At 39.9% G+C, this 288,358-nt stretch overlaps 1 long non-coding RNA gene across 2 annotated transcripts; it reads right to left on the bottom strand.

Moving 5' to 3' along the window:
* Positions 1-101,436: 101,436 nt before the first annotated feature.
* On the bottom strand, positions 101,437-252,820 carry LOC118350293 (uncharacterized). 2 transcript variants are annotated; one of them, XR_004803800.2, is made up of 3 exons: positions 252,594-252,820; positions 206,850-206,957; positions 192,648-193,775 (listed from the first exon to the last, which is right to left on the bottom strand). It is a non-coding gene; the product is annotated as an uncharacterized LOC118350293 (long non-coding RNA). The 2 variants fall into 2 exon arrangements; XR_004803801.1 differs by lacking the exons at positions 192,648-193,775; positions 206,850-206,957 and adding an exon at positions 101,437-101,783.
* Positions 252,821-288,358: the final 35,538 nt, after the last annotated feature.

Raw genomic sequence — 288,358 nt, 5'->3', positions numbered from 1 at the left:
CTCTTGAACACTAAAGCATTATTTCCAAATGACTACTAGGTAGCCCACAGACACTCTAAATACAATAGGTTGAGAACCAAATATGTATCCCTCAGCTGGAAACCATTCTTTTTCCTGTAGACTCATTCTTGTGTAACAGAATTAAATAATTAATAAAAAATTGTGAGCTTCCACCATTTTCCTGGCACCAAGCTGGGTGTTTTAAATGCATTACCTCATTTAAACTTTACGATAATTTCATAAGGTAAATTTCCCATTTTTTATAGCTGAGAAGTATGTCATTTTCTCAAGGCTACTCATCAAGTACCAGTTGTAGCCAGCCTGATTCTTTAGAGAAGATATTGAAACAATCATGTGGGCTGGAAAATCTCATCTTCTCTAGTCATCCTTCTTCCTCCCTGATAACATCCAGTTAGTCATCCAGGCCTATAATTCATAAACCAATGGTTCTCAAACCTGGCTACACATTGGAATTATCTGAGGAGCTTTACAAACTATATGCCCTGCTCCATCCCCAGAAATTCTGATTCAACTGGCTTGAGCTATAGAGTATCAATTTTAAGTAACAGAACTGCTTAAAGCTCCCCAGGTGATTTCAAGGACATCCCAGTGTGAAAAACTAACTGTAACACTCTAAGTATGTGTACCTACATCATGACCCATCATCCTCACTTCACCTGTCACCACACTGACCAATTCGTCTCTTCCTGATGTTGGAAGGTCCCCTATCTCAGCATCCTGTCTTCCTTTTTTTATCTCCTGCCATCATCATGCTCCATAATGAGAGTCAGAGTCATCTCAACAAAGCACAGATAGGACCAGGCCACTTCACAGACAAAATCTGGCCATGGCTTCCTATTGCTTTTAGGGCAAAGTCCCAGATCTACCTTTTTCCCCTCTATTAAACTCTTCTCTCTGAGTAGGTCCACATAGGCCATGCTCTATCCTTTGCTCCTGCTGCAGCCCTGGGTTGAATGCAAAGTTTTCCCCTACCTGTAGGGTCAAGTTTAGATGTCATCTCTCTGAAGCCTTCTTTGTCTGATTCCATCCTGATGAAATAAATTGCTCCTTCCTCTGTGCTCCTAAATCACAAAGCTATTAAGATACTCATAATTTCATTTTAACATCAGCTTTGCTAGATTGTGGGCTCATTGAGGGCAGGGAATGCTCCATTCATTTTTCTTCCTTGTGCATATATCCCATACTATAATAGAATTGTTATGAGAGTTAAATCATAATAGTTCCTGAAAAAAATAAACAAATGTATTAACAGTTCTTTTTTTATAAATTTATTTTTTATTGGTGTACAATTTGCCAACATATAGAATAACACCCAGTGCTCAACCCATCAAGTGCCCGCCTCAGTGCCCGTAACCCAGTCACCCCCACCCCCTGCCCACCTCCTCCTCCACCACCCCTAGCTCATCTCCCAGAGTTCTTTTTAAATGTGACTTCTTTTGATTTCTTTAATTCGCGTAGAATAGTTCCATTCTTATGAGAGATTTCTAAAACTGTATCCCATGGTTGGCAACCAGAGAGAAAGAAAGCTGGCTCATGGCTTTCTATACAAATCATTCTAGTGATCTTGAGAAGACATAAGTTAGCCTTTGACACTTCAGCTTTCTAATCTGTACAATGGAAATAACAATAATATTTACTTCAGAGGATTGACAGGAGGATTTCGCCAGATAATGGATATGTTTAACTTAGTGCCTGTCTTGCACCCAGTAAGTACTCAACAGAGTTTTTCTCTCCTCCTCCATGAAGCCTTACTTGCCTATACCAAACCTCACTGATACCTCCCTTCCCATTGTGTTTATTTACTTAACAAATATTAATTGAGATTCCAATATGTAGTATATGCTTCTCTAACATGTAGCAGTGGAAAAACCAGCACAAAGCTCCCCCCTGAAAAGCCTTACTTTCTACTGTGGGGTGGGGGGAGAGAAGAAATAAGACATACAGAATATAAGATGGTGGTAAGTGTTAAGGAGAAGAATAAAATAAGGGAGGCAGAAAGAAAATGCTTAGGTGCAATTTTAAGTACACAGCTGGATCCTGAGAAAGTAACATTCAGATGAATAGCTGAAGGAGAGGGGAATCCAGCTGTGTAGATAGCTATGGGACAGAATTCCAGGGAGAGAAAGTGGCAAAAAGGCTGGTGGGGTTGGAGCAGAGTGTGTGGGGAGTGGGTGGGACGGATAGGTGAGGGACTCAGAAAAGAAACGTGAGGCCAGATAGAGTCATACCCTGTCAATGGTTTTGAAAACTTTGGCAGAGAACTGACAGGTTTACCAGGATCACATTGGCCACCAAGTTGAGACCAGGCTTATTGGGCAAATGCGAAGGAAGGAAGATCACCAGTCATCTGAGTGCGAGAAGATGGAGGCTTATACCAGGCTAATATCTTGTGGATGGCAAACACTAGCTGGATCCAGGATGTATTAGGAAGGCAACTCAAACCATATATCTTGTCCAAGTGGGTGTGGAGAATGAGAGGAGGAGAAGGTTTTATTTGTTGCCGTTGTCTGGGAAAGATGGGGCTGCCGGGAACTGAGATTGGGGAATCCACCATAGGAGTGGGATTGATGGGAAAAGATAGATTTTGATTTTGCAAATAATAAGTTTGAGACTTCCAAAGAGAGATATCAAGTACTCTGTTGTACATACCAATCTGAAGTTCAGAGAAGGTGTTCAGGGCAAAAAGAGCTGTTAATGTGTCAATGATATCTGAAGCCATGATGAAGAATGGCATCATCCAGGGATTAAATGTAGACAGAGAAAAGGGATGGCCCAGGGACTGAGTTCTGACATAGTACACTATGAAGACATCAGGTTAATGGGCAAAACTCAGGTAAGAGACTGAGAAAGACCTGGTGGTGAGGAGCCAGCAAAACCAAGAGTGTATATGATGTCTTGGAAGCCGAGTGAAGAAAGTGTTTCTCGAGAGGTGATGAAGAAGTGAATACGTTGAATATGCTGAATGTTGACTGACTATGTTGACAGGTAAACCAAAATGCAGACTGAGAATTGACTATGGGTTTTGTCAGGTGGGTGTCAGTGATGACCTTGCTGAGAAGACTTTTTGGTGGAGAGGTGAAAGAGAAAGCTTGATTGGATGTGATGGAGGGAAAATGGATAGAGAGCCTATTCACCAGCTGTGGGGCATCATACAAGTTACAGAACCTCAAGTCCTACATCCTTCCCTCTGTTCATCTATCCCTCCTTCCTCATTTCCCTCCTTCTCTGATCTCTGAAGTGGGATAGGGATATCTATTTAATGAGGATTTTATAAAGTCATATGTGTCGAGGATGGTGATGTGTGGCATGTCCTCAATGAAATGTAGTCCCTTGGGACACCTGGGTGGCTCAGCTGTTTAGCATCTGCCTTTGGCCCAGGGCATGATCCTGGAGTCCCGGGATCGAGTCCCACATCAGCTTCCCTGTATGGAGCCTGCTTCTCTCTCTGCCTATGTCTCTGCCTCTCTTTCTGTGTCTCTCATGAATGAATGAATGAATAAATGAATGAATGAATGAATAAATAAATAAATAAATAAATAAATAAATAAATAAATAAATAAATAAAATCTTTAAAAAATGTAGTCCCTTTCTGCTCTTTCAGGATCCTATGTCTTGTGCCCTCAGTGCCTGGGTAAAGGATATGCACAAATAAGTAGCTTAAGTATCCATTGACCCCCAATTCTCCTTCTGGCCCAGGTAGAGGACTCATTATTTGTTTGGAGCAAATAGCAAAAAGCATTCTCATCTAAGGTGAGGATGGAATGTTGGAGGCCACCACCAGCTTTTCAGGAAAGAAAGCTTTTGGCCTAGAACTCCATGAAGCTCTTGATTGTAAATAAAAACTGCAATGGTTTCTGCTTGGAAGTAGGGATAGGAGGTCTGAAGATAAGTGCATTTTGTCCAGGGCAGCCTCCTACGGAAATGATTTCCGGAGCACAGCGCCAAAGTGCTTTCGTAAATGACTCTGGCTCACCCCTTTCCCTATCTCCTGCCTTGTATATGCAACATTAATAAAAATAAACATTTGCAGGAGACATTTGGGAGGAGGCCAAGGTGGAGCACCCAGCAAAGGAAACAGATACACCACAGAACTTAGAACTCCCAAGAAGAATATTCATTTTTGGTGAAGAGGACGGAATGACCAGTGGGTGTTGGGGAAGATGGTGGGAAGAGAGGAATGTGTGAGTTCTAGAACTTCAGCTCTATTTTCTGTCAGCCTCTCCCCTTGCTCACATCTTGTACCTCATCCTTTTCCCTGCTAGAATGCATGATCCTCAAGGGAAGGACCACTTTTTATTCATTTTTGGATTGGGATTATTCCTCCAGAATGACACATTTATCAAGCATCTATTAGATGCCAAAAACTCTGCTCCCCCAATCACATCTACCAGGCCTTAGATGTTTCATAATTAAATAGGTATTCTTTCATCCTTAGGAGTTAGTACTGGTTCATTCCACTCAGACTGGGAAAAATGTCACCTCCTCAGAGGAGCCATCTCTGAACTCCCATCCTGAGTGGGGCTTTTCTTCCCTTGCACTTCATACCTCCTCAGAGTCCTACTCACAGCTCTGTTAACAGGAGCTTCCTGAGGACAGTTCTTTGTTTTGCTCACCTATATGTCCCACTGCCTCGGACAGTGCCTGAAATATAGCAGGTATTCAATTAACATGAACAAATGATTAGCACCCACTTCATGGTCAGTCAATTACTTTCTGTCTATCTCCATTGCTAGACCGATTTCTCTGTTGAAAGAGACAGTGCCATATTCTTAATTCTCCATTTTCTGTCACAAAGAAAGTGCTCAGTAAATGTTAATGGGATAAACATAAAATCAAATCTCTCATTCTTTATGAGTATCTGTTATTCTCTCTTTTGTTAACTAATTAATAACTAATTTTATTAAATAAATATATATTACATAGAATATAGAATAAGGCAGAAAGCAGTTAAAAAGAGACTAGTATAGTATAAAATAAGGAAGAAACAATCATCACGGTCATCATTATCAGCAACAAATGCTTGCTGCTATCTTTGGCAACTCAAATGTATTTGTTGGGCACCTACTATGTGCTGACAACACGTGAAGCACTACAGAAAGAATGGAGATCAAGAAGTATAGTCTTTGCACTCAAAGAAGTCAAAGAGTGAGTTGGAATAAATCATGTATTCAAGTGATAGTGAAAAGTCATGCATTCAAGTAGCTTGGGATTGGGTCAGGTGTAGAGACTGAGGTAAGGAGGGGAGGGAGAAGTTTGCTCAGGCAAAGGGAACAGAATTTATCACAAGGTATAAGTAACAGAGTTAAAAGGCACTAGGGAAAATGAAATAGGTTCAAAATGGCCCCAAAACTAGATTGCAGGAGGGCAGGTACATCAGGAGTTGAGAGCACAGGGTTGAGGGAGGCATGTCAAGTAGAATCCTGTTCTTTTTTTTTTTTAAGATTTATTTATTCACAGAGAGAAAGAGAGAGAGACAGAGACAGAGACACAGGCAGAGGGAGAAGCAGGCTCCATGCAGGGAGCCCGATGTGGGACTTGATTTCAGGACTCCAGGATCACGCCTGGGCTGAAGGCAGACGCTCAACCGCTGAGCCACCCAGGCATCCCTAGAGTCCTGTTCTTTATGAGCAGTTTAGACTTTCTTGTCTCAATGCTGCTTCCTGTATTCTCTCACCTTTGATTTTCCTAGACACATAGATGCATAAATAAGTAATCCACTAGAAATACTAGTAAACTGATGTCCAGAGAACCTGCGAGAAAAACTGGACCCAAATCCCAAACCTCCACACTCTCAAATCCAAGCCACTGTACTAGGAATGGAAACCAGATACCATCTCTTGTGCCCATTATAATTAACTGGTCATGGATGTCTGCAGTCTGTGATTTTAGAAGGGTTCTGTGGCTCCATCCGCCTCTTTGGGAAAAAAGCTAGAACAAATTCCTGTTGCTTGCCTTGGGCGGGTGAGGGGAGAACACAGCCCCACCTGTCATGGAGCTGGTATTTCCTGCAACTGCATTGTGCAAGTTCTCAGTTACACCGCACAGACCTCTATTTCTTGGTAAATTCTTTGTAAGTGATTATGAGTCTTCATTTAGTCCCTTTCCTTGTTTGAGCATTTCCTCACCATGACACATACCAGATATTTTCCTAGAAATCCAAAAAACTGCTAGCACGGGCCAGTCTGACTGACGATTATGAAATTCTCCAAATTCAAAAATGGCTCATTTGAGTCAGGCAAACCAGAGGGATCTCTTACTACTCTCCCTCCCTGTCCTAGTTCGTAAACTACAGGGAATTAGCATGGTCCTATGTTGGTCACAAATATCTTTATATCAAGATGATTACCACCTCATGATGACTGTTTGTTCATTGCCATAGGAAGCATTTTAATTAATCAGAACATAAATACTGAATGAAGACTATGTGGAAGTTAAACTGTCAATCTTCCCATAGAAGGATATTGGTACTTCTGGGTGGGTACTTATCACATGTTTCCTTATTTGTCATTTTGATAGCTGATTTCATTTGAGTAGGTATTCACTAAACACTTACTGAATGGAGAGATTAATTAAATGGTGAAATAAATAGGTAAGTAAAGGCAGATATAAATGGCTTGTCCAGCTCTAATTAAGCTTTTTGAGAAGAACCATGAACTGTTCATCTCTTCGCTGTCACAGAGCCTATCATAGTATTTGACATGTAATGGTTTCTCTGTAAATGTATATAGATTAATTAAAACATTATCTCTCCCCAGTAGAGTATATGTCTCTACCACAGGATTTACACTCAGAGTAGATCAAGCAATGCATGTTTTATATCACCTATTGGATTTGATTTTCTCCATAAGTGGTTCATGGACCACTCATATTAGAGTATAAAAATTAAGTAGGAATAATTCCTAGATGCCATTCCAAGACCAATCATGGATGTTTTCATCAAGCTCCATGGGTGGTGCCCATGCATACAAGTTAGAAAACCACCTTCTAAACCCAGAGCTATTTGAGGGCAAGAACTAAATTCATGCATCTTTGTCTTTGAATGTCATGCACTAATATCCAGCACATAATTGGTCTTACTTATTGAATGGAAGAGTTTTCAGGGGTAGTTTTATGCATCTTTGGTTTGTTCAAGTAAAACGAACATAATACCCTGCACACAGTGGGCCTCACTTATTGAATGGAGGAGTTTTCAGGGGCAGTTTCTTACTGGCTGTGATGACTATTAAGTCACTCTGATATCTCAGACTAAGCTAATGGAGGAAATAGATGACCCTACGAGGGTAAAGCCGTATATCACAGTCATTTTTTCAATCTGCTTCTGGAAGTTAAGAGAGAGTGCTGCAACATTGGTGGAATTGCGGGTTCTAAAGACTCCCTTCAATGTGAGATTGGATTTTAGGAGTATGCTACTGCTGCCACTATTGCAATTCTTTAAAACTCAATGATATCACCTAATAAACTGATTCTGAGCAGGTTCCCTGGAAATCAACTCTGGGGCAGAGATTTGTGTGTCACAACTTTACTATGAGGCACTTTTGGGAGATATACCCATGGCGGAGTGTAGACACTAAGGGGCAGAAGAAGGAATTGAGTGGTGATGCAGTTACAACAGAGGCCCCAGCTGATCCCACAGGCAGCCCTGGAACTGGGTGGTCCTGCTGAGTTGTTCCAATGAGCCAAAAGGCCAGGCCTTTGAACCCCACAATGAAGAGTCATCGGATATGGCCTGACCTTGCAGTCTTGGCTGAGGAGACTCCTTTGTGGTGGAAGAAGACTGGTATCTAGAGGGCTGACATGATCAGCAGTCTTAACGTTGGGGCAGATAAGTCCTTTGGTGCTAATGGTGGTTATCTGGGTGGCATACCAGCATCTAACACACAAGACGTCTATAACTATTATCTCTACAGAATTTATAGTTTGAAGATAGTGCATGTTGTCGTTAACCATCGGTTTTGTGGTCAGGAATAACCAATTGGAATCATGCCTCTTCTTTTCACTATCTGTGTAGACTGTATAAGGCACTTAGTTTTTCTGAACCTCAGGCTGTCCTTTGTAAAATGGTTATTGACAAAGCCTGGCTCCCAGGAGATAATGTAGGCAAAACCTTTGCTTCCTCTCCCTTTCCCCTTGAAGGTCCTGTAACATCAGTTTAATACTCATTTACTTGTAAAACAGGTTTTGGTTGGTTTGACAAATAATATTATCTGTAAAACTAAAATGACTTGGGGGTGCCTGGAGGCTCAGTCAGGTGAGTGTCCAACTCTTAGTTTCAGCTCAGGTGTTGATCTTTGGGTTTGGGGATTGAGCCCCACATCGGGCTCCATGTTCAGTGTGGAGTCTGCTTGAGATTCTCTCTCAGTCTCCCTTTACCCCTGCACTTGTGCTCGCACTCACTCTCTAAATAAAATATATATAAAAAGAACTAAAATGCCTTGGACATACACCTATTTATTTATTTATTTATTTATTTATTTATTTATTATTTCACCCTTATATTTATAGCAGCATTATCTACAAGAACCAAATTATAGAAAAATCCCAAGTGTTCATCATTAAATCAATGGATAAAGATGTGATGTGTGTGTGTGTATATATATATATACACACACACATGCATACACACATACATATATACACATATGTGTGTGTATGTGTGTGTGTATATATATACATACATATAATTCAGCCATCAAAAAGGTTGAAATCTCGTCATTTGCAACAACATGGATGGAACAAGAAAGTATAATGCTGAGTGAAAATAAGTCTGAGAAAGACAAATATATGATTTCACTCATGTGGAATTTAAGAAACCAAGGACAAAGGAAAAAGAGAGAGAGACAAAGAAACCAAGAAACAGGCTCTTAACTACAGAGAACAAACTTATGGTCACCAGAGGGGAGGGTGGTGGGGGGATTGGGGAAATAGATGATGAGGATTAAGGAGGGCACTTGTGATGAGCACCGGGTGATGTATGGAAGTGTTGAATCACTGTACTATACATCTGAAACTAATATTACACTGTATGTTAGCTGGAATTTAAGTAATAATAATAATAATAAGAAAAGAAAATGAAAATGACTTGGGTCAGGTAGAGTTACATCTCCTGAGCATGTTTTCAAAATTGGTGTCTTTTAAACCAATACTATTTTAAAGCAATATATTGACAGGTTTTGCAAACAGAATGAAAAGTCATTGAAGGAGGCAATGTGAAATAAACAATTATTTCTTTAACAAATATTTGAGTTCTTATTCCCAGTGTCAAACCCGTTCTGTGCACCTCAGTTCACCATTGAACCAAGTAGATGGAGCACATGTTTCTTTCAGCACACATCTTCTAAAAGGTATTTATATATGTTTTTAAGTTGTTTCTAATTGTATTTAAATAATTTAAATAAATACACAGATGTGTTTTATTTATTTACTTAAATAATTCACATTAATAAATACTTTGGAAAGTTATAAGTGCAATGGGAGAAAACAAGGCAATTTTTGAGGAAGGATGCAAGCTGCACTTCAAAATAGGATGGTCAGAGTGAATTTCATCAAGACAATGAAAAATGACCTTTGAATGAGAGCTGAAGAAAGTGTGGGAGCCGTCTTGGAAGAACAGAATTTCAAGTGTAGGTAACAGCCAGTGCAAAGGTCCTGAGGCAGAATCATGCCTGCCATATTTGAAGAGCAGCAAGGAGTCAGGCTGTGAGACAGAGAAGGTAACCAGGGTGTGGCACCTTGACTGTCCTAGCCTCTGTACCAACCCACAATGTAGGGCCTCAGCTACCCCTTCCCTGAGCCTCTGCTTGGATGGAGTAGCCTCATGCTATTTTAAGGCCCTCTTCACTTTCCAACTCTCCACATAAAATAGCAAACTACACATACCATAGCATTTTATCCCAGCTATCCTCTTTTTTTTTTTTTTTTTTTTTTTTTTTTTTACCGAAACCACAATAGTAGATTCAGTCTGGAAAAAATCACCAGGATAGAATAAAAAACATATACGCACACAAAATCTAAGTTACAAACCAGTCTAGAACTGACATCTCAAACAAGCTTCCATGAGAAAGCCCAGGGCTCTCTGTCTTCCTCTTGTTTCAGCCTACCAATGGACATCACTAAGAAACCCATCTCTTACACTTCTACAACTTGAAAGGTTTGATCTAAAGTGAAATGTACAAAATGGGAAAAAACATAATATTATATTTAAAAATAATAATTAGTGATGTAAATAATGCTGCATCTCAGCCTTCTTCCCCCATGATCTAGATTCCATTTGGAATGAACATTTTGGTAGACATCTTCATACAGAGTAGATGCCACTACTTTGAATCCATACTTGCAATGCAGCTTCATCATCCTGACAGGATTCAGGGATAGATCTCAGAGTTTTGCAGAGAAAACTGGGCCAGGTTAAATCTTGACTTTCATATCTTCTAGGATCTCATTTCTGAGATCTTCCCGCGCAAGAACAGCGTAGAGAGTAGTGAGGAAAGAAAATTCTGGATCCTTTCCCTATGTCTAGGAGGATCCTATCAGTCCTGGAAAGCCCATTTCATCATCTGGATCTTTCCAGTTCTTGGAAGGACTTAATGGTGTTATAATATTTCTGGTCACGTACCCAAAGCACAGTTTTGCTCTCGTTTTTACTTGGTGTCTCTAGCAGTAGTGTTGACTCTGCTACCAAATGACTGATTTTGGCCAAGACACTTAAAAATCCCTCAAACTTGGGATGCCTGAGTGGCTCAGTTGGTTAAGCTTCCAACTCTTGATTTCAGCTCAGGTCATGATATCAAGGTCATGAGACTGGGAGCCCACATCGAGCTCCCAGGTCCAGGCTCTATGCTGGGTACTGAGCCTGCGTGTGATTTTCTCTCTCTTTCTGCCCCTCCCCTTCTTGCCCTCCATCTCTCTCTCTATAAATCAATCATCAATCAATCAATCAATCCTTCAAACTCTTTTCCTTATCTGAAAAAAAAAAAGAAAAAAAAAGGAGCCCTGTACCTAGAACATAAAGACAAAGATCTGGTTCTTGGCTCTTCTACTTTTAACTCTATGGCCCGAGGCAAAACATTTAATCTTCTGTGCATTCATCTGAATAAGCTACCTCACAAAACATTATGGCACCTGTGAACTTTGCAGACTAACTATGAAGTGATATTGAAGTGGAAGAGGCATTAATAACTGCTGTTGGTAGTCACTGAGGTCTGTTCTCTGCTGTAAAGCTCTTTGACATTTAGAAAAGTTCCTTAAATTCTCTTAACCATAAAAAAAAAAAATCAAAGTCACTCACATACACACTTCCCATTCAGCTAAAAGGATGGGTGTCTCCCCTTGTGGGGTAGCCCTTCTGAGGCCAATCTGTGGCTCTGGAACCAGCATCCCTTTCTTGACTAAGAGAATCAGTTTATGTTAATAATTAAAAACACAGCCTCCAGGGCCAGAAAGTTTCCAGACTCTTTCACTCACAGCTAAATGACCTTGGGCAAATTCCTTAGCTTCTCTAAACCCCAGTTCCGCAAAATAGAAGTAGTAATAGTACTTTCTTAATAAAATGTTGATTAGATTTAATGAAATAATGCATATATTTGTTTTAACATAGTATCTGGCACAGAACAGATGCCAGAAGATGATTATTGCCATTATTGTTGTTAATATTATTATATAACTATAAATATTATATAACTGTATCTTTAAAGTTTGCCTTTGAAAATCAGCCTGTCAAGGGAAATGGCTCTGTGGGCCATTAAGGTTGTAATTTCAATATGACTGTGATATATTTTGCTTGAGGGTCATTTTTAATTTTTTTTTTTAAAGAAAGCCATTTCAACATATTATTCTGATGTGTAAGTTAAAAAGAGGATGGGGGTAGAGGATGGCAGAGAAATGAACCATCAGGCTTAACTAAGCCTGTACATTGTAATTAAAGTGCTGAGCTAAGAATAGAACTGAGGTATTTGGCCTCTAATCAATATGTATTTAAAAGAGAGAGGACTTTCAAGTGGAAGCTAAATGAATTCTATGCCAGCAACAACTTTACCACCTTGCACCCCACTCCCTCCAATCTTGCTTAGCAAAACACAAGCAGAGAAGCCACCAGAACCCTCTGGATCCAGGTTGCTTTCACTTGCTACTCCCATATCGTCATGCCCTCAGTACAACCTGATGCTTTTTTCCCAAAAGGTTAAAAAGAGGAAAAAAAAAAAGCTTGACATTTGTACGGGCACGCTGTGACAATCCAGAACCTCATGCAATTTATAGTCTTGTAGGTTTCTGCTTGAATCTCAGCTCTGCCATTTACATTAGGTGTGTGACCTTGAGAAGATTCTTACCCTCTCTTAACATCTTTTCCTCCAATCGGATGTGATTAAATGAGACCAAGAATCCACTATCTCTTGGGTACCTGCCATGTACCTGGCAAGCTGAGAGATATAGAGAGATCTATCCATGGATTTGGACCTTAGGAGATCTGGAGGGCAAGATCCATCTCCAAGAGTAAACTGCAACACAAGAGATGCTAGCTTCAGAGCAGGGCAGGTAATTCAGACACGTCAGACTCTAAGTTGGTTCTCAGCCACTGAAAGTTACATGATCACTTTGCCTCCGTCTCAGTCTCCATATCAATAGAGTGGAGGAAATAAAACCTATCCACAGGGGAGTTGTGAGAAATAAATGAGATAGGTGTGTAAATCACACAGCATTATTTTGCCTGTAATGATTACTGAATAAGTGATAACTGTTTTTTTTTATTATTATTGTTGTAGTAGTAGTAATAGTATGATCATGGTTACCTGTTATTGAAGGGAATGTGTCAGGAACAGGTGCACAGGTTTTCTAGATAACGGGTGCAATCTGAGCGAACGTGTTTGGGCTGGAATCCAGAATGTAACTGGGGTTGAGGGTGGAGAACACAAAATACACATGGGACCTGAGAGCACTTTATAAATAGAAAGATCAGAACATAAATGTGGGGTCTGGAACCCACCCCCAGCCCCTACTCTCCACCCCACACTCCTACACCAGTAGGAACAAAAGTAAATATAGGAGAAGGTGCAGGTTTTGATTAAACTCAGGGCAGCCCTATGTCCTCCATCTGTGAGATAATCCTCTCTCTGGAGTAGAAGTTCTAGTAACAAGAAAAGGAAGCATCTGTGAATGCCTGGTGGAAGTTTCCACAGGTTTCTTTCTACTTTGGTGTGGGATCCATGGGATATAGGCTACAGCCTTCCGGTGCAACAACAGGGTAGAGAGTAATGGGATGCCAGGACATCCAAAAGGAGCTCAGCAGGTTTGCGTACTCCCTTCCTCATTTTACATTTGGGGAAGCCAAGGCTCAGGAGGGGGAAAGCTTGGGTAAAATCATGCAGCGAGAAGGCAGCAAAGACTACAGCAGAAGTGAACCATGGTGTTTGGCTCCAGACTGGTTTCCCCATATCACACGGCGTTCCCCTGCAAAGAGCATAATGATGGGGTATCACGGGAGGGTAGAACCAGAAGGGCTTAGAGATTCAAGGCTTCTCCGTTTATGGATGGGAATTCTGAGCCCCACACACGACTTCGCTTCCGAAGCAGTGAATGGATGGCCAAATTAGAATGAAAATTCAGGTCCCGGTACTTGACGTGCTTTCTAGTCCCGCTCCTGTACCCCTGCAGAAAGCCTGTGGGTGGGAGAGGTCTCTCCTTTTCAGGTTTTCCTGTGTGTAGACCAGGAGTCAGCCTGTAAAGACAGCTCACTGCTTGTGGTTGTCCATGCTCCACTTTGGCTCCATGGGTCTCTCAACTGGCAATTCCCATGAAGTATCTCACAAAATAACATAGTGGAAAGGAATGAGGTCTTTTATTAAATCTGTTTTGGGTGTGTTGCCTGTCTCAACATCTTCCTCAGTTCCTTGGCTCTCACACATAAGGTACAGATGCTGAGCTGCAGGATCTAAGGGCTCCAGAACACCAAGCCCAGGGCAAATAATCACCCAAAGGCTCTTTTCTTTTCTTTTCTTTTCTTTTCTTTTCTTTCTTTTCTTTTTTCTTTTCTTTTCTTTCTTTTTTTCTTTCTTTTCTTTTCTTTTTTTTCTTTTCTTTTTTCTTTTCTTTTCTTTTCTTTTCTTTTCTTTTTTTTCTTTTCTTTTCTTTTCCTTCCTTCCTTTCCTTCCTTCCTTCCTTCCTTCCTTCCTTCCTTCCTTCCTTCCTTCCTTCCTTTTCTTTTCTTTTCTTTTTTCACCACTTACAGCATATAACAGCTGAGGGTTCCTGGCCAGAGCTGCTGGGACAGACAAGCCATTCATCCCCTTGGCCAGGTAGTAGTCAAAGAACCACAACAAACAGCAGCTTCTGGAAATGTGTAATCAAAATTGGCACAATTGCAGGGGAAATGTGATGCAGTATATTAAATTATTTCTGTGACCGTGGCTCTGTCTTTGAAAGGGAAAAAAAATAATCACACACAATGTTTCATATTTCAATTTTAAATGAGAGAGGCTCTGTTTTTAACGTCAAACACATAGTTCAGAGCAAGGCACGCAGTTGGGTTTGTAATTTATTTTCATGAATTTATTTATTTATTTATGGTTAGCTGAATTCCAAAAAGAATCTGAAGCAAAGGATTTGTAACTTTTTTTCTTTTCCAAGTTTGGTCAGGCTCAACATTCTCATTAAGTGGCTTATCACTGTGCTGGAAATATGGGGGACGGGGACAGATAAAAGAAGTGTGATCCTTGGTCTTGTGTTCTCAATTGCACAGAACAAAGATGGAGGAATGATGATGATGGACGCAATGCTATGGTGTGTCAAAATGTCCCATGCTTTAACCCAATTAAATCTTTTCAGGTGACACAGTAGACACATAGAATATTCTCCAGCTTAGTCATGATTGAATTGGTACTGACAGGAAAGATGGTCCTAATCAGATTCACCTGGGTAGTAGCTCTTAGAACCAAGCCTGGAACCTCAAGATGTTTGACTCTGAAATCAAGTCCTTGACCAATCAGTGTGGGCACTAAAAAAAGAGGAGAAGAAGAAAGGCTGAGATGGTTTCAGAAGGCATTATGAATGAGCTGTTATATGGACTGGGTGTGAAACATGAATAAGGGTTTGGTTTTGGTAGAATTGAGAAAGTCACAACAGTGCAAAGGCAGACTTCCTACTCCTTCACAACCTGTACAAACCCAGTTTATACATATTCCATATCCACGTGGTGCTGAACACCACTTTCATTACTTCTTGGCTAGAAATACCCTGTTGATGGCTCAGAATAACCTTACGGTTTCAAAGCCTAGCTCTCATCTCTCCCAGGTAAGGGTCTAGCTTTGGCCATGGCCTCCATTGGGCCCACCATTGTTAGAGACACAGGAGTTTCAGGTATGGCAGGATGCATGGAGCCTTGGGCTTCCGAGATGAGCTGAGGGTTACAGCCCAGAAGTAATGCCCGGGGCGGCGGGGGGGTGGGGGGGGTGGGGACTTCTGTCGATGGAAAACAGAAGCCTGCAAGGGTGCCAGGACATAAATTCCTTTCTTCATTTTCCATCCTCCCTCTGACAGGCTATTGTGGGATGCAGTGTTTTCACGTGGCACCTCCCTAAATGACCAAGGAACCAGCTGTGTTTTTCTGGGAAGCTGTGGTCTGCGCGTTAATGCATTATCCGGTAATGACTTTCCTTTAGAATATCTGTTTCACTTGTTTCTAGGATATCCAGTCTCCTGTTCTTGCTTTCTCTGCTTGCATTTTCCCAGTGTCCTATGACAGCTTCTCCGTATCAGACTCTCAACATTGACATGTCCAGGTTTCAGTCTTTGGGCCTTTTCTCACCTAGGCTCAGTTTTGAGGGTGAGGGTCGACATTCCTATTGCTCATGAATCTCAAATGTATTTCTCCAGCCCAGACCAGTTTCCTAGACTTCAAACTTGTATGGTCAGCCAATGCCTGATCAGTGTCTGCACATGGATGTCCAATCAGCGCCTCAAACTTACCGTGGCTAAAACCGAAATATTCCTTTCTTCCCCATGTACATATCACAAATAAATCTCTCCTGCACATTACCCATATCAGGAGATGACCATCCCAAACTGCTCGTGTGGGGCTCCCTTGGACATTCCCCAACCCCACCCCCCACTACAGCCCTATTTCTAATCCATCAGCAAACAGAGAGTCAATTTCACTTCTTTCCCTTTTGCAGCTCTCACTCTGGTCCAAGATGCCATTTCCCCGTGCTGGATTGCTGTAGGAGTTTCCTAACCAGTCTCTTTGCTGCCAATCCATCCCCCTACTTTCAGCTGAGCAGACTGAACTATTCTTTTAGAACATAAATCAGATGACATCTCTCCTTAGCTTAAAAAACATCTTAAATTTTCCATCTTACGCAGAGCAGAAGCCCGTCCTCCAAATGACCTACAAAGCTCTCTTTGATCAGCGTCCCCAAGACTTCAATAATCCTTTCTTTTCTCTCTCTACAGCAGTGTTTCTGGCCTTCTTGCCTGTCCTCAAACACGCCACGCTTGCTTTCATCTCAGGGCCTTTGCACTTGCTGTTCCTCGGCCCGGAGGGAACATTCTCTAGATATATGCCTGACTCACTTCCTCACCTCCTCAGGTCTTTGCTCAAAATACATCTTCTCAACCAGGCCTGTCCTGACCATCCTATTTAACCTTACCACCAAATCCATTGCCCTGCTTTATTTTTATGTATAACACTCTTAATTCAACATGCTAGGTATTTTACTCATTTATTTAATTATCTATATCCATGTTCCAGTAGTAAGCATCATAAGACAGGGGCCCTCCCTCACTTTCATATTCCAGCCCTTGTGACAGTGTCTGGCATATATAAGGTACTCCATAGACATTTATTAAATCAATGAGTGCTCTATTGACCCTGGATGCTCTATGATTGTCTTTCCTTTGATATCAGTGTTTCCCCACTGCTGAGGTGATGAGAAAGGTACAGCAAAATGCCTTTGTGGTCATCACTTGTGGCTTAGAGCTTGAGCAGAAACTGCATCTCTCCTGTGCAGGAAACTATAGCACATGCTTTGCAACATGACCATGACTCTCACCATTACCAAGAAGGGAGCAAGTGCATTAACATAAGCACAGCTCAGACTTACAAAAGGCTCTCAGCCCGTTCCTTCAAGAATCCTGCAGACTCACAGGGTAGGTAAGACATTCCCAACTAGCTGCTATAGTGTGCTGGCTACAATTAATTATAGAGTGCCATTTGTACACACAAAGGGAAAGGGCTAATAGTTGGAAAAAGACTTTAATATTTCATTTTATCCAAGTCTTGATGTGGTATTCAATAAGCAAGATGAGATGGAAGGGTGGCATTAGAAAGAGAGTGAGAAAGAAAGCAAGCAAGCAAGAAAGAAATTAAATGGAAGGATGGATGGATGGATGGATGGATGGATGGATTTTTACCATGGAAAGATGGGACCTGGCAGGAATGGATTCTGGAAACTGTGACTGAGCACTGGGCTTTATTCAGTGTCTGAGGGGCAATGTTATAGGTGGGTCCAGGGTCAGCAGAGACCTCAGACAGCTGAGCATTGGGCAACAGGATTACAATCCAAAATTCAGCATCTATTGGCCCTGCCAGTATACCAGAAGTCTCCTTACTCTGAGCAAAAAATATAGATGTCAAAATGTGTATTTGAGGGAAGTGAACAGCTTTGTATGGCTCACATACAGGTGCCAGTTAGTGATGAAGGGAGAGAAAAAACTAATTATTATTATTATTATTATTAAAATGACAATTCATGGGTGTTTATGTTGAGCAAGGGATTCTTGTGTGATTAATAATTATCGATACACATCTGGGTATCAGATTAGTTCATAGAGAATTTCACTTATAATTTACTGATCTTGCTCCTCATTCCCTCACCCTTTAATGGTTGGGAAAGTTAATATAGTTTCAATAGGACAAGCAATTTATACTATAAAATACATTTTGTGGCCTTGTTAGTAAGTTGACGATCACTAGCAGAAGCAGTGTATACAATTCATCAAAACAGAGCCTTGACCTCAAATAGTAGATAGAAGGAGCTAGAACTAGAAGATCAGAATTTTCAATCCCAGCCCTAATTTTTAGCTATGTGAACTTGGATACCCTTCTCAAACTCAATTTCTCTTTCTGTGAAATGGAGATTGTGCTAAGATTATTACTACTAAGAGCCAAAGAGATAAGATCCAACGACGAAGAGTACTTTGCCAATTATACATTTCCTTATGCATGAGTTTTTCCCTCAGCATTCCTATAAGAGACACTGAATTTTATGTAGGCTCTGGTCTGAGCAACCTTTGTCTTCCTCCCAAGAGCTCAATGCTAGAGTGGCCACAAGCAACCTGCAGTCCCCCAAAGAAAGATGAGAGAGGTGTCTAGAACCACAAACGGGTAACTTCCTTCAGTGAAAAGATTGGGTATATGCAGGCTCATTCATTCATGGAGATTGCAAGGATATGACTCTATGCAATCAAAATGCTATTTATCATCCCTCATCATCTTCAAGGACAAAAAGTAATAACAATCTAACATGACTTTTGGAGAAAACCATATTTCCCGGGCTTGCTGCAGCTGTCTTAAAAATATTGTAAGATACTCCATAAATAAATAAAGATTTCATATCCATAATATATAAAGAATCTAAAATATCAATAAAAATAAGTCAATTAAAATGAGGAAAGGTTGTGAATAGCCAATCTCATCATTTCAGAAGAGAAAAACTTAATGCCCATAATGGCCTAAAACTTATGCAAATATGCTCCATCTCACCAGTAGTCAGGAAAAAGTTAAAAAAACAAAACAAAAAACAAAAAAAAAACCCAGAAACAAACAGCTATAATAACATCAAAGTGGGCCACTTTATATTCATCAGCTCATCAAAAATCAAAATTCTTCCATATTCCTTTGATAATTCAGTAGATTCTAATCATCCTGTATCCTGTGTATTTTAGGCACTTTAAGGAACCTCAGAATCTTTTGTGGTGAAAAGGGATCAAGGGGTCACTATGATTTTGTTTACATAAAGTTTTCCATTTGCTTGCAAAGTATTGCACATTACTTTGTAAATTATTCACTCAACAGCCAGCACGAAGCTCAAATTAAAAACTGCTATTCGCATCCTTGTTTACCAAAGGTTCTCTTTCCTCATCCTCAACCTCCTTGATCCCTCTGTATGCCAGTAGGTTGAGAAAACCAGGGTCCTCCCAGTTTCTGAGCACTCCGAGGTGCCCCTATTCTAGTCACTGAGATAAAAACCAAGCATTTCACTAATAAACAAGTGATTTTGTTCATATCACTTCAACTTTCCAGGTTCTAAGATTTTTTTTAAAGGATCATTTCCCCTGAATTCAGTGGGACATTGGGTTCAATTACTTTTTAGATTCTTCATGATTTTATGACCCTATGACTCCATAGTACTCCAAATGCTCTTTTATTTATTATTTCAAACATGATATTTCATGAAAAATCAGAGGACTGGTGGGGAGAATTGGCAGAGGGAGAAGGGCAGGGGACAAAAAGGAGGTCAAGTGGTCCCAATTGTGCGTTGGAATCCTGTAAAAGGAGCTTTGGATCCCAGATGAAACCTATAGAGAGTTTAAATAGTAGCATGTGCACAAAGTTAAAGTGGGGAAGCATGTGCTTTGCCAGAGCACACAGCTGAGTCTCCACATCAGGCCAGCAGCCCTGGGAGATGGGGTCTTGTAGCCACCCTTAGATGCACACATAGCCTTTCTTCCAGAGTCCCCTGGGAATCTGCCCCCATAGGAACATCCTGTCCCAACATGGCACATCCCCTCAATGTCCTGTCTCCCCAGTGTTAGGATGGGTACCACCTGCATATCTACGCCATGGGATCCCAGCATTCCCTCCTCTTAGAAGAGGCTGCTGGGACACACATTTGGCTCCATGCACATCTGGGGATTGTGTCAGAGCCTTGGGAAAAAAGATCAAGCTCTTTGAAAATGGGATTATATTTGTGGCTGTTTCCCCAGTTTCCCAGAAAATGGGGTGGATGAGAATGTGAATAGAGAAGACATGTCCAAAGCCAAGATCATTGGATTGGAAGTCATGAGAATTTCTTATCTTAATGGAAAAAAGAAAAGAACGAAAGGACCAATTAATAAAATGATTTATTTTACTCAAATGTTTATTGAGCTCCTTCTATACGCTAGAGACAATTCTAGGCTCTGGAAACACCTCAACAAAATAAGGTAGACAGGTTATCCACTCTTAGAGATTCAGATTCTAGAGGGAATCAGGGGATGAGAGGTATTAAGGAGATAGCTTAAATCACTCATCACCATTTCCAGTACATAGTAATAGCTCAATAAATGGTAGTTATTTAAAAATAGCTAGTGGTAAATTTGAAAAGATACATGTACCCCTATGTTTATTGCAGAATTATTTGCAATAGCCAAGATAAGGAAGCACTCCAAGTGTCCATTGATGGATAAATGGATAAAGATACTGTATATATATATACAATGGAATATTACTCAACCATAAAAAGGAATGAAATCTTTCCATTTGCAACAACATGGATGGGCCTAAAGGGTAGAATACTAAGTGAAATAAGAGTGTGAGAGAAAAACAAGTACCATGGATTTTCACTCATATGTGGAATTTAAGAAACAAAACAAAACAAAAAAAAGAGATTTAAAAAAAAAAAAAACAACACTCTTAAATACAGAGAATAAACTGGTAGTTAATTGCCAGAGAGGAGATGGGTAGGAGAATGGGTGAAACTGATTGTGGAGATGAAGAGTATACTTTTCTTGATGAGCCCTGAGAAATGTCTAGAATTATTGGATCACTATATTGTACACCTGTAACTAATGTAACATTAGATATTAATTATACTTTAATTTGAAAAAAAACCACCTAGGGATAGGTAAACCCATAAGGGTGGGGCTCTGTCTCACATTAGCCTCACAGTTATAGGTGTTTTATTACCAAATGGCTGAATGAATAAATGAAAGAATCTGAATTCTGGCCTTGGCTCTGACAATTAAGCAGATGCAGCACTTGGAGAAAGTCACTTTCTCTTTCTGGAGTCAGCTTCCTCCTCAATACAATAGAAAAAGGGGAAGTCATTGATCACATGGCTCCTAATTATAGTCTCATCACAATGCTCCAACCCCACCCAGTCCAGAGAAGTCACTGCTGTTCCTCAGCCTCCTTTAGAGGACCTTCTACAGGGAAAATACCTACTTATATTTTCAACCTTCTCTCACTAGCCGCCTACAAGACATCTATGCTTGAGATAAATCAATATAAGCACAACCCTCTAAATTTCCCATAGGTTCCTTGACCCTGGGCCTTTAGCTCACAGTACTTCCTCTAAGGGTTTTCTTCTTTCCACTTAGCTGACTTTTTCTGTTATTCAAACTTCAGAATCAATTATCATCTCCAGGGAATATTCCTTACTGTTCTCTCCACCCTATACATTCAGGCCAGGGAAGGGACCCCTCTGTTGTGCTGGCTAGACTCTCTGGGCTTGTTCCTAATTTGGCATGGGACCCAATTAATCATGATTCTCTATTTTTGTGTATTTCCTCCTTTTGAGACCAGAGACAATTTTAGTCTCCAATGTGTCTCCAAAGACTTTCTCATAATAGCTGCTCAGTAAATGTTTCTTGGACTGAACTTACATGCTGTCCTCTGTATACCACTGAGAAGAAATTGCCAACCATTATTTTATAATGGGCTCACATGAATACTCACAAGAACTTGTTATTTTTATAAAGTCTAAGTTCTCAGAAGACACTTATCTAATATACCATGCTTTATATATTATCCAGCTGAAGAAACACATAGGGGAAATTTCAAAGTCTGAATGTTAAAAATAATACATCATTCTGTGGTAAGCTGAAATAATTTTACAAAGAAAAAAATCAATGCATTACAGTGGAAAGTCAGTTATGCTCAACATAAACGGGTCTTAAACCTAAGCTCTGCCACTTAATTTAGCTCCCTGCCTTCTCTCAGAGGCAATACAAAAGAGTAGAAATAGTACTGGTTTGGGTATGACATGAATCCAGATTTAGTTGCTATCTCCATCTTTTTGTAACTCTCCGAAGAGGTAAAATTTATATTCTCTAACGCTCAGTTTGCTCATCTGTATCTTAGATTATATGTATTACAAGGGCAGGGCTGGGGGCACCTGTTTGGCTTGGTTGGTTATGTATCTACCTTTGGCTTAGTCATGATGCGGGAATCCTTGGATTGAGACCACATCAGCCTCCCTGCTCAGTGGGGAGTCTGCTTCTCTCTCTCTCTTTCTGCTCCACCCCCCAATCATGCTCTCTCTCACTCACTCTCTCAAATAATCTTTAAAAAAAAAAAGATTTAGAGGTATCACATGGGGTGTTTGTAATATTTTATGAAATCTAAGAATTTAGCATAGTATCTGTCCATTTTGAGAGGTATAAGCAATTAGTACCTCCACTCCATTTATAAAATGAGTATCTTGGGATAGAATTCATCCAAGGCCTTAGCCATGTCTATGAAAACGGCAAAACCAATTACTGGCAATAACTGACAATAAAAACATGGGTCTGTTAAAATAATGAAAAGGATGGCATCATAACTGCCCCATGGTTGACAATCAGTTCTACTTCTTGAAATGCATTTCACTCAGTTAGCACTTAAGTTTTCTGATAATGATGAAGAAAGGAGAAAAAAATTCTGTTCGTGTCTTTTGCCCATTTCATGATTGGATTGTTTGTTTCTTGGCTGTTGAGCTTATTAACTTCTTTATAGATATTGGAAACTAGCCCTTTATCTGATAGGTCATTTGCAAACATCTTCTCCCATTCTGTAGGTTGTATTTTAGTTTTGTTGACTGTTTCTTTTGCTGTGCAGCAGCTTTTTATCTTGATGAAGTCCCAGTAGTTCATTTTTTGCTTTTGTTTCCCTTGCCTTCATAGATGTATCTTGCAAGAAGTTGCTGTGGCCAAGTTCAAAAAGGGTGTTGCCTGTGTTCTCCTCTAGGATTTTGATGGATTGTTGTTTCATCTTTAGATCTTTCATCCATTTTGAGTTTATTTTTGTGTTTGGTGTAAGAGAATGGTCTAGTTTCATTCTTCTGCACGTGGCTGTCCAATTTTCCCAGCACCATTTATTGAAGAGACTGTCCTTTTTCCAGTAGATAGTTTTTCCTGCTTTGTCAAATATTAGTTGACCACAGAGTTGAGGGCCCATTTCTCAGTTCTCTATTCTGTTCCATTGATCTATGGGTCTGTTTTTGTGCCAGTACCACACTGTCTTGATAACCACAGCTTTGTAGTACAACTTGAAATCCAGCATTGTGATGCCCCCGGCTCTGGTTTTCTTTTTCAATATTCCCCTGGCTATTTAGGGTCTTTTCTGATTCCACACAAATCTTAAGATGATTTTTTCCAACTCTCTGAAGAAAGTCCATGGTATTTTGATAGGGATTGCATTGAATGTGTAAATTGCTCTGGGTAGCATAGAGATTTTCACAATATTAATTCTTCCAATTCATGACCATGGAATGTTTTTCCATCTCTTTGTGTCTTCCTCAATTTCTTTCAGAAGCATTCTGTAGTTTTTAGGGTATAGATTCTTTACCTCTTTGGTTAGGTTTATTCCTAGGTATCTTATGCTTTTCGGTGCAATTGTAAATGGGATTGACTCCTTAATTTCTCTTTTTTTCAGTCTCATTGTTAGTGTTTAGAAATGCCACTGACTTCTGGGCATTGATTTTGTATCCCGCTGCACTGCCAAATTGCTGTATGAGTTCTAGCAATCTTGGGGTGGAGTCTTTTGAGTTTTCTATGTACAGTATTATGTCATCTGCAAAGAGGGAGAGTTTGACTTCTTCGTTGCTAATATGAATGCCTTTTATTTCTTTTTGTTGTCTGATTACTGAGGCTAGGACTTCTAGTACTATGTTGAATAGAAGTGGTGAGAGTGGACATCCCTGTCAAAAAGACATGAATAGAGATTTCACCAAAGACGACATACACATGGCCAACAAGCACCTCACACCAGTGAGAATGGTTGAAAATAACAAGACAGGAAACAACAAATGTTGGAGAGGATGTGGAGAAAGGGGAACCCTCTTGAACTGTGGGTGGGAATGTGAACCGGTGCAGCCACTCTGGAAAATTGTGTGGAGGTTCCTCAAAGAGTTAAAAATAGAGCTGCCCTATGACTTAGCAATTGCACTTTTGGGGTTTTACCCCAAAGATACAGATGCAGTGAAAGACCAAGACACCTGCACCCCGATGTTTATAGCGGCAATGTCCACAATAGCCAAACTGTTGAAGGAGCCTGGGTGTCTATCAACAAATGAATGGATAAAGAAGATGTGGTCTATATATAAAGTGGAATATTAGCCATTAGAAATGACAAATGCCCACCGTTTGCTTCAACGTGGATGGAACTGGAGGGTATCATGCTGAGTGAAGTAAGTCAATCAGAGAAGGGCAAACTCATTCAGGAACTATAAAAAAATAGTGAAAGGGATTAAAGGGGAAAGGACAGAAAATGAGTGGGAAATATCAGATTGGGAGACAGAACATGAGAGACTCCTAACTCTGGGAAACGAACAAGGGGTAGTGGAAGGAGAGGTGGGCGGGGGTTTGGGGTGACTGGGTGATGGACACTGAGCGGGGCACTTGGCGGGATGAGTACTGGGCATTATACTATATGTTGGCAAATCGAACTTCAATAAAAAAAAATATACCCCCCCCAAAAAAAAAGGAGAAAAAGGAAGAAGAAGAAAGATAAAGGAGGATGAAGAAATTAAAAACAAATTAAGAAGAAAGGAGGAGGAGGAGAATTAAATTACTATAGAGGAGAAACATTTAAATTTTCTGAAAGTAACAAACTGTGATACCTCTGTTATTGAGATGAAAGAAATTCTATCACTGGGGAAGAGTTTTTAGAGGTTTCAGCCCAGAACAGTCCTTCCTAGTGGATTTTGTCTGTACCAAAGGATACCATAAGAGGAAATGGGATGAACTGCTTTCATCCTGATTTTAAGAAAGCCCACTGCCATCTCTTAGGATACAGTGCTCTAAACTTGTGAATTTCTTGGAATTCCAAGATGGCCATGGCCTATCTTTCTGTGACCTAAGGCAGCATAATTGTGAGGGTCTGAACTGGATTTCCTGATTTAGGTTCAAAAGTCTGATTTTTTTTTTAAATAGCTCATGGAAGTTAAAAATACCCAAGACTCGACTTCGGGGAATTATCCTTTAAAAAAATTATTATTTCTTTAGAAAGTGCCACATGTCTGTTTTTTTCCATCTCATCATTGGCATGACCATTTTTGCAGGCTTAGTAATGATACTCCTTTTAAACTTTAGTCTCAACGATGAGGCCCTTTTAGGAGAGAGCCAAAGCCTCCTTATTTAACTCGTCAACAAAACAGCAGAGAAAGAACTTGAGCTTCCCATATGCTCCAGGAACAGCTAAACTAGGCTTGAGATGCAGTCAGGTCTGTCTGTGCACTAGTTTTAGGATGGGGGTGAGGGGGAGGGAGGGAGCATGTCAACAATTGAGAACTTTGCTTTTCCTTCACTATTCGTTTTAATAATTTCATCAGCCATTTTCTTTGTTTGTTTGATCTTTTTTAATTCATTTTGTGTTTCTTTCATATGTTATGACATTAAAAACCAAAATGCCAGAATGGACTATAGATGCCTTAGGCACAAGTTTTTCTGTGTCATTTTTTTTCCCTTGTTCCTGATTATGAAAGGAATAGAGGCTCAATGGAGGAAATGTGAAAAATAAAGAAAATGCTAGAAACCATATAAAACATCCATATGCAACCAACTAGTAGTGTGTGTGCTGGTTGTCTACACACACACATGCACACACAACAACAACTACTACTACTATAAATATGTCGGCCTATTTCTTCCTAGCTTTTAGTCTGTGCCTCTTGCTTTTGTCTTTACATACTACTTACATAATTTTATTTTCATCTTTTTTGTTGGATTGCATCGCATTGTTTTTATTTTCAACTTCAGATGAGGCATTTAATTGAGTCAATATTACTCTTTATTTCATGGTAATTATCATTGATTCTTTCAAGGCCCCACACTTGTTTTATTTTATTTTATATTTTATGTTCCATTCACTGCCTCTCCCTTCCCTCTCTTCTCTTTCTTTCCTAAAGCATCCACCCTAATGTATTTGATGTTTCCTTAGATGTATCATCAAACTTGAAAAATATTTTATATATGTATATTTTTCAATTACATAAATAAAATTATAAGTTTCCTGTTTATTTTATTTCTTTATTGATTCAATAAATACTCTGTTTTCAATGTCTAACCTTATTTTTCAAAGTACATCTATTTCTTCTGTGACTCTACTCCATCATAAATACCCTCCCCTTTTTAATTTTCCAATATTTTGGTAGTAGGCATTTCAGTTGGCTCTATTTCCCCACTACCACATATATTTTATGAATCAGTGTGTCATGCATGTGCGTTAACTGACCTGTGTATGGCTTTTTCTGGAGTAGGTACCTAAAAGCAGCATTCCTGGGTTCCTGGACATTGACATATGCAATTTCACTTGGAACCATCAGATTTGCTTTGCAGGATGGCTGTACTCGTTCAGGCACTCACCTGCAGTACAGAAGGGTAGTTTCTCATATCACCATCCCCTTTATACGCAGTAACGTGCAATGCTTTCAGACTTTTAAAAATCTGCCAACCAGCTGGGTATAAAAGAGTCTATGTTCTCTCTGTCCGCAATATTCTTTCTCCAGACCGTCACGGACCTCAATCTCTCTCCTTCAGTCTTCATTTAAATGTGTTTTTTACTGAGGCCCTTTTAAGAATTGCACATTTTGTTCCCTCTTTATTATTCAGTATCACGTTGTGACCTCTCATGTTTAATTTTTTGAGAATGTTTCAAATGCCCTTGACAAAAATCTATATTCTCTGTTGGGTCTAGGATTATGTATCTATTATTGGTTTGTGCCTATTAATTGTATTTTTGCAGTATTTAAAATACTTTTGCTTATTTTTAGAAGTCCACTTGATTAGAAGAAAGTGTTAAAATCTTAACCTACAAAGTACTTGCACATTTATCTTTCCCTGTAGTTCTATGGATGTTGCTTTATTCATTTTGAGCTAAGTGCATGTATATTTATGAACATTGTACATTTTTTATCTATTGTCCATCCAATTATACTGTTCTTTTAGTCTTATGCTCACTTTTATCTCAAATCATACTTATGTCATGAAAATTGCTATATCAGCCTCCCATGGTAAACAGTGTCATAGGCATGTTTCTATATATTTTGTGTATATTATTTATATCCTTTTATTTTTATTTGTTTTAATAAAAGAAGACAAATTAGTAGATCTTGGCATTAAAAATACAATCTGAAAACCTCTGGCTTTTGAGCAATGAATTTAAGCCATATACACTAAATGTATCACTGTACTGGTATGACGACACTGGTTTCTACAAATTTATTTTGTACTCTTTGCCATGCTTTCTCTTTCTATTTCACCTTTTCTACCATCCACTGGGTAAATTTTATTCTGCTGTGTTGAAAGTCATATGTATTTCTTTCAAATGTTCTTGAAAATTTAGAACCAATTTATTACATTTTTGTTATTAATTTTCTCATCAATTCTTTCACTGTGTATTTTTTTTCCTCTGATTAAGACAAACGTTTGGGCCTTTTTACTTGATCTTCTCCCCTCTATTCATTCCCTCATTGTATCATATGGACTTTTAGTCTGAATTCCCATATATTTGCCTTCTCTTTCCTCTACTGTTTATGGGAGAGTTATCACTGAATGAGATAAAAACCTCTACTAACCTACTTAACTTCATTCCCTGGTTTCCTCCGGAAAAGAGATTATCTACTTGCTCTATGACTGTCTATTAAAGCATCTTCAAACACAGTATTTTTGTATTGAAACTTCAGACACTTTGTATGCCTTAGCTTATTTTACATTTGCATTGGAACTTAATATACACGTGCTTTAATAAAAAGAAAAAACACTTTGAAAGGATTTTTCCACTCACCTCTTGAATCCAGTGCTGCATACAGAATGTTGATTTTGACCTAACATCCCAGTCCTTTGTAAATCATGTGGGTTTTTTTTTTTTTTTTTTTGGTTTTTTTTTTCCCCTCCAGAATTGTATCAGGTTTTTTTCTGGCCTTTAATTTTATGCCCTATGATTGGTTGTTTATTTCTTTGTTTCTTGTTTGTTTTGATTTCTTTATCCACATTATTTAACACTTTGAGAATTTTCTACCTGAAATGCTACTTTTATTTACTTATTTTTAATTTGGGGAGATTTGCAATTGTTATTTCTTCAAATATGAGTTCCTCTCCATTGTTTTTTACTCTGTTCCAGTACGTATATTACAAGGATACTGACATTCTGCTTTTTTCCCTCCATATTTTTAATCTTTCTGACACCATCTAGGAATCTTCTTTGATCTCATTTTCTAGTCTACTACTTTACTCCTTACTGTATCCAAGCTGTCATTCACTCATGAGAACTTTATTTCAATTATCTCATTTTGTCTACTGACAACTCAATTTTTCAATTTTTTTTCTTGCTTTATATTCCTAATAGACTCTCTTAAGACTCTGGGTTTGACTTTTTATGCTTCTATCCTCCCAAGCAGATCCAAGCTTCATGGAGCCAGAAGCCCAGCCTTATTCGCCTACTTCTCCATCTTAATGCCTGATAAATATGAAGAATTTAAACAATATTTTCTAAATTGGCTGAATTACTGAATGAAAGCATAGATAAACGTATTCAGGGTGTATGTATTTTCAAATGTGTTAATGACTTCTTAGCATTTTTAAAGCACACTTTATTGATTAGAGGTGGAGGTTTGTTTTTTGTTTTTTTTTTTAAGTTTATTCTGACAGAGTTTTATGTGTTGCTGAATTGCTAGGGCCTAGAACCATGCCTCACACATAGTAGTCATGTAGCTCAAAACTACTTGCTGAGTGATACATAATGGGCAAAAGAGAACCATGTTCCTATGGTATTATAGGCTGAGTATGGGATATGCCCACCTCCTAACCCCTAGAATCTGTGAACATTACTGATATTGCAAAAGTTGTGACTAAACTAAGGATTTGGGGAGGGGGAACTTGTCCTGGATTATCTACATGGTCCCTAAATTCAGGGACAAATATCCTTCAAGAGTGAATCAGAGGAAGATTCAACATACATACATAGGAGAAGAGGCAATGTGGTCATGAGGGACCAAGTCAGAGCAACACATCCGCACATCAAGGAATGCCAGCAGCCACTAGAGGCTGGAAGAAGCAAAGAACAGGTTCTTTCCAAGATTCCATAGGAAAGGTGGCCCTGTGATAATACATTTCATTGGACTTTTACCTACCGGAATTGGAAGAGAACAATTTTCTGTGTCGTTTTAAGCCACTGAGTTTGCAGTAATTTGTTACATCAGCTACAGGACACTAAGCATGGGGAAATGCTTTGGAAGTCCTTTATACAATGATCCATCTCCCCACCATTTTGATATTTATAATACACATAAAGATATTAAAAGATCTCTAAAGTCCTGTGAACTTATTATGGTCATTGCTTCCAACACTTTTTTGAAACTGGCATTCTCCCCTTCTCTCTTTCCTTACAGCATTTACAGCCTGTGTGACTATGGTTTTACAGATTACCCTTTGAAGAATATGGAATTATATATTTTTCACCCTGAGATTAGGTGAAAAACAGTTGCAAAATCATGATATATATACATATATATATATATAAAATCATCATATATATGTATATATGACCATATATATGATTATTCTTAAAGTGATCAGTACCTTGTGATACTTTATATTATGGAATTCATGTTTCCAACAGCAAAATAGATTTTGTAAGATACCATAAATGGATTGGAACAAAATCAATGCATAATGTGAAATTTTTACATGAATGCATTATTGCTAGTTCACATTTCACTGACATTAATAACATTCTGAATAACATATAAATCAGCATATTTTTATATACTGCTCTAACAAACAAATGCTTATATTATTGTCATTTACCTAAAGACAGCAGATAATTGAGAATTGTCCTTTTAACCACACATCCATTAGAGTTCACAATGAATTAAGTAGGGGTAAGTATTTCAGTAAGAACATGGGATTCTAACCCTCTGATCTCTTGCATTTTTGCAAAGAAGACACATTGAAAGCCAGGAACATAAGGGAGGAAATGCAGCAGTGTGCTGTCCAGCATCTCTTACATCAGGACAATTGCTTATTAATTCATTTAACATGTTTTGGACAAATAACTGTTGCAATGCCCTTGTATAGAATAGGCACTGTGATAGGCACTGGTTTTATAAATAACAGTGGAAAAGAACTTAGGGAAACATTGTCTAGTTAATACTAGACATTTATGTTTGGATAAACTGAGGTCAAGAGATACAAAGAAACTTGCCAACAGTCACACAATGAGTTAATAGAATAATAGGCTTAAACTGTAATACTATTAACTGAATAAATCTATTGACGATGACTATGTAATCAGTTTATGTTAAGGATGAGAACATATCTAAAACCCTTGTTTTTCTATCCAATAATTTAAAATTTATTGATACTTTATTGTCCAGTAAATTGTTGATTTTGGTGAATGGTTTACGCACACATGAAAAGAATGTGTTTTCTGCTGTTGCTGGGTGGAGTGTTCTATAAATGCCAATTAGAATAGCTTTGTTAACAGTGCTGTTTTGGGGTCCTGCATTTGAACTCAGTTTCTGTCTACACGTTCTATCAATTACTAGCAGAGGAATGTTGAAGCCTGTAGCATGGATATGCAGGTTTCACTCTTCATTCCTATCAGGTGTTGCTCGTGCCTTTTTAACTCCACTGTTGTGTGTGTGTGCGCACATTTAGGATAGTCTTCTAGGTGAATTGACTCAACTGCTTTTATTATTACAAAATGTCCCTCTTTATTTCTAGAAATATTCATTTTTCTGATGCCTATTTGGACTGATATTAACATAGCCACCTTAGTTTCCTTACGGTTGCGGTGTCCATATTTTATCCTTTCATACCTTTTACTCTTTATATTTTTGTTTTTTGTACTCTTGTACTTTTTAGCCTGTGTTTTTAAACTTAAAGTGCGCTGCTTATAGTCAGCAACCACTTAGATCTACTTTGTTTACAGTAGGATGATTCTCTGATACTTTTTTCTAGAGTGTTTTCAACTTTCACATTCCCATTTAGTGTAACTACTGACATGGTTGCGTTTGAGTCTGCCATGTTAAAATTTGTCTAATTAGCCCTTTGTTCCTCTTCCCTCCTCTTTGCTGCCTTTCTTGGAGGAAATGACTACTTTTTTTTTTTTTAATATTACTTTTTACCTCCAGTATGGCTACATCATATCACTCTATTTTCTTTACTTCTTGTGTTTCTTTACCTTAATGGAATCTACCACCCACTACTATTCTATTCAATCACAGTCTCATATCCCTTCCCCCTTTACCTGGCTAGTCCTAGTTTTCCTTAAAAATCCAGTTCAGTAACCACTGCTTCCTGTCTCCTAGGATAATGTAGGCATTTCTCTTTGCCTGATCCCCCTAAAGCTTCTGTTGTACTCATCACCCTAGTTCCTTTACTTATTGGATATAACCTTGGGTAAATACTTAACCTCTACATTCCTGATTCCTTTCACATCTTTAAAACGAGGACATATCCACTGCTTGGGGTCATTACAGTGTTAGGTTTTCCACTCAATAGACATCAGCTATTATTATTCTTTATTATTATAACCTTTTTTGGGCATAATAAAATTGTAATAAATTGTAATTCTGTTTACTACTGCTTCCTACTTGGCCTGGATGGCAGGTCCATGACTGACCTTTATTGCATCCGTCGTGCCAGATAGCTATTGAGGATTTAGTAAATTTTCACTGAATAATGCAAGGAAAGAATCTTCCTTAGGGATCAGACCCAGCTTTGTAACTGACTTGCTGTGGGATCTTAGGCAGATCACTTCCCTTTCTAGGAACCCACTGGATGGGAAAGTGGCTAAGGCCCTTTCTAATTCTGTGTTCTTAAATCTATCGAACTCTAGGGTGCTCTTAAATCTATCCAACTATAGGGTGAAATGTGTTGGTGATTTTCATCTTTTCCTTCAAATTATTTATTCCAGCTCGGGTCTGGTGCCAACCAAGTACAGGCACTCAGAAGTTCCTTGGCAAATCCATGCATCCCAACCAGTGAGTGGAGTGAAGGTTACTTGAGCTGGGAGCTCTGACCACTCAGCAGGGCAGCAGGTGGACATACACCGTCCTGCTGTTTCACCAAGATCTGAGATGCATGTTTATGATTTGGCGTCAAACAAACAGAGAAGCTGGCATCTGTGTTTCCACATAGGAAGGTGACCCTAAATTGAGATGACAGAATGAGTAAGGCCTCCTTTCTCACCTATTTTGTGTCGCATCTCCAGCAACCTTTTTTTCTTTTTTAAAGTAAGACCTTTCTTAAACTAACGCCATTAAGACCTTCACAATAGCTGGCAGGAGTGTTTTCTAGAGGCAGAGGAGAAAAGATAGGATTGTCCCGTATGGAAAATCCCAAGAACTTGCACATGGTATTTTGCATCACTGAGCTCTAACAGTAAGCGACTGGGAAATTTATGGTCGTCTCTATGCCTCTGTTTCCACATCTGTAGGTGGAGATAATATCTATCTTGTATGATTACTGGAAGAATTAGATAGATATATACAAAAGCTCTTGGTCAATTGTAAATTTTCAATAAACATAAGTTATAGTTAACTGAGAGAGTCGAACTTTGATTTCCATAGTTAGCATCTTTACAAACCACATAATTCTAGTTTTTTACTCATGGGATATAAATTATATTAAAATTAATGAAAATTTTGTTTCAAAGTTTTAGATCTTACAGGGCTTTAGGAATATTTTTGTGAAGGGAAACTTTCACTGTCCGGGAAGAAAGAGAAGCAGAGGAAATCGGGCTTATTCTGATTTTGCTCCACCATGTTTTCTAGAACGTGAAGAGGGGAGGGGGGTATTCCGTTGATTACATACACACAGAGAGAGTCCCATCCTTCCACCTTGGTTATACAGCGGGGACACTTATACCAATCCCAGATGGTTGCTGTGAGGAGTAAATGAGCTAGGCTTGTGTGACTAGGGCTTTGCAAACAGTCCCAGGACATGTGAAGGGGTGTGTCTTGGAGGCAGCTGTGGGGCATGAAGGCTCGTCAAGGGTTCTGAGGTCAAAGGCCCTGAGTTTAAGTTCAGCTTCTGTTTCTTTGCCTTGTGTTTCCTGCACTATCTAGGACCTGGTTCTCACAATCTCACAGCCTCCATGTCCTCAGCTATAAACTGATAGCTGCACACTTGCCTCGCAGGGCTGTCAGGATGAGGAAGCGAGACCTTGACTCTGACCTGTACCTGGCAGCATGTTCTATGGATGTAAGGGAGTCCCTGGAATTTCAGAGACTACTGGAATTTCAGAAAAGCAGAGGGGCCCTTGAATTAGCTGGACAATTACTCCACCACCCTTCCCTGCTTCCATTGAAATGGTGAAGAGCCCACAGCAAGGCTCAGCCACAGGTCACAGACACAGCGCGGCCCCCACATCTCCAGAGTGCTGTTCACCTTGACCTGACCACCTCACAAGTGCAATCAGCCACGAGGAAGAAACCATCCTTTGCTGCAGGGATGAGTTCCTTTGCAAGAGGAACCCACCACCACCATCTAGTCCAGCCTGGCTTGGGCGGGAACACCATTCTCTCCATGAATCTCAGCTGTGTCAATTCACACCAAAGAAAGGGATTAATGATACAAAATGCCTGCTCTGGGTATTCAAACATCTCTGACTTAAGGGAGGCAAACAAAAGGAAGGATGTGACTAGCCTGGCCGCCGGGAAGGCATTTGCCTTTAATATTCACTTCGGTGACATTCATTGGCAATAAGTGAAGACACCCATTTTAATTAAGTATTGGGAACAGAATAAGAACATCCAGAAACTTGACAATACGAATGATGTGCTAAGAACTCTGTTATATGTGCTGTTTTCTGTTCCACCCATGGAAAACTACTTTAAACCTCTTGCCTTTTGTTTCCGTTCCCTGTGTTTACCAATACTTGATACCTTGGTTTTGATACCTTGGCTTTGCTCTTGGAAGACCCAGGCCATGTCTTCATCTCCTTATCGCCCTGCCGAGCACAGGAACGAGCATGAAGACATTGCATGAGGGAGCTTACGTGGGGGACCAGATGGTTCTGGCCACCACCCTTCTGTAAAGGACACCGGATAGTGGGGTGGAAGAAGGGTCTAGAAATGGTCCGGGAAGGAATCAGACAAAGAAAGAAGAGGGCTCTAAGCTAGCAGAATGGAAGGTGGGGTGGGGATGATGAGGCGGCTGGAGACTCAGTCAACAAAACTTCTTGTGGCTAGAGAGACCAAACCTAGAGCACAGTTTCAGGAGGGAAGGATTCTGAACCCAACCCTGGAAACGGATGGTGGAGTTTGGTACCCCTCTCCAACACTGGTGGTTTCCATACCATAGGGATTTTTACCTGCAGAGATTTGTAAATTGTGAGTCAGAGAGTCTGATCTACTCTTGATCATCACTCCAAGGAATTCAGGATCTCGAGTGAGGTCATTCAGCTTATATGAACAACAACAACAAAAAACTCCCCACAAAACAGTACTGAAACTTCATCTGGGTTGATGATTGTTTTTTTGTCATTCCTTCTGAGAATCACTGATTTTTCCTCTGATGGGAGAGAATTTTTCTAAAGCAGTGCGATGGCATCTCGTTTTCCCTCAAGTCCAACCTCAGAGCTTTCCAAAGAATACACATTCCAGACTCAGTCATCAGGGACCCCTCAGTGGACGGCCAATGTTTTGGTACAAAGGAACCCAAACAGAAGCAGTGGGGGAGAAGGTTCAGTCGCCACCAAGCTTCGGAAGAGGAGGGTGTTAGATGATCTAGAACTATAGGGTGTTCAGCTTCGAGGGAGTGAATTTTAGACACCAGCAACCAACCCAAAGCAAAGTGATTTTCCTCAGTTGACTCGGAGAGGGACCAACTGAGCAGCAAGGTGATTTCACCAGGCCCATCCACGGACTGGACTCTGCCACTGGACATCGGAGGCCATGTGGCTTCCCCAAGAGTCGGAAGCAAAGCTGGACCCTGAGTTCTGGGGAGGAGCCAAGGAGGAGGAAAAGGCTAAGGGGACAGGCATTCTGGACGTCCCTGCTCAATCTCCGTGGCCTCCTCAGGTCAAGGAGGGGGTGAGCAGTAAACCTCAGAGAGAAGGAGAGCGCCCTCAGTGACCCTCTGTCTGCCATCATCTCCACGGTACCAAACACAAGGCCAGGCTCCCAGGAGGTGCACAGCCCGGCCCCTGCACCTGGAAGGGTCTCACCTCGCACCCAATAACCATTGACCGAGTAAACATGACGTAAAGGGGGAAGGGACCTTGCCCCACGCAGTTCTAGAAATCTAGTCTGAGGTGGAACAATTCCAAAGGCACAGGGTCCTAACACGAGTTAGGAACCATAGATCAGTAACCGTCTGTAACCCAACCTTGGGATCTTCCAGGTGGCAAGCCCAGTAGGTACAACCCCTGTCCTCCGGCATTTACGTTTCTAATCTCTCCTACCCCCTGGAATAAAGGAAACTATTCTTTAAATAAACACGTTGGCAAATGTCACATTTGCCACCCCCCCCCCCAGCCCACATCCCATGATGCAGGTGCCTAACAACAGGTAATGCATTTCCCTGCCCAACCCCTGGGAATTTGTGTGCAGCCCGGGAGCTCCCGCATCAGGCTAGCCTCGTCTTTGAGCCTCGCTGTCACCAGGTGTAGAATGAGCGGCGGGGATGAGAGGCCCTGGGCGCCCAGGTAGGACTGGCCCGCCTCACCTGGGAGCGGGCAGGAGGCCTGCGGTGGTTCGCTTTAATCTGCAGCGCCACCTTGTGGCCGCGGGCGGGGAGCGCACGAGGGCCCGCGGAGGCCGAGCTGGGTCGCAGCAGCCACCAGGCCAGGGGGCCCGCGGGGGGCCGCCTCTACCCCAGGGATCCAGGAGCTCTTTCTCCACCCACTGTCCGGAGCCCCTGGAAGCCTCCTCCCGCTCAGGAATATCAGCGACCGTGGGGGCTGCCTGGAGAGGCTTGGAGAAGGTGCCCCCGGCCCCCCCTCTGTGCTCACGGGCCCCTCCCCAAGTCTGCAGGATGCCCACCCATGCATCCATGCATCGAGGCCCTGCAGCCGGGCACACTAAGCCGAACCCCCCTGGCTCGGGCTATGGGAAGACTATGTCATTGCTTCATTGCTTCCGGGGTCCGGGAGGTCTGAACATTTACAAGCTTCTGATTCTAGTTATTTCCTTTTCCTCTTAGACCATATATATATATTTTTTTTTTCCTTTTGCTCATGGATACACTGTTAACAGGAGTTGTCCTGTCCCAGAGAGGCCAGATACCAGGTCCCCGGCTGCAGGTACATACCTATCGGCCTTAAGGCTGCGCTATCCTAGTTGCCAGCACCAAGCTTGCAGCTTAGAATTCACCATATAGGGAGCCCGCCACAGAGTGACCTCAAGTGTAATTTAAGGTCTGATGCTGAAGAGAGGAGGCTTGCAGGAGGAGACAGGGCCGGTCGGAAAATACCCAGTCCGTGAAAGCATCAAGAACTCCCAACGGTCGTTACTTGGGACCGGAAGCGATGCAGCACAACAGAAGGACAACGTGACAAAGGGAGCAGCTACCACAAGCATCCCTCTGGACCAAGCAGGGAGCAACACCTTCCACATGCACTGTTGCACTTACTCCCTGTAACAACGTCACGAAGTAACTAGTTTTGTTATTCTAATTGTGATAGTAGGAAAACAACAACAGCAGCAGCAGCAACAAGCCTTAGTAAAGAGAGAGTAACTCACCCACAGTTTCCCAGCATGGAAGTGGTGTCACCAGGGTCTGAACCTGTGTGTAGCTCCAGGCCTCAAGGCAGCATCCTGAAGAGCCTGAGGCGAGGAGTCTGTGCCGACTCTCACTCAGTCACCTGGAAAGCTTGGACCAGGACTTGACATCTCCAGCTTCTGGTTCCCCCGGGTCCAGAGATGATGATCCAGCAATATAGGACTAAGAGCAGGACTCTGGCTCCAGTCGTGCTGCCAAGTTCTTCCTAAAATCTCGGAACATGTTTTCTGATACCTTGGTGGGGACTGAAGCAGAGGCCTGTAAACCAGCACCCTGTAAGGGAATTCAGGTCACCCGTTCATTCTGGTTGCTTTGAAATCTGTCAAAAATTTGAATTTAAAAGATTGACCTTGTGTTTCATCCTGGCTCCCATCTTCTCTCTGGCTCCCATCTCCTCTCTGTGCTGCCTTGTGCCTGGTCGGTTGCCTGCCTGAACTTGGTGACATGGGGTCTGGGACTCTTGGTTCAAAATAAATGCAAGCCAAATCTGACACAAATCAGAGTGCAGGCCACTGTGGAGGCCAGCCTCACTGCCAAGCTGCCTCCAGGAACATTTATTATTATTATTATTATTATTATTTATTGTTAAAACATGAGTATCTCAAACTCTGTTTTCTGCTCTGGATAGCTTATGAGACACTCAGGTTAAGGCTATAATATTGTAGAAAATATGCTGACCTGGATTTCAAAAGACCTGAATTCTGCTCTTAGTTGTGTGATTCTGGGCAAACTTAGAAATCTCCTGAGCTTCCACTTCCCCATCCGCGAGAGGTTTAGAGTAAACCCTGCCATTTTCTGGGTCCCTGAACAACTAACCCTTCCAATTGTGATTGGTTAAGCAGTTTTTGATCCTAGCTGCACATTCGAGTTGCATTTTTACATACCTAGGTTCCACCTATAGGCATTTAATGGACTTACACATCCATATTTAAAAAAAAAAAACAACAAACAAACAAACACCTCCCCAGGAAATCCTAATGTGAAGCCAAGATCGAGAATCACTGCACTACAGGGTGAGTTTTGAAACGTTACCTTTCCCATAAAGGACACAGAAAGGTTAAAAATAAAACTGCCCTTGACGGGATGAGCAAGCACTGGGTGTTAATTCTATGTTGGCAAATTGAACACCAATAAAAAATAAATTTATAAAAAAATAAAAAATAAAAACAAATAAAACTGCCCACACTTTAAACAAAATAAATAAATGATACGTTCAAAAATCAAACCTAGGATCCTCTCACTCTGATCCCAGGCTCTTTTCCCATAGTACTCACCATGGCAGGGTACTTAACCCAGTCCCTCTTTCCTTAGGATACTCAAAATGTTTTCTAAAGTGCTCAGCAAAATAAACAGTGCATGGCTTGCACAGGTAGGCATGCTTTGGCTTTTCCCGGGTTCTCCAGTTCCCAGCAGAAAGCAGAGACGATACCCACCCCGGTGAGTGTTCCTAATCCTTAGATTAGGGCTCGTGACCCTATTTCCAACGTGCTAGTCCTCAGAGTGAAGAGAGAAGCCAGAACAAGATGGGGGGAGTGAAGGAAGAGCTCCCTGAGGTCCGCCAGCTACTTGGTCCTCGGATACCAACACTGAAGTCCAAGCGGCACTTGGTAGATTTTCAGTCAGTTAAAAAGCCCAGATCAGCACCATCCGGGAAAGAGCAATGTCCGGGAAGCTTTCCCCCGCCTCGGCTCCCAGGCCATCCCAGGTCACAGCCCCCACCTGCAAGCGCACCTGGCCTGTTCACCACGGTCCTTAAGTAAGAGACAATGAGTGATCGCCCGAGACAGTATGACAGTCATTTTCACCCGGGTGTCCCCCTGAGTCTCTTCGGCTAGAACGAGAGCCAGGAAGGGGGCCGGAGCTCTCTCTGTGCCCACAGCCGCCCTGGGAGGGAGACAGCAGCGCGGGGCGGCCCCTTCTGGAAGGTGAGCGCAGCCGCTTCAGCCAACGAAGCTTCACTGCTCCAGACTGACTTGCTGGGCGTCAGCGAGGGGTCTGGCCCCGGGCTGGGATGATGGGACTTTGGATCGATCCGGTAGGGATAGTTAAAGCAATGGGTTTGGGCCTCTTTTCCCCTGACCTGTGACATGGGCAGAAGAGCGGCAGCGCCAGCATGCCCTAAGCGACATGAGAAATACTGACGTTTTGTCAAATGTAAAACAATATTATGAGGTGTCTTTTTTTTTTTTTTTTAAATTACTCATCTTCCTCCAGAACTTTATGGTGTCATCATTTTTAGGAAGTGGACGATTTCCTATCTGCTGTCATGTCAGGTTCCTAACTCACTTGCCAGGGGACCTCAGATTTCCCCCTGCCATTCTGAGTGGTGTTTTGTTCCGTGTGGCCCTGATGGAGACAATGACATGTCTGCTCCTTGACCCAGTCCCTTGGAGGCCCTGGGCCCTGCCTCCCCTCTTCGTCTCTCTACGTGAAGTCTCAATGCAGCATCAGTGAACCTTAGGGAAGTGGTTTGTGTTCCCACGGAATTACACACTTACTCCCGGGGGACCCCTTAGAGGAACCTGGACTGATAATGGCCCCCCCACTTGGGAAGGATTTTGAGTGTTTATCGGGGAAGAGGAGCTCCAGAGAGTCCATTGCAACTATCTGCACATAATTCCAACTTTGACACGGAAGAGAGATCACGTCTATTATCCGCGATGAATGGACTGAAGACCCAGCAGCAGATTGCAGTAGTGACAATTATGACGCATTGGCGGGGGCTGTCTGGGAAATCAGAGTCCTCTGCCTCTGCAAATACTCAAGTAATAACCACATTAAATAAAGTTGGGTATGGTACACGCTGGGCTGCATTGATTCGACAGCAACTCGTAGCATTCAAAATACAGGTGTGCTGGATTTCTTCCTTCCAAAATACATGGCCTATATCCTTCTCCATCCTTCTCTGTGCCCTGAGTGTCTCATCCCTCTGGGCTTGCTTGCCCTCTAGCCCAGGTTAGATTCATCCCGTGGCAAACACTTTTAAAAGTTTAAAGGGAAGAAGCAGCATGAGGTCGGGGACCTCCGTCCACTAGCTCCATGCCTACAGGTTTGTCATGAGCTGGATGCACTTGGACGATGGCCACAGGTCCTTTCTGGAAGCCTCCCCGCTGTCTGGATATGTGTGTTCCAAGGACCCCTTAAGCGTGCCTTCCTCTCTCCCCTTCAGATCCAGGTGTGATGCAGGTGCTCTGCTGCCCTTGACCTAATGGGCTGCACTAGAGCTCAGGGTTTCCCTTATACCATATCCACGTTCACCTTTGTCAGTAGTTCCTTTATCATATTTTCCCCACATTACTCATCTTTCTCTCTACTGGGACTCTGACTGATAAAGTGGGATAAAAATAAGATGTGAGAACACAGAATTCAAGACATGAGAAGACCTCACTCAGAAGGTTTCCCCCTTGTCCAAAATTTTAAACCTTGTAGATTTCAGGTGAGACCACAAGAAGTGAAATGACACAGGAAATGAGTGGCAGGCCTTGAGAATTCATAGTTCCTGACTCGAGATCAGACACTTCAAACCTCTTCCCTGTTGCCTCTCTGAATACTACAGAAGAGCTGGTTGAAATAGAATTCTTTTCTAAACAGACAAACACTACACAGGCCGGGTCATCGAAGTTAACATCCTCTGTGATCCATCACGCTGACAGCAGGTACCCTTGATGTGATGAGGTGAGAATGGCCCTTCATCTCTGAGGTCTTCCTCCCCCAAACCCCAAGCCCCAGTTTAAACCATGAGAAAAACATCATACAAACCCACACTGAGAGAATTTTATAGAACGCCTGACTTGTATTCCTCAAAACTGTCAAGGTCATCAAAAACAAGGAAAGTCTGAGAAACTGTCACAGGATGGAGTCATCTAAAGAATCTTGCCAACTAAATGTGATGTGGCATGCTGGCTGGGAATTCTGAAACAGGAAAGGATGAAATCCAAACAAAGAGTGGGATTTAATTAGTAGTAATGTACCAATCTTAATTCCTTATTTGTGACAAATATGATAATGAAAGATGTTCATAACAAGAGAAAATGGGTAAGGAATACAGAGGAGCACTCTGTACCATCTTTGAAATTCTTATGTAAATCTAAAATTATTCTAAAATAAAAACGCTTTATTAAAAAAAAAATCACTTGCCACTGTCCTCTGAAATAGGACCTAAGTGTGAGGCCCATGGATACTTCCCTTCCCTGCCCAATAGGTAAAAGACTATGCAGGGACGGGGGGGAGACGGGGGAGGCAATTTCAATGTTATAGGAAGAAAAGAAAATGCTGTAGAGCATAAATTCTGAGACAAACAAAAAAATCTGTTCCAGAAACTTTGGTGAAACACAAACTATAAAAAGACTTTCTAAAACATAGATCTTCACAAACTATGGATCTTAAAAAAATGTCACAAGTAATCAATTTCACTCTTTGGTAGTAGTTTTATCCTATTTTTTAAAATTTGAGATAAAGAGTTGGAAGGCTGGGGGGCATGGGAGAAAAATAAAATGCATTTAAATCCAGATAACAAATATGGCTGCACCTCTACTTACGAAGCCCAAATATACGTATCCATATTTAGAATTCTCAGGTTTTTGCATTTACATTTTTTTTTTGCATTTACATTTTCTTAAACCCAAATCTATCAACTCTAACCTCCTGCTGTTTGAAAGACAGCTTTTAATGTATATATTTAAAAGAAGATCTCATATATCTGATAGAAAATGACAATTTTGTGAATTCAGTGTAAGGATTAAGTATTCCTTAAACTGTACCCAGGACTTAAAAAAATAAAGGGGAAGAGAGTTTGGCCAAATGCATTTGGGATTTTGTGGAATCTGAAATGAAATAAATCCAAATTCTTCATGAGGTAGACACCGCTCTGAAACCAGTCTCATTTTTCTCCTTGCCTCTGGGCATGGGAAGGTCTGAGAAGCCCACAGTTTACCTGCTTGTCTGGGCAAGGAGGGAGGTTTCTATAAACCTGAAAGCATAGAAGAACTGGAAGAGGCAAGGGGGAAAAAATGAGGGAGGGGCGCACTAGAAAGAAGAGGAGCAGAGAGGAGATGCTTCACTGGGCAGCACATCACGCAGGTATTTTGTGAGTACCTGATTACGGTTTTGATTCTGGCTAGAGGCCCGTTAGGTAGGATGGCCACATAACCTATCACTGAAGTGAGACACTTCTGAATATGAAAGGGAGCCCAACGAACAATTACTCTTGGACCAAGATGTAAAACAAAGCAAGACCTACAGGTCCTCAAGTTATAAGAGACGACACACCAGGATCCCTCAAAACGTGAAATAAAGGAACAACATTAAGTTTAAAATCACCCTTGTGCCATGCCCATCATAGCAGTAACCTAGGGGTTTTCAGAAAATCTTTTTTGTTTTTTTTTTAATGATGAAATGCTTTTGAGAGCTCATTCGTGCTCCTAATATAAAAACTCTGATGGTTGTGCCATGATGTGTGTACCTCATCCACGGTGCCAGCATCTGCACAAGGCACTTTGCCTCAGTGGGTCTCTGTTTTCTAGTCCATAAAATGGGACTATAAATGGCTCCCTCTTCAGGTGTCTCCGAGGACTAGAAGCGTTGTTTGTAAAGCTCTCGGGAGGGCAGTAAGACACATGTAATAATTGAGAGCTCCCAAGACACATGACGTTGTCACCCAAAAGAGTCTGTCCTTTCTATCCATCCATTCAATGAGCATTTATTTAACACATGCTGTGCTTCAGGCACTGTGAAGCTGGTGACAAAAGAGTGAGTGGCACTGCCACAGTCTCCCCATTGGAACTCAGTGTGGACTTTGATAAAAGAAAAAAAATGGGTTAGTTCCTCACTTATTAGGGCTATGAAGGAAAACTTGAGCTATGAGGACTTACATCAAGGAGCCTGCCTTAGGCTTTGAGAGGCCTCGTCCAGGAGGAAGGGAAGATGAGCCAGAGATCTGAAAGGTAAGAACTTACCTAGATGAAAAGGGTGCAAAGCAAGAGGGATTTCCCTGTCTACAGAATGACCTGGATGAAGACATGGTATCCCTGTTTCCCACCTTTCAGGAGCTTGGTGTTCATCCTGTTATCTGGTCCTTTCCTTCTCTGAACCAGCTACCTGGTTATCAACCAATTTCACCTTAATGAAAAGAGGTGATTTCTGCATTCTTAGAAATTAGGAATCTTGGATTTTGGAAAGAGCATAAACTAAGTGGCCTCTAAGGTTCTGCTTAATCTTGATCGACCTAAAATGCAATAGGCAAGAAAATGCCACATGGCCATGACATTTGGGGGGATATCTGTCTAGCAGCAAAGTCTGGAATAAAGGTAAGGCAAAGACTGCAGTGGCAAGAATGGTTTGAAAGCAACTGTGAGACTGTAGGTATGAAGGGACAAAGATTTAGTTTTATGACATGGGAAAGAAGGGAACCACAATTAGAAATATCTAAGATGAAGACTCAATAAGGCTTTGGGGTTAGTTATAGAGATGAATCCAAATCTCTGGACTTGGGATCCTGAAAGTACAGTGAGGAATGATGGGGAAGAGAGTTTAAAAGAGTGGGTTTGGGGGATGCCTAGCTGGCTTAGTCAGTAGAGTATGGGACTCTTGATCTCAGGGTTGTGAGTTCAAGCCCCATATGAGGTGCAGAGAGGACGTAAAATCTTAAAAAAAAATAAAAGAGGGGGCTTGGGAAGACAAGGAGGAGCTCTAGAGGAGTGTTATGTGCTGGTGGGATAATGGTGTGTCAGTGCCCAGGTAAGTGGGCACCTGAAGCACTTCCTGCTATGGACATTTCCAACCTAAATCGGGATTTCTCAAGTGACCAATGCATTAGTTTTTAAAGATTTTATTTATTGATTTGAGAGAGACAGAGAGAGTGAGAGTATGAGCAGAGGAGAGCAGCCGAGGGAGAGGGAAAAGCAAGCTCCCCACTGAGCAGGGACCCCAATGCAGAGCTCCATCCCAGGACCCCAGGACCATGATCTGAGCTGAAGGCAGATGCTTAACCAGCTGAGCCACCCAGGGACCCCAACCAATGCATTCTTTATAAGCTTCCACATAGGAACACTTCTGTACTACTGGCAGGAGTGTAAAGTGGTGCAGCCACTGTGAAGACAGTATGGAGGGTCCTCAAAAAATTAAAAACAGAACCACTCTATGGTCCAGTAACTCCACTACTGGATATTAACCCAAATAATACAAAAACACTAATTTGAAAGGATATATGAATCTCTATGCTTATTGTAGCATTATTTTCAATAGCTCAATTGTGGAAACAGCCCAAGTATCTATTGATAGATGAATGGATAAAGAAGATGTGGTGTAGGGGCATCTGGGTGGCTCGGTTGGTTAAGTCTGTGTATGGCTCAGGTTATGATCCCGGGGTCATGGGATCAAGCCCCACATCAGGCTCCCTGCTCAGCAGAAAGTCTGTTTCTCCCTCTCCCTCTGCCTCTTCCCCTTCTCATGCTGTCTCTCTCAAATAAATAAGATTTTTTTTAAAAAGAGGATGCGGTGTATATGTGTATACATAGTGTATGTATACTCAATGGACTATTACTCAGTTGTTTTTTTTTCCTTTTTTTTAATTTATTTTTTATTGGTGTTCAATTTACTAACATACAGAATAACCCCTAGTGCCCGTCACCCATTCACTCCCACCCCCCGCCCTTCTCCCCTTCTACCACCCCTAGTTCGTTTCCCAGAGTTAGCAGTCTTTACGTTCTGTCTCCCTTTCTGATATTTCCCACACATTTCTTCTCCCTTCCCTTATATTCCCTTTCACTATTATTTATATTCCCCAAATGAATGAGAACATATAATGTTTGTCCTTCACCGACTGACTTACTTCACTCAGCATAATACCCTCCAGTTCCATCCACGTTGAAGCAAATGGTGGGTATTTGTCATTTCTAATGGCTGAGGAATATTCCATTGTATACATAAACTACAAACAGTATATTCCATTGTATACAGAAACCACATCTTCTTTATCCACTCATCTTTCGTTGGACACCGAGGCTCCTTCCACAGTTTGGCTATCGTGGCCATTGCTGCTATATACATCGGGGTGCAGGTGTCCCGGCGTTTCACTGCATCTGTATCTTTGGGGTAAATCCCCAACAGTGCAATTGCTGGGTCGTAGGGCAGGTCTATTTTTAACTCTTTGAGGAACCTCCACACAGTTTTCCAGAGTGGCTGCACCAGTTCACATTCCCACCAACAGTGTAAGAGGGTTCCCTTTTCTCCACATCCTCTCCAACATTTGTTGTTTCCTGCCTTGTTAATTTTCCCCATTCTCACTGGTGTGAGGTGGGATCTCATTGTGGTTTTGATTTGTATTTCCCTGATGGCAAGTGATGCAGAGCATTTTCTCATATGCATGTTGGCCATGTCTATGTCTTCCTCTGTGAGATTTCTGTTCATGTCTTTTGCCCATTTCATGATTGGATTGTTTGTTTCTTTGGTGTTGAGTTTAAGAAGTTCTTTATAGATCTTGGAAACTAGCCCTTTATCTGATATGTCATTTGCAAATATCTTCTCCCATCCTGTAGGTTGTCTTTGAGTTTTGTTGACTGTATCCTTTGCTGTGCAAAAGCTTCTTATCTTGTTGAAGTCCCAATAGTTCATTTTTGCTTTTGTTTCTTTTGCCTTCATGGATGTATCTTGCAAGAAGTTACTATGGCCGAGTTCAAAAAGGGTGTTGCCTGTGTTCTCCTCTAGGATTTTGATTTTGAGTAAACTCAAAATGGACGAAAGATCTAAATGTGAGACAAGATTCCATCAAAATCCTATTACTCAGTTGTAAGAGAGAATGAAACGTTGCCATTTGCAACAACACAGAGGGAGCTAGAGGGTATTATGCCAAGTGAAATAAGCCACCGGGGGGTCCTTGGGTGGCTCAGTCAATTAAGTGTCTGCCTTCAGCTCAGGTCATGATCCCAGGGTCTGGGGTGGAGCCCCCCATGTCAGGTTCTCTGCTCAGTGGGGAGTCTGCTTCTCCCTCTCCCTCGGCCTGCCACTCCCCCTGCTTGTGCAATCTCAATCTCTCTCTCTCTGCCAAATAAATACAATCTTTTTAAAAAGAGAAAGACAACTACTATATGATTTCACTCACACATGGAATTTAAGAAATGAAACAAGTGAACAAAGGGGGGAGGAGATAAACCAAAAGCCATATGGTTAACTGTAGAGAATAAACAGATGGTTATCAGAGAGAAAGTAGGTGGTGGGATGGGGTAAAGGGGATTGAGAGTACACTCCTCTTGGTGGGCACTGAGCAATATATGGAATTATTGAATCACTATATTGTACATCTGAAAGTAATATAACACTTAACTGTACTGGAATTAAAGTAAATATAATTACAAAAAATAATGCTGTTAGGAACATTCATATCAAGCTGTGTGACAAATGGTTGTATTTCTTTTTGGGTATGTACCTCAGAATAGAATTGGTGGTTCATATGGTAAGATTATGTTTAAGTTTTAAAGCAAGTGCCTTATTGATTTTGCCAAAGAGACTACACTACTTTATATTCCCAAAATATAAGATTGCCATTTCTCTACATTCTCGTCAACACTTATTACTGTCTGTCTTTGATTATGGATGTCATAGTGGATGCATAATGGCGTCTCCTTAAGGTTTTCACTTGTATTCCCCTAGTCACTAACAATATTGAGCATCTCTTCATGTGCTGACTGACCAGTTATTTATCTTACTTGATAAAAAGTCTATTCAAATATTTTGCCCATTTTAATTGGATTCCCTACTGAGTTACATAAATTGTTTATATATTTTAAATAAAAGTCCTTTATCAGATATAGGATTGCTAATATCTTCTCCAACAGCGTAATTTGCATTTTCATAATCTTGATGTTTTGATATGCATATATATTGTGAAATAATCACCACAATCAAACTAATGAACATATCCATCAGTATACCTGGGTACCATGTTCTTCCTCCACCACGTGAGAACACTTAAGAACCACCTCTTCACAAATGTCAACTATACAATACAGTATTATTAATCATAGTTATCACAGCATACATTAGACCCCCAGAACTTGTCCATTTTGTAACTCAAATTTTGTAGCTCTTGACTAAAATCTCCCCATTTTCCCCACTTCCTAGCCCCTGGCAACCACCACTCCATTCTGTGCTTCTATGAGTTTAACCATTTTAGATGCCATATATGAGTGAGATCATGCAGGATTTGTCCGTCTGTATCTGGCTCGTTTCACTTTGCATGACGTTCTCAAGTTTCTTCCATGTTGTCATAAGTGTCAGGGGTTCCTGCTCCCATTTATTTTTAATATTCTTTTCTTAATGAAGGCCATAAATTTCCCCCAATCACTGCTTTAACCGTATCACGAGATTTAATAATTCATGTTGTCACTGCGGTTCAGATCTAAATATCTTAGTCTCCATTGTGTGTTAACTGATAATTTAATTAATATTCATCTCCCAAATTCATGAGAAGAATTTTGGTTATCTTTTCGTTACTGATTTTTAGTTTGCTCATAGTGTTGTCATGTAATGTGGTCTTTTGATATCAGCCTTTTGCAATTTTCTGAGAACTGTTATGAAATACTCTTTAAGGATATTTCATATGCTTATTTATCCTTTTAACTCTTTCCCCATGAGTTTCTGAGAGAAGTAAATTAAAATATCTCGCACTATAATTATATCATTTTGTCCTGATTAGGTTAACTATTACATCATATGGTTTAAAGTTATGATACTAAGGGCATAACACATTCAGGAATCTTATCCTGGGAGATTATCATTTTATTGTTAATTAAAGCACCTTTTAACCCTTAAATATACTTTTTGCCTGGAAGCTCTGTGTAAAATATAATTTTCTTATTCCAGTTGTCTTTGGGTCTGTGTCTTATGTACCTCCTTTTATCTTATCATTATTGACATTTCTTTGCTTTTTGTTTTACTTGAATCTCTTGTGTACAACCTTTAACCATTATTTTTAAATCCAAACGGAGGGTTTCTGTCTTTAATTGGGTGAGATAGAAGTTTGTCACATTAATGATGATTATTAACTTTTGGAGTTTGTCTATCATTCTACTGTGGGTTCTCTATTTAAAATGCTCTTTATTTCTTTTCCTGCCTTCATTTGGATTAACAAAATTTTGTTTATTTCCTCTACTAATCTTGAAGGTATATTTTTATATGTATATGTAGGCATATATGCACACATATACACACAGCATTTCTGTCTTTGGGTGTTCACTTTTAAAATGTTCAGATGCATGTAGAACAACAAAGTCTAAGGTTTATCAATATCTTCAAATTCCCACCAAACATTCAAACAGCCTAGAATATTCCACCTTGCTCACATTGCCACCCCAATCTTTCATGTTATTGTTTTGGAATATTTTCTTTCCACCTTATTTCTAATTACCTCAATTTGGTTATGTTCTTGTTTCTGTTTTGAGAGTTCCTAACATGTCTACTAATTTACTTACCATTATTCTTTGTGCATCTCCAATACCTTCTTGACATCATTTTCTACTCTCTCAAATACATTCTTTAGCAACACTTTGTGTGACGATCCATCAGTCTTCTTTGCTGAAAGTTAATTTGTTATCAATCTTGAATAACATTAATGTCTTATGGAATCATCAGCTCACATTTGCTATCCTTCGGCATGTTGGATATATTATTCCATTCTAGTCTCTATTGTTGTTTATAGGAAGTCTACTGAACATCTAACTTCATTTTTTATATTTTCCTTTTTTTTTTTAACTTTTTAAGATTTCTGAGTAAAATAAGTCAATCGGAGAAGGACCAACATTATATGGTCTCACTCATTTGGGGAATATAAAAAATAGTGAAAGGGAATAAAGGGGAAAAGAGAAAAAATGAGTGGGAAATATCAGAAAGGGAGACAGACTATGAAAGACTCCTAACTCTGGGAAACGAACTAGGGGTGGTGGAAGGGGAGGTGGGCGGGGAGTGGGGGTAACTGGGTGGCGGGTACTGAGGTGGGCTCTTCACGGGATGAGCACTGGGTGTTATTCTGTATGTTGGCAAATTGAACACCAATAAAAAATAAATTTATAAAAAAAGATTTTTTTTACTATGTCTATAGTTTCACTATGTTGTGTCTAAGTGCACACTTATTTTGATTTTTCCTCCTTAGGGTTTGCTATATTTCTTTAAACTGATGTTTCCTATCTCTCCAATTCTGAAAAAATCTCAGCTATTATCTCTTTAATTTTCTTTTTTTTAAGATTTTATTTATTTATTCATGAGAGACACAGAGAGGCAGAGACAAGGCAGAGGGAGAAGCAGGCTCCACGCAGGGAGCCTGATGCGGGACTCGATCCCAGGACTCCAGGATCAAGCCCTGAGCTGAAAGCAGACGCTCAACCACTGAGCCACTCAGGTGTCCCTATCTCTTTGATTTTTGCATCTTTGTCATTTCATTATCTGTTTTCTTCTTCTGGGACTTCTGTCTTCTCTTTCTTTCTCTCTCTCTCTTTCCTTCCATTGACAGATATTTTTGAGTACTGTCTATGCACCACATATTGCTGTCAGCAGTTAATAAATTCCCAACATAAAATATTGAAACTTGTAATTATCTGCTCCATGACTCTTAACCTCTTTTTTTTAAAAATTTACATCTATTTATATTTCTGTTTTGTAATCTAGAAAATGTCACTGTATCTTCCAATTCTGTACTTCTCTCTTCAGCTATAACAAGTCTACTATCTCGCCCAATTTTCTAAAAAAAAAAATTAAGAATAATATGCATTATCTCCTTTACAGTATGTGTTTTTTCCTAATTCTGATTATTCTCTTTTTTTCTTTTTGGTTAATTTCTTGTTCTTCCATTTTAATTTGTTTACTTCTCTGTTGCTTTAATCATTTAAAATATATTTATTTGATAGCCTCTTTCTTATATTCTGTAATTTCAGTTTCTTGGGGTATTAATTTTCTGCTTTCTTGTTTCTATTGATCTCCCATGTGGTAGATCATTTCCTCAAGTAATTTGTATTTTTGGATTATGTATTTATTTTCAGTGGTGGTCCTCTCCCCCACACTCTATCCTTTCTGTCAATGAGAGGACATATCCCTTGGATTTTGGAAGTGTCTCCATGGTGTGGTTTCTTACATTTGTTTCTGCCAAAACAGTGAGGTTCACAATGGCCTTACAGTGTTTTTTGCATTATTCTCCTGACTTGTGACTCTGCTCCATGTGAATATCAAATTCTGACCCAACATGCATGCATGGCACATGCTACATGTTTAATTTCTCTCTGTAAATTTGTGTATGTGTGTGTGTGGGTGCGCTTTTCTCTATGAGCAGGGGCAAAAGACAAGCTCTCTTGCTACTTTATCAGATTTATAGGAAGTTATTTTTTTCCTTATTGCCTGGATCTTGCAGGCCTGCAGGGCCTTGGATTTCTAGCACTGAAAATTCCTAGTTCTCTACAACCATAAATGGATATTTCCTGTCCCCACAGAGAGTTCAATTTTTATCTTGTCCACTACCTTTTTAAACTACTATTGCATTAATTTCAAGGCATAGGCATTTGGCTTCCATGGATCTCTTAATTCTTATCCATCAGAATTTGTTTCAATCTTAACTATGTGTTATTCTATTATTGTTGTTATAATTAATATAGCATTCAGAATAAGTGGGGGGTTCTGAAGGCTTAGCCCATGATGCCCCTAGAGGTGTGAAGACAAGCCAGAAAAAAATAAGAAGACTAATTTTTGGTCTTTAGCATGGTCTTTGGGTCTCCTGGCTTCATCCTTTTAATTCTACCATAGAGTGGTGGTTGGGTGTCCACATACCTTATTTACTTCAAACTTCTTTCCCATTGTTTCCCTTCACTGCTGTTTTCCAGCTATCCTGCCTTTGTCACCGCATTCCTTCCAAAGCTTTTTTTTTTTTTTTTTTCCAAATAAACATTTCTTAAGCCAACCCTTTATAAAGTTGCAGTGCATGATGTTACATCTTTAAAGCAGTGGTCACACTGCTGCAGGGTGCTTGGTAATAATGCAATATTCAATAATATACACAGTACAATAACAAATCCCCTAGCTCAGTTCTGGGATGGCACTTGAATAAATCAGAAGTAACTTCCAGAAGGCATAGACTATTTGGTATATAATTTTATAACAATAAAATGGCATTGCCACTTGTAGTAGCCACTATTTGTACATTTGAAATGTAGTTACTAATGGGCTTCCTGGCAGATTGTCCCCAAACATACCACTTTGACACATTGATTATTTTGTATTAAAATAACTTAAACAGCTAGAGTAAGTAGGACTCTCTGACCCTCCTTTGTCCCCCTGAAAGCAGGAAATAAATTCCCCGTGTGAAGGGTTACCTCCCTATACCTGGAGGGTGGAAGGCATCCCTATTGTCAGAAATAGGCAATTCAGGACCCATAAACCTATATAAACAAACTATTTTTTCACTAATTTGATAGCTCAAGCCAAAACACCATTATTGAATCTTCACAAATAATTGTTTCTTTGTTTAAAAGGTATAAAAGCTGCCTGCTTTGGTCACTTCTTTGAGTCTTATATTTCTATAAGCTCCCATACATTTGTGATATTTTTCTCCTATTAACCTGTCTTATGTCAATTTAATTATAAGTCCAGCCAAAGGATCTAGGACTACTAAACTAACAAGCTACATTTACAAATTTTTAATTAATTTTAATTTATTTAAAGTTAAAATGGATGCTCAATTATTGAAAATCTTTAAGTACACTTGGAAAAATTTTAATATGTGAATCTCCTTTTCCAATTTTTGAGTTTGTTGGAATCTAAATAGATCAGCTATTTCTGATGGCAATTTACTGTTCAAATTAAGATGTGCTGTATAACTGAGCTAATCAATTGCTCCAGTTTGCCCAGTACTAAGGGGTTTTCTAGTATGAGCGTCCTCCAGGGGCTAAAAACATGGACAGCCCCAGGGACACCAGATGGGTTGGTTGATTTAAGGACAAATACACACTAGATTTCAAAGACTTTTAAAAAAGAATCCAAAATATTTAACTCATATTTTTATGTTAAAAACATTTGAAATAATACTATTTTAGATATATTGGGTAAACAATATGCATTATTAAAATTATTTCACCCATGCCTTTTTGCTTTCTTTTAATGTGGCTACTAGAAAAGTTAAGATGATATATGTAGTACACGTTATATTTCTATTGACCAGGGCTGATACAGAACAGCAGTGGCTTAGAGTGATTTTTATCTATTTATCTCCCTATTTGTAGTTTATTTATATACCTATTATACATATATATGTATATATATCATATATATGTATATATGATATATATACAAATATATAATAATATGTTCCTGCTATATAATACGTGCCAAAAAGTAGGCTAAGTCTTGAGCATACATTATTCTATCTTATCTTGACCTAAACCTTGTAAGTAAAGCTATTATTACTAGCTCCCTCTTATAGATAAGAGCATTGAGGCCCAGAGAAATTAAGCAATGTACTGAAGATTGTTCCATTTTGGGTGGAGTGAGGATATTAATCTGTTTTCATCTGCTTCCTGAGCAGATATTTTCGGCCCTCTGATACACTGAAGGTGTAGCAGACACTCTAAGGATTCTGGGTCCATTGAGACTGAATCTTCTTGAGCAGAGTTTAGTCCAACATTGTTTTCATAAATTTCATCTCCTGTGAAGATGTTGCCAATAGTTCAAGGTTCACACTGTCTTAATTTCTTTTTGATGCTGTTACAAACTACCACAAGCTCGGTGGCTTAAAACAACACACATTTATTCTTTATAGTTCTTGGGGTCAGAAGTCTGAACAGTTTCACTGGGCTAAAAGCAGGGGGTCAGAGTGATTATACTCCCTCAGGAAACTCTTGGGAGAGAATCCATTTCTTTGGTTATTCCAACTACCAGAGCTGTGTTCCTTCTTCTAAATGCAGAGCCAATAGCCTAGCATCTTCAAATGTCTCTCTTCATCACCACATCAGCTTCTCCTCTTGTATCCCTGTGGTCAAATCTTCTTCTGCCTCCCTCTTAGAAGGTTCATTATGGTTACATTTACAACTTGCCCTTGGTAATATAGATAAGCTCTCCATCTTCATCTTAATATCATCACATCTGTAAGATCCTCGTTACTGTATCACATTCATAGATTCTGAGGATTAGGACATGGAGATTTTGGGGTAGCCATTATTCAGTGCACAACACACACCTAATAACACTTCCTATTTGTGCATGTCCATGATTTCCACAGTAGTCATAAAAGTTAGCATAGATGAGTTTTTTAGAAAAGGCTGGATTCTAAGCAGCTGTACAGAAGTTCACTTATTAACATGTATAAAATATTGCTAAGCACCTATATAAAGCTAAGTTTTACAGGAGAACTAGATGTGTAGACAGAATTAATTCTCAATGTTAGTATTTTGCTTTTGTCAACTCTCCTAAAATACCTATTCAAAGATTTTGGCTTTTTCATCATAAAATATTTATAAAAATATGCTACTTCAAACAGCGCATATGATACAAACTAATAAAAATAAGAATGGATGAGACTAACATGATTTCATGTGACTGTTTCATCTGCCTGTGGTAGACACAATTACTGTGCTTTTGTTCTGGTCGCATTTCATATCTATGAACACATATAATTTAAAAGTTCTTTAATAGACAGGCTTCTATACTTACAATAGTAAACTTATAAGACACTGAAAAGATGCAGCCTCATTATAATATGTGAGATCTTGTGAGGCAAATAAAATATTATTTATGTTTATAATCTATAGAGGAAATGCACCATTTATCTTAAAACATCTTGTTTCCGTATAAGACTTGTACATGTTTCAGAGTGGATTTATGCTATACCCAAACAATCTGCATAAATACCTTTGAGATAGGTAGACTAGGTATTTTCCTGGTTTTGGAGGAAAAATAAAAAGATCATGGAGAGAAGCTCAGATTCACCCAAGGTTCCTGAGCTAATTACATCCAGAGACCATAACACAGAGATCTTGCAGCCCCTGGTCCTATCTACTCTCCTTTAAATTCTCTTTCTACTTAAGCCTTACTGATTATGACTTTTTTTTTTATTTTTATTTATTTATGATAGTCACAGAGAGAGAGAGAGAGAGAGAGAGAGAGAGAGGCAGAGACATAGGCAGAGGGAGAAGCAGGCTCCAGGCACCGGGAGCCCAATGTGGGATTAGATCCCGGGTCTCCAGGATCGCGCCCTGGGCCAAAGGCAGGCGCCAAACCGCTGCGCCACCCAGGGATCCCTAATTATGACTTTATTTATTATATATTTTTCCTGCATGCTTTGAACATTGTTTCCTTATCTTAAAGGAATGGAGAGGTGCTATTATTAAACAGATGGAGAAACAAAAGACACGAAGAATTCAATGTGTTCAACATAGCTATTCACTTGGGCTTTTAGTCCACATCTTACTATATTCAAGAAATTCAACTCAAGTCTTGGCTCAAATACTACTTTCTTAGTAAATCTTACTTTGTTCAATATTTTCTCATCAAACCTACAGTATGTACTGGGATGTGGTTTATGTGTGTATGTGTATATATAAATTATATATACAATACGTATATATACAAAGTACATGTATATACTATGCATATATACATATATTGTTTAAATACACACACTTTATTTCTTGCCTGTGCCCCTACGCAAGAATGTGAACTTCATGAAAGCAGTGATTTTTGTATCTTTCATTCAATAATTTCTGCCAAGTGCCCAGAAATGTACTCGATACATAAGAAGTACCCAGTAAAAATTTGTTGGAAAAATGAATGAACAAATTCAAATTCTTATCCAAATAAATGAGCATGCCTCTGATAGTAACAGTTATGCAAATAGTCTCTTAAATTTTAGAGCATTTTACCTTTAAATGGCAACTTTCATATAATTTATTCCCCTTGTACAAATGAGAGAAATGGCTCTTCCATGGCCACTCAATAATTTGGAGATCATACAGAATATATATATGTATGATATTCATATGATACCTACGGTATGTATCTAGATATAACATACATAACATATGTTTACATATAAATATAAATGGTCTCTCCTTCTCCAACCCTACTTGGTAGATGAATAAAAAATTCAGTTGCAAGAGAGTCTTCTACTCTTCTGCGTACAGAGCAGTAGTCATGCTTTCATTGAAATCTGACAAATTTAATTGTAGCCCAGGGGGCTGATTTTGACAGGCAGTACAGAATGCTTGTTTCTATTAATATTTACCATGGAATAATATGTACTCACAAACTTTCCCTGGACCTCCCTCACCTCTGTCACCTCATAACATTTTTGTTCTATCCTTAGCAGTCACACTCTTTTTGAGATAATTATTTGAAAAAGAACAGAGATAATTCAGCTGGCCCTCATCTCCATCCAGCTCGTACAGCTGAAATGAAGCCCAATCTTAGACACAAATTCTTATTTCTCAGGAAAAACAGAATAAAATGCTCCATTTGCCAACAGTGTCCACATTGATTCATCTGCACTCATGTTGCGGTTGGGTCTAAAGAAAAGCATGTGGCCATATTTGCATAATTGTTCGCAAACTCATTCTGCTCCCTCAGTGGGTACATATTTCTATCACAGGCTTCATTCAGCTTAGATTAATACTCTGTGGAGTCACTGCAGGATTGGACAATGGTGTTCTTCAAGGGGCAACAGTAAGACCAGCAGCTCCTGCACTGCCATGCATTCCAAGTAAAGACCATTATTGTGGCACCTTGTGGTTGATGAAGAGAACTGACATTTATTGAATGACCAAGGATTTAATACTCACTTAAATCCTCTGATAACTGGACAAAAATGCAAAGCAGGTATGTCTCTTATTGTACTGCCAAGAAAATTGTGGCTCAAAGAGGTAAAATAATTTGTCAGTGTCTAAGAGCTATTATGTGTTGAACCAGTACTTGAGTTCAGGTCAAACTCCCAAATATTTATACTAGGTCACAACGCCGATCTGTTTTTTGTTTTTAACACTTTTTTTTTTAATTTTTATTTTATTTTATTTATTTATGATAGTCACATAGAGAGAGAGAGAGAGAGGCAGAGACATAGGCAGAGGGAGAAGCAGGCTCCATGCACCGGGAGCCTGACGTGGGATTCGATCCGGGGTCTTCAGGATCGCGCCCTGGGCCAAAGGCAGGCGCCAAACCGCTGCGCCACCCAGGGATCCCTGTTTTTTGTTTTTGTTTTTTTTGTTTTACCTATGCTTACTTTTAAAGGAAGGAAAGAGTGTCTGGAGGAATTATCAGAAGCAGTCTCTGTCTAGGAGCATGTTTGCACAATAAATATTCAGTAAACATAGCACCGAAAAGTGTTTTTAAAATGTTCAAATTTGGGGGATGGATACGTTTATTAGGGACTTGGTGCCTCTATGCGTTTGCTTTAATGCATAGCAGCGAATTGTCATCTCTCAATGTTGGGAGACTTGGGTTATTTGGGACTAGAATACAAATAAACAAAGTCAAATGAATAAGAAAAATACTCCCCCAAAAAGGTGTTTTTATTCTATCCAAGATATACCATGCAAGGGCGAGAAATTAATCAGCTGGAACTCAGCTGTTCATGCTCATGTTAATATTCTAGAAGCCTGCTAGGAATATTATTCCTTTTCAGAGAATTCTTTGTTTGGATCATACTAAAGCCAACAAAAGAGGAGGAAGAAGCTTATAAAGTTCTCATTCTCAAATCAAATCCGAAAAATGGCTTGACCCAAGTGAGCAGAAGCCAGTGAATGTGATCATGTCAGAATCAAAGATGAAAAGAGGAAGATGTCTGAGTCTGCATTCCTTTTTTAGTAATATCAATTCTTCTGATGGATCATGGAGTTACTGAATTGGCCATGAGTAGGAGCAACGAAAAACCCAGACCACAGAAAGACCACTATTGAATAACTACCTCCTGCATCACCAATCCACTGGCATCACCTATAAACCACATCAACACCTTCACCCCAAAATTCACACCAATAAGCATGGAAACACAACCAAAAAATGTAAGGTAGATTGACGTTAGTGAAACTCACTATAAAGAAAATATAATAAGGTGATAAGATAGTAACTTGAGGTGAGGTTTAGGTTACTTGAGGCTGGTCTTGGGAAAAACTTCTCTCTTCTCTATATAGGTAATACGTGGACTTGAATGATTACAAGGCGCTATCCAGGAAATCTTGGAGAAGAATTCTTATCATAAAGGGTTTGGCATATGCAGGATCTTTGAGTTACGTATAAGTGTAATGTATGTGAGAAACAGAAATAAGGCCATTACAACAAAAAGGGAGAATGAGAGGAGGTCATAGTGAGGAGTTATGATTTATCCCAATCCCAATTCCACTGAGCTGTTATTGGTGAGGTTTCAAAAAGACATAGGACATTATTTACACTTTAAAAAAAATGCTGAATGGAAAAATGGAAAATGGAAAACACCCATGACCAGTGGGTAAAACAACTCTTATTTAGGAGATTTGGACTACCGTGGTGGGAGAGTGGTAGAGATAGCAGGTTGACTGAGGGAAGAAAGGTTTACAGTGAGTGCCTCACCCCACAAGTAGAATGTGTCAAACGAGCCTTAGGATTGATGCCATTACCTTTCCTTACATGCCATGAAAGATTTGTGCCTTGACACATCTATCCCTTGAGCCGAGGAATCAATCCACATGGAATTATAATATGTACACGGTAATGTGCTTGCGGTTTCAGGATTATGCATGTGGAAAACAGGACAGTGATAGATTGAGATTGAGAGAGAGACAGAGAGAGAGAGAGAGACAGAGAGACTGTCAGCCACTTTCTTTGTTCTTGGGAGAGCTTTGGAGGAATTATATCAGGAAGGAGGGGCATAGAGAGCCACAGAAAGATCAAAAGCAACCAGGATAGAAACGTTGGGATGAAGGCATAAAAAGGAGACAAAATGAGTGGCCAGGAGGATGAGAAGAGGGATAGAAGAAAGAAAACCCAAAATGTGTGTGGTAAGGGACATGATAGAGACCCACAGCAGCAGATTTGGGAAACTTGGGAATTCCTTTTTAAATCTAGAACAACGCACTGATAACAACTACTATTTTCCATGTGCTTTTATATATATATATATATATATATATATATATATATATATATATATATATAAGACACCTTGTGTTAAGTGTTTTATGTGCCAGGTGGGGAATCTGAGACTTGGAGAGGTTATATAACTTCTCAAAGCCCCACAGCCATTAATTTGCAAATTCAAGATGCTAATCCAGACCTAATTCTGACCTATTTCTCTCACTGTAAATTAATTTTGCCTATTTTTGAACTGTATAGAAGTGGCATCATACAGCACAATATCTGTAGTGCTTGGAACATATACTCAACATTATGAAATTGTCTAGTGGTTTTGCAAGTTCCTTTTCATTGATGTGTAATATTCTATCCTATGACTACAACACATTTTAGAGTTAATGGAACTTGGGGCATCCCAAATTTTTATTATCACAAGTCATGCTGCTATGAACTCTCTTGAGTGCATCTTTTGGTGCACACTTTCAATTATTTCTGTTTGTATATACTTAGAAGAATTGTTGGATCACAGGGTACACATATAATCAACTGTAGGAGAATGTTCCAAAGAATGTTCCAAAGTGGTTGTACAAAATCCCTTCAGTTTTACAGATGGAAAAAGTGAAGTCCTTGGAAAGGAAGTAGTTACTAAAAAAAAAATAAGCTCAGCCTAGACTAGAACTCATGTTGTTAACTTTCCAAAGCTTAGTGCTCTTTTCAGAACAACAGCCCACTCCTATACCCTGTTCTGAACCATTCAAATAAAAACTTATCCATTCATTTCTATCATTGGTCTTCTACCTAAAATATTTTCCTTCCTCTTCTCTAAAAATCCAGGATAAAATTCTCTAAGCAGAATTAATTTAAAATACAACAGGACAAAATAGTGTAACCATTTGTGGAGAGGCTATCTGATGGGAAAACCAGACGGTTACTGCCATAGGTCTCTGGTGTACCTTTGAGTCAGCTGAGATTCTTTAGGGAGTTTTGTTATAAAGATGAGTCATTGGCCAGGGTCCTGGGATCGAGCCCCACGTCAGTCTCCCTGCTCAGTGGGGAGTCTGCTTCTCCCTCTCCTTCTGCTCCCCCCTCAACTCATGCTCTCTAATAAATAAATAAAATCTTTAAAAATAAAAAGATGATGAGTCACTGGCTTTTGACCACACTTGAGAATAAGTATCATTGTATTAAAGAAAGAGTAGCAACATTTTCCACAAATCCTATTTCTCTCCACACTCCTTTTTGGGACACCATGATTTCTGTATTCACCCCAATGTGAGAAAAGCAGCCAATTCTACTAACCACCATAACAAGCTAAAACTTTTCTTTAAGCACGTTTTAATATAATAAGCATATATATTTCAAAGGCTTACAAAAAGGAACAAAACATAGGAGACAATTTCTTTTCCCAGTGTTTTATTAATTATGGAGAAAACAGATGTGCAAGATTCAAAATGTGTGTGTGCTCACATGCTCACCCATTTTGGAGACTGTTCTAGGGGCTTTTCATTATTACAAATCCACATAAAGCATGATGAGCTTATGGGCCAGTAGGTAGAGAAAAAGCTTTGTAGGATTCCCACCCTACTCAATGTCTGATGTTTTCATTTTCCTTCTACTGAAAAGTCCATGCATTATTCAGCTTTTTGCTATAATCACCAAACAAAAACTTTGCTCAGTTGTTCCCTTTCTCTCTGAATTGCTGATGTTCTATCTGGTCAGTAACATCCCTTTTATATTTGGGAAATTCTAGAAGAGCAATTGTCATTTGATAAAACTCATCTAACACTCACCACATTCATTCACTTGTGTTTGTCTTTCGTTCGGCAAACAATGGACTATCTACTACACGCCAAAGCCCTAGAAATACTGTTACACTAACACTGTACGTGAGTTTGCTTTGAAAGAGAACACTGTCTAAGAGAAGCGCATCTCTCTTTGTGATGGCACAGTGAGTAGCTCTGGAAATGTTTCCCACATGTGTCAGCTTCTGAGAGGACTGTATTAAGACGATATTTTAGATAACTTCCTGACTCCGTGAGAACAAGGGCCGCAACTGATCAGCAATATCTGTTAGGAATAAGTGAGTGGATGGAAGTATGTATTTGCATCTTTGTCTAACTAAAATCTTGCAGAGAAGAATTCAAAAGATCAGAGAGATGGAGACAGGAAAGCCACAAGTGGTTGGTTTAGCAATCAGACATCAGACTGTATGTGTACAAGAATCCAGAACAATTCTCAGCATGTGAGGATACTGGGTGGGTCTTGGAGGGATCTGGGACATGCTTACCATCTCTTTCATTCCATTCCTGTCCTATAACGCCCAAGAAGAAAACACTTCAGCAAATGCCTTACTGAGCAGCACACTGCAAAGTAGAAACATGTCAGATTAAAGAGAAAGAGGTCTGATGTTTATTTGTGAGACTTTGGGAAAATCGTTCCTCTCCTTCCTGGAATCAATTTTTACTTTTGCGAAAAGAGAAATTAAGAGCTTGATGAGCTCTAAAGATGCATCAAGAAACTCGCCTGCTTCTTTCACGGCCTACTCAATAAGTGGAACAAGGGCTTTGCCTAACACACCTTACAAGTACACACAGTTCTCTCTTTCCAAGCAATGATCTGTAGAAGTCCTTGTGGGCCTCTTTTGGGTGGGGTGGCTGGCCCTTCTCAGCAGATGGACCCAGATTGCAGTCGGGGGCTGGTGAGTCATCTGCAGCACACGTTACTCATTCAGGTGCATTTGCACTGGACTCCACAGCTGGGAACGGGCCCCAGACTCAGTTTGTTTATTTCCATGGACGATGGATGTCCCAGAGCTTGTTGTGAAATAAGAAATTTATAAATTGTTATGTTCTACTGCTGACAGCCTTCTCTCTTCTCTTGATGATCAGCAGCCTCTCAGACAGTCCCTTGTTCCATTCTAGAGGAAGGGAATTCGTTAGGTTGAACACTGACCAGGTTGTCCTGCATGGGGTTGGAGTTCTCAGTATCGATTATCTCATTTTACCTTCATAACAACCCCATGAGATTTGTTTAATTGTCCTCATCTTAGTGATGTAAGAGTAGAAGCCAAGAGAGGATAGGAGGATTGGCAAAGTTTCACAGTTAGGAAGTGTAGAGCTAAGATTGAAACCTAGAATTGTCATCTCCGAAGCCACTTTCTCTATCCTGCACCACACAGCTTTCATCCCGAAAAAGAGCATGCATTCATACATCATTTCATTGCAGTTCTCACAATTACCTTCTGAAATTGAAGGCAACATGAAGATACATCAATGAAAACTAACATTCACATTTTCTTGTCATTCTGTTCCTTTTTTTGTAGAGAAAGACCGTGGCTATTTATGTTTGTAACTTAGGGCCAAAACTAGAGTAGGGCTTAAAAAATATTTATGGAACTGAACAAAATTAATCTTGTGTCCAAAAATATTATTTTAGAGTTTCTGTTGGTGTCCATTATTGAGCTAAATTTTGAATTGTGGTAATTTACAGAAGCAAGGAGGTTCTAGATGATAATTCAAGGGGAAAGGAAATAAAGAAATACAAATAATCATATCATTGTAACATAAATGCTTTTAAAAATCAACAATCTCACATTTCCAATTATTTACAGGAAATAATTAATGAAATTCTGAGTTACAATGTGAAAATTAATTTTCTTTTTTAGAGGCAAATTTTCCTCTGGTATTACTTTCTGTTTCAAGGATATTTTTTTTTAAACCATTCCTTCTAGGGACAGTTGGGTAGCAATGAGTTCTTCTAGCCCTTTGTCTGTAAAATTCTTTATTTTGCTTTAATTTTTAAAACAGGTTTTTGAAAAAAAACAAAAACAACACAGGGTTTTGCTGGTTATACAGTTCCAGATTGAAGACTGGTCCTTTTATCACCCAATATTTTAATAATGTTGCTTTGTTAGGCTCTGAGTTCCAATTTTCCTGCTGACTCATCAGCATTATTCTTATCTTTGACCTTATGTACATAATGTGTTTTTTCTTTTCTATCAGCTCTTAAGATTTTTTTTTTTTAAGTAGGCTTTATGCCCAGTCTGGAGCTCAATGCTGGATTTGAACTTAGACACTGAGATCAAGACCTGAGCTGAGCTCAAGCAGGACACCCAACCAACCGAGCCACCCAGGTACCCCAGCTCTTAAGATTATTTTTAACATGAGATTAAGAAATGTGATTACGATACGTCTGGTGTCGCTTTCTTCATGTTTCTTCTGCTACAGGTTTGTTGTGCTTTTCAAATATGAAGGTTTATAGTTTTCATCAAATACAGTTTTTAGTCATTATTTCTTCAAATACTTTCTTCTGTTATCTTTTGTCTCTTTGGGGATTCCAATTACACATATTTAGTTTTTCTAGTTGTCTCATAGCTCACTAATTATTTGATTATGATGGCGTATGTCATGTTTATGCATGAAAAGTTACTCCATTTGTAATTAGTAAGTATTGTGCATAGATAGTTCGAAGGTATGCAAATATTCTGTCTCTCATCATCCCTAACTAAAGTATCAATTAATGCAGGAGATAGTTATTACAATGGTATATGCCAAATAGTAATATTCTATTTATATCATTCATTTTACATTGATTAAGTATAATTCTATGCAATAGGAAGAATAATGGCTTCCCCCCAAAGATGTTTCATACTAAATCCCAGAGGAGCCTGTGAATATATAATGTTTCATGGCAAGGAAGAAATAAGATTGCAGATAGAAATATGGTTGCTAATGCAACTGACTGTGAAACAAGAAGACTGTCCTGAGTTATCTAGGTGGCCCAGTGTGATCACAAAGGTGCTTTAAATTGGGAAAAAGATGGAAAACAGTCCATGTCAGAGTGCTGTGGCATGAGAAAGATCCTACTGGCCATCGGTGACTTTAATGATGGCAGTACAGTGGGCAATGAGCCTAGGAATATAGAAAGTCTCCAGAATCTGGAAAAGTAAGAAATGGATTCTCCTATAGAGCCTCTAGAAAGGGATGAACTCCTGTCAACACCTTGACTTTAGCACACTGACACTTATTTCAGGATTCTGACTTCTGGTTTTGTAAATTTTTAAATTTTGAAACAAATTTGTATCCTTTCAATCCACTAAATTGGTACCACTTTTGGTAACTTGTTACAGTAACAATAGAACTATTATGTTGTACCATAAGGGCCACTCTGTCTCTCCTTTTATTTGTTTACTCATTCATTGACTTGTTCATTTATTATATCAATATGGACTTGTGGATATTTTATTTTGTGGTTTTTAATTCAATACTATCATTTTCTAATTTGTTGTTTGACTCATCCTAGATCATTCCTAGATTTGGAATTTCTTCCAATGGACTCCTACATCCTTCTAACAAGTCTCCATCATTGATGGAATGCTTTCTCCCCCTCCAGTTTTTGCATTCTTAACCCAATGTTATACGGACATTCATGAATCAGATTTTATATCTTTAATTGCTTCTCAGGTATGCTGGTGAAATTGATAATGCCAAAAACTAGCATAGTTCACAAAAAGATATTAAAAGCCATATAAATTCTCACATCTTTAAAAGCCTGATTAAAAATGTTCACAGTCTTTCATCCATCATTCTCAGAACTGACATAAAGGCAACCATATGAGTTCTTTAAAAAAAAGTTTTTATTCATGAATGGATAAAGAAGATGTGGTTTATGTATACAATCGAATATTACTCAGCCATTAGAAATGACAAATACCCACCATTTGCTTCGACATGGATGGAACTGGAAGGTATTATGCTGAGTGAAATAAGTCAATTGGAGAAGGACAAACATTATATGGTCTCATTCATTTGGGGAATATAAAAGATAGTGAAAGGGAATAAAGGGGAAAGGAGAAAAAATGGGAAATATCAGAAAGGGAGACAGAACATGAGAGACTCCTAACTCTGGGAAACGAACTAGGGGTGGGGGATGGGGAGGTGGGCGGGAAGTGGGGGTGACTGGGTGATGGGCACTGAGGGGGGCACTTGACGGGATGACCACTGGGTGTTATTCTGTATGTTGGCAAATTGAACACCAATAAAAAATAAATTTATATAAAAAGTATTTATTTATTTATATATTTATTTTTCATTTATTTACTTATATGAGAGAGAGAGAGAGCACACGTGCACATTACGTTAGCATCGAGGAGCAGAGGGAAGGACACAGAGAGAGGGAGAGGGACAAGCAGACTCTGATCTGAGCTCAAAGCCCAACATGGGGCTCAGTCCCACCACCCTGAGATTATGACCTGAGCTGAAATCAAAAGTCAGACGCTTAATTGACTGAACCACCTGAGTGCCCTACAACTGTATAAGTTCTTGAAAGGTCTTTACTTCACCATTATAGCTGACATTTTGCACCAAAATTTTCTTATAACGCCTTCATAACGTCTACTTATGCTTTTACTCTAAAAGGAAACCAGAATCCAAGTGTGCAACAGTGATTAAAACCCATCATAGCCAAAACTTGAACTTGCAAAAAGTTATAATAATTAGTATTCATAAACCTAAAGTATTTTCACTTCATTAAAAGATACCGTTAAAAAGTATAGTTAAGTATGTAATTACAGTTTATTAATGACTTGGCAAGGATCTGAAATATCAGAGGCCACTAAAACTTGAAAAAATTCATACAATTTATCTCTATGATTAAAATGTACAAAAATGAGTATATGACATTTGATTTACAAGTGAGGTCTCAGAAATAAAAGTGTTCTGCAAAATGGAGACTTATTTGCAAGTGAGAGAAAAATATATACTGATACTTCAGGGCCAGGACTTCAGCAAATGGTGACTTTTACAGGCTGTCTTCATTTGTTTTTATTCACTTCAATAATAATTTCTGGTTATTAGACTGTAATTCTTTGAATATTCCTTTAACAAAATAAGTAGCCCTCCAGGTTTTCCAAAATCCCGGCTCAAAAATTTAACTCTTGGGCACCTGGGTGCAGTCAGGCATCTGGCTCCTGGTTTCATCTCAGGTCATGATCTCAGGGTCCTGAGACTGAGCTCCATGTTGGACTCTGCACTCAGCAGGGAATTTGCTTGAGATTCTTTCTCTCCTTTTGCCTCTGCAAGCCCCCCCCCCAACATGCACACATGCTCTCTCCCACTCTCTTTCAAATGAATAAATCTTTAAAAAGATCTAACTCAGAAGTGTTTTAGGTATTTAAATAAGAGATGACATCATTGACACAGAAAAATTACAGGGCAAAGCTGGTACTTTTTCATTGATAAAAAAATGAAACGCAGAGAAAGCAGGTCCTTGGAAGGTGAGAAAGAGACAAAGCAAGCAGGGCAGTCTTAGCTATAAGTAAAGGATAGCTCTAGGAGGCAAACCCAAATTGGATGATTGCAGCTTCAGTGTTTTTTCCTTACCTACAGGTGAAGAAACAGGTGGGAAAATATAGGATTCATGAGGAGGTAGCATTTGAGGTGGGTCTTAGAGAACAGAATGGGTGTTCTATGACTGAGAAGGGCAGAATGGAAGAGAGTGCAGAGGCAGGAGTATGGCATTCTGTGCAGAAAATCATGCTGGAGCAAAAGCATAGAAATGGGAAGTTTGGGCAGTTAATTCAGTTTGGCAGGAGTAATCTAAAAAGAGGAAGGATGGGAAATTGGAGTCATAGGTTGGAGCATGACCATGACAAGCCTTGGATGATATCCTTAGGTGGGGGGTATGGTTGCCTGCTTCCCAGCATCTGCTGCAGCCCTCTACAAGGGCTCGTGTTGTCTGGCTAGAAAGATCCCTTTCACTGAGACCACTGGGGTTTTCCTAAACCAACAAACTATATACCTTCTCATAGTGTTCAACTCAGAAGTAATATCAACTCTAAGGCAATCATCTCATCACATCTCTATCAGTCCAGGGATTGCTCCAGAGGTGGGTCCATAGCTCAGGATGAAGCCATTTAAGAAGTCTTTGATTTCCTTGTATCCCTGTATCTAGATGGTACAACATCAGAGGAATATTCAAACAATTACAATCTAATAATCCAGAAATTATTATTTAAGTGAATGAAAACAAATGCAGTAGGAGACCTCTGACTGCTTGTTCAACAGTTTCCCAGCATGAAAGAAGCCAGCTAGAAAGTAAGACTGACATTTGGAAGGAAGTCGAGAGAGTAACAGAGAGACAAAGCTGAAGTCCTAATCAAAGTGGAACCAAAGCCCAAATCAAGGATGCCTGGGTGGCTCAGTGACTGAGCATCTGCCTTCAGCTCAGGGCATGATCCTGGGGTCCTGGGATCGAGTCCCACATCAGGCTCCCCATTGGGAAAGTACTTCTTCCTCTGCCTGTGTCTCTGCCTCTCTGTGTGTCTGTCATGAATAAATAAATAAAATCTTAAAAAAAGAAAAAGCCCAAATCACCTCTGGACTTTTCAGATAGGTAAAGCAATATATTCTCACTACCTTTCATGTGATAGGAGTTTATTGTTGCTCCTTGAAATGAAAAGTGTCCTGACAGTCTTATTATTCAAAATACAGGGCATCTTGGAAGGCTTTCAAACACAGATATTATGTGATCTGTGCAGTCTCAGAGGAAAAATATTCTGATATCTCAGTGGAAGCTGGATTTGGAAGCAGAGAAAGAATATTGGTGATGATATCACACGAGTTTGGATGGGAGATGAATCCTAATTTCAAGTATGGCGGTATAAATATGTAAGTGTGGAGAAACAGAAACATTACCATAGTTGAAGAGTCTCTTCAATGTTGATGGCTAGGTAAGAGATATTATTTTACCCACAATTTATGCTCTAATCAATCCCCACCCCCATAAGTGGTGGAGCATGCTAACATGAATTCCAAGCAAGCTGTGCATAGGCATTGTTCCTAATACAGTCCTGGCATGGAAGTAATAATACCCAGGACTCCATGATCTTAGGCTATCCCTCATCCAGTTCTGGGGGTCCAGTTGTAGTGGAGTGTGAGCCACAGGAGTGAAGGTAAGGGAAAGGAGAAGAAAGATGGAGAGAGGAGAGGAGATGGGTAAAGAGAGGACCCAGGGTTAGGTGGTTTCCAGAAAGATGCTGATCTCAAATCACCTGACTTAAGGAGGCAACAAAATAAAGCAGAAAATATAAGGGCAGAGTGAGGATGAGATAAAAGATATGTAATAATAACAATGGTGATGGTAATCGTGGTACCAATAAAGGGAATAACGTGACCTAATGTTTATCAAGAGGTCACTGTGTGTCAACCAGTGTGTGAATGACTGACAAGTCCTACCTTAGTCAACCCTTGCATCCACCCTATGGACTAGATGATGGCAATCAGCCATGGAAAGGGGAAGTAACTTGCTCAAGACCAAACAGCTCTGAGGAGATGGAGCTGGTGTTGAACACAAACACGTCTGACCCTATTGTCATAGAAACCAGATTTTTAGGAAATACCACCTCGGTCCTTATCTCCCTAGATGAGGCTCTTAACCAAATGACACTCCAATGCCAGCTTAGAACATCTTTCCTTCCTGGCACTAGCCTCCTCCAGCTTTCCATCTCTTCCCTCAGCTTGAGTAGCACTTCTCCTGGCATAACATGCATGAGATCAGAACCACACAGCTCCCCATCTTGTCATATCCCTTCTGCCACCCCCATGGTGGTATTCACCGCTGAGATATCTGCTTCCTATGTCCGACTATGGCCCCTAAAAGGGCAGGCTTACCTGCTTTACTCACTGCTTGGCCCAACAGAAACATTCAATACTGTGTTGAATGAATGAATGAATGAATGAGATCAGCAGGCAGCGAGTTGAGAACAGAAGGCCATGTAATAAGGAATATGGGTGAGGTGGGGGAGGGGCTGTTTTCAGAAATAAGATCTGAAGAAGGACAAGAATGTACTTGGGCCTTTCTTTCCGGTGTCCTGGAACCTGGCTGGCAAAAGGGGAAATCTGTACTGGGCAGCAGATATGTTTATTGAGCCTTATGATCCCCCCCATACCTCTTTTCTAAAGGCTAGATTTAGCTGGGATCTCCCAGCTTCAAATGGTCTCCAAGAACATTGTGGATGATGAGGGCAAGAACTTTGTGGGTGAAAGGGAAAGAAGAAACGACCCGGGAGAGAACGGGCCAGACAACCCCAATCTCCTTCCACAGGCATTCAAGTAATTAAAATAAAAACAATTACTCATCTACATAGAACAGGTCAGCACATTTTTTTTCGGTGCAGAACAAAGGAAATGCTCCACTCCTAAGAGGCAGGGATATAAATATTTCAGCGCGTAGCACGTCCAGGACCAAAAGGTAAAATAAACTAGATTTAAACAAACAGTGTGACACAGAACTGCAACGAGGCATTGTGAAATTCTGCAAAATTGCAGATCCGATTTCCCTGGAATATACTTCGGCCGAGCAAAACCCTGACAATTATTCATGTTGGAGGGAGAGGCAGACTTGCAGACAATGGGAAAACAAACACTCAATCATCAGGTTTCAGAATGCCACAGTGCCCAGAAAATGCCGATGTTTGCCTCTTTTCCCCCTGAAGCCTGGAGCTGGCCTCCTGATCCCTCATCCCCGGGATGCATTTTGCCCTCAACAATACTTGGCGTTCACAGGAGAGAGCACCGTCTGGTTGCACGAAGCTCTTTGCCCTCCTCTGGGTAAGAACAGGGTCTGTGCATGTCAGACCTCATACTGGGTTTGCCTTCTGGTTTTCCTTGCTGAGAAATTCCTATGTGCCAGGTCCACAGCCACTCAAAGTTTGTTGCTGCTGTTGTTACTGTTAATTAAATTTTTTAAAGATTTTTTTTCGACGACACCCCGAGTTATGAAGTTGTGTCCTTCTTCACCTGCTGGCCGAACATTCAGATCATCATTCTGAAATCATAGATCGGACTCACACCACTGCTTGCCGCCCTTCTGCAACCACCTATTGTCTTCAGGACAAAGGCCAAATTTCTAAGGCTGGCACATGAGGTTCTCATGCTCCATCTCTGCTGACGTCTTCCAACTCATTTCCCAGAATTATGCGGAGATCCTCGGCTGGCTGGATTGCTGTGCACCTGCAGCATTGTTAGGGTCGACTGTTCACCGATCACACCAGCAATAATGCCTCTCTATTCCATCAGCCTTGTCCATCTGGATATTTCTATTGAACCCTTCAGTTTGGACTCAAGAGTTACCTTCTTTGGGGGACACCTCGGTGGCCCAGTTAGTTAAGTGTCTGAATCTAGATTTGGGCTCAGGTCATGATCTTCAGGGTTGTGAGATCGAGTCCCATGTCAGGCCCTGCACTCAGTGGGGAGTCTCCTTGAGATTGTCTCTCTCCCTCTGCCCCTCCCACCTCCCTCTCTAAATAAATAAATAAATAAATAAATAAATAAATAAATAAATAACCTTCCTTGTGAAACCTTTTCTCATGGTCATAAACAGACCTTGGAAATTTTTCTTCTGTATATTCCCGGCTTCAAGCTTTTCAGAGGCCACTTGATCACTTAGAAAGAATGTTCTATCACTACTTTCTACCTTCAAATTGATTTCTTCCCCAAGGCTACACCTCTTTGGGCAAAGGCTGTATAGTATTCTTCATTGTGGCCCCCGGTCCCATACTGCTTAATTCAAAAGCAACCCTTAGCAAATAATGTTAGGCTATAAATCTAATTCCACTTTTCTGATAATTGTGATTTTTTTTTGTTCAGTTTTCATTTATGCACTAAGTGTTTGCTGAGTTTCTATGACGTGCCAGCGTTTATGCCAGGTACTGAGGACAAAATAGGAAGTAAAAACAAACAAGGTCCCTGTTCTTATGAAGTACACTGGCTGGAGGAAGAGTAAGACATTATTCCAAACATCCCAGTGATGAACATAAAGCTACAAATGAAGCCCTCAAAGAAATGCTGTTATTGCTGCAATGTGATCAGTGGAGCACTGTAGGCTCCATGAAGAAAATGATACAAGCAATGATTAGACATTAATGATTTGGAGGTGGGAAGATAGAGATTATTTCAGAGAAACGAGGTGGAGATTCTGAAGTTTCATGAGGAAAGGAATCATGGCTCATTTGAATAAACATGGCACCCAGAGAAGAGAGCTCCAGGGGACATTCGGCAATCTGGAGAAATTTCCGGTTGCATTAACTGGTAAGAAAGTTCTTTCTAGTGACTAGAGACCAGGGATGCTACTGAATATCCTAGGATGCCCCCAAAGAATTATCCAGCCCAAGATATCAACAGTACCTGCGCTGAGATATTGTAACATAAAGGACTCTGGTATCAAATGAGACTGGTGGACTGACACAGGTAGACCATAAAAGTAGTTGTAGCCCATGGAAAATAGTTTGTAAGAATAATGGGAAGCTATTAGAAGATGGAGGGTAGAGAGATGGCATCACCTGGTTGTCTCTTTATTAAAACCACTCAGACCATTATGGAGACATATTAGATATCGGTCTGATGTTGGATCAGAAGGGAACAAGAATGGAGAAGAGAACAGTTGGTATATTTTTGAATATCCAGGAAGGATAACATGCTTTGGATTATGTTCGCCTCCCCTACTACTCTTACCATCCACTGCAGTATCTTCCACTGTCCCTATTTCTTTTATTTATTGCTATTTCTCCTTTTTCATTAACATCTTACCCACAAGAGCGATGCCCATTCTTAAAGGTTGATGTCTAAGTGGATACTGGAGGATACCTCACACATGGAAAGAGATCTTTTACACCACATAGTCTAAATTCTATGTCCGTACGCAAATACTCTGAATGCTGACAACCATGCAGAGCTCACTATTCCCCAAGGTAGCTCTACTTCTTGGAGGAACACAACATACACTACATTCTTGCCAGCCAGTGGTGTCCAGGACGCAGAGGGAATGGCTTCATGGCATTTGCACTGTCTCATGAGCCCTCACCTAGCTGCTTCTCCATCTTTCAACAGTTATGTTTGCGTTTCAACTTCAAGCACAAGCACTGGCTTGCAGCTCTCCTAACATGTCATCCTGTTCCACTGCTCTGGTGCCTGCACATGCTTTTCCCCTGCCAAGAATGCCCTCACTCTGCTAGCCATGTCTGTGTGGTAAACCACAAAATATCCTCCACCATGATATTTCAGGCATGGCCTACCTTGAATAACTTCACCAGAAACCTCCTGTGAATTAACTCCTAACTCTGTTCCTTGCACATACTTATCAAAGTAGAATGTGATTCCTTGAAAGTAGATTTTTTTTAGTTTTTTTTTGTTTGTTTGTTTTTGTTTTATTTTGTTTTTTTCTTATTTATCTCTGGTTCTCAGTGCTGCTCACATAGGCTTGATTACCTCATAGCAACTTTCAGGGCTGGCAAGGACTAAGAAAGATATTCTCCTTTGTTCCTCCAAACTAGCAAATTTTTCTTAATGCTGCCTCTTAATCATACTTGCTTCCTTGTTTCTGACCATGAGGACCCACCTCCCGCAGCTAGTGTGGCAGGATGCCTCTGCTTGTCCCATGGAACCTCATGCTCTGGATGGTCACTCTCTTCTGGAGGCCATGTCATTCAGTTCTCAGGCTTCTGCTCCCCTTTGGCTTATTACCTGCTCCCAGCTTGCACCTGCCCCTGAGCCCCCTTCAGAGCCCCAGTGCTACCCTTAGCTTGCCAGGGTTGATCCTTAGGACAAAGTATGGAGGGGGCTCTATATTATCAGTAGACACATGCAACAATCTCATTTACACTTTTTGGGAACACATAGGATTCTGTGTGTTCTCTATATCTTTAAATGCTGTGAACAACCAGAACATCAAGGGTCATGTGATAATTATAGTTCACATTCTGGAGCTCCTTGAGCAACAGACTAAGTAAATTCTGAATTTTGGAAATCTTCTTTGCCAGTCTCCCTTTCACTATTTGCCTTTCACTTTGCTACTTTCAAAGTGGAAGAGGGTGGGGTGTTTCTACATTGATTCTCAGTCAGATCTGTTCAAAAAGTTTATTTGGTGAGAGTTTCTAAGGACGTACACTTAAGCGTATCCAGATCTAGTGAACTAGAATCTTCATGGATGGGACTTAAGCATTTGTATTTGGAGAAATATCTCCAAACCATACTGGTGGTCAGTCCTGGCAGGAAGCCACCAAACAAGGATACAAGGATATCTCCAAAGTGTCTGTGATGGACACCTAAGCATAAAGTCCAAAAAGCTCTAGAGCTGATGGATGAAGCCCGGTCTCGCAGTCTCACGTTGGTTCTCTCTCTCAGAATAAAGCTTATCTGAGGCTGATTGTCAAAATCCCTACTTCTTCAAGTGCCAGATACACACCTACTCTATTCACATGGTGGGCCACTGCTGTAAAATTCTCACTGAACCTTGTCCATCCAGAGTATGCAGAAGTGTAAATGCCTTAGTCAAATACTCTGGCAGATGCTTAGATTTTTACATACGGCTTAGATTACCTGTTAAAATTTCTATAATTAATTATCATTTCTTATTTGTTTCTTGATAACCTAAATGTAGTGTTGGTTCCTGTAATATTCCCAGAGGATGAAAACATGCTAAAAAAAAAAAAAAAAGTAAAATGCTATAGCTAAGAAAATGGGCTAAGTGCCACTGAAAAATTATTGCACTCACACTCACTTCAAATTCTGAATCCTGTGGTTATTTGCTAAGTGTTTCATGGAAAATAGTTCATATCTGCAGGCTTCAATTTCCAATCTGTGAACTGGATGGATGCACATATAGTTCTTAGCTAATGATGAGGCTCATATATCCATGACTGCATGGATAATTATCCATTATCCATGATAATTTTTTTTTTTTACATAATTTTACAAGTAGTGATGTGTGTGCTTGCCTCATTTCTATCCTCACTTAAGGAGAAGGTCCATTGGTAAAACTAATTAAAATTAGGGTCTCAATTGGAGAGATGGTGACTAATGATAAATCAAACAGCAATAAATGAGTTACAAGGTTCTGTTATTCTGTTATATTCTATAGTGACATTGACCTTCCTGACTGCTAATTCAGAAAAACCTAGTACTTTAGATTTGGTACCCATTACAGCTATGCAGTGCACAGTGATAGGAAGATTTCAAAACTGCATGAGCATAGTCATTTTGAGATATTACGTCATACAACTCAGCACAAACGTCATCTTTCACGTCTAAAATATTCTGTATTTTTGTTCCTATTAATTTCTGTCACACCAACTACACTCCTGTCAAGTTCCAATAGCATTTAGTAATGTGATGATCATAGACCAGTGTCATCTCAATAACAGAATAGAGAATTAAAAAAAAAAAAAGAAAAAAAAAACCCTTCCTTTTGAAGATCATGCCACGTTAAGAAAGGAACAGTCTAAATTCTTAGAACCACCTTAAAGATAGAGAGGTTTATAAAGTATTACCTCTTTGTAGAATGAAGGAATGCCACTCTCAGCATCCTTCCCCATCAGGACTAGTAACGTCACTCAGAGAGGAAAAATGTAACCTGTCTCTCCAGAGATGAGCAAGCCCCTCATTTCTGGTCTGCTCCTATCATCGGACTCTTGGAAAATCTAGTTCTCTCTTGTCTATATGAATGCCTCTCTTCCTAAATGAAGGATATTGAACCTCTCTGAAGTTCAGTTTTTCTACTTATACATGGGGAATTCGCCATAGCTACCTCATACGGTGTCAGAAAGTTCATTTAGGGCAAAATCAAGTCCTTCTGCAGATCTATCTCCAGCAGTGAGTGGGACACCTCACACAGAGCACACGGTGAATAAATGTTCTTTTCTGACTACTTCCTTTGCCCATCCTCACCGACCAGTTACCTGCGGGAGTCAATATTACCTCCAAAATGCCATAGGGCATCAAAAGAGAGAACATGTACTCACACAATTTGAAAATTCCATCCCCAAGTTGCTTTTCTCTCCCAATTCTCTCAATTATGTTATTCTCCTAGACAACTGCCTCTCCCCACAGCCATTTCAACCCCTCGGTCTCACGTTCTCTTAGTACTTCCAGCTGTGTTTCCTCATTTCCTATCTGGCTTTCACGTTCTCCACTGGACCTGAAGGAGTCTCCAATTCACTGGTCATAGAATCTATCAGATCATTAGTCTCAGTCTGTGAAGGATTTCCCACCTAATCTGGCTTTTGAGAACCTGCAGTTACCTGGGATGAGCCCAAGTAGCTCCCATTAGACTCAGAAAGCTAGTGGGGGATAGAGGGGAAACACTTGGATTTCTTGGCTCTCCCAGGCCTGACCCCGGTGACTATCCAAAGCACTTTCTAACCACATCATTGGAAACACTGTGAGTCACTCTCTCCCTAGGTATCGATAGATGCATGCTTGGAGTTGATCAATATTAAAACCATCATAGCATATTTATACTTTTAATAGAGGGAATCATAATGGAGGAGTAACAGTGAGCAAAAGGTCTCCTGTACCTTTCCAAGAAGCTGAAAAAAAATTCCTCTGCTCCAGAATACCAGAAACACTTGCTTTTTCTTTTTCTACCTTAGTTGAACTTGACCCATTTTAAAAATTTTAATCCATTCTTTTTATGTTTTAAAAAATTACTGTTCATTTGTTTGTCCATTAAAAAAAAAATGAGGGAAAAGGAGCCATCCATTTAAGCACACAGTACACCAGGCTACAGGCTCTTGTAAATAAATAAGTTTCTGCCCCCAAGGAAGACAGTGAATAAAAACAGATATACACTCAAATAAATATCAGCACAATGAAATAAGTGTAACGAGGATGTGTGTGCCTTATATGAAGATGGCATTGTGGAGTGAATGCCTATTTCTTACAGAAGACTATAAGGAGGGGATTCTTGGGGATTCCTGGGTGGCTCAGCAGTTTAGCGCCTGCCTTTGGCCCAGGGCGCGATCCTGAAGCCCCGGGATCGAGTCCCACGGCGGGCTCTCAGCATGGAGCCTGCTTCTCCCTCTGCCTGTGTCTCTGCCCCTCTCTCTCTCTCTCTATCATAAATAAATAAATATTTTTTTTAAAAAGGAGGGGATTCTTATTTGGGGGATTTGATCTGGTTTTCAAAAATGCAATAATCAACAGAAAAATTGTCCTGGAGAAGCCACCATGAAATTGGGTACATTATAGGAATTTAGACTTGATCTTCTAGTGAATGGGGAGCTACTAGAAAAATTTGTTTTTTTGAAAGATTTTATTTAGTTATTCATGATTGACACATAGAGGCAGAGACATAGGCAGAGACTGAAGCAGGCTCCCTGAGGGAAGCCCGATGCAGGACTCGATCCCGGGACCCCGGGGATCACTTCCTGGGCCGAAGGCAGATGCTCAACCACTGAGCCACCTAGGTGCCCCTATTGGAAAAATTTAATCAGGAAAAAAAGCCACTTACAATGTTCACTCTGCTAACCAGTGGTGGACAGATTGGTGGGAAGGATCCTTCACTATTTTTGTCACTTCCTCAGTGACAAAAATAGTGAAGGAGTGGTAACAATAGTTCGGGTCAGAGATGACAAGTGTCTGAACCAGGGGAGCGACAATAGAAATGAAGAGAAGAAGGTGATGCACTTTCAAAGCATTTAGAGGCTGAAACTGATAGGATATGTGGACTAAAATACACAAGAGATGACGAAAGGGAAAAAAAGAATCTGGTCCTATACCCATGAGTGAAAGATGGTTCTTAGGGACAAGCCTGGCTCAGAAGGTCAGATTAAGCCGTTTTTGATTCTCTGACGACATTCCCCAGCGAACAAGGAAGCCTCGTTCCTGCACCATCGCTTGCATCTCGACCTGCTTTGGCCATAAGTGATCTTCCCAAAATTAAAACAAAATCCCCGCGGCCGGTTTCCTCCCACGTGTAAATCATTCACTTGCCATGCCTTCCCGAGAAGGAAGGCCACGCTTCTTAACACGATCACACGTGGCATGATCTGGTCTCCGCCTGACTTCCCGGACTCCAATCCTTCCCACCGATCTGTCTACCACTGGTTTATGGACTATTTCCCCTTTCCCAGTCCCCTGTACTGTAAGATCACAAGGAACTTCCCTTTCCTGGTCCTGCTGCGTCACTGAAAATGCAGTTTCCAGGCGTCCCGGGGGGCTCAGCTGGTGAGCGCAGCCTTGAGCCCAGGGTGTGACCCTGGGGTCCCAGGATTGAGGCCCACATCAGGCTCCCTGCATGGGGCCAGCTCCTCCCTCTGCCTGTGTCTCTGCCTCTCTCTCTCTCTCTCTGTGTCTCTCATGAACAAATAAATACAATTTTTAAAAAAGAACCGTTAAAATCCTTGTAAGCCCTCATGCCCAAGTATGCTTTATTTCATGTCAAGGAGGTGGCTCTGGGAAAGGCCTCAGGTGGCCTGCGGCTGGGAGCTGGCTGCAGGAGAGCCCGGTGATGCGGGTTGGAGCTTGCAGCCCCTGACGCCGGAGCAGAGAGAGCCTGGAGTTTGAATCAATCTCCCACCACGACCAATGATTTAATCAACACGCTTATGTCATGAAGCCTCTATTAAAAAAAAAAAAAAAAAAAAGGCACGTTCCAAGAGTTTCCAGATTGGCGAACGCATCTATCTACACTGGGAGGGTGACATGCCCCAATGTCACTGGGGCAGGGGCACCTGCGTTCAGGACCCTCTCAGACCTCACCTACAGTTCTCCATCTGGCTATTCATCTCTATCCTTTATCCTCGTCTTTAATAAGCTTGGAAACAAGTTTATTAAACAAATAAGTAAGAGTTTACCTGAGAGGCGCCTGGGTGGCCCAGTCGGTGAAGCGTCTGCCTCCTGCTCAGGTCGTGATCCCAGGGTCCTGGGATCGAGTCCCTCATGGGACTCCTGCTCAGCGGGGAGCCTGCTTCTCCCTCTGCTTCCCCCACTGCTTGTGGGTCAGTGCTCAGTCTCTCTCTCCCATTCTCTCCAATAAATAAATAAAATCTTTAAAAAAAAAAAAACATAAAAGTTTCCCTGAGTTCTACGAGTCACTCGAGCAAATTATTCAAACCCAAGGAGGGGTTCGCTGCAACTTCTGATCTATGGCCAGTTGGTCAGAGGCACAGGTGGAAATAACCTAGGCTCACCACTGGCACCTGAGGAGTATAAAGGTGTGTGTGGAGGGGGGGCAGTCTTGCGGGACTGTGCCCCTAACCTGTAGCATCTGATACCATCTCCAGGTGTGAAGGGTCAGAATTGAATTGGTGTCACAGACAATTGCTTGGTGTGGGGAAAAGCCTCCACATACTTGGTGACTAGAAGTGTCAGAAGTGTTTTATCTGTATAATAAGGGAGGACCCCCCCCCACCTCCCCCACCCCCGGGAAGAAAGAAGTGGGGTTTTAGCTTGCATAGAAGAAAAATTCTGAGATTTCCCTTTAGAGAGCCTGAAAAGCTAGGTCAAAATTTCTGGGCTGATTGACGTTTGACTCAAGGAAACAGAATTTTCCTCCAAGCCTGGCCTGACTGGCATCTAGAAGCTGCTGTAAATTTGGTTTCTAGGTATGTACTTAGGATCTGAGTCGCATGTGTAGTGCATTCACAGGTGGGGGGCTGGGAAAGGGAAAGCCAAAGTGACTGAAACTTTGAGAAGGAATCATGGATGTATTGCCAATCTCTGCGTGTGGCTCTAGCAAAGGAGAAGCTTGCATGAAGATCATGTGTATGTGTGCGTGTATATTTTAAATGAATACACAAATGATCAAGTAATCGAGAGTCATAAATGAGTTAATAACTGATGTAATAAAATATGAGGAAGTTGATATGTGAATACTGGAATGCATATGGGTGATGAAGGGGAAGAGAATAGAAGGTAACTGAATATGCAATTGATTCAATGAATATATATATAAGAAACTTACTAAAATCTATTTCTCCAGAAAGAAAAAAAAAAAAGCAAATGCTGTGATTTGTAGGAATGAGTGTAAGGGTTAGACTTTTCTGTCTCTATCAAAGTCATAAATTCTCAAGTGTGCTCCCGCCTGGGGAAGAATTTAGTTTGGTGAATGTCCGAGGTTTGATTGTCCTATAGATGTCGAGACAGGCATTTTGGGGGCTTCAACAAGAAGGCCTCAATTTACTGGAAAGATTTCTTCACCAGCTTTACCAAAATGAGAAAAGTGGCAGGAACGGTGGGCTGGGGTGTCAGCAGGACAGATCAGATGGGCTGCCTCCCATGAGGTATTGGTTTAGGGACATTACATTACAAATGTACCAAGGTTGTTTTTTGTTTTGTTTTGTTTTAGCCTAGGAACCTGTATTTTGCAATGTGAAGCAGAATATCTTATTTAAATGAATTATTTTAACTCAAACTCTCCTCAAACTCTCCCAGAGATCGAGATATAAACTGCCTTGGTATTTCTCTGTGTTTAAAGATAGAAGGCCAAGGGCACTATGATATTCTCATGCAGGATTAGCACCTCTCAAACCAGGGGTCTTCAGGCCAGCCACTTCCCTACCTTTGGGATATGCCCTTCGGGGGTGCCGGGGCGGCACAGTCGGTGAAGCATCCAACACTTGGTTTCAGCCCAGGTCATGACCTCGGAATCCTGGGATAAAGCCACGTGTTAGGCTCCGTGCTAAGCATGGAATCTGCTTAAGACTCTCTCCTCTGCCCCTCCACCCTGTCTCTCTCTGTCTCTGTCTCTCAAATAGATCAATCTTTAAAAAAAAAAAAATGCCCTTACTGAGTCAATGTATTTGGAAATGGAATCTGGAGTCCTACCTTTGAGAACTACGGATGCAGGCCAATCTCTAAGGCTAGCTAAATTTTCACTGGAAGATTGACACTGACTGTATATTCTCAAGAATGAGTCTTCAGCAAAGAGAGCTTGGGGGCCTCCTTGTACTGAATCCTTTCAAGGGGGGTCTGACGGCCCAACGTGTGATCTCCCTTGAACGGCTCTCCAGCGGATACATTCCTCTCTCCGGGATTTGCTGGATAACCTGACTCGCTTTTTGCCTGACCCACCTTTGCTCTGGCCTGAGAACTTCACTCTCCCGTTCTGGTAGACTTCGTTGTTTGCTTGTTTGCTTTGTTTTGGGGGGATTTAAACATATGTGCTCTAATTTAATCTCCCCTTTTTAGTGTTTTTAGTGGTTATGCTAAAAATTACAGACAGAATTAACAATGTCCTCAGTTAACAGATATTTTTATTCCCATGCTGAACAATACAAGGACTTTATTCTTCTCACTCTTCTCCAGCGCATGTGTTATTGTCCTCTAGTATGTAAGTTGCAGCTTGAGCGGCTTTTATTTTTTAACCTCAAATTAAACACTATTATTGTTTTTCAGATGGTGTTTGTTTGGATTTGCCCAAATGTTTGCTGTTTCTTTGCATCATAGATCTCATTACTGGGATTATTTCTTTTTCCACGAGTACATCCTCTATAAATTTATTTCATGAGAATCTATTCATAATCTATTCATTGTTTATGTATACAAACATGTCTTTATTTCAGCCTTATTCTTAAAAGATAGTTTTGTTGGCAGTACAGTCCAACCATTTTTTTTTTTCAGTACTTTGAAAATATTTTGCCGTCTTCTTCAATTACTCTTGCCCTACTTGCTTCCCAGGCCTTTGGAGGTTCCTCAAAAATATCATATTTACTAGTAACAGAGAATCTTGCATATTTCACTGTGATCATTTCATGGTGTCTCCGAGAGGGATAAGCTTGTACAAGGTGTTCAATAAATGCTCAATGATTTAATATGCAAGTGATCCCAAGGTAGTACAAAAATATAAGCGATTTCAACTCTGAAGTGGCTGGACATTCCAGATGCGCTGATACAGAGCAAGAGGACAGGCAAGCATGATCCATGTGATGCTCATAGCGCTGTAGAACCTGGCCTTTATGAGTAAGGACATCTGTCAGCTGCTGGCTAACCTCTGGCATGGAAAATTACCCAGGAGTCCTCTTAGAAACACGACACGAATACATTAGGTTGTGTTACAAATATTAGATAAAATAAACAAGCTGGTATTTTTCGGAGGCCTTTTATTTTTTTGGACTTTCATAAATCACAACATGCCTCTATTGTTTTTGAATTTAACAAGTGTAACTCCCCTTGGCTTTGGAGGACAGTGATGCAATGGTAGTGATTAATACTATAATTATAGCTTAAATTTCTACAATTTCTTATCCCCTAAAGGTTTCCAAAATCTTGGCTTGCTATCGTCTACAGATATTCTGACTGCAACATACTTGAAAGGACTGTAACGGTAGAAACCAGCTGCTAATAACTGTGCTTTACTGGGGGCCAGAAACGGAAGAGTCAACTTGACTCAAATGGAACTAGAGGCCAGAATTTTGGAGACAATATATAATCACCTATGGACTTCTGGTCCAGCACTCATGTTTCAGGAAAGATAATTCTCTGTGCTTGTAAAACATAGAGCCGTGCATATTTAAGACTTGGAAAGGGCCCACGGAGGTAATGCCATTGTAATTCCTCCTCTGACAAATGGAGGAACCAAGACTTAGGGGAGAAGATGGGCTTTTCAAAGCTTTACAGTAAATTAGTGGGACAGCTAGGAGGTGACGTCTTAGATAGTCCTACTGTCCTCCTGTTTAGAGTCCTTGATTACTCTGGACTCCACAGAGAGAACGCTTCTTACTGAGCCATGTTCTTTGAAGGTTGGTGCAGAAGGTTAGCAAAGTCATTTATTCAGCTCATAGTACCTGGTGTTTGTAAAATGCATCAGAAACAGCACATATACTGGGATCAGAGATGATCCGAATACACATCTGCCCTGTAGGATTGGAGTAATAATAGCTAAAATGTGCTGAGTGTTTATGGTAGGCTAAACAGCATTTCGAGTGCTTTATACACACACAAGAGTATACGTCTATGTGCCCAATGGATTATTACAACTACCCTGAAAAGGTGATGCACGTAAAGAGACTTCAATGCACGTTTCCAGAATTAAAAACCAATTCTGGGACGCCTGGGTGACTCAGTGGTTGAGTGTCTGCCTTTGGCTCAGGTCATGATCCTGGGCTCCTGGAATCGAGTCCCGCATCGGGCTTCCTGCATGGAGCCTGCTTCTCCCTCTGCCTGTGTCTCTACCTCTCTCTCTCTCTGTGTCTCTCATGAATAAATAAAAAATCTTTAAAAAAATAAATAATACACCATTTCAATTCAAGTTTTTATCTGGAGACAACTGTAGACTCACATGCACTTGTAAGAAATAGTGCAGACAGATCTCATGTGCTATTGACCTAATCTCGATGAGAGCATCTTGCAATATCACAGTCAGGAACCTATTACAGTCCATCTAGATCTAGTTTAGATTTCCAAAATTATATACGTTCTCATTTGTGTGTGTGTGATTCTCTGTAATGTTAGTACATATATTGGTTTGTGTGTCCACCACCATGATCAAGAAACAACAAGGTCCTCACAAGGGTCTCACCAGAGTCCCTCATATTGTCCCTCAGTAAACACATCCACCTCCCTTCCTCCACCACGATCTCCAACCCGAGGCCCTAGAAATCAGCAATCAGTTCTCCATCTCTTTAGCTTGGGCATTATAGAATATTATATAAATGGAATCATACAGCATACAGCCTTTTGGGATTGTTTTTTTTTTTTTTTTTCCCACTTGGAGAGTCCTCCAAGTATCACAGTTGATTTTTTTTCTATTGCTGAGTAATATTCCATGGTATGGATGTACCATAGTTTGTTTAACCGTTCCCCATGAAAGGACATCTGGATTGTTTTGAGTTTGGGGTGATTACAAATAAAGCTGTTATGAATATTCGTGCACGGTTTTTTAAGAGAACATAAGTTTTCATTCTCAGGGATAAATGCCCCAAGCTACAACTGCTGGGTCACATGGTAATTGCATGTGTAGTTTAATGAGAAACTGCCAAACTGTTCTCCAGAGTGGCTGTGTCATTTCAGATTTTCACCAGCCACGCAGAGTGATCATTTTCTTCACATACTCACCAGCATTTGATTTTTATTATACCACGTCTGATAATGTTACTGAGACACAGGAACTCCAATTATTCATTCAGTAAATATGTGCTGAGACACCTACCACTCTGTGTGCGAAGGATACGGCAGCAAATAAAACAAAAATCTCTGGTCTTGTGGAGCAGATATCCCAGTGAGAAGAACGATTTGTTTTTTACAAGCAATGCAAAGAGGCAAAAACCACAGTACATTACATAGTGAGGAACTCAAAAGGCAACAAGCAAGTAGGGCAAGGGGAGTGGGATGTTTGGGGATAGGATTTAAATTTCAGAAAGGCTTGGCTATGAAGGTTGGTTTTTTAGTAAAAACCAGAAGAGGTGAGGGAACGAGCCTTCTGGACATCTGAAGAGAGCAGGTGTGAGGCAGAGGTCCACACGTACACGGCCCTGATGCTGGTGTACCCCTTGGAGCCTAGAGTGAGGCGATGGGGTATGGGAGGCGACAGGCGGATAGATCCCCGACGGCCATGCGGGAATGACTTTGGGTGTGACTCTGATTGGGACAGACCCACTCACAGGTTTTGGGCACAGAAATGACTTCATATAATTGTGTTTTTCCAGGATCGTGGTGCGGTCTTTACTCCAGATTCCATAACTAAGCAGAAGCACCTGGAAGGCCTCAGGCTTTAGCAGAGAAGAGACAAGTAGCTATAAACAACAATACCACTTGGTGAGCGACACTGTGGAAATTTTATGACCAAGCTTAAGGAGAGAGGAGGAGGATGGGACCATCTCAGCCTGGAAGGCCAGGAGGCTTCCTTCTGCCTCCCATCTGCCTGCCCATCAGCTGTCGGGTGGGGACCCAAAGCAGCCAGAGGTCCTCACTCCTCCTCTCTCCTCCATCCTCCACCTGCATTCCACCTCTCTCTGCCTCTCCTCATCTCTTCTCTTCTTCCTCAGGTCTTCTTTAAGGAAACAAGGTGAAGGGCAACCTGTAAATCTATAAAGGAGCTTCACTCCTGCTTTTCTCCTTCTGCTAACATTTAGTTAACGTGAACACAGCGATAAGGTATGAGCCCTTGACTTCGCTCACTGCCTACGCTGGAGGCTTGGACTACACTTCCTTCAGCTCCAATTTTCTCATTAGTGGTTCACTCCAAAGACCCCTTTGCAACCTACTGAAACAGAGACTGCTGGATGGTGAAACGAATCAATTAATGCACACCTCACCTACCTCTCTGGAGTGTGGTCAAGATTATAGGAGACAACATGGGTGAAAATGTTACTAGATGATCACATGTGAAATGATAATTGATCGCTACTTTAAAATAACTTATTTTGCAGGGTGCTGGGGTGGCTCAGTTGGTTAAATATCCAACCTTGATTTGTTCATGATCTCAGGGGTCATGAGATCGAGGCTCGCATCGAGCTCCGTGCTGGGCATACAGCCTGCTTAGGACTCTCTCTCTCCTTCTCCCTCTGCCCCTCCTCTGCTCACATGTACATGACCTCTCTCTCTGATAATAAGAATTCTTTTTGCAGGGGATCCCTGGGTGGCTCAGCGGTTCAGCGCCTGCCTTTGGCCCAGGGTGTGATCCTGGAGTCCCGGGATCGAGTCCCACATCGGGCTCCCGGGATGGAGCCTGCTTCTTCCTCTGCCTGGGTCTCTGCCTCCTCTCTCTCTCTCTATGTCTATCATGAATGAATAAATAAATAAAATATTTTTTAAAAAAGAATTCTTTTTGCAATTATTTCAAATGTACAGAATTCTTGCAAAAGTAATATGAAGAACTTCTGCATCCTTTTCAATGGAGTAGGAAATTCGCTAGGGATGGTGTAACAAAGCGCCACAGCCTGGGCGTCTTAAACAACAGAAATGTATTGTTTCACAGTCCTGGGAAGATGGAAATAAAATCTGAAATCAGAGGCCAAGGTGAATGCAGGGTTGATTCCTTGGGAGGGCTCTGAGTGAGGGATGTGCCCCAGGCCTCCGTCTGACTTCTAGATGGCAGTCTTTTCCCTGTGCCTCTTCACGTTGCCTTCTCTCTATGTGTGTCTCTGTGGCAACATCTCTTCTTGTGAGGATGCCAGTTTTATTGGATTGGGTCCACACTAATGACCTCACTTTACCTTGATTACTTCTGGAAAGACCAAGTATGGTTTCACCTTGAGTTACTGGGATTTATGATTTCAACATATGAATCTGGAGAGGGAGAACCTAATTCAACTCATAACATGTGGATTCCCCTCATTTACTCTCTCTCTTCACTCCTCTCTTGTTCCCCTCATGCATTGTCATTACTCTTTTTTTTTTCTGAACCATTCGGAAGCCTCAGCAGATAGGATGCCTGCATGACGCCTTGATTCTCCAGGGTATATTTCCAACAGGCAGACACTCTCACATGTGCATCAAGCAAACCTCCCAATCAGAAAATCAACATTGATAGAGCACTACCCCCAATCTACGTGCCCCGTGCACATTTCTCTAGTGGTCTCACCAGTGTTCAGTTTGATTACCTGGATGAGGAACAAGTTCAGGATTCAGGAATATGTTGTTCAGCTCATAGATCTCCTTACTCTCCTTCAGTCTGGAACAGTTGCCTGGCCTTTGTCGGTCCTTCGTTTTCCTTATAGTATTTAGGAGTACAGTCCCTTCATTTTGTAGGACAACCTTCAACTAGAGTCGGCCTAATGTTCCCTGAAGACTGAGGCAGTCCACGCCATCTCGACAGGAACGCCATAGGCATTACCCTCTCTTACTCTCAATGACCCACGTCGGGAGACACGATGCTGATTAGTCTAACCGCTGGTCATGTCAACCTCGATCGCCCGGTCTTGATGCTAACTGCCAGATTTCCCCACACTGAAGTCACCACTTTTCCTTTGTAGCTGACGAATATTTTGGGGACAAAGATTCAGAGATTATGCTGACATCTGGTTTTTCCCAGAATCCTACCCACCGCCGTAACATCCATTGATAACATCTGCCTAAATCAATCCCGACTATGATCATTGCCATGTGGTGACTTCTATTTCCCTCATTCCTTCTACATTTATTAGTTGGCATATTGCTACAAGGAAGAAATATCCTTTCACCCCACTGATTTATATGCTTGTTTGCTTTTTAGTTTATATCAGTGTGGACTCATGGAGTATAATTAATTTAATGGGTTTTTCCATATGACTACCACTATCTTATTTTGATGTTTAAATTGTCCATATCTGGTTATTGGGGAGCACCTCCTCATGGGCTTGCGTCTTTTTGACATATTTCATTTTCTTTTGAAGTTTTCCTTATTTTACGACAAAACAACATAGCCCATGCTCATCTCATAATTCCTATTTTTTGGACCTGGAATCAGCTATTTCTCCAAGGACTCTATTCCTTTTGGTGGAGGAAGATATTTAGAAAGTCAAGACTGTCTGGGTGTTCAGTGTTCCCACTGCTATTGTTCTAGAGCAACTATTCATTGTTCTAGAGCAACTATTCATTGTTCTAGAAACTCTCAAGGGACAGAGGAAAAACATACATGGATGTATGTATTTGCACATGTATGTATACACGTACACACATATATGCTTATATATGTATATTTACATATACGAATGTTCATGACAATCTCTCCATTTTTAAATGTCCACAAATTTATTGCCACTCCTCCCAATGGATAAGTTTATGTCCCGTTCCCTTAAATGTAAACTTGTGCCTCGTGTGTCACCAGATGAATAGGGTAGAAATGATGTTACATGATTTCTGAGGCTGGGTCAGAAAACGCTTTACAGACTTCACCTTTATTCACCAGAACACTTCCACAGGAGTCCTGAGATAGCACATAGGCTTTGCCTACCCTGGGGATTCCAGATGATTCCAGCCCCTGTGGTCAGGTCATCCCCAACAATCAAGTCATCTTAGCTGAGTCCACAGACATCACGGAGCAGAGTCTGTGTGTTGCCATCTGGTGTTTGCCTGGACTCCTGACCCACAGTATATATGCAAACAGAAAAAGTGATTGTTTTACGCAACAGTTTTGGGATGGTTTGTCACACAGCACTAAATAACTGGAACAACTTCCAATTCCAAAATTCAGGGCTTTTTCTAGACGTGTCCCTTTTTATTTTTATAAATCACGTTTCCAACGTTGAGAAAACTGGCTTTCATTATTCTCAAAATATTTACTCGTTTGCTCAATCGTTGGACTTATTTGCTTAATATAAGCAATCTCCTAACCACACAGCATATGTCATCTGCCTCCTTCTCTCCCCAGGTCTCTGAGCACACCACTGCCCTCGTGTACTCCTCTCTGCACACTCCTCAGCACCTCTGGGCAGCCAGGTACACGGATCCCCTTGACCCCGCACCTCCAGCCCCACTCCACTTCCTTGGCTGTAGGACATGCTGATGCTTCTGAAGGAAAGGGAAGGGAAGGAGGGACAGGGAAGGGAAATTCTGTTGTTATTTATTTTATTTTGTTTTATTTTATTTTATTTATTTTATTTTTTTTATATTATATTATTTTATTATAGCTGCAAGGAATCTCCAGGTCCAGATTTTGACCACAGTGGGCAAATGACTGCTACACTAACACGGATATGGTGTCTGCTCTGATCCACTTTTGATAAAAGGACATTTCACCATAAACCTTATCACACGTGGGTTTCACTGTGCATCTCTCTAGCTGGGCCTCCACCCCGTGACCTTTAGTTCCTTGCTTATCCATGAGTCTGCTTCTCATTTCACTTACATGCAGCCCTCTCTGCCTCCCCGGGGTTTTCAGTTTGCTCAGTTGGTTTCGAACTGAGGCAGAGAAGGCTGATCTGGCGATCTGCTTGGTTCACCCCTTGAGTACCTGGACTGGGCTCTGGAGGGATTGCAATTGCATAACAGTGGGTGGGTGAGAGCCAGAGGAATTCTCTTCATTACGCACAAAATGACCCTGTTTTTACAACCTTGTAAGTGCCCATGTAATGCATACGCACTTTGGAAAGGAGAGTTTTGTTGATCAGAGGTGTGGTCTTTCTTTTTCACGTCATAGAACTGCATTTGAATCCTGGTTTGCATTTTACTAGCTCTGCAGTCTCAGTGGAATCATTTTCCTCTCTTGATCTCAGGGATTATTTCTGACAAAATAAGGATTCTCATTCTTACCTTAGGGAGTTGGCACCTAGGAAATTACGGAAGCATTCATAGGCTTTCCAGCGAGTTTCTTTTACTAAGAAAGGATCTTCATTAAACCAGGTTTTCTCATTTGATCCCTGTAAGCTCCATGTTGTGTAGACACTTGTTTGTGGTCATGAGTATTTCCCACAGGTTGTTGAGACTAGAAGTATAGGTTCTATCCTTGATTCGAGCATAAAGCCAAAAACTCAGTGTTTGTGTATAAGACTCTTCCCAACTGAGGCCCTCAGCTTCCCACATTTATACAAAGAGACTGGATTATCCTAGGTTCCTAAATCTAAATACCCACTAGAAACATCTGGGGAAACTTTCAAAAGGACAGATTTCCTTGGTGTCATCTAGACTTAATAAACCAGAGTATACACAGTTGGGGCCTGCTTATCTGTTTTGACCAAAAGCTCTGATGTGAATTCTGATTTAGCCAGCCCAGCTGATCCCACTGGATATTCTGGGAAATAGTCTGGGTGAGAAAACAAGGCATGGTAACCAAAGGCTTTGTTTCTGGGGACATATGGACATAGCTGCAAATATTGGCCTCTCCCCCACCCCATACTTAGCTGGGTGACCTTGGACAAGTCATTTTAAACATCTTCTAGCTTTGTCTGGAAAATGGTGATAATAATACACCATTTCATGTATAACCTCTGAATAGTTCAGTGTCCCAACCACACACACACACATACATGCAGACAATTCATCAAATTGCTTCACATCCTAGATTGGCCTGGGGATGTCCGAAGTCCCACCCAAGGTCTATGGGAATCCCTGGAAGATTTTTAGTTTCCCTTATGATCTGATACTCTACCTACCACCCCTCCCCCTCACTGCATTGACTTAGGCACTATATTCTCCAGTTTACATAGCGGCAGCAACAGGTTGGTAGATTTTACTGGAGAATTTTGGGGGCTTTCCTGAAAGGCTAGCCATAAACCTCCCTGCCTCTGTCTTTCTCTTTTCTTTTTCTTCCATGCACCCTCTCCATCCTGGAAAGTCGTGGGTACCCGAAAAGCAGGGCGTTGCCCCTTTGCTCAGGTTTTATTTATTTTTTATTTATTTTTTTAATAATAAATTTATTTTTTATTGGTGTTCAATTTTTGCTCAGGTTTTAATATCAAACATATCCAAAGCCGTTCGAGTTTTCAAAAGGACAAAGCTCGTTCTAGCTGACAGGCTTCCCCTCCTTTGACGGCAGTTGTGCTTTAGGGGTAGCAAGCAGACACTCTTGGTTTGCTGTCTCTCTTTGTTTTCGTTCTCCATCCACACGTACAGCACTCAGCCCTGCCCTGGCACCTGTGGCTTTCTGATCGTGTGTGACACAGCTCCACAGATGCAGCCCAGCCTTGCTGTCCTCCCCAGGATGCTACGCCTCCTGTACCCACTCGGGCAGCTCACGTGTCTTCTTAGGGGAAACCAGCTTGTAGCAAACACCTGCCTCAAATCCAATTTAGTACGTAAACACCGCATAGACAGAAGATGGTATCCGAGCGCCGGAGCTTCCAAGGCCTGAAGTCTGACTCCAGAGCAACAACGATTGCTAGCATCCAGTGCCAACCACGGACTTCGGGCGCAATTTCTTTTGACCTTACTAGCATCTCGGTGCTTGTTTGTTTGTTCTCCACAGAAGGAAACTGAGGTTCAGGCAGATTAAGTGATTGACTTGGGATTTGAATTCAGGGCATGTCTCTACAAAACCTTGGCCTGTTAGACCACATCACATTCTTTTATATATAATTACAGGAGGTCTAGCCTTTGTTTCATTGCGAAGGCATTAACTGATCCGTTAAGAGGCGTCCATACACAGAGACCTAATAATGAAATAACTAATTTTAAAAATAGTTCCTTTGCGAGGCACCTGTGCTCAGTGGTTGAGTGTCTGCCTTTGGCTCGTCATGATCCTGGGGTCCTGGGATCGAGTCCTGCATCAGGCTACCCACAGGGAGCCTGCTTCTCCCATTGCCTGTGTCTCTGCCTCTTTCTGTGCCTCTCATGAATAAATAAATAATATCTTTTAAAAAAATAAAAGATAAATAAAAATAGTTTCCTTATTCTTCAATAAAACCTAACTGATCTTTATAAGTTCTTGTCAAAAACTCAGGCTACTTAGAAAAAAAAAAAAGATGATTCAATGTTTCCCTGTATCTTAATGATTATATAATAGAACTGATCAACTCTGTGTAGATTTATCAGAAAATTGATGAAGAATATAGTATCTTTCGTGAAAGCATCACATAATTGATGCTTTGTAACTTAAGGAGATAGACATAAATATTTGTGGCAATTTCTATTTTAATAATTCATAATATACACACAGGAAGATTCCTATTTTACTTAAATTTCTCACTTATTAATTCAATTTGGTAAAAGGACTGGTATAGAGGGGAATCAAGTGGATGCAATACATGGAAATATCTGTCAGAAAGACTCTGGTCATAGACACAACTGACATTTACATACTCTATAATCTACAAAATACACATATATTGACTCATTCCCTCCTCATAACATGAGGAAAGTCTTACTATCATTTCATCGGTGATAGAACTTAGGCTCAGAGAGCTATGCAAGGTTGCTCAAAATGATAGGGAAGGACAGAACCAAGAATTGAACTGGAGTCTGTTGCTGAATTTCATGTTCTTACCAATCTATCCTAGAAGGAAGCAGATCAATAAAGTAAGTATAAAGGCTGCCTATAACCTATATAATTTTTAGAAACTCAAACCCCAGGTTAATCAATAGCAAAAAAAAAAAAAAAAAAAAAAAAAAAAAAGGCAAAGGAAAGGAAAGAACAGAAATCAGTAGGAATCATAGTTTAATCATTAGTTCAATAACTATTTATTAGGTCCCACAATGTGCCAGGAAAATGGCAGTGGGGATCCAAGAATGAATAAGATACAAGCTTGTGGACAAACAGGGAAGGTAGCAATTAAGTAAATATAATTTTGCCCAGCTTGAGATCCATTAGGAAGAGTAGGCAACAATGTTTAGATCTATGTTGATGTGAGTTTCCCACTGTTTTTATCAACAAATTCCAGGGTGAGAGGCAAGTACAACCAGGGGCTGCTCTGTGCAAGAGCCTGTAGCAATAGAATCCGTGAAATGCAGCGTTCTCTCAACCAGTGGCTTCTACGGTCCTTGCTTCTGACAACGGCACCTTCTCTTCAAACCCAGCAAACATGATTTACCTGGGAGGGTCAACCAGAGACTTGGGTACTATAGACCCTTGTCATTTAGCTATTTTATTTATTTATTTTCCAGTCAAAGAGAAAGCAGCTTACTGCAGAGTCTGTAGCCAGTGGTCTCTAGAGACTTGGGGAAATCTATTTTCCCATTTCCCAAAACTTCAACATTTAACACATTTAACAGGGTGAGGTCTCCTGTTTTGAAGTCTTTCCCCTAGTCTGTCTTTCGTTTTCCTTAACACGTGTTTCTGCATACATGTGGTATATGTAAGCTTTATGTGTGTACAAAGTATAAGAATATAATCAGCACTTTTGAATTCAGCTCTCAATTCAAGGGCAAGAACATGGTCTTGGAGTCACAACTACCAGCGTTTCCTCCTCATTCGGTCCCCCTGCTTCGTTGTTTTATGGAGCTATTTTAAAAAGTCAAACAATAGTATGAGACTTTTAGCAAAATAGCAATCCTTCACCACTCCTCACCACTGAGTCCTACTTCCCTGAGGCTCACAGTTTCAACACATTCAAAATATTTATCTGGGTACCTGCTTCCATTTTTCTAAATTATGCAATATATATTTTTAGTCTTAATTCTGGACATTATCCAATGACCGTTAACCGTGTATGATGAAGATTTGGCTGCTGTCTTATAATGTGCCCCGCGGCCTAGTCCTCGTACCAACACATAAGCACACACATTTTCTTTTCCTTAACTTCTCAAGATAGTTCTATCACATTTTAAATTAAATCAAGGTTTAGTGTTTATATTATTAGACTATGTAAATATTTTCAGAGCTGAGCCATGAAATACAGCATAATTATTTCCTTTCTTTGTATAAATTTCCTTTCCCTTGGGTTTAGAATTGCCTCAACAATCCATTTGTTCAGGGATATTTTTAAATCTCTAAATATCCACTAGAACAATACAACTTTTGTTATTTTGGTTAAAAACAAAAGAAATACAACTGCATATATGTACATATCATCTATTTTTTACCCTTAGAGACCCTGTCCTGGAAGCCACCATCCTTGGGCTCCAGCTCACTACTAACTATTCTCCAGATTTTGCAGCAAGCTCTTAACTTGGATTTCCCTTCATCATCATCCTTTTTGTCTGCTCTCCAGTAGACAAACTTCTATTTCCTAATACCATCCTTCTCTTATTTACATTTTCGTTACTTATTTTATTGGAACAAATGAGCTTCCTGGGTAAACTTAATTTTTTGAGTTCTTGCATATCTCAACCTGTCTTTTGCTTTTGTGTTTTGCTTTTATATTTGACTAAGAATCTAGATATTAAATGTTAGGAATTCTTTACAATTTTAAGGCCTTGCTCCATTTTCTTCTAGTGTCTGGTATTGTGTTGAGAACTGTGATGGCATTCTGATTTCCAATATTTTTTGTACATGAACGGTTTTCATATGCTTTCTGAAAATTCTTATCACCTTCCCAACATCATCAATGTTCAGAATTTTCACTATGGTGAGCCTTGATTTCTACTTGTATATAATTATTTCACATATGCTCACACATGGATATTCAGACACACACACACACATTCCCTCTCTTCTATTATCTCTGGTCTTTTTAAAAAATATTTTATTTATTTATTCATGAAAGACACACAGAGAGAGGCAGAGACACAGGCAGAGGGAGAAGCAGGCTCCCTGTGGGGAGCTTAATGCAGGACTGGATCCCAAGAGCCCGGGATCATGACCTGAGCCAAAGGCAGATGCTCAACTGCTGAGCCACCCAGGCACCCTCTCTGGTCTTTCTTTATGGAGCCTCTATTAGTTATTTCCTGGACTTTCTGGTCCATCCTCAAATGTTGCAACAGTTTCTTCCCCTATTTTCTCTGTTTTCTGGGATATTTTCTCAATATTATTTTCAAATCAATTTGAAACTATTTTTGAGGGGAAATCATGGTTTTAATTTCTAATAACTTCTTTCTTTGTTCTCAGATCCTTCCTTTTCACAGCATTGCATTCTTGGTTGGAGGATGTAACAATTTATTTTATAATTATTATAAACTTGTGAGTGTAGTTTTACATTTTGAGTTTTGTCTTTAATGTTAGGGCCTATCCTCAGCTGTTGATATTTAGGAATAAAGAATAAAAACTTGCCACATCATTGGGGTTTGTGGATTATGGAGTTATCCTCTCTGCATGTTGATCTAATAGTACCCAGTTGTTTCACTGGGATCCTCAAAAGTCATTTCTGTTTCTTCTTCTGGGCCAACCAGCATCTCCCCCCTCCCCCATTTCTTGTCTGTATGGTAGTTGGACAGAGAGAGTAGGGAATATGTGGTCACCCTTCAGAATATTTATTTAATTTCCTTCTTTTCAAAATGGTATCTCAGGGCAGCCCTGGTGGCCCAGCGGTTTGGCACCACCTTCGGCCCAGGGTGTGATCCTGGAGTCCCGGGATCGAGCCCCATGTCGGGCTCCCTGCATGGAGCCTGCTTCTCCCTCTGCCTGTGTCTCTGCCTCTCTCTCTCTCTCTCTCTCTCTGTGTTTCTCATTAATAAATAAAAGCTTTTTTTAAAATGGTATCTCATCCTCTGCTTGACTAGTCTTTCTAACTTAAAGCACCCCTCATTCTACATCCCCATATAACAAAATGCTTGCTTGCCTTTTGCTACGATCATGAAGTAACAGTTACCTGGCAGCACAGGGCATAGAAGAATTTATGAGGGTCTAACTCCTTGTTCAGATTCTTGATCAGTCTGCTTTCAGCCTTATACCTTTCAAGATATCTAGCTACTCTACTTTTTGAGATTTTCTGGGGTTCTATAATGCAAATAAACTTTTTTTTTTTTTGAAAGACACTTGGATTTCAGGACTTTCCTGCTAGGTCAGTTACAACTTACTCATCTGCTTTCCATCTTACAAAAATTTGGTAATGCCCCCTTTCCAGGTCTTTTTTTCTCTGGTTCTCTTCATCCTCATGAATTTATACATTTTAGTTTCATTACCATCATTTTCATGGTGATTCAAAAGGAAACATAGAAAAATACATACGCTAGATTACCATTTTAACTGAAATTCTTCTTTCCTGTATTCACATAATATGAATTTGTATAATGCAAATTATATGAATACAGGCAATTTGCATAATATGATTATACACTAAGGTAATATAAACGTGCTATCTCCAAGATTGCAAAATGTAATAGAAATCCTGGAACCCATTCTTTTGCTATTATTTCTCATGGGAACTGTTCTATATAGGAATTTTTAGGTCTTGTGCATTTTTTCAAAAACACGTAACTCAAACATACTGAAGAAGTAGCCTGTGATTTTACAAAAATCCTTGTGAATACCATGCCAGTGGAAGTTCAGGGATATATGAGAATCCATGGAAAGGAAACCTTAGGAATTGGAGGAGGGGAGGCTTCCTGAGGAAATGACTTTTAGATGAGACATGGAGGATGAGTAAGAATTGGTCACGACAACTGAAGTGTGTATGAGTGTGTGTGCGCATGTGTTTACTAGAGGTGTAGTGCACAGAGGATTGGGGAATAAAAATGCTCCAGGCAAAAGCTTACATACTTTGAATAACTTTAGATGTTAAGAATGAATGGAGAGCAAAGAGACACCATGGGAGGATCTTTAAAATGAAGACTGAAAAAAATCAGACATTAACTCTATTTAGAAATGTATTTCTTGATTTAGAATAAAGAATGGCCTACAGGGACAAGAGTAGAAGTTGGCAGTTCAGATAGGAGGATGCTGTTGATACCCAAGCAGGAAAAGATTGGATCATAGCATGCTTACAGTGTGTTAGAGAGAAATCAGTGTATCATAAAAACATTATGTAGATGAAATCTAGCGACTTGATGATGGATTAAGTTTGAGGTAAGACAGAGTGAGGAAAGTTGAAGATTACTATTCATTCATCCATCCATCCACTCATTTGGCTTAGGAATCTGAGTGAAATTTACTCTCAAGGGGAAACATGGCTGGTCAAGTATATTGAGAGTAGGAGATTGTTAGCAATTCTTTTGAGCTACAACAGGTCATTCAAGGTGAAATTTCATATAGAAAATTGACTATGCTTTGAAGTCAAGGATTCTTCTCGGCTGCATGTAGATGTGGAATAATGAGCATAAAGGTTTTAAGTGAATCCAAGAGAGTAGAAGAGATCTCTCAAGAAAAGCATGCCCACTGAGAAGAAATATGAGCCTGGAATTTATTTTAGAGGACAGGCTGAAGAAAAGAAGCCTCCATAGGAATTTGAGACAAAGTCACTAAAGAAGTGGAGGGAAAAGAAGTCAAATGAGTTATCAATGAAGCAAAGGGAACAGCATGTCTCAGGATAAAAGGCATGCTTAATTAAATTAAGAATTGAAAAATGCTCCAACATGCAGCTAAAAGGAGGTCACTGATGATCTGGCTGAAAGACCTTTGGTGGCAGCATAGGAGAAGCCTACTTGGAGAGGTCTGAAAGGTGGCTAAGAAGTGAAAATATGTAGACAGCTAGTGTAGACAAGATTTTCAAAATATTTGGCTAAAAAAGAGAGGGAAGAGAGAATTGGAAGAGAAATGGGGAGGAAAAGGGAAGAGGAAGGATTATTATAGATTGCTAGTTTAAAGGGTGAGAAATAAAGATGCTAAAAATGGAGTAATCCAGTGGGAGGGAAGAAGCAGGGAAGGAAACAGGAGTATGGATAAAGGAGGAATGTGACAAGTCAAGAAGGGACTTGGGTATGTAGCACAGATGTAGAGACGTTTTTCTTTTCGTTCTTTTTTTTAAAGATTTATTTATTTATTTATTTATTTATTTTTATTTATTTATTTATTTATTTATTTATTTATTTATTTATTTGAGAGAATATGGTGGGGTGCAAAGGAAGAAGGGGAGAGAAACTCAAGCAGACTCCACACTGAGTACTGAGCCTGAGAGTCCCAATACCCCAACTTTGAGATCATGATCTGAACCAAAACCAAGAGTCGGATGCTTACCTATTGAACCACCCAGGTGCCTCCCACCCCTTGCCCCATCCCCTGTTTGAGATAAACAGGGAAGATGTGAGGATGGGTCACAAAAAAACTAAATTTATAGGTCAGGTTGTAGGCAGTTGAGAATGTTGATTTCTAGTGTTTTTATACAGTTGGTTAAAAGGAAGTGAAATAATTATCTGTGAGTGGGATGACAGAGAAAATGTAGAAATTTGAAATAGTTGTTGAAATAGTGGAAAAAGATAAAGTGAAATAATATAACTGGGATGCCTGGCTCATTCAGTGGAGCATGTGACTCTCAATCTGAAGGTCATGCTGATCCCCCACACTGGGTGTAGAGATTACCTAAAAATCATATATATAAAATATACATGTTATATATATATATATATATATATATATATATATATATAACATAAATTGCTTTGAAGGGTAAAGAGGGTTTTTTTTTTAGATTTTATTAATTTTTTTGGAGAAAGAGAAAGAATGAGCAGTGGGGAAGGGCAGAGGGAGAGCAGGAAGAGCTGAGCAGGAAGCCTTTTGCAGGGCTCAATTCCAGAACTTGGAGAGCCAAAGGCTCAACACACTGAGCCACCCAGGTGCCCCTGAAGAGTGAAGGGTTAAGACTGATGATCATCATTTTATAATGACATCACATGTCTATTGTTGTAGAAGAATACTAGGCTGGGGACAGAAAGATCTGGATTTGCATTCTGCTCAACAGTGTTAGAGGAAGGAAATGAATTCAAATTTTCTGAATCTCCATTTTGTCATCTGTACAATGGGGTAATCTTATCTACTTTGCAGAATGGGGCACTGGCAGCCCTTGACACATGGTAGCTATTGTTTTTATTAATACATTTTTTTTGTTTTGATGAATATCCAAGATATATTGTAAAATTGTTCCCAGTTAAATATATATATATATATATATATATATATATATATATATATATATATTCTCCAAAAATACCAAAGACAATTAATCCTTTCTTTAAAAAAAATAATATTTACTTGAGAGAGAGAGAGAATGAAGCAGGGAGAAGAGGGAGAAGGAGAAGCAGACTCCCTGCTGAGCAGGGAGCCCAATGAGAATGATTGTAATGATGACAACTCAGGGCTCAATCTGATCCCAAGACCCTGGGATCATGACCTGAGCCGAAGGCAGACACTTAACTGACTGAGCACCCAGGCCCCCATGCTCCTTTATATATAGTTAAAAAAATATATTTCTGTCAGTTTATTTCATTGTGTGTTCTTCAGAGACATTAATTCTTCATGATGTTGCTAGCTGCCCAGTCAAACCAGTTTTAGTAGTCAAATATATTTAAGAAATATTTCTTTAAAGAATTGTGTTTCTTTACCGTAAGACTTATCAGGGTCTTTAATATACCATGTGCATTTTGAATTTTCACAAAAAAATCATGTAACATGTGACAGTACCCCAGATTTTCTTTTTCTTGGGATAACCAAGGGACCAATATTCTGTAGAAATCGTCAATAAATATTCCTACTGATCCAGAGACCTCTTTCAGGAGTATAACAAAGATTACTGCCAAACGCAATAAACTAGAGACAAGATATCTATACCCCATGTTCATTGCAGCATTATTTACCATGGCCAAGCTACAGAAACATCTAAAGTGTCTGTGGATAGATGAATGGATAAAGTAAATGTAGTATATGTACAATGGAACATAATGCAGCCATAAAAAGAAGGAACACCTAATATTTATGACAATATGTATGAAGCTAGAGGACATTAAATTAAGTTAAATAAGCCAGACACAGAAAGACAAATACTTTATGATCTCACTTATATGTAGAATCTAAAAAAAAAAAGGAACTCCTAGAAACAGAGAGTAGAACGGTAGCTGCCAGGGGTTCAGTGTTGTGAGAAAGGAGAGATACTGGTCAAAAGGTATAGACTTTCACTTATATAATCGATCCATTCTGGGGATCTAATTTACAGCATGGTGACTATGGTTGATAACACTGAGTTATGTACTTGAAATTTGCCAAGACGGTAGATCTTAAATGTTCTTGCCATACCAATAAACAAACAAATAAATAAAACTACATGAGGAGATGGATATGTTAGTTAGCTTGATTGTGATAATCATTTCAGAATGTACAGGTATATCAAAACATTATATTCTCCTTAAATATATGTAGTTTTTATTTGTTAATTATATCTCAATACAGCTGGGAAAAAATAAATAGTAGCATGCTATGGCTCTCTAACCATTGAGAATCCCTGGTGTGAATCATTAATTCTCCATTTGTTTATACACATGCTTATTCTTTCACATTTCTTTAGTACATACATTCAGTGGTGTACCAAAGGTGGCTTGTATTGCCCCACAAGAGACCATTGTTAAGTTTTCAGGAATTTTGCGAGTCAGTTGACGTCATGTTAATAGCTTGAAAACGACCATGGTGGGAGCATTCACGCCACAAAAATTGGCAAACATTACAAATCTGAGCTTCCTTTTTTGGGGGAGCCAGTTGTTGAACATTTACCAGCACACCACTGAAACGGAGTTGAAACAGTACGATATTAAGGTGACTCTGATCAGTTTTCTGCACTCGAGGGGCTTGCTTTCTGTTGAGGAAGAAATAAGAAATGGACCCAAATAAATATCAAACACAATGGAAAGGAATTCTTAATAATTATAGCAAATATTACGTAATGAAGACTTGCTGTGTGTTGGGCATCATTCTTGGTGTCCTTTACGTGCTACCTACCAATGCTTAAAAACAACGCTGTAGAGCAGATGATCCCCTTGTGTATGTAACAAAGAAGGAGAAAGAGCGTAGATATTTATTATACAAGTTATGTGGTTAGTAGGTGGCAGTGTCAGAATTGTAACTCAGGGTGTCAGACTGGCAGCCAAGCTGTGGGCATATGTTTTGTCACATCCCCCATGCATTAAGAGATGGTCTTCGGGGGGCTGGGGGGCTCAGTGGTTGAGCATCTGCCTTTGGCTCAGGGCATAATCCTGGGGTCCTGGGATCAATTCCCACATCTGGGTCCCGACAGGGAGCCTGCTTCTCCCTCTGCCTGTGTCTCTGCATCTCTCTGTGTCTCTTAATGAAAATTAAATAGTCTTTAAAAAAAGATAGAGCTGGTCAGCTACGGTTGTATGGGTGTTCTGATACGGGAAAAAGAGAGGATAGGGCTGAAGAAAATGGTAGACTTTTGCACATATTTCATTTATGCTTCCAATGAGTAGACACGGCCCTTTCTCCCCACCTGCACACCCCACGCAAGCACAAAGGAGTGAGCTGGGGTGAGCCATGTCATTAGAGACCTCAACTCCAATTGTCCTTCTCTCTGGCATGGAGCCAGATCCCCTGCTTTAGTCCGTGTCGTTTTTCTCTGAGGTATGCACAAAGTAGAGGTTACTCATGTCACATCTGTTCCTGCTTTGTGGGTCCATTGGAAAAAAAAAAAAATCACTGACTTTATTTTCCAAGAGAGACCCTTTAAGAAAGGCCGGATGCAGAGTGGCCAGGAAGGAAACCTGTGTACGTCCTTAAAAGTGATTCTTTCAGCTTTAGCATTCATAAAGCATACCTTGGCATATGTGTTCAGCCTCTAATGACTCCCTCCGACCCCTGTTCAGGTTTAGGATTTCAGAGACGTCACAATGCTACATTCCTTCTCTGCAAAGGAAATCGGACCTCTATGTCTATATTACACACCCATATGCAAAATCTTCACAGATAGGATTGGCTTTTCTATGGTTTTTTCACCAGAACAGCTTCCAGCTTCAAAGCAGCCCTCTATTTTGAGTCCTGGTTTTTCTAACCCAAAGGCTTTCTTCTGCCAAGAGCCTTTGTTTGAAATGAATAGTGTTTTTAGGGAGCCTGATTTCTATGATCCTTCCATATCTTATGTATTCTCTATTTAAAATATGGTACACAGCTGGATATGGTTATAGGCAAACTCTAGATCTATTGCCACTCTACATGGCAATTCATATTTGAAAGTAAACTGAAGAAATGTGGACAATTTTCAGGGCAACGAGCACGTGACATCTTGAAATGGGACACACACTGTCTGGCTATAGGGTTGATTCTAGAAAGCCTGGATATTCTTTTACTCTTCTCTTAGAGCAATTAGTAATTTGGCTAGTGAGTAGATATGCAAAAACCTCATAGTTAAAAAAAAAAAAAAAAATTCGTAGTTGTGTAGAGCCAGGTCCTTTATCCTCAGGGGACAGAGAGCCACTGCATGGCTAAGCTACAGCGGGTCATGCTGGGGACTGTTTTCAGGAGGCTCCCTCTGGTAATTGTAGAGAATACATTAGATGGGGAGACCCTGGAAGGAGAGACCAGAGAAAGGCTGAGAAAACAGGACTTTATTGACATTCATCACCAGATTAGTTAGGAGTGAGAAGAGGTTTTCCTTCCAGTCAATTTTGACTACTCTATTTGAAACAAGCTCTTGACTCTGAATATATGGTGCAGGGCTTGTAATATTCCTGCCCACTGCCCTGGGTAGCTAATTCTTTTTTTGTCTTGTGTCCCCAACGAATTGTATACCTGAAGTTCTTTGTGGGTTAGGAAATATACTTTACAATTATACATGTCACCCAGTTTAGGCCAATGCTTTCTACTCAATAAGTAGTTTTTAAAAATTCTTGTGTATTTTTGACTAATAGAAATTATATATATTTCAGATGGACAGTGTGATGTTTTAATATATGTATACATGATGAAATGATAACTACAATCAAATGAACATAACTGGTCACTCCCCAAAGTTACCATTTTATTTTTGGGGTGAGAACATTTGAGATTTACTATCTCCAGCAAATTTCAAGTATATGTTGTTATTAACTACTGTCCCCATGCTATTCATTAGGTCTAGAGAATTGAATCATTCATCTTATGGCTGGAAATTCATACCCTGTTCAATATCTCCCCTTTCTTTTACCTCTCAGCCTCTGGTTGCCACCATTCTACTCTCTGTTATTATGATTCAACTTTTTTTTTTCCTATTTTTGATTTTTAGATTGAACATATAAGTGAGATAGGTATTATTTGATTACACTATTAGAGGTAATTCTCTCTCTCTTTCTCCCTCACTCCCCCTACCCTTCTTGCCCTTTGACCAATCTACACATGCCATTCTTGACGCTTTGATATGCTGGATACATCACAGTTCTACATGTCCACTTATTTGTTTAGACAGATCAGCACATTGGAGACAAAATACCTGAGTTTCTATTTCTACCTCTGCAAACACTCTTGTAGGACTCATGGCAAATCACAGACCAACCTGTGCCTCCGCTTTCTTGTCTGTTAAATATAATTATTAAATTAAATATATGGTAAGGGCTTAGGATAGTGCCTGACAGGTATTAGGCATTTAATACATATAACTTCATTTTCCTTCCCAATTTTTCTACCATCTTTTGGTCTGTCTAGCTACCCCATTGCCCTTTGTCTTTTGGCAGATCTCATCTTGCTTTCCTATAAGGAAACAAAATAAATTAATACAAAGCAACTCTAATTTCATTTAAAAAAAGACATGCTTGGTTGGAAAAGAATGATGTTTTGTTGCTTTGTACCACCTGACTATGACAGGTGATTAAAATGCAGTGCCTGTCTTCATTTAATGGGCCAGTTACTTGGACATGTTTATGTCCTGCAGCAATTCATTTGAAAACAAATGGATCTTCACTAAGTGGGATACAGTTTACCAAAAGAAGAGGACAATAGAAAAGAGGGTTATGGAGTGCCATTCATTATGTATTCCTCACTCAAAGGGACCCGGAGAGTGTCTGTATGGCTTTATTTATTGAACACCCATTTATCGAATACCTTCAAGGCTCCAGACCCAGCAGGAGGTGCTGTAGGTGACTTTAAATGAGAGACAGTGTCTTTGATCCAAAGGCATCCATCAAGTAGGGAAAACAGACATGCTAAAGCTAAATGACATTGCACTTGGAAGGGTTTTCTGCGGTGAATGCAGGATGCTTTGGGAACATGGAGAAGGAAACAAGATGCGGAGGTGGCTTCCTAGTGGGTGTGATGAGAAGAATATGAATGGAAGCAATGAAAACTTGTGCAGAGTCAGCACTGCAAGAACCAATAGAGGTTGCCTAGCCCAAGACTCCCACTATAAGCCAGTACACTGAAGGCTAGAGAAACACCTGAGCTTAGGTAGTACACTCCAAGAAGCTGACATGAGAATCTTTCAATTTACTTATGGGTTTGTGGGATATGGGCCGATGTTGCAGGATGGATTCTCTGGGAGCAGACACTGAGATGCAGTTAAGAATGCAAGATGTTTATTAGGGATCAATATACATGAGAGGAAGAGAGAAGGTGTGGGATTGATAGAGGGAGAAGCACAGCCACGCAGGACTGACCAAGGCTCAGTCCGTCTGGAGAAGGGCTTGTCGGAGTGTCCCTCATTAGATCCAAATGGCTGAGGGTTTATACCTCTCTCAGTCTCTGGACGTAGACTTTCCCAGCAGAGTATGAGCTCCAGGAGCCAGTTCTCAGCAGCTGGGTTGGGACCTGAGTTACTGGAGTTGGAGGCTCTCTGGTGACTGCATTCCCAGTACCTGGGTAGCATCCTCTTCCTTATAGGGGATCTGAGTGGCATTTGTCTGTGCCTATCAGAACAGAAATAGATTCAACTAATATTTATTGAAAACTTACTATATGTCAGACAATTTTATATACATTATCTCATTTGATTCCCCCAGCCAATGTTTGAAGGAAGTGCTCCTATGCCAGAAGTTAACAAACAAACTACCTTTCAGGTGCGCCTCCCAAGGGCGCTGAGAGCATTTACTAGCATCGTTTGTATCTGAGATCAGTAGCAGACACTGCAACAACTATTTATCTCAGGAGGGTGCACAGACAGAACCAGGCTATGCATCAGGTTTCTTTAAGGCAAACTGTGAAATCCCAGTCAAAAGGGCCACTTCCTCCAGAGGATTTTACAGAGATCACTTTTTATCATGCAAATGCAGGCTCCAACTTTGGGAAGAGACTCCTTAACTTGGGCACCCCAATACCTCCATCCGAATCCGGAATCTCATCCATAATCCCCTAGACAGATTCCTTGAATATTTCTAATGATGAGACACTCTCAACCTCACAAGGAAGCGCTCCCTGATTGTGGTCCCCCTCCCTTCTGGAGTCTCATGGGAAAAAAAGCAACCTCCCTTCCCTTTGGCTGTCTTTTCAGGGAAGTGAGAGCAGCTTTCATGCAAATTGCTCTTCTTTCCCACAATTGCTAACCCTGGCTATGGCACTGTGAGCTTGGTTGGCTCACCCACCCTCTCAGGTTTCCTTCCTCATTCATGCAGTGGAGGTAAGTACACCCAACTAGTGCGACTGTGAAGCTTAAGTGAAACACAGCGTTTACGTGGTAAGCACTCAGTAAACAGTAGGCGTTATGGTCCATGCCATTGGTCTTACATTTATTCTCATGGTAATTCTCATAGTGAATGTACTGAGCACACTTTAATTTATATGGACACAATATTCCAGTTAAAAGGATCATGAATATGATCCCATGAATGTGAATAAATTTATTTTGTTTATGCCCCCCCCCCAGAATGGAATGTGTGGTGGATCCAGTTATGGTGCTCCCCTCCCGGGTACATCAGATTGTTTATGGCGTGTAGGGCTTTCTACTGGGCATGTTTAAATATGCCAGATAATTTGAATTCATATCCCCATATTATGTGGAAATAAAACTTGGAGTGATAGCCTCATCCCAAATTACACACATAGACAGAGCCAATACTTGAATTTAAGCATGCTCTTTCTTATGTCCCAGAGGCACTGCATTATGTACGGGTTGTGGCCTTCTTGGAAAATCTCATGGATTCTCTCCCTGGAGGAAGGGAGACTTCTAATAAACACACACACACACACACATTTTTATTTAATTTCAGGAGGCATATACACCCTAGAACTCCTCACTTAAAGACACTATGGTTAATAGTTTCAGTAATTCAGAAATCAAGCTGGCAGGGAATGATTCCTGTGATCTCCTGAGTAGAGAGAATAGAATTGACTGAGAAAATACTAAATGGGTAGTGGATCCATTGTGAGAGAATCAGTGAAACTTGTATGAAAATTTCACATCCCTTCTATATTAGGAGAGGCTAATATTCTTGGAATAAAGAATGAAATCATAGGCACTCAGAACAGAGCTCCTAATTTTAAAGCTAATGCATGTTCTATTAGCTGCATATGTCAGAACGCTCTGATTCATAATTCCATGAGGCCCAGAGCTATCTGTCCCAGGGGACAACAGAAATAGAAAGGAGAAAAAAAAAAAAAAATCAGATGTTTGTTATGTCTTTGGCCAGGCCCAGACAGATGGTAATGTTTGTTTGTTTCATACAACTCTGTTCTTTTAGTCATCTCCTCTCCATACAAACCTGCTGTTAATACCTAGACTTGAGGCATCTCTTTTCCCTCTGTCTTCAACTATTAGGAAAACTTCGCAATTCTAAGCGTCTCTGCCTCCCCATTTTCTTATATATTCCTAGATCTCCCCATTTTCTTATATATTCCTCATATAAATCTTGCCCAAACTCAGGGTTTCTGACACAGGTTGCACCTGTAGAATAGGTTAAAAGTACAGAGCACTGAGCCACACCATCAAAACCCAACATTAGCATAAGGTTTGACTTTGAGCTCAGGCAGCTGCATTTATAATTAATGACCTCATTGATTCTGTGGTTCATTCATGTTTGAGAACTTTCTCTAAGACACAGCAATCACCCTTCTACATTTCTCCAACCTAGAATATGCTGTGCTAGTTGTTCATGGTAGCTCTTTAGCACCAATAGATCCTCAACACAACCATCTAGTCTTCCACGACCTTCCACAAGAAGTACTACCACAGCCAGTACATTGCATTTCTTAGGTATTTCACTGAAGATTTATGACTTCCTGAGGGAGAGCAATGTAGCATAGCAACAACATTGCACTTGAAAGAAGCCCATCAGATGGACCTCCTTTCCCAGGGATCTCCTCCTCATCTCAGCCTGTCTAGGTCACTCTTTCTCCGTGGTGCCAGCCTTTGCTCTGGTCTTCTTCTCACTTTAATTATGCAGAGGAGACTCTTTCTTCCTTATGATACCTGGCCAGGAACCAGGGCTGACTTCTGCTATAAAGAATATCTTTTAAGAAGAAAGATATCCTTTCTAAAGAGATTCATATATCAATTGCCAAGAGGGTACAACTCTTTCCAATCTATTACAAGACTATTACCTTGTATAGAACTATTACTAGCTCTATCCTTCACCTGCCTCCCACCTTCCATGGCCCCATCATAACCTAAAGGATTGATTCTCACCTGTAGCTGCATGTGACATTTGTCTGTGGAGTTAAAAAGAAAATAGAGGGGTGCCTGGGTATCTCAGTCAGTTGACTCTTGGTTTCAGCTCAGGTCATGATCGTGGGGTCCTGGGATTGAGCCCCACATCTGGCTTTCCACTTAGCATGGGAGTCTGGTTGGAATTCTCTCCCTTCCTCTGCCCCTGACCCTCTCACCACTCTCCTCATGTATGTGTGTGTGTTTGCCCTTTCTCTCTCTCTCTCTCTCTCTCTCTCTCTCTCTCTCTCTCTATATATATATATATATATATATATATATATATATATATATATATATATCAACCTGGGCTCTGATGCAGACCATGAAATATGTTTCTGAGGAAGGATGCACAACACAAATATTTTTAAATGTTCCCCAGGTGATTCCAGCGTACAGCCAGGGTTCATAGCTACTAATTTTAAAACATTCCAGACTCCTACACCTAGCCCTGGTTCCCTTTCATGATTCAGACTTAACCTTCATTTCCAATTTTATGCCCCTCTCATAGTCATCACACTTTATGTATCAGTCATAACTCTTGGAGGCCTTCAATGTGAAAAACAACACGGATCCTTCAAGAATGGATGAAAATGCCACCTCTTCCATCAATCAACCAACTCCCCTTCTGAACTCCCCAGCCCTTTCCTTTAATCTATGCCACACTCATCACAACACGGCCGTTCTCTCTCACATTAGAGTTTTCATATCCCTGTACCTTCCTCTCCATTAGCCCATCAACATTCTTTATTATAAGGCATTAAAATTAGCATTTGTTCTATTTTAGTTGCTATATTAATACAACCTGTATTTGATGAATAGTCTTATTAATGGAAAATTTAAACATCCATCACACTACATTTATAACACTTAAGCTTCCCATGCCTTACAGGAGACAGCAAAATTAGGTGTAAAAATGGTAAAACCAAAAATAGGTGATTTCAAAATTGACAGAAATCTTTACATTTTAGAGCTGAAAGGCCCTCAGAGGTCACTTCTACCACTTTATCATACAGATCAATACAACAAAGACCAATGATAGAAAGGAATTGACTAAGCTCATACAGGCAGTTCATAGGGAGCTGGGATGAGGACCCAGATGACCTTGGTAAGCACTCCGGTTGCTCTCTCTACTCTGACAGGCCAAATAACCCATTTATTTTTTTTTTTATTTTTTTATTTTTTCAAATAACCCATTTAAAGCATCCATAGACAGAGTTATTCTATTGCCCAAGAAAGTTTACTCTGAAAGCAATGCCATTATACTGTGCCATATGTGGCTGTGGAAAAAGTAGATTTTGAGGAAAGAGGTATGGTTTTGTTGTCCTGTTAGAACCATTACCAAGCATCCCAATGAACTTTGCATGAAATCCTGCCATGGATAAAGCTTGATTCATCACAAATACATCTGAATGCATCAGATAAACATGAGTCAAAGCTCCAACTTAATCTGAGGCTTTGAAACTCTTCCTTAGAATCCAGATGGGTTTTCATGTGTTGTGATCCAAGAACATGATAAAGGAAATAAGACTAATTAGGGCCTTCTACGTTCCAAGCATGACACTAGGTGCTTTAAGGAAAACTGAGATGTCTATGTCATGGTGAGTGCCATCTTGGAACTTCAATCTAGTTTGGGGAAGATCAATACAAATATCTAATTTCCTTAAACTAAAACCAATAGATAAGCATAAGAGTAAATAAACTATGTATGAGTGTTTGGTAAAGAAACACTTTTACTGTTTAAAGCCAGATTGCCTTCTCAGGAAAGTAGGGCCTACTAAATGAGAGACAGTTTAGTTGTTCAGAGCATTGTACTGGGTTTAATTATCCTAAGAAAGTCTGGAACTGAGTCCAGGATTGGCAACTATAAACACTTAATTCACTTCATTTTCCTTGAGAGTGACATTCTTATCCAAAGCTCTTTACTTCACAATTCCCCCTTTTTAGGAGTCTTATCAGAAGTCATATAACCTGCTTTTTTCCCTCCTTCAAGTATTTAATTGTCATATGAACCAAGAAGTGCAAAATGGAAGCATTAATTCAGTCTTTAAACAAACAGTAACATTTGGGATGGGGTTGGCTGTATATTATAGATTCCATGCACTAAGTTATTGCTTGATTTGCCCTTTACCTTGAGGATTTTCCAGGTATACTAACGAAGTCTCTTACCATAGAAGGACTTTCTTCTTGACATGCTATTTGTCCTTTTTGATGCTTGTTGTGTTTATGATGCATTATCTGTTATGATCTCTCCATAAAAGCTTCTGCCTCATACACTGGGCTTTAGTCATAGCTGAAAGCACGATGGAAATTGTGTTTTTTTTCTCCTATTATCATTTATCTTTTCCTTTACTGCCCTAAAGAGGTGCTAACGTGACTCTTAGCAATGAAGGGCAGTTTTTCTTATCGTGGCCTGGGTTTCAGCATGCTAATGTAAGATATCAGGGTGATGCTAAATTATTCCATTTATTTAAAAACTGACACATAAAAGGTATTTCACATGGCAGCACCAACCAAATCATATCTGACCTGCCCCACTAGTGACATTTATGGAGAAACAGGGCTATTGTCGGCTAGTTGCAGAGAGGAAAGTGTCTTTGTCATATAATTGATATTCCCAAATCCTATAAACATCATGCTCTCTTGAGAGCTATATTTTAGAGTCTGGTGAGCTCATGTTTTGTTCACAAATTTTAGGGACTTTGCAGGAGGATTTGGAGTTTTGGATGTGAGGCAGGCTTCTGAATACCAAATATTCAGGACTGGATGCTTATTTCTGTGTCTTTGTGAATGTAAGCTCAAACATCAAGATTTGAATCAGATGTATCAGAAGGGTAGTTTTGAGGGGCATCTGGGTGGCTCAGTTGACTAAGTGTCCAACTCTTGGTTTCAGCATAGGTCATGATCTCAGGGTCGTGGGATCAAGCCCCATGTCAGCTCCATGCTCAGCGGGCAGTCTGCTTGGGATTCTCTCCTTCCTCTCCCTGTGCCTCTCCCTTTGTTGTGCTGGCTCTCTCTCTCTGTCTTTCTCTCTCTCTGTCTCTCTCTCTCTCAAATAAATAAATTAATAAGATCTTTAAAAAAAAAAAAGAAGGGTAGTTTTGACTCATGAAATGATATGGAATAGTGATTGTCAATGTCTAGTGTCCATAAAAATCACCCAAAGAGCTTACTGAAACAGATTCCTAGACCTTCCTACCATTAAGATTCTGATTCAGTGGGCCTGCGGTGAGGCCTGAGAATTGGTATTTCTCACAAGTCTCTAGGTGATGCAAGTTTGCTGATCCACATATTCAAATAAGGGCATAAGCGAAGTTAGGTGAAAAAATATAAGATAACCCTTCTTTCAGATGCACAGTGTTTATTTTTATAATTTCCACCACAGTTAAAACCCTTTTGCAAGGGTTGCCTTTTCTCGGTTGCTCAAACTCATCAGGTATACTGAAGCGTCTAGTGTTTCACATCTGTTTCACCTGTCCAGAACTTCTTTCATTATCTGTCAGTGAGGCTTATTTTTCAAGTCTCAGTCTGAAGGACATTTCTTATGAGAAGGCCTTCCTCACTTCTTTGTATTGATGAGTCCCCTCTACTCCTGTGTTTCCACAGCATCCCGTACTTTCTCTATTATTTGCCACCCTTTCATATTGTTTATTTAATTGTATGTCTAACAACCTAGATTGTAATCTTCATGAAGCTCTAGACTTTTTCAAATAAGATCACTATGAATGTCCTCAAAAATAACCAATTGGATTATCAGATACAGTTGTATCACTTTGTTAATTGCACATAAGGGCTCAAACTCCCATTTAAGGGACAGGAGAAGAATTGATGAAGTTCTGGAAAGAAATAGAACACTGCTGGATAGAGCCAAATAATGCTTCAGAAATTATCTAATTTGATTGATCCTTTGTATCGGTAGGGGACTGAATCCCAGAAAGGAAAATAGGATGGGTCTAATATGTTCAAACTACTGCTCATTCTATTCTTATCTCTTCTCCCTAGCCCCAACTTTATGAAATTTGAACATCCCTAAAGAGAGGACAAGAATTCTATGTCTAAATAGAAACTGAGTTAAATCCAGGTGACATAGAGGCTACTTAACACCTGTTTTCTCCAGACTTTTCCACCTCAAGAGACTATGAAGTGAGGGCACGTTGCTATTATTACCTGAAATTGGCTAGCTCATTGTTCCTTCTGACATTGCTGCAAGACCTCAGTTCACCTCCCTCCCGCAAATCCCAATGTTATTTCTGAGTGCCCTAGTTTGAGTGCTCTGAAAAGCAGACTCTCATTCAAGATTTGCATGCAGGTGGTTTATTGGAAAGTGCTCTCAGGAACACCTGTAAAGGAGTGAGAGGAGTAGGATTAGATAGAGAAAAGTCAAACTGTAATTTGGTAATATATAAGGAAGAACTAGAACTCAATTCTCTACAAGTGGTCAGAAACAGAAGGTCAAATAATTTCTTATCTAACCAAATGTTCACAAGGTAGATCCAAAGGATGCTGCTTCACAATAGATTCCTATAGATTAGTGAGATTCTGGGAATGAAGATGCCAGGAACCAAAATATATCAAATATTATGTTATAGACCATGCATGCATTCTCATTTATTTATCATCATAGCTTTATGGGGTTGATTTTACAAGCTAGATGAGACATAAATACCTCTTACCAGCTGAGTAAAAAAAATTGAGATTAACAAAGACCATGCATTTTTCAAGAATCTCACACATCTACCAAGTGGAGTAGTTAAAATTTGAACCTAGATTTGTCTAATTGGATAGAAGCTCATGATTGTAACTGGAATCAGTGGCTAGAATTATGAAGAGACTTGAAACTAATGCTATGTGAGAAGCAGTAAAAGAACTGATGAATGTTTAACAAGGAGAGGTTCTAGCTTATGAGAGAAAGGGAGAAATGATTAGCATTTTCAAGTCTTTGTAAGGCTAACATCTTTATAGAGAAAAGAAAGGGAACAGAAGGGAAGGGAGAAGAAATGGGTAGGAAATATCAGAAAGGGAGACAGAACACAAAGACTCCTAACTCTGGGAAACGAACTAGGGGTGGTGGAAGGGGAGGAAGGCGGGGGGGGGGGGGGGTGGGGGTGACTGGGTGGCGGGCACTGAGGGGGGCACTTGACGGGATGAGCACTGGGTGTTATTCTGTATGTTGGCAAATTGAACACCAATAAAAAATAAATTTATTATTAAAAAAAAATAGAATGTAAAAAAAAAAAAAAAGATTGGTATTCAGAGGGACCGGGACCGCATAGAAAAAATTGGAGCCGAATACCTCAGAGATACTGCAAGTTCAGTTGCAGCAGTAAAGCAAATATCATAAAAAATGTACATACCTTTAACTAAAAAATACTTTATGGCTCAAAAATTCTATCATCTGAGGTTTCAGCAAGTCATAGTCATTGATAACAGATCACCAGAAAAAATAGTAATGTAAAAGTTGAGGGAATTACTGACCTATGACAGAGACACAAAGTGAGCAAATGTTGGAAAAATTGTGCCAATGGACTTACTTGATTCAGGGTTGCCACAAATCTTCAATTTGTAAAAAACAAAACAAAACAAAACAAACAAAAAAAAACCAGAAAAACAGTATCTGTAGAGTGCAATAAAGCAAAGTGTAGTAAAATGAGGTATGCTTGAATTAGGATTGACATCCTGATTGTTGGAATTGTTGAAAAATATGACAGGGATGTCTATGGTAGTAATAATCACATAATTATTATATATGATGATAATAACTCAAAGAACTTAACAGTTTGATATGCTAAGTGGTACAGGCAATCAGGTAAGTGCCTCAGTCTACAGAAGCTGGACATTTATATGGTGGCCCTGTTAGTGGAGAAACCAAGTATCCAGTGAGAATGGTCAAACCCAGCATTTCCAAACTATATTCTGCAAAGTCTGTGTTTCCCAGCATGCCGATGGGTGGCCATAAGGAAAACAGTTCTGCAGTCGAATGGGTTTGGGAAACAATTAAAATCAAAGGAGGGTCTTTTCTGCTAGATTTCACAGAGCTTTGAACATGGGTATTGTGGGTCTCCAAAGAATGAATATTGGGGGATCCCTGGGTGGCGCAGCGGTTTGGCGCCTGCCTTTGGCCCAGGGCACGATCCTGGAGACCCGGGATCGAATCCCACATCGGGCTCCCGGTGCATGGAGCCTGCTTCTCTCTCTGCCTGTGTCTCTGCCTCTCTCTCTCTCTCTCTGTGACTATCATAAATAAATAAAAAAAATTAAAAAAAAAAGAATGAATATTGGAGGCACTTACACTTACTTGATTAGGAAATCCTCTTTCCATGAAAACTTAATAATAACTAGTTGGGGGAATGCTGTTGAGGTGGTGATCTCTGAGTCTCTGACTTATTCTGAAATTCTCTAATTCCTGAAACACCGAATGAGTCAGGAAATTTAGAATTTAGTACTACTCTTGGAATGGAGTCACTGTGTTTTCTTCAACAATTTCCTTCCCTCTCTTGAGTCTTGCTTTAGGGTCCCTGACTAAAAAATAATAATAATAAAAATAATTAATAAATAAATAAATAAAAGGGACTCCTGAGACTTTTCATCTCCAATATTTTCTGGTTTTATGGGGGTTTCAGAGCATTAAAGAGGAATTTCACCTACTTGACAGATCTCAGGGGCCTGCCTTCTTGTAATTGTCGCAAGTTTCCAACCTGGTGGCTTTGAGTGAATGCATATTGTTTTCTGATTCCTATTCTGTTGGATAGCAGCTTGAGAATGGGAAGCCAAAAAGACCTCCCATTCTGAAGGCTTCCAAATTAGTTTTGCAGACCTCAGCAATTCAGAGTGTTTGAAGACACTGTAGAGATGTACAGCTCTGTGGTTGACCCCTCTCAAACAGTACATAATTCTGAAAAACTTGGAGCTCCTCCATAAAGCCATATTTCAGTTGCACATTTTAGGCATGAGATTTCAGCCAAGAGCCATAATATAACACTGCCGAGGATTTTTTTTTAACTTGCAAAAATATGCATTTGGACAACCTAGCAACTTAAAATTACAGGAATTGAATGTACCTTCTATGTTAACCAAAGTGCTACAGGTCAAATGATAAATCATAGAAACATAGAGTTTGATGCCTTCCTAGAGATTTCCCAGTCCACAGTCCCATACAAGGTTTCAATCTTTCTTATATCTCTGTGAAGTCATTGCTTAACTCCTTGATTACACTTACTGTAAAATGCATGCAATTTGAGGCAGACCAATAAAAATCACACATCTCTTATCATAAGGATGGGTTCTCTTCTCTTAAGTACGTTTTCTGTTATACCCATTTGTATTTCCTGCTCGGCATTCTGAGGATACAAAGGAAAAAATATCTGGTCTCTCCTCTATGTAGTGATTTGAGTTTTGAAAGACAAAAAGATGTGTATCCCCCTCCACCATCTTTATTTTTTTTAAGATTTTATTTATTTATTCATGAGAGACACAGAGAGAGAGAGAGAGAGAGAGAGAGAGGCAGAGACAAAGGCAGAGGGAGAAGCAAGCTCCATGCAGGGAGCCTGATGTGGGACTTGATTCTGGGACTCCAGGATCATGCCCTGGGCCAAAGGCAGGCACTAAATCACTGAACCACCCAGGGATCCCCCCACCCCACCATCTTTAAACAAAGTTTTAATTTTTCAACATAATCATGCCCTTCGCCTTCACTGGAAGTATTATAAGCAACCAAAATAAAGCACAGTCTTTGAATTCAAAGAGTCCCAGGGTCCAAAAACCTAGTGACACTAATGACTTGCACACTAATGACCTTGAACTCTCTACTTCATAACAGGGAGCCCCAGCTTCCTCATTTTAAAATAATAGAGAATCACGATTATATCACAGGATTGTTATAAAGAATAAATGAGGCAAAATACGCAAAGCCTTCTCCATGGCACATTCTACTTCTTCCCACCCTGCACTGGCTTTCTTCTCTCTTTCTACAAACCTAATATGATATGACATGACATCATATTCTTTTATCATGCAGTGCTCCTGCTTGTCTCTCAGAAAGCCTGAGGTCTGGAGATAAACATAATTCCAGGTAAATGGCAGGGCTGGAGTCTCACCCCCATGATTTTGGTCTTTACACTTCAATTAAATGAAACTACTCTGTAGTATTAAAATGTCTCATTTCTTTTCAGACATTGTAATGCAGACCAAAGAAAGAAGACCTTGGATACTTTTTAATACAATATTAATATTGGTGAGAGGGCATTTGAAAAAGTCAAAGCAGCCAGTATGCTTGGACACTAACTAATTTCCTTAAGGATTATTTTATTATGCACTCAGTGTTCTGAAATGCCAGTATCTGCGGAGGCGGTGTGATTACTTTGCCTTTTTCATTCAGTGATTCTTTAAGAGTGATCATTTTTCATTATGGAAGAAAAACTTATATGCTCTGGACTAACATAATAGAACAAACAACAAAACATCATCTCTCTGTGAAATCTGACGTCAGATTTAATCATGCAGGAGGCCTCAGGAGGCAATGCAAGTCACTGGACTGGGAAGCGGGGGCCTGGGTCCGGCCCCATCTCTGCATCAAATTGGCATGTGGCTTTCAGAAGCCAAAGCTTTTTGGCCTGTTGTGATCCTGTCTCTCATCTGTTCATTAAAGGGTAGGACTAGATGATGTTTAAGGACAATCTTACCTGTTTATTTCTAGTGTTTACAATAGGAAAGGACCTAATCAGGGGAGCTACACCCAATGGTCAGCCCAAAAAGCTTCCCACCTAAGGGAGCTGAAAACATTCACTCAATTCTAGAGAAGCAACTTGCCCAAGATCTTTCCAAAACAAATTACCTGCCAGTCAAGGACCAAACTGTATGCTTCTTGCTTCCCAGGAAAACTGCCTTTCTGTTCATCCCTCTGCCCCTCAGATATGGGCTTCCTGATTTCTCTGGTTTCACCTGTCTACACTTCTGCATCAATAAGAAATAAAGATGCAGAAAATGTTGGTATGGCATTCACAACATGTCATTTTAAGGTGCTATGCTGAAACAGGGAATGATGCCTTGAGTTTAGATGTTGCTTTAGATAACTTTTATATTCAAAAGCTTTTTTCTTCTCTTAAAATTATTCTGTAACACCACGAAAATTCTCTCCCAAAACAAAGTTTTCTGATTCGTGTGGCATAAACTGCAAATCTATACTTTGAATTTCTCTTGCAAGGCCTGTTCAATTTTTTAATTTTTTATTTAAATTCAATTAGGCGACATGGAATACCTCATTTGTTTCAGATGGAGTGTTCAATAATTTACCAGTTGCGTATAACACCCTGCGCTTACCACAAAGCCTGTTTGATGAAAACTATGGAATGGTGTTATATAATGGAAAGAAAAAGATAGAAGTAAGGGGGGATTCAGAGTGTGTTGACTCTGAAGGTTAAAATTTCACCAGAATAAGCCTGTGTCCTTACATAGTAAGCATATAAAAAGTCTCAGTTTCCTTATATAAAAAGATAAAGTTTCCATCTCACAGAGTTGTTGTAAGTCTTAAATTAGATAGGATATTAAAATCCCTTGCATGGTGCCTGGCATACAAAGGATCTCAATAAGTACACAATAGGTATTGTGAGATGTGGACCAAAGCTAAATTTCATAAACACTACGTCCCATGCCCTTCAGTGAGGTTTACCTGAACTATCTCTAAGTAGAGCTCCTAATTCTAAAGATGCATCTTAAAAAAATATTTTTCAATGACTTGGATTTATATTTGGAGATCTGAACCATCACCAGCCTACAAGTGAGGTTCATCTATCCGCCTATAATATAGTTCAGGTATGTGTCGATTTCATATTACCCTTTTTCTACTCATTAACATAAAATTCTAAAAACTCTACATTTTAATGATAGTACATATAAATATTCTCTAAATTTGCAAAATAGACATCGACAGGAAGAATTGGTAAGGGGATTGTAATATCCAATTCATATCACTTCAGTCCTTGGGCTAAAAGAGAAGAGGGAAGAAAAAAGTTCCCTGATATCAGGTCACGAGTATAAATGAGTCAAGTGCTTCATTGAGAACTTGATCATGCACCTGTGATAATGCAGTTAGACAGGTGAACGGTGGCTTGCAGGTTTCAGAAACATCTGCACAATGTAATGGGTGATTCAAAGGAAAACAATCACTGTTTCTTTCCCCTTTAGTGCCAGAAAGTTCAAAAGGGTGAAACAAAAACAAAAACGAAAAACTCCAACTCTGTGTCAAGCTCCATGTCAGGTACTTGACAATCATCATCTCATGAGATCATGACAAGAACTCAGTGAGTGAGATATTCCGATGCCCATTTTACAGATGAGAAAACTGGAGTCCAGAGAGAAAAAGTCACTTTTTTTCTCAAATTCTCATAGCTTGGAAATTTAAATCTATCTTAAAATTGAAACATTCCTAGTAAGATTTGAAATCACAGTTCTTGGTTTTCTTGACTGGAATTCCATGATTTAAATGTTAGGACTACAGAAACCTAGAATTTACAGATTGATTTTATTGTTCATGTGCTATTTTGTTGTCTCGTGTGCCACTATTTCCATGTCCATGCGATATCAAACCTTGACCTTTTGACAAGTCTTTGTTTAAATGCCACCTTTTCAACAAGGCTCACATTTTCCACTATATTGAAACTTGTAATACCCCTGCCATCTTGCACAACCCATTTACCCCATCTACATCGTCTTACCATAGATCTTTTTAATGTCTAACAAGCTACACAGTTTTATATTTTATATTTATTGTCCCTTGTATCTTCCTCTAGAATATAAACAACAGAAAGGCAGGGATTATGTCTGCTTTTGCTCACCATGTTTTCCACTTATTTATAACAACACCTGGAACCTTTACAGAGCTCAATTGTACTTGTTGTATGAATTCCTAATGGAGCATGCCATTCTATCCATTGTTAACAACTGTGGCTTCTGGATCCTTCTCAACATGCCCTTATGGTTAGCCACTGTCGTTGGATTGGACTTGTCATTTTAACTGAAATTCAAATATCATGCTTCTGTTTCCTTTTTTATAAAATAAATATGTAGGTGGTACCATCTACCATAGGCTGAGGAGAACTAAGTGAGTTAATGTCTATACAGTGCTTAGCAGAGTGTATGATCTGCAGTAGGCACAACATGTATTTTCTTTCCTCTTATTTATTGGCTTTCATTTATCTGGCTGACAGCCTACTTATCTAAATAGTCCTAGTTAAAGCACAAGTAAGAATCTGTATAATCAAGAGATTCATATCAATTTTCCATGTAATTCTGATATGGGAAACTTTATTACAACCCCACAGAAGACTTCCTCAACCCTTTAAGGCAAAACCATTTGTTTACTCACTCTTATTCCCATAGTGCCTAGTATCTATCAGTCTTCATAGACTGTTTCATGTTTATTAGCTGCCTTAGCTACAAGATGATAATTCTTCCAGGGCAGTGTCTATGTCTCATTACTTTCTTCACTCTGTTTTCTCGAATGGTATCTGGCTTATGGTATACATTTAGTACATATTTATTGTATGATTAACATCACTACAGCGCACCGGTGCAAGACATGAACACAGAAATTTCTAGATTTCATTTCTATAGCACTCATGGGGATACTGAGGCTACAGAATAAAAATAAATCAAAGAAATTATACATCTAGTTATTATCCAAGTAAAGCCTAGAACTCCAATTTTACAAACTAAGTCTTTCCTGATATAATATTTCCACTTTTCAATTAGATATGCCTTAATATAATTCATTAACTTGCTTTTTCTCTCTTTAATTTCTTGGTTAACCTTGAAGATGCGACTCCATTAAAGTCGAACTTTTAGAAACAAACTCCTACTGGATGATTCTATATAAAAGGATCCACACAGAGTTGACAATTTATAATATCTAGTCTGTGATTGAACTGACTAACCCTTTGGGAAAGCTGAGTCACCAAGTCTGTCCTAGAATCAGAGAATGTAGATTTGGCCGTGTGCTTAAGAGGAGAGACACTTTTCCTTTTAATCTGTTTGTCTCCCAGATTAAAGTCAGAGACTTAAAATAAATAAATAAATAAATAAATAAATAAATAAATAAATAAAGTCAGAGACTTACATATAACAGACCCTCTTACCCATTTCCTATCTTGAATTGCACCTAGTAGGACCTCCCACCTAGTGTGGGAATCTCTACTCATTGCTTAATTGTCCAGTGTTCCCCCAACCTCAGCTTTTATACATCAGGAACAGAGCACTTACTACTTCCAAAGAGTCATTGTGGGGCTATTAGCTGCAGTAATTTAACTGAGAAATGTCTCATGGTAGCTTTGACCTATTAGCCAGAGTTCTCTTGTCTGGACCACAAAGCACATCATCCCCCCTACTCCCAGAAGACCATCTGATATTTGGAAATAGTAACCACTGCCTTTCCCCCACCCTCAACATACCAATCCAAGTCATCTCTCCTCCAGGCAAAATGTCCTTCTGGCTCAAGCTATTTTCATTGGGTAGTAAACCAAAAATGTTTGGTCCCTTTCTTTTCTTTGATGGCAAAATCTCTTTGATTTACCATAAAAGATTGTTTTTGGACTCCCAAAATGAAAGGGTGAGTTGACCAATAACAAGCATATCATTCATTGGTGTCTTTCAGGGACAGTCTCATTCCACATCATTTAAGTGGTATGTGGGAAAGGAAAAAGGAAAAGGAAATAGCATTTATCAAATGCCTACTATGTTTTGGTCACAGCACATCGATTAAGTTCTGGGATCCTCCCAACATCCTTTGAAGTACATAGTACCACATTTTATAGGTGAGAAAACTGAAATTCAGCAGTTTTAAGGAACTTGCTCCAAGCCAAACATCTAGAAAGTGGTAGAGTTGGAATTTGAACCCAAGTCTGTAGAATCCCTTAGGTTGTCATCCTGGCATTCCGCCAAGATGTCTCCTGTCTCAGGGTACAAAATTGTGGTCAAAATTCTACTTCTTTCATATATCTGTGAATACCTCCCATGAACCATAAACAATATGATCTTCCAGTGAATCTGACATAAATATACTACAAGGGCCACAACTGGCCAATTGAATGATGCATCTTCCCCACAGGTGTGTGTCTGAACATGGTCCCGAAGAGCAAAGCCATGTGATCACTGATATTCTGTGTAGGAATACAAGAGAAAATTCAAAACTAAATGCATTGCTTAACATTTTGGGGACGCCTGGGTGGCTCAGCGGTTAAGAATCTGCCTTCGGCCCAGGGTGTGATTCTGGGGTCCTGAGATCGAGTCCCACATCAGGCTCCCTTCATGGAGCTTGCTTCTCCCTCTGCCTCTGTCTCAGCCTCTCTCTCTCTCTCTCTCTTTCTCTCTCTCTTTGTGTGTGTGTCTCTCATGTGTAAATAAATAAAATCTTTAAAAAAATTTTTAATTGATTTCTCTTGTGCATTTTTCTTCTCTATGAATGACATAACCATTGCATCTTTGTCTATATTTCCTCCACACATCTAAACTCTCACTACCAATTCTGCCTACTAAAGACTCTTCATATTTGGACTCTTCTCTTCATCTCTTAATTAAGACTAACCTCCTCATTCATTTGTCCTCATTACTCTAATCCCTCCCGGTAGTCAACCTAACTGTAGTCATATTTACTCTAGTTCCTCCTGTAAAGTGCATTAAGAGAGATGTTTCAGAAATAGCTCAGAGTATATCATCTCCCTCTCAAAAATCTTCAGTGCCATTAGGGGAAAATAGTCATCGCATTTCCCTTTTCAGAAGACTCCACTAAAGTAACACTTTGCCGCTTAGACTAATTTCACTCTCTCCTTCCCAGAGAGGAGGAATAAACCAATTTCTGGGTGAGAGATTTTGGCCTACATTTCTTGACTGGGTGGAGCTAATCTATTGAAAGACTATGAACATTAAGAATTCGCTTTCTTGCTTTTCTGCGAGGCACTAATGTGATACAGGGCACTGTGACTTGGGACATTCTAAGGTCAGAATGGGCACTTCGCAGACTAGAGTTTTCCCTTATCCTTATTCAGTCAGCATGGGTAGGTTTTGCCACAGTAACAGAAGACCCTCATATCTAGTGACCTAAAACCATGAGTATTTCTTTCCCACTTATGCTCTATGTCCATGAAGGGTAAGCAATAATATAGCTTCATGTCATCTTCACCCCACGACTCAGGCTAATGGATTAACAACAATGAACCCCTGATGGTCATCAGGGCAGAGGGAAATAAAATACAGATACAGTGAACCTTTCAAAGCTTCTGCTCAGACACACGTCACTTCTGCTTATATCCCACTGGACAAAAAAGGGTTGTTTTGTCACATCTGAGTTAAAAAGAGTGGGGTATAATATCCTGTCACAGGTTGGGTAACACAGAGAAGGGCACCAGATATGAGGGACTAGTAATGTATAATACCCTACCTGCAGCTCTCGAAAAGTCTAGCCTGGAGGGTGAAAGAGAGAGCATTGGCAAGCCCAGTTAGTCCTATAAATTCGCTAAATCATCTAACTTAGTATTTAGTCACTAAAAAGAAAAGGCTGACATTTTGAACTGATGCTCAGAAAGGGGAAGTTATTTGTCTCACTCTGCAAAGGTTGTGAGCCTCACAGCAAGAACTAGAAGCTAAAGCTCTTTCCACTAAATCAGATTGTTTCTCAAGCTTCATTACCCACGTCTGGCACAAAGTAGGTGTCTAGCACACGCCTGTAGAGCTGAATCAAATTTATATGACCCACTGGTCAATCCTCCCTGAAATGTGTTTTTTCTATTCAATAAACATAGCTTCCACCTGTGTTCTATGGGCTAGGAAACTCCACCACATTCTTAACACAGAACTTCCACAGTAAATAAATCCCCTATCCTTCATCCAGCCTGTCCAGACACACATTTTGATTTCCTATATTGGTGTCATATCACCAGACCCCCAAAACAATAAATGAAAAACAGACAGATGTCTTAGGAACAGGAAAAGTCTCCACGTGCCACCCCTCATTCTTGGTTTAATGTTAATCCCATTTCCCTGCTTCTAGGCCAACAATCTTCTCCCTCAAGCCCCAATCCCTTCCTCTCTGGAAGAAAGACTAGGTATTTCTTGAATTCATTTATTGTGTTTTTCCTTCTCTTCAGTCATCTTCCCTAGTAACGTCTTCCATATGTCTGTGAGCCATTGTGCTAAAGAGCTCTGCCCAAAGTCCTTATTTATTCTGAGTGGATTGGAATGGCAGCCTTAAGTCTGGTATTTCCTCACGTTTGACAGCTTGAATTACAGACTTTGGGTACATTTAACGTAATCCATTCATGTGGAATGGCTGTTGTTCCTCTCATAGTAGTTTGAAAATATAAATATTTACAAACCCCTAAGACAAAAGCTCTTACTGACAAGGTCTCTAAAGCAACAGCTCCATGGACAGGAACCTTTTCACTTAGAGTTTTCCACTGACAGAGTCTAAATTCTCCTGGGTCATGTGCACTCCATTTAATGTTAATGGAATCTTAGTGAACTCACTGGAACTTATCTCTCTACATGTCCAAAGAGGGAAGGGAGTAGAGCAAGAGTATGGGGGATGGATTTTCTCATCAGGACACAGTCAGCTAGCTCCTTTAAGGCCAGAAATGAAGTTCTTGGAATTGAAGACAGTGTCTGACCCTGTAGGAATTTCTACTACACTGTGCCTTCTCTGATCTAGGAACTATGATAAATGCTTTTCATGTCATGATGTATTGATAACTCATAATCCATTTTATTGATGTAGAAATAAGGCTTTGAGATATAATGAGTTCATATAATGTCAAATACCTACCAAGTAGAGATTCCAGGGATTAAAAAAAAAAAAAAAAGATTTTACTTATTCATGAGAGACACAGAGAGAGAGGCAGAGACATAGGCAGAGGGAGAAGCAGGCTCCATGCAGGGAGCCCAATGTGGGACTCAAACCCAGGACTCCGGGATCACACTCTGAACTGAAGGCAGGTGTTCAACCACTGAGCCATCCAATCATCCCCTACTCCAGGCATTTTATTACAGACCTAGTTTTTTCAGATAGAATTGGAAGGACTAGGATAGTATTATATGTAAATTGTCTGAATGTAGATCGTAAGGGAACACTGGAAGGAGCTATATTTCTGAACAAATGTGTGAGCTACACATGACCTACAATAGCCACATTAGATCTCCCCTATTTATGTCCATTTCCTTTACCCTATCAATATCTATAACTCTCACTATTCATCCTTTTAAAATAGCTATTCACCTATATTACTTGGGATCAATTTCAGCTCTATATTATATATTTTGCTTGTAGCAAAATAAATAATAATATTCTAAAATAAGATAAAAGATTTACTTTCCTTCATTTTAAGCACATTGTGGGGAAGGAGGTCTGAATTCGGTACAGTGGTTTTAGTTACATCTGTGACACAGGATCCTTTTACCTCTATTCCACCATCCTTTCAGTGTGTATCTCATCCTCATTGGACCAAACTGGCTGCTATAGTGGCACCCATAGGACCTTGCTCCAAGCATCAGGAAGGAGAAAAAGGAGAAAAAAAGGATACGTGGATTCTCTTTTAAGAAGACTTCCCAGAACTACTTTCTACATACTACTTCAGCTTAGATATCTTTAACTGGAACTTTGTTGCATGATGGCATCTAATTGCACAAGGGAAAAGAGGATGGGAAACTTAATCTTGTGGGTGAGTGGTAATATGCTCAGCTAAAAACTGTGGCTCAGTGTTACTGGGAATGGGGCAATGAAAATTAACCCAGTTGACAGACAGTGGGACCAAAAGTAGAAATCTTAACTATTGCTCTAGAAGTTTTGTCTTGGCTAAAGAGAACTTTAGCAGAATGAATATTGGGAAGCAACTAGAAGTCTTTGACTCACCACATTTCAAATTCCAACTTAAGTACCACCACAAGGATTTAGAAAGAGTTCTGGCTTCAGCATCAAACAGACATGGGTTCTACCCTATTTCCCTCTAGATAGATGGCTATGGTTTAGACAGGCATACAGACATAACTGAACTACTTGAAGAGTGGAGCCAGATATGAAACCCCTCTCTCAAACAAGCCCTATCACAATGCACAGGGGATAGGAAGAGAGTAGTTTTTTGGTTTTGTGTTTGTTTTTTGTAATCTAAGTGAGTCAAAGAATATAACTGGTACAATATGCTAGACAGAGCTCAGGGGCTTAGAGAACCAAAATTTTAGGGCACGAGACACCACACAAAGTGAAAATGATAGAGCAAAGCTGAGTCAGTGTTTACCCTGCTCTAGACCCAAGATTTTATTGAGGCAGAAAAAGAGGAAGAGCTTGCAGATAAGCCCTGCATCCGGGGAAGGTAGGAGTGAACATAGAGTCTTGGAGAAGGTGAAAGGACCTTGTATTTTCAAAGCGTTCACATAAAAACGGGGTGCAAAAGTGACCTCAGCTGGGACATGGCCTAGGTGTCCAACATCTATGTATGAGGCCAAGGCCAATCAAGACCAGTCCTGAGCCCTGGCAATAGAAGGTCCTGAGGGGCGCTGGACAGGATGAGGATGGATGGCAAACAATTGAGGAAACGAAGTTTGGCCACATCCTGGAGAATCTGTGGTCAGTGATACATTAACCAGCCTTAGCCTCACAAAGTTTTAATTGGAGTCATTTCCCATGAATGTGGCCAAGAAAACTGTAAAAGGAAAGAAAAGGGACAAAAACAAAGAAAAACCAAAACCATTCAGTGGGGGCCCACTAGCTTCCAGGACCAGCCAGACAGAATTAAAGCCCATGGGATTTTAACCCTTTCTCTACTTGGATTCTGGAGTCAGGAATGGATTCCCAACCCACCCCACTACTTACTAACCATAGACCCTTATGGAATTCTATCATGTTTCTCATCCTCGTTTTGGGGGTATTTAAAAAAGAATACTTGCTTCACAGGGTGGTTGCATGTATTATATGAGATGAGAGAGTTGAAATATCTTTGCAAACTGCGAAAACACAATATTCATGTGAGTGCTTAAGAGGAGATTCATAACAACATTCCTTCCAGTTCTGATGATTCTGTAACCAATCACTTTCTATAGCTTGTTCTCATTCTACTATGGTTTATATTTTGCATTTTTGGTGGTCTCGTAACACTAACAAATTCTTTTGAGCGAGTAATGTCTTCTAGCTTAACACTTTGCCTATTGAACAGCTTACGGGAATAGGGTTGTGACAGTTGGTCAAGGTGACAGCCATTGAGACAAAACCCAAAATCCTAACATTCTATACCTTCTGTGTTAGAGAAAAAGGAGCTCAGGAGACTCTACCAAACTTGACTATAAATTACAACAGTTGTTCTACATATGACTGTATACCCTACCAATAATAAAGAGTACAGACTCAGAAATCCTTATCCTGATTAAAATTTAAGTTTGGAATCATTAAGCATTCCCTAAATTAGGGGAACATGATACTGTATTAATGATGTGAAGACATTAATTTGGTCACGGATGTGGTAGAAAAAAATTCAAAAGCAAATAAGTCAAAATAACATGTGTTTATATGAAGTTCTTCCAACAATTTCCTTAAAAGTATTATGGATTTGGGTACCTAGGTGGCTCCGCAGTTGAGCGTCTGCCTCTGGCTCAGGATGTGATCCTGGGGTCCTGGGATCGAGTCTCACATCGGGCTCCCCGCAGGGAGCCTGCTTCTCCCTCTGCCTGTGTCTCTGCCTCTCTCTCTATGTCTCTCATGAGTAAATAAATTTTAAAAATCTTTTTTAAAAAAAGTAACATGCTATATCTAGTGACCTATGACTTATCTAATATTCGACTTCTCTCGCATGTCACTTTATTCTTGCTCAGAAGGAGAATGGTGAAAATGTAATGTGAAGAAAGTAAGGAATGAAAAGCCTTGAAATAGAGAGTAGGTACATGGGGAAAATACTATGGGAATGAAAAGAAAAATAACACTGGAGTTAAGTTTTAAGACTTGGCTCTTTTGTTAATTAAATGAGTGACCTCTAGAAGGTTACATATACTCTGCAAGCGGTAATTTTCTCCTCTGAAAAATGGCATTCACAATCCGCAGCTCTTGGTGCTCATTAGGAAAGGTAAAAGTAATAGGGACCAGGAAGAGCACATGGAGTCCCTTTGATTTTCTACTTTGCCAAATGTGACCTTGTTCAAATCTTCTGTATTTCTATCCCTCATTTTTTTTCACCTGTAAAATGGTGAAAATAGTAGCCACTATATTTTTTGGATGGTGTGAGTACTAAGCATGTTGGTATCTTATTACACATAATTTCTTAGTGCCTTGTACATATTAAGAGCTAAATGAATGAATGGCCACTGATGTCCATGATACAGCACCTGGCATATACTAAGAGCATAGAAATTGCAAATATTACTATATTTATTCAACAATATTTTCCCTCTATACTCACAGCAAAATGGAAAAAAAATTAAACCCATTTTGTAGGGATCCCTGGGTGGCGCAGCGGTTTGGCGCCTGCCTTTGGCCCAGGGCGCGATCCTGGAGACCCGGGATCGAATCCCACGTCGGGCTCCCGGTGTATGGAGCCTGCTTCTCTCCCTCTGCCTGTGTCTCTGCCTCTCTCTCTCTCTGTGTGACTATCATAAATAAATAAATAAATTTAAAAAAAAAACCATTTTGTAGATGAAAAGACCAAGGTTCAGCCTCTGGGATCTATTGGAATCCCACAAATACCTGAGACCATAATCTAAGATTTTTAAATTCCAAAAGTAAGTATCATTCCACGTAAAGTATTTCGGAACTCAGGCAGACCCTTTGGTTTCTCTGGAAACATGCTATTTCCATTAGAGCTTTCTCACCCCAAATTTCAACCCCAAAATGAAAAGGAAAGTTAGTGCTTTAAACTGACAGTTCAGAATTCATTCCGCTTGTCTGAGTTCTTAAGTTTCATATATATATGTATATGGGCATTAAATACATTTTCTTGAATGTGATTTATGAGGACTTTCTGACAAGGTTCAAGAGGATCACTATAATATACCCCTGGACTACATGCTATAATCTAAACACTGGAAAGAAAGTTTAGAAAAGCAATTCCCCAGTTTCACCATTGGTGAAATCACAGTATCTTATACTTGAAGCATGGGCCTCAATGATTCAACTTGCCTTAGAATCAAAATTGACTAACGTTATTATAAGTTTGTGGCTTATCTGGTTTACATTAAATACCCAAAGAGAAATGAATATATCTATGGCGTCAGTGGAAGAGAGAGAAATGGTGTCAGGCTCCAAGCCCAAGGGAGGTGGCTCTTCTCAAGGAAAGACTTAAATAGAATTACTTCCTTTCCTCTTCTGGGAGACCGAGACACAGCTAAATGGCTAGGCAAAGAATGAGCAAAATAAGACTAATTCAACTTAAAGGGCTGGCTGACTTTCTCTGTCTCTGTTTTGGACTACCTTGATTTAACGGTGTTTTGCATCGTCCATGAACATGACTGGTTACTTTCCAGATTATGGCACTCGTGAGGCCACAAATTTCAGTAGATCCCTATTGCCAACCAAAGTCTTAGTGTGCTTCTAAGGATTCTGTATCAAGATGCTTTGAATGGCAAGTAATAGCAAACTCAAGTCAAACTGATTTAAACCATAAAGGGGATTTATTGGCTCAAGTAATAGAAAAGTCCAGAAATAGCACTACTCTCATAGGAGGCTTAATCCATTGGCTCAAAAGAAAACGTTAGAACACAGTTTTTGTCCCTCTTCATTTTTCAGCCTTGCTTTCTCAGTGTCAGTTTTATTATTATTATTTTTTAGACTCACTTTCCCTTTGGTCCCAAGATAACTCGCAGAGCTTCGGGTTTCCTTATCCGCATCCAGTGGGAAAAAAGACAGAAGGATCCTATGGTATACCTTGGAAATGAAGAGGTTTTCTTAAATGAAACCAAAAGAAGAGTATCTTTATTTACTCCTGTCATTTTGAGTAAAAGAAAAGGATATACTGATATGTCTAATCTAATCAGGACTTGTCAACCCCACCCCCCTCATAAACTGGGAGTGTAGCTAATCCCATCAGATATTCAAGCTCAGAAGTGCAGATTGGTGGATTGGAACATGGAGAAGCAACCAACAAGTCTCTTCAACTTATGGAGTAAAAATGTTTTTCCATCCCTACCCTCCACTTTGGATTTTACTTTGCACGCATATGTAACTACTTCTAGTTGAGCAAGCACACCTTGGTCTTTCGTTCTATTCTACTGTCCTCCTTTTCTTTCCATGTTTTCTAAAGGCCCAATTCAAACAAGCTCTCCTCCATGAAGCCCTTCCACTTTATTCTCTGCTGGAAATTCCCTCTCTGTCATCTTATTTCCAACAACAGTTGGTATGTCCTGACTTTCATAGTCTCCTTTTTTTAAAAAAAATTATTTATTTATTTATTTATTTATTTATTTATTTATTTATTTATTTATTTATGAGAGAGAGAGAGAGAGAGGCACAGACACAGGCAGAGGGAGAAGCAGGCTCCACGCAGGAAGCCAGACGCGGGACTCGATCCCGGGACCCCAGGGCCACACCCTGGGCTGAAGGAAGCACTAAACAGCTGAGACACCCAGGACTACCCAGAGTCTGAGAGTTTCCAAAAGTGTATTCATTCTATTATACTCCGTGTGTCTCTTCTACATGCTGCAAGTTCTCTGAGAAAGAAGATTGTGCTTCCATTATCATTGATTCCTCTTAGAGTACCAAGTACTTGCTCTGAATATTGTAGGGAAATCAGTCACTGGGTTTTGGAGGTCATTTTCTTGAAGACACAGAGTCTGTGTATTCCCATCACTATCAATAGCCCCACTCCTACTTCTGTGCTGAAGGTGTAAGAATTTAGCATGGTGGCAGTTTGTTTATCTAGTAGCCAATTCCTCACCCCCAGGTAGTTAGTGAGGTGAACTTGTCAGCTGAAAAGCAAAAATCCAGAGGCTTAGAGGTTTTTTTTTTTTTTCCTTTAAAAAATTATCTCTAATACAACAGCCTTGGGCTTAAGTCAATGATTCATGGAGCAGAACAAAGCAACATTTCCTTTCCCACTCTCTTCTTTCTCATAATATCACTGTTTAGATGACGTGTACCTGAGAAGGGGAAAAAAAGAGTCTTGTGTGTTTTCAGAAATGAATACTTTGTAAGCAATGGGACTGTGTGCAGTATTGGAGCATAGGATAAGTAAAGGTAGTAGCAGGGGATGTAACACAGAGAGCCCTAAACCCCATGCTAAGAACCAAGGCTCTTATCCAGGAGGTGAAGTGGGGCCATACACAGGCTTAATCTAACGAGTGACCTGATCACATTTTTGTTCACCTTGTTGAGAGTCCCAGCAATTTTCTTATTATAGGGAAAAGGGTTCTTTTTCACTCTCAAATTTTGCTGTTCTTATCTTTGACTGTATCACTCACAGATATCTCAAACGTACACATTTAAAATAAAACTGAATCTTCCTCCAGAAATGTGGCTCTCCCTCATGTCCTCTTCATCTCAGCAAATGGCTCCACCATTTACCCTGTTTCCCAAACAAAAAACCTGGGGAGACATCCCTGATTCTACCCTTCTCTGGCTCTAGATTCTGACCTACAAATGAACCCTGTCCATTTTACCTCCTCATACATCACTGAATCCATCCCTACGTCTCTTTCCCATTAATGGCCAATATCTCAGTCCAGAAGCTCCTGGATGGCTATGATAGTCGTCCCATCGTGATTCCCAGGGTCCCTTCTTATCCACCTTTAATCCATTCTCCATATAGATTATTATCTGGTTTCTGACCCATTCTCTCACTTCAGTACCATCCACTCTTTTCTCTTACCTAGCTCCTTAAGCTTGTCCAGCTTTCCCTCCCTCAGAGCCTTTGGATATGCCATTAACTTTGCTTGAAATATTCTTTCTTTATCCTCTTCATAAGGCTGCACTTTTTCAGCCTCAGCTAAAATAGTATCTACTAAGAATGGCCTCCCCTTACTACCCTATTTAAATGGCGAGTCCCTGTTAGTCTCTATTCTAATTCCTTGTTCATAGTATTTATCATGTACTTGATATGTGTGCTGGTTTATTGTCTTTATTTTTACTTTTTGTCTGTTTCTCCCATAAGAATGTAAATTCACAGGGGCTCATGGGTGGCTCAATGGTTGAGTGTCTGCCTTTGGGTCAAATCATGATCCCAGGGTCCTGGGATTGAGTCCTGTATCAGGCTACCCTCAGGGAGCCTGCTTCTCCCTCTGCCTATGTCTCTGCCTCTCCCTCTGTCTCTCATGAATAAATAAAATTAAAAATATTAAAAAAATGTAAATTCACAAGGTAAGGGTTGTGTCAGCTTTGTTCCCCATTCTACCCCAGCTCTGAATCCTGTCACATGGCCAGGCCTGGATTAAATACCTACTGAATGGAAGGAATTTCTCTAAATTTCTGCCTGTTTATTATATTTCATTGGATATTTGTTGAGTCTAAGCTCCCTCTGAATATGAAACAGTGGGTAATTTAAACTCCTTTACTATCTAAATAATCAGTGTCTTTTCTTTTTAAAAAGAGCATTCTTAAGACTGTGGGATTCACGTTTCCATCACCACCAGGAAACATCCTTGATGAAATTGATGAATGCACTTGAGCCGTATCTTGAGCAACAGAATGGTGGAATCTGTGAAAATGGCAATTTGTGCCCTTATATGGCAAACCAGACTTTGCCAAACAAAGATTCTCAAATCCACAGAGTCCTTGTGGTCTGAGATATGCCACTGTGAATCACTCAAGGACACTGAATGGTGTTCTCCCGGGGACTAGTGCATAGACTTACAGCTCCTTTTCTGGGTCTTTCATTCTTAATCTTTTTCCCTAAGTGGCGGTTTGCCAAGGTCTAAGCTTATACACCCCTTACTTCTATTCTAATTCCATGCTCTATTTCCATGAGAGGAATTGCCCCATCTCATGCTTCCCAGGTCATTAACTTTCTTTTAACAAATCTTAAACCCAAATTTCTAATTTCAATCTCACTTTCCAACCAGGTCTATTTTTCCATCAGTCTACATCATGGATTCCTAATACTGTTCTATAGATAGGATTCAAATCTGAGCCTGACTAATATAAACCTATCATTCCCACCTCTCAGCCTCAGCTACACAATTTGATACTTTCATCAATGCTCTTTTTGTACACAGCTTTGTATTTTCACGTTATGAATTCCTGCTGTTAATATATAAACACAGTGGGGAATGCTTCCCAATCTCATTTTACCCACTTGTAAAGATTGTGCACTGCTCAACTCTAGAGGGTATCATTTATCCTGCAGTCTCCGTGAATGGTGCCCTCAGGAGTTGTGTCTGAAAGTATCTCTGACTCTTTTCTACTTTTTCCATCTTCTGTGCCAAACACAAGCCTCTCTGCATTGTGGCCACTGAGAAAATACTGTTGCCAGACTATTTTGACCAACGGTGGTGAGAAGTAAAGTGTCAGAGAATGTCAGATCCATACCCTAAATCTTCTCTACTGGATTCTGTAAAACACTTGCCATGTCTCTTTCCTCATGTAGGTTTGCTGTAATCTGAAAAGAATGTGTTTTTGTTCAGTGTTGTCAATTTATCTCTTGCTTCTTTGTATAATCCTCCCATTGTGATGGCATCAAGCTCAAGAAAGAAATGTGATGCGGAATAGCAATTATTTCCTGAAATCTCTGCAGAGATTGGTCACAGTGGTTACTCAATCAAAAAACTGGAACATGGTTGCCTACGCTGAGCACTTAGATAATATATTTATAGTAGGATTTGGCAGAGGGTACTTACCCAGAGTCATTCAAGGAGAAAACAGAAACAAGCTCTGTGTCCTGTTGTCCTAGCCCAGGACCTGGTACTTGGTAGGGACCCTCTAAACATACACTGAATGAATGAGTTGGAGTTACCTTTGCAATGGTGGGAATGCCCTTGGGTAATTATTCTGTATCTAATGTGATTCAGTAGAAGAGGTCTGGTTGGGAGACTAGATACATGGCAATGGATGACTCAGAATTTTTAAAGACTTCAGGACAACTTAGACTCACTTAGATTTTATGCAAATAAATAAATAATAAATAATAAATAAATGATTTTATGCACATAGATATATGCCTTTTCATAATTGGATTTGTGAATCTATAGTTACATAACATTAAAGGCTATCTGAGATAAAAATGATATGCATATGTACATCATTTATTATCAATAGATGCATGTTAAATAAATTATCTAACGAATGAATACAGAAAGTCTTTTTTTTTTTTTTTTTAATTTTTTACATCTTATCTTCTTTAGTGCTCCTGGTAAAGATTCTGGCACGTGATAGATAGTCAATAACTTCATGAGTTAATGAATGAATCAACAGTAAACACTGCATCTCCCATTACTGGTCAGAGTTCCCTGAGGCATTTACATAAAACCCTCAGGGAGACTGAGATAGTCTTTGAGATGCTATAGCTGCTCTGGATGTCAAAGAGGGGAAGATAGGGATACAACTGGTTTCTGATAGGTAACAGCTACTGCAATTGCATGTTAAATTAAGCTCTGAACTTCCTAAAAGGTCAAAGCAAAAGGGGCTGCACAATGGATTAAGTAGGTCTTATTATGTAAAAAACATTAAAAAGTGAGTGCGGGAGGTATATTGATAGATCAAGGAAAGGAGAAGTTCATAGTAGAACAGACCTCCTCTAGCTCTGTAGACTATCTGACTCTATGGTGTAGAGTGTGTCCATATCTAAAATGAGAGCAACTTGAAGCTGCTCTGTGATTTAGGATATTTCACTTTAACTGTGACCTTCAGTTTTCCCAGAAGGAATCACCCCTATTCCCTTAGAAACTCTCAGGATTTTTCAGTACTGGTCAACCACCTGTCTACATTCTAGTTATGCTCCCAGACTAGTCTCTTACTATCCCATTTTCTCTACCACCTCAAATCTTTTCCTCTCTACCTACCTTGGCTCCTACAATCAACATTTCTGAATGTCAACCATCAGCTTCCGCATTAGGCAACGTGTAGGGCATTAGTGTGTAAAAGTCAGTAAGACCTTCTCCTTCCTCCAAGGTGTATTCCAGTCTTTCACACCTGCTGCTAAAATGCCCCTGCTTGTAGACTACACCTCCTAGACATGAGCCGCATGAGAAAAGGACAGTGGCTATGTGTTAACCACTGTACCTCTATTACTCAGCACAAATGCTTAGCACATCAAAAGTTATTCATTCCTATTTGCTGAACGAATATATCTAAGCTAATATCTTAACCCAGGGCATCCCCAATTATTCTACAGAACACTAGTTTGGGAATATAGTCTTAAAAGAATCCATTGGTCTACTGTATTTGGGCAATTCAACACACTATCTCCTGCTGAGAGTCACAAAGCCATTACAAACTTACTAAAGGTTCTGAGAAGTCCTGTAAGAATGAAATATGTTTAACCTGACTTCTGCCAATTTTTCCAAATTTGACCACAGAAATTTGTTTTTAATATAGCATCACATAGAACTAGCAATCTGTGGAAAATGCTCTAAGAGTTACTTCCTTTTCAGAAGTGAAGAAAATGATGGGAAGCTGATGGTGCACAGATTTGAGGAAAGATAGCACTAAACCAGAACAAAGTTGTTCAAGGAGCATAAGATCCAGCTTTTTATGTTTTGTTTCCCTGTGTTCCAGTCACTTCCTAAGGACCAGACCCACATCCCTGTTCATTCCTTTGTCACTGCTATTTTCTCCCAAAACAGCCACTTTCTCTCTCCTTCATCTTGCTCTCAGCTTTGTCTTGCTGCCTCCTTTCATCACACACACACACACACACACAAAAATCCTGTTCCTGAAGCCTCATAATATATCTCTACATTTTAAACCCCATCCCCAGTAGTTTACCCACCCCCCACCTGCCCTGTGTCCCCAAGAGGAAATTGTTTCACTTTTAGCAGATGAATTGGCAATTTTTTTTACCAATATATCAATATATTTTTAGTATTCCAATGGCACATATCAGCTTACCTCTTTGTAGAGAGATTTGAAAATAGAAACTTGTCAATAAATGTGGATTTTGGATTGAAATCAAGATTCTATTTTTCCTAGATCCCCATCACCTTGTATTCTCCACATGTCCTAAGACAGTTCCCTTCTTATAGTATTACTAAAAATTGAGGAGTTGTACCAAAGTATGACCATAAGTCAATTTGGAAAATGACTTAAACCACTTCCCAAGTTGTTGCTAAACATGCATATTCAGTCAATGTGATGTTTTTAAGTATACTATTAATCTGTTCTTATTCAGTACTTTGCAAATGGCAGGAATAGCATGGGTCACCCATCCATTTCATTTAGTACCAATGTGCTTCCAAAATAAAAGGGCACTTGTCAAATAAAATTTAAAAAAAAAAAAAAAGGGATCCCTGGGTGGCGCAGCGGTTTGGCGCCTGCCTTTGGCCCAGGGCGCGATCCTGGAGACCCAGGATCGAATCCCACATCGGGCTCCCGGTGCATGGAGCCTGCTTCTCCCTCTGCCTGTGTCTCTGCCTCTCTCTCTCTGTGTGACTATCATAATTAAATAAAATTTAAAAAAAAAAAAAAGGGCACTTGCCATTACTGACCTCTGAATTTATGGCTTAAAGTTATTATTTGAATGTATAACTTACAGGGAGAAGCTAACTGTGGAGAGTTACAAGTTAAAGATCTTTGTAGATTAAAAATAGCTTTTGTACCTTGTAATTTCCTGGTGTTTGTTTATTCTAATTGTTTTCCTAATTTTGGAAGGAGGGGATATTTAAAATAATGTATTCAAAACCCCAGGTCTGCAAATCCATCATTCCAACAAAAGACATTTTGAAGAAAGTTTACTATAAATTTAACTTTGAAAATGTTTTAGAGAGAAAGAAAAAATTATGTCCCATAAATAGTATGAATAGTTCTTTGGGTTTTTTAGCTTATGATCCCAGAAGGATTTTGGAACAAGAGGGCACATTTTTCCCCCCAGTTTTAGAGGGAAAAAAAAGCATACTAATTCTACTAAGCCTTTATTTTCCATCAGTACTTTAAAGTTTACAAACTGTTCTCATTTATCCTCCCAGGAGCCTGAGTGGTTGGCACAGAAGTAAAAATAGCTACCATTTACAAGAGGCACTATTCTGAGAGATTCGCCTCACAGATCCTCAAGCAGCTCAATGAAATAAATACTATGATTACCATTCTGCAGATGGGAAGAGCGAGGCATGAGGAAGGTAAGCAACTTTCCCAGGGCCACACAGTTAGTTTGGGGGTGGAGCTGAGGTACAAACCCAGGCCGTCTGGCCCCATACATTGTGTTCTTAACCAATGCGTTAGGCTGCCCCCTGAGACCACAGCAATGCTCATTCTTCATGACTCGCATGAAGAAAGATATGTTGACCACAAACACGACCGAGTGGCCTCTTGACAGGCAAAGAGCAATGGAGAGGATCAAATCTCTAACAGTTCAGACACTTCTGGGACCTCTTATCCTAGCTGAATGAGGCTTCCACTGTGGACACAGCACACCAAATCATGCGTCCTAAGGAGTTGCTTTTTGAGCGCAGGAGGCCCTAGAAATTTCAGCTGTGTATCTATAAACAGGAAAGCCTAGAAAACCAAACAACCTACCCAAGACCACTGAGTTCCTAGATGAGAGGGCTGGGACTGGAAAGTAGCCTGCAGATTTCCAAGTCTGTTGTACCCCCCACTACTCCTTCTCAATGGCTGTCTCTTCTGGCTTCCTGACTCTGAATAAGTCCTCACTGCCTCTGGCTAGGCTTGATCCCTGTCCAACTCTCAGTTTTCTCATCAGAAAAATGGGGAGAGCCAAACCCCCTCTGCTGAGTGGGTTTGGAGAATTAATGATGCAGAAAAGATGTTGTAAGATAACACTATGAACCATATACAAAGCAGCATATCTTTCCAGAATTGTGCTGACATACTATGTTCCATAGAAGTAGATTTTCTGTATTACTGAACTATTCATCATATATATAATTTATATATTATTTCCTATAATCTTCCACTTACATTCTTCTGCAACTTTACATGTACATATCTAAGAAGAATAGTAAAACACACACCCTACTTTTGAGAGTTTTCCAGGCAAGGAATGGAGACTCTTATTGCTCACAAAAATAATCTGAGACAGGTTGCTAGGAGAACAACTGAAAAAGTACAATGTGAAGAGAAAAGGATGATGAATTTTCACCTACAAATTTGGGGATGGTTTCAAGAAAGAGACAGCACTTTCAGGGACATGGGAGGTAGAACTTCAGCAGGCTGAGACAGATGAGGGCCAAGGACGTTCATTCCAGGTGGAAAAGGATCTGTGGACAAAGGGCAGTGAGAACTGTCAGGCATGTGCAGTGAATAAATATTAACTTAATGAAAAGGCACTCAGGCCTGCTGTAGTGTCCAGTGAAATTGGAGTCAGAAGACCAACCTTGGAAGGCCTCTCGCTACAGATTAAGACATCAGGACTATTGTTCGTAGACAGACACTGAGGACAGAGCAGACATGTTCTGTTGAGCAGAGCAAGTCAAATTAGAGCAGGAAAAGCTCTCACAGGCCACGGTAGTTCAGGTGGACTTGGGCAGGGAGACCAGGGATGTAAGATTACATGCAAATAAATGCAGGCAAGACTAAAGGCCAAGACAGTGGGCTTGCAAAAGAGCAAGAAAGTGAATGAGTCTGACTTTCAGGACACTCCGAATAGATGAATAATACGGTAAGTCTCTTACCTGTAAGAAGGGCTTAATATAGAGAGGATCATAGGGGAAGAGAGGAAAAAAAAAAAAAGAAAAGAAAAGAAAAAAACAAGATGAAATCAGAAAGGGAAACAAACCCTAAGAGACTCTGAAGCCTAGGAAACAAACTGAGGGTTGCTGGAGGGGAAGGGGGTGGGGGGACGAGGTAACTGGGTGATGGGCATTAAGGAGGGCATGTGATGTAATGAGTACTGACCTCTGAAACCAATGATACATTATATGTTCATTAATTGAATTTAAATAATTTTTTAAAGGAGGGCTTAATAAACAGACTCCGTTTGTGTGTGCGCATAAGAGACAAAAAGAGGGTGATAACTTGCAATTCATTTTGGCCTAACAACCATTTCACCATTTCATGGGAAAGATCTGGATGCTTCAAAGCATCATCAATTATTCACCTGGTTTCTGGCAACCGTTCGAAACAGCTTATAAGTTAGTATATTATTTACTCCTTTGCCCAAACGCATGTCTCCTGCATTATCCCTACCTCAACCCTAAAATGAAACAAAACTAATTAATTTTATAGCATGTAGAAAAATAAAGTCCAGAGGAACGTTCTTCATTTCCTGGAGGGCAATGACTCTCAAATGCCTGAAGAAATGGAAAATGATTTTTACCATCTTAGGGAGAAGAAAAACAGCAATTTCCAATTACGCTGTTTGCTCTCTGTGTTCAAAAGGAGGAATGAACTGGTTTGGACCTCTTTCTATAAAACAGAATTAAAATGACAGTACAAGGAAGAGGACATGAAAAGAATGAGGCAAAATTATGAGTAACACAGGACATAAATAAGGTGGACCGCATTGTGCTTGGCACTGTGTGTTGGGGTTTTGCTGTTTTTGTCACCTCAAGATTCTAAATGTAAATTTGCTAGTTCTGTGATTTTAAGGAAATCAGATAGATCATCACATTGAATTATCGGGACAGCAAAATACTTCCTCAGGATTTTGGCAAAAGCTCTTATGACCACTTTTTTTCTAACTTCTGGGACCTAGTTGCATGAATGAAGCATCTATTCTTTTTTTTTTTTTTTTTGAAAAAAAAATTAGGCTTACAAAAAAGTTGAAAAAATAGTACAAAATGTTCCTGTATACCTTTTACCAGACTTTTCCAGAAGCTAACATCTTACATAACCTTGGAACAATTATTAAAACTATGAAATTAACATGACTGTAATTCTATTAACTGACCTGTAGGCCATTTATGATGTTTTCCAATTGTCCCACAGATGTCCAGTCCTGTATTACATCTTATTTTTGGTTGTAATGTCGCCTTAGTGTCCCCCAATCCAGGACAAGTCCTCAGTTTTCTGTTTGTTTGTTTTTTCCCATTTATGACTTTGGAATACTACAGGTCAGTTGTTCAATAGCATGTTCATCATCTGCTGTTCCTTCAGACTTAAACTTAAATGCATTTTTGACAAAAACATCATAAAAGTGATGCTGTGTCCATCTCATTGTGTTAGGAAGTAAATGGTTTCTACACATTTCATTGCTAGCCATTTGAATTTGATCTTTGGTTGGTCATTTCTGCTGGTTTACCAATGTAAAGCCACTCTTTTCTCCCATGAATTTGGTGAGTATCTTGTGGGAAGATACTCTGAGACCATATAAACATCCTGTTTCTCATAATACCTTCTCTCATAGTTTGTAGTTCATATTGATTAATCTTGCCTGCAACAATTATTGTTGTGGTATTCACCAAGTGATTGTTTGCATCTATGCTTCCTCATTTATTAATTGGAATTCTACTAAAGAAAGAGCTTCTTCTCTTCCATTCAGTAATTTATTCAATCACTTGTTTATATCTCCATAGAAATATCTCCATAGAACAACAAACATTTTCTTTATTTTGTGGGTTACAATCCATTAGCATTACTTTTAAATTTTATCGTTTGTCATAAAATGAGCCATTGGAAGTTCCTTCCATTTGCCTCTTCTATCCTTCTTACATGCCCCTATCATTTCTAAAGCATTCTCTTATTTTCTGGGACCATAAGTTTTCTGAGGCCCATATTGCATACTCCATATCCAATTTCTGGAAACATCCATTTTCCCAAGGAGTCTGTGTTCATTTTATTAAAGAATGGCATTCAGAAATCATTTTTGGGCTCCAGGTATGCTCAAGTTGAGTTTGGTATCACTGCTTCCAGGACTTCTCAGCAGATAGAGCTGGAAAAATAAGTATGTATATATATATACACACATACAGTAATGGTATATACACACACACACATTTATTTCTACATCTACATATACACATATATACACGCATACATATATGTGTATATGTGTATATTACTAAGTCTGCGGAAACAACCTCACCAACTAGAGTACAGTATTGTGCATAGTACTTTTTGTCATTTGCTTTACATTTTACAGTGAAAATGTTGCTTTTGTAAAATTACTTAGGTTAGTCTGTATTTCCTCAACTCCTTTGGTGGTGATTCTATCATCTATCTATCTATCTATTATTGTTAAGCAGGCTCCACATGCAATGTGGGACATGCTCTGCTGACTGAGCCAGCCAGACACCAATATTATTTATTTATTTTCTTAAAAGATTTTTATTTATTTGAAAAAGACAGAGAGCATGTGAGCAAGGAAGGGCAGAGGGAGAGGGAGAAAGAATGTAAAGCAGACTCCCCACTGAGCACAGATCACAACGTGGGGCTCCATCCCACAACTATGTGATCATGACCTGAGCTGAAACCAAGAGTCAGGTGTTTAACTTTTCGAGCCACCCAGGGGCTTCTGACATTATTTATTTTTAATGCATTATTTATTTTTAATTTGTTGCTATTTGTATTCCACTTGATTTAACCTCCCTCCTACATCCTGGTTGTTATATATGCAAGTATTTGGTATGTGATTCACCATCATTGCTCTAAAAGTAAGAACTTTACAAACAGGTAGACTCAGAAAAGGTCACTTGCCCTTCATTCCTTCCAGCCCATTCCCATTCTCACATTCTTCCTTATCCACCCTCTAGCCAGTTAGTCTCATTAGTGTCTGGTTTATTTTCCTGTATTTCTTTTCTTTTCCTTTTATTAATTTCTTTTCTTAACAAGTGTGTAGATATATGTGTTAACTTAAGCCACCTTCTCCGTTACATGAAGGATTATGCACTAGAAATGTTGAGAAAACAAACAGAAGAATAAAACCCCTATCTTTAATGTTTCCAAGTACTGAATAATCTGGAAATATAGAAACTGGAGAATAGGAGTAGACGGTTATTGAAGCTACATAAACATAGGGTTCTGAGAATAAAGGGCAATAGCTAAAAAATACAAATACTCAAATTTTAGCCTACACCCCTCCTAACAGCATAGTCAGCAAAGTTTCTGTATGTTCTTCAATGATCAATAATCCAGAAAAGTTGGAATACAGAGCTAACTTCTGCAAAATTTTAACCATTAACTTGCATACAAATGATACTTTATGAGTTATAAGGCATTTTTTGGATGCATGATTTTACAGGATATAGCACTCCCATTATCCTGTGAGGCAGCTGAAAGAGGTTTTCTCAGCTCCATTTTACATATGCAGATAAGGTCAGTTACTTACAGATTTGTGCACCAGCCTCACCAGGTGAGGCTCCTGGAAATCCATGTATCGTGTCTTACTCACCCCTCGGGTGCCCAGCAGAGCTCCCTGGTGCATATGCAGTGACAAGGAAACACTGATTGGACAAGATTAAATGGTAAATCTAAGACAAATACCCAGTCAGTGGTCAGAAATTCTAAAATATTTAGTGAGACAACAAGCACTGGGCATTCAACAAGCAATCAACACTTACTAGATGCTTGGTACTAGGCATACATCAAGGAATTCACCATCAGTAAAGACAGGTGGACAAACAGGTATTTAGAATGTGCTGAGCATGCTGTGGCACAGATAATTGTTACAGTAATCAGAAAGTACTTTTTGAGTAAATGTGGTCCTTTGGGATCTTGGAGTAATGAAGAGTGTCAGAAAGACACCTTTAGAGATAAGCCCTTTACTTGGGGCCTGGAATGTTCCCCTGTCCCTCTTCTCTCACTGCATTTCCCTCATTCTCCCCTCTATAGCTCATTCTTTGTTTCCTCCTTGAAGATGCACCTAGTTCTGTCAGGTTGGGGCATCCTGATTTGGAGTTTGCTATTATCCTGTATTTTCCACATGCAAGTATTTTTTTACACTGCATAAATGCTGGAGGTAAAAGGTTTCACTAATCTCTGCCCTCTTGGAACATTCTCTGGTTGGAGAATACATAGACTATGTTACTAACATCTCAGTTTTCCTGCGAAAGCAGAATGGAGTAGTCATTAGGAGATCCAAGGTCAATTGCCTTGTTTGGAATCTGACCTCTGCTCCTCCCAGCCATGTGATTGTGGACAACTTGTTTTAACCTTTTTAAGCGTTATTTTATTTTTCTGGAATTTAAGAATTAAGACGATACTCCAAGGTTTGTGATTAAAATTAAGTTGATTGTGATTGTGGGCACCTGGGTGGCTTAGCAGTTGAGCGTTGGCCTTTGGGTCCTGGGATGGAGTCCTGCATCAGGCTCCCTGAAGGGAGCCTGCTTCTCCCTCTGCCTGTGTCTCTGCCTCTCTCTGTGTCTCTCACGAATATACAAATAAAAATATTTAAAGAAAAAATTAAATTGTTATAATAAATGTAAAGTACTCATGAATATCTCACTTAATCAGTTAAGACGGTATCTATTATTATTCTATCATTCACCAAAGTACTAGATTACAACTCACTGTGATGTCTCCTCTGTCCCAACCATCCTGGTGTGAACCATTAGGCAAGACAAGAACTCTAAGAACTGCCACTTTTGACCCATGAGTCTTTTTACCTGATGGCCCCCAATTTCACTTCTAGATTTAGTGTTTCAGTGTCTACTATCTCTCCCCAGAAAGTCTGATCCCAATATTCTGCTTAAATCATTTCTATTCCATTATCTTGGTCATGAGGTCAATGAAAGCATAGACTCAATGAGCTTGGAGCATCCTCTGCTATTTGTTAGCAAATGTCTATGCCAAAGGAACACAAATGCCAATCCATACATCTCGGATCCCTCGAATATCAGAGTGAGAAGGAATGTAAGGAGAAGACCTCATTTTACAGACAGATGGAAAAAGCTGAGGTCATAAAGTAATTCAGTAATATTACCAAGATTAGAACTCAATCTGCTCTCTCCAAAGATTGAATTCTTTCCGACCCATAAATAGGCACATGAAAAGAACAAATCGGGTCACTAAATTTACCCTTTTCAGACAAATTAGTCTAAATTCTCTCCTAGTATATAGATATGGAAATCCTTGGGAAATCTAAGCCAAATATGATTACTCTTTGGGGACATATCTCTGAGGATTGGGAAATTAAGTAAAGGAAATTTTGGAAATTTCAGTGCTATGGACTGAACTGTGTGTCCCTCCAACCTGCCCAAATTTATGTGTTAAAGCCCTATCTTCCAATGTGATTGTATCTGGAGATATGGCCTTTTAGGATGTAACCAAGGCTAAATAAGGCCATAAAGGTGGAACTCTAGTCCAATAGGACTGTGGCCTTTTAAGAAGAGACAGAGAACCTTCTCTCTGTCTTTCCCTCCCTATCATGTGAGAATACAATGAGAAGGTGGCTATCAGCGAGCCAGGAAGAGAGCTCTTACCATGCAAACTTGACCACAGTGGCACCCTGCTCTTGGACTTCCACATCCAGAAATGTGATAAAACTGATTTATGTTATGTATGTATGCTATTATGTTATTCAAGTCACCCAATTTGTGGTATTTTGTTATGGCAGCCCGAGCTAACATACTCCAAATGACATCCTATCTGTGATATGTATACATTTTCAGTCTTTAACAGATGTAACTTAGAGTTGACTCCTAGGGAAGGGTTGTGAATTTGCCATGACATTTTTCCCCTCGGAAGTGCTCTCTAATTTTGCTAGAATTAACACCAGTGAATCTGGAATGCTAATACTAGGTGAGAGGGAAGGAGAGACTCAAAATAATATTGTGCTCACACTGGAAGGGTCAATGCTTGAAATGACAATCATCAGATTTGGGGAGATATGAGGCAACGATGGAGAGCCCTTCTTATATTTCAGCAGCAAACAGGCACGTCGCCGCTCCTGGGCTCCCACCGGTACAGAATTGCTCCCAGCGGGGCCCTGGGATTCCTCACTCTGGTCTAATTTTAAGTGAATCCAATGAGGTGGCTCTCTGCCACATCCCTCTGGAAACTATTCGAAAATCGAGCAGATCTCATCTTTTGAAAATGTTCCCTGAGTAATGGAAACATGAGGAAGGGGAATATACTACAGACCCCGGATGCATTTTTCAACGACAGTGGAATGCAGTATGCCAGACACACTTGTAGAGTGGTCGGGATGGACATGGGAAAGACGGAGGGCAACAGAACAATAAGCCATGCCGTCGCCTTCAATCACCTTCACCCCTAGATGCTCTCGAGGATTAAATGGCACAGTGCTAGGCGTGTCAGGAGGGGCTCAATCCCATCTCAATCCAAGACATAATGTTACATGGCAGCTACCAACTAGGCAACTGACTAGGGTTTTCTGCTTTTCATAGAGATACTACAGGGTGAGGAGAGATGAGTTGGGTTAGTAGTCATTCTACCCACTGGCTCGAGTGGCATTGTAGCTGAGATGTCCCGCAGGGCCTCTCTGAATCTTGAGATTGTGGTTGTATTTATTTCCATCCTCTGGATTTATACTCCAATCCAAAGCCAATGCCAAGATCTGGGTGACTTCCTACCAAGATTTTGTTCTCAATATTGTCTCTTGTCTCCTGGCTTCAGTGTCTATGGGTGCTTCTTTGTTCTACATCTCGTTCACTCAATTCTTTTTATTTAGCCCAGAGCCCCATTATGTAAGTACCTCTCAAGCTTGGTACTCAACAATCTGGGGGAAAGACAAAGACCGTAATTGAAAGGTAACAAAGTCTCTCTCTCTCTCTCTCTCTCTCTCTCTCTCTCTCTCAAATAAATAAATAAATCTTAATAGAAAATGGGGCACCTAGGTGGCACAGTCAGTTAAGTGACCAACTTTCAGTTTCGTCTCAGATCATGATCTCAGGGTCGTGATCTCAGGGTTCTGAGATCAAGCTCTACCTGCGTTCAGCTTTGAGTATAGAGCAGAGTCTGCTTAAGACTCTCACTCTCTGCCCCTGCCCCACCTTCAAATAAATAAATCTTAAAAAAAAATAAATAAAAAGTAGCAAATCATTTCCAAAGTAATACTACTGTGCAGTTTGCTAAAAAATATTCTTAGATGTTTTAACATCTAAGGTGTTTTAACATCCACCACTAGATGTTTTAACTAACCCTTTACTGTGTAGCCTTGACCAATTTTGATTTTTTCTTCCTCCTGTCTCCAACTCCAGCCCCATAAGTCCACCCCTAGCTCTTCTTTTCAGAGGGAAATAAAATTTATCCCAATTTAGTGCAGTATACTGAGGGATCATCTGTTGATAGGACTCTGAAGCTAGAACAAAAGTCCTGAGCTGGGAAGTGGGCAGGGCAGGTTCCTTATAGCCTAAGGAAATGACTCACAGCTTCACGAAGGCTCTCGGTTGTAAGACATCAGAAATGTCATCTTATCTACCTCACACAGAGGGTAGTAATGTCCAGCTTCAGAATCATTCAGAAATTGCCAGCCATTTTCATGAGGACCCAACATATACTAAAACCAACATTTCAATGTTACTAATTCCAGAAACCACCCCAGTAGGCAATTTTTATTATCTATACCTTACAGGTAAGAAAATTGATCCAAAGAGAGAGGAGGAGATACATTGCCCAAAGTTCAGAACAAATTAGTTGTAAAACTGCTATCCAATCCTGACATGTTTGTCTCTAGTCAGCCTATAGTTTAGTAGGTAGGAGAGCAGATTTTGGTTTCAAGTTGGAATTGTGTTTGGATCCTGAGTCTTCACTTTTTAACTGTATAGCCCTTGCCCCACAGCTTGTTTCTTCACTGAAATAAATAAAATAAAATAGAATAAAATTAAATTAAAATAGTATCAAACTCTGAAACTCAGGATAATTGAGTTTGTCTTTGTGAAATGCTTTCCATGGTACCTGACATATTAAGTGCTCAGTAAATGATATATGTTAAAAATATTATACCAATTTATTTGTCTGGGCCGCGGTTTGCCCATTAGTGAATGACCGTATCTGGACTAGACATCTCCACTCTTTCCAGCTCTGATAGTCTATGGCTGTATGCTTAGCACTCAATATCTGCCATGTATACATTTTTTTTTGTGGGGGGGGCATCTACACCCTTCATTCACTTGGGAAACTCATGGTAGGAGCAGCTCTTTTCTTCTCTCGCTTTCTTTTTAATACTTCCCATGGCAATACAGACAAAATCCATTATTACATTGCCTCAAAGACAGCCCAGGCTTTAAGAAAACAAACAGAGGCTTTAGAGTGTTCAACTAATCAATATTTCTTGCACTCCTGTCTTGCATGGGATAGGTGTTCCTAATCACAGTGACTGACAGCCACATCCGTTCAGTGGGTGAGAAAGAAAGCTCCATCTGGTGCATTTCATCTATTCACCACCAAGGAGAGAATCCTAGTCAAAAGAAAAACAGTTCTGCCTCTAGTTGTGACTAATTATCCAGCAGCAGAAAGGCACATGATGGAGGTGCCTGCCTAGTGTCCGAAAGCAGAGCAGATGTTTTCAATTGTTTCCTCCTTTGTAATTCTACCCTGGAAATAAGAATTCAAAACCTGGAAAATAATAAGAATACATGAACCTCACAAAGGGACATACCATAGCAGAAGAAGACAAACAGCATGGATAAGAGAGTGAATGTATTTAGAGTCATCACATGGGAATATTTAGGAATTATTTTTCCAATCAGATCATAACCCAGGGATACAATAGCACCTCTTAATATGTTTTAATTGACAGGAAAATATGGCAGGTTTTGCCAAATATGTTTTCTTTTAATAACAGAAAATAGCAGGATTCCTTGATGACTCCAGGATTGAGCACTGAGCTGTTATTTATCTGAGAAGCTCTGGCATTCTAACACATTTAGTGTGCAAGCAGAAGATATTGATAAATCCAAGGTGATAGAGGAGATTGATAGGATATTTATCAATAGTGCCATATATTAACCTGTAGTAGAATTCTAAAAGATTTCTGAAGAGAATGAGGAATCAGTGTCACCAAAGGTAAAAGCTAGAAAGAACCTGAAAATCTAAGTGATCAAGTAAATCCAACATATCCATTTTACAGATTGGGAGACTGAGAGATGGAGAAGATAGCCTGCTTCAGATCAGGGAATGAGTCAAAGACAAAATAGAACCACACCAGGGAAACTTGAACTATATGGGTATATAATCATATTTACTAGTCTCCCAGATACCTGAATGTGTTGCTTTGAAGAGTGTTTAAAACAATTCCAGTCGCAAGTTTCAAGCTTGTATAGCGAATGATTGGTACGCCAAAGAAAGAAAGTGCTAATTCAAGACAAATATGTCATCTTTTACTTTCTTCAGCCTTGTCCTGGCATAATATTGAGAAAACAATCAGCCTAAAATGAGTCTTATGTCAGATAGGAATCAGCACCTTTAAAAAAAAATGCCAAAAGGGAAAAAGTAAAACGCTAACTAAATGAACTGTTTACATTTATGTCTTGAAAGTAATCTGTAGCTTCACAAGAGGAAGTGTCTCACAATTTAGTAAACTGTAATTAGAAAATTGCTGTAAATGATTCAGAATATCTACTTGATATCATAGAATCCCATCGTTTAAGAGGGCCTGGGATGCTCCCTCGAGCTGCCCCACCTGACACAGCATCCCATCCCCCTGTAGAGTTCCTGAGTTTAGGAGCTCAGCTTTATTCTGAAGGCCTCCACTGAAACAAAACAACTAGGATTCATCCAAAGATGAATGGATAAAGAAGATGTGGTCTATGTATACAATGGAATATTACTCAGCCATTAGAAACGACAAATACCCACCATTTGCTTCGAGGTGGATGGAACTGGAGGGTATTATGCTGAGTGAAGTAAGTCAATCGGAGAAGGACAAACATTATATGGTCTCATTCATTTGGGGAATATAAATAATAGTGAAAGGGAATAGAAGGGAAGGGAGAAGAAATGGGTGGGAAATATCAGAAAGGGAGACAGAACTCTGGGAAATGAACTAGGGGTGGTGGAAGGGGAGGAGGGCAGGGGTTGGGAGTGAATGGGTGACGGGCACTGAGGGGGGCACTTGACGGGATGAGCACTGGGTGTTATTCTGCATATTGGCAAATTGAACACCAATAAAAAACAAAGTTATTATTTAAAAAAAAAACAACAACTAGGATCCAACGCATGTCAACTGATAGAATGTTCTTCCTTAATTTTAAGCCAGAGTTGGCCTCTCCAGAGTAGCATTCCTTAGGTCATTGTTGGTCCTTTAGTGACCTCTAAAAGCAAGTTTAGCTCAACAATTGCCCTTTAGATGTTGGAGACCAGAGATCATGTGCTCCCTAAGTCTTTGTGTTTCCAAACCACCACCTAGTCCTTCCCATTTGGAAATCTTCTATAGTCTTTGGTGCTATCATGGTTAATTTTACATGTCAAGTTGGCTAGGCCATGGTACCTATTTGTTCGGTTAACACCAGTTTGGATATGTGTACCTATGAAGGTAATTTTAGATGTAGTTAACATTTAAATCACTAGACTTTCAATAAAGTAAATTATTCTCTATAACATAGGTGGGTGTCATCCAATCAATTGAAGGCCTTAAGAACAAAGACTGAGATTTTCCAAAAAAGGGAATTATCCTCAAGATTGCAACATAGAAATCCTGCCTCAGTTTCCATCTTACTGTTCTGCAAAATTTGGACTCAAGGCAGTAACATCAACATCAACTCTTAGCTGAACATCCAGTCTACCAGCTTGCTCTATGGGGTTCATACCGCAGGGTTCTCATAATCACACAAGCTAATTCCTTAGAATAAGTCTTGTCCTTTCCCCTATGTCTCTCTCTCTCTCTCTCTCTCTGCAACAAAAGACATTTTTATAGTCTTCCCCCCCCCCCAGTCTGCTGCCCATATTGTGAATAAGACAATGTCAGAGATGACAGTAGCTTGAAAGAAGGAAGAAGGGTGTTTCATTTCCCTCTAGTGATGGAGATGTGGCAAAAACCAGAAGCCTCCTAGCTGGATAGGCATTTAGCATTTATAAATACAAATGTTTCTCAGGGGATCCTAACTTCAATCCCATAAGCTAGACATTAACTCCATTTTATAGATGAGAAATGAAGGCCTGGGGATATAAAAATGATGTCCCCAAGATCTCTAGGCTCATAGGTAGTAGACCCCAAGGCTGATATTCTTCCTACCACCACTTTCCATGGCTTCTTCTCAATAAGTGGACATGGAAGCTGTGGACGAGGGTCTTCTGTGGCTACGCTGCTCACAACATGGGACTCTGACCCCCCATTTCTACCAGAGAAGGAAGGCAGAAGGAAAGACCTCTGCAAAGGTCAGAACAGGCATTGCCTGAAACTATTGTTCTCCATTCCAGCCTCAAGAACTCTAAGAGATCAATGAAAGCATACATTGGGAAATAACAGAGGCATGAGAAAATTTTACAAATTGGCTAGCTTTCGCTTCCTGTTGGCTTTTCCAGCACATTCTTGGCACCAGATGAGAGTAATGTGGTAATGTGGTAAAAAGTTTCTCTGAGATGTTACCCATTTAGAGACAGGGGGCAGTGAGATACCCTAGCCCTTGATGCCCTAAGGGCTTATCTGGACATCCTGAGGTTTTCATAGTAACCAATGTGGTTGACTTTTTTTCATATCAAGTAGGTTTGCATTTCAGAGAATCTCAAGGCATCAACATTATGGCACTATCTATATTTCCGCTGCTGGCTCTGTTTTGGAAATGCCAATAAAGGAGGTTTGCTTCATGCTTACTTGATGTCTAAAGAAAATGTGCAAGCTCAATCTTGTCTTGTCCTAACTGGCATAATTACCCATTGTGGTATGTGTTTCACAGGATTAGAGCCAGTAACAAGAAGTCACATTGTGCCCTATCTTAAAGAAAACAAGTTTCTAGGCCCTGAACTTGGAAAACAGATTCACTAAGGGAGTTAACTCTCATAGTTGAAAGGATTCTCATGGCATGATGTAATAGCAGCAGTTATGATTTATTGAGCACCTACTACAGGGCAGGTATTTTATAGACATTATTTACAATTCTCAATTCTCCTAACAACTGTAGAAGGCATGTAGGAGAAAATTGATACTTGGTAAAAGGATATAACTTGCTGAAGGTCACATAGCTTGAAAATATCTACCTGAGGCCGGTTTGTCTAGCAGACGTTTCTGCTACTACGCTGTAGGATTTGTCTTCAGATAATATATAAAACACGTTAACTATTTACATGGGAGACATCTTTTCTTTCCCTCCCTCCCTCCCTCCCTTTCTCCATCCCCTCAACACACACACACACACACACACACACACACACAGAAATTCTTCTACTGAAATGGAATTTAAATGACATCCTGACAAAAACAGCTATTCCATCAGGCAAAGTATTCTTATCTTTTAGGACATAGAAAGTGGCTACAGTTATATTAGGTGTTCAATTAATACTTGCGAAATAAAATATGTATCATTTATTCCAATTGATCCAAAGCATTTCACCTACAACCTTCTCTTCCTACCATCCCATCAGATATATTTCTAAGAAGAAAGTCACTAATTGTTTCTGTAAGAATGCACAGAGCACATAGTGTGGCGGGAGATGTACTTCTAGGAACTGGGATACAGTTTTAGAGAAGATAGCTTGCTGGCTTCTAGAGAGGCAACAGTCATCCAGGGCAGATGGACCTAAAAACTGATATATCAGACAGAGAGATTAGTCCTAGGTCTGTGTACATGGAGCCCTAGACAGCACAGTGGAGGACTACAGAGGTAGCCACAGAAAGAGATGAAAACTCGAAGTGTCCCAGTGTTTGTCCAAAAGTAGGGTCCCCTGTTCTCTTATGCTTATTCTCAAGGATGCCTTTACATGTGACTCTAGGATTTTCTCTTAGAACCATAGGATCATGAGATTTGGCAAATGTGTAGATCATTTTTAAAGCAAAAAAAAAAAAAAATTTTTGGCCGGAGGGTAGGCTAGAGATTGAAAAGCTCCACGGCAACACAACACTTAGAAATCCTAGATATAATTAATATGAGGGTTACTCTTAAATGCATAGTTGGAGTCACAAGAAAGAGAAGTACATAAGAACCAAACACACACACACACACACACACACACACACACACACAAAATACAAAGAAGGAATGGAGATCTAGAAGATGATCGTATACGTTGATGCTGCAGCTGCCCGAGGAGGGTCGGGGAGGCTGGTGTTGGGGTCTTGGTAGTGTATAGTTGGGATTAAATGCTCCCAAAGGATCTAGAGATAAGATTTTGGGCCTGCTCATGGAAACTTATTTGTAGACTGAAATGTAGACATTTCAGTTTCAGTTGGAAACTGAAATGTAGACTTCTGCATCAAGTCAGAGCTCTCAAAATTCTATGCTTCTGTTAAAGGTGGACTAAACTTGCACCTGCCCTCAGGGTATCATTCCTGCCAGTCTGTCCCTGCAGAACCTGGGAAGTGACAACCCGGTCCAAAGTACGCTATCACGGCCTTTTTATGTAAATGCCTTTACATGTTCTGTGTCATTTTCCATTAAAGAAAGCCTATCTCTCTTGTCCTTGGCTCGTGGTCAGAAAAAAAAATCTAATAAGAGATTTCATAATGATATGAGATGCTTTTTGATAAACTTGTCCAAATATTCATTAGAAGCATTTGTTCTAATTTACATTCTCTGGGATCCCTGGGTGGTGCAGCAGTTTGGCGCCTGCCTTTGGCCCAGGGCGCGATCCTGGAGACCCAGGATCGAATCCCACGTTGGGCTCCCGGTGCATGGAGCCTGCTTCTCCCTCTGCCTGTGTCTCTGCCTCTCTCTCTGTGTGACTATCATAAATAAAAAAATTAAAAAAAAAATAATTTACATTCTCTCCAACTGTGTGTGTGGGGGGTGAAGCCTGTTGCCATACCGCCTTACCAACCTCAGTACTCTACGAAAAATATTTTAATCTTTGCTAATCTTACAAAATAAAATAGCACATATTTTATTTTTTTTTATTTATTTTATTTTTTTAATAATAAATTTATTTTTTATTGGTGTTCAATTTGCCAACATACAGAATAACACCCAGGATAGCACATATTTTAAAATTGAAGGTGTACATCATTGTTTTCCTGTAAAGTCAAACATCCTTCCACATAGTGTTCCAACCATGTTTATGTCACTTGTGAATTATTACATGATTATGTGTCAATTTCCACTTTTCAGTGCAAGCATTTTAGTTTTTGTTGTTGTCGACAATTACACTTAATATTTGTTATCTATTTATTACCTATTACCAATATTTAACACCTATACATCATGCTTATACATCATATTTCTGTGTTAGGCACTATTTTCAATGATTGGGATGCTAATATTCATTTAATTCTTACGATACATCCTAAAGGGTAGGGACTGTCATTGTTGCCATTGACACACAGGTCAAAATAGCATTATTGAGAGATATTTTATATGCCATAAAGCATACCTATTTAAGGCATACAAATAAATGATTTTTAGTATATTTACAGAGTTGTGCAACCATCATCATAATCTAATTTTAGAACATGTTCATCATACCCAAAAGAAATCTTGTATCCATTCACTCTCCCATTCCTCCCCAACCCACCAATCTACTTTTTGTCTCTGCAGATTTGCCTACTTGAAATATTTTATAAAAATGGTATCATACAGTATGTGTTTTTTGCAACTATCTTCTTTTGCTTAGGTAAATACTTGTGTATTACTTCCTCAGCCTAAGGTTTAATGGATAATGCTACTTATATAAATGAGAATCTACAAAGCCACATGATGCTCAGGTCCATATCTATGGCATCTAGGTTGTTAACAATTCTAGTTTCTTATGCCCAGTAAGGGGGTCATTGCTTAGCCAAGTCTCCAAGGTGACTGGAAGGCACTTAGGACATAAGACCGCATAAAAATGGAAAAGGAGACCTATACCCGTGTAATCTTCATTCTAAGCGGTGGTATCATTCATAGCATTGTGATTCTGTGGGGAGCTCGGGCACTGGGAAGTTATATCCTGGACTAGGGTAAACACTGTGTTATCTCCTTTAAGTAAATATCTCCATGTGTTTCAGTGTCATTTTTCATTGAAGTAACTTTGCAGTCTCTGGATCCATTGGTGTCTTTCCAATGGTTACAGATCATGATATGTGCAATAAGCATATTGAGAGAATATGGATTATTTCAATGATATAATTGGCAGGTTAATGTGACAGTCATGAATACAACCCTTATCCAGCAATTAGTATTCACTAATCTCTTCACCATCCTTCCACCTTTGTTAGAAATTCATTGAGATCCATCTACAGCTTAGTCAGTCTTGTAGGAATAGGAACTATGTTACTGAATAAAATGAAGATCTCTGGCCCAAGAATCTTAAGTTCTAATGAAAGAAAATTAACCCCCCCTTTTTTACACGTGGATCAATCATACAAATTGAAATCATAGAATCTAGCTGACCAATTTAAAGACAGTGCAATAAAATAGAAAAATAAGATGTCGTACCCAGAATTTCAGAGTGCCCACCCAGATCTTCTCAAGTCTACCTTTCCTCTGGCCACCACCAAGCACAAGCAAAGAGCTAGGAGTAGTGGGAGTTCATCTGCTTCCCAAGTGGTTCTTACCAATAAGCGATGGACGCAGCAGTGCAAAAACCCAGTTGCCCTGCCTTGAGCCAGCACAAACTGATGCTCTGGAAATCCCTATGGCATCAGGCTGAGATGGGGACTTCACGTGAAATCACAACCTTGCTTGTTTCATCCCATCCCTCTCCTGCTTCTCCCTTATTGGTGCCTTCAGGGAGCATTTCCTTAATAAATAACATATGCATAAATCCTCATTCCAGACATTGCTTTTGGGAAAGCTAACCTAAGACGTAGCATTAGTGAGTGATGGAGTCAGAATTTTTGCCTATGATCTCTATATCCAAATGTCATACATTCCCTTTTATACCACAGGGGGGAAGAAAATAAAATTCTGAGAAGTTCATGTTTTTTCTTAAGGCCTTGCATTTTGCAAGGGACTCAAATCTACCATTCTAAAATTCCGTGATGTGAGCTGTACCACATTGCCTTTTAAAACTCATCACGGGGATATAAATCTATATCTATTAGCAAAGATTTCTTACAATCTCCCAATCAGAATTGAATTTATAACCTAAGTCTCAGTTTCTCCATCTGTGGAATTAGGACATTGCTGATTTCTTCAATACTTTTTCTTTTCTTTTCTTTCTTTTTTTTTTTAATTATTAAATGGAATAGCACAGGGGAAATGCTTGGCATAACACAACGCACAGCTACATGCTTAGCATAGGTTGCCCTTCATTAAAAAGCCAGGGTAAAGAAAATGTAACCAAATAAGGACTCCAGTGATCAAAACAGTTTTTGGCCAACCACAGGATTTTCTTGAAGCAAAACCTCCATTTCCGGAAAAATACTGAAAAATAACAAATAATTCCATCAGTCCCCCACACAAAAATGGCCTGCATCAACGTCTCCATGGACCTGGTGGATAAATAAGGGAGCTCACATGTTCAGAAGGTTTCTTAATAAAGTCCAGCCCCTTCCCAAAGAAGAAAAGCCACTGAAAACACGCATGCCACATTAAAACTGCAGTGACCTAGCCAGCCCTTCCTAACTGCTAACTAGGCAATTCTCGGGAGCCCAGGGAGGAAATCTAGAAGGATATAAACATGAAATGAACCAAGCGTGCAATTGATTTTCTGTTCTCTCTCTTTCTTCCCTTCTGTTTTGTTTTGATGTGTGTGTGTATGTGTGTGTGTGATATTTATTTATTTTTATCATCATCAGGACATTAGTACTCAGAGGGAGGAAAATGCCTCTTGAATGAGATGTTTGTAGGCAAAATTACAAGGCAGAGGATGCTGACTTTGACCGAGCAATGCCCTCTGAGGATTGGGGTGGATCAGAATGGCTTCTCATGTTTTTTCTGCTCCCCTAATGGAAGTAAAATAACAACATGAAATAGAGGGGATGGAACAGCCAGCAGGAGGATAAATACCAAGGAAGCGATGTAAACACAGCCCCCAATTTCCCCAGCGAGTAAGAGAATGAGGAATGTGTTATTTATCTCTTGGTAATCTGCAAGGCAGAGTATGGAGCTGCCCTCCTTTGGGAATAACTTCTATAAATAATCAAAGAATTGCAAGAGGGGGGTTTGAACGAAGTGAAGGAACCCAAGGGACAGAATTTCTCCAAATTCCAGGTCTTCAGACATCTCTTCCAGGAAGCCTCTCTTGATCCTTCAAGGCAGGAAAACAACAGGAAGAGGAGGCCCTTTGAAAGAGACAAACTTCAGAAGTTGTCCATTGTCCCCACTCCTCTTGCTATCTTAGGTTAGAAAAATTGGGGCACCTGGGGTGGGGGGATCAGTCCATTGAGCATCCAACTCTTGATTTTGGCTCAGGTCATGATCTCAGGGTCATGCTTTGGACTCCACACTCAGTGGGGAGTCTGCTAGAAAGATTCTCTCTCCCTTTTCCCATTCCCCCGCCTCAAATAAATGGATGAATTAATTAAATCTTTAAAAAAAAGGAAAGAATAATTGATGCAAATTATAGCTAAAGGACTTCTTAAGATTGCCCTGCACTTGAGATGAGTATGTAGTGTGGGTTCTGGAATTAAACCACCCAGCTTGAACGCTGCATTCATTAGCCATTGAGTATGTCACCTTGGGAAAGTTGTTTACCTTCCCCAAGCCTCAGTTTTTTTGTCTGCAAAACTGGAGTAAAACTCATAATAATTGCCATTTAATAGGATTGCTAGAAGACAAAGACATGGGAAGGCACACGAAGCTCTTATTAGCACAACACCTAAAATATATGAAAAGCTCCATAAAGCCTACCCCGTTACATTCTTTTTGTTATTGTTCTTAGTCATTAACAAGTAGAAGTAAAATCTAAATTTATGTCTTCCATTTTCAAACCCATCCTTCTTTTCTCTCCACTCTGTCATTTCTAATCTCTTGATTAAAATTTCACATTTTCAGCAAAGTTTATTGTTCCCATATGTAATACCTGGTGACATACATATCTGATGCAATTAGGCGATAGGTTGCTCTTGGAACTTCTCAGACCAGACCTCAGCTCATACAAATCCAATATACTTCAATAAATGTTAGCCAGATAAACATGGTCCTATTTCATCAGATATAAAGAATACTGATGGATTTGCCTTGGCAAATGAAGTCCCACCATCTCTGGTAAAGAGGATTCAGTGTTTGCTGAATATGAATTGAAATGATTGAGATCTATCCTTGGAGGGTAAACCTGGATCTTTTTTTAGAAAGAGAAGGGCTTAAATGTCCTTGTCCTGGGACTTAGAGAACATGAGGGCCTTACATGAAGGAAGGAGAACAGAGGGCACTCCAGGTGGGCCAACCACATAAGCAGTGGTGCTAAGGACTAGTAGAACTTACTTGTAAGAATATTCTTTAATCTTTAGACTTTTTCTTTAAAGTCACTCCATGGGGGCGCCTAGGTGGCTCAGCGGTTGAGCATCTGCCTTCAGCTCAGGGCGTGATCCTGGGGTCCTGGGATCGAGTCCCATATTGGGCTCCCTGCAGGGAGCCTCCTTCTCCCTCTGCCTGTGTCTCTGCCTCTCTCTCTGTGTCTCTCATGAATAAATAAATAAAATCTTAAAAAATAAAAATAAACAAAAAATAGTCCATGAAAGATGCTTTCTTCAGTGTCCCCATTTAATAGTTTCTACTTTGTTTCCCTCTTTCATAGCATCCTACAGTTTCCCTTTGAAGCATATTATGATTTTTGGAAACAATATCTATGTATGCACGTTGTTGAGAGTGGAGTGGGGCAGACGTATTTTCAGTAAACAGCAGACCCCTCTAGTAGGCTCTAAGTTTGCTCAAGAAAGGTAAAAATCTGGCCTGTTTTTACCCATAGTTGTCCTCAGGGTCTAGTGCCATGACTACCTGAAACATTATACGTGCTAATAAACATTTCTTCGTGCAATGAATGGGTATATGCGTGCAGCAATCATGAGACTCACCTGCATAGAAGGAGGTGTGACCTAGAGAGAGATGGATGAGGGGTTCCTATAAGGACCATGGGTGAATCTCCACTCTTCTTCGAGCTTTCATTGCCTTTCCTATCAAGCCAGAGGTATACTGGAGGCCACTGCATGGGTTATTCTAGGTTTATGTGACTCTCTGACTATTTACTTGGAATTTTGCATTTTACTAGCTTGTGCCCATTGGTAAGAACAGATAACATAGTGCTTTCTAATAGGCAGAGAAAGGATATGAGAGGGGTTTATTTCTTTCTTCATTCCTTAAATATCCATTTTGTACCTGCTGTTTTCAAGGTCTTAGGAAAGCCAGAGTTGACTAAAAAACAACTCCTGACTTTGAGTAGCAGAGACAGAGAATGAAAGGAGAAGGATGGAGATTAAAAGGACAAAGAGAAAGAGGAGGTGGAAGAGAAGGAGAAGACAAAAGAGAAGGAGGCAGAGGAGAAAAAGCATTTTGTCGAGCATGGTGCCAAGTATTTTACTTATCTTATCCCATTTAACAAATGTTGAAATGGGGGTCAAAGCCATCAGTGGGCCTGCATTTTTACCAAGTCTGACTGCTCGGGTCTTGACCCTGGGGTCGGGTCCCCCCCTACTACCTGGTGAAGACACAAATAGGTAAGGAGGTGGTTACAGGGATGTGGTGAGAACCTTGCCCAGGAGTGGAACTGTCAGAATTATCAGTCCAGGACCAAGCCCTAAACTCTTATTCCTGTGGGGTCTCCCCTCAGAGCCTCAGCATGCTCTTCCCTTGCACTTGCCAGAAGAAAAGAGGAGAGAAGAAGAGAAAAGAAAAGTTTCCCAGAGCCAAACTGCAGAGACAAAGACTATTTTCCTTGACAGGTACAAAAAGAAAGGAAGCTTGCAGAGGCACGGGCCCAAGACGGGGTGGGGAGACGGCAGGACAAGATCCTCCGAAGCCCGAGGCACTTTGGCTCCCCTCCTCAGCTCTCCCTTCTCTTCTCCTGCAGCTTTTAAGTTCCATTCCCTATTTCTGTGGGACTTGGGGATTGCACTGAAGTTGCAGTAATTAGAGGTGCCAGAGGCAAACTGATTTTTTCGCTTCCAAGGAAAACAATTATCCTAATCTGGTCCGCCTTCCCTGCTTCTCCCCCAGCAGTGGAAATTCACTAGGTTCAGAGAGCATCGCGTAGAGGAGGCACATCACTTTGTGGGACTACACTGTGCCCAAACTTCTCTTGTTTTCCCTTCCCATTTTATTTCCTACTGGTGTACCAAGCATCTACCCATGCTTCAGGTAACTGGTACTCACAGAGCCCTTACTGGGAGCCGGCGCTTACTCGAGAGCATTAGATGCATTATTTCATTGAATCTGCACAATGACCCACAAGATATGTATGATCATAATCATACTCTTGGCTTATCCTGGAGATTTAAGTGACCTGCTCAAAGTTACAGCTATTAAGAAGAGGAGCCGGGCAGCCCAGGTGGCTCAGCGGTTCAGCGCCTGCCTTCAGCCCAGGGCATGATCCTGGAGACCTGGGATCGAGTCCCATGTCAGGCTCCCCGCATGGAGCCTGCTTCTCCCTCTGCCTGTGTCTCTGCCTCTCTCTCTCTCTCTCTCTCTCTCATGAATAAATAAATAAAATCTTAAAAAAAAAAATAAAAAAGAAGAGGAGCCAATATTTGAACTCCGTTGTCCGACTTCAGAGCCTGTGCTCTGAACATGTTATTATGTAGTCTCTCAACCAGAATCCTGTGTGTTCATTTACCATTCTGTCCTTTTTATAAATCTTAAGACCAAGGCACAGAGAGCTGAATGATTTGCCCCAGGTAACACAGTTGGAAGGTGGTAGAGGCATTATTTGGATTCTAGCCCATCTGATCCCAGTGACCATGTTGTTCTCATTATGCCAAGGTCTGTATGGACTCTGCTATGCCAGGGTTGAAGGTGACCATATAATACTTGTCTTTCTTTCTTTCTTTCTCTCTCTCTCTTTCTTCTTTCTTTCTTTCTTTCTTTCTTTTCTTTCTTCTTTCTTCTTTTTCTTTTCTTTTCTTTTCTTTTTTTCTCTTTTTCTTTCCTTATTTTAGAGAGAGAATGCACGCCCATGCCCAAGGTGGAGGGGCAAGAGGGAGAGAAAGTCCCAAGCAGACTCCATGCTGAATGAGGGCTCCAACTCATCGCCCAAGATCACGACCTGAGCCAAAACCAAGAGTTGGAGGCTTAGCTGACTGTGGCACCTAGGTGCCCCCAAAATGTCTGCATTTCAAAGAGACCATCTTGGTTGGCATGTGGAGCACTGCCCAAGGCAAGCAGTGTGGACAGTGTAAGTCAGTCTTCTCATCTACACCAGGGCAGGGTTGCAAGTTTCTCCTTTCTATTTGTTTCTTCTTCCAGGATGCTCCCCACATATTCGTTTTAGTCTGATTTCCATCATCAGAATGAGGCAGGTAGAATGGTAACTGTAGGAGGGGTAAGGACAAGGAATAAACCTGACACCTGCCAGGGTGGTTGTGACAATTGAGTAAACCCTGTAACAGTGCTGTGGTTTCTCACGGACACAGGTATCATGATGTTGCTCAAACCCAGGGCACACGTGAGCATCAAGGCCCAGTTAGCCTGCACATGACTGAGAAGGAATGACTCCTCCACTGGGGGCACGAAGCCACTCTGAGTAGATAGTGACTGCATATGGAGTATGCTTGAGAGAAATCAGACTGCACCTGAGCTAAGTAATGCATAATGGCTAGCAGGAGCATGTGCTACAGTATGTGGTATTCTGGAAGTCCCCACTCTTCCCAGCAACTCTACATGAATATTCCACCCCTTGATTCTAACTGCCAGCAAAGACCAAAGCCCCACATCTACCCTGCACAACTCAGATCCTCTGAGTGCCCTGCACTCCCTCCTTGAGTGTGCACTTTTGCTTGCAGGAAAGCTTCTGCCCTGACTCCTTGAATTCTTTCTCAGGGTAAAGTCAAGAACCTGGAGCTGGCTGGTGGTTGAGGTCAGGTGCTGAGAACACCCCAGTATCCAGTGTTGCGATAAAAAGGGGGAAAGGTACCATTTGCCTCAAACACTGCATTTCCTAGGGAACACGCAAGCACTTTAGAAGACTCTCATATTTCAGTGATATCAAGAACTTACTTTTTAGGGGCTCTGAAGTATAAATCAGATGACTAGGCGTGGACCTTTCCTCCTCAGAATTGCTATTAAGTCAACATTTGGCTTTTGGGGAGGTCACTTTCTCTTCCTGGATTTCAGTTTCTTAGAACCATTAGGTAAGGGAATTAGACCAGATTTGAGCAACATTTCTTAGAGCAGGTACCAGAATCGCCTAGGGGTTTGAGTGCATGTGCATGGATATGTGTGTTTTCAATCCAGACTCTTACAGCCCTAATCTAGCTCTATTGATCAGAATTTCTAGGGTTGATTTTTCCCACTCATTTTCTCTCCTTTCCCCTATAATCCTTTTCACTATTTCTTTTAATATTTTATATTGAGTGAAAAAGTCTGCCTTTGAAATAAGCAGTCCCAGCGATGCCCACTGAAACTGAATCATCGAAGGACTTAAAATTCATTGGCCCTCATTAAAATAAACAAGAAGGAAGGAAAAAAAGAAGAGATCAGGGAAGGGAGGGAGGAGGAGGGAAGGAGAAGAGTGGGAAGAGAAAGTAAGTTAAACCCCCAGAAAACCTTTCTTTCCTTCCTATTGTAGCTATGGAGAAATGAATAGTGAGGTAGGTGGAGGGTGGGAAGAAGCAAGGAGGTGGCCATGGATTGGTGAAATGTTAAGTGTATGCGTATATACTGATATACAAACCAGGTTTATACATACAGGCATATGCATATATAGCACGTGGCATGACATCCAAAGTACAAGTGATGCAGAATAAACCCTGTTGATCTGGTGTTTCAATAGCATTTCTCATTGACTACATATTTGGAGCCTCCATTTCCAATTGGCTTCCACCCTCAAACCCCTCCTCAGTCTTGGTTACACAATATGTGGGGCCCAGTGCGAAATGAAAATACTGGGTCCCTTGTTCAGAAATGATTTAGAGTTTCAAGTCCTTAATGGCAGATCGCTAAGCTAAGCACTGGGTCCTACTAAGTTCAGGCACATCTCTGATACTGGCCCTGGTCCTAATAGGGGCCTAATGTTCTCCTTTGTTTTCCCATAGCATTTGATTACACCAGTAACAAAAATTCCATTTAGACCATCGTCCTTTCTTTAGTGGTCTAGAACCACGGCCCTTCCTTTAGGTGATTAACTGCTTGACATCAGGGATGGTTTGCTGCTGGAGTTGTACACCCAACAACACACAATGAGAGTTTCACACCGCTGCTGCCAAACAGTGTTTTTGCTGAACTGATTCACAGGCACAAGGGGATGGAAAGAATTACAGATGTGGAGGGTGATTTTGAGATAATTCATAGAAAGTCTTAAATGCTAGGTCTGGGTGTTTTAGACTGTACCCAATGGTCAGTGAAGCTTCCTTAAGGATTATTGTCTTGGCTTTGTTTATGTGGCTTGAATGGTGTAAGCACTTCTGTTCTTCTCCAATGACTGATCGTATAGTGATTTGTAATAAATATGCATTTGTTTTCTGTCCCCAGTTTCAGGCACCTAATTTCTAAAACCCTTGGAATTTCTTAGGTGGTCAGAGCAATAGTGGTGTCTTTTGTTATGTTTATTAGGCAACTTTGGAACCACACCTAAGAATAGGGGCTGGTTGCCAGGATACCAAACAGGAGATTAAAGGGTTGAAACTTTTAGTCTGACCCCTCTGACCTTGGGGGAAGGGAGATAGGCTGGACATTGAGTTTAATTGCCAAGGGCCAATTATTTAACCCATCATGCCTCTGTAATGAGATTTCATAAAAAAAACTCCTGAGGACTGGGTTAGGAGACTTCCAGGTTGATGCACACGTGGAGATTGGGTGAGAGTGGTGTTCTCTGAGAGGGTATAGAAGCTCTGTGCCCTTTTCCCACACCTTGCCTTGTGCACCTCTTTCGACAGTTCCTGAGTTATATCCTTTTAAAATAAATCAGTGATCCAGTAAGTATAATATTTCTCTGATTTCTGTGAGCTGCTCTAGCATATTGATCAAATCAGAGGCGGGGGTCCTACAAACCTCCAATCTATACAGCCAGTCAGTTGAAATAACAGGTAATAACCTGGGCTTGTAGATGAGCTCTGAGGGGTTAGGGGTTCAGGGCAGTTCTGTGGGACTAAACCCTCAACCTGTGGAGTCTGATGCTGTCTCCAGGTGGATAGTGTCAGAATTGAACAGAGTTGCAGGATGCCCAGCTGGTGTCAAAGCACTGCTGGATGTGCCAAAGAGCCCTCTCCTCCACTCATTAGAAATTAAGTCCAGGAACCAAAAAGCCTCTAATCTCATATATATATATATATATATATATATATATATATATATATATGGCATGCATTATTTTTTCTCTGATTATAACTAGTATATAGGCTAATCAAAGAAAATTTTAGGACATAGAACAAGTGTAAAGAAAAATATAAAAATCACCCATAAACATTCATGAGAACTGTTAAATGCTAGAATATTTTCTTTAAAAATACCAAACACATATACTATTGTATCAGACCCACTCCAGAGATTGAGTAACATCCATTAAGTTAATAAGCCCCTGCTGCTATTAATCCTAGACTATGTAACACAGTGTCAGCCAAATAAGAAGCAGCTGGACCCCAAGTCTACTTTGCAGTGTAGTGTCTTCCCTGGTGACTTCTTAAAAAAACTCATGTTGCACTTACCATGCGCCAGCATTATTCTCAGTATTTTGAAAATAAGAACTCATCTAGCACTAATAACACTTGTATGAAGCAGATAGTATTATCATCTTTATTTTAGAGATGAAGAAACCGAGGGCTGAGGGAGAACAAGTGATTTGTCCAGGCTCACACTTGATAGTGCTCGTATTGGCTACCATCTTCCATATTCTCTATCTATGGTATGGTAGGTGGAGATGTCCTAATCCCTAGTATCTGTGAATACATTACCTCACGTATCAAAAGGGATTTCTCATATGTGATTAATAAAGATCTTGAGGTGTCACGTTTACTCTGAATTCTCTAAGTCCCAGGAAATCACATGAGTCCATATAAGAGTCAGGAGTATCAAGGTCAGAGGAAAGATGTAATGACAAAAGCAGAGACTGGAGTAAAACTATAAAAGGTAAGGAGACAGCTTTTCTGCTAGAGAGCCTCCAGAAGGAACCATAGCTCTACTGACACCCTGATTTTAGACCTATAGGACCCTTTTATTGAATTTCTGACCTCCAGAATATTAATAAACCTGTGCTATTTTAAGCCACCATGTTGCTGGTAATTTGTTATAGCAGCAGCAAGAAACTCATATAAATAGCACCTAGAATTTATTTCCTATGTCTCAGGGCCTGTAAGTGAACTTCACAGGTGCCTTGCAAACCAAATTTAAATAAGAAGATCTCAAACATCCCCTACTTCATGTTATTTGGCGCTAAAACCACACACACAACACACATACTATAAACATGTGTATATTCAACTTTATGTGTTTATCTGCTTCTCTATTTATTATTACTTAAGAATTTACCTATGTCATTAAACATTATGCACCAGGACATTTCTTGATTACTTGGAGTCTCAGCAGATTTTCAGTTACCAGCTATTAATGTAGGGTAAGGTAAGAGATATGGAATTGGTTTCGCCATGTGGCTTATCTTGCATGTGGGTAGAGAGGAGACGCTAGAGTTCATTCAGATGAAGAAGGCTTCAGAGAATCATACATACACTCTGGACTTTGGTGAATATGGAAACAGGAACTAGACTAATGCTTGAGAAGGCCTAACACTTGCTAAAGGAGTCTCTGGCAGCTAGAAGGGGGCATGGTTGTTGGAATCCCACTTTCTGCCGTGATGAGGGAAAGGCCCATGTGTCCTCTGGGGAAGACAAGGCAGTAAGTAAGCCCTCAGGTGTCTTCTCTGCTCAAAAACTGCCTGCAGGGTGAGGAAACCCAAAAGAGACGATCTGTGTGGGGTTGAGGGATAGATTGCACAGCTGAGGGATAGTCAGAAATGTTCAGCCAGTGGGGCATTGGAATCCCAAAAATTGTTAAATGGGAGGGTCCCGGTGATGCTGGGGCTAGAGTGGGAGAATGGCTGGTCACTTCCGAAGCATCCTACAAAGGAAAAAGCCAGGCTTTGAACATGTGCTATGTTCAGTACAATGTCAGCTTCAAATCGTACTAGTCAACAGGGTTGCCTCTATCCCTAGACTGCTGTGTGAACATTTAATAAAAGACATGCTCTTGTTTTGGAGGCAGTACAAAACTAGTTGATAAAGCAATTAGGTGATAATTTATAAAAATGCTCCCTTCCCTCAAATAGAAGCAGCCCCATACCAGAGTACATAGCTTCCCCAGTGAGCTAGATTCCTTGCTCCCCTGGCTGGGTACCCTTATGTAGTCTGTAACCTACACAACTGTATGTGGCAGTCCTGGTGGGCACCTCTATCACCTCACCCGGACCACTCCATAATGGGGGGGGGGGGAATGAAAGAATATGGCAGAAAAATGGCGAAGGGGCTGCTAATAAGTCCCTTACTTCTTTTCTAGGTTTTCCAGTTATGTAGACCAAAGCTTGGGAAAGGGAACATTTTTAGTTGGCCGAGATTGGCTTTGGATTCTACACGAAGCTGGGAAACAAGATTATGTATTAATGTCTAAGAAGGATCAGAGAAAGTATGAGATTTCCCCCAAGATACAAACCAGGAGTACAGAAAAAATCAGTCTACAGAGTAAGTTAAAGAGGTAATGATGAAAAGAAAAAAGTTACTTTCTACTTGGACCTACGGATCGGTACTTTCAATAAGCCAGTGATGAATATTGTAAAGAAGTTGCCTTTAAACATATTATGAATAGCTCTGTGAGAAACTACAGTGTGTTGGTGAGAGAGTGAGGGGAGAGGTGCTTAGTGGCCTGGTCTCTGGTCTCTTGTTCCCACTTCAGCCACAGCAAGTCCCCTATGATCAGTTTTATTTACTGGACTTCGTGAAATTTCACTTAAATGAAAACTTTCACAGTTGGAAATATTTGAATATCACTAGTTTAAGACATAATTTTCTTAACAGCTGCATATAATTAAATAGGCCTTTTATTGTAGTTGACTGCATACACATTTAACTGTCCCTACTGGACTATAAGATTCTTTTAAGAGACGAGACTTTATCTTATTTATCTTTGCATTTCCAAGAGGGCCTAGAACGTAGGAGGTCTATATATGCTCATCAGATGAATGAACGATTCTATTCGGACCTGCCCTGTTGGGAGTTACAAACTCAATGACAATCTTTTTTTTTTTTTTTTTTTTTTGTCTTCAGATGGTTATAAGATTCCAGCTTAATAGAAAGAAGGGCTACATTTTAAACTTTATACTTAATTACGTGAAAATAGAACTATGATCCATATTTTTTTCTCTAAGTAGAGAACTTGGTCAAGTGAAGGCAAGCAGCCTACACGATGAGATCTTGTAACGATTCCAAGTGCTTCCCTGTACTAAGTGTCACTTGTAGCAGGAAATTGGTGATTTTCAGTTGACATGAAGTGGAAAATTATTTCATGTGAATTGATGCTGGATGGCTCTATTTTTTACTAAGCGAATACAGAATGGCTCAGCGTGCAGGAAGCATTTAGTGCAAAGTGAGCTGACATCGATTGGGCTGTAGGGCAGAGGTTCATAACTGAAAATGCCAGAGGAAGACCAAAGGCGTCATGTCAGATGAAGCCAGCATGCCTGCCTTTTAGCCTCCAATTCCTGTGGGACACCCTGTTGGAAAGGAATCAAGAGGCTTCGCTCCTCAGGCTGGCTGTGGAATGTTGTAGAAAGCAGGTGTGGAGTTTTGTTCTCATAATTGCTGTCCCTCCAAATCCTCATGCCATTGTATGATCTGGCCTGTGGTTTGCCACTAACCCACTGTATGACCTCGTGCCAATTGTTCCTCTTCTCTGAGCCTCTTTTTGTCCATGCAACAGAAGAACTCAAATTGGCCCTTTTAGTGATCTTTAAAAAATACAACCTCTATGCTAAGTGCTCAAGACATACCTTATTAGGTTACTCATCAAACCTCTGTAACATGGGTCCTATCCTTTTCATTTTATAGATGAGAAAATTGTGGCTCAGAGAGACAAACTGACTTGCTCGATGTCAAGCGGCTAGTGTGTGAAGGGACAAGCTTCTGAATCTATGTGTCTCTAATCACAGAGATTGTACTAGTCCCAACACACCATTCTACTCTCCGGAGAGACATGAATTCATACTTGAGCTGCATGCTTTCTTTTTTTTTTTTTTTTTTTTTTTTTTCTGTAGTGGGAAAAATCTGAAGTTAGAAATCTTACATATAGATTATCCTAGATTATCTGGGTGGGCCCAAACCAATCACAAGACTCTTTAAGAGCAAGAGAGGATGGGATCCCTGGGTGGCACAGCGGTTTAGCGCCTGCCTTTGGCCCAGGGCGCAATCCTCGAGACCCGGGATCGAATCCCACGTCGGGCTCCCAGTGCATGGAGCCTGCTTCTCCCTCTGCCTGTGTCTCTGCCTCTCTCTCTCTCTCTCTCTCTCTGTGACTATCATAAATAAATAAAAATTTAAAAAAAAAAGAGCAAGAGAGGAAAGTGGAAGTCTGGGGAAGAGAGAGATGCAACGTGAGCAAAATTTGGTACCTGTTGCTGGTTCTGAGACGTAGGGGCTCTAAGGGAAGTCCCCAGCAGGTAACCAGAGATCTAAGTACTACCAGCACAGAGGACCAAATTGGATTGTCCTCTAGACTGCCCAGAAAGAGAAGAGGAGAGTCATGAGAACAGCCTGGGAAGCTAAAATAAGGTAACACCGGCCTAAAAGATTCCTTGAAGCTTGTGTTGTAAGAATACTTTCTGCTGGGCAGAGTCTAAAAGAAGGATATCCTGCCTTATTTTTGGAACTGATTTAAAAGGAAAAAGTTCAGAAATAAATTCAAAATCCCTGGCCAAAGACAAATTAAGTACAACAAGGAATCTCTAAATTGCTTATAATCTATCCTGGTCTCTTGGGTAGTGACACTGAAGTCTGAACTGAATTGCGCTCGATGAGGTTGCCAGACTTGGGAAATGACAAACACTAATGAATTCAATATTAGTCAGGAAAAAAATTAAAAAAAAAAAAAAAAGGAAGGAAATTTTCTCTATTTTGAGGAAAAAAAGAAAGTCTGTTGGCTCTATTACTCTCCTGAAGCAAACTGCTCTTAGCTATAATCCTTCATTGGCTTTGAACCCAAGTGTCCAGGGATCTCAGATGGCGACTGAATGTTTCTAGAGTGAAGGTGGTGTTGCTATTTCAGAAAGTGCTGTGCGGTGGTCTGAGCTCAGGCCCTGGGAGCCCAATGGACCTTGGCCTGACCCCTTCAGCTCTCTGCTTTTTGCCTTTTCTCACTCAGTCCTCTTTGCATGGACTCCCCTTGCCCACACTCTTTTTTTTTTTTTTTTTTTTTTTTAGATTTTATATATTTATTCATGAGACAGAGAGAGAGAGAGAGAGGCAGAGACACAGGCAGAGGGAGAAGCAGGCTCCTTGTGGGGAGCCCGATGTGGGACTCGATCCCGGTACTCCAGGATCACACCCCAAAGGCAGATGTGCTTAACCACTGAGCCACCCAGGAGTCCCCCTTGCCCACATTCTTAATCATTGGTAAAACCTGACTCACCCTTTAAGCTCCATTTCATATGGTACCTCTCTCTGAAGCTTATCAAGTATCACCTAAATGCTTATCATTCCGATTTTATCTCTAGTGCAAAATTCTCTGGGAGCCAAATTCGTATAGTCAATATTCTGCTTGATATCTGCACTGGCAAGGTGCAAATTGTACATGTCTAAAATGCTGACTCCCATTCTACTTCCAACATATTCTACTCCCAATCTCTGCCATCTCAGAAAATGGAAACAAAATCAACTCAATTGTTAAAGCCAAACTCCTTGACTCTTTATTTCATCTTCCCCACCCCCACTAGCCACAAGTAATCCAAGTCTTAAAAATTCCCCATTCAATATCTACTCTAAATTGCCTGCATTTCTCCCCCCACACACACACAATTTTATTGAGATATAATTGACATAAATCAACCGTATGATTTTCAGGTTAGGTTAAAGGTTTGACTTATAGATACTGTGAAATGATTACCACAGTAAGTTTAGTTAATATCCATAATTTCACATGGATACAATAAAGAGATAGAAAAAAATAATTCTCCTTGTAATGAGAACTCTTAGAATTTACTCACTTGACAACTTTCCTATGTATCATACAGCAGTATTAGCTGCAGTCATCATGTCATATGTCCCATCCCTAGTACTTACTTACCTTTGGACCACTTTCCTCCAATTTCCCTTCTCTACATTCCCCACCTCTGGTAACCACCAATCTGATCTTTTCCTGTAAGTTTTTTCTTTTTTTTTTTTTTTTTTAAAGATTCCACATCTTTAAGTGAGATCAGATCGTAATTGCCTTCCTCTGTCTGACTTATCACTTAGCATAATGCCCTTGAGTTTCATCCACATCATTGCAAATGGCAAGATTTCCTTTTTTTTTTTTTTTTTTAATGACTGGATAATATTGTGTTACGCGCGCACACACACACACACACACACACACACCACAATTTCTTTATCCATTCATCTGTCAATAGACACTTAGGTTGTTTCCATGTCTTCATTATTGTAAATAATGCTCTATGAACATGAGGAGCAGGTATCTTTTTGAGTTAGTGTTTCTGTTTCCTTTGGAAATATTCCCAGAAGTGGAATCGCTAGATCATAAGGTAGACCTATTTTTTAACTTCTTGAGGATCCTATTATTTTCCATAGTGGCTGCACCAATTTACATTCCCACCTGCAGTGCACGAGTGTTCCCTTTTCCCCATATCCTCTCCAGCATTTGTTATCTCTTGTCTTTTTCATGATGGCCATCCTAATACGCATAAGGTGATATCTCATTGTTGGTTTTTTTTTAAATTTCAATTCAATTGACCAACATATAGTATAACACCCAGTGCTCATCCCATCAAATGCCCTCCTTAGTGCCTGTCACCCAGTTACCCCATCCCCCCACCCACCTCCTCTTCTACAACCCTCAGTTTGTTTCCCAGAGTTAGGAATCTCTCATGGTTTGTCTCCCTCTCTAATTTTCCCCACTCAGTTCCCCTCCTTTCTAACGCTGTCATCAAAGCCCAATCTACCATCATTTCTTGCCTGCACTATTGGATTAGCCTCCTAAGGGTCTCGTCACCCCTTCTTCTAATGTCCTCTAGCATCAATGTCTACGCAGGTGCTAGAGAGATCATTTAAAATATAAATCAGCTGCTTTCACTCTTCTGCACAAACCGTTTCTCAAGTGAATGGACCCACCAAGCAGAATTAAATGATTCTACCTGCTTTGTTTTGTTTTCTCTCCACAAAACTCTCCTTTTATAGACCACTTAGGATTTGTGTAGAAAGCTGACTCTTTGCAATTCCTTGTAAGTTCCATCCCGGTTGCATATCCTTTAACTCCTAACACTAAGGCATTCGAAGTTGAGAGTTCTAGCACAGTGAAAACAAGACTCAGGTGGGAAGGACCTACAGTATGGATGAGGTACCCAACAAGCCCGAGGGCCAGTGGTACACACACCTAGTCAGAGAGGTAGCAGCTACACCAGGACTGGAATCTGGGCCTCCTGACTCCCAGTCCAGTGTTCTCTCCACCACACCTCACCAATCCTCAGTCATACAGGCATCAGGCAAGAGAATATTCACCTTAGCGAATGACATCACCTTTGAGTTCTAAGAGGGCCACATGTCATTTCCTTCACCAAACACTCAGTTCTGTGCTAGTTTCCATTCCAATTAGACACTGTCTGGAAAACATGAAAGAATGGAATGTTTTCCTACAAGGCCAGAACTCCAAGTTGGTCAAAGAGAATACATCCAAAGCACTTAGGTTGTCTGGAAAACACACATAGGTGCTCAAAAGTGTGTGTTTTCACGGAGAAGGATGGATGTTTTGGAGGTTGGTTTAGTACAATGGAGGTTTTTCCAAAAAGTGTGTGGAAGGCAATGATCTATGGAGTATCCAAAAGGAGCTCCAAGAAGAAATCTGTCTTAAAAGACCTGTGGTAATAAAAGAGTACTAGTTTCACGTATTTCTTAGTGACCCCATGATGATGTTTCCAGCCATGAGGAAACCTGTTACTAAAGTTCTGATCCACCAACGCTTGATATATGTATGCTAGCTCCACAGGAGTCTACCTTTCTGCTGTCCCACAGATGTGGAATCCTATAGAATGGATTGAGTGTGGAAAAGGTGATCAAAGACAGGACTCAAGAACTTAAAGTAGTTAGAAAAATTGGTTTCTATGGTACATATTGTTAAAAGACACACTAAGGCACATTAAAAATTTTAAAGGTGAGGAAAGTCAATTGAAATGAGGCGTTGCTGAACTGGAAGTGGTTAGGAGCACTCCACCAATAGGAGCTAGTGAAAAACTTTATCATAAAGAAAAGATACAAGCAAAGTAAGGCAAATATGAATTGGCTCTAGCTTACAGCCTACTTGATGGTGACTGGTTGTCTTTAGCGTTTTGATTCCTTATCAGTTCTCCCAGGATCCCACCCACAGGCTCCAGGGTGGGTTGACGTCCAGCAGGTCTCAGCCAGGGGCACCACAAATTGTAAAGGACAAAAATCGTTTTCCCTCCACCCTCCCCAGCAAGTGCCTGTCTGAGGTACTAGCAGGCTAGATTTTGGTTTGCTTATATAGGCCACCATAGCTTTAGAGCCACATCAATCTAATGACCTCCTTGTTGAATTAGTGTAACAGTTCCCTTGTCTTGGTCATCCTCACCCATGTGAGGGATTGACCAAAAATGTACTATTAACATCGACTTAAGTTACCATCAAACTTAAGTTGCTCTTGTCTCATTGTGATACTCATAGGTTATGACATCAGATTCTTGGAAGAACTGTCTTTGTTGTTCACCTCATTGTTTAGCTTATTTCTGTTCCTTCAAGTGCAGTGAGAACATCTGTTGGCTGTGATCATGAATTTAAGACCTTTGAGAAAACACAGCACATCAAGGATACTCTCATAATAACTATTTGTGGATAATAGCAAAATACTGAGGTACTCATGAGGTAGCCAGAGCTCCCATCGACCAGACCAGCTGGTGTCAAATAAATTATAGATGGTACCCCAAGGGGCATCAGCCTGTTTTAGCCAAGTAGCTTGTTTGTTAATCTCCTGTATTTGCAATAGTAAGAGGTGTGGATCCAGGTACAGCAGGAGTATCCGCTACAGCCCAGACTCTTTCTTGCTCAGCCAGTAAGTAACATAAAGCCATTCTATTATGTAAAATCACCTTAGCAAGAAAACCTAGGGACTTTTGTTGTGCAGCTATGTCCTTAGACGTAGATGCAGAAGTAGTTGTCGGAGTTAAGGAATACTGTCTGTAAATGAAGAGTAAAGGAAGTAGCAAAATGGCAAAAGGAATAAAGGTTTCTTTTTTTCTTTTTAAAGATTCTATTTATTTATTCATGAGAGACACAGAGAGAGAGAGAGAGAGGGAGAGGCAGAGACACAGGCAGAGGAAGAAGCAGGCTCCATGCAGGGAGCCTGACATGGGATTCAATCCTGGATCTCTAGGATCAGGCCCTGGGCTGAAGGCGGCGCTAAACCGTTGAGCCACCCGGGCTGCCCTAAAGGTTTCTTATTAGAGATGAGATCTTGATCCGTAATCCTGGGAGAGCTGTCCACCACGAGACACTTTCTGCTTCTGGGGAAGAACCACCCTAGTCAATTTTAATTTTAGATTTCCAGCTGGTGTGTAGCTCCAAAAGTCTGGATAAGCCCTTTTAAACTGGGGCATGTGGACCCAAGACTCAAGTCCCCCAAGTTTGGCTGCCAAACCCTTCCAAGGAGGTTCAAAGGCAGCCTTTGTTCTTAGTGATTCCAAATCAGAAGGGTGGGGGGAAAATTGGAAACTTTAGTTTGGAGACTTGTAATCAGATATTTGAGAAGACTAGAAGAATTCTGGGTCTAGTTTGGTTTACAGATATATAGCAAAACCTCAAAGACAATGAACAGGACTAGAATCTCATATCCACGAGGTTGTGTTATAATTTTCTACTGAAACATAATTTTTTCCTCAACAATCACCCTCATTTCTATCAAAGATAATCACAGTTAAAACTACTTTGTTTGCAAAATAAGTCTAGTCTCATTAAACTTGGCCTTATTATTTATATAAGTGCTGCAAGAGTAGTGACTGATCATACAGGCTCTCTTTAAATCTGCTTTACTGGAATTTTTCATAAGGAATCTTAGATTGGACTTTAAAAAGCCTCTCCAGGCTAAGAAATCAAACCAAGAACTCACCATCAGACTGCATGAAATACCCTTGATTCGGGTGAATTTCTCTCTTCCTGAGGTCCCCAAATATCCTGAGGTCCTGAGCCTATCAGGAAGTGATCTTCCTTATTCATTTGGTAAGGTTCCTAAGAAGAACTCTGTAGGCAACAAACCAGGCCAGGTTTTCCAAGGGGCTTTTTAAAATTAGCTCCATCAAATCAAACTTAGTTCCTGAGGACTGTCTGGTCATATTTTATTTTATGCATATTCTCAAATATGACATTCCAGTCAAAGCCTTGGTTATACAACCAATGTTTCCAATTGTGTCCTGTAACAGGGGGAACAGGTTCTTATTGAACGGAAGCAAATAATTATATTACCACGAAAATAAGAATACTCAATAAGTTTCTGAGTTCTAGAGGGATTAAGTAGAGAGAAAAGGTAAATGTTTCAGTTCTGTTTACAGAGATGTACTTTACAAAATTACTGTAAGTCATAGATCGCTTAAAGGAAAAGAGAAAAAGGTTTCTTTAAATCTGGAAAAATATAGCACTAAGGAACCAGCACAATTTCAAAGAAAAAATTGTGAAAAAAATTATAATCATCCTTATCGGTTCACTCAATCCCATATTTCAAATTCCTATTCTGTTTGAATCCAGGTTTTCTGTTAGTTCTGGAAATTCTTACCAAGTTCAATTTCTATGATCTTAAAGTTTTCAGAAACCTAAATTCCAGAATACTCAGCGTCCTTCCCATGAACCTCTCTGAAGATGAGGCACCTTTGCAAGTGCATCAGCATAAATGCACTTTATTTATGCTGATATTAGTTTATTAGCATAAACTGATAACTGTTGGTAAATGACGAAAAGACTTTTTTAAAAAAAATAGCTACAGTTAAAGATCTGATGAGAGTTCATTTGATAAGGAGATGTAATTTTTTCCATGGCATACGATAATTTAAGATATTAATTAAACAAGGAGAATATTGGCATATTTCTACAAACTTTAAATAATCTTTGGAATGTCTGTATCAGTCACATGTACCATACACATGTGACCCACAGAGGTTTCTCATCATTCCTTATAATGCCCCGCATGTGCTGTAAATGCCCTTATAATGCCCAAAGAAGGGAAGACTTGGGTGATAGTGCTGAGAGCTGGCAATGATGGCCAGGACCCCAGCTGCAAAGGGAACGCACCCACCTTTCCATCCAGCTCTATCTAGCCACCAGGATGGTACAAGCCACACATCTCTCCCCATATTTTGGGACACTAACCTGACAGTTGCCCGCCAAGTTCTCAGGACCCAACACGAGACAGGAAGGCTGTAGCTGTCCCTGGGAAAGGATCAATCATCACCAATGTTTCTTCCCATCGATCTGAATTTGGAAAGGCATATGGCTTGGTAGGAAGGCTCACTCCGCGGCCCCCGCAGGCCGCCCCATCCCACCCGCAGGCTGGGGGTGGCGGCGCAGCTCTCAGCCCGGGCAGCGCAGCCTGCGAAGCACCAAAATCCTTTTCCCTCCACCCTCCCCCGCGAGCGCCCGCGCCAGGCCCCAGGCCCTTCGCACCTCCAGGCGTCCCGAAGGGAGGAGCTTACCTGCCCTGCTCAGGGGCCCGGAGGTTGGCCCTTTGCTCCGCCTTCCAGCAAGACCCTACCCGGGCCCCGCGCTGCACCCGGCCGGGCTGACGGCCGGTCCAGTCGGGCTCCGAGTCAGAACCACCTGCCCCGCCCGGGTCGGCTCCGAGTCAGAACCACCTGCCCCGCCCGGGTCGGGCTCCGAATCAGAACCACCTGCCCCGCCCGGGTCAGGTCCGGAGTCAGAACCACCTGCCCGGCCCGGGTCGGTCCCGAGTCAGAAACACCTGCCCCTCCTGGCCGGGCTGTGAGTCAGAACCACCTGCCCCGCCCGGGTCGGGTCCGGAGTCAGAACCACCTGCCCGGCCCGGGTCGGTCCCGAGTCAGAACCACCTGCCCCGCCGGCACCGGGCCGCGGGGTGGGGGGGGGCGGCTCCCAGGGCCGGGACCGAGGCCCGAGCTCGGCAGGTGCGCCCCGCGCCGCCCTCCCCCAGCCCGGGGCCTCCGCAGGCCCGCCCGCCTCTCCCCTGTCGCCGCGGCTGCTAGAGGGAAACTGAGGCACATCCAGAACTTTAAGAGTTTGAGCGAAATCGATTGGAATCGCCAGTAAAGGCTGCAGCAGTAAAGGCTGCAGCAACAGGAGCTGGACAGAGCCTCGTGCGAGAAGCAAGGATTCCCTGGCTGTGGCTCAGGCCTGGTCGTCCTTAGCATTTTAATTCTTAACCCGGAGGCATGTGCGGGCTTCGGTTTTGGTTCTGTGTGGCCGCCGGGGTGCAAGAACCTCATCAGTGCAATGGCCTCTTTGTTTAGTGAATTTAACCTTGTCTACACCTAAGCCCGCCGGAGAATAATAGAACTTTGAACTGGGGACTCAGAGACAGCTGCAAGCTCTGCTCCTACTTAGCTCAAGCAAGGGACTCGAACCCTCTGAGCCTTTGATCCCCTACTTGTAAAGTGAGGAGCTCGACTACACTAGAATTCCACAGACCTGTGGTAAAAGGAGTTGGGTAGAAGTTAGGACACGTGTAGCACTTTATGATTCATGATGCTAGTAGCTATCAAAGGCCCTAATGAGTCCTTTAGCAGGGGAACTCATTTTCCCATGGAATCCTTTAAAAGCGTTGTTCCTGTAGAAACAAGGTTCTGCAGAACTCTTTGGGAAAGACCGAATGAGGTGCTTTCAAACATTTCTTTGGGATTTCATCTATGATCCCATGGAGAGCACACCGTTCCTTGTAACTTGAAGTTCCAGGTAATTAACTCCCATTCAGCAGCTGTACTTTTCTAGGACTTTTTTTTTTTTTTCCTCCTTTTTTAACCTCACTTTCTACTCTTAGCCAGCTGTTCCATATATTCACTTCTTTTATATGTATTAGGACTCCTTTAGTCTGTGCTTGCGGAAACCTAATTAAAAGAAAACCAAACCCAACCAAAAAGGGAATGGCCTGAGAGTGGACCTTTTGGCCTCTCATACCTGCTAAGTTCAAGGATCCGATAGCACAGCGGGTTGTCTGCGAAGATGGGCACTCTCATTTCGGCACCCTCATAATGCTCGGCACAGTCAGGGAGTGGGTTCTGTTTCTTCTCTTCATTCTGGCCTGAACCCATGGGTTGCTTTAGCCAATAAAATGTGGCAGAAATGACGCTGTTCCAGGAGAGTTTTGATTGCTTCCTCTTCTGCTTTTTTTGTTTTGTTTTGTTTTTTGTTTTTTGAAATATGTATTTTAAATCCAATTAATTAACATATACTGTATTACTAGCTTCAGAGGTAGGATTCAAAAGGTGTTGGATACAACACCCAGTGCTCATTACATCACGTGCCCTCCTTCATGCCCATCCCCCAGTGACCCTATTTCCCCAACCCCCTCCCCTCCAGCAACCTTCAGTTTGTTTCCTATGATTAAGAGTCTCTTTTTCCTCCCTCTCTGTTTTCATCTTCTTTTATTTTTCCTTCCTTTCCCAGATGTCCATCTTTTTTTTTTTCCCAGATGTCCATCTGTTTTGCTTCTTTACTTCCACCTAGCAGTGAAACCATATGGTAATTTACTTTCCTGACTTATTTCAATTAACATAATACCCTCTAGTTCTATCCATGTCATTGCAAATGGCAAGATCTCATTCTTTTTGACAGCTGAGTTACATATCACATATTCTCTATCCATTCATCTTTCCAAGGACATTGTGGTTCTTCCACAGTTTGGGTGTTGTGGACACTTCTGCTGTGAACATCGGGGTTCAGGTGTCCTGGCGTTTCACTGCATCTGTATCTTTGGGGTAAACACTCTTCTGCTCTTTTGGAATGCAGCCACCATGTACACAAGGTGGGGCTAGACCACTGAATCCTAAGAGAGCACTGAGCGAGGGAGTAAGAGGGAGAGAGAGAGATGAGGGCGAGACCCACCGCAGGGATGAGAGCTGAGCATAAAAGCAGGTGAGGGCCCTGGGCTGTTGTTGCCCTAGCCAAGCTACAGAGTGAATGAAGCTCCTTTACCGACCTGAATCCATGTGGAGCAAAAGAACCAACTCATTCAAAAATTTAAGAAATTAAAACAAAAAAAGAAAATCATCATTATTTCAAGCCACTGTGCGTCAGCAGGTATGTTAGGTAGCACTAGATGATTGACAAAAATAAAATAATGCTACCGTAACAAAAATATAAAATACATGGCAGTCGCTTTGGGAACAGGCTGTAGGCAGAGGCTAGAAGAATGATGAAGACCCTGTTAATGGAAGAGGTTCAGGAATTCTGGAAATTGCTGTTGGAGACCGGGAGAAGGGTCACCTGTGTTCTGAGTGGAACTATGATCCTCTATAGGAAAGTATAAGATTTAAGGCAAAAAAAGAACCTAATGAACTTGAGAATCTTGCCAGGGAGGTTTTCCAGAAGATTATTTGACAGCAGTCATTGGCTTCTTTTATCTGCTAAATTAAAGGGATGTAGAAATAAATTAAGAAAGACCTGTTTAGTTTCCAGGCCAAATTTAGAGAAAATATTTCCAACCTAGGTCTAATGGCTTGGGGTATAAAACGCTCTCTCACCTCCATTACTCCAGCTGGTCTACGATTAGACAAATAAGAAACTCGAGGGAAAATACTGAATCCTGGGTTTCACCAGTGAAATGTGAGGATGGGACCAAGATAAAATCAAAGGTGTTGTTATAAGACCCACTATCGGGACATCAGAAATTCTTAAATGATTACCTTGAAACCTTTCTCTGTCCCTTGTTCTAAGAACTTAGAGTATCGTGTCACAGCACTCAGATTCAGAACTCCAAGTAGAGAGAGAGCTCCAATTTGCAGAGACGTACAGGTGTGGGACTGTCTAATGGGGCAGATTATAATTTGGTTCATAGAGTGCCCACAGATTTGTTAGTTTTAGTCTTACTGTCCTAATCACTTAAAAACTAATTTCATTGGTGTAAAATTCACATATAATAAGCATCACGCATTTTAGGTTTATTGATATTTGACACATAGATACAACCAGGCTTTTATGTTTAGTTCTGTGGTGGCTTTCAGGTTAATTTTTGTATATGATGTGAGTAGCGATCAGTCTTTTTTTCCTTTTTATTGTGGATCTTCTGTTTCTCCAACACTGTTGAAAAGACACTCATTTGCCTATTTTATTACCTTGATACTTTTTCCAAAAATACATTGACCACATATGTTTGGGTTTATTTCTGGACTTTCAATTCTGTTCCACTGACTTATATATTTAATGATGCCAATACCAAATGGTCTTATGTTTTTATAGTAAGTCTTGAAAATAAGTAGGGAAGGTCCTCTATGTTGTTTTTTTCCAGTAACATTTGGCTCTTGGAGGTCATTTGCATTTCCAGATATAGTTTATGATTAACCTATATATCTACAACAAATCCTGCTGGGATTTTGACTGGGATTGTTTCATATATATTATCTTCCCAACATGAACATGGTATATCTAATTACTTAAGTTTTCTTTTAGTTTCTCTTAGCATTATTTTGTAGATTTCAGCCCTTGCCTATATTGTGTTAAATGTATCCCTAAGTATTTCATAATTTTGATGTTGCTGTAAATAGTACCTTAAAAATTTTAAATTTTTAGTTGTTTATTATTAATATATAACAAATAAGTTATTTTTCAAAAAAGGTCACGTAAGATTAATCATCTTAAAGTGAAGCAATGTGATAGCATGTAGTATATTCACAGTGTTGTGCAATAATCATTTCTATCAGATTTCAAAACATTTCCATCATTCCAAAGTAAAATCTCTTGCCCATTAACTAATTTCTTCCCACTCCCTCCTTTCCCTAGCACTGATGACCATCAATCTTTGTTTATTTGTCTTTGTGGATTTATCTAATCTGAATATTTCATAGAAATGGAATCATACAGTATGTGACTTTTTTGGTCTGACTGTTAAAATTTAGAATAAAGTATTCAAGACTTACATTGTAGCATGTATCAGTACTTCATTTTTTTTTATAGCTAATGTTCCATTTCATATATGTACCACAGTCTGTCTATCCACTCATCTATTGATGGACATTTGAGCAGATATTCGGACCTCTGGCTATTAGGGTTAGTGCTGCTCTAAACATGTGTACACATGACCTTGAGTACTGCTTTTTGGTCCTTTCGGATATACCTCCAGGAGTGGAATTAGAAGATTACATAATAATATATTTAATTTTTTGAGGAGCTGCCAAACTACAGAGGCTGAACCCTTTACATTTCTATATGTACTAGTGTTCCAATTTCTCCAGTCCTTTCTAGCACGTGTCATTTTTCCTCTTGTTCTCATTCTCTTTTGCTCTCTCTCATTGTAGCTATCCTAGCGAGATAAAAAGTGGTACCTCATTTTGGTTATGGTTTGTATTTCCCTAATGACTAATGATGTTTAGCATTTTTTCATGATCTTACTATCTTTTGGTATTGCTTTCATTTCTTTTTTTTGATATGCTATATGTATTTGCTTTCAAATAAAGAGAGAGTTAGGGAAGATGCAGATGAAAATCCAAGTGAGATTATACTCTGCTGTCTGTGTGATGTGAGCTCAAAGGTAGAATAATATATAAATTTCTGGGCAGCCTAATACACAAATTGTGCCAGAGGTGAAAAATACTTCAAATAGGTCTTACAGCCTGGACATCCATTCATTCGTCCATTTGGTCATTTGTAAAATATCTATGGAGCAGAATGTAAATAAATGCCTTTTGTATTTAGAATGACTTGCATTCAAACTCCAGCTCAGGGATATATAAACTATTTGAGTTTGAGTAAATCAGTTGTTTTCTCTGATCTCAACATTATTATCCTGGAAACAAGAATAATCACTCCTACTTTATAGGGATAAAGATAAAATGAGATTATTTTTATAAGGTATTAGTTCAAGGATAGAAACATGTGACATATTTTGAACTTATATAAGGTAATTTGGATGTAAAGATGGAAAAGATTTGTTTTGTTTTGTTTTGATTCTTGAGTACCATATACAGCTAGGGTAAGAGAGAACTCAAATCACTAGGATGCTCAGTAGAGAGAGCTGGATAAGTGGAAAGCTGGACTGTAGCCATGATCTGGTGCAGCTGACTTCACTTTATTGTGAGGAAGAGAAATCTGTGCTCTTAGAGGTAGGGACTGCCTTGTAAATTGCAACCTGCTTTACCTATGAAGAGATGGTCAATAGTGAGCCATGTAAAAGGTAGTCCTCAAATGTGGCACAGTGATTAAAATATTGGGAACCATAGAACTGAGATAGAGTCAGCAAATGGACCTGATGTATGTCACTATTATTCCCTCTGTGCTTTGGAAGAAATCTCGATCAAATCGTAGTTTTCTTTGAACCAGGATGTAGCCTAAAGATCATCAATGACTTCAGGGTCAAATGGATGGGATACTTTAGAAGAAATATACTTTTCCTTTTGTTTTAGGTATAGAGGGAGATGGTAAGTAAAGTTTCCACTTTTTAGCAACTTCAGTTAATTGGTAGTGGCTGCATCATGGTATAGAGGAGGATTCTGGAATTTTGTTTCTCAGCTTTCAAGAAAGAGAACCATTAATGACACCTGTTCTGGTATATTTTCAGAGGTCCTAGGAAAACATTTTTGTCCCTAGTTTTCTCTCTCACAAAGTCTAACATCATAATTTCATTATTCAAATTATAGGCATAGTGCTAAGTCTATAAATGACAATTCTATTTTATTTAGTAAGAGTAACCATAGGAATAAGCACAGTATGCTATGAGAGAAACAGTGAAATCATAACTGGTTTATAGAAAGAGGGCATATCACAGGATGCTTCAAAGGAGTAACAGATAAACTCAGCCTTAGAGAAGGAGAAGAAGGAGTTTATGAGATAAAGGAGAAAAAAAAAGGCATAGTGGTCGAGATGGAAGGGTTGTCTGAGCAAAGAGTGAAAGCCATAAATACCACAATGTGTGCGAGATGGCAGGGAAAGCCAGTGGTAGTGGCCTACATAAAGGGAAAAGCAAAGGATGGTAGGGATGAATCTCAACAAGTCAGCTCAGACCTGTATCAAATGGATCTTGATCTTCATGCTAAAGTGTTTGTACCATTCCATAAAGATGAAAATCCTGAAAATAATTAAGGTCACAAGTGACATGATCAGAATTCTCTTACGAAAAAGGTCTCACTAGATGCAACACCTACCAAAGCACTGATTAGAAGGATTAATGGATTTGGAAGCAGCCACCTGGGCTTCTAGTTCCTATTTTAGGACTGACTCATTACATGGCATTGGGAAGACAGTTTCCTCTTTCTGGATCTCAGTTTCCTCAAATGGGAAAGGATGGAGTTGGACAAGGTGATTCAGCTAGACCCTTATAGATCTAATCCTTCCCCCTAGCCACACCCCCCATATCTTTTAGTACTGGTTTATTTAATTATCTGTTCCTTGGGGGAATCTGAAGTGGCCCCAGTTGGTTAAACATGCAACTCTTGGTTTCGGCTCAGGTCATGATCTCAAGGTTTTGGAATCAAGCTCTATATCAGGCTCCATGCTCAGTGGGAAGTCCGCTTGAGATTTTCTCTCCCTCTCCCTCTTCCCCTTCCCCTAAGTGTTCCCCCCCTTCTACAATAAATAAATAAAATATTTATTTTTAAAATTTTTTAATAAAATATTTTAAAAATTATCTGTTCCTTAACTGCATCATTTTAAAAATAGAGTGACCTCTGGGTTTCCATGTACCATGTACAAAGAAAGTGCCTAGTGTAAATGAGATTAAAGATCATTTGGGAGAATAAGAAAATACTCAAGCAAAGATGACAAATCACCATTTTTTTAAAATAAATAGCTCATAGAAAATGAGGAAACTGCAGGTGTAATTTGACAGAGAGAGTGAGGAAAGAACCATGTCACTCTTTTCTCAATTTAGAGATCTTGCCCCTCAGAACTATAGGAGATTTTGTAGATCTTTAGTCCCACGGATTTTCGTTTCTATTCCTCACACCTTAGGTGTTCTGTGGAGGTGCCTGAGGGACTGTCTGTGGAAAGGATGGGTCTGTCTTCTGCTACAACTAGAGTGATTCCAGTTTTATTTATTCTTTAGTACTGAGCATCTTTCCTTCCATCCTTTCTTCTTCTTGTCTTCCCTGTGGAATATTCCCTTTTCTACTCCATGTTATTCTGATAAACTGGCAAGCACACAGACTTGATTCCTTAACAGTGGAGGTATGCCATCTCAGTGGTCTTTCTCAGAGTATAAGAGGCAGAGAGTGGGGGTGGAGTGGGGGAACTGTCCTCCTTTCCCTTTTCTTGTGGCTCCATTTCGTAGTCACACTTTGAGGGTCTGGCTGAGAATGCAGCCAAGTACATGGGAGGTGACGAGATGGATCTCTGACAGATTCTGATCCCTAAACTAGCCATGTCTGACATGTTTTTCTTTTTTCCCTTCCTGTTTTACTTTTAAGCTTGTTTGAATTCTGTTTCTGCCACTTGTCATGTACAGTTTTGAGAAGTATTTATATATGAGGATTTCATGTATGACTTTATTTAAGGAAAGATTTTTTCCACTGTTTTTCTCTGACAAAATATAAATTTGGGAACCACTGATCTCATCCAATGTAATTGTTTACAGAGGAGGTAACCGAAGGAAAATACACGATCACTCCCAATGTTACACAGCAAACACATGGCAGAGGTGGTACCAGAATGCAAGTTCTATATTTGTTTTATCCCCACATGGCATTTGGAGCTCCTTGTCTCACTCTGATATATCTGCCATATGCATAATGCTACCACCCACTTCAACACAACATCACTGTGACTTACCAAATATGGAGAAAGAATATTTCTACTGTCCAGTAGGGAAATATTTGAGGAAGAAGGCTTACCCATCTCAACAAAGACCCAGCAAAGACTTCCCACATTAGCCACACACAGAGTTGTGTTTAGCAATAGAGAGGGAAAATGTGCCCAATCAACAAGACAGAGTAGAAATGACCCTGTGGGATTCTTGGAAGCCCATACCCCCAACAGGGGCAGTACTGCTTGGATGCTGGTAGTGGTTGTGTCATCATGGTACTGGAGCACCACCTCCTGGTTATCTTGAAAGTTTAGTTTGCCTTTCTAGTCAAAGAAGGTCCAATATTTACTGGCAATTTAGAACCTCAGAGCTAGATGAAGAACATGTAAGAATGATCTAGTCCATCAATTCTATTTTATGATTGAGGAAATAGGCTCAGAGAGGAAAAATATCCTTTCAATGACCTTCGTAGCCAACTAAGAAAAATAATAGAATGAGAACTTACATGTATTGACCCTTTATCTGTTACCTAATTCTGTGTTTGTGGAAGTTGAGGATTTTTGAGTATAAGAAACTAAAACTAGTCCTGAGGTAGGGGGGAATGGAAGTATGTGGGACAACTGGAAAGGTCAATTGAACAACTGGATCAGAAACAAGAAACAGTTGGGGACCTAGGTAGAAGGAGTTATAGGCATTTTCTTTAGGACACTGTCCCAATTCAATATGAATCAGCTTGAAATGTTTCTCATCCTCCTACTGCTTCACTCAAGATTCAAATCCCAAGGAGATGAAGACTGATTGGCCTACCTTAAGACACTTGCCAACACGTGACAAGAAAGTTATAAGAGCCCCTGACTGATAGTTCCATGGAGACTTTATAGGAAATACCCCCAGAGGGTGAAGTATTTTCCCAAAGGAAAACTGAATGCAATTCCCAAAAGAAAAGAAAAGGGATGCTAGGGAGACAAAAACAGCAGATGTCTACTGCAGGAACAAAGCCAAGGATATGACTCAGACATTTCCAAAGTAGGGTCATGAAGCATCTACTCATAAACCAGAGCATGTATTCACATTCAGAGAGCTTCCTATGCATTGCAGATGCCTTAGCTCCAGAGAATGGAAAAATCATTAATTAAGCACCTCTAACTATCTGATGTCCCTCTTTCCTCAGCATTGTTTGTTCCACTGTTTGTTGATCTCCAAATAAGGGTTCTTCCATTTTCAACCATTTCAGGGCCTATCACCAGGTGTTATATATAAGACCATTTAATTAATACCTGGGCTTTGATGCTAGTGGGACATATGAAGGGTTCAATGGAAGCACTACAAAATGGCAGCATTTTTTTAGTCTCCTCCTCCATACGTAGTCCTTACTATGTATAATACCTCTTTTAGGTTGGGGTTTTTCTACTTTGGCATTGTTGACAGTTTAAACTGGATGATTTTTTGTTGCAAGGCACTGTTTAGTCCATTCCAGGGTATTTAGCAGCATATCTGGCCTCTATCCACTAGATGCCAGTAGTAACCCCTCAATTTTAACAGTCAAAAAACATCTCTGGACTTTGCCAGTTGTCACCTAAGGGCAGAGGTCCTAGTTGATAACTACTAATCAGTGTTTGGAGATGACTCTGGGGATTGAGGAAATCAATTTAATTTTTTACCTTAGAGGGAGCATTTCATTAGTTCATAGCATTCTGCAATGGGAGAATCCGTTCTAGAAAGGAGGGGTTCATTCTATATCCAGGGATATGAAACAGTGACTGGGTAAATACTGGTTAGTGAAGCTGTAGGTAGAAGAGGGACATCAGATAGGTGGAGGTTTGGTGGGTTGGTTTTATTTTATTCTTATAAATGGAAAAACTCAGATGTAGTCACTAGGTAATTTTGTTTGTTCAATAAATATGTGTTTTTATTCAGGTTTTTGTTGTTGTTTTTATAAAGGGCCCAGTGAGACTAATTTTAACTCAAAGAAAGGAGTATGTGTATACATGAAATGGAAAAGAGAAGTCATAAAATATTAAGGTGTTTTACAGGACCCAATACTCCCTTTCTTTCCTTCCCTCAGGAAGCTCATAGTCTTTTGATGTGTTTTTGACCTTTTGATCTATTGTCCTCTTTCCACCAGCTGGCCAGCTTTGCTTATTTACAGTTATTACTTCCTCATGACTTCAGTTTTTCAGTGACTCATTAAGGCAACTCCAAACTTATTCTCTAATTAGTAACCTTAAGGATTTAGCTCCTAACCTAAAATTTTCTTTCAGTAGTTCCAAGTTCTAATTTCTAGAAAAAAAAAATCTAAAAGGCTAGTTCATGCTTTTGCACTAGGCAGCGAGATGGGTAATTAGCCTGTAAATGGATTGGCTCTGTATTTGTTACTGTGTCTGTTTACAAATAACAGAAAACCCTGGTTCAGTTGACTTAAACAATAAGGAAAATCTATCATCTAGCAATATGAAGTCATGAAGTAGGGTCTCTCCCGGGTCATTGAATGGATATCTCTTTGATAACTGGAGGATCTGGGACCTGGGTTCTTCACATCAGTCTACTTTGGTGTCTTCAGTACATTGATTGTGTTCCAAGGCCAGTTCCCCTCATGATCTCTGTTGTAGCCAATCTAAACATCTCAACCAAACTGTAACACCCTGTATAAGAAAAAAACTTACTAAGTTTTCTTTTTAAGAGTCAAAATCCTTTTTCCAGAAGTTCATCAGGAGACTCTTCGATGTCAACCTCATATTTTATTAACCATTATGATACATGCCATGCATAAAGCAAATGCTGGCAAAAGGAATAAGGTTACAATGATTGGCTTAGGTTCTACTTTTGAGCAGGAGAGCCAACTTTCCTAAATGATTGATAACCTGTACAAACATCAGCTTGTGCTATCAAGGAAAAGATAGAATTAGATGTTGGTGGTAATTGTGTTTGATTCAGTCAGTTGTGGATTGGGCAGCCGCTTTTTATCCTTTCTTCTGTAGCCAGAGACAGTGAGATCCCAGGGCACAAGCTTGCTATCTAGCTAACCTATGGATATGCCTGCCCTTGGGTTCAGAATCCAATAGATTGTGCTCGGAAGCTCACACGGCAGAAATGGTAGCTTCCTATGTGGCAGAGTCTGTGAGTAGGATGTTTTTCTTCAGATGGGGCTTGAGCTGTTAGTATCATGATCATGTGCCCGATACAAAACTTTACCTCCCATTAATCTTCTATGTGTTCTCATCTTCCTAATTTCTTTAAGTATGTGTTTATCAAGTCTGTGTTGAATGCCTGCTATGTGCCAAGCCCTTGAGACACAGGGATGAATAAGACAAAGGGCAGAAATCAAGGAGTCCATGGTGTTGGTGTGGACACAGAAGTACAATGGGAAAATCTACAAGGCATTTTAGGGTGCTTACATAGAAGTATGTCAAAGAACATATGCGGTAATTAGAGAGGGCCAGTTTCACACGGAAGAAGAAATTAGGTAGTGGAGTGGGAATAAGGCAGAGGCACTTAGACTCCTTAATTAAAGGAAATTCCAGTGGAAGTTGCAATGATTAGTAATAGCTTAATGCACCTAAATACCCCAAGAAATGTGTAATTCTAGCTAGGAGTCTCAGTTAGCAAAAAAGTACCAAACAGTGGCATTTCTGGAAAAAAAAAAAAAAAAACGAGTTGGCTGATAAAGTCTTTTTTTTTTTTTTTGCTTCAGTTTTGAGTCTTTGATAATGCTAAAAGTTGTGATAGAATTATTTGCATTCTGATACTGCCAGAGAGTGTATAATGCACCTTCATATCTTTTAGTAAAATTCATCTTTGTATCAGTGCTATGAGTCCTTCAGCAGGGCTATCTTTATCCCCATTTGAGATGGTTCTAGAGAGGAGATTAATCCGTATGTAACGTAACATAACTAATAAACACAAGAACATGGACTTGAACCCAAGATCTCTGGTTCCATATGTGCTCTTCATCCTATACCTTGTGCTGCTGAATGCTATGTTTCTTTCTTGCTAGAAGTAAAGTTATAGGTTATTAATTATGACACCCAAGACCTAAGTTAGTATCAATATTTTAAAAGTTTGATAATCATAAAATAAATGCAAATAGACTTCTCTCAGAAACACATACATTGGGTCAAGTTAAGCTAAGTGTCCTAGGTAGAAATCATCAGGACTTGCTATAATAGATAAGAATAATCTGTAACTAGCGTGTCATCTCTGTAGGTATAAATTGTGTTTTAAAGATATTGGGAGAAAGTTTGCTCTTTTAAAGAGCTTAAATATTGCTGCCTGCCATCCTGTTTACACTGTTAATTTGGTTTCCAAATCCTTTTAGCCAGATAAAGCAAAGGTAAACTTCAGAATAGGCCCTGTACAAATTATCACCAATTCTAAATTAATGAGCTTTTTGCTTTATCTGAGTTGCAGAAAGACTAAACAAATGTGCTGGGATCATATGTTTTCTTTCCATCTGAAGGGCTATCTTCCCCTTTTAGCACTATTCCCTCCATCAGGAAATTTAAGAGGTCCACTAGTTTAAAAAGTCCAGTGTTTCAGTGTGAAATGGATGGCTTAGGACCACCCCTTATTTTCTTTCTTCCACCTCTGACTTTCTTTGTCCCCACTCAGTAGGTGACTAAGCCTCACTTACTGGTTTAATCTAATTTTTCCATTTCCAAATTCACATTCACCATCATCAAACACTAAAGTAATTCTGCGAGGGATTCGAAGCTGCTGCATGATACTGACATTTTGTTGATGTAGTGTGATTATTCCTATACGTCTTGTATTTACTGATGAGGATCCTACTTCTTTAGTATCATCTTTTCTCTACAATTGTATGATGAGAAGAAAAGCTCCTGACAGTGGCAGTAGCACCCTGTCTGGTTTAGCTAGAATAGCAGTGATTTCTTGTGCTCCCTATCCTAGCAAGTAGCCTAGTTGAGGCCAACCATTCTTTACCCTCATTTATGCTAGGACTTTGGACCCACTCTTCCCAGTTCAGGAACTTTGTAATGGAAAACAGTGGATCCAAAGGAATCCTGCTTTGATTCCAGCTCTGCACCCTCAGGCACATTGCTTCCCCTCATTAAACTCAATTTCCCCATATGTAAAATGAGAGTATCTGATGTGATTAAGATCTCTTCAAAATGTTTTACTTTCACTTTGCTAAATTTTTGTCAAAGCAGTATTTTTTAATTGCCCACATCATCGCTACTACTCAAATATTATTCTAGCATTCCCAGAGAACTTTGGAAAATCCTAGCAGCAATGGTTATCTGCTAAATCCAATGCCACAGGCATAGGAGCCAGGTTATGGTATTCTTTTGCAAAATCCCTAATGGTATCCACAGTATGGAAAGCAAACATCGTTTTTTATGGCAAAAGCAAAAAACAAAACAAAAACAAAAACAAAACAGAACAAGCTCTTCTACTGGGAAATATTTGCCCAGAGGACAAATGTTGATTTTTAAAAATTTATCATTACCTACACTATAAATGGTTTGAATCTATATGTTCATCCCTCAGACACTTTCCCTGCTCTAAAGAATTCACTTTTTTGCCATTTACCATTCCATCTGTGTCACATGATGATTATTTCAAAACCTAATTAAACTTTCATATAAGTTTAAATTGTCTTCCTCTCTCCAAAGAAAACAAAAGCAACAAAAAAAAAATAAACAATAATAAAACCAACCAACCAAACATAAGCAAATTCTTAAAGTCAACCAACCAACCAGCACCACAACCAACAAAAAACATAGGGCTTCAATCACCATCTATTGCAAAGTACTTTTAAGTCCATAGACCCAGATCCCTGTCTCTCCTTCTGGGCTTCAGTCTTGTGAAATGCTTAAAACTGAACCAATTTCTACCCAAACTTGCTCTATTACTCAAGTTACCTTATCTCAGTGAATGGTAAAACCAAGACAAATAGATGGGGCATTATTCTTAATTCATTTTTCTGCTGCACCTTTCACAACAAATCATTTTCCAAATCTTTATGACCCTAATATCTAGTAGTTCTCAAACCTTTCTACTTTCATCTCTAGAAATATTATATTGGCTTCTTAATGGTGCCAATTATACTGGCTTCTTAATGGTGCCAATACTTGGTGATCAGAGTTCTCCATTTGGTAGCTTCAGATGGGAATGGGATTCTGTTACTTCTCTGCTTAAAACTCAGTGGTTCCAACTGCCTTTCCGATAAAGTTCAACTCATTTTCATGGTTTTCAGGTCTTGATGAAATCCCACTTCATTCTCACTTTGCTCACTGCCCTCCCTGGAAGCTCAGTATTTGGTGTTTTCAAACCTGACTGCACCTTACAATTGCCTGGAGATGTTTTTTGGGGAAAATTAGATGCATGTATTCCCTCCTGTGCACAGAAATGATTTAGTTTGTGTGGGATAAAGATATGCATCATATCACAAAAATCTCTCCGGGTGATATAACTGTGCAGTCTTTTCACAGTTATTCCAGCTTCCACACATGCTAAGTGTTGCCCTGTCTCTGTAAATTCTCCTCTCAAAAACCCTCTTTTTATTAGACTTATTTCTCTTTGTGTCTGGGTCACAGGTGGAGATATGACTCAGTGCACATTTCCTGGATAAATGCACACAGACTGGCAGGTAGGCAGGTTGGGAGGTATGGAGAGGAATAGGGAATTGTGTTGAAAGAGAATAAAAAGATCCGGGTGTGAAGCCTTGTGCCATCAAATAGTAGGAGTGTTAGCAACAGAGTTTCGGTGGTAATTAAAATTGATAGAATATGTATGTACTTTTCACAAAATGAGGACTGGAAAGCAATGTAGGTAAAGAGCATTGGCTTTAGAATCTTCCAATATACACAGCCAAGTCTAAAGTCCTATGCCTGAGAGCAGTAGCACCTGCTAAGCAAATTGTTTAAACTCTCTCAGCCTCAGTATTTGTAGCTTCAAATTAGGGATAATTATTCAAACTTAATGTTCATAATAAGGATTCAAATATTCATGGAAAACATTTATAATACATAAAGTGCTCTCTATATATAATCTTTGGTACGTGCATTATTCTTCATTTAAAAAGTTGAAAAGAATATATGTTTTAGGCATTATAATGATTATAGTAGAATCCATTATTATCATTATTATATACTTTATTTGCATAATTTACCCACACTCTTTTAATAGCCTCTGTCATTCCACCACAAGTATCTATAAAATATCAGTTACTTATTTTATGTGAAGCTTCTCACCATAAAAGGAAGTATTTATCCAGCATCTAGTGTTCTAACTTGGTATTAACAGAAGCTCCAAGCAACCCTTCTGATGGTCAGTACTGGGCCCTCCTTCTGATGTGTCAGCCTCTTTTCATCTGACTACTCAGGCTAGCTACTGGAGACTCTTGTAGCAGCAAACTGATTTTATTAAAACCATCTAGAGATCCTGTTGGTTTATAAAATACAAGCCATTCTTTAAACTGGTCTATGTCAAAAATGCTTCTCTACTGGTTCTGATATCATATGTTGTGAAATCATCTGGTTACATTTTCCGGATGTGAAGTAATGCATTGACAATGCCCTTGACACATAACAAGTGGTCTTATTTCTCTGGACTTACAAACTATAATTACACTCAGTATTTGTGCCTTTTTATCAGAATATGTGAGGAAAATTTAGATGTTTCCACATTTATTACGAGGTGGTGCTTCAGGATGGAGAGTTACACTTCAGGTGGAAGGCATGCTTCACCAGTTTGTAGGTGATGGTTTTGTTCTGAAGGTAGAAAGGAAATGGTTAGCCATCAGAATTGAGAGAAATAGGAGTGGAGTGGGGCAAGGATAAATTGTTTCTAGCCAGATAATACTTTGCCAAAATAATTTGAATCCCTGGTGTCATGTTCAAACAACGGATACCGCCAGCACTCTTGAGGAGCTCTCTCTGAGCAGGAGCACTGGTGGAGAGGGCTGTGGTTAGTGGACATAAGCTGAGCAAATCAGTTGTACACTGTGCCAACAAAAGGATGCTCTGTTGGATTATCACCACCACTTCATTTAGTCCTCACAACAACTGAGACAAGTTTTATTTTCTCCATCTTACACTTGGACCACTGAGCTGTGGAAAGGAGAAAGAATTTATACATGTTTAGAGGATAAGTGGAAAAATCAGAAATAAAATCCAAGCAAATCTGATCTCTAAGTCCTCTCATTCTGTTTGGTTTCCTTCTCCTGAAAGTCTCTATGAGCATCACTTCCAGCCAAGATGGAAGAACAGAGACAACGTGCCTTTCCACTGAAAACAATAGTAGCAAACAAAGTACATGAAATAATAGTTTTCAAGACACTGGATATTTGGCAAAAAAGGACAGTGATCCCTGAGAGATGACACAAAAATTAGATGAGCCTTACAATTGCCTCAGCTTATTGCCTTGAGAAGTTTTCTGGATCAGAGCACAAAGAGGGGATATACAAAGTCACTGGGCTCACTGAACTGAAGTAATAGATTAGTGAATCCAGGGAGAACAAAGTGGCTAGTGTTCATGGGACAGGATATTGGTGAGGAGCAATACACAGACAGAAATTCGCAGATATGCAGAGGATTCTTCCTAGCATTCAGTTGACTACTAAACAGTGCTTGCATGTAAGGAAACTACTGGAAGCTGGGGGAAAACAACCCCAAAAAAAGGGGGGGGAAACAGTACCCAATATTCATTCAGGACCAGAAATAGTGCATTTTCCCATCAGCCAGACTAGAAAATCCTGTGATTCATAGAGCATTGTGTAGAAAACACAGAAGGGTCTTTTCATAGTCATGGGGAATAATTAGCCCTAGAAAGAAAATTGTTTTTGTCCCAACTAACAAATCTTAGAAACAAGACATAGAAGGACTAAAAATACTTCCCAACTAACTTAACCATGTCTCAGGAAAAAAAAAAAGCTGGTTAATATTTATAAGCATGTAAATATATCCAGCCCCCAGTAAGGTAATATTTAGTGTTCAGTATGCAATATAAGATTACCAGGCATGCAATGAAAAAGGGAAATATGGCCCCTAATGAGGAAGAAAAATCAATCACCTGAAACCAGTCAAAATTGACCCAAATAATAGAAGTAGCAGGCAAAGACATAAGACCACCAAACAGGGAGACAGTGAATGTCTGTTCAAAGGCCAGCAGGCAGTCAGAATTCTCTCTTCCTGGGGGAAGGTCAACTTTCTTTTTGTTCTATTCAGGCCTTCAACTGACTGGATGAAGCCCATCCACATTAGGGAGAGCAATCTGCTTTCCTCAGTTTATTGGTTTGAATGTCAATCTCATCCAAAAATGCTATCAGAATACTACTTAAGAAAATATCTAGGCGCCCCATGGCCCAGTCAAGCATACCCATAAAATTAATCACCACGGTACTATTAAAACTCAAAAGAGATTGGCAGTGACATGGTAGTGCCAGGGTGCTCTTAAACTGTCATATGTACTGTGGAATGGGCCAAGAGACTTTCATGGAAAGAGCCTTCTATTCAGTTAGAAATGGAACAACAATTCCAATGATCAGGAGTTAGAGTTCCTGACATGCTCTAGAAATAGCAAGAAGACTGGAGTTGCTTGTATGGGGGTGAGTGTTAGAAGCAGTGAAAAAAGAAGAGATAAGAGCCAGGGGTCAAATCATGAAGGGCCTTATAGGACATCAAAAGGCACTGGATTATATTTGTGACAAGTAAGCCCTGGAATAATATGAGCAAGAGAGTGGTACAGAGAACATTGAGAAAAAACATTAGGATGAGGGAAAGAATGAAAACAGATCCACTGAGAGCATGTTTCTATAATCATTTCCAATTCCTTGAAAGGATGATAAAGAGTATGCTCTTGGTGGGTTGCAGTAAGTGTCCCGATTTGAATGGTCTCATCATATGGATAGCCTAATGTCCTCCATTCACCTTCCTTTCGGTTTCTGGCCTGAAATGTGGAAATTGGTATATGTCAGGGTCATTGGCTATTCTGGTCTCAGAGGGCAGATGCTAACTACCCTCAGGATTTCTTTGCAACATCAGAAGCTGTAGGCTCATTAGACTCGAAACATGCGAGCCACCACCACAAGTCAACTTTGATTTAGAGCAACGGAGCTGGCATTGCTTGAAGGTGAGGTCACTGGAATCAGAGCCTTGATGAAGTTTCTCAGAAAGAAGACATTGTGCTGTATTTGTGTCTTCCTCACATTCCTCCTTCGCTCTTGCCTTGCTTCCCACCACATGTGGGTTGGCTGTTTCTAGGGCCCTGGGGATTGAAGGAAAGTTGTTGAGTTTGAAGTATATCAAAGAGTCTACACAAAACCAGGGAAAAGTCCCTCAACCTGGGCAAAGTTTTCCAAAGAAAAATATTCTATGGCAAATGGAAGAAGGAAAATGAGAGAAGAGGGTTACTTTAGCCTGTTCCAGAAAACAGCACTTGGTGTATATGCATGAAATTCACTGCATAATACAGAGGCTGATTCTCCAGCTATGAGTCAGAGTCTAGCTGATGTGAAATGATGGAGGGCAAAGCTCCTGGAGGTTTAGACACAGGGAGAGGCTCCAGGACTTTTTGTCTCAATGGCGAAGGCTGGACAGGAAAGTCAGGATCCCTGCATTTTAGGATCAACTCATCCAGAGGAATCATGCATAAGCTGGTCCCTCTTTTCCATTGGTCTTAATTTTCTCTTCCATAAAATAAGGGTAGTAATATTATTTCTTCTGCAGGGTTAATGTGGGGATCAGGGGTTATATGGATGGAAAAGTGCCTTGTAAACTCCGAAGTCATTACCTGTGTACGTTTGTCTTACTCTCACGCTATTCAACTAATATTTATTTATGATCCTATTCTGAGTCTGGGAACTGAACCACAGTGAGGTACCCAGTGGAGACAGAAGCTTAATTTTGTGTGTGTGTGCATGTAAAAGTGAAAATATTGGTGTTAGTCAAGCTATAAACACTTTCTCTGGTTCCTTTAAGGTGAAGTTCATTATCTATTCCAAATTCCCTCCTTGTCCAGTCTTCCTACCTCAGAAGATGTTTTCACATGATACCTGCCCAGTTGTTCAAGTTGTTTTTTTTTTTTTTTTTTTTTTAAGCTTTTATTTATTTATTCATGAGAATACACAGAGAGGAGAGAGAGGCAGAGACACAGGCAGAGTGAAAAGCAGACTCCATGCAGGGAGCCTGACATGGGACTCGATCCAGGGTCTCCAGGATCACGCCCTGAGCTGAAGGTGGCGCTAAACTGCTGAGCCACCAGGGCTGCCCCCAGTTGTTCAAGCTGTGGCACAGGAGTCTTCTTCAATTCCTCTTTCCTTCTTCCCTTCTGCATCTAATCTACCAGTGAGCCCTACTTCTTCCACCTGTAGAAAATATCTGGAAATCTCTCTTTCCCCATATTTCTCTGCTGCTGCCATCCAGACACAAGGCATACTTGTTTCCCACACTGCCTCTCACAATGATTTACTGGCTACTTTCTGTATTTCCACTATGACCATTTACCCTGACTTTTCTCCAAAGTAGTCAAAGCATCTTTGAAAAACACCATACCATTGCCTTGCTTAAAGGCATATGATTGTCTGAATTTCAAATTCCTTATCATGGCCACCATGTCCAATGTGATTTGTCATCTGTCCCCATTCAGAGCATGGTTCATACCTCTCTCTGTTTCACTCTGCTCTCATTACATGAACAGTCATGCTAGTCCTCAAGAACAGATCATTCCCATGTCAGGGAATTCCTCTCTTTCCTTGGCCTCAAAGTTTTGATCCTAGATCTTTGCATGGTGGTCCCCTTCTTCTGAGTCAGATATCTTAACCTCAGAGACATTTTTCTGATCCAACCTAAGGGCCACCAGCCTGGTCACTTTCTCACTATGCTGCCTTTGATTTTACCAACATTTATCATTATCTGAAACTTTCTTATTCATTTGTTTACATCTCTGTTGTCTGTTTTCACCTGTACTAGAGACTCCATAAAAACCAGAATCTTCCTTACCTACCAAGTTCAGTACTGTGTCTGGCTGCCAATCTCACCATAATACACATATAGAATAGCATCTAGTACGTAAGAAATCTATAATCGGTATCTTGGTAGTAAACAAAATCTTACAGTGATTTTAAGAAAATCACTTTATCATGTTTTTTTGGTATAAATGTAAATAAGATGAAACTCCAAAAGTCACCCCTAGTTGCTCAGATATATCTGAGCTGAACAACACCAAAATTAAATTACTTAATTTGAATAAGTTGATGAGTGCTGTCTTCAATGATATATATATATATATATATATATATATATATATATATATATACCATGTGTACACACGCACATGCACACATGTATTTTTAAATAAAATCAGGCTTCAGAAAATTGCTTCCCAGGAAAAAATATTTTTCCTAAATTATGGCATGCTCTTGTGGAATTACGAGCAGCTGCATACAGGAGGAGAGTAGATGCGAAGGAATTATAAGTAGGGGATGTGTAGATCCAATATGTTCTTCATCTCAATCTAGTGGAAAGCTTGTTAGAAAGAGAGAGGGGACTGAACATAGCTCAGCAGTAGAAAGAACTTATTTGGTATTATTGACCAATGCACAGAAATGTACCAAACAATAGAGGTTGTCTACTCTACCTCAAGGAGCCACAATATCCCCTTGTGGGTGAGTGTGAGGTTTTCCCTGAAGGGAATGTATACTCCCCATTGTCAGTCATCTGGGAAGGCTCCCAATCCTTTTGCAGAAGATAAGGATTGGGGCAAAAAAAGCTTTAGAAGTGGGAGGGAGAAGCTCTCCCTTTTCTGGGAGACAGACTTCCTTAAATTTGACTGTGATAGGAGGTGCTGGGAGAACCATAGGCAGTGGGGTGTGGGGACCAGGGCAGCACCAGACGCTGGTTCCTGCATACAGAAAAAGGCTGAGAGCTCGGAGATGTGGCTGAAGAGGGGATCATCAATCCACTGTTGACCAGTGGATTCTGAATGAAGCCCATTCTTGGAGCAACTCTAAGTTACTCTCTATGTTGTATGTCCATTTGATTATACTCCAACTGTAAGGGTGTCACCTCACCCTTGGTCAGAGCAGGAGCCCTTTATGTCCTTCATCCAGAATGATAATGAGGTAGTGTTGGCCCATGTTCTATTGTTGCCCTTCACTTCCTGTGGGGACATGAGTATAGGACAGAGAGTTCAGGAATAGGAAACATGATCTATGGTTTCTCAGGGAGGGGCAACAGCATTTCCTTTCCCTCTAGGTTGGTGGCACCTCAGTGCATTCTGCAGGTGAGTCAGTGATTAAGGCAAGCCTTTTACCCACTCCTGATCCAAATACCAAGTACATCCTAGGATGAAGATTGTACTCCTTTTAGTAGTCACCTGTCCCAGTGGGTTGTAACAGGAAACCCTGGGAAGGGAAGATTGAATCTCAGCCCCAGGCCAGGGCATGCCACATCAGTCAGGAGGCTCCCACCAGCAGACAGGTAAATACAAAACTTCATGAGGTGGGGCGTTGGTCATGTGGGAAGATCTGCACGCTCAGAGTATCCTCTTGACAGAGGTAGTACAGCATTAAATAGCAAGCATAAAACACCATGACAGCTTGGGAAAGAGAGTAGAGAAGAAAGGAAGCTATTATATTTTGGCACCCTTAGTGGTACTTTTGTCCCACTTTTTTTTTGCACAGGGAGCCCCAAGAATTATATAGCTAGTCCTGGTTGCATGCACAGTTTCGTGGCCGTCCAGATAATCTCAGCATTCCTGCCCTTAGCCTTTATCTGCCCTAGAAAGCAGCAGGGAACATTTTTCAAAGGCAGCACCAGGTCTTCGAAGAGCAGTAAGAGAACATTGGTGTTTGGGGGTGTGAGATCTCAGTTGAAAGTCTGAAAGGATAAAACTTGTCTCCAAAGTTATACATATTTTCTTTAAAACAAGATTTTACTGATTCATTTATTGATTCATTGTGCAAACTGGAGGAGAGGCAGAGGGAAAGGGAGAGAGAGCATCTCAAGCAGACTCCCTGCTGAGCACAGAACCCAATGCAGGGCTTAATCTCATGACTCTGAGATCATGACCTGAGCCAAAACCAAGAATCAAATGCTCAACTGAGCCACCCACACACCCGCCACAAAGTTATATTTCAGCCAGCACAAATCTTTCTATCTGTGTTAAGTATAAAACAGTGCCTAAGTATTTTCTTTCTTGCTGGACTTTCAGGAGTTTTGGGGTGTTTTTCACCAAATTGCTCACAGGACAATCTTTAATGGTAAACTTTCAAAACTCCAGATTGTCAAAGGAGAAGAAATCAAAGGTTATCTAGTTCAATCTATACAATTTACAAATGGAGAGAGTAAGATCTGTACTCAAGTGGGGCAAGAGGACTGTTCAAAAGTATTAGAATAAATCCAGTAGTGGCATAATTTGGTAAATAATTTCTGAGACCCAGTCCTGAGTGGTTTCCACTAAATCTGAGTATTTCTTCCTTTCGGTTGACTTTCATTTTCATGAATATGAAACGTGCCAAAGCCATAATTTACTTTAAAAAAGTAAGTGTATTGAGTGCCTACTGCATGATAGGCACTCACTGTTTATGATCTGTTTTAAGGTCATGATAATCTTGTAAAGATATTATCATAGCCCCATTTTACAAGTGAGGATGTGAAGGCACGAAGCATACAAATTGAGTAGTTAGTATATCAATTAGGATTCCATTCCACATTAGTATAACTCTGAGCCTATTGTAGTGGGTGGAGTGGAAATTGAAGGATAAGTCCACGTGGAACCTATGAATGTGGCCTTATTTGCAAAGAGTGTTGGCAGTTATAATTACTTAAGATCAAGATCTTGAGATGATCCTGGATTACCAGTGGGTCCTAAAGCCAATGACAAATGTTCTTATAAGACACAGACACACAGAAGAGAAGGTGATGTGAAGACAAAGGTAGACATTGACGTGATTTGTATAGGCCAAGGAATGCCAAGGATTGCTGGCAGCTGCTAGAAGCTAGGAGAAAAGCGTGGGATGGATATCGCCTCAGAACCTCAAGAAGGATCCAGTACTTCCAACACATTGATTTCAGACTTCCGGCCTCCAGATCTGTAAAAAATAAATTTCTGTTGGTTTAAGCCACAAAGTTTGTGATAATTTCAGCAGTTCTAAGAAATAAATACACTGTGTTTTTTGTTACTATCTTCTAGCTTCTTATATATACTTTTCTGCCTTTAGTTTACCTACTAGTCTCAAGGTATGTCTCAAGAAGGAAATTTCTAGATAGTGGATAGAAAAGGAATTAAAAGAAAGTGGCTCATATCTGATTGCTATTTTGCAGGCCATTTCTGGATCAGTTGATTCCATTACACAAGCAAGAGTTCTTAAAATAAATTTCCTTGGAAAAATAAGGGGAAGCACCCACAGTGAATTGCAAACCATTGTTCCAGTTGCTTTTTGTAACAATAACAACAAAAAAAGACACAGGCCACTTAAATGATTCACAGATCATGTGATTTTAATATGGATGATACCGTGCAGAACTTCTTTGTTTTCTAGGACCTTTCTTTCACATGCATGATCTCATTTTGTTCCCATGTCAAGCCCATATTTTTTTGTGTTATTTTATTCATGAGAAGATAGCAGTTCAGCCAGTTATCTGCCCAGGGTACCATAGCTAATATGTGTCAGAACAGGGAACTAAGCCCAGCTTACTTGCTAAAATGCTTTTACCACTATGAAATAAAGGAATCACTGGCTTTTTTTTTGTACAACCCCCTTGTTTTTAGTGGTAGAAAAGTGACTTGTGCATTGAACTCTTAGTAGAAACAGAAGAGAGATCAAAAGACAGTTGAAAGGATTATACTCCAGGCTCTTACTTTTCTTATCTGGTCTGATTCAAAGCATTTTGTGGATAAAGGAAAATTATTGTGTGAGGTATTGTGGAATTTTAAATTGGGATCAAAGTCATAAAACAGCCAGATGTTTTGGAGCAAAGCCTCCAAACAAGCTAGAGAATGTACAGTGATGACCACAGCTCAGCCAATTTAAGACAGATTTGGAAGAGGACCTTCACATTTCTAGTTTGTTCCAATGGCCAAATTCAGGGTAATAGCTAAAATAAGAGTAGGGGGGTACACTTTAAAAGCTTATCACATTTGTAACATCTTTTCTTTCTTTTATATGTTTGAATCATTATGATCATTACAATGAATCATTATAATCACTATAATGAATCACCCTGAGACATAAAAGTATTACCACCATTTTATAGATGAGGAAACCAAGGCTTACAGGGGCCCAGCAACTTACCCAAGATGACACAGCAAAAATGCCTCAGTGGGACTGGGATTCAAACCCAGATTTACATACCCCCCTTTTTCATCAGACTTCATGATTTAATCACACAGTGGAGGTGAAGTCGATTCCTGTCAATGGGACCAGAAGTTCTACAAAGTGTCATATATAGTGCTGGACACTGAGTGACAGAAATTAATCTGCCCAAGGAGCTCGCATTAGGCTGGAGAAGGGAAGAAAAAAGCCTTAACAGAATACCTAAATTACAACTACTATTCTGAATACGTAATTTTAAAAGCCCGTACTTAAGTCTGTGCCATGAGCTCTCCACAGTTAGGCCCTCTTCCTTACCATTGAGGATGCCAATTGGAGATAAGTGAATTATGACCAATAGTAGTTAAAACAATACAGATATTTACCAACTGATTCACCAATAAGGCCGGTCTGGTTCTGTGGCTCATTGATATCATCAAGGATCCAGGTTTTCATCTATGTGTTTATTTTCTCATGGTTTTATTTACTTTTTTAAAAGATTTTATTTATTTATTCATGAGAGACACAGAGAGAGAGGCAGAGACACAGGCAGAGGGAGAGGCAGGTTCCATGCAGGGAGCCTGATGTGGGACTTGATCCTGGGACTCCAGGATCATGCCCTGAGTTGAAGGCCAACACTCAACTGCTGAGCCACCTAGGCGTCCCTTTCTCATGGTTTTAAAATGGCTTCTCAAACTAGTGTTCTAAGGCAGGGGCAAAGTGTTCTTTTTATCACCCCCTTTGTCAGGCATTGTGTCTATCTCATTTAATTTTTACACACACAAATAACGTTGGAAAACTTATGTCTATGCCTCACAGGTGAGGCAATTGAAGGATTATTTAATTTGTCAGGATATGGGTCCAGAATTAAAACTCAGGTCAAGAAATGAGCAGAAGGGGCAGCCCCAGTGGCACAGCGGTTTAGCGCCGCCTGCAGCCCAGGGCATGATCCTGGAGACCCTGGATCGAGTCCCACATCAGGCTCTCTGCGTGGAGCCTGCTTCTCCCTCTGCCTGTGTCTCTGCCTCTCTCTCTCTCTCTGTGTGTCTCTCTCATGAATAAATAAATAAAATCTTAAAAAAAAAAAGAAATGAGCAGAAGACATGAACAGACATTTCTCCAAAGAAGACATACAAATGGCTGACAGATGCTTTAAAAAAATGCTCTACATCACTTAGCATCAGGAAAATATAAATCAAAACCACACTGAACGAAACTAGACCACTCTCTTGCACCATACACAAAGATAAACTCAAAATGGATGAAAGATCTAAATGTGAGACAAGATTCCATCAAAATCCTAGAGAACACAGGCAACGCCCTTTTTGAACTCGGCCACAGTAACTTCTTGCAAGATACATCCATGAAGGCAAAAGAAACAAAAGCAAAAATGAACTATTGGGATTTCATCAAGATAAGAAGCTTTTGCACAGCAAAGGATACAGTCAGCAAAACTAAAAGACAACCTACAGGATGGGAGAAGGTATTTGCAAAAGACGTATCAGATAAAGGGCTAGTTTCCCAGATCTATAAAGAACTTATTAAACTCAACAGCAAAGAGACAAACAATCCAATCATGTAATGGGCAAAAGACATGAACAGAAATCTCACAGAGGAAGACACAGACATGGCCAACATGCACATGAGAAAATGCTCCGCATCAGTGGCCATAGGGGAAATACAAATCAAAACCACAATGAAAAAAAAAAAAAAAACACAATGAGATACCACCTCACACCAGTGAGAATGGGGAAAATTAACAAGGCAGGAAGCCACAAATGTTGGAGAGGATGCGGAGAAAAGGGAACCCTCTTACACTGTTGGTGGGAATGTGACCTGGTGCAGCCACTCTGGAAAACTGTGTGGAGGTTCCTCAGAGTTAAAAATAGACCTGCCCTACCACCCAGCAATTGCACTGCTGGGGATTTACCCCAAAGATTCAGATGCAATGAGACGCCGGGACACCTGCCCCCCGATGTTTATAGCAGCAATGTCCACAATAGCCACACTGTGGAAGGAGCCTCGGTGTCCATCGAAAGATGATGGATAAAGAAGATGTGGTTTAGGGCAGCCCCGGTGGCACAGCGGTTTAGCGCCGCCTGCAGCCCAGGGCGTGATCCTGGGGACCCTGGATCGAGTCTCACGTCGGGCTCCCTGCGTGGAGCCTGCTTCTCCCTCTGCCTGGGTCTCTGACTCTCTCTCTCTCTCTCTCTCTCTCTGTCTCTATGAATAAATGAATAAAATCTTAAAAAAAAAGATGTGGTTTATGTATACAATGGAATATTACTCAGCCATTAAAAATGACAAATACCCACCATTTGCTTCGATGTGGATGGAACTGGAGGGTATTATGCTGAGTGAAATAAGTCAATCAGAGAAGAACAAACATGGTCTCATTCATTTGGGGAATATAAATACTAGTGAAAGGGAATAGAAGGGAAGGGAGAATAAATGGGTAGAAAATATCAGAAAGGGAGACAGAACATGAAGACTCCTAACTCTGGGAAATGAATTAGGGGAGGGTGGGGGGGGTGGGGGGGACTGGGTGGCGGGCACTGAGGGGGGCATTTGATGGGATGAGCACTGGGTATTATTCTGTATGTTGGCAGATTGAACACCAATAAAAAATAAATTATTAAAAAAAGCACACTGAGATCCCACTTCACACCAGTCAGAATGGCTAAAATTAACAAGTCAGGAAATGAATGTTGGTGAGGATGTGGAGAAAGGGGAGCCCTTTTACATCGTTGGTGGGAATGCAAGCTGGTATAGATACTCTAGAAAACAATATGGAGGTTCCTCAAAAGTTAAATATAGAGCTACCTTAAGACCCAGCAATTGCTCTACTAGGTATTTACCCAAAGGATACAAACATAGTGATATGAAGGACCTGCACTCTAATGTCTATGGCAGAAAAGTCCACAATAGCCAAAGCCAAACTATGGAAAGAGCCCCCAGATGTCCATCAACAGATGAATGGATAACTAAGATGTGATTTGGATATAGATATATAGATATAGATATCTCCAATGGAATATTACTTAGCCAGCAAAGGGGAAAAAATGAAATCTTATCATTTGCAACAACACGGATGGAACTAGAAGGTATTATGCTAAGGAAAATAAGTTAATAAGAAAGACAATTATCATATGATTTCACTCATATATAGAATTTAGGAAATAAAACAGGATCAGAGGGGAAGGGAGGGAAAAAATAAGATGAAATCAGAGAAAGAGACAAACTGTAAAAGACTCTTAATTATAGGAAACAAACTGAGGGGTGCTGTGGGGGGAGGCAGGTGGGGAAATGGGGTAATTTGAGTGATGGGCATTAAGGAGGGCACATGATATAATGAGCTCTGAGTGTTTTATGCAACTGATGAATCACTGAACTCTTTCTGAAACTAACGATACACTATGTGTTAATTAATTGAATTTAAATAAAATAAAAAAAAAAACCCCTCAGAGGTCTTAAAATACTCCAAAGGGTAGGCTTTTAACTATGAGAGTGCTATAAAACCTGCGTTGCTGAAAGCTGGAGTCCTCCCCCCAGTGAAATACAGACAGCAGTCAGCTATTTGTAACCTAGTGCTATTACAAAGCAGTTCAAACGTTTTTACCGCATTCTTAAGCAGATAAGGATTCTACAGCCTAGAAGGACTTAACAGTCCATACCACTGTTTTGTGGTGAGCCAGACTCTAACTCAGGGATCCTGCTCTGCTGTATGGAAACCTTTCTGCTTTTCTCCCCTCAACTTTATTCTATTTCAGTTTAGGAGAGGACAGGTTCAAGATGAGCATATGCTTTAAATATTTCAGTGAGCAGGTGGGGCGATGGGGGTGGAATGGGTTATGCATTGCTGTCATATCTCAGGGAAGGCTAAAATACCAAGAATTTTTTCTCCCTTTCCCATAAGAAAATGCCAAGAAAGAAACCACTTCAAGATGCTATTGTCTTGCTATGCATGGGGTGGAGTGGGGGGAGCTGTGGGATGAGGGCTGGGAGGGAAGAAAAAAGAGAAGGAAAAGTAAAATCCTAGAATGTCTTTCAATCTACATTAGCAAGAAAACTCCACTATTCCCTCTCTTTTAACCACTACTGTATCAGATGAGAGACTTCATCATTCATCTTTATCTTGTTTCATAAAGACCTTCACTCCTTGAGGTGTCAGACGGGACTGACTGGACACGGGCAAATGAGCTGGGGCAGCGTGTTTAAGTCTTTCCTGTCTCTAATGTGCCTTCCATTCCTTTTCATTTTTTTCTCATTCTTGGCCATGCTGGTGTCCCTTTCTCTGCACCAGATTTTAATGCCTTTAAGATTCAAGATTCCTTTGTTTTGATAGCAATAGTCAATTAGCGTAGCCCCTTAGTGCCCTCTCCAGAGTCCTGTCTTCCTTGGTGTCCTAGCAAATGTAATTTAGGAATTAGAGTAAAGATGGAGTAGAATCTAATAAAGAATCATACCCTCCGTAATGGAAAACTTAAGCCAGTAGTATTTTCACGTAAGTTCTGAAAATTTTAAACTTTAGAGAGAATATGGCAGGCATATTGGGGTCTTAAATCAACCTAATTTGCCAGATGAATTAGATAATTAACAAAGATCTTCTTTAAGGATCATTAGCAAACCTAGATCTGTACACGTGACAATTACAATACATGTTTTTCTCATAAAACAGCCAACATGATGACTAGTAATTAACCTAGTAACTGACAGAGCATTATTCCTTCTGTTCCTTTCCCAAGCAGAATCGTGCCACAATGACAAGGAAAGCCCAAGAGATTTTTGATTTGTTCAGTGTATATTAATTTTGTGTATTTATTATTTATACCATACATTTGCCCAAACAAAATCTATCTGATACTTCAATGGTAATAATGTCAGTATCAGGAACTCTTACTTATTTCTGATCATCTGTGGTGAGATGATTCTAAGAAATGTGCTTTACTTTATAGAGCTAACATGTCTAGATTTTTTTTTCATAGAACAGGAGGTATAGATAATGCATTGTTTCTATTGAACAGAAGGTTATTAGTGTCATAGGGCACATGCACTGTGCCTAGCACAGGATTAGGTGAGTTTTATTTACCTCATTTAATTATTCCAACAACCTCATTAGGTAGCTTTTATTAGGCCAATTTTATGGATCAGAACTCCAAGGCTTATAGAAGTAAACTGGTTTGAATGAGATCCATCTGATTCTCAACCCCATGCTCTTCCTTTGTACCACAGTGCATATGTGCACGCACATGTATCCGCTGAAATTCTGATTTGACATAAGATGGAACATGAAAAATGGTCCATTTAGACTGAGTCCTTCCAGGGCCACACATCCAGATGTCACCACACATAAACCACACATTTTAATTTGTGATATTTCCAAAATATCTAAATGTGTTTGTGAGACACATAAGTCCTCTCTTCTTGTTCTCTAAAAAATGTCAGTTTTATTTAGCCAAGTTTATAGAACTTTACACAGAGGAGGCCACATAGTGTAAGATCTAATGAAGCATGTCTCAGTAGGGCTTTGTTCTAATGAAACAGAGTTCATGGAACATTACTTAGTTCAGATATGGGCCCGTCAGAGTTGAGATTAACAAACCATTGTTACACAACAAAATTTTTATATTTGAGGTTTATATTTCCATTTTGAAATACCAAACACTACCAAATGTACTTTCCTTTTGAAGAAATTGACAAAAGTTGTGTGTATTTAAGGCGTACAGTGTTATGATTTAATATACATAGTGAAATGATTACGACAGTCAAACTAATATATCATCTCCTCACATAAGTATTACCTCCTCCTCCCACTGCCATGGATATAGAGCACCTAAAATATACTCTCATAGAAATCTCTAGAATTCAATACTAGAATTGTGTTAACTCTGGTCATCAACCTGTAAGTCAAATCTTTAGACTTATTCATCTTACTGCAAAAAACTGCAGCTTTGTGTACTTTGACTAACATCTCCCTATTTCCCTGACCTCTCTGCCCCCGGTGACCACTCTTCTACTCTCTGCTTCTATGTGTTTGACATTTTTAGATTCTACATATAAGTGAGATCAGACAAGTTTTTCTTTGTCTGACCTATTTCAATTAGGATAATACCCTCCATATTCATTCTTATTGTCACAAATGCAAAATTTCCTTCTTTTTACAGATTGCATAATATTCTATTCTAGCTATTGTGAATAATGCTGCAATGAACATGAGAGTGCAGATGTCTCTTTGATATAGTGATAGTGATTTTATTTCCTATGGCTATATATCCAGAAGTAAGATAGTTCTATTTTTTATTTTTTGGGGGAAACTCCATACTTTTTTTTTTCTATAATGGTTTTACCAAATTACATTTCTACCAACAGTGTTCAGGTGTTCCCTTTTCTCCACATCCTTACCAACACTTGTTATTCTTTATTTTTTTAAGATTTTATTTATTTATTCATGAGAGACAGACAGACAGACAGAGAGGCAGACACCCAGGCAGAGGGAGAAGCAGGCTCCATGCAGGGAGCCCGATGTGGGACTTGATCCCAAGTCTCCAGGATCAGGCCCTGGGCTGAAGGCGGTGCTAAACTGCTGAGCCAGCCAGGCTGCCCTGTTATTCTTTATGTTTTTTATAATAGCCTAATAAGTGTGTGGTGATGTTGCACTGTGGTTTTGATTTGCATTTCTCTGGTGATTATTGATGTGAGCATCTTCTCATATACCTATCAGCCATTTGTGTGTGTTCTTTGGGAAAATAATTTATTCAGGTTCCTTGTCCATTTTTTAAAATTGGGTTTTTATGTTGCTTTTTTTTGCTATTGAGTTATATGCATTTTTACATATTTTAGGTATTAACCCCTTATCAGTTACATGATTTGCAAATATTTTCTACAAATAATAGCTGCCTTTTCACTTTATTGATTGCTGCTTTTTCTGTGCAGAAGATTTTCAGTTTGATATAGTCCCCCTTATTTAGTTTTGCTTTTGTTTCCTTAGATTTTGGTGAATATCCAGAACTATATTGCCAAGGCAAATATCAAGAAGATTTTACTCCATGCTTTCTTTTAATAAATTTCTGGTTTCAGGTCTTACCTTTAAGTCTTTAATGCATTTTGGATGGGTTTTTGGGGTATATGAGATAAGGTCCACTTTCATTATTTTGCATGTGGATACCCACTTCTTCCAACAATCTTTATTGAAAAGACTGTCCTTTTCTCATTGTATATTCTTTGTACCCTTGTTGAATATTAATGTATAAAAATAGGCTTATTTCAAAAAATATAGGCTTATTTCTAAACTCTTGATTCTGTTCATTGGTCTATGTTTCTGTTTCTATGCCAGTTCCATATTGTTTTGATTACTATAAGTTTGTGATATAATTTAAAATCAGAAAATGTGATGCCTCCAACTCTGTTCCTCTTTCTCAAGATTAATTTGGCTGTTTGGTGTTTTTCGTGGTTCCTTGTGAATTTTAGATTTTTTTTTCTATTTTTTTGAAAAAAGCAATTGAAATTTTGGTAGAGATTACATTGAATCTATATATCTTTGAGAGATATGGACATTTTAACAATATTGATTCTTTCAATCCATGAACATGGGATGTCTTTCCATTTATTTATGTCCTCTTTAATTTCTTTCCTCAGTATTTGTATTTTTCAGTGTATACATATTTCACCCCCTTAGTTAAATTTATTCTAAATTATATTGTTCATTTTGATGCTATTGCTTTTCTTAAATTTTTTTTCTGATCGATTGTTGTTGGTGTAAAGAAACACAACTGAAACTGTTGATTTTATAGTCAGCAACTTTACTATATTTATTAGTTTTTACAGGGTTTTTAAATATATGGGATCTTTAAGGGTTTCTAGAAATAGTATTATGTCATCTGCAGACAGAGATGATTTTACTTATTCTGTTCTGATATAGATGCCTTTTATTTTTCTTGTCTTATTACTTTAGCTAGCACTTTCTATACTATGTTGAATAGAAGTGGTGTTTGGCATTTTTGCTTTGAATTGGATATAAGAGAAAGTTTCAGTTTTCTCCACTGATTAATTGTAGGATTTTTATAAATGGCATTTATTGTGTTGAGGAAATTTCCTTTTATGTCTATTTTATTGAGAGCTTTTATCAAGTTCATTGATGTTGAACTTTGTCAAATGATTTTTCTGCATCTATTAAGATTATCATGTGGTTTTATCTTTCATTCTGTTAATGTGATGCATCACTTAATTGATTTGAGTATGTTAGATCAAACTTGCATCCCCTGGGTAAATACCACATTGTCATCGCATATAATCTTTTTGATGTGTTGTTAAATATAGTTTGTTAATATTTAGTTGAGGATTTTTGTATCTGTGTTTATCAGAGATATTGTCCTGCAGTTTTCTTTTCTTGTGGTATCCTTGTCTGGCTTTAATATCTGGGAATAAAACAATTTTGAAAGTATCCTGTTTGCTTTCTCTTTTTCAGAAGAGTTTAAGGAGAATTGGTATTACATCTTCTTTGAATGTTTAGTATAGTTCATCTGTGAAGCCATCTGGTCCTGGGATTTTCTTTGTTGGGACGGTTTTGGTTACTACTTCAATTTTCATGTTTGTTATTGTCCATTCAAGCTTGCCATTTCTTCTTGATTCAGTCTTACTAAGTTGTGCATTTCTAGGAAGTTATCTTTTCTCTAGGTTTTCCCATTTGTTCTTGTATAATTGTCCATAAAAATAGTCCCTTATGATTTTTAAAAAAATTTCTGAGGCATTCTAAGATGTAAAGTCTTCTCTTTCATTTCTGATTTTAACTTCTATCTTGGTGGCCTTAATTGTATGGGGTAGCTGTGAACCCCTCTGAAGAATACTGAGAAAAATAAAAAGGTACACAAAGCAGGACCTGGATCCTATCCATCTTTTTAGCTTGTCTTCATGATTCTTCTAGGCATCCTTCTACCTGCAACTGGATGTAATTTCTCTTCCCTCTAAATTTCCTTTTTATTTTTTATAACTGTGTTGTTCCAATGTTCATGGGCATATGAGTCAGCTCAGGAAGTGTGTTAAAATGCTGTAGGGGTTCTGGGGTAGAACCTGTATTCTTGTGGTGTTCAAGCTCCCAGGTGATGCTGACGCTGCCAGTCCACTAACCACCCACTGAGTATTGCAAGGATTTTGAAGCACTGGCCACTACTTGCCTTCTATTAAAATTACTTGTTTGAGGGCACCTGGGTGGACCAGTTGGTTAAGCAGCTGCCTTTAGCTCAGGTCATGATCTCAGGGTCCTGAGATCCAGCCCTCCTTTAGGCTCCCTGCTCAGTGGGGAGTCTGCTTCTCCTTCTCCCTCTGCCCCTCCTCCCTGCTGTGCTCTTTTTCTCTCAAATAAATAAATAAGATCTTTTAAAAAATTGTTTGTGTGGTTGACTTCCTCATTTGGACTTTAGTAATTTTCTTAATAATCCAATTGTGGTTTATAAAGTTCTTTCTCAAAAACTTCTCTGACCAATCTAAACAGACACTCAGTGATTCTCCATAGCATAAGCTTGTTTTAATGTCTGTGCAGGATTTTTCCTCTTTGTTTGTATATCCCCTCTATTATGAGATAAGAGCATGAACCTTTCAGCTGCGCCACAAGCATCAAAATATTACCTGGTATGAAGTAGATACTTGGCAAATGTTTATGGAAGCAACAAGCAAACTTTATTTCTTATTTCTTATTCGTTTTCTTTATACTTAATGGCAAATATAACCATAGTAATGATGATATAACTGTGATGGTGAATGTTCTGTGTTAAAGTTCATAATTTTCCATAGTTCATAGATACTATAGAAAGGTAGTTAGACTGAATTAGGGATTACTAACAAAGGAGCACTTCAAACCAAAAGCTTTTGTTTATCAGTACAAGTGTGCATAGGTGTAAACTATAAAAATATAAAAGAAATAATATATGTTTTCCTTTTTCTACTTGGATCCTTATCCAATCTGTACTGTTTTTTGGTTTGGATTTTTCTGTTTTGTTTTGATCTTTGATGAGAATCAGGTCAAGCACAATCTCTTTCCTGGGCAGCAAAAACCCAGTATTGATTTTTCTTTATTGACCAATCATACATTGCAATATAAATATTTATGATGGCTGCACATAATAAAAAAATAAGTTAAATACCACAGAGGAAAATGAAATGTAAGTGGAAAGGGATTTCTCATGGGCAATACATCACTTTATAATCTTACGTTACTCTGAGAAGCACCCAACGGCTTTCTAGGATCAATGCTCAGATTACAAGACCTCCATCATCACAAACAGACATTTGCAATTTGGTCTTGTGTCCTCTTGGGGATCATTCGCGTCAGGTTTATTTGGCGATTTAGCAAGTGAAATACAATATATATGCAAAGCCCTTCTAAAGTGGCCAGGTGTTTAAATGGAACTCTTCTAATATCTTGGAACATTTTTTGTAGATCTCCCAAATGTCAGAGTTGAAAGGAGCCATGGAGATCATTATTCCAAGGCTCTCATTTTATGGTGGGAGGCACTGAAGTACAGAGAGGAGAAGTGCTAGCCTGAGGTCACACAGCATGTTGTTAGCTGAGCAAGAATCTTCTGCAGCTCCTGGTTCAGTGGTATCTCCTGAACATGTCTTTATTAATTCTGGAGATGTAAGGGGAGTCTGGAGACCGTGGGCAGGGATGTGGTAGGAATAGAGTATAGGTCATGATACTATAAAAGGTGTTTTTCCAAAGGACACAGTAAGCAGCAGCTCTTTTTTTTTTTCTGGACTTACTATTGACTTGGTTAGCATATATAGAGACAGCCATTTGGTTTGACATCAGTTCCTCTTTTTTTTTGATCTCAGAAGGATGTTGACTGAAACTAAAATGTTTTGAGGTTGAAAAGGTTCTTAGGTGTTAGTGACAAAGATCTTTAAGGAATAATGTGTCTTCCCTGCCACCCTCTTCCCCATTTTTCAGCATTCCTGGGGTAAGTAGCTTCTACATTCTATAAAACAGACTGGTTTTTGACAATTCAAGATGGTGGAAGATGGGAAACCCCCCAATAAATCACATCTACAGAGTTAGATACTAAACATGCAATGCGTTTGTGTTTCAGTATGAACAGTACTAGTAAAATAACATTTATACCACTAAAAATAAACCTTGCATTTATGTTCTGTACCACCATTTATGAGGAAGAGAAAGTGAACATAGGATTTTCAGTTTGTATTGCTGCCCTTCTCATTATGTTTTAGTCTCCTCACCATCGTTGTAGCAGGAGGTATACAATGCCTCTCTTCTCTGTCCTCAACCTCCCCAAACACACTTAGTGAACACAATTTCCAAACTGCAAATGGTCATGAAAAGACTCATGAGAGAACATCAGGGATTAAACATACATATAGCCTGGGGTAGATTTCAACCCCTATGTAAGACCACCATGTTTACCCTCAGCAAGAAATACTCTTTCAGTGAAGGAAGCGTGTGTATGTGTGTGTGTGTGTGTGTGTGTGTGTGTACAGTCGTGTATATGCGTGTGTGCGTGTATGTGTGTGTATGGCTTTCTCTTAAGGAAAGGGCAGAAGAAAGTAACAGCTGCTTTCATGCATTGAAAATGCATCTATTCAGAGTAACCTGAGTATTCATGCCAGGTCAGCAATCCAGTGCAGTTTGAAATTTGTCAGAATTCCCTCAGTAGCTCTAAAACCGGAGTCCAGATGAGGAGAGGGATACTTGATGTTTGAATTGCCTTTGCAGCCACATTTTTTTAGGGCTTTCAAATTTCTGCTTGCTAACATTTACAGTTCTCTGCAGCCATAATATACCACCCCGGGATTTGGGAGGAGATCAAAGAAGCAGGAAAGAAATAGCTATTCCCAAATTCTTACCAGTAAAAGATCGGTGCGTGTCAAACAGCTTTTAATGTCCACAGACCCAGGTCGGTATCCACACAAGGCCATTTCCATTTGTAAAACCTACACTTTCTTCGTCCAAATCTGTACAGCTCCAAAGAGGAAAGAAACTCGGCTATGAATCCTAATAATTACAGATGTTAGCCCTCGAAGGAACTTTGTTAACTTTTCAAGTCCTTTCCTTATTGGCTATAGAATATAAATGTGCCTTTTGTTAAGAAAACTTGCTCTATATAAACTTCTACTTTTACCAAAATAATTGGGACAGGTATAGGAAAGGAGAATATTTCAAAGGAAGGATTCTTTATTTTGAAAGAAAGCTTGCTAAGGTGCAGAATAGCATGTATAGCACATGTTACCTCTTATCTAAGATCCATATATGCAAATCTATGAAAATAGAAGAATAAGCAAAATATAAATGTATTAAAGCAGTTATCTATAAAGAAAAGCAAGGGCACAGGTAGAGGTGTCAGTAAAATCTAGCTTTGTCTGAATAGATCTCATTTTGTAGATATTACTTAGGGGCCATTTAATTATTTTACATAATTAGAAATAAATCAAAGGTAAAAATGACCATCCATAAAAACCAAAACCAAAATGTAGCAAATAGAGCAAACTGTTTATTAAGTTGATAACTTGCCAAGCATGGAAGGCTTATTTTAGTTAACTATAAAATATGATAATGTCAGGGTGCCTGCCTGGCTCAGTCGCTGGAGTGCATGACCCTTAATCTTGGGTTTGTGGGTTTGAGCCCCATGTTGGATGTGGAGTTTACTTAAAAATAAAAATCTTTTAAGAAATATGACAATGAGGTAATACATCCAAAGGACAAAATGAACTGCAAAAAAAAATCTTCATTTACTTTCAATGATTATATTGATAATAGTAAATTGGGTTTCTCATTCTGATACTATTATCTATTATAGTTCTATAAAGCAAATAAGTACTTAGGAATCAGCTTTTTTTTCAGCAGGTGAGATAAAAATGTAAAATCAGGATGTTAAGCAAATTGCCTAAATTTGACTGCAAATAGGAAAATATTTTCTCTTAAAGAGATACATACCTTCTAGCTATGTCTACTGAAAAGTCTGAAAAACAATGTCTGACCAGTACTGACCACTAGCAGTGAGCACCCTCAGTTTCCAGATGATTGTGGTCTCAAAATACCATTCCCCCCTAAAAAGAAAATGTTAAACATGGGGAAGGAGTCAAACACTAAGTTGTCTTTTCCATAAGAACTGTACCTTGTGCTTCCAAAAAATGTGGAAGGGAAATCCTTCTTTATACAACAGTTGCAGCTATTAAAGGTGGAAGTAAAAGGATATCACCATTTTGGCACCTCTAATGAAATAATGAATGATCATCATTGGATTCTCATACCTTAAGTAAAAAGCTGGTAAGGAACTTGAAAATAAATGGATCATACTGAAAACATCTAAATAGACTGATCACTCTTTTTTTCCTTCTCAAAATTTTTGATCAAATTCCAGTTAACATACAATGTAATATTAGTTTCAAGTGTACGATATTGTGACTCAACACAGCAAACACCCGGTGTGTATCACAAGTACCTTCCTTAATCCCCATCACCATTTAACCTATCCTCCTACCCACCTCCCATATAGTAACGATAAGTTTTTTCTCTATGGTTAAGGTCTGTTTCTTGGTTTGCCTCTCTTCCCCCCCCCCCATGTTCATCTGTTTTGTCTCTTAAGTTCTACATATGAATGAAATCGTATGGTATTTCTCTTTCTCTGATTCACTTCTATCTCTTAGCACACTACTCTCTAGCTACAACCATGTTGTTGCAAATGGCAAGATTTCTTTATTTTTTATGGCTGAGTAATATTCCTCTGTGTGTGTGTGTGTGTGTGTGTGTGTGTGTGTACACAATATACATCACATCTTTATTCATCAGCCAATGGACATTTGTTTTTTTTTTTTTCCATAGTTTGGCTATTGTTGATAATGCTGCTGTAAACATCCAGGTACATGTATCCCTTTGAATAAGTATTTTTGTATTCTTTGGGTAAATACGTAGTAGTGCCATTGCTGGATCATAGGGTATTTCTATTTTCAGCTTTCTGGGGGAAACCCTGTAGTGTTTTCCAGAGTGACTGGCCACTTTTAACATCACAGAAGAAGACATAATCAGACATTAATTTTTTCTGATGTGATGCAACAGGAACCATAGAATACCTATTGTATTCTTGCCAAAGAATTGAAATAGATCTTATTAGTTCATAGGACATATAGGACCAGAGTAAGATAGGAAGCAAGAGTTAAATTACAAAAAAATCCAGAATAAGGAAAATTCTGTAGGAGCAAACTGTTTAGTTTCTTCGACAAATAAATTACACACAGGTTCATGTATATGTGCCCACAGGCACATGTGTGCACACACAGGCAGGGAACCTATAAATTAAAATCAATATAAGAGACATATTCCCTAGATTAATTATTTTAGATATTATTCGGATCCTGATTTGAAAAAAAATGTAGTGAAATTATATTCATTAAATAATCAGGGAGATCTGAATATTGTCTATTTTGGTAATTTTAAGAGGAATTTTCTTTTTGGTGTTATCTTGCTATTGTAGTCATATTCTTAAAAAGACTTCTTTAGAGATATAGATTGAAGTATTTCTATTTCAAGTGGTAAAATTTCTGCAAAATGATCCAAAAATGTGTGTGTGTGTGTGTGTGTGTGTGTGTGTGTGTGTGTGTGGCAGATGGGGAGAGAAGGCTGGTGAAGTGAAGAAAATTAGAGTCGTTATATACTAAAACTTCCTAAAACTTCAATACTAAATCCTTCTAATTCTGTATTTGTTTGAATATTTCCATGACAAAAAGTATTTTAAATGCCAAAATCAAGTTCTTTATGCTAAGGCAGATTCTTTAAAATGTTAGGTGACATTAGGATATTACCACTTTTTGGAGAGCAAATGACAGAACCCCATTTAAATTAGTTTAAAGGGGACAAAATGGGAGGGAAATGTATTCATTTATATTACTAAAAAATTCAGGAGATGGAGCTGGTTCAGACACTCTAAAGAATCAAATGTCTGCATGTGTCCTTTCTCTTTCTTCCTTCCTCTTCCCCTCCTGCTGTATCTCTTTCTTGCCTGTTTCCCCCATCTCCTCACTTCTAGGCTTCACTTCCCTCTGTTCCCATCTCACCTCTCCTTTGGCTCCACTTCCCTCTGTTCCCATCTCACCTCTCCTTTCTACAGCCAAGATTACTCCATGAGAAGGGGGTTAGAGACAACACTAATAAGACACAGTGCCAGTTTAGCCACCAGTGGAAAAAAGAGAGATTCTCCCAATGAAGATATTATCAGTCTCAGGTACAAAAAGTGAGTTGAAGTGATCACACTCTCCAGTCATGGTTTAATCAACTTATGTCCAGTTATGGGCCTGCTCTAATTGTCTTTATCATAATTTCTATCTCTTTCATCCCTAATCCCCACTACCATTTGCTTCCTATGAGTTTCACCAAAAATATTGGTTGAGTTTTTTATATCCTTTTATGCATTAGTATCTTTGTAAAATATAGGTTATAGTTTTGAATGCATATATAGAGGCCTGTATATCTCATCTGAAATGACTCTTTTTCCCTTTAAAACTGTGTGTGTTTAAATAACTTTCTATTAGGGTGTATTTACATACAGTAAAATACACAGATCATAAGCATACAGTTAAACGAGTTTGACAAATGTATATTCCCATGTAATGGACACCCTAATCAAAACACAGAACATTTTCATCACTCCAGAAAGTTTCCCCTCTGTCTTTTAACAGTAAATTGCCCAATTAGATGCAACCACTGTTCTGATTTCTATTACCATAGGTTAGTTTGCATGTTCAATGACTTAATAAACATGGAATTGTACAATATGTGCTCTTTTATGTCTGTTTTTAACTATCTGTGAGATTCATCCAAGTTTTGCATGTATTAATATTTTAAATCTATTATTATTGAGTAAAATTCCACAGCAAGAATATAATGCTGTGTTTTTAAGGTAGGTATGTGTGCATCTCTTCATTTATTTCTGATTGCTTCACAGTATTCTATAATAGCATCTTTGCTGTTTAATTCATCCAGTCTCCTGACCACAAACATTTGATTTTCTCTTATAGCCTATTAGTAAAATAATTGTAGCAAGCATCCTTCAATGCATTCCCTTTGAGAGCTGTGTGAAAATTCTCTGGAGCATATAAACATCCTTAATTTCTTTGATAATGCTCACATCACTTTATATTCCCTTCAGCAGTACTTGTAGATATTATTTCCCAATGTGATGGCCATAAATAACATTACAATAAGGTAAATAATATTAACCAGTATCCAATACTTTTTACAGCATGCCTTTCCAAGAGAAATTTTTGTGATGAAGGAAATATTCTATACCTTTATAGCCCAAAATGGTAGCTACTAGCTACACATAATTAATGAGCACTTGAAATGTGGCAGTTGTGATTAAGAACTTAATTTTAAATTTTGTGTAATTAATTTAAATGCAAATTAAATAGCCACATGTGGTTCATGGGTACCATATTGGACAGGGATCAGGGTGTTGAGATTTGACTTAGTTCCTAAAAACATTGGAGAGATACTGGAAAGGGATTCAAGAGAATGACATGATATACTTTTGTCTTAGAAAGATCATTCCAACTGGGGTGAGGCAAGAGTGGAGTGGGATTCAAGAGAAGTCAAGAGATATTAGTCAAGAAGTATTTATTGAGATGATGCTATAGAAATCCAAGAAAAAAAAGAAAAAAAAAAGATGGCAGCTGTGGAGGAACAGTAGAAATTAAGAGAAGAATCAAGGGTGTAAGTGGAAACACTGATAGAATCTGTAGAAAGATTTGAAATGGTGGACCAGAAAAGGACCAAAAATAAATTTCAAGTTTCTAATATGGACCACAAGATGAATGGAGGTACCTAGTTTCTAATGAAGGTCCCAGCAACTCATATGGAAAATCACCTATTAACCAGGAGTGGTGATGGAAACTTAGTCAAGGTCTTTTGAATCATGGAAAGACTGTGTGTGGAGCCAGATTGTGTTAGGGTCTGGAACCCCATCTGTTACTGCTCTGGTTTCACCAAGGCTTATGCCAAAGGTCACCTTCATCTGTCTTACACCATCTTTTGCTCAGTCATAGCCTGACAGAGTTTAGCACGAGAAGAATGAAGTAACCTGGAGAAACTTCTAAATATCTGGAAGTTCTGAGGTTGACACAGAAGGAAAAGTCTGGGAACTGATATGCATCCATTGTTTAATGTTGCAGGCAATTAGTGATCAGGAGCAGCTGGTATGGTTAAACTGTTAAAAATGCCAAAGTAAGTGAAACAGAACATATGGGATAGGTTTTATCTCCAAAATACTGCTTTGAGGATAATATTGACATAATTTGCCTATCATATTTTCCCCCTTTGAAATGATTTGCATAACATTTCCTAGAAATAGGCTCCATATGTGTGTTAGTAATTTGGTGGAAGAAGTGTAAACTCAAGCTCATTGAAGGGGAGCCAGCTACAAGAGGAATCATGAATCTACAACTGAGCCAGGCAACATCGCTCTTCATGGGAAAAGTAGGTTGTCAACGGAAAGTCAACAAAAGGAGCTATGAAACAGACAGTTAGTGAGTCTTTTCTATATGACAACCACTGAACTAGGCATGTATGTTGTCATTAGTCAACTTTCTAAGTATGTTAGTAGCTCCATTTTGTAGATTTGAAAAGTAAGATTTAAATAGAGATGGTAATCAGCTCAAGTCACACAGACAGAAAATGCCAGAGCCAGGATACAAACCAGTTTTACTTGACTGAAAAATGGCTCTTCTTAGCCCCAAAAAAAAAAATCAATCCATCTCTGGATTTGGACAAGTGTAGTGATTCTCAAAGTGTGGTCTCTGGACTTGTAGCATAGACCTCACCTGGGACTATTTTATGAATATGAATCACCTCAGACCTACTGAATCAGGAATTCTGGTGGTGAGGCCCAGAAATATGTGTTTTAACAAGCCCTCCAGGTAATTCTGATGCATGCTACTGTTTTGGAACCACTGGATAAGTGAGATTTAATTAATCGTGTAAGAAGTAGTTACCCAGGAAAGGTGCAGTGATAGGATATCACTGGGAGAAAGCAAAGAAATAGAATACATGTTTTCTACACAAAGAGTAATTGCAGAATATTTGGGGGGATATGCATAACTGGAGCATCAACAACTCTGTTTTAGTAGAAATACTAGGTAAATGATTTTGAAAACTTTTTCTAGTCCCAGATCTGATACTAATGTGCTAGTTGGCTTTGGAAAGATCATTTAACTTCTATACCTTTTCTTTTAATCCAATGAAAATGACAGTGGTGGTAGCCATAATATCTAGTACATTTTCATGGCCCTTTAGAGTTTCCAGTGTCTTTACTATATTTTATAGGTAGGTGGACAGCGATTAGCCAAAAATTAAAAACTGCTTACTTAGAAAATCCCCAACATGTCTTCAAAATTGACATTCCAGTAGAGTTTTTTCAATGTATAAATTATTTTTACTGAGTGTTGAGTTTTTTTAAGCCAGTATAATTATTTTTAATTGCTTAAAATAAAAAATAAATAAATTCTAGTAGAGTTTTTATAAGTAAGATATAAATATACAAAATTATAGATGGCCAAGTTAATGGTTCTCAAGCTTGATTACACGTCAGAATCACCCAGGAGCCTAATGGAAAGTAAAAAACATCCAAACCTTTCTCCAGAGCAATATACTGTGCTCACATCCCATACACACACACACACACACACACACACACACACCATATATATATGACAGGTGATTATAATCACTTTCAGGTGATTATAATATGCTTCTAACATTAAGAATTGTGGCTCTAATATTAAGTGAATCTGAATGAAGGAGAAACGACAGTGGCCAGCAGTAGTTTGAGGAAGAACAGTAGTATTCTAGCCATCTTTGTGACTCTCCATCATCTATCTATGGAGGAATCTAGTTTACTTAGTTTGGAATTTAAAGTCTTCCATGCTTTACTTCCTGAGTACATTTCCTGCTTCCTGTTCCGTTAATCACTTCCATAAGCCCAGCCTTTGGCCACATTAGACTCCTTGCTTTTCTTCAGCTATGTCCAGATCTATATATGTTCTCTGTAATTTTAATAGTCCTATCTCCTTTTACTGGTTTTGTCTATTGAAAGCATATCCTCCCTCCACACAGTTCAAGTGTTAGATTCTTCATGAAGCCTTCCTTGGCACCATCATATGGTGAGTATCCTTCCTCTGATGGCATATCACATTTGGGTATTAATCCACTAGGATATTATTGACTGCATAATAGAACACCTTGTCTCAAATAGCTTCAATAATAAAGACAATGTATTGTCTCAGAAGTCATGAGGCGGGATGACTTATAGGGTCAATTAATTTAATAGCTCAACAGTGTCATGAAAGACTCAGGCCTTTTTCACTTTTTCCATCCTCCAGCCTAGCTTTGGTTCTCTTGGTGAATCTAAAACAGCCACCACAGTTCGAAGTGTCACTTACAAATATAACTATGCCCAGTGGGTGAAAAGAGCTTTTGTTGATGTTGGTTTCTTTTGAAGAAAAAGGAAACCTTTCCAAGAATCTGACCATCAGAGACTTCTTATGTTCCATTGGCTAAAATTATGTCACATGCTTGTTTCTAAACCTTTCACTGGTAAGGGGAATACAGTTTTTGTGACTGGTTCATTGAAGCACATGATTAATAGAAGGATTTCCTGAACAAAATTGGAGTGTACTTAGAAAGGTGGAGTGATGGTAATTGGTGAATGCTGCTTGGCTAAGCTGTTAACTCCTCTCAAGCAAGTAGGCCCTTTCAAGTTAAATGATAGTTGTCTGTTCCATTATTTTAATTCTCCTGTTAAACTCAAGTCTCCTTGAGGATAGGTTTTTGTTTAAAGGCATGACCTTTGGAGTCAGGCTTGAAATTAAGGTGATAAACCCCTCCCAGTTTGCTTAAGGCTTTCCTGATTTTAGCACCCAAAGTCATATATTCACAGAAACCCCTTAGTCCTAGACAAATAAGGACAGTTTGTCTCCTTCCCTGAAATCTCATCTCTGCCATATATTGGATGCATGATTAGGAGGTCAAGTCATTTACTCCCTCAGTGTTTCATTCAAGAACCACTTCTTGAATGTCCACTATCTGCCAAGCACTGTTTCAGAAAGTTCTCCTTGTTTTCCTGACCACTCTGGCACCAGCTCTCTAATTTCCCGCAATCATGCTAAAGCTGTCCCGGGACTGCCTTGTGTGTGACCCCCTCTCTGCACCCCATCACTCAGAGATGATGTCAGAGGAAGCCTGGCCGCCTGACGAATGGGGCTTGGGAAATCCCCAGGAGTTTTCAGACACTGTTTCTGGCCTGAAAAACAAAAACACCCGTGAAACAGCCAAGGGTCCCAATCTGCTCAGGGAACATGCCGTCCTCTCCTGTTTGCAGGGCCATTTCTTGGACAAGCAGTGGCTCTGTTTGCTGGACTTTTGGCCCCGTGCAGTCACTGTGAGGCAAGGCACATATTGCACAGACGGGCCAGTGAAATGAGGTAATTGCGGCTTTCGATGAATGCTATTTCTGTCTCCTGGGCAATGTTGGCTGGGATATGAAGAACGAGAGCTAGTGTATCTGACACATTATGGCTTTCTCCACAAAGTGGAGATAGATAACACAGGAGGGGGAAAGCCCCATCCTGTTTGCTCCTCCTAATATCTCCATGCACATACCATTTTCAGACAAGCCTACTCCATGTTGGAAAACTCTTCCAAATGCCACAACTTTTCCGTTTGGACACCCAAGCTGTCTTTCAGTGTAATTTAATATAGTTGTATTGAACATAATCTATGAGCCAAGCATGTTAGATGTGTCATCAGTTTCCTCTTCCCAAGGACCCCCAGAAATAGATACAAATAGTATAATATGTAGAGAGGAGCAACATGACACAGGATGGTGAGGTCCCAAGACAGAAGAACCCTTAAGTCTCTCTCTCTCTGTAGTAGAGTTGTTTCATCACACACTGTTATTTTAGCCATTTGTGTTGGATTACTGTCCCCAGAAATACATTTTATTCTTTCATGTTACTTCAAAATGGGAACTATAGTAACATGATTTCTTTTTAACACTTCCCAGCAACATTGTGTACCAGAGTACAATGAGGACTCCAACGGCTTGCCTGAAAGTTCAGTTTTCTCACATGGATTGTTTCTGTTTGGGTTGTGTTTTTTGTTTGTTTGTTTGGTTGGTTGGTTGGTTGGTTTCTGTTCTTTTTGTCCTCACACTTGGTGCTTATTTCCCAACACTAGTTTAGGTTGTCAGTGAATCCACCTCTCAGACTCCCTCACTACTATTCCTCACTGACTTTTTAGTTTGGAATGTTTTAATGAATCAGCTAGATAGCAACACATCATTAAACTCTTATATAATGTAAGAGTAAATAAGCTCTACTCTGGAACCCAAGGGGCTATTTTATTGTTAAAAGACAAAGACTTGGTTTAGGAGGCACTTTTAGTTATCCATAGGAAGATGCATTTCATTAAGAATATTTGGTGAAGAATAGGGTTTTTGGAATCACAGTTCAAGTACAAGCACTATCATATTCTTGCTCAGAGGGCTTGGTATCCATTTAGCCTTCCAAGATTCTGTTTCCTTATCAGAAATATGGGAAGAATGCATGCAATTTTTGCAAATATTAGAAGATGTATCGTATAAAGAGAAACTTCTTGCAAAATTCCAGATGCCTTGTGCAAGCTCTATCAGTACTAGAGATGCATTAGTATCAGGGGTTGCTCTGTGTTGTGTGTGTGTGTGTGTGTGTGTGTGTGTGTGTTAAATATTTATTATTTATTTATTTATTTGGGAGAGAGAGGGTGTGTGTGCCGGGTGAGGGACAGAGGGAGAGAATCTCCAAGCTTGATCTCACAACCCAAGAGATCATGCCCTAAGATGAAACCAAGAATAAGATGCTTAACTGACTGAGCCCCCAGGTACCTCTATATAATTTTTATGTCAGTTTCTCAGAAGTCTTTCCCTGAATATCCCTAGGTTATATGGACTATGTTAGAGATAGTTATCTTTGGGTGAGTGAGCTATTGCACTTATACCTGTGTCTTCATGTTCATGTTGCCATTTCCAAAAGACTTCTCACGGCCTTTCTTGTTCAGGGAGAGGTAGGATACTGTAATTGTGTCATCACAATTACTGTTTTTGTTTGTTTGTTTGTTTGTTTGTTTCTGTTTTTTTTTAACAATTACTGGTATTAAGGTGACCTGAATTCACTCTTCGAATGTGCCCAGGATTCAGTCTTCAGTCCCTTGCCATGTTGCCCATTTCCTCTGACTTCTCCTCTCTTCTACCCCTCAACTTCACTGACTTTTTCAATACTGAACAACCATGCATCACTTGTATTTCCTGACTCCTTCTGACCATGCCCCTTGAGCCTTATTTTCCACCCCAAGATGTTAATCAGGTACTTTAATAGACATTTAATAAAACATTTCCCACTCCAGGAGAAATTATTGTGCTGGCCATTAGATTAATGTATATATATTTTTTTCCCTCTAAAATTATAAGTATATATATAATCCAGGAGGTTCCTAACTGCCTTAGATACATTTAGAGGTAGGTAGGGAAGTTAGAGATGGCTTCACTAAGCATATACTATTTCAGCTATTTGAGCTGAATCTTGAAGGATGAGATAACCAGGTGTCAGCCCTTGGTCGCTGCTCTCCCCAGTGCTATTTCTGGTCACAATGAAGTAGACCCAATTAGGTGAGCTCCCAGCATGCTCAGAGGGAACATTCACCACCAGCAAGAACCATTAGAGTTAATAGAAGTTGCAGAATTGGTGAAGGGCTTATGAATGGTGAGGATGGGATGTGTTACTGGACGTTTGCTCTGAGTTGGAAAATAGTATTATTGTGTGTTCATTAGAACAACATCAAAACAAAAGACCCTCTAGGAAGTCCTGGTAACCAAGGTCATCAGTATTAAGAAAGCAGAATGCCTAATCCCTGGGCAGACGTTATGTCGTGTAAAAGCCTCATTTAGAAATATTGATGAATTGATCTATACCTTTAAAAAAATGCTTAAAACACTGGTGGTTGTGCTTATGTAATTGGAAGGAGGAGGCAGGAAATGTAAGGCAAGCCATATTACTCATTCAAAAAGCACTGTTGGGATGAGCAATACAAGGGCAAATCCATGGCAGAGAGGGTCCCAAGAGTTTTGTTCATAAAAGCACCAGACTGGGAGAAGCAGGTTTTGTACTTGAAGGAGATATAAAAGTGAAGCTCAAAAGGTATAGCAGCTAAGGATTGCCATATTCCTCTAAGTCTGGCATTGTATTCATGTCAGTGAAAGCAGCAGATGTTATGGATACTTCAGGTCCAGATTCTCTTTACATACTCCATCACTTACACTATAAATTTCTGGACCATGTTTGAGTCCCCTTGTCACTCATCACTCTTAATTAATTAAGTTTTAAAACTTATCTCTCCTAAATGTGTCTCAGTTCGTTGAATTCACTCTTGCCCTAATGCTACAACCCTGGCACAAGCCCCATTTGTATTTTTGCCTGATTGTCCTGGCTTATTCCTTAAACTGTGATTTGCATTCATATACCTGAGGATCCTGTTAAATTGCAGATTCTGGTTCAGTAGGTCTGGGATGAGGCTTGAGATTTTTTTTTTTTTTTTTTTTTTTTGAGAAAGAGAGAGAAGTGAAGGGAGGGGCAAGGAGGCTCAGTCTCATAACCCTGAGATCACGACCTGAGCCAAAATTAATAGTCAGATGTTTAAATGACTGAGCCACCCGGGCGCCACTAGATTCTACATTTTTAACAAGTTCCCAGGTGATGTCTCTGTTGCTAATAGGAGAACCACACTTAGGGTAGTGAGGCCCAAAGGGCAGAACCTGGCCTTGCGCACTCCATAGTCCATATTCCCACCTACCTCAGAGAGCCTCTAAAGGGTTTGGGGATTAAACTTTCTCTGTGAGCCCCTGAAGATGAAACAAAGACTACTGAATGGAAGCAGAGTGAAATCTGGATATCTGGAAAGCAATTCTGACACCAAAAACTGATAAACAATAATATAGACTCTCTTATGAGATGAGCACCCCATCACCATAGATATTCAAGTAGAGTCCAAGCAGTGTTTTTCCTAACATTTTACTCTGAACATTTCAAACACAAAGGAATGTTATACAAACTTTATGGTAAATACCATATGCCTGTGTTCTAGATTCTACAATTAGTATCTTAGTACACTTGCTTTATAATATATCCATTCATCCCTCTGACAACATAGTGTTTTTTCTACGCATTTCAAATTAAGTTGCAAACATCAGTACATTCCTTTCCAAATCTTTAGTCAATTTATCATGTATTGGAGTTCAGTATTTGTTTGTTTATGAGGTGAAACTCACATGCAATGGATGCACAAAACCAAAGTGTGCCATTTGATGAGGTATGACAAAGGCAAACCCCTATCAAGATATGAAACATTACCGTCACACCAGAAAGTTTTCTCATGATACTCCACAGTCAATTCCCACCCCTCTCACCCTAGAAGCCACCACTCTTCTGAATTGTTTCCACCATAGTTTAAGTTTGCCTTTTCCAGACTTTCATATCAACAGAATAAAGTATCTACTCTTTTGTGTACAGCTGCTTTCATGCTGCATAAATATTTAAGATTTACCAATGTTGTTATATGTACCTGTAATATGTTTTTTTGCTGTTTCTTGAGACATCTTTGATACAGTATAAATTCACTTTTTCAAATTGTACAAATCAGTGTTTTAGTGTACTCACAAGGTTATGTACCCATCACCACCTGTCTAATTCCAGAACATTTTAACTCTACCAAAAGAAATCCTGTATGTGTAGAGTCACTCCTCACTCCTCTTCCCTTTTTCCCCCAGCTGCTGGCAACTACTATTCTATTCTGCTTTATTTCTATGGATTTGCCTATCCTGGACATTCCATATAGTGGCCTGTGGTATGAACTTGTCACAGTTTATTCTTCTCTTCTTCTGTTAATGTAAACCTGGGCTATTCCCAGTTTTTAGTTATTTTGAATAAAACTTCTGTGAATATTCATGTAAATGCATGTTGTTATATGTACCTGTAATATGTTTTTTTGTGGACATGCATTTCAATTTTTCTTGGGTCAATGCCAAAGTATACAATTACTGGTTCACAATATACACATGTTTAGTTCTATTAGAAATTGCCAAAAATATTTCCAAAGTGATTATACCATTTAAAAAATATATTTATTTATTTATTCATTTATTCATTCATTCATTCATTCTGAAGGATGGGGCAGAGGGAGATGGAATCTCCAACAGGCTCCTCGCTGAGTGTGGAGCCCAGCTCAGGGCTCGATCCCAGGACCCTGAGATCATGACCTGAGCCAAAACCAAGAGTTGGATGCTCAACCAACTGACCCACCCAGGCACCCCAGTTGTACCATTTTATATTCCCATGAACAGTGTATGAGAGTTCAAGCTACTCCACATGCTCACCAACATGTAGTATTGTCAATTTTATCTTTAAATTTGGGCTACCCTTAGTGAGCCCAACCAATATTTAACAGGAATATGGTAGCATAGAATCCTGTACAATAAGGAGCTTGAAAGAGAATGAGTCCGCAGAACTCAGAGCTCCTGTGGATTCAATGCAAGTTACATGTACCCCTGTATTAGTTTTTATATTGTTGCCATGAAAAACTACCACATAGATTAAAACAACATACATTTATTATCTCATGGTTCTCTAGGTCAGACATCTCTGTAGACTCAGCTTTTTCTCTATTCCACATCTTAGAAGACTGAAATCAAGGTGATGGCTGGTTTGGCCCATTATAAGGGGGCTGTAAGGAAGAATTGGTTCAGATGTCAGCCACTTTTGGTTCCTAGAGGCCTCTTTATAGCCCTTGCACATGGCTGGACCACAGATCGAGCAAGTGTTTTTGGACAATTCTTGTGCTTGGAATATCTTTGACTTACCCTTCTGCCACAAGTCTTCTGCTTCTAGCTGGAGAAGGTTCTCGGCTTTTAAGGGCTCATGTCATTAAAAAGTCAGCTGGATAAACCGGGATAATCTTCCAATAATTATAACCACATCTGCAATGTCTCTTTTGCCACGTAATGTAACACAGTCACATGATCCAGGGATTAGGACACATATCTTTTGGGAACCCTTTTTCTGTCTACTACAGCTCCATTAGGTGACTAATGCCCAGCCCTCTCGCAGATGAGGAGGTTTGGAATTTTGGATCTCCTCCACTCTACTCCAGTTCTTCCTCCTCTATCAACATTTCATGAGCTCTGATTAAATGGTTTTGGCATTTCATGTAACTGGATCAAGAACAACTTAATGTGGAATATTTCAGTTTCACTTGGGGGCTATGAGTGCTACTTCATAGATTGATGTAAGAATTTAGTCAGTTAATTAATGCAAGTAAAAACATGTGGATAGTGCCTGCCACAAAGTAACTGCTTTGTAGACGCATAATTGTCATCTCAGCTCTGCTAATGAGCCTTCATGTGGGCAAGTCACTCTTCTTCCCCGAGCTTAAATTTTCTCTCCGTTATGATGTGTCTGTTGACTGTTCTTTGTGTGCTCTACTGTCCTTTTCCCTTCTCCTTTCTGCTCTCTGACCTAACATCCTGACCTCTATGTGCTGTATCAGTGAGGTCCCTTGCCCACAGGTGGTCAGTTGGGTTTCACCGAAAGAGACCAAAAAAAGGGAGATGGTAGGGATTGGGATTTTCATTCTTCTGCTCCCTGTCAGGGCCACATGTGAACAGTGGCTAGTCTTTCATCTGAAGACTGCAATTCCTGTCAGTTGTTATCTCCTACAACTGTTGTCTGCTTTCCCAAGACTACAATAACCCAATCCTTCTTCTCATTCCCTCAGGCCTAAGGGTGCTATTGCCAGCATTATGGTGGTACATCAGTTCTTTTTGGTTTCTCTGACCCTGGTCATACCTTTATAAGTCATCTCTTCATTGACCTCTCCTAAATTATCCTTTCTAAGTCTGGCACATTGGTCCTGTCTGAAAAAGTGGTGATGTACTGGACCATTTCTATGGGCCCTTGTCTACTTAAAATATTGGAATTCCTGGGCACCTGGGTGGCTCAGTCAGTTAAGCATCTGCTTTCAGCTCGGGTCATGATCCCAGAGTCCTGGGATCAAGCCCCTTGTTGGGTTTCCCGCTCAGTGGGGAGTCTGCTTGTTCTTCTCCCCTAATTGTGCTCTCTCTCTCTTGCTCTAATGCTCTCTCTCAAATAAATAAAATGCTTTAAAAATATATTGTAATTCCTTGGTTCTCAGAATTCATGAATTCTCCATAATTCAACACTTATTCAGTGCTTTTGTAGATGTGCTGAAGAAGACAAAGAAGAAAAGACACAGTAAGAGCCTTGGAGACATTCACTCTTTCAATCATTCATTCAAAAATTATTGTGCACATACCAAATGAGAGATTAATACCTTAGCTCTTTAGACTTTTTATCACCTCCTGTAATACAACCACTTTTCCTCTGAAATATTATGTCAAGGAAAAGGAGACATGTGATGAATATTTATTATCTGCTGGGAGCATTATACACATCTCTCAGTAGTTCTTCCAGGAGCCCTTAAAAGAAGAGATCACCTCTTTTTACCAGACGAGGAAATTGATGCTCTAAAGATACTATGAGAATTCAGAATCAGATCTTTCACTCAGATCTGCAACATTTTCTTTAACCAGGTTGTCTTCAGAGCCTTAGCTGTTAGGATGAGAATTCAGTGACCCTCGCCTTAAATTCATCATTGATGTACAAAATCAGCATGGAATCAGGCATGTGGGAGCAGTCAAGATGGTTTGGATAAATCAATGATTAACACAATGGATGAAGGGATAGATTTTTGCAGCTGGGTTTCACTTTTGTAAAGAAGTCAGAAGCAGACACAGGTTGATACAAAAGACAGCCAGAAAAGGGCTAGAATGTTGTCTGGAACTTCTGGTGAGAGTGTCTCCAAAAAGATGAGGCACTTGGTGCAAGCTGGGGTTTGACAAGCTTCCACTGCCACTCTGTAAGCCCTCTCTTGCTGCCAGGCGCAGGACGTTCCCATGAGGAGGTTAACCACATCTCAGCATTCTTTAGGACTACGTCTCTTATGATGTGGATTGTCAGGGACTATGCATATCCTTATATAGCTCTGGAGAGAATGCCAGGACAAGGCACAGTTCTCAACTAGAACAATAGTACAGCAGAACAGAATCTGCCTTCACCTCGGAAATGCAAGGAGGTTTTCGAAGATAATGTTTCTTCCTTCTGTAGTAATGGCCATATTATTAACATGCATTATGTTTTCTGTAGGTTATTGTATCTCAGCTTTGTAACTACTGCATGAGGCAGGTATTGTTAACTCCACTTACACACTGCAGAACTGAGACTCCGAGTTCACATGAGTCAGGGTGGCAGCATGGATAAGTAGCCGAGCTGGTACTGAAGGGCAGGCATGTCTGACCTCACGTGGCTTCTTGTCCTCTATCAGAATACTACAAACAGTACACATTAGCATCCAGCTAGTGTTTTAGGAGAACTATTATGTTCTGCCAATTACTTGGGAAATTTATATATGAACTCAATTGCCTTTCTAGACCATTAACACTTTGATAACTGATTCATCTAACATACTGTAATTCCTCGCCATTTTCTTATTATTTTAGTTTAAATTTATGTGTTTTTCCCCCTTGAATTTCTACAGTGCATCTAACTTGCATAGTGTATTAGCTAGAGCTCTACATTTCAATTTGAGAAATAGGGACCATAGTCTGAATCCACAATTTTACCCATATAGCCTTGGGTGAATAATTTCAATGATCTGAGTATCAGTTTAACCCTTTATTGAATGGGGGTAATTATCCCTGTCCAAGTTAGTTCAAGAGACTTTGCAAGATCAAATTAGATAATAGACATAAAAGTTGTATTTAAACTGTAAAGTACAATAAAAATGTAGGTTAATTTTGTGATTTTTACCATTCAATATAATGTGTGTGTGTTTTTCTCTCTCAATCTGTAATCAATCCTATGAATTAAGAAAAATGTGCTTATCATAGATTTGCAGATTATTTTCTTCATTCTTTCTTTCCTCCTTTTCTTCCTTTGCATTTTCCTTAGCTTCTTCAACAAACTCCTTTTTAGGTCTCACCATGGACTTTTGCACTGTGATACAGCATACAAGGCCAAATAAGCCACAGTGCCAGCCATAAAGAAGCCTATCACGCAGCATAAGAAGTAAACAGATGACATTTTCCTCAAGAGAGGAAAAGTGGATTAACTGAGCTCCATGGCAAGGTGACCAGAGACAAGCTGGACACTCAGTTCCATCTGCCAAGACAGTATTTCTACCCTTTCACAAGCTTCCTCTGGGGGAGAAAATACCACTTCTTTTTTTTTTTTTTTAAGAATTGTGTATATATATATATATATATATATATATAGAGAGAGAGAGAGAGAGAGAGAGAGAGAGGCAGGCAGAGACACAGGCAGAGGGAGAAGCAGGCTCCATGCCGGGAGGAGCCTGATGCGGGACTTGATCCAGGACTCCAGAACTGTGCCCTGGGCCAAAGGCAGGCTAAACCAGTATCTCCAAGGATAGAATCTGGTTTAAAGGAAAAGGAAGCCAATGAGTGTTCATTAAACGTGTTTACATCCTGCTCTCTCTTCATGTTCCCACAAGTACCTTTATTCCATAGGAAAGGACAGAAAGTCCAGAAAGATGAGGTACTTTGTCTCAGGTCATAGAACTAGAAAATGGTGAAGCTCTGTTCCTACTCTAGGCCAGTTGAACTTTAAGTATGTTAAGGCAGAGGCATGTTGAAACAATACAGAATTAAGTGAAAGCAACAGGCTAGATTTTACAGGCCAGTAGGGTCTGTCCTTCATAGTCTTCGGGCCTCAAGCACTCTACGCCTGCTCCTTTAATACCACCATAGATGACTGTGAATATGGCCATGTTAGCCAATGTTTCCTTTCTTGAGAGCTATTCCATTTGGTGCCTGTCTGGAGATACAATTACATAAACCTGTTGATGGCCTTTGAAATTGTCTAAAGTCTTCTCTTCAAGTTGAACAGAAACCCACTCCAGCTCAAGGGAGCAGCCTATGGAAAATTCCTGACACTGTATGTTCTCGTAATTTTTGGAACACTGTAAATATTTGAGTCAGTAGATCTTAATCCATAAACACAGCTGTACTTAAAAAACCCTGATGGGGAGTTATTATAATTTAAACAATTGGGTAACAAAACAAATCAATGTTAATCATTTTCGTTTTCTAAGGACAATGGACTCAGACTTCTCATAAAACTGACATGATGAGCTTTGCAATTGCATCCACAAATAAACTTACAAATGCTAAGATAAACCATTCTCAACTTTTTAAGAACATTGTAAAAAGAAAGTGAGGTGGGGGAGGGCCAGGAAAAAGAAGAAAAACAAAACAATTTTGAGCAAGACCAAGACTCTCATAGCCATAATGCGCATGAGGCCTCCAAAGATAAACATTAAGGGAGAAAACCCTCTCTGGGTTTCTCGTTTCTCTGTCTAAATTATGTTATGAATTACCATTATTTGGGGATTATTCTTGTATCTGTCAGAACTAACTCCGGCTCTCTTCATAGGCTTTCTCTTTATTGCAATTTACAGAAAGGATTCAGAATAACCAATTCATTCCCACAAGGGACATTGAACTCTTGTGCGTCAAGCACCATGCTAGGCACTGGGGATAATGTGAGGAATGAGATGTAGCTTCTGTCCTGTAGGGGATCATAGTATAAAATCTGAAACGAATTGTCACAGATGATGTTTTTTAATAAATGAATAACCCAACACTGCATATGAGAAAGAAAAAGACTTTGGAGGACATTTCCAACTAGAAAGTTGAGGGTAGTATTTGGGAGTAAGGTTGGACAGTCCTTAGAGTCTTCATGGAAGAAGAGACATTTGAGCTAATGATGTAAAGGAGCTGAATTTGAGGCAAGGACCAGGGAGGAATCCAGGCAGAGGGAGCTGTTTGAACAAAAGAACAGATTTAGGAAATAAAGGCAATAGTTTGGTTAAAGTTTAGGTTCATTTCTGAATTTTCTATTTTGTTCTATCGACCTATGTGTCTATTTTTTTCAGCTGAAGTTTAGGGAAAGGAAAGAAGCCCAGCACCTGGTAATGTTGGGAGGGCAAAACATAAACAGTTGTGAAGGGCCTGGGATTTTAGGCCTGAGAGGCTTTATAACCTCTTCTAGACTAATTTTGGTAAAGACTTGACTGAAGTGGGTTACGGAAAGATTCACCTGGCAAAGTAGAGCAATGGATTGAGAGGAAAAACAAGTGGAGAGACCTGGGGAAAGGCCATGAGACCCTGGATTGTAACAACAGCAAACAGATGGAAAGCAGAACAAGTGGTATGAGAGGGATTGAGAAGATAAAATCGGAATGACTTGCCAAGGGGTTGAATACGAGGAAAACCAGATTTTACAGACCTAATGAAGACAAAATATTTCAACTGGAAGGAGCCATTAGGATTAGAGCATTTAGTGTTGGAATTCAGTCCAAAGCATTATTGGGTTCCAAATTATTCTTTTTCAACATATAAAGGACAAGACATTATCTTCCCCTGGGCTTTTAATGAGTGCCCCTTCACTTTCTTCCATTCCCCTCCTTTGTGTATAAATTATATATATATATATATATATATATATATATATATATATATATATATATAGTTGTTATAGTTATAGTTATATATAGTTTAGTTATATATAGTTATATATAGTTATATATGATCATATGTATAATTATTAGTAATATTGTTATTTAATTTTGACATTCTGTTTGGGGAATCTTCTGATGTGATTATCTTATCTCTTAAAATTTATGAAACTCTTATATGAGATGACACAATCAATGATTATCTAAATCTAAGAGTATGGGAGGGAGACAAAGGTTACAGCATTTTCTCAATACCGACTAGGAGCCAGGTGCTTTTCATGCATTGTCTCTTGGGATTGTCATAATACCCCATTTGACAGATTAGAAAACTGAGATGCAGGTACGTTCCTTTTCACTGTAAGACCTCTGTTACAGCAGAGGAATCTTTCAAGGCCAAAACGAAGAGCAGCACTTCAGTTGGATTCTTCTTGGTCTACTGATGCCTCTGACAGCTTAGCTAACTTTACTTTTATTAAGAAGCTATTATGTGCAAGGATATACTAAGCACAGAACCCGTAAACATGACTATAGCACCAGATTAGGGTCTAAAATTCTTACCTAGTCTGTATGTCCTATGTGTCCTACACCTTGCCTAGCTGTCCTCAAACCCTGATTGTTCTACAACCACAGCTGAAGTTCCCCCAATTTTCTCTTCATTTGCTAGGCTTACTCATTGCTTTTTGGCTCTTCCTAGAATGCATATTTATCTTTTCGTATGTGGCTAAAATCTACTCGTCCTTCATTTCTCAGTCTAAATATGACAGAAAAAGCCATTCTGCTCTCCCAATCAGGTTAGCTCTCCACATAAAAATTTGTCAGTGTTTCTATTTCACGATGCTTGAGACACTTTGAATTTTTGTAGTTCTTTATTATTATTTGATTTCCTCTTCCTACCATAATCTCATTGAAAACAGCTAACCATGTCTGGCTGGCTTGCCTTTCTCCCTCCTTCTCTCCCTTCATACCTCCCCTCCTCCTTTCCTGTACTGGTGATATAATAGAGTCACAGAAATACTCATTGACTATCTTAATGACAGACTCAGTACAAAGTTTAGACTATGGTCAAAATACTGAGGCAGAGTTTTGGTGGGTGATAGCAAAATGAAGAACCAGTTAAGTTTCCTGGAAAAAAATGTTAAAGTTAGATGGAGAAATACAGACAAGAAAACTATAAGCACAGCCTATTGAGTTATTAATAACTGTAACATTGAATAAGACTCAAAATCAATATGAGACTTTGTATGTAGATTCTTGTTTCCCTCATTCCGTGTATGCTTTAAAGCCAAGTCCAAGCCTTATGTGTCTACTTTTGGTGTACCCTCTACTATCTTCTATAATCATTAATATTCTATCAGGAGGATAGAAGGAGCACTACATGGTAGATCAAGTTTTTATGGTTAATTAGAGTCAGCAATTAAGTCTTAACTTTGGTCTCAGTTGAGACTTCATGTTCTAAAGGAATAGGCACATTAGAAAGATTGGGTGAAAAGTGTGTGTGGGGGGTCATGCATGGCCTAGAATTTACAAAAGGAGGAGGGTTGGGTGTTGTCAGAATTTCATAACCTGCCCAGCAGAATGTCTCAAAAACCTAATTACGAGATCTGTGGCCAATCACATTCCCTATTTAATTCCTAGAAGCCCCAGTTCTAAACTCATTTTAATTTGTGGCAGCTTTGCGCCCTCCTCCCATAGACCCAGCTGTGCCTCACCTAAGGAAGAAAACCATTCAGAAGCTACAAACCATTCATCCCTCAGATATACAACTAATCCATGTCATTCAAGCCCAAACCTTTTCTCACCACTGAGAGTAAAAGGACTCTCTAAATCTACCTCTGCCCTCTGGTGCTACCATCTTTCATTTTACTGCTTCATTGCTTTTCCATCTGTGCCAATTGTATTGGAAGACGTTACCCTTTCTTCTTAGTCATGGAGAATCATAATTATTTTTTGGCTGCTGAGCTACAGTCTGGGGGACTAAGTGATGCCTCCATGTTCATTCTGAGACAGCACATTAAATTCACACACTGTAAATGGGATGGATTCAAATGAATAAAAATAAAAAATTCATTTATTGTCAAGTTTAGTTTTGGGGTTTGGAGAAGAACAATCGTTCTTACTACCCTTTAAGTCTTTTTCTGGGGTTCTGTGCTCATTTTGTTCTATTATTGGGTGAATACATGCCTGTATTAGATGCTAAAAAACAAACAAACAAAAAACCTCTGTGCAATAAGAAAAATCTAAAGACACTATGAGAGTCCAGAGGGGAAAATGGATCTATGTAGCACAGTGAATATAATTTTAGTTTAAGAGTAAGGGCAAGATTTGAGCCATTCTCTATCTCTTCAGTTTTCTTTATTTTCCGACTTGTATAATAAGAGAGTTGAATTTAAATTGACTCAGTACTTGTATCCAACATTTCTATCCTTTCCAGCATTTAACAATCCAATAATCTTATTTTTTTTACCAATCAGATAATCTTGAATAAATTAATTTCTTCATGTTGAGATATCTTCCTATAAAAATTATATATATATATATGTATATGATATACATATATGTGAGATATATATGTGCATGTATATATATATATATATGATAAGTTTGTTAACACACGGGAGATATTAGTGCTCATGCTAATCAGGAAAGGCTAGTTCTTGCTGGTTTAGTGGTGTGGTTAATGGTGCTAATGGTGATGGTAGGGGCAAGATAATGGTAGCTTAGTTTTGCTGTCGGGTTTGATAAGGGCAGCAGTCGTAGTGTTAGTACAAATTTTATTGATGACAGTGATCACAGTAGCATTGAGCTTTTGGTGATGAGGCAATGATAGTGATGATGTCATTCCATTAAAGGAGGTCTCAACACACAAAAGATGAATTTTACCTCCACCACAGTCCACAATTCTGCTTGCTCTGCCACAAGATTGAAACTCAAATAGAATATTTAAAAATATTCCACAAAACCCATTTTCACTCCTCCAGAAGATGTAAATTAGATGTCCAGGAAGTTGTGAAAACAGTTGAGGGTCCTTTGCATAAATGGATATCTATTGAGTGAGGAATTCTGGCATTGGTTCCATAAAATGCACACCAGCTCAGAGCTGAGGTATTAAGACATCTGTGAGATTAATAGAGAACTAATGAGAGTAAACTCCTCTATTATCTGCTCTTCAAGATTAAGAACGTTCTAAACAAAATCGAGAGCATGTGCAACAGTGCAGAAAGATGAAATAGTGTGCTCTATTATGGGAAAGATGAGGAACTCAGAGTTGGGATCACTAAACAGACGGAGAACTAGTAGATGAGAATGAAAAAGTTGACTGTGGCCAAATCATGCATGGTCTTGCAAGTCAAGCTAAGGAGCACCAGTTCTGTCCTGCAAGCAGGAGCCTTTGTAGGGGAGTGACCTGATCATTATCAGAACGTTATTTCATCTGCCAAGCGGAAAAGAGTTTGGTTGGGGGGAGGGGCTGTTGGGAGGGGACTGGAAAGAACAAGACCAAAATGTCATAGTGGTTTAAATGAGAAGAGAGGGATCCCAAACCAGGTTGAGGCTGTGAGGAGAGACTTAAGACATTTTGGAGCTGAGACTTTTCAGACTTTGGAAACAGGATAAAGGTGGAATAGAGTATAAAAAAAATAAGAGAAAATGAGGAACTGAGAAATAATTTCTATTTCTATTTTAGGCAGCTGCTTCAATTAGTGAAAAGAATGTTAAGCACTGTGATGTAAGATATCTAGCAGCGAACCTACAAGGGCTCCTCATGGCCAAAACTGAACATTTTGGGCAACAAAATAGAAAATAGTAGTAGTGGATTAGAATCCACAGAATAAAATAAATATCCACGAGTTCATGAAGATATAAAAAATATTTGATTCTTTAGATAGATGGGACTGAATGGAAGTCCTTACGATGGGATTCACATTAATACAAATGGAAGGGAAGAAATTGAAATTGAACAGTAATCAAACAGCACAGGGATACTTGCTACATACAAGTTTTACTAATGGATGCTGAGGGATCCCTGGGTGGCGCAGCGGTTTAGCGCCTGCCTTTGGCCCAGGGCACGATCCTGGAGACCCGGGATCGAATCCCATGTCGGGCTCCCGGTGCATGGAGCCTGCTTCTCCCTCTGCCTGTGTCCCTGCCTCTCTCTCTCTCTCTCTCTCTCTCTCTCTCTCTCTCTCTCTCTCTGTGACTATCATAAATAAATGAATAAATAAAATACCTTTACTAATGGATGCTGAAATCAGTGAGTGAAAGATTGGAGAGAAACAGGAAAGAGTCTCAGAGATACCATTTCTGAGATACTTGCCAACTACGGAGGCAGAGGGGAGAGCAAGTTTATTGTGGAGCAACCTTCTCCATGTGATCAAGGGTAACTTCACGTCACCAGCAAAAAAGACACACACAGAGCATAACCCAGTGATATGATGCCCTGAGGATATAGCATCACTTCTGTGACATTCATGCCCCAAATGTATTACCCTCACTCTGATCATGTGAAAACACCAAACACAAACTGAGGGGCCTCCACAAAATACCAGTACCCTTCAAAGATGTCAAAGTCGTGAAGGACAAAGGAAGACTAAGACTAAAGAACTGTTGCATTCTGTAGGAGCTAAAAAGAAATAATGACTAACTGTAATGTGGGATCTTCATAGAATTCTGGAACAGGAAAAGAACATGAGTGGAAAAACTGGTGGCATTTCAGTAAGGCCTTGAGTATAGTTAATGGTTGTTGTACCAAAGTTAATTTTCTCAATCTGATGGTTGTACTACAGTTATGTAGGATGTTTATACTGGGGGAATTTGGCTAGAGGATATATGGTAACTGTGCTCTATTTTTGCGACTTTTTTAGTAAGCTTAAAAGTAATTCAAAATAAGAAGTTTTGGGTTTTTTTAATTGTTGTGTTTTGCTTTTAATGTCTGATGGCAAAGTGGCTGTTCATTCTGGGTCATTTTCTTGGTGATAGGCATCCTGGTTCCAGTACTTGCTCTTCTGCTCCCTTCTTGTGAGATTTAGGGCAAACCACTGATCTTTGGTCCTCCTTTTCTCTCTCTCTGTAATGGGCTGATGGTATTTTATTTTATTTTTATGTTTATTTAGTTAGAGAAACAGCACATCAGCAGGGAGAGGGGCAGAGGGAGAGAACCTCAAGCAAACTCCATGCTGAGCATGGAGTCAGATGTGAGTCTCAATCTCACGACCCTGATATTATGACCCAAGCTGAAATCAAGAGTCAGATGCTTAACTGAATGAGCCACCCAGGTGCCCCCCTTTCTTCTTATGATATTTTATTTTACCTCTCCACAAGTAGCAGGCTGGTGCACCTGGTCTGTGCAGATACTTCCCTGCACTGAGGAATCTGTGCAGTACCATTTGGGTTGAGATAATATTGAATTCAGGTCTAGACTTTTTACTGGCTAGCTGTGAGGTCTTAGGCAAATTATTTAGTCACCATAAGGTTTTTTTCCCCAATCTTTATTAATAAGTTAATAATAGTATCTAATTCATAGGGTTGCTGTGAGGATTAAGCAAGATAACAAATAGAGAATGCTTAGCCCTGTGCCTTCTACATGGGGAATGCTTAAAATAGCAATTATTAATATTTTCCAAATTTTATGCCCCTAAAAGAACTTAAGGAAAGCAGCACTGAATCACACTTATGCACAGAGGTTCTGACATGGTAATTTTGTCAAAATCTGTTTGAAGAAGGTGGCTTGCCTGACTGAGTGAGGTTTTGGGGTGGAGTGTCCAGTTGGGAGTGTAGGCGCTAATCAGATTGGCTATAGGGGCTGCTCGTATTTTCTTCTCCTAGGCCCGCTGTCGTCACTGCCCGCATCCCTCCCTGGCACACCCTGACATTATACATTTGGGGTAGAAAACAACCTCAGACAAGGTACTGTGCCCAAACGTGGTTAAGGAGTTAAATTTAGAACAGACGGACAGCCTGACTTCATTTGGCTGCTGTGCTCCACGTCTCACATCCAAACCACAGTGGTTCTCTATGCATTCCCGAAATCAAGGGGTGGAGGAGGAAGAGTGTTTGAGAAACTCCTACCTGGCAGGCCTGTTCTCCTTCTGCAAGTACTGATCCCCAGGGGCCCAGGAGCTGAGCTCATTGTCCTTTGTGTTGTGCTGGGCCTCAGGTCCACAGAGCAGCTCCTGGGGTAGGCAAAGTCTCAGCGATCAGGTTTCTGAACCAAAGGGTGACATCCAAACTGACAGCCAAGCTAGAGAGAGGCTGCCCTTCCAACCTCACAGTAGGCTGAGACTTGTCCCTCCACATGCCCATGGCCACTGTGCGAGTCCAGCTCACAGCATCCCTCCACAGATAACCGCAGGAGCCTCTTTGCAAGCCTCCCAAAGTCCAGATTCCCTCTCTTCCCTCCAAATCCCACCATGGCAGTGCCAAGAAGTGGTTTGGGAGAACCCCCAGGACACCTCATCACTCATTCAGGCCTAACCTCCCAAATCATTCCCAAAATCAACATGCGATCTAAATAAAACCAGCTCTTATTAGCTGAGCAAGTGCTCTGTAGACATATGCATGTCACTGCCTTTCTTCACTTTACCATGCTAACTTCATCTTGACACTACTGTGCCCCCCACCATTTGAGAGTGCAGCCTTTCCTCTGTCACCTGCTGTCTAGGGTGCTCGATGACTCTCCCTTGCCTATTTTCCCAGTCTCTCTTCTCACTGAGCTTCCATCCCACGGTATATACACATGACCAGTGCTCCAACTGTATGGAGCTGTTTGTGCTTCCCAGCATGAGTTTCTCTCTTGCTTCTATCCTTCCTCCAAGAATGCCCTTCCCCCAGTTATGACTAGGCTCAGAGATCAGGATTCAAAATCTGTGCTCAGATTCTACTCTTAAATGGTATTAGAGTTCTTTGAGCTCAACTGTTCTGCCCATGTTACACTTTCCTCAAAACGATACCAGTAATAATTTGTACTGCACCAGGCATCATGCTACTTTTTTTGCACACATTAGCTAGCTTAACACTCACAAGAAACCTATAGGAAACAAACTAATATTATTCCCACTTTATCCTAGAATAACTGCATCTGAGTGAGGTTAAGTAAGTTGCAAAAGGGTATTAGAAAAGCGGATTAGAATTTAACCTAAATACCAAAGCTTCAGTGTGCTCTTATCCAATGCATTATCCACATCCATGCCAGGATTCCCCTCTCTCCCTCCTTGGCAGTTGGAACAACTGAATCCAAGAGAAAGAAATGTTTTTCCTTAAGGATAAACAGAGACTTAAAGGGAGAAAGAGAAAATCTATATTTCCTACTTCCCAGCCTATGGACTTCCCTCTTGCCAGTTTCTCCAAGGAAAGGAAATCAGCAAATGTGTCATTGCTATAATTGATGTGGCAGGGTGTTCCTTACAGTGCCTACCATGCAGTAGGAAACTTGAAAGAAAGAAAGGCAGCCAGCTAGTATCTATATAGAGTCCATGCTTGTCAAGATCCTATCGAGGCATTCCTTCAACTAGGGCCATGTCAAGAGTTACAATAAAGGAACATGATCAAAACTTTATTTCTCTGAGATTCTGGCCCTTATCTATAAAATTGAAGAGCAATTCCCTTTTGCAGAGTTGATGTGAGGATTAAATGAGATATTGCACATAAAGCCCTTTGCACGAACCCTCACAACACACTTAGTAAACAGTAGCTACCAGCCCATATAGGCACCTCATCTTCAAGGCCAAAGTAGTCATGGAAAGAAGACAACAGAAGATGTCGAAACAGAAGAAACCTTAAAGAATTTTTATTTAGGATTCTTCCCACAAGAGCAAAACTGAAGTTGTAAGAAAAAAGATCCAGGTCAAGTAAGTGGTGCCAAAACTCAAAGGACTGGAAGCCCAGTCTCCTGAGCCTAGGTCCATGTGCTTTCTAGCACAGATTCTGCCTCTAAGCACCCAAAGGATAGACAGCCCTTACTAAATGGGCAGGGAGAAAAACAACAGGTTTTAGTTCTGGTCTTTTCACCAAACTATGAACCTTGAGGGTGTATATGAAGAGAAAAAAGCAGGAAGCTGATGTGCACCCTGTATAAGATCGGCATGAATTCATAGTGAGGCCTGAAAATAGAAGTCTTGTCACATACTCCGCTGAGCTTGCTACAAACACCTCTATTGTTAATTCAGAAAATTCCGACCCTTTGTCTTGTTTCTTTATAAGCCAAGCCTCATTTATGTTACCACTCCTTGTATGCACTATTCATAAGACAGGATTTAGGAGCATAAATCTTTTCTTTCTTTTCTTATCTTTTCTTTTCTTTTCTTATCTTATCTTATCTTTTCTTTTCTTTCTTTTCTTTTCTTTTCTTTTCTTTTCTTTTCTTTCCTTTTCTTTCCTTTTCTTTTCTTTTTTTTCTTTTCTTTCTTTCTTCTTTCTTTCTCTTTCTTTCTTTCTTTCTTTCTTTCTTTCTTTCTTTCTTTCTTCGTTCTTTCTTCTCATCCTCTTTCTCCATCTTTTCCCCACATATTCCTCATTTTCCTTCTGTATCTACCTATTCCCTCCTCTTCCCTTCTTTTCTTTTTTTTTTTTAAATGATTTTATTTATTCATGAGGGACACATGGGGCGGGGGGGGGGGAGGTGGAGACACAGGCAGAGAGAGAAGCAGGTTCCCTCCAAGGAGCCCGATGTGGGACTCAATCCCAGATCCCAGGATCATGCCCTGAGCCAAAGGCAGACACTCAACCACTGAGCCACCCAGGCATCCCCCTTCTTTCTTTTCTTATGGTCTAAATCTAGCTCTGGTCTTATGGTCTAAATCTATGGTCTAAATCTAGCTCTCTCCCTTTCTCTTTGCGATTACCCAAGGGCATGCCTTGCAGTCAGCAAATGAAGTGGTGGCTCCTTGAGGCTTTCTTCTTCTCCTTCTTCTTTTTTAAGATTTTCAAATAGTAGCTATAATTCATTTATTGAGTCACACACAACAAGCATTTATTGAGTCTTACTATGCCCTAGGCACAGCACATGTTGCTTGGAATGTAAGAATGAAGAAAACTGTGTCTCACCATTAACATTTAACATATAGTTGGGAAAATCATCCATGCTGTATTTGTGGATATTTGAGTTGGTTTTGTTTTTTTCACAGTTTAAGCTTTTATCATTGCCCATTCAAAGATTATGACAAGTGTCAGGCACTGCATACGGATAAATAATGTGTGCTCTCGAGCTCACAATGCAGGAGAGAGAAATCAAACCATTTCCACCAGTGGATTCAATTTGTTAAAATCCCACAGTGAGAAAAGTCATAAGAATACCATAACCCAAGATGGGAAAATCATCTGTGGTACCCTAAAAATACTACTTTTTTCTATTGCAAAAGCAGTAGGATTTCTGAGTAAACAACCCTGTTAGGCTGTGAAGAAAGTTCTGGATGATTTGAGCCAGCTTTAACATTTTTCTTTTGTTTCTTCTTGTATAAAATGGAGACAGTAAAGCAAACATGCTCCCTTTAACCCCTGAATAAAAACCAGTAGAGGGACCCACCTGGGGTCCTGAGAGGGAAGCAAGCTTGAAGTCAGAGGGCCTAGAATGCAGACTCTCCCATTGGGTGATCATGACTTCATTCTCCTGAAACAGAGCTCCCTGAACTACAATGACAACAGCAGCATTCACACCATTAACAAAGCCATCCCCTGGTATTCAGTGTGGGACTGGACACTGCATATGCATTATCTTTTTTTTTTTTTTTTTTTTTTTTTTACTTTTAATCCACATGACAAACCACAAAGATATTTACAAAATATCTCCACTTAGCAGATGAAGGTCTTGGGTCTTTGGTGAAACTGAATAAAATTACCCCAACTATCCAGTCAGCAAGTGGCGGAGCTAAGATTCAATATGCAAATATATAGGCTGACCTATATGAACTCTTAAATAAGAGTTTTTTTTATCAGCAAGATCTTATTCTTACTAATCCATGTGGCATGAGATGCATCGAATAAAAAAGCCAAGAAAAGCCAACTTACATGTTCTCCTTATGAAAAAAATATAAAAACATTTTTAAAGTTTCTTTTTCCCATTTCAAAATGAAAACTTACTGTATTACCATAAGGAGTATATACTCAAAAGTATATGAAAAAAAATACTCTTCCTCTACCCCCTCACTCCTCCATCCTTCCTTGCCATCCTTAACGTAAGCGGCATTAACAGCCTGGTGTTTGTCTTTATTTTTAACATTTAGCATTCCTTGCTCACATAACTCACCACTTAAGAACTCCTAAAAGTCACAACCTGTCAGGGAAGATTCAAGTTACAGTCTGTGAATGACCTGGGCATTAGCCAGGAAAGTGGGAGGTAAATCATTCATGAAAAACAAGAGATGACCTACAAAACCAAGACCTAATTTGTCTGCACTGGAGCCTGCTAAGAATCCTTACTCTTTCCAGCAGGAAATGTAATGTGGCCATTACCAGATGGAGTGGCCTGGCTGGAGGGCAGTCCACAAGGACTGTGTCCAGGGAGGTCTTGTGTCTAGGGCTACTGAGGAGCCCTTCCTTGCTTGCTTCACACTTGCTTCCTTGAATTAAGAGCACGAAGCTCCATAGAGCTGCCTCCCTAAACCCGATCTCTGCCACCAGTGTATCATGATTTATTACAATAACTATTTTCCACTCCAACTCCCTTCCCGTCAGCTTTCTGTCTTTTCCTAAGCTGTTTGTTAATGTCAAGCTAAATGTTGCTGTTTTTTACTGTGCTGATTGATTCCCAGGTAGGCCCCAGGAGCTATCATAACTTCTGGAAATAGATTATAAACGTGTTAGCATCACCAAGCCTGAGAAAGTGCCTTCACTTGCGGTCGGTTTCCCACCAGGGTGGTAGACAGCTCTCAAAGAGTTAATGGGCCCCATCGCTAATGGGCCAATCAGGGGCTTGTTTGATCCCAGTTCTAATCGCATCCTAAATCTCTATCCCATCACCTAGACAGATGAGTGAGCTGGGGCCTGAAGTGTGCTGTGGAGGGCAAGTGAGTCATAGACAAACTTCCTCTCTGAAAGGTTCATTGAGAGAGCCAATTAGCCAGGAAGGAGGTGCTGTTCTGCATGCTCTAATTACCCGGGGATGCGAGGGGTCAGATCAGAAGCCTGACCCCCACAAGTAACCACACAAAACGCCTCAATAGAGTTTTCGAGGCGGGAAAACTTGAAAGCCGGCCTTGTGTCTGCCTTAGCAGCCCTTTCTCAAGAATCCAACAAAGGTTGGAGCCTGGGACAATGGCCTGGGTCCTCCCCTGGACCACCTCAGGGACAAAGGGGGAACGCAACTGCCAAGATCCAAAAAGCCCAAGCTGCCGCCTGTTTGGAGGGAGGGTGGAGAAAGTGTGGCAATTTCTATAACCTGATTTGTCCCTTGGTCCAAAAGAGGAGCTTTTGATCTCCAAAGAGGGGGTGGGGTGAAGAACACCACCAACGAAAACACAGAGATTTCCAAATGGAATACATGAATTCATTAGCTTTTTTTTTTTTTTTTTAATATAACTTCTCCAAAGCACTTGATCCTGGTACTTCAAAACTATAAAAAACAAGTAAAAAGGAATGATTATAATTATTCAAAACTTGGGTTGGAGCTCCCTAAAATGTACCTCAACTTGGTTGTATATTTGATAAGCCAACGTGATAGGTTGGCAAAAAAGATCACTTGGAAATACAGCAACCAGCTCAGAGACAGCCTGGACTTCTAATGTATGATGAAAACTCAGAGTAATCTAACAAAACCCTCTTATCCTAATGGGCTTAAAGTCTGAGAGAAAAAATGCAGTCCTGCTTGTACAATGTTCAAAAGCAAGTCAGTTGATTTTGCATAAGTACACACACAGATGTATGTTGGGGAATAACACACACACACACACACACACGTATGTGCACCTAAAGGTATATGTACATATATAAGTTGTATAAGTCTGGAGAATATTTGTTTTCATTAACTTCCCTGTTTGAGTTGTTATTGGACAATGTTCTAGGATTGAAATTCAGGATCGGAAAAAGAGAGTAACCTGTTTTGGGAAGTTTGATGATTTCCAAGTGGATGAAGACAGTAAGATTGATGAATATCTCTTGGGGCTCCCACATCAGCAACCAGGGGATAGAGTGGACAGAGACAAAAGTGACATTTGAAAATCCCTGCAGTTGCTATGATGTATGTATCTCCTAACAGAAGATAATATAGGGACTGAGGCACCAGACTGTGTGAAGAGAAGACTGACAGCCAGGATAGTCTTTGCCTTCACTCCCTGGTGCTCAGAGTCCCTTGCCTTGTGCCTTGGTCATCTTGTCTCTCCTCTGGCCAGTTCAATCCATCCCCCTGACCACTCCTTTTCTGCCTCTCCAGCCCACATCTCTCAAGATGAATGCTTCAGAGATAAGAGAGGACAAAGAGGCTTCATACAATTAGATAGGAGCCCGACGTTAGAAGTAGGGAGGAGAGAATGCAATTGGAAGGTAGATAAAAGAAAAATGGAGAGATTTTGTTCATGAATGTTGACCCCTTCATCCTGACTATGGTCCGAGAAGCACATGGTGAAGTCCTGAAGTGTCACCTTTGTGACCACAAAATCAAAATGCATACGAGAATACAATTCAGGTTGAAAATAGCATTATATTTCTTCTTCCCTTCTTCCTCCTTTGCCTTAGCACTATTCTACTTTTGTGTATGTATGTAATTAAAGGGGCAGGATGATGCAATAATGATATTTTGGTGACCTTAATGATTACAGTTTTTAATGTGCTCATGTATTGCTAGAGACTGTTCACTCTGAGTAACAGCATCAAAAGCATTCTCTCTCTCTCTCTCTCTCTCTCTCTCTAATAGATGAGGAAGTGGAGTTTCTGCTACATTAAGTAACTCATCCAAGGTAACTTAACAAGTAAGCAGCAGAGCCAGGAACATTGAAGAGAGTTTGAATTCTAGGTCACAAAAGCCTTTTGGAGACACTGGTTCTCTGTCACTTGCTAGCTATGTGAATTTGGGCATGTTATTTAAACTCTTGCAGCCCCACTTAATTTCCTCACTTGGAAAGCGGAGTTAATAAGTAGCTCCCTCTCAGGACTGAAACCAGTAGATACAGGTAAGGTCCCATATAATGCCTGGCACAGAGCCTATGTTGCTAAATCTGAGCTCCCCCTTTCTCTTTGCCCATCACTCTTTAAAGTCTGATTTTAAAATGATTGGCTCTATTACATTTTTGATTCTGCAATTCTATAATCAGAGCACTTTCCTGGTGCTGAATCCACACCCAAGAAGCCTCATTTTCCCCAAGCCTGTGCCTCTACAGACACTAAACTCAGACAATACACACTCTTTCCAGTCGTTGAAAGGGATATGGCTTTGGAGTAATAGAGGGAAAATATATCATGAGTAATATTAACAAGAAACCTCCATAAAAGTTGGCCCATAGCTTCTAAAATTCTTGTGGTTTATCATTGAAATGGAAACTTGGTCTCCCAATGGTAGATGGCAGCATTTTAGGGGCCATCTTCTTACAAGTCACTAAGGATTATTGATGGAAAAAAATTATAAGATACCATTTCAGCTGAGGATAGAGACACTTAAAGAAATTTACCCAAGGAACATCAAGAAACAATATAATATCAGCAGGACGTCAAAGACCTCGTAATTCCTATTTGTGAGTTGGGACTATGGAACTGAGAAAGGTTTCCAAGTATCTATTAATTCAGTACATTCTGAACTGAGTGGCAAGGCGGCATGAATTGCCACCATCCGTCTGAATCTTTTTTACCTCGGCTGGCTTTTGAGAGAAATACATCCTGTCCTGAAAAAGTGAGTAACAGATTAGAACCCTCCGTAGACATCACTGTTTCATTTTCTAACAACTGTTTTTTTTTTTTTTTTTTAATTTTCCTGCTGCTGTTAGAAAATGAAGAAAAGTAATTGATAGTTTGGTTTCTGGTTATGAGATGCTTGATGTTTTGGAACTGAAGGCTTTGCTTGCACTCTATGAAACTAATGCCTAGAATTTCTGACCTGGAAGAGAAATGGTGACCATTTGGTCTGATCCCAGCCAACTTCTCTTTTTGTAGATAGATGGTTAGATAAAGACACAAAGAAATTAGCTATAAAGGCAGTATTAGAACTCAGGTTTTCTGACTCCCAGCTCAATGACTTTTATATATACAATTGTGCTCTCCTTGATACTAAATAATTTAGCTTAGGATTTGAGAGCATACAGCCAATTTATAAGAAAGTTACTCTCCCCGTTCATAGCTTATAGATTCAGTCCACAGAGCCGTAACACATTTCCTGTGGGCAACTTGTTATGCCTTATTCCATACAAATGGGGGAAAGTCAGTCGACCAATACAGGCAGTTGGAGGGATCTAATTAATATGACTCATGACGTATTTTATTTATCAAAATGTTCAAGTCCATATCCGTATTGATGACCTGAAATCATGTGAAAAAGGAAAAGTGGTTCTGGTTGAAATCTTCCCCCCTTCTATATTACTATTACTTTAGATCTGACTCAGGTTAATAAAAGTTTAGACTTGTTCTAGAATGCTATGCCTCTGACCCTGGTCATTTTTTTTTTCAAGAAAGAGAGAGAGAGCATGAGTGAGAGAGATGGGCAGAGAGAGAGAGAGAGTCTCAAGAAGACTCCACAGAGTGTGGAATCCACCACAGGGCTCAATTTCATGACCCTAAGGTCATGACCTGAGCTAAAATCACTTAACCAACTAAACCACTCAGGGTCCTCTGTCCCCATCATTCATATAATTATTCATTAATGAATGTTATGAGTTCAAGAGGTATGTATGTTGGTATCCAAATTCTCCCCTCTTTCTTCCAAGGCTCCCTGATAAATGGAGCACTCAGAAGGAACATTAATCCAATCATAAGGGAAGTGCTTCTTTGGTAATGATTCACCATGTGGTCTGCTGGAGTTCCATGGGTACAGAATTTGATTCAGGGCAAGAAGTAACTTTAACTATATAGGTCTTCAGGATTGGAAAAGGAGGCTACCTTGTGAAGTAGAGGAATCCGAGCAAATGGAAAGCACTTGTGTAGGAACTGGGTAATCACCATTCTAGTGAGGTGGAGATGTAGTTGTTAGTGTTAAGAACGTATTCTTTGAAGTTTGGCAGAAGAAGCTTTAACTATTCTATATCTTTCCCTTGAGACTTTGTGGTATTTACCTAGGCTGTACTACTATCACTGGGAGCCTGTTAGAAATGCAGAAACTTGGGTTTTACCCCATATCTACTGAGTCAGGATCTAGATTTTAACAAGATCCCTCAGCCATTTCTATGCACATTGGAGTTTGAGAAGAACTGACCTAGGCTTTTTAAACCTTGGTTTGGTTATTTATTTTAAAAATTGGTAATAGTGGCTACCTCTTAGTGTGTGTTAGTGATCAATAAGATGATGTTAATAAAGGTTTTAGCAGAATGCCTAACAATTAATACTCAGTAAATTATGAGTGCTATGATTAGCCTATCTGTAGATGAATCCAGCATTGGGTTGGAAGTTGAACTAAATTACTTCTACAGTCTTTTTATGACTCTAAGACTATACAATTCTATAGTTTTATTTCACACGTTTTGACATTTTGGGGTCAAATCATTACTCCAACTCCCACACCAAGAATATAAATATATTTGGAAAAATCGTGTTATATTATGATATGTCTGTTAGGCAGATGTTCTTTTACCCCCCTCCCCACACCCATATTATAAGGAAACTGAATTGAACATGCTTGACAGCAAGCATTTCACTTCACCCATCCATAAATATGGGCTTGGTGGGGAGTGGAGGAATGTTGGAGCTGCATTCCATCAATTTTACTTAGTCTGGGAACCAGAGATCCTCCTTTCTTGCTGCTACTGAGAGATCTTATACTGTCTACAGTCTATTGCTCTTCAGTTGAAATTTACATTTGTCATGTTTAATGCAAAGAAATTTGTTCTGTTCCATGTAAGAAAGAGAAGTTTAAGAGCAGAGTTGATCTCAAAGAGTCCACAGGAACATAAACCTGATGATAGCATTCTCCTGCTTAAGTACCATTAATGATTCACTATTGTTGTAAAAGTTCCAAAATCTTAACAGGCTCTACAAATCCCTCTGTGATTTGACCCATGTCTGCTTCCCCAGTCCTAGTGCATATTCCCTCTTCTCTTGTATCAGTTGTCTATTGCTGTGTAACAAATTGCCCCAAAATTGCATGCCTTAGAAATGCCTTATACCTCACACACTTTCCATGGGTAAGGAGCAGCTCAGCTGGGGAGTTCTGGTTCAGGATTTTCATGAAGTCACAGTCAAGATGTCATCTGAGGTTGAGTTGTCTAAAAGCTTGACAGGGACTGGAGGATCTTATTCCAATGTAACTGACTCATATGTCTGGCAAGTGAATGCTCATTGTTGGCAGGAGACCTCAGTTCTTCTCTGTGTTGTCTCCACAGGACTATTTGAGTGTCCCCATGACATGGCAGCTGGCATGCCCTCAGACTGAGTGATCCAAGAAAGGGCACAGTATAATCTATAAGGTCCTTTTGCCATGGCCTTGGAAGTCATACATGATCATTTCCAAAATATTTTAGTGATTACACAGATTCACCCTATTTAATGCAGGAGGAAACTACATAAGAGTGTAAATAAATGCCAGGGGACTAAAATCATCAGGGATCATCTTGGACACTGATTGTCACACCTCTCATGCTCTAAGCATTTCAGTTAGTCAGTTCACATTGAGGTCTCAAAAACAGAGCTCTCTCTCACCTTCCAGACATTATGCATGGTTTCCTCTCCATGGATCTAGGTTAACCTCTTCTTATCCTCCATTCTGTACACTGGATGTCATCTTTCCTGAGGAGTTTTTTCTAAATCTTTACCTAGACAATGCAAGGGCCCCTTCTGTAGGCACCCAGTATCCCCTACATCCCAGCACTTTTCACAGGAGATTGTAATTTTATGGTCTTGACTGCTTTCCCTGCTAGATTTAAATAGCATTAAGATGTCAGTCTAGTCCCAGGAACTCACCCTGTACCTAGAATTTAGTAGAAGTTCAATAACTTCTGAGTATCTCATAAATGGAAGCATGGATGAAAAACAGAAGTGCTAAAATTAGGCTTATCTTGAACAAAGGTAAGACTTGGATTGGGGGGTGGGGAATAGAAAGGATACACAGTATGGGCAGTGGGGTGGAATTGCTTTGAGCAGAAGTATGGCACCCTCTTCACTAGAGACAGACCTTGTCCAAGCTCCTAAATTTAGTTTTCAAGACCCTCTAAAAGAGAGGAGAGAGAGAGAGAGAGAGAGAGAGAGGCAAACCAAGAAACAGACTCTTAACTGTGGTGGGTGGGGTGGGTGAATGGGTTAAATAGGTGGTGGGAATTAAGGACAACACTTGTTGTGGTGAGCACCGGGTGATATATGGAGATGCTAAATCACTACATTGTACACCTGAACCTAATATTATACTATCTGTTAATTTGAATTTAAATAAAAACTTTAAAAGAGAGAGAGAGAGAGAGAGAGACCCTCTAAAATCTATCCTCAATCTTCCCCTTTGGTTTTTCTTAGTTTTAGCAGTGATGGTGAGGGATGGATCCATGCATCTTTAATCACTAAGATTAAGAGTTTTTAATTATGGAAATAAGAAAATAGAGAAGTGAGAGGTGGATAATGAGAGAACAACAGGATAGCTGAACTGAAAGGGAAAAGGGTCAATATACAGTTGATATATTTTGGAAAAGCATAGGATTCAAATAGAAGAATGATTTCTCAGGGCCTCTTTTTAAATTATGGGCTCTGGAATTCTCCATTTGGGATATGCAGAAGCTTCTAATTATAGTTGACACATACATCTGCTTGAGAGAGTTATCTGAGCTAGTTTTTCCTGATCCTTCCGTCACCTCTTCTCCTGACACCTGACTGCCTGGGCTTTCCCCAGGTGTGAGGACCAGCATGCTGCATGGTTTCTGATACCACTGATCCATGGATGCTCAGATTGCTGTGGTGACTCTGCAAGGTTGGAGAGTGTTAACTGGAAATGTTGCAGAATTAACTTATTTGAAGAATATTATGACCAATTAGATATAGCAGAAGCCAAAAATTTAACAGATAAATTGCTTTCCCTTTCTCTGGGCTCAATCCTGGGTAACTGTTATAATATATAGTAATTCCCTACTGCCTCTCTGGAGATATCCTCCATTAGCTAGCCATCAGCTGAATGTTATTGTGAAGTGGATAGCTCAGTAATTTGTCATCTTGTATTTGCTTTTCCTTTATACCCACCTCACTTCCCTTCCCCTCACCCCTGCTTTGGAATGGAAGTTCCAAGAAAGTATTAAAATGTAAGCACTGCCTCAGTCTCTTGTTTGAAGGAAAGAGGCTTTCAGTGACCCAACTAAGTGCAGCTCTGTAAGAAAGTCCAAGGTAGTTGGGGGAGGTTACCCTCACTGTGAGGAGAGAGTGAAGGGCAGACTCTGGAAGAGTAGCAGAGTGGGCCCTGGGAAGGGTCACTATCCATAAAACTGAGAACCTACCACAAAAGGCCTTGTAGATTACACTTTGGCAGGGAAAACAATGACAGAGAAAGGACCAAGCCCTGTTCTGTCCACAGACCCTCTGCAACCAGCCACAGTAGCTTTCAATGACTGAAAGGCTCATGTCATTAGTAGAACTTAGCTAGGAAACGGATATCCATCCTTGATTTGTTGGTCACTCACTGTATGACCTTGGGTCATGCTATTTCCCTACTCTGCCTTTTAATTTTCTTCCCACCTCCCTTTCTCTCTTTCTCTCTCTCTCTCTCCCTCTCTATCTCCCCCTTCCTTTTTAAAGGAGATTGGTCTAAATTAGTGGTAAGATAGGATATAAGGCTTATTAGGCTATAAGGATGGCCTAATTTTCTTTCCTGATATGCTTTAAAGCCTCCAAATGCCCATCTGCATGGCCAGGCTTTAGGTGTGTTTCAATTAAAGAGGCAGTGAGTAATTTCTTCTTCAGAGCATAATGGGCTCTCAGTAGGGTCAAACACACAGTACTGCTTTCCATCCTCGTGTGCCATGCAGGAACACCCAAGGAAATAAAAGTATGAGAGGTCCTATGTGGAGACCTAATTTCACTCCCATTTAAAATTCAACAGGAACACTCTTCAGAGGCAGGGCCCAGGGAACCTGAGCCAGCAGCTGACAAATTTAAACCAGCCCATCCATTCCACCACAGGGAAACACAGGCATGGAGTCACCCTGCCGCCTCTCCTCCCCCCTTGCTTTCTTTATTTTTCTCTTCCCTAAGAGGGAGAGATTATGAATGTAATGGAAAATAGTGGACATTCAGGGTTGGCTCTGAAAAAATTGGTCAAATGAAGGCATATTATTGGTTTCCATGATTAATGGAACATCCCATCCCTCAAAGTGCAGTCAAATTTCCAAACCCCTCAAAAGCATACTGGGATGCTAACTACCTCTGGATCCAGAGTAAATGGAATTCATTTTTCTGGCTTTTCAGCCTTGGGTATCCTCAGAGTTGTTAGAAAAGCTGAAAAGAGCATGAATAGGGAACCCGCAGACCTGCATTCCAGTTCTGCGGCTCTCTTACTGAGTGGCCTTAGGCACATTCTCTCTCCCTCTAGCCTCAGTATTCTTCTTAAGGAAATGGGCAACTTCTTCACGACAGTCTTCAAATTTAATACCAAGTTTTTTGACAGTGATGTTCCTTTTGGGACTCTGCAGTCCTCCCTGAGGTGACGAAAACTGTTTTAGTTATATTACAATTTCTAGCTAAGTAAACACTGGTGGAATTATATGATGAGAGAGAATAGTACCAAGTCTTTGGTTTTACGTAAACCAAATTTATTTGGTTTTGCTGACACCAAAGCCCTAGTTTACTTGCATTTCCCTTTGTGAGGGTGAGGTAGGTGGCTTGATGAGGGCTTGGTGACAGTGAGCCTGGTTAGTGGGACCTGCACTTCCTTTACTTCTCAAGGGAAAACAAAAAGCAGGAACCACAGCACTTCTTGGTAACTTCTTTCTCTTCTCCCAAGAGAGTCAAAGACCATGCAGGATGCAGACAGAATGAGTCCTCAAGAGAACAGTGAGAGAAGAGGGTGGAGACAAGATGAGAGCCAGGAAAGCTTTCTTCATAGGTAGTCCATTGTATGTCACTATTTAGAAATTAAGTGCTATATCCTATCCATTAACAGAGAAGAATGGATTCTCATCATTCCTACAGTGTGGCCAACTCGTGGTTTTGTGTTTGTTTGTAGTCGTTATTGTCTCCCTCTGTGCAGTACTGGATTGGAGAAACGAGATTTAGGTTTGAGTAGCAGCTCCTTCACTCTGAGTGGAGGATCTCAGACAGGTTACTGCACCTCTCAGGTATACATCAAAGCTCTGCAGTGTCCGAGACTGTTGCTAGCCTTTGGAGCTAAAGTTGAATAAGGCACAGACTCTGCACTCAAAAAGAATACAAAGAAAATAAAAAGTAAAACAAACACCAAAAGCACTTTAATGGAATGAGTGCCATAGTATAGGGAAGTACAAAATAGTATGAAAACCAAGAGGAGACAACCCGGAAAGGTACTCAAGGAAGACTTTTTGGAAGAGGCAGTATGACACCTAAAAGCACGCAGGTGATCACCCAGGTAAGTGGAGAGCACAGATGAGTGAGGCGTGGGTTCAAGTAGGAGAAATTTCATCTGGTTAAAACACAAGAGGGCTCATGGTATGGGTTGGAGTGTAAATGGGATAGCGTGGAAATACAAGAGCAATGAGACTAGAATAGAATAACTACTATAATACTCAAATCACAAAACCCAGTGGTAGTCAAAACACAAATAATCAAATACATGGATTTACCCCTACAGACCGATGAAATCACTGAAAGTTTTAACTTACAGGATGGGAAAGGTGATATGATCAGACTTTCATGTTAGAAAGAACACTCAGTCTGTTATATAAAGAATGATCTGGGTGGGACCAAACTCAATATACAGAGGGTGGTCAGGAGGCTGCTGCTGATGATAGCTTGGACTGGGATGGAAGCGACGGAGGTAGATTTACAAGATTATAAAAAGGGAGAGAATCTGTAAGAGATGCTAACTGATTGGATGTGGGTCTGCAGAGGGAAGGAAAGATGTCTCTCTTGGATGATTGGATGAAGAGTAGAGGCTTTCAGTTGAACCAGAAGACCAAGGAAAAACCAGAGGGAGAAAGAGGGAAGGATGAGAAGTGATGAGGTCAGTTACACATATGCTGAATTTGAAGGGTCTGTGGATTATCACAGTACTGATGGCAAGTAGGTAGATGGGTATATCTCAAACTAAAACTCAGAGCAGTACAAAATAAGAAGCACCCAAACTTACAGCTGCTCTTAGATCTCAGCTTTGGTAAAATGGGGATAATACTATTCATCTGTTTACCTCACAAAATTGAAGTACAGAATGAATGAGATAGGGAAACTGAGGATACTTGGGGAAATGTATGGTGCTATATAGTTGCAAGGTGTTTCTTTTTAACTGGAGAGCCCAGGGGCATAAGTAATTTGATTAGATTCATTATATCATCTGTATCGACTGCACTGTTCTCAAAGAACTTAATCTGGACTTGCAAATAGAATCAGAGGAGATGACCTAGATAAGAAGGAAAGGAGGGAATACAAAGGTAGGCAAGGGGCACCTAGGCGGCTCCATTGGTTGAGCATCTGACTCTTGGCTTTGACTCAGGTCATGATCTCAGGGTTCTAGGATCCAGCCCCATATCAGGCCTCACACCCAGCATGGAGTCCACTTGGGATTCTCTATCTCTCTGTGCCCCTCCTGTGTGTGCTCTCTCTCTCTCTTTCTCTCTCAAATAAATAAAGTCTTTAAAAAATTAAAATTAAAAAATAAATCTTAAAAAAAGGAAGACAAAACCAGAAGGCACGCACATGAAGATATGGAGTACTTGGTACCCCAAGTATTTGCTGGGTACCTGTATAGGTATTTGCTTAACTTTCATAGAGACCCTGACCAATGGAAGCAACATTATTGTCTTATTTGTTGCCCAAATGGATTTAGCCCTCCCACCCTCACCAAAAGAAAGCCTAAGTCATCTACATCTGTTATGTACAGACTGATATTTTTCTTACTCAGTTGCTAAGTACAGGACTCTTCTGGAATTCCCTTGGGGAGAACAGCCATAACCCCCTACATCACTACTACCCTAAAATGGACTGAGACTGTTCAATAAACACCTTTCCTCTGCATACTCATAACATTTTGATGAGAAGGAGGGGGTGACTCAGTCATAGACTAAAAAGATGAATAAGTATCGCCAGCCCCACTCAATTATGGGGCCAGAGGGAAAGGCAGTGTCTGCAAAAGTCAAAACAGATTTTCGAAACAGTTTCTCTTCCAGTCTCTGAAAAACCTGCTCATTTAATTCCCTTTCTGTTGATGACTTTGGCTTCTGAGATAGGGCCTTTCTCTGGCAGCCCAAAGCACTGACAATCCCCCAAATGTCAGGGGCTTGGAGAGCTCATTGGGGTAAGGTGTCCAAAAGGACAAGGCTCCCAGCCCTCAGAATCTTTGCTGAGTTCTGGAGTTTCCAAAGTTCCAGTCTCCTGTGGAGACACTGAGTTGCAAATGTCAGTTGTTGGAACCCTGCAACCACAGCCTCCTGGGTGTTCTAACAGCCTGGGCTCCTTCTCTGCTGCCTTGCAGTGATTAATTACAACCAGCCAGCCAGGTTTCATGGGTCGCCACTTCCATAGCAGCCATGATTGAATTATCTTTGCTCTTTGGAACAAAAGACCCAGCTCAGACCCTGAGCATCCTTCACTAGTACCCCACAAAAGAGGGTTTATTATGGTAAAGATATTCTCATCCTTTCCCTTCAGTCCAGAGTAGATGAGAACAGATGCATTAGGCAGGAAGTGTGATGGATGGGGCCATTTGGTCTAAGCCATAGTTGTAATCCTGGCTCTGACCCCTATTGCCCGTGTGACTCTGGTCAGGTGACCTCCCTTTCCTGAACTTTCGAAATCTTCCAGACATTATGAGGAGGGAGGGATCTGTGCTCTAGCTCAGATCTAGCACATGTGCTGTAGCACATGCTAGACAGGAGACAACATACTTGACAAAGTACTCTTGACTTCCCCTTTTCCAAAGCTGTGCATAACATTGTAAGTCAACAGTAGTTAATCATAGGACCTTTTGTCTGGCATCCCTGTTAGAACAGTGGTAGTTTCCTACACATGTATGTATTACCCACCGTGTGCTTTTTGCATGAGCAAAAAAATAAATAAATAAATCCTCTAGCATTTACAAAGCACATTTACCTACATCTCCACATGTGAGCCAAACAGCCCCTCTATCAAGCAGATAGTATTGGCCCCATTTATAGGCACAGATACCAAGCTTCTTAATTAAACTCAATAACAAGTTCATGACAGAATGGAAATACAAACACAAGCATGCCTGGCTTTAGCTGTAGAGACCTTCCTTCAAAGTATGTTCAGGAAATAATCCTAGAGGGCATGTGGTTGCAGCAAGCAAAAGTTTACCGAGTGTCTGCTATACACCTGTTAGGTGTGGAGGAGCATAGGTAAGCCTGGGCTCTCTGTCCACAAGGAACTCCTGGATGAGTGAATAAAATCAATAAAAACAGAACGCATTCACCTATTCAGCTCAAGTCTCCTGAGGACCTACAATGTTCCAGGCAGCAGGCTATGTACCCATTAAAAGAGTTTACACTGTTGGGAGGGAATGAGAATTAGATACTAGTGCAATCTGAGGTAGACCATATTGATTCTGCATTGGTTGAAGTTTGAATTTTATATAAATTCAGTAAAAAAAAAACAAATGAACACATACTCATTTGTAATGGGGGAACAGGGGGAACTGTAATCAGTTACAAGGGAAAAAAGAATAAGGTAGGACACATTGCTCATCTCCATCTCATCTTTACATACTTGCCTATTGCCATATCTTCTTTAAGCTATAAGCCATAAGAGCAATGAAGTTAAAGCAACGTAGGATTTCAGAAGAGAGAAAGTATACTTATATCTGGACAATCAGTGAAATCCTCATTTTATTTGAAGTTTATGATGATAACCCTTTGGATTGTCCTTGGCATGGAGATTCCTAAGATATTCTCTAGAAAACCATAGTTCCAAAGGATGTGAATAGATGTTTCCAGAGTTGGGAGGGGGTGGGAAGAGAAGGAGACACTTAAAAATTTAAATAGGAAAAAGGACAGACTGATCAAACAAAAGTAAATGTTTCTTTGTGTTTTGTTTTCTTTCTGCTTTATTTGCTTCTTTTTTTTTCTATAGGACATCTCAGAATCTTCAAGTACATGTTTCTTGAAGTAATGAGTGGAGATAGGGAAGGGGAGAATATTTAGGATTTTTTCAGAAAGTGTTATTCTGAAAGCAAACACTGAGACTAGTGTTCCCAAGAACACGTATTTATAAGTGTTACCCTTCTGGAGGCATCTGGATGGCTCTTCTGTTGAGTGTCTGGTTCTTAATTTCAGCTCAGGTCGTGATCTCAGGGTCTTGGGATTGAGCTCCAGGTGAGGCACCAGATTCAGTGGAAAAGAATTTCTCTCCCTCTGCCCCTTCTCCTACTTGTCTCTCTTTCAAATAAATAAATCTTTAAAAAATATAAGTGTAGCACTCCTGGACTCAGTATCTCTTTAGCCTCAGCTATGGAATTTTGATGATTGCTCAGGTAAGGTGAGACAAGGAAGAGAAAAAAGAGGAGTAGTTTGGCAACAGAAGGTACTTTGGCAACACAACAGTTAAAGGTTAAGTCAACGCCATGAACATTGCCTCCTCGGTGGACATCCATAACATCCCTACTTGATAAAAACAAAACAATACAATACAATACAGTTCCATCTTGTCTGGAGCTAGGAAACCTTCTCTGGAAGGTTGATGTATAAGCTGGCATCTGAGAGCCATAAGTTGGCTCTCAATGAGAGGTACAACAACGGAGAGATACAATGATAGTGCCTTCCTGGACACAAATCACTTTGAAGAATTACAGATCTCCCTCTGTTTTGAACCATGGGGAGCCACCTATTGTACTTAAAATAGCATGGTGTTTGGAATCAGTTTCCCCATCCAGCAAATGGGGATGATAATGTGTCTTGCAGGGTGTGGATTATGGGAGCTAATTCATAAAGAGACTTTAATAACACTAGGCACCTTGTAGGCACTCAGTAACGGAAGCCAATATTAGCTGCTACTTCCACAAGAAGTTGAGACTCCTTTACCATTTTGTAAGATGAAGCACCACCTTCTAACCTGACAGAGCAATACGATTTAAAAGCCCCTGCTGAGAATGAAGGTCCAGCATTCATCTTCAGTAATTAATACGTGCCCTGGGGGATACTTGGGATTGAAGATGGGAGGGTGGGGGACTGTTTTTCCTTTTTGATTGAGTGTCTTTTTTATCCCAAGCTATTCTGAATGTCATGGAGAGTTAATGAAGACATGTTGTACACCCACTGCAAATGCAATAAAATAGAAAGTACAACCAATTCTACCACTGTCTGAGGAGATTAAATCCTCAGTCACCCTGGAAGTGCAGGGGAAGAAATGAGAGCTATGCTAGGAGATAGATGGGGGTGATGCTGGTTACAAAGGCAGAAAGGACAGAGGGGGACGCTCTTCTGTCTTTCCACATTTCTCCTACTTTTTCTTCCTTCTTCAACTCCCTTCTCCCCCACTGGCTAGGAACAGAGAGTGAGCACAAGGTGCCAACACCCACTCAAGCACCAGATCATAAAATCAGCATAATTCAGTCTAAATAATGTGTACAGAGTGATAATCTCTGTGCCTTTCTTATTCCTACCTAGAAGACTTACTTGAATAATCTAAAAAAGCCTCCCAAAAAACAAAAGCCCAAGCCCCAAAATCCAAACCCAAAGCAATACCTGTTCCATCAGTAGGTCTTGCTGCTCAAGAACTGGGCTCAAGTAACAGATGTGAAGTTCCTCAGGTTAGCAGCCATTCACAACTCTTGAGATCTCCAACTGGGAACAACTTCCCAGTGTTGGAATAAACCAGATGATCTAATGCCTGAAGATCCCCCACTCCCGCCCATCTCTACATATATGATACATCTGAGAAATAGTTGAATGTGTTCTCCCCAAAAGCCTGGGTAGGGCACTCCTTCTTTAATGAGACAGCAATTTGGAGAGACCCCAAGGGGGTGGCTAAGGAGGTTAAGAAACACTGCAAAATTGTTTAGAATCCTCTAGAGAAAAGTTTCCTGAATAAATCTTAGCAATTATGACTCTTTCTCTTAAAGAAAGAAACAAAGAAGAAGAAAAAAAAGTTAAACAAACCCTAGAGTAATTTCTACAGTATGGCTATAAAGTAAGCTTTTCTTCAGAGGAACAAAGTGATCTCCATTTTAAGAGAATTTTTAGTTCCTCTCTGCTCTTTCTAAAAGGGATCTGGTGTATTTTAGACCATAGTAGATTGAATTGTTAAAAATGATGGCTCTGCTTCATACTCAAAGCAGTCCCCAAACAGAGCACTACAGTTACTTTAGCAAAGCAGTTCCCTCCCAAAAGAAGAAAGGCACATGATTATAATCTAGTGCTTTCTGCACAGGTTCAGGAGTTAGAGAGCTGAGTTCAAATACTGCCTCCTCCCTCATGCAACTTACTTAACCTCTCTGAGCCTCAGTTCCCTCCTTTGTCAAGTGGCAATGATAATAATCATAGTCCTCCTTGAGATTCATTTGTGTGAAATTTTAAAGGGTACTGTAATCATTATTTACTACCTCCACTCAAACATTGTGGTTCAATGTTCCAGTCCTACATCATAACAAAAGCGTTGAGTATTATCTCAATGTCAGTTATTCTGCATGAGTTGTTGCACTGAACTCTGTCCCTCACTTCAAGATGCATTTGACCATCCTATAAATATGAGAGCCCATAAAAACCACCTCTCATACTTAAGATCCCAGTCAGTAAACTCTGTAAGCTCAGTAAGAGTCAAACCCAGTTCTATGTAAATCTAAACTACCATTTCCACTTTGTAGTGCTACATTGAGCTGGGAATGTACATATCTGCTCATCCATTTATTCAATCACACAAAAAGTATTTATTAAACAAATTTAGGGGTGCAGATTAAATATGTAAAAGCTCTTTAAAAGATAAAGTCCTGTGTGAATGTAAGGTATTACAACAAGGGGCAAAAAGCCTCTCTGCTTTCCCTGGTAGTGTGAGTGGGAAACGCAAACAGCATGCACAATCCCTGATTCCTTATCCTGTTGGAAATGAAAAAAAAAATCATTACAACCTAATATAATCCATCTCAAAACCATTGGCTATTCAATGGATTCAAAGTGTACCCTCTTGGGTTAATTGTATTACTGCAAAAGAGACAATGGAAAAAAAACTGTCAGGAAAGTCATAAAACCTCTTTACTTACATGCCCCAGAAATTACCCCTAGTGACCAGACTGCCATAGAATCCTGGCCTAAGATCACATATCCCAGTCATCTAGGATAGTTTGATAGAGAAGCAATGTTCAAATAGAGTCCAGATAGAGAAGGGAAGGTAGGTTCTAAAAGATACTGTTGTAGCTGAGCCAGATAATCAAGATCAACACCAAAAGCAATATGGCATGTTGACCCTATCTATCCTTAATGGGATGTGACAAGAATGGCATTTTACTTCCTCAAAACCCATACTCCAGTCTAGTCATGAGAAAAGCATCAGGCAAATCCCAGTTTAGGGACATTCTACAAGATACTTGACCAGTTCTCATTAAAATTGTCAAGGTTATCAAAAATGAGGAAAGTCTGAGAAATGGTCACAGCCTAGAAGAACCTAAGAAGACATGATGATGAAATGTATATAGTATCCTGGATGAGATACTATAACAGAATAAAGACATTAGGTAAAAACTAAGGCAATGTGAATAAAGTATGGGCTTTATTTAATAATAATGTATCAATATAGGTTCATTATTTACAGCAAAATACCACACTAAGTGTAAGTAGTTAATAATAGGGGACACTGGTTATGGGTATACAGGAACTCTCTGTTCTGTCTTTGTATCGTTTTGTTGTAAATCTGAAATTGTTTTTTTTTTTTTTAAATTTTTATTTATTTATGATAGTCACACACAGAGAGAGAGAGAGGCAGAGACATAGGCAGAGGGAGAAGCAGGCTCCATGTACCGGGAGCCCAACGTGGGATTCGATCCTGGGTCTCCAGGATCACGCCCTAGGCCAAAGGCAAGCGCTAAACCGCTGCGCCACCCAGGGATCCCTGAAATTGTTTTTAAAGATGAAGTTTATTTCTTTAAAAAAAGAAAAGGTGCCTTTATCATACACAAGGAAAAAGGAAGCCAAGAAAGATTGTTTTAAGGGTAACCAATTCTTCCATTATCTCATTAGGCAGTGTTGTGCCTTGTTGTCTCAGGAAACCAAAATAGTTTACCTCATTTTGACTTGGTGTTTGTCTTGATCCATAAAATACTTCATATGACTTACAAGAATATATAAAAATTAAAACTCAAGAAACTGGTATGGGGCAGGAGTCAGGTAGGAAGCAGTTTGGCTTGGAGTGTATAAATAAACTGGTGTCAGGTGGACCCGTGTTTATGCCTGGCTCCTTAGTGAGGTGAAGTTAATTACTTTTTTGTAGCTCTATTTTCACATTGATGAAGTGTTTTTAATAAACAGTGAAGATGCCATATTTAATGCTGTAAGCATCTTAACAGATAAATGTACCATATTTTTATAGTTTGGGCGCAGTTACTTTTCAGTGCCCAAACATCTCAGAGATATTCCAGGACCCCACCAAGGGATCCAGACTGAAGTAAATGTTGTTTTAGCCAATAAATTTTATGGAATATTTGGAGTCCCACCAAAATATCTTCATAGTGGAAGACATTTTCTACACACAAAAGCTTTTTAATCCATTTTAACATAAATTTCTTGATTTTATAGATCAGAAAACAGGCCAATGGAGAGAGGTGATTTGCTCAAGATCATACAGGGGATTCTGGGCAGAATAGGGATTTGAATACAAGTGTCCCACTGGTAGTTTGACTTTTTTTTTTCCTACATAGCAAATTGAATTTTTATTCTTCCAAAAATACTTCCTGTATAATCTTTAAAATAAAGAAAGGATAAGGGATGTGCAACTTAATATTATCCAGTGTTAGGGATTAAAAATTTCTTCAAGCATGGAAGTGCTGATTGGCTGAGGAATAAAAACCAGTCTTTGTAGATCTGCATTAATCAAAAAAGACTCCTTTATGACAAATTCTTGCAATAAATTTGAAGTAATAAAGAAACATTCCCTAGGTTTGTTTTGTTTCTCTTTAATCCTAGCAACAATGAACACAATAGTTAAGAGAATAGACTTTGGAGCCAGACAGATAAGGATTAAATTCTGGCTCCTCCACTTATTAGCTATGTGACCTTCCTTGCTCACGTTAGTAAACATTTCTGAGCTTCACTTTTGTCATCTTTAAAATAGAGATGATTAAGATACAAAATTCATAAAGTTTATGGAAATGTAAAATTAAATACCATATAGACTTCATAACAAAGAGCTTTGCCCATAATAAATACTTATTGAACTATAATTGTTGTTGTTGACATTCTGTTGTATTTGTTTCCCAGGAAATCAATAATTTGTGGTTCTCAGGGAGGTACTCAGCATAGCAATAATGCGATGGTTAGTCCTTTTGACTGGGCACCAGGAGATCTGGTTTCTTTTATGTCATATTTGCAACTTGTTAACTGTGTGATTGGGTCAACATATTCCTTCTCTGGCCACAAGTTGTCCCACATTTCAGATACATGGGACATTTTGTGTTACATGGGACAAAAACCTGGTCTCAAATCATCTTAGGTTAAATGTGGAAGTTACAGGTTCAGGCCATTGAAACCTCCATAGGTAATCTCTCTCTTAGGCTCAGCTTGATCCAGGCAGGACTCAAATACATTAAAAAATCTGTTTTTCTCCATTGCTGAAATCTGTTCTTCTCAATGTTGGCTTCATTCCCAAACTCCACATGGTGGCAATATGGTTGACATCAGCTCCAGAGCTAAATGCCCTCAGCTTCAATTTCAGTGAAAAAAGAGCACTTTTGTTTCCTAAACAAAGCCAACCAAAGCCGTAAGCCTGATTCTCATAGGCACAATTTGGCTCACATGCCTATCTTGAGCCAATCACTGTGGACTGGAGGATGGAACACAGTACTTAGCGTAAGCCTGGGACACATGCCATTCCTGAAGATGCAGGTGAGATGGTCCTATTCATATAACCAACAGGAAGGAAATGGACCCTGTATTAGTGTCTATTGCTACATAGCCAATCACCACAAATCTAACAGCTAAGCCAACATAATTTATTATTTCATAGTTTGTATATGTCAGAAGTCTAGGCATGGCCTAACTACCTTCTCTGCCCAGGGCCTCAGCCCGCTGAAATCAAGGTGTCAGCCAGGACTGTGATGTCACCTGAGGTCCACAGTCCTCTTCCAAGATTATGTGGTTGTTGGCAGAATTCAGTTCCCTCCGGTTGTACGACCAAAGTCCCTATTGGCTTGCTGGATCCTAGCCAGGGATCTCTCTCACCTCTCAGAGGCCATTTGCAGCCCTTGCCACATGGTCCTATCCTCTCACATATGGCAGGTGTCTTTATCCTCAAGGTCAGCGGGAGGGTCTCTCTGACACTTTCCATTCTGGCACATGGCCCACCTGGTTAGACCAGGCATACCCAGGATAATCTCCATTTTGATCAACTCAAAGTTGACTGATGCTAATCTGATTATAAGAGTGATATACCGTTATATTCCACTGGTTCTCTACCCGGGGAATGTATGCGAGAGCAGGAGTCTTAGGGGACATCTTCCAATTCTGTCTACTATAGACCCTCCAGAGGAAAATAGAACCTGGTTAACAAGAGGACATTAAATGTTGGGAAGCCAGGAAAACAAAATCCCCTACTTTCCTTTGGAAAAACAAAAGCTCTGGGATTGGCCCAGATTATCTCTAATATCCCTTCCAATTCAAATCATGCTTAATTTTTTTGAAATCAAATATAGAATCTAAGTATTTCCAATGCAGTTGGGAGAATCAGCAATAACTTTGTATGAAAGTCACTAGAAGTAGAGGGCAAATTTTTAGAAATATCATCCCTCTGAATGTTTTCTCAGCAATTTCTGCAATCCTCCCCCTTTGGGGGGCATCTCTTGCCCACCTCATTAATATTTTCTGACTTGCTGTTGACAGCCCATTTTTTATAAGACTGGAAGGACGCAGTCTAATCTAAGGCCCAAGGGAGTTGAAGGAGCCTTCCTAAAATATGGCCCTGACCCAGCAAGCGAGTCACCTTCCCTGAAGTCTTGGAGCTTGAGCTATGGTTTATCTCTAGCTCCTTTTTTTTTTTTGGCAGTAGAAAAAGAGGATGTGGTCAGGATCGCAAAGGCATTACTCAGAGCCAGTTTGGTTCAGAGGAAAGAAATAAGGCTGAGATCTATTCCTGCATGGCTCCATTCCTGTCTGCAAAAGATTCCCAGAGGACTGCCTTCAGGACATTGGCCTCAGTTAGGAACTGACTAACCAACAGAATTTGAACTCAGATCTCCCAGTTATGGCCTTCCCCTATGGGTAAGCATAAGAGAAGCTATGAAAGAGCACAGAACTTCTTCCTAGGGAACAAAACTCACTACAGTATCTCAGGTTCACTGGGCTGAAGTTGTATAAATGATTGTGCATCTACTATGGGTCAAAGTAGCATCTATATCATCTATATCCTAACTATATATAGTAGAGGACCAGAGAAGGCCTTCATCATAGAACTGATAGTCTACTGGCTGAGATACAGAAATGTGTTGGAAAATTCCAGCAAAATGTGAAATGTTATGATAGAGGAAGATGCAAGGTACAGCACCTAATGTAAACCAGGGCAAAGGGATTCAGGGAAGGCTTCCTGAAGAAGGTACCATCTGAGATGAACTTAGGAAATAGATGGATGTTAGCTAGGTGAAAGATGAAGGTCAAAAAGGTATTCTGAGGTGAGTAAACAGCGCAAGAAAAGGGTCTGGTGTATAGAACATCTAAGTGCATGCAAAGGAAAGCAGAAGTAGATTGAGAGCATTGGGATATGAACTTGGTTGTGGTGGGTGAGAGGAGGAGAGGTGGAGAGGAGAGCTCTATAGACATGTGAATGTGGAAAGATCAACAGGAATCAGTCATGGAGAGTCTCACACACCACACTGAAGAGCTTGGTCTTTGTCTTGTGGACAGTAGGGAATCCCTGAAAGATTTTGAGTAGGAAGGATATTTGTTGTGAATTCCTCTACCTGTGGTGTACAGAACACATCCAATTCTGCAAGGTTGGGGCTATGGAGCTTTTAGATCTCAACTGTTGCAGTGGATCAGGTGAGAGATGATGAGAGTATGAATTCTGGTAGTGAGACTGGAGAGAAAGAAACAGGCTTAAATTTTTTTTGGGGGGTGCATAATATCTACAAGATTGGCAATTGATTGGCTATGATGTCTGATGGAAAGAATAGTATCAAGAATAATGCCCAGACTGACTAGCACAAATTTTTGTGTCTGTGTCTGTGCATGTGTGCCTTAGGTTGTAGTTCAACCAACATTTATTAAGTACCTATTGTGTTCTGGGCTTGTTTAAAACACTGAGTATACATAATCACATTTTACTTCCCAACTTCAAAACAGATGAGGTAATAGAATCTTGGAGAGAGAACCAACTTATTTAAGATCATCTAGTAGCAGAGATAAAAGTAGTAGGTATTTGTTTCACAGGGTAGATGGATTTTGCTTGAGTCCTTGACCACCAAAATGAGGATTTTATAAACTCAAAACACATAGCCCAAAGAGAAGCACAGCAGAATAAAACTGATGGCTTTATGTAGACCACTGTCTTTGTGTCACCAACCTTACTGGTTAGGTTTGGAGACTATCAGACTATTGTTTTTCTCAGTCCTAGCTGCACATCGGGATAACCTTAGGAACACTGTTGCTTATGCAAAGTAATCTGATTGAATTGTTTTGGAGCATAACCTGGGCATCAGGTGATTTAAAAATCTTCAGGTGATTATAATGTAGAGCCAGGCCTGAGAATCATGAAGCCATGTTGCAAAACAAGAAGCAAACGATCTTCTCTGCTGAATTCCAACCCTGATCCTATCTTTCTTCTCCTGCCTTCAGTAGTCTGATTCTCATATGAACATAAGAGCATCCTTCCCAGCATGGCCCTCCCCCTGCCGCAGCCTCCCGCTGCTGGTGGTCCCATGTCCTTGGCACAGATGGATCTGCTACCTAATTGCCTGCTTATTTGTCAAGTGGTTGTCCCCAACAGATGTTCCCATGTGGGATCTGGAGGCCAGCATCTGTACACAAACAGCTGATTGCAACACTTTTGATCTAGTCCTGATGGGGCACCGCCCAGGCCATGGATGACCTTCCAAAACTGACCTGAAGATAAATTTTCTGATCCCCCTTTTTCACCCCAAATCCTTTTCTTTTGGTCATCTTTTGTAACCTTAGAAGATATGCATGTGTATTCTCTGATTTCTTTCTCCCTCTGCTTTCTTACTGTTGCTGTTGATCTCAGAATAGCAGAGCACGCGAAGAGCGTCAGTATCTTCATGGTGCAAACATGTTAACTGGGACCCAGACAGGAAAAGGAACTTGGTCAAGATCAGTATACAGGATTTAGGGACCTGGCTGAGTTTTAATTCTACCTCTTATCTTCATTCTCAAACTCCCAGAAATATCCATGAGGTCTTTGGTTCTAAAACCTTCTAGGTGTGTAGCTTTCAACAAATTACTTCACCTCATCTTGCAGGACAGTGGTCATCTCTGCCTCTTGGCATCATTGTGAAGTTTTGAAATATTGTGCATGAAACAAATAGTAGCATCGTATTAAGAGATTGTGCTGGAAAAGGTACACAAGCATGATGGAAACTTGATGATGTTTAGCCGGATGATTAAGTGCACAGGCATGTGAGTTAGACATTTTCAAATGTGAATCCCTGTAATGGCTACTCATTAGCAGAGTTTCCTCAGTTAAGTTTTCTCACTTATTTTAGTCTCCATTCTTCATTTTTAAAATGAGAATAAAAGTAGCATTAACCTCACATGGTTGTAATAACATTGAGCGCTTATAACACAGCCTGGCACACAGCATCAGGAATAATGATGAATATTGTTGGGAAGGTGATGAGAAAAAGAAGGAAAAAAGAATAAAAAGAACATAGTAATGTTTTCTATTATTCAGAGAGAGCACTGCATGAAGAGTCAGAGCACTGAATGTTTAATGTTTGCTCCGAAACTAACTTGCTGTGTGATCTCTGATAAACTCCTTTTTTTGTCACCATGTTGCAGGGCTTTGGTCAGGAGGACCAGATGGTCTGTAAACATCCTTCCACACTGTGATCTACTGTATCTCAGCAAAGTTCTCTGCCATCCCTCAATTCCCTCAGCAGCCAAGGGACGTGGCCTGCCAGGGTCCTTCTGGATCATGAAATCATCTGCCTGTGATATCTCCTTCCCTGTCCTCCTAGCCTTTGTGGCGTGGCCTCCTTCCCACTGCCTTTGAGTTTTTGCATAAGAAGGCAGTCCCATCCTCTCCTAAGACCCTTTCCTTAGATGTGGAAAGAAGGACCTGGGAACCCAGCCTCGGAAATGGACCACTGAGTACTTTCAGAGATAAGCCATGAGCTCCTCCTGGGAAGGCAGAGCTGTCAAGTGGAAATCCTGACAGCAGCCTTAGTTCCAGCCATGTAAATAGTATTACTGCAAAGGCATATATTTAGCATCTATGACATCAGCTTGATTTACCTTGATTAACGGAGCAATTTGCTGTACATTTTTCCAAATGCTGTAATCAATTAGAACTCAAAATAGATTAGAAAGCCCTCTATGGTGTGGCCACAGTCCAAAAAGGCTAATCCATCATAAGACATATATATATATATATATATACACACACACACACACACACACATACACACACACACACACACACACACACATCCTTTTCCAGCCATGCAGTGGATAAAGATTTGTGTCTTAAAGAAACTCAGAGTGGAGTGGTTCAGGTTTGTTCATTACACTTTTGCCATCAGCTGTTACTAAAGGCAAATCAGGGGGAAAGTACCTTTGTAAATGGTACTCCAGTTTCATGAAGCTTTCCAACATCTTTCTACTTAGACGCTCTTCCCTGCCTATCCCCACAATATGTTTATAAAAGACCCAAATGGTTATAAGCTGCCTGTAGCAAAAGAATAGATCCTAAACCCTTAGAATGGCTTTAATAGCTCTTTAAGATATGGTCCCATATTACTCTTTCAACTTCATCCCTCCCTATGATACTTCATCCTCCTCAAAGCCCCCCCCCCACACACACACACAAATATTACGCTATGCCTTGTATTTGTGCCTACAGTTCTCATTAGAGTGATGAACTAGCATTTATTATCTATTGTAGACAAGGCGCACTGTGCTAAATGCTCACTGTATATTATTGCCCTTAATCCTCCTAACCACCCATAAGACCTGACAGCTAAAATGCTTGTCTGAAACAAGTGGCAATGCTAAGATTCAACCCAGGTTGATCTAACCCCAAAACCTTTGGTCTTTCTGTAAAATTCCTTCATCTTTCCCTGTTTCCTCTCTACTCACTCTTGCCCCCTATCTCAGCCTCTTGTGGAACTCTGTCTACAAGGAAAGCTGTGTCTTAAACTTTATGACTGTTAGATGTTAGGAGGTGAGTGTGTTACCCCTTCATAGGTGAAATTAATCCATGTCTAATCTATTTATTCTATGATGACTGATTGAGTTGCTACTCTAGGTAAAGCACTTTCCTAGCCTCTATATATGGCACAGTAGGATGAAGTATTGTTTAAGGAATGGATATAAGAAAGTGCTGGTTGACAAATTATTTAGGATTAAATTCTACATTTTCTATTAACCTCGTGTATAACTTTAGGTCTCTCAGAATCTACACTTCATTGCCAGTGAGTAGGAATAATGTTATAAACATCGCTGCCAATATCAATTGAATTGATATGAAGATATGACAATCCTTTATCGGGTGTTGTTTATCCTACCTGGCACTTGACCAAAAGGAGCTTAATGGTTTAGCAGCCTATATTTTTTTAATTATTTATTTAATTTCTATTTAGTTAACATATAGTGTATGATTAGTTTCATGGATAGAATTTAGTCATTCATCCGTTGCATATAATACCCGGTGCTCATTCCATCAAGTGCCCTCCTTAATGCCCATCTCCCAGTTACCCCATCCCTCTGCCCCCTCCCCTCCAGCAACCCTCAGTTTGTTTCTTAGAATTAAGTGTCTCTTATGGCTTCCCTCCCTCTCTGTTTTCATCTTACTAGGCTGTACTTTAAATGGCATGTAAAATTACACTATAAGCTACAAAGCAGTATGAGTTCCTGTTAATTTTGAGCAAGAATTAGAGGAAAACCAATTGTAAAATTGTTGAGATTACTGGCTGGTTCTTCATGACTTCCCCAGGCTTTGCCAAATGCCTGGGCCATAACTGGCCCTCGAAGGACTCATACCAAATGAATAAATACTGTTGTTATTTGAGAAGCACCAGAATAGGAGGTCAGAGACCTAGGCTCTGGCCCCTGCTCTATTGAGAGACCTTTGTAAATAAATTCAACCACTTGAAGCCTCAGTTTCTTTATCTTTAAAAAAAGGATGTTAAACCCGTGACTTCATAAGATTGTTATGTGGAGCAAATAAAACTGTCCACATGGAAGTGCCTTGTAAAATATAAAGAAATGTATATGTACAAGGGGATGAACAGGATTGACTTGCTTTCTTAAAGGAACACATAGGGACGTTAGTGCTGTGCTTTGAGGCTCTCAGGGGATTCCCATCCAAACGTCTGCAATTCAAAGTCCAGTGGTTTATTCCATTTTTACAAGTGACCATTCATCTTCTTGACTTGACACTTAGCAAATGAACCACAAAATCTTCCAGTCCACCGCTTAGCATATCCTTGGCAGAAAGGACATTGTAGACCAAAGAATCCACCACCCTTCCTCACCCAAACACACACCGCTGTACCGATGAGGAGCCTGACCCCAGAGGGCAGGGACTGTATCTTCCCCCCTTCTCCAGCACCTAGCAAAATGCCTCATCTATTATATAATCATTAACTGCTTGTTGAATAAGTAAATGAATAAATGGATTCAGTGAGTGTTCAAGGTATCCTCAGTACCTGATCCATAGTAAGTACCTGTTATTTATTTTATTTTTTTTATCAAATGAATGAAAGAATAAACAGCCATCCAGCATGTTGGTAGCATCCCTGGGACCCAGACATCTTACCTTGCAATCAATTTCCCAATGTATCACAAGGTAGTATTCATCCTGGCTTGCATTTGTTACCAATCGATTTGAATTTGTGCATTTTGCCTCTATACCTACGATTCCAAATCAGCAAAAGAAGCAAGGGACCATGTCTTCTGCCACTGTGTTTCTTGGAAAAACATGTGGCTTGGGACTAGTTACCCAGTAGGTAATTAATAAATACCTTGTTTGAACCTGGATGAATTAAAGAGACTATTTTGAGTGTGACTTCTGAGGAAGAGACAGGGTAGGAAGTGCTTTGTGTGGTCTGATAATGTATTTATTTATGAGACTAAATGTTTATCTAAGCCTCCAGAAGATCTTTGGCTTCATTTTGGTGTCTGTGCATTTGTGTTACTTTCCATGATCACAACAGCCCCATCCTTCTGGGGTCCAGCTGGGCTGCAGAGTAATAAACAGACATAAAAATTGGCTCATTCCATGACAAGAAGTGGGAGCAACCCAAAGCCTTTAAGAAATTCTCTGAGTAGTGAATGCACCAGCATCCAGCTAGTTCAAGTAGGGTTCAAGTAAGCACTCTAACTTTGTGAAAGCTATTTATGACCAACACAATGAAACCTCTCTACCCATTCAGTCACTGGGCGTTTGAGATATAGTTGTTTTTCTTTCAGTCTGTTCTCTGACAGCATTCAACAACATTGGGTACTTTGACAGCTTCAATTCAGGATATGAGCAAGCCTCTCCTTTTGTTTCCTTAGTATATCCCTCTGCCATTTAAGTATCAACAGGAACTAATACAAATCAATAGTTGTACTTTACTCTGAATGACTGAACTGAGTGAGTTCAAAACCACTGTCTAAAATATCTTACTGGATGTTTCAAAGGGGCCAAATCACTTTTCACAGCCCACCACATCTCATTGCCCGTGACACTTCATTTGCAAAGAATCCCACTTAGTCCCCAAAATCACTACACTGAGACATAGGAGTTGCAACTGATAAACCATTCATTCAGCAGTCTTTATTTCCTGAGCACTGAATAAATCAACCTGGGCCAAGAGATAGGGCGAAAGATAATAGCTATGGTCTGTGCCTTCTAGAAGCTCATGTCCTCGCATGAAAAATGAACCCTGAGTATACATTTTTATGGCACCAGTTATATAGTGCTCAGTGACACAGAAAAGGGCACAGGGCTCTGGCAGCTTAGAGAAATGGGTGGCCACTTGCAGAGGTAGACAGGAAGAAGAAGATGGAATTGGAAGGCTTCTCAGAGCAGGCAACACTTGAGCTGGGCCAAAGTATAAATGCAATACCGATTAGTTATAAGTGAGCGAGGGAGGTGGAACACAGACCAGTCAGGAGCAAGGGTGGTCACCACCAGTCCACTGTCCCTGCTCGATTCACTGAAGTCCCATGGCACTTATACCTTCTCGGGGCCACTCTTGGAACAATACTAGTAACCAAGTTCACTATGTACCAGTGAGTACATATCACTTCCATTTGAAGTGCTTCATGCTCACTGGCTGCTCGCCACAAAGCTGTATGAGGTAGGTATTGTCCCCATTTTTGTGGATGTGGAAACTGGAGCTCAGGTAAAATTTGCCTAACATCACAGAAAGGCGGTAAAGAGAGAATGGGATTTGTGGAAGCACCTAGGGAAATGTTCCCTTGGAATTCCCCTAGGGCTATGCATATCCTCCATAAATAGGCTTATGTGGGACAGAAATCCAAGTCCTCACCCTCCGAACCCAGGGTCAAAGGAGATTGTGGAAACTCCCATTTGTCAGGTGCTCATTCCAACCCAGGTTGCAATGTGGTGTTTTAGTTCACCATCTCAGGTTATCTTACAAGAAGCCCTTGGACAATTGATCATTTCCTCCAATTTGTAGATGAGTATCTAAGTCTTGTGCAGTTTCAGGATTTGCTCACTTTCTCACAGCTATCCCCTACCAAGGCCAGGGTTCACAAGTAAGTCCATTTTCTTTTAACTCCCTGTCTCCGTAGACTATAAAGTTTCCTAGAGCATATGGCATCATGATCATGATGGAAAAGGAAAATAAATAGGGGCAGGGAGGAAGAAGACACAGAAGGAGAAGGAGGAGGAAGAGGGGGAGGAGGAAGCAGAGGAGAAAGAGAAAATGTGCCTACACAGAAGTTATTTATATACTTTAAAGGAGCTCGGGATATTGAGAGATACTCACTGAGATAGGACATAGATATAAGCATTCAGTGGACATGTTCTGACCTGGATTTTGAGCAAGAGAAAGTGTAGCATAGGAGTGAGTGGGATTTTTAGTGTTTTGAGGATGCCAGATTGGACACAGGAGGGAAAGCTGCATGACTCACCTGGAGTAGCGATGGAGCTGGTTATAGCATCACAATTTGATGTAATATCCTCAGCATGACTACCCAGTCCTCTTACCCTGAATGTCCATCCCCTTCCCTTATTAAATGATGAGTACATAAGAGTTTCCATCTTTTTTTTTTCTATCAGTCTAGGGGACTTTATTAGCCAAATAATGATTGCCCTCACCTCAAGGTATGTTTTCACTGTATTTGTTACCTGTCTTCTGGGCTCTGGGTTCATTGGGATGAAGTTTGCATCTCTGTGAGATCTGTTAAATCCCTCTACTTTGCTGACTGTGAGCAGCTCAGAAACAAACAACAACACAACCCCCCTTGAATCTATAACACATTTCCCTGCCTCTTCCCTTTCTTTTCCACTGCTCTCTAACCCCTCCCCTAGAGAACGCAAGAGAAATAAAAATAAAGTCATAATTAAGAAAAGGACTAAGAATAAATTCCATGCATTTAACCAAAGTTCCATCTCTGAGCCCAGGAGGATTGGTGCATAGCTGTGGTTGTGTGAGAGGAAGCACTCAGGGGACTCACGCTGTGCTTTCGACACAAATACAGCTCATAAGGAATAGTTTATCACTTAAACCATCGCTTTAATTCTGCAGAGCAAAGGCAAGACCTCAAAAAGGGCTCAGATACCACCACCACCACCACCACTGGGGTCTCCCATTTCTGGAGTCCCTCTGGCCCAAATAGCTCAGAGCAATTCACAAACATTTATTGATGGAACCCCATGACCCTTCCCCCCAAGTGAATACTTTAATATCCCATTCTGCAAAGGGCAAAATGGCAACATGGAGAAGTTCAAGGCTCTTGGCTGCTTGCCATGCACAGAAATCAAAATAGTGGCTGGATTCTGAAAGAAAAGCATCGCCAGGTGCACAGTGGATTTTTCAAGAAATGTGGTGAAAAGAGCACTAGGCTGAAAGTCAAGGAGACTGGGCTCTGATTCTGACTGTCACTCATCTACTGGGGGACTGTGGCCAAGTCACCTCCCCTCTCTGGGCCTTAGTCTCTGTAACTGTTAAATGGAAGATTGAAACAGAAGACCTTAAAGCCCTTTCTCCCTCTGAAAATGGTGGAGATCTATGTTCACTGAGCACTAGGCTAGCTTTCATGTCACTGTGGCTCCTACAGCACACAGCACTTGCTCCTGCAGGAAGTGTCACTGTGCCTCTCCAAATCCAGCCCTCCATTCAAAGCCTGGCTCTACCCATCTTCTTACAGGTGGTGTTTCCTGATCCGTTGTTGCTCATAGGAATTCTACAGTCTTTAGATCTCTGGATTACTTACTTTCCACATAGCAGGAGCTCAATAAATATTTACTAAATTACCAGGCACTGTGTAGCTTAATCTTTAATGCATCTGCCTTCATCTGACCAGTGAGACAGTAAGGAGTTTGGGGACAGACTAAAGAGTGTGCTTGTTAAATCTTAAATGTCCCAATGAATCTTAAACCTTAAATATCTATGAATAGATGTCTTTTCTATGTCCATCTGGATTTTCAAATCCTGATGGTATAAGTCCAAGGAGGTGGTTTGTAATGTGTAGGTCCAGTTCAATGCAATGTAATTCTATTCCTCGATTAATTATCGATTATCTACTCTTTGCCAAAAAACTATACTAGTATCTGAAGTTACAGAGATTTAGTTCTTGTCCTCAAGGATATTCTGCTCCAAGGGAGAATGAGGCAAGGAGAAAGGCAAACGTGATACATTGAAAATCGCTCGATAACAGAACTGTGTACAAGACAAAGGGTATGAGACAAGTAAGAAATAAAAAGGCCAATGACAGCTCAGCTTTCTGGTGGACTTGCTTTAATTTAGACCCTAACGTAAGAAAGTGATGACATCAAGATCTCAACTCTGGTGAGATCTCACAGTACAAAGTTTATTTGGTTATTGTTCATGCGTGTGTGGAAAGGCAGCTGCATTAGTGGAAATTTAACATTTTAGAAACTATTTTAAAGGATAATGCAGTTGTCATGAGCATAGTTTCCAAACGAATGGATACCAAGGTGTAGACCAGCTTTAATGAAAAAGTAGGTCATTTGAGATAATCCCATGGCATCATATATAGGAATATTTCTCCTCCGTCCTGGCTTGGTTTCCTTACATATAAAGGGGGTGGTTAGATGAGATAATCCCAATGATCCCTTCCAGCTCTGGTGTTCTGTACATGGAACTCAGACAGTGCCTTCTCTGTTGCCTACCACAACATTTACTGTTGGTCTGGGCGCTAGAATGGAAGATGGGAGGGGGCCAGGGAGGGAGGGAACAAAGGAGAAAGGGAGAGAGGGAGGGTTGTTTTCTCCGTCCAGGGACACTGGATACAGGGGAGAGGTGAAATTCAGAGACAGAAAAGAAAAAGGAATAGCAGTAAAGGAACTGTCATTATAAATCTGTTGTTTAGAATGTACCACAGGTTTTTATCTCATGTTGTGACAGGAGTATGACACTTACGGACAGAAATCTCAGGTTCAAGTTCTAGCATTTTTGGTTAAATAGCTTGTAGATTCTTAGAAACTCACTCTCTTGAGCTCAGTTTCTCTTCTGTAAAATGGAGTAAATAAACCGAGCCTGTTAATTCAGGTGTGCTAAATAGGATCATCGAGCGAGGCATGCTTTGCAAATGCTGTGAGACTATACAGAGGTCGTTTGGCGTTGCTGTTGTGGTTGTTATAATAATAAAGGGGGTACAAGGCCCTAATCCAATGATGGTATTATAGACGTTTGTGGGAGGCTATGAGGGGAAGAAATTGGGATGAGAAAGTCATCAAATCTTCTAAATCTTCTAGGACATCCTGTTCTTACACTCGTATCAGTTGTGAGCTAAGCCTGTACTGTGTCTCCTTTCAGAGAGGAATAAGCAGAAGCCATGGAGTACTGGTGGGCTCCCACAGACCCATCAATCTATACATGCAGAGAGAAAGCTGCTAATCATTTCCAGGTCACCCTGGAGCAGAGACACACATAGCACTGAGATTGCTCATGACCATAGCGGGGCCTCAGCTGGTGAATTTATAGAGGGCTGGTCTGCATTTTTAAACATGATAACTAAACCTCCAGAGTTCACCCTGAATATATATATATATATATATATATATATATATATATATATATATATATATATATATATATAAACATCTTTACAAGTATATGCATCCCACAAGCTGGTATTTATGTAGAGATTTAAGTCTGATGATGTCGAAGGTAAATTTTTAATTCTCACAGATGATGGAAACCGAAATAAGGCAAAGCTAGGGTATTGGCACCATCTAGTGGGTGTATGTGGCCAGTGCACACACTGGAGGGGAAAGGGTTGGGCAAAGGGGGTGAAATGTGTCCTGTCTAGGCTTTGGAGGACTGCAGAGGCAACAGCACCTACACAAAAAACGCTGGTTCTCTGCTAGTCCGCAGGGGTCAACACAGTCATGTATTGCTAATGGCATCCTGAGACTTTAATTAATAATTAATTAATGAGACATCAAGGAAACCTGTCAGGAACTGGACACGGCCTCCTTCCAAGCTCTCTGCCTCTATACAGGTCCCTTGGACCCTCAGTTTCTTGGCCTGCAAACTAGGGATGACAATGCCTGTTTACTTTTTTACAGATTTTATTTATTTATTCTTGAGAGACACAGAGAGAGGCAGAGACACAGGCAGAGGGAGACACAGCCTCCTCGCAGGGAGCCTGATGTGAGACTCGATCCCAGGACCCTGGGCTCATGACCTGAGCCGAAGGAGAGGCACTCAACCGCTGAGGCACCCCGGCGTCCCAATAATGCCTGCTTTAGAAGGCTGGTGATGAGCCGGTATTATGCTATTCACCTGTAGGCATTTGGAAAAAAGCCTGATACGGAAAGTAATCATCAATTCAGTATCTACCAATTTGATGCCAGCTTCTTCACCTCCCTTGTCATCACCTTTAGATTTCACCGAAAGCAGCAAAGTACCTTTGCTTCCCAAATCAGAAACCGAGGTTCCATGCAGCTTAGTGACCCAGGGTCACGCAGGGGCTGGCATAACTGGGGTTTCAACATGTTTGAGATGCTCCAGGGCCCTCGTTTACTCGATTGTGCCAGGTAGCAAACACACACGGTTGGCTTTTTTCTTCCTCCTTTTTCTTAAGATGAAAGTATTCTATAAAATAACTACCGCAGTACATACCTCACTTTATTCAACTTTGCAATTTAGATATCATCACTTTCTTTGTACAGACGAAGAAGCTGTAGCTTGTCGAGGGTAAATGGCCTACCAAACATGAACTATTAGTGAGAGATCTGGGATTCGGACTTCCTGACTGCAGACCTCCCGCTTTAATCCACCGTCTACTGACTCACACACTCATCACTCATCTCTAATTGTGAAGTATGCTTCTGTTTATATTTATATCCCAAGAATTACTTGTTTATTTAAATAAAGACATCTGCATTTATTAAGGTCCCTGGCTCATCTAATTGTGACTGGTTTGTCTACACATACTGGGAGGTGGGGTGGGTGGTTGACAGCTTTTGTGTACAAAATTGTCTCGAAGGTCCCCTATACCATCTGTCTCAGGAGGACGGGAAGATGAGCTGGCTGGATGGAGAGGTCAGCTGTGAGCCTGTGCAGGATCTGTTGTTCCATGGTGAGGTTTAAAAATGGAGACTGTAGGACTTCACAGAGACAGCTACTGACAAGGTTAGGAAAAGAAACACAGAGACCACTCATGTTTTCTTTAGGCAACGCACTGTGTGCCTAGGGGGATCCTGAGACACAGAGAGCCCCAAAGCAGTTTGCTCAAAGTCGATGGAAAAAAAAAAAAAAGCTTGAAAAATATCAGCTTCCTTGACTCCAAAATCCCTGATAGAACTGGACATTTTTGCTCAAACCTTTAGAATCTGACCCAGAGAGATTAACTTATCTGTTGTAAAGAAATTGCTGTCTGGCAGCTGCTTCCCCCTAGTGGTCATACTGCCCTCAAGCAAGAAGATACTTAACCATCACATAATGGAATTGAAAATCCAGACATAAAAATAGGATGCTGTTTGACCAGGTTATGTCTGGTGGTCACTCAGATGGTCTCAGAGAAGTACAGTGACAACGGCAAAGACAATGCAAAATACTGGGAGTTTCTCGTAATCTGGTCTTTGCAAAAGTGCGTTGTCTGAAATATATGTTAGAAAAACAGTTTTTTGTTGTTGTTGTTGTTTTAAGAGAGGGAGTATAAAGGAGATGAAGGGGCAAAAGGGGAGGGAGAGAGAAAATCTTTCTTTAAAAAAAAAGATTTATGGGATCCCTGGGTGGCGCAGCGGTTTGGCGCCTGCCTTTGGCCCAGGGCGCGATCCTGGAGACCCGGGATCGAATCCCACGTCGGGCTCCCAGTGCATGGAGCCTGCTTATCCCTCTGCCTGTGTCTCTGCCTCTCTCTCTCTCTCTGTGACTATCATAAATAAATAAAAATTAAAAAAAATTTTAAAAAAAGATTTATTTATTTATTCATGATAGACACAGAGAGAGGGAGAGACACAGGCAGAGGGAGAAGCAGGCTCCATGCAGGGAGCCTGATGTGGGACTCGATCCTGGGACTCCAGGATCACACCTTGGGCCAAAGGCAGGCGCCAAACCGCTGAGCCACCCAGGGATCCCCGGGAGAGGGAGAACCTTAAGCAGACTCCACACTCACAACCCTGAGATCATGACCTCAGCTGAAATCAAGAGTTGACTCCTTAACAGACTGAGCCACCCGGGCACCCCCAGAGGAAAAACATTTTTTAATTAAAATTTCTAATTCAATATATGAACATACACACATGCATGCACACGCACACACACATACACACATATTCCTTGGAAAACAAATGCTCAATAATATTAATTCCCTGCATAACATCAATCCCCAGTTTAATGATGGGACAATCACAGCTCAAAGAAGGATGCTCATCATGCAGTGGTCCAATGCGGTGATTATACCATGACAATGTCTCCTAGAAGTGTATATCAAGATAGAGCCTCTGTAAGCCTGTGTGCCAGCATCACTGTGATGAGCAGAAACCCTTGCCAACCCGTAATTAAGGGTCATGAGAATAAGGAACTCTAAGTCATTGGGATCTTTTGGTTGTTCGTTACTGCAGCATAACCTTACCCACACTGAATATACCACATCTTTCATTAACTGGCTTCTGGTTTGCTCCCCTCTGGGCTAAAAGGTGGTGGGGACAAGGAGCTTGGCCATGTCTCATTATTTTTTCATTCTTTTATTGATGACCATAGCCGGTTTCCAGTTTGGTGCTCTTAGGAGCAGGGCTTCTATGGACATTCTTGGACATGTCTTTGAGTTTAAAATACTTCCCCAGGTCTGGTATGCATAGATGTTCAGGTTTGTTTAGATAATACTGAAGTGGATGTACCAATTCACATTTCTACCAGCCGTGCATATGGTTCTCCAGGGGTGGGGGGTGTGATCTTGCTCTCCTCCAAGGGAATTTGGCAATATCTGGAAGCATTTTGGGGTGTCATAAATTTGAGTGTGGGGAAGGAGGGGTGAGTGCTACCAGGATGTAGCACAACATCCTACAGGACGGCCCCCTACAATTAATAACTGCATGACCCAAAACTTCAAGAGTGCTGAGGTTGAGAAACCCTATTTCACGCCAACTTTGTTAGTGTGTCTTCTTTTATTTTGACAACATGGAATAACTTCCATACCCATCTGGTGAGAATGTAAAATGGTACATACACTGTGGGAAACAGCTTGGCAATTTCTTAAAAATTTAGACATACCCCACCTATCATATGACTGATCCATTTCACTCCTAGGTATTATCTAAGAGAAATGAAAACGTATGCACACACACAGTCTTGCACACGATTTTCTTCATAGCTGTATTTGTAATAGTCAAAAAATAGAAACCGCAAATATTCATCAAAGGGTGAATGGATAAACAGATTATATTACAGAATATTACTTAAAACTCTTGGCATATGCTGATTCATGGATAAATCTTAAAATAATTATGCTGAATGAAATAAGTATGACAAAAAGCCCCAATATATTGGTTATGTGGAGCTATCTCATGGTTTTGATTTACATTTCTCTAAGGATTAGTGAAATTGCACCCCTTTTCACATGTACATTTTGGTCTTTGCTCTATTGCTTTATATATCTTTTCCTTAGTGATTTGTAGAAGTCCTTTATAAAGTCTGTTCATAAGTCTCCATGTGCAGAAGACTGTTCAATGAATCTGTAGATAAACTTAGGGAAAATTAGCATCTGAACACTATTAAGCCTTCCAATTTATGAATACAGTGTTCTCTCCATTAGATTCAATTTACTTTCTCTCAGATGTATTTTATTTACATTTTGATGCACTAGACATCTGTTATATTTATTTCTTGTTTGTTCTAAGCAAATTTATTGATATATATTTTTTAATAACTTTGTTGAGTTGGAATTAAACTATAATAAATTGCACATACTTAAGGAATACTATTTCACAAGTTATGACACGTGTATACAACTGCAAAACCATCACCACAGTCAAGACAATGAATATAGATGTCATCTCCCTGAAGTTTTCTAGCATCCCGTTGTCATCCCTCCTTCTTGCCCGTTCCCTTCCTATTCCTGTCCCTCATACCACCCATCTCTCCTCTACCACTATATGTTAGCTTGTGTTGTCTTCAGAATTATATAAGTGGATTCCTACAGTAGGTGATATTTTTTGTCATATTTATTTCACTCAGCATATTTTTTTAAGATTTACTCATGTTTCAGTGTATGTCAAGAGTTCATTCCTTTATATTGCTGAGTAACAGTCTGTCACACAAATACACTACAGTTTGCCTATCCGTTCACGCTTTGATGAATATTTGCATTGTTTCTATTTTTTAACTATTACAAATTCAGTTGTGGAAAAAAATTGTATACAAGCCTTTGTATATGCATATACTTTCATTTCTCTTGGATAATACCTAGAAGTGAAATGGGTCGTTCACATGATAGGTGGTGTATGTCTAAATCTTTAAGAAATTGCCAAACTGTTTCCCAAAGTGTATGTACCATTTTTTATTCTCACCAGAAAGGTATGGATGTTATTCCATGTCATTGTCAACACTTGATATAATCATTCATTTTAATTTAAGCCATTGTAATAGGTATAGAGATACATCAAAGTGGTTTTAATTTCATTTCTTTAAGGACTAATAATGCCAAGCATCTTCCTCCGTACTTGTTTACCAGATATATACATTCTTTCATGAAGTATTTTCCAAAACTTTTGTATTTTTTAACTGGGTAGCTTGTTTTCTTATTGAGTTTTGAAAGGTTGTTAAACATTATGGATAAGATTCTTTATCATATATGTAATTTGAAATTATTTTCTGGAAGTCAACATTGTGTCTTTTCATTCTCTTAACAACACTATTTATATTTTTTAAGATTTTATTTATTTATTAGAGAGCACGAGCAAGGGGTATGGATAAGGGGAGGAGCAAACTCCCCACTCAGCAGGGAGCATGATGTTGGACTCGATCCCATAACACTAGGATCATGACCTGAGCTGAAGGCAAATACTTATATGACAGCCACCCATGCACCCCTTGACAACACTTTTTCAAGAGCAGAACTTAATAACTTTGATGAAATTCAGTTTATCCATTTTTTAAATTCTGTTGTACCTAAGAAATATTTGCATAACACAAGAACACAAAGATTTTCTTCTATATTTTCTACTAGAAATGTTATACTTTCACATTTTACACGTAGGTCTGTGATATGTTTTGAGTTAATTTTGGTATATTATGTGATGTGTGGATCAAAGTTATTTTTTTCTACATACACACATCTAATTTTTCTTTTTTAAAGAACGATTTTATTAATTTGAGAGGAAGAGAGAGAGCATGTGCAGGAGCAGGGGGGAGGAGTAGAGGGAGAAGCAGATTCCCTGCTGAGCAAGAAGCCTGATACTGGGCTTGATCCTAGGGTCCTAGGATCATCACCTGAACTGAAGGCAGATGCTTAACCATGTGCCTGACACCCTGCGTGTGCACATCTAATTTTTCTAGACCTTTGTTGAAAAAATTAGCCTTCTCCGATCAGTTACTTTTGCAATTTTGTTGAACATCTATTCACCTTATGTGTGAATCTATTTGGGGTCTCTCTGTTCTGTTGCATTTATCTATTGGTTTATCTTGATGGCCATATCACATTGTCTTGGTTAATGTAGCTTTATAATAAATCATGAGGTCAGATGGCATAAGTCTTCCAAATGTGTTCTCTTTCAATGTTGCTTTGGCTATTCTCAGTCCTCAGCATTTTGTTGTAAATTTCAGAATTAGCTTGTCAATTTTAGTAAAGAAAAGACATGTTGAGATTTTGACTGGAGTTGCTTTGACTATAGATCAATATGAGGATCCTTGATACTTTAACCTATGGATATCATTCAATCAATAAACATGAAATATATCTACATTTATTTAGATCGTTTTAAATTTTTCTCAACAATGTTTTATAGTTTTCAGTGTACTTGGTGTTACACATATTTTGTCAAATTTATCACAAAGTGTCTATTTTTAATGCTATTATAAATGGAAATTTTAATTGAAGTTTCTAATTGTTTGGTGCTAGTATTCAGAAGTACAATTAATTTTTGTACTTTGTATGCTTCAATCTTGCTAAACTCAATTATTATTCATAATAGATATTTTTTGTAGATTACAGTTGGTTTTACAAAGATAATTATGTTTACAATTTTAGGTCTTCCTTTCCAATCTGAGTCCCCTTTATTTACTTATTTTTCTTTCGTCATTATACTGGCTCCACCACCACCAGTACAGTCTTGAAGAGCTGAAAACAGACAGCCTTTTCTTGCTTTTGATCTTAGGAGGAAAGCGTTTATTTTGTGACTAAGTATGATGTTAGATTTTTGGTGGATATCCTTCATTAGATTGGTAAAATTCCCCTCTATTTATACTTTGCTAAGAGATATTTATAAGGATGAAGTTTGTCAAGTGCTTGTTCTCCATTTATAGAGATACCGACGTTTTTTTTTTTTTTTTTAAATTGTAATCTATTGATATGGTAAATTTTTTGAGTGATTTTTTTAAATGCAGAACTGGCCTTGAATTCCTGGTAAACCCCAATAGATCATGATACGTTATTATTTTCATTTTTCATGGATTTGATTAGCAACAATTTTGTTAAGAATTTTGCATCTATTTAATGAGATATTTTTCTGTAGTTTTGGTTCATTGTGATGTCTTCATCTGATTTTGCAATCTGACCTCATGGAATGAATTGGGAAGTGCTCCTTTTCAAATTTCTGGAGTATTATGGTAAGAATTCCCCCTTGAAGCAATCTAGGCCTAGAATTTTCTTTGTGGAAAGGTTTTTAAGTATCTGTCCAATCACTTTAATAGATATGAGACTATCAGATACTCTATTTCTTATTGAGGAAGTTTGACATTTTCCATCTTTTTTTTATTTAAATTTATTTTTTATTGGTGTTCAATTTGCCAACATACAGAATAACACCCAGTGGTCATCCTGTCAAGTGCCCCCCTTAGAGCCCATCACCCAGTCACCCCCACTCCCTGACCTCCTCCCCTTCCACCACCCCTAGTTTGTTTCCCAGAGTTAGGAGTCTTTCACGTTCTGTCTCCCTCTCTGATATTTCCCACTCATTTTTTCTCCTTTCCCCTTTATTCCCTTTCACTATTTTTTATATTCCCCAAAGGCATGAGACCATATAATGTTTGTCCTTCTCCGATTGACTCTTGCGAGAATTTTTCTAATTCATGCAAATTGTTAAATTTTTGACACAATATTATTCATAATGTATCTTTTAAAGTTTTAATATCTGTAAACTCTGTAAAGATAGTTACCTCTCTTATTTCTGATACTGGTAATGTGTCTCTACCTCTTCTGTATCATTCTGACTACAGGTTTACATATTTCATTATCTCAAAAAATAGCTTTTCATATTACTGTTTTGTTTCTATTGCTTTTTTATTTCATTATGTTTCCCTAAGATAATTACTATTTTCCAGAGGTGTTTATTGCTACAGAATTTTCCCTATGTACTGTTTTAGTTTCATCCCATAAATTTTGATGTTATATTTTTATTAATCCCAAAATAATTTCTAACCTCCATTTTGATTTCTTTTTTGAGCTATTTGTTATTTATTTGAATGTTATTTAGTTTCCTAATATTTGGAGGATTTTTTCAGATATATTCCTGTTAATGAAAGCAAATATAATTCCATTGTGATCAAAGAACATATCTGGTTTAACTTGAATCCATTTAAAGTTAATTTAAATATTTAATTTAAATTGAATTTCATTTTTAGTCCAGAATATAGTCTGACTTTTTGACACTTCTTTGTGCATTTGGAAAGAAAATGTATTTGGAAAGAGGATGCTGGGTGGAATGCTTCATGATTATCAATTAGTTCAAATTAGATGACAGAGTTGTTCAAGTTTTATCCTCCTTTATTTATTTATCTTAAAGTATTTATTCTGACTGATTTTATGTCTACTTGTTCTATCGATTATTGAGGGTGGAATAATAAAATTTACAATTACTATTGTGAATCAGGGATCCCTGGGTGGCGCAGCGGTTTGGCGCCTGCCTTTGGCCCAGGGCGCGATCCTGGAGACCCGGGATCGAATCCCACGTCGGGCTCCCGGTGCATGGAGCCTGCTTCTCCCTCTGCCTATGTCTCTGCCTCTCTCTCTCTCTCTCTCTCTGTGACTGTCATAAATAAATAAATAAATAAATAAATAAATAAATAAATAAAATACTATTGTGAATCAAGTTTTGCATCATGTATGTTATGTGGTGCTATTTTTTTTTTTTTAGAATTTTATGTCTTCTTAATGAATTCAAATTTTTATTATTATGAAGTAAGCTTCTTCATCTCAGGGAATATTCCTTGCTCTGAAATATGTTTAGGTTAGCATTAATTTTAGTACCCCACATTTATTTTAATTAGTGTTAGCATGGTATATAAATCTTTATGTTCTGAACTTTAACCTATTTGTCTCTTTATATTTGAAGTAATTTTCTTGTAAGTAACATATACCTGGGTCCTGTTTTTTTTCTAACCAATCTGATCATCCCTGACTTTCAATTAGGGTACTTAGACCACTTATACTTCACATAGCTATTGACATCATTGAATTTAAATCTGCTGGTTCTTGACATTTATCTTCTATTTTTTTATATTCAATCTATTTTTCACTGTTCCCTTGTCCTCCAAATTAGCTCTCTTTTGAATGTGATTCCATTTTTGTCTCCTTTCTGCTTATTAGTTATAACTATTGCATTATTGTAGTGGTTACTTTAGGGTTTATAGTATATAACTCTAATTTATCACAGTCTACCTGTAAGTGTTATTATAGTACCTCATGCAGAGCATTAGAATCCTAAAACAGCATACTTCAGCTTCTCCCTGCTGGCCTTTGTGCTATTGTTGTCACACATTTTTAATATTCATATATATATATATATATATATATATATAATAATTACCACAATGTTCTCTATGCTTTACAGAGTTGATTATTTTATGAACTAATTTAAATCATAATGAAAGTGCTTTATATTTACCCATGAAGTTACTATTTCCAGGGATTGCCATTCCTTTGTGTAGATTCAATTTTAATTTAATATAATTTTCCTTTGGCCTGAAGGACTTCCTGCAGCATTTCTTGTGGCATGGATCTGATGGTGACTCATTATTTCAGTTTTTTTTTTAAGGTCTGAGAAATATTTTATTTTCAAATTTAAAAGATCTTCCTTGAGTAAAGAAATCTAGACTGAAAGTTTTCTCTTTGATACTTTCAAGTTATTGATTTACTGTTTTCTGTCTTGCATTATTTCCAGTGAGAAATCACCAGACATCCTTGTCTTTAATTCTTTCTGCGTATTACATTTTTTAAAAAAACATCTGGTTTTTAATATTTTCTCCTTATCGCATGTCTTAAGCAATTTGATTAGAATGTGCTCTATTTACTTCATGTTTTTTTTACTTGAGGTTATGAGATTCTTGGATCTCTTCATTGATAATTTATCATATTTAGAAAAATGTTGGCCTTTATCTTTTTCAAATATTTCATCCCCATTCTCTCAGCTTTTGAGACTCCAGTTACATGCACATTAAGCCACTTGAAGATTTCCTAAAGCTCACTGATGCTCTTGTTATCTTTTTATTCTTTTTTTTACCCTGTTTTATTTTGAATGTTTCCATTTCTATATCTTCATATTTACTTACTTTTCTTCTGCATTGTTTAATTTGGTGTTAATTCCATTCAGTGTGTTTTTTCAATCTGACATTATGATTTTCATGTATAGATATTGATATGGAGCCCTTAAAAAAATCTCTTCCAAGTGTGAAAAAATGAGCCAAAGACTAGTAGAAAACATTTGCAAAACACATATCTGATAAAGTATTGGTATCCAAAATATCCAAAGAACTATTGAGATTCAACAATTAGAAAATATAACAACCCGATTAAAAAATGGGTAAATGTCAAAATTTCTCAAATTTGACAGTAGACATAAACATAGGATTCAAGAAGCCAAGTTGAAGGTGTAATTTGTATGGCAATAATAGTGCAAAATATTTTGATAAGTGTACTGTGGTTATATGCATGGTCTTCCTTGTTCTGAGGGAATACACTGAAATAGGAGCATGGTATCTTCAACTTAAATGGTTCAGAGATAACATAACTGAGTCTCACATTTAGGAGCCCCTTGTGGTAACCTTGCAACTTTTCTATAAGATTGAGATTTTATTTAAAAAAAAGTTATAAAAAACTCAAAAGAAAAAAAAAAGAAAGCAATCAACCAAAAATCCTAAGTCATGACAAAAGTTTACACAGTATATCTTTTCTATGTAATCAGAATGCAACCTCTCATGTAGTTCCATATTCTTAATTCTCAAAAAGAAACCTTGAGACCTCAAGTATGTAAGAGGCCCAAAATGTATAAAGGACTTGTCCAAAATGGGACAGCCAGTCAGTGGCGGAACCAGCTCTGACAAATAGACCTCCTCATTCACTTCTCTCCCCAGTTGGTTCTTTTCTATCCTCACATGCTGTTATTACAGAGCCAACTCTCTTTTTGTTCTCTTTTGGTATTCTCCATTCTGCATCATTTCAAATATTCAACTCTGGAACAAAACTTGGCATTTAAAAAAATACATGAAAAGTTTATCTTCCAATAGAAGTTAACTTTCTAGGGGTGCCTGGGGGGGTTCAGTTGGCTAAGTGTCCCACTCTTGGTTTTGGCTCAGGTCATAACCTCATGGTTGTGGGATCCAGCCCTACATCCAGTTCCATGCTGAGCACAGAGTCTGCTTCAGATTCTCTCTCCTTCTGACCCTCCCTAACTCTCACTCTCTCCCTCCCTCTCTCTCTGAAATAAATAAATTCTTTTTCAATATTAATTTTCTAAATGTATTCGTCCTTATGCACATTTAGAACCCAGCAAGACCCACTAACTTTAACTGGAATCAGTATTTGACTCCTGTATAAGATATTAGCTGTTGTTCATTTCTGATGAGGGTAACTTCCCAGAGATTCAGAGGCTGAGGAACTGTTAAGGAGATGTGAAAGTTAAGGACAAGAGAAACCAAAACTGTCAGTAATACCCACTGCTTTTTAAGCAGTGTTTATGTTTAAGATGACTATTGTATGACATAGCGTGTTGTATGCTTTCTCCCTTAGAAATTACTCGGTATGTGAGTAAGAGATCATTTGCTGAATGCGCTTGGAATGTTTTATGTACTTTGGAACCAATGTAGAGGCTCAAGAAGGGAGACCTGGCCAGTCAGGATGGTTTTGTTTGTTTTTAGCTAATTGTTGAAATATGAAGAAGCAAAACAGAGGGTAAGGTTTGGAATATTGGGCTTCTCAATTTGAAACCCAGTGTTCATGAGTGTCTAAAATGAATGACTTCCATAATATTTTGCAAAAGAAAGCAGGTATTTATCTACAATTTTCACTCTGACCAAAACTTTCTATACTCAAATCCAGTTTCATTATTCCTATAAGGTATTAAACCAGATATCATTTTTAAAAATGATTCAGGGCCTGAACAGAGTAAGCACTCACCCCAAACTGACAAAAGCGTACTGATTCACATTTTTTTGGACCAACTAAAAATCTACTGAGCACTTAACTGCTGCTCCATATTGCTCCTTTCCATGCCTATTTAAAATTAATAAATGTTTTGAGTCTTCACTAGGGTCAAAGTATTGCTAGGTTTTCTCTACTATTCCAGTCTTCTTTATTTTGTCACCCTGTTCATTTCCTTCAGAGCACTAATTACAAGGTGTGATCACTTATTTTTTAAATTGGATTATTGTATTCTACATTACAGAGTATATTTATGAGATCAAGCTTCCATGATATAATTGCTGTTCTATGCCCAACATCTACTACCAGGTATATTCTAGGAGCATGGTGAGCCTTTGTTCTAGAAACAACTTCATCAAGCTTCTGTGATAAGCCAGGCACTGCCTATTTGTGAAGCTGTTTGATGCAATGGTTAGAAATACTGTGTGGAACTTCATCTGGGGCCAGATTTCTGGCTGCACCACTGACTAGCTTTGTAAACTTGAGTTTTTGTTGAGGACTTTTCAGTGCCTAACTTTATCTCTTTACATTGGTAATAATGGTAGTACCTGTCTCTTTTTTTTTTTTCCAGAATTTTGAGATATAACTGACATATAGCATTATGTAAGTTTAAGATGTATAACATGTTCTATATGGCAGGGTAATTATCATTTAATTCATGCCTCCATCATGTTACATCATTACCATTTCTTTTTGTGTGTGTGTGTGTGTGGCGAGAACATTTAAAATCTACTCACCTACTCACCTAGAAAAATATATATATGGAGAAAAGGGAACCCTTGCACACGTTGGTGGGAATGTAAATTGGCTCAGCCACTGTGGAAAACATTATGGAAGTTCCTCAAAAGATTAAAGACAGAACCATCCATATGATCCAACAATTCTCCTTCTGGATATATATTCAAAAGAAATGAAAATAGGATCTCAAAAAGCTACTAGCTCTCCTGTGTTCATTGCAGCATTATTCACAGTAGACAAGGTATGGAAACAATTAAGTGTCCATTAACAAATGAACGGATAAAGATGAGGTATGTAAATACAATGGAGTATTATTCAGCCATAGGAAAGAAGGAGTACTTGCCATTTGCAACCATCTAAATGCAATGTGAGGGCATCATGCTAAGTGAAATAAGCCAGACAGAGAAAGACAAATACTGTATGATACCCCTTATGTGTGGAGTCTAAAAAAGTCAAACTCATGAAAACAGAGCAGTGATTTACCAGGGCCGGGGGATAAAGGAAATGTGAAGATGTTGGCAGAAGGGTACAGATTTCCTGTTCTAATATTGTATTATGTACTTGATAGCACCTTTCTCATGGAATGACATAATTCTGTCAACACTGACCTCTAGCAGTTCACAGTCTAGGGGGGTGTCATGCACACACATAAAGGACCCTATCAAAGGGCAAACTGACATCCTGCTAAGCAGGAGCTCACAGGGCTCCTGGTTTGTAAGGTAGTAAGGGAATAACCCCATTTCTGGGGCTCTGGGAGCTTCCTGCGAAGGGAGATACTTGCACTGGGCCAGAGAAGAACCCTGTCAGATGCCTTTCTAAAATCAAGGCTCTCTGCTTCCAAAGCAATCACCAGTCCTTCAGTCCAGTAGCCCTATCCAAAAGGAAATAAGACTATCTGGATAACAATTTCCACATGTTCTCTTTTTATATGGTTGTAGGTTTCAAACTACATGTATAGGTAAACAAAGAATGAGGCCATTACCATTTTTGTCTGCTCCTTTTTGTGCTTGCAGCTGGGCTCTGTGTCCATTCTGTCCACAGTGGCCCAGGATGAGTAGATAATAGTTGCTGCCAGTATTTATTAAGCCCCTACTATGTTCCAAGCATGGTTATAAGGTCTTTATACGTAGTAATTCATTTAATCCTCATAACCCCATTTCAAAAATGAGTAAACTGAGGCATAGAGATCATATATTTTGCTAAGATCATACACCTATACAGAGAAGAATCAAGGACATGAACTCATGTAGTTGGATGTCAGAGCCTGAATGCTAAATCCCCAAGCTCTCTCTACTGCCTCTGTGAACTCTGGAATCTTCAGGATACTGACAAATACTCCCTGAGCTCGATATGGGGCAGAATGAAGGAAAGTTAAGTTCCCTTGATAGTTTCTCATGGACAACACAACACTTCTTCCTTTGGACTCTCTTTCCCTGACCCAAGTGTCCTAAACAACAGTAAGTTGATAATTCATTAGGAGTGCATTCGAAAGAGATCGCCTTGTGTATTATACCAACTATTGTGTCTCGTATAGCACTAGAATTTGTCTTAATTATCATTAGAATTTGTCCCTATTCTCTCCTGTGTGTCACACAGGAATCCTGTGAGGACCGACCTACCTGTCTTACCCAATTTTAACCCTCTCTATTCCATCTTCTCCTCTTCAGTTGGGTTCCAACAGGGAAGAGTCAGCACACTCAAAAATGAGTTAAAGAGAACTGAATGAAACCAGTGTTTAGGGCGAGAAGCCATTACATTCCAAAACCTGATGGCAAAGAGGAACAAAGCATAGTTACCAGAACCTGCAAGAGTTGTGGTTGTGAGAGAGAGATGGCCAAGGTATGGTCATAGCAGGGAAACAATGCTTATCAAGACCAGTACTTGCATGAAGCCAGGGCAAGGTAAGGGATCAATACCTGATCCTCTCTCTCCTTGCATCTTCTGATGCCTATCAGAAACCAGGAAGACATAGACATGGCCAACATGCACATGAGAAAATGCTCTGCATCACTTGCCATCAGGGAAATACAAATCAAAACCACAATGAGATCCCACCTCACACCGGTGAGAATGGGGAAAATTAACAAGGCAGGAAACCACCCATGTTGGAGAGGATGCGGAGAAAAGGGAACCCTCCTGCACTGTTGGTGGGAATGTGAACTGGTGCAGCCACTCTGGAAAACTGTGTGGAGGTTCCTCAAAGAGTTAAAAATAGACCTGCCCTACGACCCAGCAATTGCACTGCTGGGGATTTACCCCAAAGATTCAGATGCAATGAAATGCCGGGACACCTGCACCCGATGTTTCTAGCAGCAATGTCCACAATAGCCAAACTGTGGAAGGAGCCTCGGTGTCCATCGAAAGATGAATGGATAAAGAAGATGTGGTCTATGTATACAATGGAATATTCCTCAGCCATTAGAAACGACAAATACCCACCATTTGCTTCAACGTGGAAGGAACTGGAGGGTATTATGCTGAATGAAGTAAGTCAATCGGAGAAGAACAAACAGTGTATGTTCTCATTCATTTGGGGAATATAAATAATAGTGAAAGGGAATATAAGGGAAGGGAGAAGAAATGTGTGGGAAATATCAGAAAGCGAGACAGAACGTAAAGACTCCTAACTCTGGGAAACGAACTAGGGGTGGTGGAAGGGGAGGAGGGCAGGGCGGTGGGGGTGAATGGGTGACAGGCACTGGGGGGCTACTTGACAGGAGGAGCACTGGGTGTTATTCTGTATGTTGGTAAATTGAACACAAATAAAAAATAAATTTATTATTTAAAAAAAAAAAGAAAGAAAGAAAGAAACCAGAGGGCCAGGAACCATTGTGATGTAAAGGCCGAGAACAGATCTGGAAAGGTAAAAGACTAACCAACACAGCTATTCCTTTCTAAGTTTCTCTTCTTGTTTGGCTTTCTATAAGCAGTGCTATAATAAGCAGCATATGTACATTTTTTCATGCTGGGCTTTTAATTCTGTTAAATAGATGGCCTGTTGTAGGACTGCCAACTCAAAGTATTTGAGAAGTTTTAAATGTTTACAGATGTTACCAAATAAACTGCTTAAAAAATTGTAGCAATTTTGCCAACACTATGTACACACCTTCATTAGGAGTAGATGTTATTTATGTCTTAAAATGTATTGATCAGCTTGGCACAAATTATTATGTTCTTTTTTTTTATTTTGCATTTCCTAACTGATGAGCGAGATTAAGCATGATTCCTAAGTATATGAGGTCACTCCTGTGAATTTCCTGTTCCTATTAGGAGTATTTAGTACCTTTATTGCCAATCTTTATTTCACTTGCTGTTTGTCTTTGTTTTTTTTTTTTTTAAGGTATTTATTTATTTATGATAGTCACACAGAGAGAGAGAGAGGCAGAGACACAGGCAGAGGGAGAAGCAGGCTCCATGCAGGGAGCCCGATGTGGGATTCGATCCCAGGTCTCCAGGATCGCGCCCTGGGCCAAAGGCAGGCGCTAAACCGCTGCGCCACCCAGGGATCCCTGTTTGTCTTTATGTAGTCTTTGCTGTATACAAGCTTTAGATCTATTTTGTTTTGTTTAGAGTCAGATTTCAAAAATATAAATCTGACCTTCATCTTGACCTTCATCTTAAAATGCTTCAATGACTGCCCTTTGCCTTCAGGGTAAAGTCTAAATTCCCTTGTTGACTTAAAGGGTTCCTTCATGACACAGTTCCAGGGAGCTCCTCAGCACTGTCTCTTGGTCCTCCCCTGCTCACCACCCAATCTCAGGTACAGGTACAAATTGCCATGCTCTTGCTGGCATCCTTGGTGCGTTTTCATGTGTTTTCTCTTCCTGAGATGACTGTCTTCACTTCCTTTTGTGCCCCCTTAACTAACTGCTCTCCTCTCTCAAAGATTAATTCTGACATTATCTTCTCTGCAAAGGGTGAAAGTGTTGCTGTCTCCCTTGTCTTCCCAGATTGAGTCTCAGATGGCTTCCGGGCATGGTGATCTGGATTAAAGGCAAATGGCATACAATATGTGGGGAGTGGGACATACGCAGATGAATAAGCTCCAGTACATGTGTCCCAAGGACACACAGTGTAGTGGTTGAGTTGCATTGCCCATATTGAACAGAACAAGCATCAGCAAATTATTAACAATCGTCACTTTGATTTTTCCTACCAGCAGTTTTCCCAGAAAAGAATCAAGGGGGTGATTGTTCCTAGAAAAGCCACATACCATTTGTCAAAGTCCCTTCACTGTGACCTCAATAAGCCAGCTGTAACATTCTAAGGTTACTCCAGAAAATCGTACAATTGCGGTGAAAAGTCCTCCAGTCACCATTACCAAATATTGAGTTTTGATGTCCTGTGGCCCTGAGGATCCCCCATGACAGAACAAATGAGGCTTTGCTGCATGAAAAAGCATTGTTCTAATGTGTCACTTTCTCAGCAGGTCTATTCCTCATAGCGTGAATGTATAAATATACATCAGATATTTAGCCTTTTTCATCCCTATTGAGACAACCTCTAATAACCCAGTCTACTCACTTCTTGCCACCCCCACTTTAAACAAACCTAAGCATGAATATTCAGACTTACAGAGCAATGTGGTGTTCTAATTCCAAACTAATTCAAACAAAAATTAATTTGCAAAAATTTAGATAGAACTATCTAATAAGAATTTTTAATTTTTTTTTTGTGATGTTTGTATCCAAGTCTCTACAATAAGAGCTTCAGCAAAGTCCACATTGTTCACTAAAGATTTTCAGTCAGAGAAATCTTTGGGGAACTCTGTACCGTGTACTCAATCTGGCTTGGTATGGGGCTAAGATAGACACTGCCAGTATAGATGCAATAGCTCAATGAGTAGTGGACAGCGGATATGTAAGTTATGTACATTCAGTAAAACTTGAATGAAAACATGCAGGGTCTCTGGTAGTGTATTTGGGGATTACAATGATAAATCATGTAAGGTGCTATCAGATAGGAAGGAAAGATGTGCATCCTAAGAATATCTAGATGAAGGAGTAATTTATTGTAAGTGATGATGGCATAGGGAAATGTAGGGGCATTTTAGTAAGACCTTAAAAAATGAGTAAGAACTTGCCTAAGGTGATAAGGTAGAAAAAGACAAGCCTGGTGGAGTTAACAGCTAGAGCAAAAACAGAGGGGCTCACAAGTGGGGAAAGAAAGAGAATAGATTCTCTCATGTGTCTAAAGCCATGGGAAAGGAGGGAAGCTAGAGGGGGAGTCCAGGGCTGGATTTTAAAGGGTTATTCCCTGTTTCTTATTATGGTTCAGTAGGTCTTGAAGCACCAACATTCTTTTGAAGTTTGTCCCTTATTCTAACTCCTTTCAATGAATAGAGCCACATTCTGATGAATAACACTTGCAAAATGTCCCATGAGATTGAGTCATACAAAGCCTGCTGAGTCCAAGGATCAATTTCTATGTTCCCTTCAGGCATTTAAGATGGATTCAGTTGCCCCATGGTCTTGGTTTCTATGCTGAGATATTCTTACACTGAGACTTTTTACACTACCCATCATTAATCTCATGAGTGGCTTAATTCCTACCATCTTCAAGACACCAATCCTTCGGTGAAGAAGAAGGATGAGGGTTGAAGAGAGAAGGGACTTCCTCAGGTCTTATTGGACTGTCTAATAGAGCTCCATGCCAATAGTTCATCATAAATATAAGGGAATGAGTGGCCATAAACCATAGAACAAAAAGGATTGTAGATGTGTCTCAGTCCTTGGGAAGCAAAGAGCAAGATGACAGTGTCCATTGGGTTCATTCTTGTGTAGGACAAGCAAATTCACTGATACGTAACTGCAATCACCTCCTCTTTCCATATTGAAAGAAAGAACTGGAGGTGATGGGTGAAAGGAACTTGGGTAAGGTGGTTAAATAGAAAGCATGTGGGATTACGACTCTAAAAGTCTATGTTAAATATCTCCACTTAGACACATACTGGAGGGGAGGGTTTCAACAACTTTTTAAAGTATCCTGATCTTCATTTCATTTATCTACAAAATGGGGATAGTAGTGTATGCCCTGAAAAGATGTGAAGATTAAAAATAATAATGAATAAATCATCTAGTTCATGGTGGACATTTAGTAAAAGGCCATTACTATTATATGGC

The sequence above is a fragment of the Canis lupus genome, chromosome 11 (assembly GCF_003254725.2).
Source record: "Canis lupus dingo isolate Sandy chromosome 11, ASM325472v2, whole genome shotgun sequence".
NCBI lineage: Eukaryota > Metazoa > Chordata > Mammalia > Carnivora > Canidae > Canis > Canis lupus.
The sequence above is the reverse complement of the archived record's forward strand: the minus strand, read 5'-3'. Positions and strand labels throughout refer to the sequence as shown.